The 288,358-nt window shown below is 38.4% G+C and overlaps 1 protein-coding gene across 1 annotated transcript; it reads left to right on the forward strand.

The window, feature by feature from the left end:
* Positions 1–42,719: 42,719 nt before the first annotated feature.
* MYRFL (myelin regulatory factor like) lies at positions 42,720–162,059 on the forward strand. Its single transcript, XM_072655366.1, has 23 exons — positions 42,720–42,781; positions 42,872–43,082; positions 44,543–44,637; positions 51,805–51,955; positions 56,935–57,130; positions 59,068–59,144; positions 62,339–62,449; positions 67,884–67,974; positions 76,925–77,125; positions 86,555–86,663; positions 90,399–90,508; positions 109,292–109,455; positions 111,734–111,794; positions 116,102–116,187; positions 118,358–118,429; positions 118,511–118,563; positions 118,683–118,868; positions 136,818–136,880; positions 137,978–138,065; positions 141,703–141,777; positions 149,990–150,110; positions 161,594–161,668; positions 161,797–162,059. Exons 2-23 carry the CDS (start codon positions 42,895–42,897, stop codon positions 161,881–161,883), a joined length of 2,460 nt encoding a protein of 819 aa, XP_072511467.1. The 5' UTR covers positions 42,720–42,781; positions 42,872–42,894; the 3' UTR covers positions 161,884–162,059.
* Positions 162,060–288,358: the final 126,299 nt, after the last annotated feature.

The raw sequence follows: 288,358 nt of genomic DNA on the forward strand, positions 1-288,358 counted from the left end.
TTTCCAAGGTAGAAGTGACAGTGATAGGGTCTGTATATCGGTATTCTGCTTCTCGAACCAGTCAGTACTCTTTAAATGTACATTTATGTAACTTTTCTGTTTTAAGTATTTCTTTTGTGATGGAGGAAATAAATAGCTGTCCTATACCTGGTATCTACTACTTTGTATAGAGTTCCTTTTCTGGAAGGGACACTATTAATCCACCCTAGACATGAGCCAAACCTAAGCTTTATTTAAGGTGTTCAGTACAGGTAAAGGGGAGCATAATGAGTTATGTAGAGGGAGAAAAGTCTGACCTTCTCTTTTAGAGGTCAGACCCTCCCTAGACTAAATCCATGTTCACTTGAGCCTAGAGCCAGGGCCCTTTATGGGAGCAGTATTTCTCTGGTGTTCAGATGATACTGGGTCTCCGTAATGATAGATCTAGTATTTAAAAGCCCTGCAAAAGCCCCCAAATCTTACTTTTCCTTACTCTAAAACAAGAATAAATGCAGGAAGCATCTCTGCTTGTGTGCACTTCTTTTCAAAGACATATTCTCCCTCTCAGTAGTTGTAACTTGACTTTTGCAAGTTGACATTAATTTCAGAACCTTTATAATCATAAAATCCATTTATAGCCTGTAGTTACTAAGCAACAAAGGACAAAGTACTGAATCTTTACTTTCCCAACCAAAAAAAAAAAGGTTCTGTTTCTCCATTCTAGTCTTGAAGTAATCAGTTTCTAGAAGTCAGAGGAGAAAGATTAACTCCAGAATCACATGGTTTATTCACTAGTCTTTGTTTCAGGAGTTTAAATCAAAGCTGGAAGGAATAGACTTGTGGTTATAATCCTATGTCCTCATCATTGTAGAGTACTTTGGTCCAATTATCCAATAAATCTGCAAGAAGTTTTGAACTTGAAAGGTCAGAAATAAACTTCAAGGAGAGAATGTTACTGTTTTTTTTAAACTACAGTAATTTGTATTCTACCAACCCCACTTTGTTTTCTTTTCTCTTATTTTTTTTCTCTTACATGTATTTATCATTGGTTTTTCTAACATTTTGAGTTCCAAATTCTTTCCCTCCTTCCTGCCCCTCCCCCTCATTGAGAAGGCAAAGAATTTAATATAGACTATTCATGTGCAGTCATGTGAAACACATTTCCATGTTGACCATGTTGTGAAAGAAAACAAGGAAACTAAAGAAGGTGAAAAAATATGCATCGATCTCCACTGAGACTTCATCACTTCCTTCTCTAGAAGTGGGTAGCATTTTTTGTCATAAGTCCTTCAGAATTGTCTTGGACCATTGTATTTCTGAGAATAGCTAAGTCATTCACAGTTGATCATCATGCAAAATTGCTATTACTGTGTGCAATGTTCTCCTGGTTTTGCTGAATATCACTTTAGTTATGTCTTCCCAGATTTTTTCTGAAAGCATCTTTGCTTGTCATTTTTTTTTTAGCAAGATAGTATTCTATCACAATTGTATACCATAGCTTGTTCAGTCATTCTCCAATTCACTGGCAACCCTTTCAATTTCCAATTTATCAATTGTGGAATGACTTTTATTCTTATAAATTGGACTTAGTTCTCTATATATCTGAAAATGAGATCTTTATTAGAGAAACTTGCAGTAAATCTTCCCCTAACCCTTTCCTTCTATTTTGGTGGCACTGGTTTTGTTTATGTGAAAACTTTTGAATATACTGTAATCAAAATTATCCATTTTATGTCCAGTAATGCTCTCTATCTCTTGTTTGGTCATAAATTCTTCCCTTATCCATAGATCTGACAAGTAAAAATTTCTATGCTCCGCTAATTTGCTTAAGATATCACCATTTTTGTCTAAGTTATGTATCTATTTCGACCTTATCTTGGTATATGGTGTGAAATAATGGTCTATATTTAGTTTCTGCCAAACTGTTTTCCAATTTTCCCAGCAATGTTTGTCAGATAGTAATTTCCTGACCCAAAAGCTTGATTCTTTGGGTTTATCAAGCTCTAAATTACTATGATCACTTATTATCATGTATCTAATCTATTACACTGATCCACCACTCTATTTCTTAGCTAGTACCAGATTGTTTTAATGATTACTGCTTTATACAACAGTTGGAGATCTGGTACTGGTTGGCCACCTTCCTTCACATTTTCCCCACAGATTCTCCTGATATTCTTCTAGATGAATTTTGTTATTTTTTTCTGGTTCTATAAAATAATTTTTTGGTAGTTTGGTATGGCATTGAATAAATAAATTAATTTAGGTAGAATTGTCATTTTTATGTTGGTTGAGCATATCCATGAGCAATTAATAACTTTCTAATTGTTTAGATCTGACTTTATTTGTGTGAAAAATCAAATTAGAAAAATTAACTATAATTTGGTCATGGTTGACCCCTTTTGTCAGTCAAGTAATTGACAGGAAAAGCCAAGAGTGGCTTCAAAATTGGTTGGAACATTTTGTCTTTGACTGTCAAACATGTCCCTCAACTATAGACTGCCAGTTTGGAGAAGAATGGATTCTGAGGCACAAAACTAAATTCTTTACTAATTGAAATGGAACCAAATGAAATCCTCAGCTTCCCTCTGAGGAACCAGTCAGTGATTTACTTGTTATTTCAGTCAGTCTATGAAAAGTGAGAACATTGACATTGGACCATCAGAAACATTTTGCTCAAGGTGGAAATTTTGGTAGTCCCCGATTTGCTAGGCTTTCCTGAAACTCACAGAAGGTTGCAAGAATAAATTTACTTTGTACTTGATGAGCAAATTCTGCATTCATAAATATCAAATATTGCATAAACAGAGTAAGGGGTTCTTTTCCTGTAGTTCTGCTCTCATTGTATTCCTTCTCTCTCTATATACACTATTTGTATTAGACCTTTTTTTGACATATAATCACTGCTCTTTCCACACCCTCTGGGCACACCCTCTTTATAGCTTGTAGTAATCATTTAATAATTTTTAGTCAGGATTTGTGATTTCAGAGAACTTAGGAACTCTCCAAGATTGAAATCCATCTATCAGTGTAGATTCTCATCAGTTCTGCAACTGCCTTAGTTCTTGAGGCATTGAAAAGACCAACCAGTCTGTGTCAGGGCCAGACCTGAACAGGTTCTTGACATGAAGGTCAGCTCTCTATCACCTAGATACCATACATTACACTCCCTACCACCACTCAGTGCCTCTCCTAATTTTAACAATCATTAATAATAATAGTTAATATTTATGAACCATTTTAAGATTTACAAAGTATTTTTCATACATTTTCTCTGCGTTTGTCCTTCATTGCCGAAGAAGACCATGCCATCAGAGAAATGATGACATGACTTGTACTTGACTTTGTTTTGAGTGAGGGAGGGCTGTGCAGGTCACCAGCCTCACTTCTCCTCCAGAGCCATCTGAATCCAGTGACCAGATATTCATCAGGATGACTGGAGATGGTCCAGGATGAGGCAATTGGGGTTAAGTGACTTGCCCAAGGTAATGCAGCTAGTGAATGTCACGTGTCTGAGGTGAGATTTGAACTCAGGTCTGAATTTGAACTCCTGCACTGGTACTCTATCCACTGCACTACCTAGCTGCCCAACATTATCTCATTTCATTCACAACAATCCAGGGGTATTATTTCCCCCATTTTACAGATAAGGAAACTGAGGCACATAAAGTGACTTACCCATGATCACAACTGGTGTCAGAAGTTAGATCCTCCTGACCTCAATTGAAGGGTTGTTCTTTTTCCACAATAACCCTCTACCATATAGAATTAATTGCCTGAGACTCATGGAGATGAGATCCCCCACCATTTTGGATGGGGATTTGAATCCATTTCTTCCTGATTCCATCCAAATCTAGCACTCTAAACGTTACATTATGCTGCCTCTCATACACACATAATTTTAAAAAGGAAACGGGGAGATGATCTTTTCTCTTACTGAATTAAAAGAGTTATTTGTTTGTTGCTCTAAAATAGATCTGTAGATATCATTTAAGAAGTCTTACCAGTTTAAGAGACAGAAAGGATACCTACAAATTACCCCTGGCAAAGTCCATGAGTTAACCTCTAGATGCAGTTTTTTCTGTGGATGGCTTCTTGGAAAACATTTTCTTATGTTTCTGTATATAAATATAGGAGTCAAATCTGGGAACTGTTAGAGGGAATATACTTTTTGAAGGTGAACAGACATAAACTTAAGTTTTTGTATCCCCAGTGCCTGGCACTGTGCCTGGGTCATTGATTAAATATTATATCCATATATTCCAAACAATATTTTGAGACCCAAAGAAGTGGGGCAGGAGCAGTAGAGTCTGTCCACACCTCCACCCCTCACTTGAGAAGGTCAGGCTCCTGCAACCTGGTAGACGCCACTATAGTTAGTGCCTGTTCAGGTGTGTTAGAGGTAGGTCAGAACCAGCCTCCTTTCCCTCTCCTGTGTCACTTGTGCCAACAATTAGGAAAACCCTCAGGTGTGGAGGAAAGGTAATCATTACCAAGGACAGAGGAAGAAGAATGGTTGAGTTAGCAAGAGAACAGGTAGGGAACCCAGGTCAGGCTGGTTACCTGGATGGCTGAGATCCAAGGGGCTAAGAGAGGGGGGCTGTCAAGCCAAGCATTCAGACCTTGGGCAATCTATAGGAAATTAGGAGATGCAAAGAGTGTTAGGGAATTGGATGATGTCTTTCAATTCAACATGATTTCCTATATTTCTGATACTTTTATTGTGGAAGGTTATGTGCTGAGCCCCTTTTCCAAAATCTCTTGTCATCTTCTAGGCAGTGACTGGAGACACGTTATACTTAAGCTTGCATGATGCCTAACTTTTACAGTTATTTTCTTTGCAGTTAATTCTTAATCCCAGTCTTATGATAATACTTTGCCACTCTTTCCTTTAGCTAGCAATACTGACTAAAATACCAGAAATGATGTGACATGTTTATTCATGGTCTTGTTGAGTTGTTTCAGTCACGTCCAACTCCCTATGACCACATTTAGGGTTTTCTTGTAGATATACTGGAGTGGTTTTCCATTTCCTTCCCCATTTCATTTTGCAGATGAGGAAACTGAAGCAAACAGAGTTAAGTGATTTACCCAGGGTCCTACAGCTAGTAAGACCCTGAGGCCACATTTGAACTCAGGTCCTCTGGATTCCAGGCCAGGCGCTATATCCACTGCTCCACCTAGCTGCCTTTGTTCATGTTTAGGGGCCAACTTTATGTAAAATGCTCAGACAAGCAAAGTTTGCCTTGGGCATGCTTACTCCTTGATTTACCCTCACTACTTAACTGCCAACAGGGGCAGTATCCTCCCTGACTTTGGCACTGTGGATAGAATATCCTCTCTCCACATGAAGAGACATGTGAATTTTTACAATCCAAGGCCATCCCATGATTTCCCTTCAGCAGCTAGGGTCACCATATGATTCATTTCTGATTTTTCTTACCCTTGCTTTTATGCCCTCAATATCCTCACCCTTCACTGTGTAAACTTTCCTGCTTAATATTTTGGAATTGTTTTTATGGATTTGAACCATGTTTTCATACCTTCCTTTACCTCCTGCCCTTAAGACAACAGGGTTACTACTACTGTTGGGGGAAAGGTTGGTCAAGGGTTCTCCTGTGACACTCCATGGATTGGTAGGACAGCGCCCTTAGGGAACTATGAAGTTTTTTGCAGACCCTTTGTCACAGGATCTTTGTGTTTTCCCCCTCACATGTGTTTTTTTTTTTTTTTTTTTTTGGAACTCCTCCTTCTTACCTTCTCTGGGATCATACCCTTGGTTGGTAATCAGGGAACATCTATAGATCTTAAGGGAAAGAATCTATCTGGAAAAAATGATGTGGTCTAAGTCATAATCTGGGAGAGTCAATAGAAAGCAGCCTAAGATCTCACTGACTTTCTGGACTGCTATATCACACTATTGACTTATGCTGCCTTGAAGCCCATTAAACCTCTCAGTTGTCTTTCAGATGAACAGTCTATCCATGAAGTTGATGTGTTGAACTCATGTAAGATTTCTGTATTTAATTCCAGCTTCATACATTTGGCTCAGCATTCCAGCCTGTCAAGATCTTTTGGAGTCCCATCATCCATTGTGTTAGCTACTCCTCACAGAGTCAAGTCATCTACAAATCTGATAAGCCTAGTTTCTAAGTCTTTAAGGCAAGAGTAAAAAATTAAACACTTCTCTTCCAATATAGATCTCTGCATGATTCTAATAGATACTACTTTCTAAACTGAAACCAGACTATCAATGAATTCTTTGAGTATGGATGTTCAGCCACCTCTGAATCCATTTAATTGTACCACCATCTAGCCCTTATCTTGTTCATAAGGATAGCCATCTATTACTCCATGTTAGTTAGAATCAACCTTGACAGTCATGCCTTATTTTATTTTCTTTGTTTTACTAACCTCTTTATCTTATCAATTTTCTTTTTTTCTCTTTTTTTAGTACTTTACTCCCTTAGTTCTTTTCCTTCTACCCTTTTATTCAGATCCTTTTGCTTCTCCATCTCCATCTTCTCCTTTTCTCTTTGACATTTTTCTTTCCCTTCTCCTTCTCTCCCTTTTAAATCCTTCCAAATTTCCTCTTTTCAAGTTCAATTTCCAGTCTTTCTTATAATTCCAAAATAGTCAATCTTAGGATCATAGATAAAGAGGTGAAAGTGACCTTTGGAGAAGACTCCCTCCTTTGTGTTTTTTTTTTAATAATATTTTATTCCACATAATTACATATAAAAGCAATTTTTAACATTAAATTTTTTTTCAGTTCCAAATTCTCTCTCTTCTTTCCCTTTCCCTTCCTGAGATGGTAAGCAATCTGATATAGGTTGTACACATGCAATCATGTAAAACATATTTCTGTATTAGTCATTTTGTGGAAAACTCTGAAAAATAATGTGCTTTAGTCTGCATTCAGACTTCCCTCGATTCTTTCTGTGGAGGCAGATAGTATTTTTGAATTTTTTAGATCCTTGTATTGCTAAGAATAGCTGAGTCATTCACAGTTGTTCATCGTTCAATATTGCTTTTACTGTGTACAACATTTTCCTGGTTCTCCTCACTTCACTCTGCATCAATTCATATAAGTCTTTTCAGGTGTTTCTGAAAGCATCCTGCTCATCATTTCTTACATCTCAATAGTATGCCATCACAATCATATAGCACTTCTTCAGCTAATTCCTTAATTCATGGGCATGCCTTCAGTTTCCACTTCTTACAGATGAGTAAACAGATATGCGGAGAAGTTAAGTTCTTATCTAAGTAACCCCAGTGTGAGGGGCACTGACCGCCACACCATCTGGGACGCCACGCTGACGGACATCAGTTCGGGCGCCAAGTTGCTATTGGCCCCACGTTGGGCGCCAAGTTGCTATTGTGACGGCATAGCTTACCAAGAGGAGCAAGTCTTATGCCTGACCAGCAGGCTGCTTGTCCTTCTGTGGAGCTCGCGAGTAAAAGAATGAGGCGGGAGAGCAGGTCATGAAGCAACTCTGATTTATTCAAGCAAGCACTCTGATTATATAGTCTTTGCCAGCTAGCCCAATGAATCATGGTAACTCACACAAACAAACCCGAAACTATAGAAATGAACACAAGCTGGAACTATAGTGACAAAAACAAACCAGGGGTGGGACCGTCCCTTCCAGTGCCATCTTGTTCACCCTTCCCTGCACCGGACTCAGTTTACCTGATATCCGTCAGTGTGGCATCCCAGATGGTGTGGCGGTCAGCGCCCCTTACAACCCAGTAAGTAAAAAAGTCAGATTTAAACTCTTATAATTCCTTCTTTTCATCTTCTACCTCCTCATGAATCCCTCTCTTGCACATTCTCCCACACAATCTTCTCTGACCAAAGCCAAAAAAAGATGAATGATAGTAATGGTAGTTCACATTTTTATTATGTTAGTTTTTAAAAATGTATTCTTCCCAACAGCCCTGTGAGGTTGGATAGTGAAAGTATTATTAACACCATTTTATAGATGACGTGCGTAAGGTTTAGAGAAAGAACTAACTTGCCCAAGATCATTTGTGTTTGTGTGTGTGTTTGTGTGTGCGTGCATATGTGTGTATACTTAGTGGCTGGGCAGGTAGGTGATGCAGTGGATAGAGCCTCAGTGCAGACATCAGGAGGACCTGAATTCAAATCTCACCTCAGACCCTTGACACTAACTAGCTGTGTGACCCTAGGCAAGTCACTTAACCCCAATTGCCTCATCCTGGGTCATCTCCAGTCATCCTGATGAATATCTGGTCACTGGATTCAGATGGCTCTGGAGGAGAAGTGAGGCTGGTGACCTGCACAGCCCTCCCTCTCTCAAAACAAAGTCAAGTGCAAGTCATGTTATTATTTCTCTGATGGCATGGTCTTCTTCGGCAACTAAGGATGAACACATACTTAATGGCAGAGCTGAGACACACATCCAAACCTGCTGTTTCCTAATTTAGTGCTTTTCCTTTATTCTATACTCTTCCACAAAAAAATGAAAGATATCCATCATTTAATTCATATTTTTATTTATCTCCTTCCTAAATGGGAAAGCAATGTGGAAAATAAATTATTGCAGAAATTCCTTATGTCTTGGATTCCAGTATTAAGAACTTGCTACCTTGGGGCAAAATAAAATCAACCTTCTGGATTTGGAGCTTCTTATCTGAGACCTGGGTTTAGTTAGAGGACCTGGTTTTGAATCTTGGTCCCACTTACTACTTGTATGACTTTGCACAAGTCAGATACCCCCTAGGCTTAAATTGCTTTTCTGTAAAATAAGGGGATGAGAATACAAGATCTCCAAGGTCTCTTTCAGCTCTAAATCCTTGGAACCCATGAATGTTGACATGTATTTTAGAAAGGGAAGGGGGAAGATGGTAGTTTTAGCATCAGGGGTAATATATCTCAGTTGGATGGAAACTAGTGAATTCGATTTGGGAACTTGATTTTTATCTTTTGTTAGGACTTGGGATGCTGAAGGGGTTAAATGAATGAATCACAACATTGTAAGGTTCCATTAAAACATCTTATTGCAGCTATGAGCTGAGGAGGGGGATTATTGATTATAGTTCTGCAGAGTATTTATGAGTAGGTAGGAGATAATAATGCTGGCATAGGACCAAGCAAACATGTGAAAACCAGCCTTAATGCATTGGTTTGTGGGTAGAGTTGCAGTGAATAGATTACCTTATTGGGTATGAGAAAATTGAGTGAGAGCTGGAGACATCACATCCTCTACTTTACCAAGAGTCTTCTTCCTTGAAAACAATATGTCTTCGTAGAGACCTCTAGTCCCTCGTCTAGGAGGTTTGTTCCTTACCTTTGCATGTGAAAGGGAGGTATGTAGAACAAAGAATTTAAGGTAGAAGGAAATTGCCTGGGAACACTTTCACCCAATCCCTTTTGTTCCAACCTTTTCCTAACACCCCCATTCATCTGAATGGCAGACCCAGATGATTTTGGAGCCTAGAGGAGTTCAGATTTCCACAACCTTTTGTGGTTTATTGGAATGTAGCACCCTCAAAAATGTCTTGAGAGGTAAATGCTAGTTGATAATCAAGAGCTGACTATAGTTAAAGGAGATGTTCTAACTCTAAATAAAATAGAGGCTTGAGACAACTGCCTTAATCCTTCTAACGTGAGAATGTCAGTAGAAAAGATAGACCAGGTGGATGTGGACTCCAACTAGATGGCTAGACTATGCTCCAAAAGCTAATATTATTTGAGGCTGACACTAGGAACTGTGAAAAAAGGAGAGAAGAAGGGAGGAAGGAAGGGAGGAAAGAAAGGGATAGGAAAAGACAAAGAGAGGTGCTTGAATATTTTATTATAGATTGCCTTGCTGGGCTGTTTCATTAGATACTTTGCTGATTAGTAAAATCTAGCTGATTAGTAAAACTAGACATATTTAATGGGGACTTATGAACTGTGTTTTGAAGTGATACAATGGCAAAAGCAACAACAAAGCAATAGTAAAAATAGAGATGGTTCAAAGAGTTAAGAAGAGAAACTATATTATGCTTAAAGGCATCATAGATAATAAAACAACTTCAATATTTAATATATATGCTCTGAATAATATAGTATCTAACCATATGAAAGGCAAGTCAATAAAATTAAAGGGAGAACTAGACATTAAAACTATAATAATTGGAGACCACAATGTGTCCATTTCAGACCAAGACAAGTCTAACAAAAAGATAAACCATAAAGAAGCTGAGGACCTGAATAGAACTTTAGAAAATTTAATAGAATAAGCTCACCCTCCCTCTCACTGGAGAGAGTAGAAGGCAGACGTTGGAAAGCTCCTCACACTTCCTCTATCATTATAAGGACAATGCATTCATCCCATCATTTCTCACTGAGCTACTTTGCTGAACTTAAAAATCTCTGGGAACTCATCATTTGGAAAGATGAAATCAACTTTAAAACACATCTCTACATCACTCCCTGCCCCCAGGGTTCTTCTTTCCCTTTGGTTAGAGATTGGAAGGTGGAATATTAGAGAACTCCTCCCAGATATTTAAGGATGGCATCCAGGGCCTTTACCTCATTATTGCATAACCAACTGCTTTCCTGGACTTTGTAGTCTCCAGAAATTGATCACCCTACAAAATGATACCAACTCTGTAACTCACCTCTCCTCAGATCACTTCGCACTCAGGCACAAGACTTTATCATGCACCATTTTGGGTACCCTCTAGACCCCTTTTTAGTTTCTCCCATTGGATTGTGAGTTCCTGGAGGAGAGAGACTTATCTTATGTATTTCTTTGTATCTCCAGTACCTAGCACAGTGTCTGGCATATAGTAGGCAGTTAGTAAATACTTATTGACTCTGACTTTGGTGATGACTGAATGAGAAACAGGAAATTTTATATATATATATACATACACGTACACACACATACAGGTATCTGTATATATGTATATTTATGCTTGCACATATGTGTATATATATGAATGCATATATTCTACCTATGTAATATATATTCTATATATTAAAAAGAATTTCTATATTTGTGTGTATATATAGATGTATGTATGTATATGCTGAAAATGAGACCTTTACAAAAAGTAACCATGTGCTAGATTATAAAAACAGTTGCCCCCTCAATACTCTAATAATTACAGGAGGAAGTGGTTTTGTTATGTTTAGATTATCTTAAAAGAAAAAAGGAAAAGGCATATACTAGGGGAAAAGGGAGAGGAAGAGTGAATGAAATTATCTCCCATAATTAGAGTATACAAGTAGCAGACTATACAAACAAGGAAGAAAAGTTAGGGAGAACAGTGGAAACTTGAACCTTATTTTTAACTGAATTGGCTGAAGTTAAGGTAGTGGTAAGTAGATAAAGCACTGGGCCTAGAGTCAGGAAGAATCATCTTTCTGAGTTCACATGTGGCCTCAGACACTAGTTTTGTGACCCTGGGTAAGTCACATAACCTTGTCTGCCTCAGTTTCCTCATCTGTAAAGTGAGCTGGAGAAGGAAATGGTAAACCACTCCAGAATCTTTGTCAAGAAAACCCTAAATGAGGTCACGAAGAGTTGGACACAGCAGAAAAATGACTGAACAAGAATATATACATACATATATACATAGAGTTGAGTACAGAAATATATTTCACTTAATAGGGAAATTAGAGGTTATGAGGAGAGGGAGCAGGGGCAGTAAGAAGGAGGGTATATTCGAAGAGGGTTTCATCATAAGCAAAACTAACCAAAAAGGGGGGACTATGAATAAGGGTTTAAAACAAACTATAAGAACTTATGTCTGGAGGGAAAAGAATAAAAGGGCAGGAGAGTAGAAGCAGATCGTATTCAGCATTGAATACACTCCTCACTCTCTGTTTGCTAGGAAGCCAAGTGAGTAGGATGGAAGGAAATAAAAAATTAATGAACACTACTGTAAATGTGAATGAAATGAACTTGCCCATAAAACAAAGAAGATAGAATGGATTAGGAATAAGAATCCGACAAATGTTTTTCCAAGAAACACACTTGTAATATGAAGATTCATACAGAGATAAGTGAGAGCTAGAGAAAAATCTGAAGTGAAAAAGGCAGCCATAACAATTACAATATCAAACATGGCAACAACAAAAAGAGACTTTATTAAAAGAAATGAAAGGGGGAAACTATGCTATGCTGAAAGATACCATAATCAATGAATTAATATTCCTTACCATAAAGGGAATGAATGACAGAATGGTTAAATGCCTAAAAGAAAAGTTAAATGAGTTAAAGGGAAAATAGACAATGAAATTTTGATAATGAGGTGGGAGGGAAAGAAACCTTATTTATCCTTACCCAATGATATGCCAATAAAGCTGATAACCTAAATGAAATGGATGCATATTTATACAAATATTAAATGCCCAGATTAATAGAACAAGAAATAGAGAACTTTATCTCAGAAAAGGAAACTGAACAAGTGACAAATGAATTCCCCCAAGAAAAAACAATAACAACCACCCAGGACCAGATGCATTTATTTACCAGTGAATTCTGATTAACATTCAAAGAAAAATCGATTGTAATATTGCACAAACTGTTTGAAAAAAAGAAAAATAAAGAATCCTGTCATTCTATGACATATATATATATATACACACGACTTTGATACCTGAACAAGGGAGAGTCAAAACAAAGAAAATTATAGATCAATGTCCCTAATGAGCATGGATGCAAATATTTTAAATTTTAAATAAGATATTAGCAGGAAAACTAAAGGAACATATCACAAAGATTATATGCTATGATCAGGCTAGATTTACATCAGGAATTCAGGATTGGTTTAATATTAGAAAAATATTGCAGTAATAGATATTAAATGCAAAACCAATACAAATACCATTAAATGCAGGGAAAGTTTTTGATAAAATATACCATCCATTCCTATTAAAAATACTGAAAAAACAGAACTAAATGAACCTACCTTTAATTTGATAAGGATTTCCATTATCAACACTATTATTGGATAGAGTGCTCAAAGTACTAGCATAGCAATAAGATGAGAAAAAATAATCAAGAGAATAAACATAGGCAAAGAAGAATCCAAATGTTCACTTTTTTGTGCTCTAGAGCCTCAACTGAAAATAACTGAAGCAATAACGTTGGCTAAGTTGCAGTATGTAATAAAAATCCACTTAAAATCATTAGTATTTTCTATGTCTTACCAACAAAATTCAACAGAAAGAAACAGCAAAATATATCCTGCATTTAAAATAACTACAGAAGATATAAAACATTTTGGAATCTGCCTGCACAGAATATGTACACAGGAGATATATATATATATATATATATATATATATATATATATATATATATATATATATATATATATATATATATATAGAGAGAGAGAGAGAGAGAGAGAGAGAGAGAGAGAGAGAGAGAGAGAGAGAGAGAGAGAGATACACACAGAGAATAAATACACAGGAAGGATACAAATACAACTAAAAACTCTCTGTAAACAAATAAAACCAGACCCAAATAATTGAAGAGGTATCAATCGCTCATAAGTAGGAAGAGCCAATATAATAAAGTGAAAATAGTACCTAAACCAGCTTACTTATTAAGTACCATACCAATCAAACTATCAAATGATTATTTTATAAAGTTAGAAAAAAATTGTTGTTCTGTTCATTTCAGTTGTGTCTGACTCTTCTTGACCCCCACATAGGGTTTTCTTGGTAAAGATACTGGAGTGGTTTTTCATTTTTTTTCTCCAGTTCATTTCACTGATGAGGAAACTGAGGGATACAAGGTTAAGTGACTTGTCCAGGATTACACAAGTGGTAAATGTCTGAGGCCATATTTGACTTCAGGAAAATGAGTCTTTCTGATTCCAGGGCCAGCACCACTTAGCTGCCCAGAAAAAACAACAAAGTTCATCTGAAGGAACAACAGGTCTAGAAGCTTAAGGGAAAATAATGAAAAAATGGGAGAGGGAAGGGGATCTAATAGTGCTAGAGTTCAAATTTTACTACAAACTGTAAACATCAAAATTATTTATTACTGGTTATGAAATAGAAAGATTGATCAGTGGGACAGATTAGGTATATAACATACACAAACAAAGGAGCACAATAGTCTTGTGTTTAATAAACCCCCAAATAAACAGCTACTAGGATAAGAATTTATTATTTGACAATACTTCTGGGAAAACAGGAAAGCAATCTGGCAGAAACTAGATATCATATATCTCTCTCACCATAATCCAAGATAAGCTCTAAATGGATATAGAACTTAGACATTTAGGATGCTATCATAAACAAATTAGAGGAACAAGAAAAAAATTGCCTTTTAGATCAAAGATAGGGAAAGAATTTATGACCAAATGAAGGCTAAAGAGGATCGCAGAAGATAAAATGGACAATTTTAATTGGATGAAATCAATGAGGGGGGCTTAGGTTTTTTTTGTTGTTGTTGCACAAACAAAGCCAATGCAACTAAAATTAGAAGGGAAACAGATAAATAAATGGGAAGGCAATCTTTGTAGCAAGTTTCTCTGACAAACTAAGATATATAGGGGATAGATTCAAATTTATAAGACTAAGAACCATTCCTGAATTGATAAATAACCAAAGGATATGAATAGTTTTCTAAGGAATACAGCCAAGCTATCAATGTTCATATGAAAATAAAATTTTCCAAATCACTAATATTTAAAAAGATGTAAATTAAGGTACTCTAAAGTTCTATCCCATACCCATCAGATTGGCAAAATTGATAATAAAAAGAGGAAAACACAGGTGGAGCTATGAATAACTATAGACATTCTGAATATCAGTTTGGAACTATGCTTACAAATTTTCTAAACTGTGCATGTTCTTTGACTAGAGAGATCAAAGAAGAGAGGAAAGGACCCTTATGTCCAAAAATCTTTGTAGCTTCACTATGGGAGTATTCATCAATTATGAAATGGCTGAATGAAATTATGGTACATGTGAATGTATTTGAATACTCTGCTGTAAGAAATGATGAAGGAGAGTATTTCAGAGAAACCTGGAAAGACTTGTATGAACTGATGCAGAGGAAAGAGACAGTACCAGAAAAATAATTTATGCAACAACCTATAAAAGACTTATGAACACTAATCAATACAACGACCATTTTTGAAGATGCATGACAAACATGCCATCCACCTCTTGGCAAACATGGTATAGACAGAGTACAGAATGAGACATATATACATGCATACACACACACATACTTATGGTATATCAATCCAGCTATCAAGATAGTAAGATGGGGAGAGGGGAAGTTGAAAGGGAGAGAAAATAGGCTTTCATTAGTGAAAAATAAAAAAATAAAATATTTTTATGTTTAGATTACATATATTATATTTATATTATAAAATGAAAAATAAAATAAAAAAGTAATAATCTTCCTGTAATTTCTGGTCACAGTGTTGTGGTCCTGAATTGTGATCATATATCCCTCCATTTTCACAAGTAAATTCTTGTGATCTAGTCATTTGTTGAATTCCTTTGTGTTGATGTCAGCTAACTGAGTTCATGCGAAATTTGCTTGTGGAGGATCTTTTGGTTGCATTCTTGGAATTTAGCCATTTCATAGATATCTCCATACAGAAGTAAATCATGTCTTTAAATTCAGCAAATCAAATGTTATATACCAATTAGCATTTTTTACTTTTACTTAATAATGTTGATTTGTTCCAAAAGTATTTCTGAAGGTTTTCTTTTCTTTTTTTCTTAACCTGCTTACCATGTTCTCTAAAAATATCTATGAATCCTCTTCAGTGTTCATTTCTTTATAGTTTTCTTAGGGGATGGACCTTTTTTTGTTAGGATTTTTGTTAGGATTTGTTAGGATTCTTTTGTTAGGATTCCTTCCAAATTTATAATGGCTCACTTTATAGTTCTAAAAATATACATTAACAGTTCAAATCTGGCCTCAGACACTTACTAGCTGTATTCCCTGGCCAAGTCATTTAACCTCTGTTTACCTCAGTTTTCTCATTTGTAAAATGGGGATGATAATAATAGAAGCTACCTTGTAGGATTGTTGTGGATCAAGTGAGATAATAATTGTAAAGCACTTGACACAGTGCCTGGCACTCTTTCTCTTTGCACACAATTCCTGAAAGAAGTTGGTGCCACCCCCTGCTGTGGTACTGATGGACTCCAAACATGTTGGTGAGCACACTGGTCTCAGGCCTCCTACAAGACCCTCTGGTGTTTGTGCCTAGTTGTTAAGAAGGTCCTACCTCTTGCTGCAGGTCTGAGGGGTGTATTGCCTTCTCTCTTTGCACAGACTTAGAGGGCTTGGCTCCATGCCCCTACTGCCTTGGTATGCACAGGCCAGAATTCCCCTGGCCTCAGACCCTGATTATTGCGGCTTGTCCTGGTTTTTCACTCCCACCTGGTGTGTCCCTCCAGGATCACCCTCAAGACTCTAGCCCTGTGAGATCAGGTTAAGTAGATGTCTCCCTGTCCACAGGTCTACACAAGCTCCCTTGGCCCGTCTCTCCTCAGAGCACCTGTAAGTTTCCAGCCATTGACTATAACTCATTTTGGTTTCAATCCCCCTCTTTGTGACCAGGATGAATGGGTTTATTTATTGTAATTTCCTTTGGTGCTTTTCACCCATTTTGCTTTCTCTGGTACCCTTTTAGATAATATTTCTTGAAGTATATGTGGAAAAGCTGAGTTCTTTCCTCTAAAGCCTTTCACATTGCTATCTGAACTGGAAACCCCCTCACAATGCTTTCCCTCTTCTCATTGGAGCCTATCTCTTCAACACCCATGTTCTTCTGGGGATATCCTAGATGCTGCTAGGTGATGGTGCAGGGGGTAGAGCTCTGTACTTGGAGTTAGGAAGACCTGAGTTAAAATCCTGCTTCAAAGTCCTTCTAGCTGTGTGATGCTGGATAAGTCACTTCACATCTCTCAGCCTCAGAGGTGGAGATACAGAGCAAATCTCATGATATTAAAGGACAAGAAGGTCTACAGTGCATTGGATGGAACCTCTGCAGATACGCAGGAAAACACAGACAAGAATTTCATAGGATGAGACAATGTGTCAAAGTTATGATCTACATTGGTATATGGTATTACCAACATAAATAGAGTTATGGGGGCACCAAAATGCCAACTCTTCTGCCCATTTTAGCCTGGGGTGAGCTGCTTTAACAACTGACTCTCTGAAAAAATGTGTGCACAACACAATTTTCAGTTTAAACTGTATTATCAAGGCATTCCCCATCATTTTCTTAAGTCTAGACAATCAATTAAAGAAAATAAATCAAACCCTATTTGTAATATTTGCCGATTTCCAAAGTGAAAGTGCTTGCATTGAAAATTTAACAATCACCTCCTGGAGCTGGTTCAAGCTGGCTCCACCATACCTCTATTTCTATCCTTCCTGTCTTCCTCAAGGATCCTGTTTCCCTGAAACAAGACTCTAGACAAATCATTGCAGTAGAGTGGAAGGACATTCAGATTTGGAATCCAAGAACTTGGATTATAATTCTCTCTCTGACACTTAACATCCTACATGATTTTGACTAATTTGCTTCCCTTTTCTGAAGCCGCCATGTCTTCATCTGCAAAGTGGGGGAAAGGAGGGGTGCCTTGTGTTGGATGATTTGTGAGATCTGTTCTCTCACTCAAACTTGCTATAGAGGAAATGCGAATTTAACATCTTTTTAGTGTGTTTTGTCTATGTGGCATAAATGTCATAAAAAGGGTCCAAACCCTAGAGTAATACCCCAGGGTGAACCAGGTGGATTTCCTTTAAGGACAAAAAAAGTTGACATGAATCTTTTAGCACACTTGTTATAATCAAGTACTTACATGCATTGCAGTGCAAATAAAGTTGTTGTAGATGCTTCCTTTGAAGATGGTCAATGATCAATGACATCATGAGGGTGGTGTTTTAACTGGGGGATTTAATTTAATTGAGGCATAGCTGTGCAAAGTCATCCGCCTAATTCTTTCCTCTAGAATAAAGTACAAGTTTAAGAACAGAATCGAATTATTCAAAGCTGTAACTACAGTAAGGGCACCTACATGGTGTAGTAGATAGAGTGCTAGGCATGAAGTCTAGAAGATTCATCTTCCTGAGTTCAAATTTGGCCTCAGACACTTACTGTGTGACCCTGGGCAAGTCACTTAACCCTGTTTGCCTCAGTTTCCTCACCTGTAAAATGAGCTGGAGAAGGAAATGACAAACGACTCCAGTATCTTTGCCAAGATAACCGCAGATGGGGTCCTGAAGAGTCAGATGTGACTGAAAAACGACAAATAACTAGGCGATATTCTCAGAGTTTTGCACCAGGGTATCAAACTTAGAAAGTGCTAAAAGTGCTTGTAGTCAGTCAACAAACATTTATTAAGTGCCTCCTATGTGTTAGGCAGTGTGCTAAGGACTTGGGATACAAAAAGAGGTAAATGACAGTTCCTTGCCTTCAAGAAACGTAGCAATAGCTTAGTGCTCAGGTTGTGTTATTGTCAGTATTCAATCGTATCAGACTCTTCATGACCCCATTTTGGTTTTTTTTGGGGGGGGGCAAGATACTGGAGTGGTTTGCCATTTTCTTGTCCAGCTCATTTTACAGATGAGGAAACTGAGGCAAATAGTGTAGGTGGAAGTGACTGCTTAGGGTCACACAGCTAGTAAGTATCTGAGGCTGGAATTGAACTCACAAATAGTAGTCTTCAGGCTGGACTGCAGGCCTGGCACTCTGTTCACTGAGCAGTCTAGCTGCCCAGAGCTTAGCTGGCAGGAAGAATTAGTGCAAATAGGAAACCACTAGCTGGCTTACTATCTCACCTTTTGCCCATACCCCCAACTTCAGTGGCCTTCCCTGTGATGCTCCTATTCTTCATGTTTTTCCCAGCACTGCATTCTAACCTCTCCCCTCCCCCCAACACCTGTTGCCATTGAATAGAGGAGATCTTCTTAACCTGGGGGCAAAAGTTGTTTGTTACAGTTCTTGCTGGAATCATTCTGTCTTTGCTTGCTTTTTCAGCACATGGGACTAATGAGACTCTGGGCAACCCAACGTTGGATCCAAGTCTGCTGGAAGAGTTCCTGGGAAGTGACTTTGATTTGGGAGCCTTGTGAGTAGTAGATGCTATCCAACTCATTACCTTTGGACCTTTAGGGGTTGTGGGGGTAGGGACTGTCTGTACCATTGGCACATGAACCATTCCTGATGTCTCTTTAAGGGACTCCAATATAACAGAATGCTTTATCCAACAGTTACTTTCAGTAAACAGAGCCTGCTTATATTCTCAATCAGTTGCAGAAATATTGTCGTTGGGTTTTGTCAAAGGGTTAAATCCACAGGAAGGAGTTATATGGTCTTGGGTTTTAGGGATGGCTTATTTTTTTATTTTTGCATGATCAAGAAATCACTTCATTTTAATTTTTAAAACTTTGCCACATAGCTTCAGATTGATAATGTCTGACACATATTAAGCACATAATAAATGCTTATTGATTCTTAACTGATTTTTAAGTGAGGAGCTATGTTTTATTCCTACAGGAAAGAATTCTGTTCTTCTATTTTACCTATCCACCTCCCCTACCCCTCCAAGTCTAATCTTCAAGATGACTTTGTTGAAGTAGGAGTAGAAAAATTTCGAAACATAGATATAGAATCAGCAATATATCTGTGTAGGGGAGAGTTTGAACCAAAAATCCTAGGGGGAGGAGGGAAGATATCAGTATAGATGACGCTACTGCTGAGGAAGGTACCACCAGATGGAGCAGAGGAGGAGCAGCCACAGGAGGAACTCATCTAGTGTGCAGTTTCAGTAGGGAAGAAAGAGTAGTTATGTTAGGTTGTAATAATATATAATATGTCATGATATTATATATAATTATAATGTAATTCTTATATTAGCTAGTTATTCTTGCTACCTGGGTTGTAATCTTAGTTGGTTCTACCCCATGAAGCAGTACAAATACTATAAGTGTTTTCTAAATTTTGGCACCCTAGGACAAAGGCCCAGTAGCCCTACTCTAGTCACAACTCTGCCTTTTAGTTAGTTCATCCTATGACTCACCAAAGTTATGTAGGTTCCAAAGTACTTGAGAAAAGTGTTTAGATGCCTGTGATATCCTTGAGTTAGGTATGGTTCTCAGGCATGCATGTCTTATTTTAGTTAGGTTTTAGTTCCATGTGGAATCACCTACCTACCTATCAGGAAAAAGAAAACTCAGAATGATCACTTCTTGGGAATCCCCAAACCACACAGGAATTATGCTTAGCACCTTCTTGGCAAATTCCAGCGATGCATTTTGGTTTAAATTATTTATATAAATTATATTATAATTATATATAAGTATATAATATAAAGAAATATATATTATAATTCTAAATAATTAAATAAATTGTTATGTAAATTTTGAGATCTCCTTCACTCTTGCCGAAGCCCCAATTCTGGACGATTCTACTTGCTGAGACTTGTGCCCCCTTGCTCTCAGATCTTTTGTAGCTCTCAGACCTGACTAGCTTCCAGCCTCACTTTTCTTATTTTTGGCTGCTCATCTATAGCAATGGGCTGGGATTGCTGGATGGGTGTTCCTTGTGATGAGAGGTTGCCTCCCATAAGGAACAAATTACAAAGTAAAACAAAGGAATATATAATTTTGGTCAGAGAGCTTGAGAGCACAGGTATTGTTTTCATCTCTTCTTCTCATCAAAGGTCAGATGTTTGGAAGAGAAAGTCAGATATGGGAAATGAACAGGTAAGTAAATGACTTTGAAGAGGGAGATTTGGTTTTCTTTATCACAGACCAACATAGCAGAATGGTCAGTGAAGGACTAAATTTCACAGTCCCTTGGGCCTTGTTATGTCAGTAAGAAGGAGAAAGTTTGTGTTTAGGATTAGTAAGAGATTAACAGGTGCCTGTCACAGCAGATGTGTGTGATGTCTCAACAAGCCTGGAGGGAAGAAAGCCGGGGATAATTTAATTACAGCGGTCCAGCTAGGGAAACAACAGATGATGCGGTGAACCTGTCCAAACACAAAACCAAGAATCTGGTGAGATGGAAGAGACCAGATCTAAGAGGCAATTTAGTCTGAGCTGGAGTCAGGTTTGATTCCTCACTCTGACATGTGTTTTGTGACTGTGGGTCAAATGAGATCATAGCTGTATGCCTGGCACAAAGCAAGTACTCTGTAAATGTTAGTTGCTAGTATTGTCATTACCTAAATTTTCTCCTGGTTTTTGTTTCCACTGGGCCAGTTGAATGTAAGCTCTGGCATGTTCTCTTAAACTTGAAAGGCTGTGAATATGGGCCTGGTGATAGACTGAATGTCTGTCAGTGAGGACCAGCTCAGCTAAGTTTGGAGAGCCTTATCACTAGCTAGGTAGCAGTGCGATGAGTTTTTTTGGACACAACAGCTCTTAAAGCCTAGCTAGTTATTGAAAGTGGTAGGAGTAGCCCAGCACATACTGCAATCATGCATGTGCTTTTTGAGTTGGAGCACATTTTCCTCTGGACTCTGTACGTACTTGTAGGAGGTAATTTCATAGACTTTGGGAGGAATGTTTTGTACGAACTACTCTTACTATTGTGAGTGCTCAGTCTTCTTTTAGTCATGTCTGGCTCTTTGTGACTCCATTTGGGGTTTTCTTAGCAGAGATATTAGAGTGATTTGCCCTTTCCTTCTCCAACTTTCCTTCTCCAACTTCTACAGATGAGAAAACTGAAGCACACAGTGACTTGCCTAGGGTCACATAGCTAGTAAGTGTATGAGGCCAGATCTGAATTCATGAAGCTGAGTCTTCCTGACTCCAGGCCTGGCACTCTACGCACTGCACCACCCTCGTGCCCAAAGCACTTATAAATGTCTGTTTTAAATGTAATATATTCTTGACTTGGTTTGAGGATAAATTTATGTCTCAGTTTCTATTTTTTTAATGCCTCAAGCCTATGAAACATAGGCTATTTTATTTTATTTTTATTAATTTATTTGTTTTCAGTTTTCAACAAACATTTCCATATGTTTTACATTTTCTCTCCCTCCCTTCCCACTCCCTCCCCAAGATGGCATGCAATCTTATATGGTTCTACACATTTTTTATAGGTAGGAAGTATTTAATACTTTTTTCAGTAAAATCAATTATATTTAACATAACATTGGACAAGAGGACACCTACAATTCCTTGAATATGTATTGATCATTTAGCTTTTTTAAAAAAAATTAATTAATTTATTTTCAGTTTTCCACAATTACTTCCATAAGTCTTAAATTTTGTCCCCCTCCTCTTCTCCCTCCCCAAGAAGGCTTGGAATCTCATATGGGTTCTACATATACATTCTTATTACACACATTTTCACATTAGTCATGTTGCATAGAAGAATTCAAACGAATGGGAGAAATCATGAGAAAAACCAAAACAAAGCACAACATAAGAGAAAAGAGTCTGCTTTATTCTGCATTCCAATTCCTTAGTTCTTTCTCTGAATGTGGCTAGCATTTTACCTCAAGAGTCCTTTGGGAATATTTTAGGACCTTGTATTGCTGTGAAGGGCTTAGAGTATCAGAAACAGTCCTCTCACACTGTGGTTGTTACTGTGTATAATGTTCACTCAGTGTCAGTTCATAAAAGTCTTTCCAGGTTTTTTCTGAAGTCCACCTGTTTGTCATTTCTTATAGCATAATAGTATTCCATTACATTCATATACCACAACTTGTTCCGCCATTCCCCAATTGATGGGCAGTTCATCAGCTGATGGAATTTCCAGTTCTTGGTCACCACAAAAAGAGCTGCTATAAATATTTTTGTACTTGTGGGTCCTTTTCCCATTTTTATGATCTCTCTGGGATACAACCCTAGAAGTGATATTGTTGGGTCAAAGGGTATGCATATTTTTGTAGCTCTTTGGGTATAGTTCCAAATTGCTCTCCAGAATGGTTGGATCAGCTCACAGCTCCACCAACAAAGAATAAGTGTTCCAACTCTCCCACATCTTCTCCAACATTTATCATTTTCCTGTTTTGTCATGTTAGCCAATCTCATAGGTGTGATGTGGTAACATCAGAGTTGTTTTGATTTGCATCTCTCTAATCAATAGTGCTTTAGAACATTTTTTCATATGACTATAGATAGCTTTAATTTCTTCCTCTGAAAACTACAGGCTGATATTTTAAAGCAGGGTTTGTTCACATTAGTGCTTCATGGGGCAATTATCTCTGAAGGATTATTTAAATATACTATAGGGAAAAAAAAGCACTGACTTTGGAGCCAGAGGGTCTGAGTTCAAATCCTGACTCTCTGCCATACCCAATCTGTGTGACCCTGGGCAAATCGCACTTTCCTTTTCTCAGCTAAGTATCTCCCTCTGTTATATGAGGGAATTGAACTTTGATGGACTTTGATGGCAGCTCAGTGGTACAGTAGGTACAGTGTGGGTCCTGGAGTCAGTTCGAATCTGACCTCAGACACTTATTAGCTGTGTGACCCTGGGTGACCATTTGCCTCAGATTCCTCAACTGTAAAAGGAGCTGGAGAAGGAAAAACCCCAGATGGAGTCACCAAGAGTTGGACATGACTAAAATGCCTGAACACCGCAACAAAAATCAAGTTTCCTTCATTTCTTAGTCTATGATCCCATGATTTGTCCAGAAGGTTGTTCACTCTTTTTTTTTTTCCTCTTGTGGCATGGGGGTGGAGCTGAAGAGAATTAAGTAATTCCAGTATTCATCTACCAGCTTTCAGAACTAACTTGGGTCACAATTCACAAAGATTGTTAGAGTTCAGGGTCATTTAAACAGATAATTGGAATGGGATCAGATAATCTGCATTTAACTTAGATAACATTTGTCCAAGTATATGCTATGAGATAGAATAGCAATAAAAATCTAGGGGAGCAGAGCAAAATGTGTGTAGTCCTGAATGCCAAGGAAGTTGATAACAGGAAAACGATACTGTTCAATGACCCTGCTCCACCCAGTGCGTGGAAACATTGCCTTACAAAGCAGTTGGACCTAGAATGAGTTAAGCATATGTGAGACCTGCTTGTTCATGAGTTCCAAGAAACAGAGTTCAGTTGGAGGCTCAGAAAAAGATCCATTTAGAGATTCTGTATGCAGATTTTTCAGGGCTCAAAGATTTTTAAAAAATGTAAATAGTGATCCTTTAAGTAATGTTCTTTTTTTTCCTTCCAGTGAACCAATATACAGGATGTAGCCTGGAATCATGAACTCAATTTAACCCCAGTAGCATTTTTTCTGCCATTTCCATAACCATTGTCTTTTCTTATTATGCAGAGTCTAGGATACCTTCTCCCCAAAGAAACTTCTGCTCTTAGTTCTGTGTAGTCTCATTGCCTCATCATTATCCTTTGAAAGTTTATTGCTGTAATACAAAGGCTACAAGAGATAATATATTGAGCCATTATCAATATTAATGACTTAGGTAAAATGACTTCCTCAGATTAGCTAGGCCAGCAAGTTCTCAAACATCTTGGTCCTAAGACCTTTATTCTCTTAAAAATTATTGAGGACCCTGAAGAGTTTTTTTTAAAAAAATTTATTTTTCAATCCAGGGAACAAAACAAGCATTTCTATAACATAGTACTATAACAAAGGTGATTGTACATGAAACTACAAATGTACCATGTACAACTTGTTATTCCCTCCAAATATACAACAAAGTTATCATATAAATTTCTTTTTTCCGTATTTTGTTTTTTTTCCCCCTCTTCCCTCCTCTTCCCCATTAGATATCTCTCTCTCTCTCTCTCATATATATATATATGTATGTAAAATTATTCTATACATCTATTTATCAGTTCTTTCTCTGGATGCAGGTAACATCCTGCATGTGTCCTTTTATTTTTTTCCCCAAATTTATTAATTTATTTGTTTTTAGTTTTCAATATTCACTTCTGTAAGTCTTAAATTTTCTCCCCCTCCCTCCCCAAGATGGCATTCAATCTTATTGAATGGGCTCTAAACATACATTCCTATTAAACACATTTTCACATTTGTCATGTTGCATAGAAGAATTATAATGAGTGGGAGAAGCCATGAGAAAAACAAAACAAAACATAACATAACCAAAGAGAAAATATCTGCTTCATTCTGTGTTCCAATTCCATAGTTCTTTCTTTGGATGTGGATGGCATTTTATATCATGAGTTCCTTGGAAATGTTTTAAGTCCTTGCATTGCTGAGAAGGGCTAATTCTATCTAAATCAGTCCTCTCACACTGTGGCTGTTACTGTGTATAATGTTCTTCTGGTTCTGCTCATTTCATTCAGCATCAGTTCATATAAGTCTTTCCAGGTTTTTCTGAAGTGCACCTATTTGTCATTTCTTACAGCACAATAGTATTCCATTACATTCATATACCACAACTTGTTCAGCCATTCCCCAATTGTTGGACATCCCTTCAATTTCCAGTTCTTGGTCACCATAAAAATATAAATATTTTTGTACATGTGGGTCCTTTTCCCATTTTTATGATCTCTCTGATATGTGGCCCTAGAAGTGATATTGCTGGATGAAAGGGTATGCACATTTTTGTAGCTCTTTGGGCATAGTTCCAAATTGCTTTCCAGAATGGTTGGATCAGCTCACAGCTCCACCAGCAATGAATAAGTGTTCCAACTCTCCCACACATCTTCTCCAACATTTATTATTTTCCTGTTTTGTCATGTTAGCCAATTTCATAGGTGTGATGTGGTACCTCAGAGCTGTTTTGATTTGCACCTCTCTAATCAATAGTGATTTAGAGCATTTTTTTCATATGACTATAGAGAGCTTTAATTTCTTCCTCTGAAAACTGTTTGTTCATATCCTTTGACCATTTTTCAATTGGGAAATGGCTTGTATTCTTGTAAATTTGACTCAGTTCTCTATATATTTTAGAAATGAGATCTTTATCACAGATGGCTGTAAAATTTCTTTCCCTGTTTTCTGATTCCCTGCTAATCTTAGTTGCATTGACTTTGAGCAAAACTTTTCAATTTAATGAAATCAAAGTTTTCCATTTTGCATTTCATAATCTTCTCTATTGTTCGGCCTAGAGGCCGAAGGGCTACCCGAGCCTTCTTACCTCTCGCAGGTCTTCAGAGATCAGCCGGATAAACGTGTTGAGAGAAGAGACTTTCCAGAGTCGAACAAGGGTTAGGCTTTATTCAGGGTCTTAGTTACATGTGCAGGGTGAATTCTTCCTCAGGAGAGAGGAATCCTCCTCCTCCCAAAGGGCAAGGATTGTACAGCAAGAGGATGGGAGCGGAAGAGGGGGGGGACCCTCTTCCCTCCGAGGGCCCCTCAGCCCGAAGAGCCCCCCGAGGGGACTCCGCATCCAGAAGAGGGCCTTCAGGCTTTCCTGTCCCTACTTAAGCTCTCCTGCCACATAGTTTGCATGTGAATACCGTGCATGCTCTCAGCCCCTAGCTAGTCAACAACAGGTGTGCTCAGACCACAGGCCAATCTCAAGGGTGGGATGCTCTCCCCAGCAAGTTTCCCACTGAGAAGAGGTGGAAATGCACGAGATAGCCCGTGTTTCACACCTCAATTCCCAGCTGTTCCCTGGGGGGCCTCATGAGAACTCTGAGGTTTAGAAGTCCTCACCTTTACCTTCCCGAGACTGTCCACATGAAAATTGAGCTTACACCCCCAACACTCTAGCTCTTGTTTGGTCATAATTTCCTCCATTCTCCATGAATCTGACAAATAAACTGTTCCTTGCTGCCCTAATTTGTTTATACTATTAGCCTTTATATCTAGATCATGCACCCATTTGAACTTCATTCTGATGTATAGTGTCAGGCACTGGTCCATGCCCAGTTTCTGCCACACTATTTTCTATTTTTTCCTGCAGGTTTTGTCCAACAGTGAGTTCTTATCCCAGAAGCTGGGGTCTTTGGATTTATCAAACAGTAGACTGCTATAGTCATCAACTACTGTGTCTTGTATAACTAACCTATTCCACTGATCTACCCCTCTATTTCTTAGCCAGTACCAAGTGATTTTGATGATTGCTGCTTTATAATACAATTTAGATCTGGTATAGCTAGGCCACCTTCCCCTAGCATTTCTTTTCATTAATTCCCTTGATATTCTGGACATTTTGTTCTTCCAGATGAATTTTGATTTTTCTAGCTCTATAAAATAATTTTTGGTAGTTTGATTGGTATGGCACTGAATAAGTAAATTAATGTAGGTAGAATTGTCATTATTATTATATTATCTCAGCCTACCCTCAAGAAACTGATATATTTCCAGTTTTTTAGAACTAACTTTTTTTGTGCAAAGTGTTTTATAACTATGTTCACATAGAGCCTGGGTTTGTTTTGGCAGGTAGATTGCCAAGTATTTTATAGTGTCTATGGTAACTTTAATGGGATTTCTCTTTCTATCTATTGCTGTTGGGCTTTGTTAGTAATATATAGAAATGCTGATGATTTATGTGGCTTGATTTTATATCCTGTAACTTTGGAAAAGTTGTTATTATTTCATGTTGATTCTTTAGAATTCTTTAAGTATATAATTTTATTGTCTGTAAAGAGGGATAATTTTAGTTTCTTCTTTGCTTATTCTAATTCCTTCCATTTCTTTTTCTTCTCTTATTGATAAAGCTCACACTTTTAATACCATATTAAAAAACAGTGGTGATAATGGACATACTTGTTTCACCCCTGATCTTATTGGAAATACATCTAGCTTATCCCCATTATATATAATTCTTGCTAATGGTTTTAGGTAAATGTTACTTATCATTTTAAGGAAGGCTCCATTTATTCCTATGCTCTCCAGTATTTTCAATAGGCATGGGTGTTATATTTTGTCAAAAGCTTTTTCTACATCTATTGATATAATCGTATGGTTTCTGTGAGTTTTTTTGTTGATGTGATCAGTTATGCTGATGGTTTTCCTCATATTGAACCAGCCCTGCATTTTGTCCTTTTATTTTTAATTTGGGTATTTATAACAGTCAAAATAACTTAGTTGCTCAAAGTTGTTCTTAAAGCAACATCGCTGTTACTGTATACAATATGCTTGTTGTTCAGCTCACTTCATCTTTTCATGCAAGTCTTTACATGTTTTTCTAAGATGATTGAACTCATTTCTTATAGCACACTATTATTACATCATAATGATACACCACAACTTGTTCAGCCTTTCTCTGATTGATGGGGATCTCTGCAATTTCCAGTTCTTTGCCACCACAAAGAAAGCTGCTATAAACATCCCATCCCACAGTTACAATTACTATTTGTGAATTTCCTTCCATCTTATTTTTACTTGCTACTTTTACTCAGCCTCTTTTGTTACTCTGTCCTTTCTTATTTTCTCCCCTCCACCCTTCACTTCACTCCCCTCCAAAAGTTCCCCGATCCCTTCTCAGTCTCAAAACATACCTTTCCAAAAGCCCCCCTTTTCTCTGCCACCTTCCCAAATCCCAATCCATATACCCTTCTAAAAGTCAATCTCCCACCCTGTCCCTGAGTTTTCTCACCTCTCTATGTGTTCAGAAGTCTTCTACCTTCTTCCAGATGTACACATTGTTTCCTCTTCAACCCAAATGAGAGTCAGGTTTCAACATTACCAGTCCTCCATCCCTATTTGCTTCCACTGTATTAGTTCTTCCTTTCAGGCCCAATTTTTATAATATACTATGCTTTTATAGTATATTATATTATATATAATATAGAATTATATATATAATATATAATTATAGTATATAATATATAATTATAGTATATATATTATGCTTTTATAATATGCTACCCTTTACCTTTTCCTAACAAATTTTGTTTTTTAGAATCACACCATCATATACAACACAGCTTTTGTTTATGGGGTCATATTTATTGATATTTACTGTACTGTATCAGAAATTAAAACTGACAATTTTAAAAGTTTGTTAATTCATTTAAAAATAATGATAATCCATTAAATGTTAATCTAACATTTTTTTTGTTTTTTTAATTTTAATTAATTTATTTAACTTTTAACATTCATTTTCACAAAATTTTGGGTTCCAAATTTTCTCCCCATTTGTCCCCTACCCCCACCCCAAAACACTGAGCATTCTAATTGCACCTATCACCAATCTGCCCTCTCTTCTATCATCCCTCCCTTCCCTTGTCCCCATCTTCTCTTTTGTCCTGTAGGGCCAGATAACTTTCTATACCCCGTTACCTGTATTTCTTATTTCCTAGTAGCAAGAACAGTACTTGACAGTTGTTCCTAAAACTTTGAGTTCCAACTTCTCTTCATCCCTCCCTCCCCACCCATTCCCTTTGGGAAGGCAGACAATTCAATATAGGCCATATCTGTGTAGTTTTGCAAATGACTTCCATAATAGTCATGTTGTGTAAGACTAACTATATTTCCCTCCATCCTATCCTGCCCCCTATTGCTTCTATTCTCTCTTTTGATCCTGTCCCTCCCCATGAGTGTTGACTTCAAATTGCTCCCTCCTCCCATTGCCCTCCCTTCCATCCTCCCCCCCCACCCTGCTTATCCCCTTCTCCCCCACTTTCCTGTATTGTAAGATAGGTTTTCATACCAAAATGAGTGTGCATTTTATTCCTTCCTTTAGTGGAATGTGATGAGAGTAAACTTCATGTTTTTCTCTCACCTCCCTTCTTTTTCCCTCCACTGAAGAGTCTTTTGCTTGCCTCTTTTATGAGATAATTTGCCCCATTCCATTTCTCCCTTTCTCCTCCCAATATATTTCTTTCTCACTGCTTAATTTCATTTTTTAAAGATATGATCACATCCTATTCAATTCACTCTGTGCTCTCTGTCTCTCTCTCTCTCTCTGTGTGTGTGTGTGTGTGTGTGTGTGTGTGTGTGTGTGTGTAATCCCACCCACTACCCAGATATTGAAAAGTTTCAAGAGTTACAAATATTTTCTTTCCATGTAGGAATGTAAACAGTTCAGTTTTAGTAAGTTCCTTATGACTTCTCTTTGCTGTTTAGCTTTTCATGCTTCTCTTCATTCTTGTGTTTGAAAGTCAAATTTTCTTTTCAGCTCTGGTCTTTTCATCAAGAATGCTTGAAAGTCCCCAGTTTAATTGAAAGACCATTTTTTCCCCTGAAGTATTATACTCAGTTTTGCTGGGTAGGTGATTCTTGGTTTTAGTCCTAGTTCCTTTGACTTCTGGAATATGATATTCCTTCAGTCCCGTAATGTAGAAGCTGCTAGATCTTGTGTTTTCCTGATTGTATTTCCACAATACTTGAATTGTTTCTTTCTAGTTGCTTGCAATATTTTCTCCTTGACCTGGGAACTCTGGAATTTGGCCACAATGTTCCTAGGAGTTTCTCTTTTTGGATCTCTTTTAGGCGGTTATCAGTGGGTTCCTTGAACACTTACTTTGCCCTCTGGTTCTAGAATATCAGGGCAGTTTTCCTTGATAATTTCGTGAAAGATGATGTCTAGGCTCTTTTTTTGATCAAGGCTTTCAGGTAGTCCCATAATTTTAAAATTGTCTCTCCTGGATCTATTTTCCAGGTCAGTTGTTTTTCCAATGAGACATTTCACATTGTCTTCCATTTTTTCATTCTTTTGGTTTTATTTTGTGATTTCTTGGTTTCTCATAAAGTCATTAGCCTCCATCTGTTCCTTTCTAATTTTGAAAGAACTATTTTCTTCAGTAAGCTTTTGAACCTCCTTTTCCATTTGGTTAATTCTGCTTTTGACAGCATTCTTCTCCTCATTGGCTTTTTGAACCTCTTTTTCCAATTGAGTTAGCCTATTTTTCAAGGTGTTACTTTCTTCAGCATTTTTTTGGGTCTCCTTTAGCAAGGTGTTGACCTGCTTTTCATGCTTTTCTTTCATCTCTCTACTTTCTCCAGGAGGCAAAGCTGTGACTAGTGCAGGGAAACTGAACTTTTACCCCCAGGATACTGAATTTAGGGGTTCCCAAATTTTGAGGGTACTGGCAGAGCTTAGATTTTAATTAGCCAGAAAAATGAGTTGCATTAGAATTTATCACATGGCTTGGTAGGTAGGGTAAGTCCATTCTTCAAGATGCCTTACTTAATCTACTTCCACCTGAGGGTATACTTCCTATATCTTATCCTGAATACCATTTGTGATATTGACTTCAGGTACCAAAATTCCTAGTTATTGCTCTGTCAGAAGGTGACCATCTGTGATACCTGGGCTGGAGGTGGTGATGGGAGGAAGATCAGGAAGTCAGAAGCAACTGAAAAGGAGCTTCTGGTTTTCTTCTGTGTACCAAGCTCAGTTTAGTGGGTATAGAATGATTCTTATGTTGCAAAATCACTTTAGATTCTCCACAAATTTATTGCCAGTTGTGTGTTTCAGATCCTTGGCCTGTAAGCATAGGACTGAAGGAATTTCTAGGGACATTGTAAAAACCAGAGAAGCAATTAATGTGGACAGTTCATTGAGAAACTTGTTTTGAGTGCAGCGGCTCATGTGGCTTTCTAGGTCCAAAGTAAAAAAACGAAATGATGGGCTAAAAAAAAATCCAGATAAAAACAAGACAACTTGATTCCCTTCTCAATTTTTTTAGACACAATCACGTACACAGTCTTAAAGGCTGAGTTTATCAGGATCTTCAAAGTCCCCTTTTCTTACATTGACTCATTATATTATTATTCTTATTATTTTTAGCCATTAAAAACAGTTGAACAAAATCACTTTAGAACACAGGAGTGGCAGGTGTTTGAAGATTGAGAAGTGGACTGTACCAAATCTCAAAACTGAAAGTCTAATCTTTTAAAGCTCTTTTCTCTATTATCTTCAATTTTCCCTTCTGTCTCAAAGGATCCCCTGGTTCTCATGTCCCATCTTCCTTTCTTTTGCTATTTTCTTTCTTCATTTCCTATGTTTCTATTTTTTTTTTTTGCATCACTATCATTTTCCAGGGACTCACCCTGCATTCTTGCAGTAGAAGCCCCTATGTAAAAATTAAGTCCACTTGAGCAAAGCAAATTTGTAATGTCCAAAATGATAAGGTCTAAAAATGTATGCCTACATTCCACCTATCTTTAATTTTTTTAAATTAAAAAATTTTAAAATTCTGACCTAATAAATACCAAATAGAATGAACATTCTCATGCATGAAGTGTAACAGAAATGAACTTGTACATAAATTTGTAATCTATTACATATAACTTACTTTTTTATCATCTTAAAAATTCTGAACTTTAATATTCAGTGAAGTAATCATTTTTATATACAAATTAAAACAGAAAAATCATGAATTTTAGTTACATGCAACTTGTTTTTTCTTTTAAATATGTAATAAATTCATTGTAATTTTCAAAACTGTCCAACTCATTTATTATTTCTTTCTTGTCTTCTTTTTATTCTTATCTGTGCATTTTAAAGGTTACTTCAATGACCTCTCCTCTCTTGTCTTCAGACTCTATCAATAGTTTCCCTCTCCCCTGGATCTTCCACTGTCTGCTGGAAAAAAAAGTAAAAAAAAAATCCCTGTAGAAGATATACGTATTCAAGCAAAATAGAATCCCACACAGTCCATGTCTGAAAATGCATCTAATTCTACACCTGTCTATCACTTCTCTGGCAGAAGGCAAAGAGTATGCTTCATCATTGGTCATCTGGAATTGGGGTTGGCCATTTCATGAGCACACTTCTTTAAGTCTTTCAAAGTTCTTGTGCTTTAACATGTTTTTATTTTATAAATTATTCTCCTGCTTCTGTTTACTTTATTTTTCATCAGTTCATATAAATCTTCCTAGGTTTTATTGAAACCTCCATTTTCATCATTTTTTATGACAAAATAATATTCTGTTGCAATCATATACTATAATTTGGTCAAGTGTTACATAGTTGATTGGTCTCTACTTTCCTTTGAGTTTTAAAAAATTATAAAAATCAATACTATAAATAAATATACGTATGTATGTGTACTTTCTTTGACTGCCTTGGGGCATAGGTCTAGAAAGGTTTTCAGTGGACACAGAAGTATATATATATATGTATATATATAGGTATACATGTATATACATATACACATATATTAATGAATTTTTAAATATGATTTCAAATGGCTGAACCAATTTATAATTCTACCAAGAGCAACTGGTGTGAAAGAATTCCTTCCATTTACACTCCTCCAACATTTACCATTTTCATCTTTCTTGATATTTACTAATCTCATGGGTGTGTAATGACACCTCAAAGTTGTTTTCATTTGAATTTCATTTATTAGTCATTTGGAGCATTCTTTCATATAGTTGTGGATAGATGGCATTTCTTCTTTTGAAAAACTATTTGCTTCATTTTTCTTCTAAGGTTACTCTTCAAAGTCTGCAATTTAACCTTTTTTTTTTACATTATATACAATTTTGAAAGTGTCCAGTAGAGGGCTGTGTAGTCAGCAGATGATCAGCGAAGGTGAACTTGAACTGCAAGTAACATCGTTAGCAGTGTCTCCTAAAAGAAGCTGTCAAACAATTGCCGGGCACTTAATAGTTTATAAAGCACTTTTCGCAAATTTTCTCATTCACATATCTTACAACCTTGTTATTTAGATACTATTAGTTATTATTATCCCTCATTTACAGATGAGGAAAAAGGCACAGTCACCCAGCTAGTAAACGGCAGGATTTGAATCTTGATTTTCCTGACTCCAAGTCTAAAAATCTGCTCTATTTCTTGTTTTAAGTTGTGTGTGTGTGTGTGTGTGTGTGTATGTATGTATGTATGCACACACATGTGGATGTCTATGTATAAACTTTTCATAGTTGAAGCAATGTCTACTTTTTAGGCCCCTCAACAATATTTTATAAAATTCTTTACCTCCCTTCCACTTGAAGTGGCTAGATGTTAGCATGAATAGAGCACTTGACCTGGAGTCAGGAAGACCCGAGTTCAAATTTGACTTCGTACACTTACTAACCATGTGACCAAGTCACTTTACCTGTTTGCCTCAGTTTCTTCACCTGTAAAATGGGTATAATAATAATAGCACCTCCCTATCAAGGTCATTGTGAGGACCAAATGAGATAATAGCTTTTAGCACAATGCCTAGCTATGTAAATATATAAATCTAGGTGCTGTGTAAATATTAATTGTTATCACCATCATCATCACTGGGATGACATTGGACCAACCAGGGAGCAGAGGTTTGTAGTTAGAAAGCAGAACTATCAAAAGTGCTAAATGTAAGGCTCTTCCTAACTTAACTTGGTTACTTAAGTTACTGCGTAACTTAACTTTGTTATATAACTTTTCCGACTGTTTTTTTTTGGAATCATTGTTCACTCATTTATAGTCTAAGAGGACAGATATGCATGTAGACAATTAAATGTTATGTGGACTATATGACCATTGGGACAAAGAAAATATTCTGACAAGTGATTTTGTGTGTGTGTGTGTGTGTGTGTGTGTGTGTGTGTGTGTGTGTGTATGACTGCTAAAAGGGAATGATAAATAAGGATTTGGTTGTCTTGGTATAGGCTTGCTAGTGCTGGTATCAGACCTTTCCTTTCCCTCAGTCTCCCTCACTTCTCTGATCCCATCCTATCCTGACAAGAGTCAAAGGGTCATGTATTTATTAAGTGTCTGAATTAGGATTTGAACTAAAGTCTTCTTGACTTCAAGTCCACCACTCTAAACCAGTGGTATCATACTCAAATAGAAATGGAACCACTGGATTGTACATAAAGATCTCTGCTGTGGTACATGATAATATTGCAATATCACTATACTACCAGAAATGATGGGTAGATTCAGAAAAACCTGGAAAGATTTATATGAACTGATACAAAGTGAATTGAGCAGAACTAGGAGAACACTGCACACAGTGGCAGCGATGTTGTACATTGATCAGCAGTGAATGACTTAGCCCTTCTCAGCAATACAATGATCCAAGACAATTTCAAAGGACTCTTGATGAAAAATGCTATCTGCCTCCAGAGAAAGAACTGATGGAGTTTGAATGCAGATCAAAGCATACTATTTTTCACTTTCTGTATTTGTTTTCATGGTTTTTTTCCCTCTTTGTCTCTAAGTCTTCTTTTACAGCATCACTAATATGGTAATATATTTTGCATGATTGAATATGTGTAACATATCAAATTCCTTACTGGGTGAGAGTGAAAATTTGGAACTCAAAGTTTTAAAAAAATGAATGTTAAATGTCTTTATATGTAACTAGGGAAAGAATAAAATATTATTTTAAAAAATCCCTGCTGGCTGTATCTTGACACAGACATTCTTTATGTTGTACATTATCTTGACGTTAACATTATCTGTGTTGTACTATGGTTTTGCTTTTTTTTTGGCAAACCTTTCTCAATTACCTTTTAGTCTGGTTCTAGTGCACTTGGGGAGTTTATGGCAGTAGGACACCTCTACCCTTTGCCAGGCTACTCTCCACAAAGTCCCCCTGACCATTACGCTTCTTCAATTATCCATATTTGCACCAGAGTAACTTCCATGTTTTGTCTCAGTGGTGTATAAAATCCCCAACCAGTTCCATCAATCTATAAAGCAAGTATTTGTTGACAGCCAGGTAGCCTTGGCTGATAGGTAGAATCTGGTAGTGGGAAACCTGAAGCCTCAAAGCTACATGTGGCTCTCTAGGTCCTGAAGTGTAGCCCTTTGACTGAATTCAAACTTCATAGAATAAATCCCCTTAATAAAAGGGAGAAAGTCAAAAGGTCACACCCAAGGACTTAGAAGGCCACATGTGCCCTCAAGGCTGCAGGTTCCCCACTTCTGACAGACTCTACTTTCGTATTTGTAGAAGCTAGCACAGTGTCTAACACACAGTAGGCAATTAATGCATAATTGATTGACTGGCACCTTCCCATAACACACCAAGCAATTAGGGAACAAGGACAAGACAGTATACAATTAATCACTAATTATGCTGAGCAAAAGTAAGTTTGAAAGGGAGGGATCACTCTGAAGACCTATGAGACGGTAGATCTGGAAATAGACATGAGCCTTCATAGGGCAGGACAGATAGGATACGGTAGGAAGATCTTCACAAAACTACCAGCCATAGCCACAAGGAGACTATGGCGAGTCTCCCCATGGCAAGTTCTTACCAAAAGTTGTATCATGCAGAGATAGGCAAGAGACCCAGGAGTGGAAATTAAGAATCTAAGAATTAAGAATTCCCTGGGAGCTAAAAGAAATGCTGATTTTATTCTGTCCTAATAATCTGTTCTAGTAATCTAGGAATTTAAGGGATCTTTTATAAGAGTCAGGCCAATCAAGTGTGAAGCACATCTTTATTACCTCACATTTTAACTTACACAAGGGGAAGACTTGAAGCTCAAATTGATAGACGCAGGAAAAGGGCATGGGGGAACTGGTACAAAAGAAAAGGGATTTTGGCAAAGGACACAACTAAATTTCAGTCTTTAGAGGGCAACCACTGGGTACTGTGGTCTTTAGATTAGAGTAGAAATGGGAATGGGAATCATTGATGGTCTTTTGGAGATACTACCTTTGCACTTGGCCAAGGGTTTTCCAGTTTCCTCATTGATATGTAGAATATCTAAGACCTTTAGCTTCTCAGCTTGCTGAAGCAAGCAAAGACTGAGGTTTTACAGGGAGGAGAAGGATGCTTAGGAACCTCTAATTGCCTTCATATATCTGAGATTCTAGGTGTCTATCAGACAAAGCCTTGGAATCTACACAGAACATGGAAGTGCCCAGTAAATGGTAGGGTGAGGGCCATTAGGCAGGGGAAGGGGAGATGTCCAGGGTATAGTAGCCTGTCCCAAGTGAGCCTTATGGGTATCAGGGACAGAGAGTACAGCATAGACTCTGAACCTGTGATTTTGTTGGTATAGGAAATTCCTCCATGAAGAAGTTCATTCTGCCAACGCAAATCAATCTCTTCCCTGCAAGTTATGGTTTTAAATAGTTCCTAGAACATTGAGAGGTTAAGTGATTTAGCAAGGATCACAGCCAATATATATGTGGGACTAAAACCCGGGTTTTCTTGGCTCTAAGGCCAGTTGTCTATTATTTCACAGCAGCATCTTTGGTTTCTTTGGGGGTCAGAGAAACTCAAAAAAAGCAGAGAACATTTTTAGCATCATATATTCAAACACTAAGAACCCATCTTTAAGCTCAAACCATGCAATAAAAAGTCTTGTACTTCTCTCTCTCTCTCTCTCTCTCTCTCTCTCTCTCTCTCTCTCTATCTATCTCTATCTCTATCTCTCTCTCTCTTTCTCTCTCTCTCTGTCTCTTTCTGTCGCTGTCTGTCTGTCTGTCTGTCTGTCTCTCTCAGCTTCAGACTGTCAGAAGGAAATTCTCATGATCAGGTCTTCCAGAAATAGCATGTGCAAGCTGACAGAGGCAATTTGTGTGTGTCTGTGTGTGGGGGACATCACTGTGAGATGAAGAACTTAAGGGGCATTTGTGCCAAGTCGTAACCACGTGCCCAATTACTCCACTCTTTTGCAGGGAACTGCCTGCCCCTTGATTCTTGTAACTCCCTCAGAACTTCAGCTGCAGACAGAGATGGCCATTCAAGGAATGAGTGACTCATGATGTCATGCTTTTTCTCTAGAGCCAAAGAAAACAGAAGAGACTTTCAGTTGGTAGAAATTCCATTTGCCCGATGGACATAAGCTTGGCATGAGGGCTAAAAACAAACTGGTGAACATTAGTGAGATTCTTGAGCTCATGGTTGTGAGACTACATTAGAAAGGCAACTTAAGAACTTCTAGCATGAGAGATTTAAGGAGAGAATTAAGTCTCTAACTTTTTGTAGCAGCCAACAACTGGAAACAAAGTGAAAGCCCTTCTAAGGTAATGCGATGTTACTACACTGTGAGAAATGTTGAATATGAAGACTATAGAGAAACCTGGGGTGAATTAGATGAACCAATCTAAAATGATGTAGTGGGACCAGGAAAATAATTTGAAGTAACTTGTTCATTTGTCTCAGTCATGTCTGACTCTTCATGACCCCATTTGGGGTTTTCTTGGTAAAGATATGGGATTAGTTTGCCATTTCCTTCTCTAGCTCATTTTACAGATGAGGAAGCTGAGGCAAACAGGGTCACATGGCCAACAAGTGTTTGAGGCAATACTTGGACCCAAGAAGATGATTTTTCCTGAGTCTAGCTAGGCTCAACACTCTAGATTAGCTGCTTTATAGTGACTACAACAAAATAAAATCAAAGGAAAAAAAGCTAAGATTGAAAACTGTGACATTATAATGATTGTCTGGCTCTGAAGAAAAGAGAAGAAAAAGAACCTCCCTTTCTTCTTTGTAGGGGTGGGGCAAGTGTGGCTCTGGAACATTGCATATATTGGTAGATTGAAGATCTGTTTAGCTTGGGGTGCTACCGTTTTTATTCATTTGGGATGACTCCCTGGGTAGGGGAGGAGGAAGTATATATTTGGAAATAAGAGTGATATTAAAACAAAAGATATCAATAAAATTTTAAAAAAAGAATTGTCTATAAGTAGTGATAAAGGAATAGATTACTAAGAGATTTTAAGCAATCTTCTCTGGAGATCTTTCTTGGCTATCTTTGGCACAGTGGATAGAGTGCCAAGCCTGGAGTCAGGAAGACTCATCTTCCTGAGTTCAAATCCTGCTCCAGACATTTAATATGTGACCCTAGGCAATCACTTAACTCCACAAAAAAGATAAATAAATAAAATTAAATCACAGGACTCAGTACCAAATACAATACTCCAGATGATAACTGAGTTATCGACTGAGAACTGTCACCAACTGAGATGATAACACAGCTAGTAAGTGTCAAGTGTCTGAGGCTGTATTTGAACTTAGGTCCTTCTGACTCCAGAGCCAGTGCTTTATCCACTGTACCACCCCAAACCGCATTGTCTACAAAGGATGTTGATAACTGGAGAATGTCCACAGAAGAGCAGCTATGATGGTGAAATGCCTTGAGTCCAGTCATGAGGACTCCTCCAAAGAACTGGGAATATCTAGTCCGGAGAAGAGAGGAATTGAGGGGGTGGTGGGGTGTTACATGATAGTTGTGTTCAAATATTTGAAAGACTGTCAATGTGGAGGCATGAGAGGCCAGAACCAGGAACAGGAGCAGAAAATTTCAGTTTGATGTCATGAAAAATTCCCAATATTTAGAGTTATCCAAAAGTAGAATGGGCTGGCTTGAGAAGTGAGGGGTTTTCCATTCTTAGAGACTCTCAAAATGAGTGATGACATATTGGGGAGGTTATAATGGGGATACTATTTGGGTATGAATTAGACTAATGGTCACTGAGGTCTCTTTCAACTGTTAAATTCTGTGATTCTAAGGATCAGAAAATGCTTCATGTAGAAGGTAGCTTTTGAGCTGAGTTTTGAAGGAAAAAAGGCAAAGGTGAAGAGGGAGTGTATTCTAAGCTAGTACAAAGACATAGAGAAGAGAGACAGAGTATTGTATATGAATAAAAATAGTAATAACTTTTACATGATGCTTATAATATATAGTTATATAATGGCAAATAGCTAACATTTACATAATGTTATATAATTATAGCTATATAATGTTAAATAATAACCAACATTTACATAATATTATAGAATTATATATAGTTATATAATATTAAATGATAACTAACAGTTGCATAATAGCAGGTAATTCATTTATAACAATAGTAGCAGTACCTAACATTTACATAGTGCCTACTAAATGCTTTATAAATGTTATCTCATTTGATCTTGTACAACAACCCTGGGAGGTGGGTGCTATTATTATCCTCGTTTTATACATGAGAAAACTTGAGGTTAAATGATTTGCCCAGGGTCACACAGCTAGCAAGTGTCTGAGGCCAGATTTGAACTCAGGTCTAGCACTCTATCCACTGTACCATCTAGCTGCCCTATTAGCAGGAAGGCCTATTTAGTTGGACTCTAGAACACCAAAAGTGGAAAATAATTTATAATAGGTAGCTTAGGGCTAGGTTGTGAAGGCTTTAAATGTCAAACAGTGGTGTTTATATTTGATCCTAGAGGTAATAACAAGACACTGGTGTCTACTGAAGAGAGGAGTGACATGGTCGGGCATATATAATTTAGGGGAATCACTTTGGCATCTGTGTAAAATCTGAATTAGAGAGGAGAGAGACTTGAGGCAGAGAGGCTGATTAAGAGACTATTTAAAGCTCTAAACAAATGTTAGCTATTATTAATGATTATTATTATTATATTTTTATTATATATTATATTATATTATTATTATAATTATTATTAATTAACTATTATTTAACAAAAAATTCTTAAAGTGATTCTAAAAGTCATGAGTTAGACTATATGGCCTTTGAAGTCCCTTTCAGCTCTCCATGATGCGTAGTCTTGGCATGTTTGCAACTGACAGTATTCATTTTCCTTTAGTGTTCTTAAGTAACTGCCCTAGGAAAAAATAGAAATTATAATATTGTAAGTGTTTAATAAATAATTTTTGTGTTCTTTCCTTCAAAAAAATAAATAAACTGAAATAAGACCAAAAAACCAAAATAACCCCAGAGGTCAGAAAAAAAGACTTAATTGCGGTAGTTTAGGTGAAGGGTGGTGAGAACCTGGATTAAGATGGTGCCCAGGTGAGTAGAGAGAAAGGAACAAATGCAAGAAATGTGGAGGTAGAAATGGCAGCATTTGGCAAGTGATTGGGTTTATGGGGGAAAGGAGAGTGAGGGGGTCAGGGATAATTCAGTAATTATAAACCCGAGTGATTAGGAGGATGGTAATGCTCTTGAAAGTAATAGTGAGGTTTGGGAGAGCAGGCTTACAGGAAAGATAATCAGTTTGTTTTGGAAATAGAACATACATTTAGAGATGGAAGGGTCCTTACAGGCCATTTAGTCCAATGGGCTATTTTACAGATTTAAAGTTAAGAATAAGGCTCTGAGAATTTAAGCAAATTTTCCAAGGTCATGAAGTTGTATCATAGGCAGAATTTGCACTGAAGACTTCCCAATCTGAAGCATCTTGTGCTCTCTGCTATGCTGTCTCCATACATTGAGTTTGAGATGTTTATGGGACATCCCATTTGAAATGTCCAATAGGCAATCGGATATACTTGACTAGATAGAGATCAGGAGAGAAACTCAAGCTGGATATAGAGACCTGGGAATCATTTACATAGAAATGATAAATTCATGGTAGGTACCAATTGATAGGCCCTAGGAAGAGAAGGGAAGAAGGTTAAATATAGAATCTGAAGGAATACATACCATTACAGAGCATGCTACAGATTAGGCAGTCATTACTAAGTAAGAGGGGCAGCTGGGTGATACAGCAGACAGAGCACTGGGCCTGGAGTCAGGAAGACTTGTGTTTCTAAATTCAAATCCAGCCTCAGACATTTACTAGCTGTATTACCCTGGGCAAGTCACTTAACCATGTTTGCCTCAGTTTTCTTATTTGTTAAATGAACCGGAGAAGGAAATGGCAAACCACTCCAGTATCTTTGCCAGGAAAACCCCAAATGGGGCCATGAAAGGTTGGACACAACTGAACAATAACTAAATAAGAGAGAATCAACATGGCAGCATGATGCAAGAACAAAACTATATTCAAGGCACCAAATAGCAACCAGGAATAGGTTCTGAAGGTCAAAATCAGAAATCCATAAGATCCAGGGTTCTAGGCATTAAATCATGGTCTGAGTCCAAGAGCAATGAAGTCAAGTTAGGGCCATACAGAAGAGGGCTAAAAGGGCAATAGTGAGGGAGGAGGGTGGTGATCATATAGGGAGGTAGGTGAGTAGAAAGACTAGAACTGAATTAAGACTTTTGGGAGCACCCTGTACCAGCAAAAAAGACAGTCCCTACCCTCAAGGAGCTTACGGTTTAATGAGGAGGGAGACAATATGTAAAACAGACTTCATGAAATGGTGGTCCAGAATGGATATTCACCAGTCAGAAGAGAGGGCTTCAGGGGCAGAGACATCTCCAATGAGAGAAAGCTCCTGGGAAGGGGATGGAAAAATCTGGACAGTCACGAGAGGAGTTGGGAATGTTAGGTAGTCACTTTCCTCCAACCCCACTGCTACCCCCATCTCCAACCAAATTGAAGACAATGCAGTTGTGGGCTCGCTCAGAAGGGCAATAGGGACCCCTTAAAAACCTCATTTGATCTCACCTTATCCAAAATAAAGCCATAGATTCCATTTATCCTGGTTGGTTTCAAATACAAGTGGTTATGACCTGACTCTTGTACCCCCACAAATGGTCTGAGAACAGTTACAATTGCCACCTCCTTAGTATTGTCTCTGACTGTAACAAAGCTTTAACTCTATTTTGTATCTTGGGACAATTCTCTTAATTGGGGGTGAATGGAAGAGGAGCCATTTAGGGGTGGGGTGAAGAAGCTTCTATGTCTCTACCGTCCAATTACTTTTTGTGTTAACTCTTTATTCTTGCTAATAAAATAGGAGTTTGAGAACTGAATGGTATGCCGGAATTTGTAATTCATAGGGAGAAGCTTTCCCTTGCAGCCCATTATGCTAACTAGATACAAGTTCAGTTGTTTCTAACTGCAGAGAGAATATAAATACTGTCAGCACCCCTTAAATTCCTGTGCCCTAGAGGAAACCTCCCTACCTGCCTACCCTCGTTAAGCGTCCTATTCAATTCTATTTAAGTGCTGCTATGTTCGAGATGCTCTGTTTGGTGTCAGGAATTAAAAGGTGAAAATGAGACCTCCAGTGCCATCAAGGAACTTGTATGTTGTTTGAACTGGGGCAGGGGAGTCTTCAGGAAGAGGGAGCACCTTACTGAAGAAAGAGGCAGCGGAAAAAAATTAATCTCGTGTCTGTTCCCTAGGCAGAATCAGTTACCTGACACTCCCCCCTACTCAGGATCAGATCCAAGTCCTCCTCCTCAGGTCAAAGGTGAGTAGCATCTTTCACTGTCATGGTTCTTTTTTATTGTACTGGATGCTGGGTTATGAGAAATTCTTTCTCATCTATTCCTTCTTCCAGATGCTGGTGCTAGACCTCATACTATGTTACAGCACTCCACACCTGGAAAGATGCTTCCTAACCCTTCTGAGAACATATATGAAATGAATTCCACTGGATATCCTTCAAGTGGGTACCATGACTGTTGTCTGGCTCCTTGGGATCAACCTACATCTTCTCACTTGGCCTCAAATTGTTCTTATCCCCAACCAAGACTGCACCACAGCCCACGGTAAATGACCAGATAATTTTTACGATAGGCTTAATAGCAGAAGCATCCCTAAAGCTGGTGTGATTCTTATAAGTAGTGACTCTAGAGTGGAGATTCTTAACTTGTGGGTATCATGGACCACTTTGGCAGATGCCAAGGGACCCTTTCTTGGAAAAATGATTTTAAGTGCATCAAATAAAACACGTAGGATTACAAAAGAAACTAATGATATTGAAATACAGTTATCAAAATATATGTAAAAAAGAACATGGTTGTGAACCTCATAGGGTTTGTGGGTAGATTTCAGGGAGTCCATGAAGTTGAATGGGAAACATATCTTTATTTCCAATATAATTGTTTTCCTTTGTAATCCATTCTTTTATTCACTTAAAAACATTTTCCTGAGAAGGGGTCCAAAGGCTTCACCATACCACCAGAGGGAACCATCACACACATAAAGAATCCCTGAGTGAGAAAAATAATGAGCGTAAGTCTTGCCAGAAGATGGCACTGTTGAGACATTTATAAGATGTATTGGTCCATTGTTCTTGGTTGTGAGACTCTTCTAAGCAAAAGGTTCAATAAAACCCCAAAGGTCTCTAATTGAATGAAAAGGTAAAAGGTCAGAAAAATATAGGGGGATTCTGGATGCCTAGGGAAGCATTGTTTATCTGATCAGCCAGGATGCTTTAGGGATTACAAAAACCAACCAAACAGTACAAAAAGCAACTCTCTTGAAAAATCAATTAACATTAAACATTAAATTATCCCTCCCCCAAACTACTTTTTAAAAAAGCTAGAATATTCTTAACCAGAGAGTCTATAAACTTTTAAAAAAGTTAAATTACCATATTTCAATGTGATTGATTTACTTTGTAGTCCTATGTGTTTTAATTTTTATTAATTTAAAAACATCATTCTGACAGTTTTTACATCGCATAAGAAATGCTAAGAATCTTAGTCCATAGGGCGATAATAAGATTAAAGGGCATCAGAAATGATATTCAAACTCACAACAAGGAAATGGTTGTCTACAACACAGTTGAACTATACTAACATTAAGTCCATATTATTTTTCTCTAAGTGAGCTCTGGGAACTTGGAATGCCTTTTCAGATTACATTTATTTTTACAGCATTATACATCATATACACATACATAAATGGGCATGTATACAATGGACACATACATGATGGATATGTGTATACATAGGATGGACGTATATGTGTGATGAACACACACATATATGATGGATACATACATATGTATACACACAGAGACACATGCACGTACACATACATATCTATCTAACTCCATCTCCTTTCTGGAAAAGAAGGGAAAGGTCAGAGCCAAGGTCTCCTCATCAGAGGAAATTGCAATTAGATATAGAGATTAGATCTGACCAATTAAATTTAACTTGATAAAACATGAATGAAATAAAACAAACTAACAAACTAACAGATTGCATCGTTTTGATTTCAGGGTCTTACCACCACCAACCAAGAAGAGAAAACATTCTCAGGTGCTAGAAGAAGAGGAGGAGGACTGTCTGTTGTGGACTAGTGATTACAAAGCAAGTAAGCAAGCTACAGATGAGAAAAGAACTCCTTAGCCTTAGCGAATAAACAGGTCCTTTCTCCTGCTGGTGGATAGCTCTGGAAAATGCTTCTGCTCCTGACAATGAACCGCCATTTTGTGTTTCTATCCCTCAAACGTAATGTTTTCATCCACAATCTTAGACAGGGGTCATGTTTGCTTTCCCGTCCAGCATGGTGCTTGGAGAGACAGTCGTTGACAAGGGCTGGGAGATGGAGCCCGGGCTCTTCTGGGACGAGGTGACCAGCACAGGATAAAGTTTACTGTTCAGTTTGCTTGATGAGGATTTCCCCAGTGTAGATGGTAGGAAGGCTCTTCAGTTCCTTTTCCTCCCTTTAATACTTAGCCTAAATCATCAGGTTCCCAAGTCCTAGTTTTATCACGATAAAAGCAATCCACAAAGAATTCAGAACTCTTCTATAGAAGCCAGCATCTACCTCCTTGCTTACTTATAGTGGTGGATGGAATGCTGGACTTGTAGTTGGAAAGACCTGAGTTCAAATCCCAGCTAGGATGCTCACCAGCTACGTGGCCCTGGGCATTAGTCTTTCTCCATCTCTGCTTACTTGTCTGTAAATTGGGGTTAATCATAACTGTATCATTTACCTCATAGAGTTGTAATAGAGATAATGTGTATAAAACATGATTTAAATGTCAATTATTTCTAAAAAATAACAAGAATTTTGCACTCAAAGAATTGGTAAAACTGGAGTTGTTTGTTTAATGCAATAATAATAAATCCTAGAGTAGAAGTTCTTAACCCTGAGTCAGTAAAATCATTTAAAAAACATTTTGGTGACATTTATCTTATGTGACATATTTTAAATAACATATTTTATAATATATAAACATAATTATATCATATGAATACTTATACATGTGTATATATACATGCAAATATTATAATCCTATATATTTTGGCAGCTAGGTTACATAGCAGATAGAGTGCTGAGTCTGAAGTCAGGAAGACACACCTTCCTGAGTTCAAATCTGGCCTCAGACACTTAGTAGCTGTGTCATCCTGGGCAAGTCACTTTACCCTGTTTGCCTCGGTTTCCCTATCTGTAAAATAAGCTAGAGAAGGAAATGACAAACCACACCAGTGTCTTTGCCAAGAAAATCCCGAATGGGGTCCCAGAGTGTTGGACATGACTGAAACAACTGAACAATAACAAAAAGTAGGAATGGGCTACATTGGTCATGTCCAGCCTCACTAGGGATCTTCACAAAGAGGGAGAATTAGCGGGGTTGTCATAGAGGGGAATTTTTGTTTAGGCAGTAATAGTAATAATAATAGCTAACGTATATAGCACTTCAAGGTTGACCTACATTATCTCTGTTCTTTTTTTTAGACAAATCCCTTTAAAACATAGTTTAATATGATGTGACAAAAAAGCCTTTAGCGCAATGTTAGAAATGGTATACTTAGGATATAACATTTTCTTAACCCTTTAAGGTCCATCTCAAGTCTTGCCTCTCCCCATATAGCCCAACCTTCATTAATCAATAAGTTCTTTTTAAGCTTTGAGTTCAAAGATAGAGCAGAGAAAGTACAGGCATTTTCCCTCCTCCATCTTCCTCAGCCTCTAAGGGACAGGAAAGCCTTTAAACTTATCTCGGTTCCTACATAACATTGGTCCCATCAAATTCGCATGCATCATCTTGTGTCTCTGATGTTTACCACCTGGGGGACCTTGGACAATTCATTTATTTTTCCTGGGCCTCAGTTTCCTTATTCATAAAATGAAGAGAATAGACTATTTGATCTCTGTGGCTCCTTTCAGGTCTAGCTCTATGATCCTGTGACCTTGGTGAGGGAATGGGGACCACTCTAAAATGGGTCTCACTCTAAAGGTCAGTGGCAAGGTCAGTTATTCTTCTATACGTTATCTCTTTTGATTTGATCCTCGCCACAACCCTGTGAGGTAGGAGCTATTATTGTCCTCATTTTACAGATGAGGAAACTGAGACTCAAAGACATTAATTGGCTTCCCATGAGGGTGTAGAGGGCAAGGACTATCTTTTCTCTTCTATTTGTTTCCTGAGCTCTTATCACGGTGCTAGGCACATAGTAAGCACTTTATAGTTCCTCCCTCCCTCCCTTCCTTCTTTCCTTCTTTCCTTCCTTCCTTCCTTCCTTCTCTTTTTTCTCCCTCCTACTCTCTCTTCTTCCTTTCTATTCCTCTCTTTTCCCTTCCTTCTTCTTTCTTTCTCCCTTATATCCCTCTTTCCTTTTCTCCCTCCATCCCTCTTTTACCTCTTCATCCCTTCCATTCTTTTCTTTCTTTCTTTCCCTCCTTTCCTTTTTTCCTCCTTTCCAATCCTCTCTTTTACCTGCTTCTTTCCCTCTCTTCTTCCCTTTATCCCTCTCTTTTTCCTTCCTCTCTCTCTCCCTCCTTTCCTTCCTCCCTTCCTTTCTCACATTGCTACCAAGTGTCTGAGGCAGGATTCACACTGAGGTCTTCCTGTCTCCTACTCCATTGTACTAACTGCTTAGGTGCAGGCTGGGCTAGGGAGACTGACCTTCTCAAGCTCACATAAAACCAGTAACAGAGCTGAACCTAGATCCCTTTTTTCCATCACATGATGCTGAATTCAGTATATTAAGGGATTTCCTTCTTCCTCCTCTACCCTCACTCTCACGGAAATATATTCCTGATTTTAAAATAGAAGTCCACAGAGCTGAAATGGATCCATTCCATTAAACTAGTAATACTTATTCCATTATTATAATACAATACTATAATAGTAACTACTATGGTAATACTATAAGCACTATTCAAGTGTAGAAAATGCCAGCATTTTAAAGCAGAGGGCTGCTGCTTAGACAGGGAGTGAGGAGCGTGAGAAATCCAGCCCCATCCCGTTGGCCTGGGTGTGACCAGACTACACTGGCCTTGCTCATCTCTCCACAAGGCTTCCCTTTCTGCTAGCCAGTTGTTTGTGGTTCAGGGACAGGACACTCAGACCCAAATCCACCCTGCTGCTCCTGATTAACAGCTCATTCTTCCCACAGTGCTCTGGGGCCTGTCCCTCCCTCCCCTCCTCTCTCCCTCCACCTTTCGCCCCCCACCTCATCATAGTCTCCAGAGGCCTAGAGGTTTCATAGCCAACAGGAAATCCTGAGATACCTCGTTGAAAGTTTTCTTTAAATGTCTGTTCAGGTCACTGAAAAGGCCTCTGAGGATAATTGCTACCAGAAAACAATGGGAATACCAAAATGAGCAGGTCAGGTGCTCAGGTTCTAAAGAAAGACAGTCAGAAAGAAACGAAACCCGAGTAACTCAGACCTGTCTCTTCTGTTGATGGCCCTTTTGTTGGCGAGGTGGGAGAATTTACATATGTGGGTGAGCTGTGACACATCTTCTCAGCCTGAAACCTGGAGAGGCAGAGGAAAGCAAAGGGGTGCCTGGCATGGCTTGGGGAAAATGCAGCCTTTGTTATCATGGGAAGAGCCCAGGTAAATGTGGGCAAGAGGACGTGGTGATATTTTTTTAAAAAAAAATGAATTCAGTGAGGAGATTTCAGTGATCTGCAGCTGCTGAACAACATCCTATGCCAGGTTAAATGTCCCACATCCACAAATTTAGAGTATAAAATATCCACAATTGTTAGGTGGGATGGCAACTGTAGCATCCATCCTGGAGGGGTGGAGGTAGACAGTGGGAAACAAGAGGTGATCTAGCGTGTTTTTCATTATGTGTAGTCTGAATCCCAGACCACAGTCCCAGAGTCTCAGAGTTGCAAGAAAGTTCAGAGGACATCTGGTCACTTCTCCATCACTGGTGCTATACTTACTATACTTGGGGACCTGTAGGGAAGGGAATCCTATTCCACTTTGAACAGCTCTCATTGTTAGGGAGGTATATTGACTAGATAGGTACCTCTCTGAAGTTTCTACCTGTGACTCCACTTTTGCCATCTAGAGCCTTTAAATTTAATTCCTTTTTAACATGAGTTTTTCAGTCATCAAAAGACAATTATCATGTTTTCCCCAAATCTTTTCTCCCTTTCCCCTCTCCTCTCCTTCTTCTTTTCCTCTTCCCTTTCCCTTTCTCTTTTCTTTCCCTCTTCTCTCCCTCTCACTCTTTCCTTCCCTTTGTCTTCCTTCCTTCCCCTCACCCTTCCCTTCTCCCTCTCCATCCCTTTGTCCCATTTCCTTCCTCCCACTCTCTCCCTTGCCCTTACACTTTCACTTCTGTCCCCTTACTTCCCCCTACTCTCTTTTCTTTTCGCTGTCATCCCTCTCTCTACCATGCTCTCCTCTTTCTCTTTCCCCCTTTGCCTCTGCCTTTCTTTTTTCTCTTCCCCTCCTTTCTCTTTCCCATTCCCGCTTCCTTCCTTTCTCTGAGGTTCACTTTCCCCTTAGTAAAATAGGGTAACAATTGTACTTTACTCATAGGTTTGTGAGGATCGAACAAGATAATGTATATTAATCCTTTTCCAAATCTCGACTCATTTTTATTAAATGTCAACTATTAATATCTTAATTATTATTCTTATTCAACTTGTCTTGGTATTATTCATAAGTGGATTGGGCTGCCTTTCTGGGAAGGTAGTTAGTTCCCACTCTCATTGGATCTTCCAGCCAAAGGTTGGATGGTCACTTGTCAGGTTTCTTGGAGAGTGAATTTTTGTTCTGATTTGGGTTGAACTCAGTGACTCCTGAGGTCCATTCCAACCCTGAGATTCTGTGACTGGAGTAGTGCCAGGTTTGGAGGTAAGTGGGATCTAAGTAGGAAGGGGCTCTAAATGACAAAGAAATGAGTTTGTATTAGATTTTAGGATTAATTGAAAACACCTGGGGGAAGGGTGTGTGTGTGTATGTGTGTGTGTGTGTGTGTGTGTGTGTGTGTATGTGTCTGTGTGTCTGTGTGTGTGTCTGTGTGTCTGTGTGTGTGGAAGGGGAAGGGGAACCAGCTAGGTGGTGTAGAGGATAGTGCATCAACCTTGGAGTCAGGAGGACCTGAGTTCAAATGTGGCTTCATACACTTACTACCTGTGTGACCCTGAGCATTTTTTTATGAGGCAATTCAGGTTGAGTGACCTTCCCAGGGTCACACAACTGGTAAGTGTCAAATATCTAAGGCTGAATTTGAATTCAGGTCCTCCAGACTCTAGGGCCACTGCTCTATCCACTGTGCCTACAGTGCCTACAGCTGCCTCTGGGATGATACATATTTTAAGGTAACTTATTTTATTTTACGTATTTTTTCAATCAACAAGTATTTGTTTTCATTCCCTTCTACCTCCCGCTACTTGAAAAAAAAAAGAAACCCTCTTTCCTTTTTCATATTTTGGGGCAACCCTATGGCAAGACTCTTTTTCCCTCCCTAATCTCCCCTCCACCATTGGAGAAAAAAAGAAAACCAAAACCCTTGTTTTATGTACACACACACACACACACACACACACACACACACACACACACACACACACACACCCCAAATTCTCCCACTGACTCCATCCAGAAATGTGTATCTCATTCTGCATTTGTAGTCTACCATTTCCCAGGCAGGAGTCAGGTAGCATGTTTTATGATAAGTCACCTGGAATGGTCATTGCATTGATCAGAGTTCCTGAGTCTTTCAAAGATTTTTGTCTTTACAATATTATTATTATTATATAAATTATACACAATAAATTATATACAATATAATATACAACATAGTCACAATATACAAAATACACAATTAATTATATGCAATATTATTATTATCATATAAATTATTCTCTTGGTTCTGCATTGGTTGATACAAGTCTTCCTAGACTTCTCTGAAACTGGCCTTTTCACAGTTACTTACAGTATGATAATTAATATTCCATTACATTCATAAGTGATCATTTGTTCAGTCATTCTCTCAATTGATCGACACCTCTTTAGTTTCTGGTTTTTGCCAAATAAAAAGAGCTACTGGACATTCTTTTTTACTTATAGGTCCTATTCCTATTTCTTTGATCCTTTTGGGATACAGATCTAGTAGTGGAATCACTAGGTAAAAGGCTACACACAGTTTGGTGACATATTATCTCTAAAAATGTCAACTTTGTGCTTAGTTGACAGGTAATAACATTGTTTCCAGTAAAAACACATTTTGATCATCTCAGGGGGACAAAGTATCTCAGAACAGCTGCTTTTCTTTAGGAAGTTATGACAGAATTACTAGTAAGGGGAAAAAATCAGATGAATAAGGGGAAAGTAAAACATTTTCAAATCTGCTGCAGGCTAGCTATATTTTCTTTAAGAGAACACATACAACACCTCTAAAATGAAGCCTATATACTTTTCCCTTTGATCCACCATTTTTGATCTACCCTTCTGCTCTAAGGGATGTGAATGAATGAGGTAGGTGAAAGGGAAGGTTGAGGTGGTGAGGATAGGCTAGCACAGTGTGCCAAATCTAGTAGGATGAATTAAGTAGAGATAAATGCTGTCATAATTCAGCTCCAGAAATCACCCATACAAGGTCAGGATGAGGGAAGTGTGAAAAGAAAGCAGTTTGTGTTCAAAAGATTTAAAGGCTTCAAGGGGCTGAAAAGTCAGTTAGAGTCAAGAGTATGTGACTTCTTAAAAAACCAGATGAAGAGAAAGGGGTAGTGTCCAGAACAAGGAATCATACAGTTAGAACTGGAAGGTATCTTAGAGGGCTTCTAGTCTGACTATGTCTCTTTCTGTCTCACTTTTGGACAACTCTGTGCTACTATTACCCCCATTTAATAGATGAGGAAACTAAGGCAAACAGAGATCATATAACTTATTTAGGTTATTTGTTGGTGTTGTTTATTTGTGTCCAACTCTCCATGTCCCCATTTGGGAATTTCTTGGCAACAATACTGGAATAGTTTGCCATTTTCTTCTCTAGCTTATTTTACAGATGAGGAAACTGAGGCAAATGCAATTAAGTGACTTGCCCAGGGTCACATAGCTAGTAAGTGTCTAACACCTGATATGAACTCAGGAAGATGAGTTTTTCTGACTCCATGCCTGGCAGTCTATTGATTGTGCCACCTTAGAGAATAAGTGTCTGAAGCTAGATTTGAACTCAGGTCTTCCTGATGTCAGCCCTGGGTTCTATCTAACATTATGAATTTAAATGTGGTTCTTAGAAAAATCATAGGGGAGATCTAATGTGTCCCTTTCTCTGCAGTGGTGGGCAAGAATTATGGCGCAGACACTCATGAAAATGGTGGCGATGGACAGAAAGCAGCCTCTTTGGATAAAGGCTGCCCTTCCCTGAAATGGCAGCCATATCAGGCTACTCCCTGGCACATCTTACTGAACAGTCATTATGAAAAACTGTAAGTGTCCTTTGTGAAACTCTGTGATTCTCTCTGTGAGCTGGAAACTGAACGTGGGAAGATTGTAGAGACAAGAAAACCTCTCTTTTTAATCTGTTCCTGAGTAATAAGATTGGAAAAAAGATATTAACTCTGAATTCAAGTTGGAGTTCTACACCCAGATTGAATTCCGAGATTTAGGTAGAGGTCATTGTTAAGATCCCAGATTTTTCCCCCTTTGGTTTGTTTTTCACCCCCCTATTATTGCTAAACTATGGGCAATCTACATTTTAGTCCAGAATTCTTCAGAACCAAGTCCATTGCACTTATCTAAATTTATATATCTTCCAAGATTTAGCACTATGTTTTGTGCACAGTGGGTGTTTAATCAATGCTTATTGGATGAATGAATGTTTAATAAGTATTTGTAAAGGAAGGAAGGAAGGAAGGAAGGAATTGAACTTTGAGGCCATCCTTGGTTGAGTAGTAAAGTGTTTATTCCATCTCTAAGTTTTTTTGGATCACTTGTTCTGAATAAAGATCTGAGGGTTTTTAAGCTATTTATCTAAATTTGATATGGGTCAGCTGTGTGATATGGCAGCCAAAAAAAAGAAAAGGTAATTTGACATTTTGATGCATTAGGAGGGGCAGAAATTCCAGGAATTTGGAGGTGTTAGTCCCGGTGCACTCTACCCGGGTCCCACTCCATTTGGAATATTGTGTTTATTTCTGGGCATCATGGTTAAAGGACATAGATAAGCTGTAGAGTATTCATAGGAGGATAACCAAGATGGTGAAGGGCCTTGAGTCTACACTGACCCCTCTCATCCTTACACCTGCAGGAGGGAACAAAGAGTCCCCTCTCTACTCCAACCATGAACCCATTTCCCCCTTCCTCCAGTTTGCCGTACACCCATGGCTGCTCACCCACAGGAGTAAACTGTAATTTCTTTTTTTCTTAAGGTCTCTTATTGCCTTTTGTTTTTATTTCAGATTCAATTCCCCTTAAACTTCCTATCCTGCCACAATTGAACCCACCCTTGAACAAAGACCCTTGCCTGATCCATAGAGACAGTTGGTATTCTGACAGGGCTGGGGGTATTCCAAAAGGTCAGGATACAGACCTTTCAATTTCAGTTCGACTTTTAGGTTCAAGAGCCCATTTTTATCTTAAATATATCCATCTGACTTGTCACAGAGTTATTAGGAGTCTTTAAAACACTCTAAAAACTATACAGCTAAAACAATGAACAGAGATATGCTTAAGTTCTTCAGGCCTGATTTCTAAACCTTATGTTCTAGACTCATCTTTTATTTAATTTCTGATATACAAAGCTGGACTGCCATTCTTATGCCAATAATGCTTATCTACAGAGTCAGAAACAGCTACTCATTTCACACCAGTCATCACAAATGTGGACTTTTAATAGTCTGAGAGCCATAATCTACTTTAGAGATTGTTTAGCCTGACCTCCCCATCTTACAGATGAGAAGATTGAGACCCAGAGGAGTGGTATCTCAGAGTTACACATACTGTAATTGAAAGGCTCAGGATCGAACCCAGGCCTTCTGGTTACAAATCTCATGTTCCTGTCCACTCTCCTATATCCAATTCTCTTTCTACTAGAGTCAATCCATCCCTCCTTCCCCTCTGTTGTGAAGCCTTTACCATATTCTTTAGAAGCTTTCCTTTAAACCAGATCAGTTCTATCATTTTCACTTCCTTGATGGAAAAGTACTGATTAAGCTTATCACAAAGGGATTTTTCCTTGATTCAAGTCCCTATGAATGCTTTTATAAAAACTGTACAATCCAATGCCCCTAGTCTTAAAGTGAACAAATGAACAGATTAGTTCAGAAAACCTGAGTCAATAGAATGCTCCCAGATGATGTAAGACAAGTGTTCATTATCATTCTTTTCATTGATGGATTTTTCTTCCTCTGGCTTCTACTACAATTACATCTCCTCATAACGATCTGCTAAGGTTACTCAATGGATCTGGTATTAGAAACATTTGATAGCATAGGTGCACTTTTTTTTTTGCCAAGGATGTTCAAACACTTTCTTCTCAAGAGACCTGTGAAAGTTTTCTGCTTTTAAGTTACAGAGAAAAATATTTTTTAAAACCATTCCATTTCTTCTCTATTAAAGAATTTTAAAATGGACTTTCTAAATCACAGCACCTAAGACATATTAGGCACTTAATGTTTTTTTGAGCTGATTTGAATCAGTTAGATACCAGCCTCCTTGCTGTTTCTCATACAAGATACTCCATTTCCAAATTGGAGATTTTCCATGTCCCTTGTGCCTGGAATGTTCTCCTTCCTCATCTCTGCTTTCTTACTTCCCTGGTTTCCTTCAAGTCTCCCCTAAATTCCTACCTTCTACAAGAAGCCTTTCCATGTCCTTAATCTTAATACCTCCCTCTGAAACTACCCCCAATTTTTCCTTTAGACATCTTGTTTGTAGGTTGTCCTTCTTATTAGATTGTGAATTCCTTGAAGGCAGGGACTTGCTTTTTCTTTTTATCTCCTAATCTTAGTATAGTGCCTGGAACACAGTTAATACTGAATAAATACTTGTGGACTTGACTTGATCAATACTAGATCAATATTCTCATTTTTACAGATAAGGGCCAGAAAGGTAAAATATCTTATTCATGTTACTAACTTATGTCAGAACCAGAATTAAAACTCAGGACTCCTGACTATCAGTCCTGGACTCTTTTTTGTCTTTAGGTTTATTATTGTCTTTTGCTTTTATATCAGATTCAGTTCTCCTTAAACCTCTCATCTCACAATAATTGAGCCCTCCTTTGTAACAAAGAATAAATCAACAAGCATTATTAAATGTAAGCTAAGCATTGATGATACAAAGACAAAAATAAGACAATCCTTCAAGTCACAGATGACTGCAAAGTTGTAAACCCAGGTAATTAGAAAGATAGTAGTACGAAGTTCAATAGAGGGTCAAGTTTTAAGAGAAAGATGTTGAGTTCTGTCTTGGATATGATGAGTTTGAGATATCTATGATACATATGGTTTGAAATGTCCAATAGGAAGTTGATGGTATAGGACTGGAATTCAGGAGGGAATCTAGGGCTACCTAGGTAGATCTGGGAGTCATTTGCATGGTTAATTACATTCATAGAAACTGATGAGTTTATCAAGAAAAAGAAGAGAAGAGGCTCCAGGCCAAAACCTTTGGGAACACTCATGGTTAGGGGATATCCTATAGATGACTGATCATACAGGTAGGAGGAGAACCAAGGATGTCATGAAACCCAGAGGGGAGGAGAAAGTAGTCAATTACATCCAATGGTACAGAGAGGTTAAAAAAGATAAGGTGCAAGAAAAGGAAATGAGCAAAGATTGCTTTTATCAGCATCTACCATACTCTGTGTATGTAGGCACTGGCTTTTCTACTCAGATGAAGGAACTGAGTTTTGGTTGTCCGGGCTTATGAGATTGGTCACTACAGTTAATTAATTCATCTGGCTGCCTCTTAATCTTTCTTTTCATTTATATTGTCATAGACATTTTGCATATTGTTTTCTTTGTTATGTTTACTTCATTCTGCATGAGTTCATGCAAAAGGGAAGCCATACTTTTCTGAATCTTTCACATTCATCATTCTAATGGCCTAGTAATATTCTGTTATGTTTGTGGGCCACGATTTATTCAGTTATTTCCCCAGTCAGTGGGTATTCACTTTGTTTGCAGTTCTTTATTATCACATAAAAAGTATGGCTATGAATATTTTGGTATGTGTGGGGATTTTTGTACCATCTTTGATCTCCTTGGGGCTTTTATTCAGTCCATAGAATGTAGAAAGGGCACTGAAAATAATGCCACATTGTGGAATCACTAGACCAAAGGTCATGAACAATTTGAAGACTTTTATCAACCAGGGCTCTTTCCTTCACAGTTTATTGAGATGTTCACTCATTCTGCAAGGAGATCCATAGTGGTAGAGAACAGACAAAAGAGGAAGAAGATGGTATAGTAAGGCAGAACTAGTATTGTATATCTACATGGGGTAAAAACCATGCCACTTAATGGTACAATGGAAAGTCCATTATATTTGTAGTCAGAAGACCTTGGTTCAAAGCCTGGATGTGATTTGCCCAGGCTTGGGTAAGTTGTCTCATCTCTCAGGGTCTCTTTCCTCTACTATAAATTAAGGTGTTGGATTAGATGGTCTGTATGTTTCTTTCCAGCTTTATGATCTTTTGAATACAGGAAAAACTAGGAAAGGTATTTCACAATCTTTAAGTTCCCTCCCACCCTTGGTATAGAGTTACAATGTGCAATTGTAGATATTTGCTAGATATGAACTGATGAAGGAGAAGATGAAAAAGATTTTAGAGTGAAGATTCTCTAGTGCAAATGGGAATTCAGAAATTGGTATGGATAAACCCACTCAATTTCAAGCTATTCTTGGCAATAGTCAGCTCTGAAGACTGCCTTTTTTCATTTACACATCAATATGCCCAAGTGATTTCTTGTTGTTTGGGCTTTTGGTCTTGGATGAAATTTAGAGGCGTTCTTTTTCAGATGGAAGGAGATGAATTCTTCCTGCATGACTGATTTCTACAGTGAGTTTTAACTTCTAGTCTCTGTGTAGGACTCTATTGTGTGGGTGTGGAGTCACAACTAACTCAGCTCAAGTCAGAAAGCATTTATTCAGTCCATAGAATGTAGAAAGGGCACTGAAAATAACAGCTAACCATATTTTCATTTTGGCAGGGACTATACTTTTTGGCTCTAAGAGGGTAAAAAGCCAACGTGGACTTCTGCCAACTATGACTTGAGGGATCATTTTCATTTCCTCAGGGGGGAAAATTAAATTGATTAAATATAACAAAGAGCAATCCTCAAAGTATGTTTTTTTTTTCCTGAAATGGTTTTATATTTGGTTTTCTAATTGATATTGCTAGGGAAATGCAATGTGGAGGAAATATTCTCCCAACTATTTTCTTACTTCTTCTTTGTCCTAGCCCTGATGTAGGCTACAGTGTGGTCACAGACAAAGGATTTAATTTCTCTGTGGCAGATGAGGCTTTTGTTTGCCAGAAGAAGAATCATTTCCAGATCACTGTCCACGTCCAGGTTTGGGGCAATCCACAATATGTCAAAACCCAAATGGGGGTAAAACCAATAGAAACATTTTATTTGAAAGCTTTTGGAGTGAAGGTGAGTCTTCTCTTATTAGCCACCCTTAGTAAAAAGGTATCTTCTCTGTATTTGAATGGACTTTGGTGACACTAAACATATGGAATTTGTTTTAGGTTTGGTCCCACTGACTGAAGGCTAAGGCTGTTCATTTTACCCTCCCCCTCCTCTTCTCTGGTATCCTAACAGGGTTAAGGAATCTACTTGCCTGCCATGGGCTTGAACCTCCACTACTTGTGTTCTGTTCATTTTTAGGAGCCCAGTGTCTAGTAGCCCAATTCCATTTAACCATTTAATAATTAATAAACCATTTAATAATTAATAAAATTAATAATAATTAATAAAGGAATTTATTTCAAAGATAGGTTAAGACAAAACATGTAAACACTACCCCAAACTCTTTGGGGACAGAACCCCCTTTATATCACTTCAGTCTTTAGGGATTGGAAATAGATTTTTAACTCAGTTTCTATATATCATTGGCCCTACCAAATTCCCCACTGGGTTGAAATCCAGTACCCTTGGGTTTTAGGGGCTTTACTCCTGGGATGGGTTTGGATTCCTGGGCTCTTAGATCCCTGTCCTCATGCTCCTGGACCAGAAAGCTCCCTTCCTGCACCCAGAATAGAAAAGGACAAAGGAAAGCAAGTGAAAACTTACTTCTTAAGGCCCCATGGTTTGCTCCCCTCTCCCATAATTCTAACCATCATCTCTGTTTCAAAATTCTGGTATCCCTGATAGATCTTACACACTCCATTCCCACATTCCAATTTGGTATGGATTTATTAAGTGCCTACTCTGTACAGGGCACCATACCTTCAACTGAATATGCTGGCCACTTATACAGATTTGATTTACTTTTACCTCAGTTACCAATATTACTGTTACTGTTACCAATATGTCTCTTTAAAATCAAGCTCAGGCAGCTAGGCGATCTGGTGGATAGAGCACTAGCCCTGAAGTCAGGAACACCAAATTCAAATTTGGATTCAGACACTATCTATGTGACCCTGAGCAAATCACTTAACTCTCATTGCCTCCAAAAATAAAACAAAGAGTAAAATGTAATCAAACTGCCCATTTGGTCCGCAAAACCAGCCAGTCCTCCTGAGTTTCCTATATCTATTAATGGTCCCAGAATTTTCTTAGTCATTCTGCCCCATTGCCATCTTTGGATCTTCCCCTTTCCATATCCTATTTCCATACCCTGCTTCACCAAATCTAGTGGATCTTTTCTTTCAGCTTTCTTAGTAGTCATTACTTCCCCTTCCATTTCCATAACCACCACCCTAGCTCAACGATTATAATAACCTCCTAATTAATCTCCTGCTTCTAAGTCTCCTCTTTCTTCAGTTGGATTCTGTGTACCACTGCCAGATTCCTAAATATGGGGTTTGCTCATGTCATTTCCTTGCTTTAAAAAAATCTTCAAAGAACTCCCTGTTTCCTCTAGAATGGCTATTTATGGTCCTTTGCAATCTGGCCCCTTTCTACCATTCTAGCTTCATCTCCCTTTACTTCCCTTCCTGAACCCTCCAGTGCAGCTAAACTGATTTATCCAACTAACCCTCAAGTATCCTTTCCATACTTTTGCTCATGACTTTTCCTTAGCTCCACCCAAGAATGCCTTACCATTTAAATCTACCATTGCTACTTAACTTTTAGTATATTTGTTTCTTTTCTCAACAAGGAGAACGTAAGTTCTTTGAGGGCAGAGATTATTTTTATTTCTGCCTTTGTATCCCCAGTGCCAAGGACAGTGCCTTGCTCATAGAATGTCCTTGATAAATGATTGTTGAATTTAATTGGATGACTAGATGGTGACTTGGGAACTTTGATATTTTTCCCATAAATAAATAAGTACTGAATAATTATTTGTTGATTGGATTTGAAAACTTATTTGAAAATTTTCTAGATATTGATATGTTCTATAGCATTAACTTTTGGGTCTTTCATAGGTAGAGGCCACCAATCAGATAGTTGCCATTGAACAGTCCCAATCGGATCGAAGCAAAAGGATTTTCAATCCTTACAAGTAAGAGGTCCCTTCTATCTCCCCTTTCCCCCAATGTTTTCTACGAGCATTTCTGGAATAAGGCAAGTCTGTCAGTCTTTCATTGGCAATTCAAAGAGATATCCACCGGGAGGTCTGATTTGAAGTGATGGAAAATGTAAATGCTACAAACATGTGTTTGTCAACAAAACAATGTTCATAAAAATGCATTGAAATTCTGGAGGGGAAGCATTATAAAAAGCTGTTCTATATTACTGGTTTTTTTATACTCATTTTGCTGTGGGCTTTGGCTCCTTAAGATAGATGGCAGTCAGATTTTTCATTTTCATTTTCATCATTAACATGCTGACAGAGTTAATTTCAGAATTTGGAGTGCCTGCTGTGCTTACGATTCAGACTTATTACTTTTTTTCGTAAATGCTGTTGTTGTAAGGGCATTGGAAGGGCTCCCACTCAGAAAATATACAGGGCTGGTACCAAGCTAGGCAGATTTCAGATTCCATCAGAAGGAGGAATGACTTAGGGTTGGATTTGACTTTTTGGTGTATTTGATATGAGGAGAATTGGGCTATTTTATTTATCGATAATAAGCTGTTCCCAGGGCTAACATGGCAAAGTCAGCCTGTGCTTGAATTTGAAAGCACCTTATCCTGATAAACAATTAGGATTATGCCACAGCATGCCAGTTTAGCTTAGTATACTTGGGTATACCTGGTTTCTCAAATTAATAGAAAAGACATCTGATATAGAATTTGATCTCTTCTTGCTGTCTCTTTGGGGCAAGATCTAATGTAATGTTGGATTAGGAGAAACTAAATATGAGATGACACTGTGAAGACCCCCTAACAGAAGTCTAAATGTAGCACCGCAGGCACTTTCCCTTCTTCCCCCATGGCCTACTCACAAGACAAGTCCACCAGAGGATGACAACCCTAGATTTAAGGTATTTTGAAGTGATATATACACTAAGACTCTATGTGTTTGAGGGCAGGTAGGCGACTCAATGGATAGAGCAGTGGGACTGGAGTCAGGAAGACCTGAGTTCAAATCTGACCTCAGACTAGCTGTGTGACAAGTCACTGGACAAGTCACTTAACCCTGTTTGCATCAGTTTCCTCATTTGTAAAATGAGATGAAGGAGAAAATGACAAATCAGTTCAGTATCTTTGCCAAGAAAACCCCAAATAGGGTCATGAAGAGTTGGACATGACTGAAAATGATTAAGTAACAACAACATATTCATGGTGTGTTTACTTTTCATAGAGAGCAAAGATAACATTATTAGTCTGAATATTAGTTTGAAGCAAAGGAGTCAAGTGAAATAACATATTAAGGAAAGTTATAATAAAACATTTCCCCCATAATCCTGGGGTATCCTCTCCCAAGAAATACACATACCACCAGAAGAAAGAGTGGGCATGCATGAATAGACACACATATAAGGAACTTATTAGGAACATGTGTAGTCAAGGTTCTCATGTAGAGAATTTTAGCTAAAAATTTGGGGTATCTCCTTATAAGTGTGGACTTTTTCATTTAAAACCAGAGATTTAAAAAATTGATCTTTTAGAAAAAGCAGCCAAATTTGCCTTAGACCAGTGAAAACAAGACAAAACAAAACTTTTCTTGTGGGGGTAGGGGAGGGATTTTTAGTTTTAGCTTTATTTCCCCACGTCTTTGTGCCATAACTTGTCTCATCCCTTCAGAATCTTGACCAAGTCACTAATCTCCAATGGGAAATTCTCAACTCTAGGCCATCTTCTTCAGAACAAAGAACTTGACTCTCCCAGCTAGCTTAAAATCCTGGGAATAGTTTAATCTTTTTTTTTTTCAACTGAACTTCTTAGTTGTTGGGAGTGTCCAAAGATGATCTCAGTCTGGTTCAGGGGTTCTTAATTTTTTTTTCCTTACATAGACTCTTTTGGCAGCCTGAGGAGCCTCTGGACCCTTTCACAGAATAATATTTTTAAATGCATAAAAATAAAATCCATTGGACTACGAAAGAAATTAATTATATTGAAAATCCAGTTATTCAAATATTCAAAAAAAATAGGTTTTTATAGTTCAGGTTAAGAATCTTTGCTCTGGTTCAGGGCAATCATTCTCTGTGCCTCTTGAGTTTAGTCTCTGGAGGTGAGGCTGTAACAGAAGCCATGTAAGGGTTATTTGCCTTGGAATCTCTTCTGTTCTCTCAGGTAGATGAGTGGGCAGAGGGAAAAAAGCACCTCGATGGAGCAAAACCCAGGAGGCCAGGTCTTTGTCTCTTCTGCCTGCCTGGCCACATTCCTGACCTTTCATATGCAAATACTTCCAGTCAAAGCCCCAAGGGGCATTGAGCTCACCTTTATGTCAAGAAAACCCTTTACTCTAGAGAAGAATGCCATAGCAAACTCAGGCAAGGTAGAATAAAGGGGATTTCTGTTTCCCTCAGAGTCTCAAAGAACAATAAATTTTTGCTTATGGAGATGGCTGCATGAGCAAGAAATATCATAAAAGCCAATTTCTGTTCAAATGGCCATTACTTGGTTATTGAAGAGTGAGCCAGTCCCCTCTCTTCCTCACCGGTGAATTGCTGATCTACTCTGAGTCAGTCTGATCAGAACCTGGGAATCTTAATAAGATGGGACCAAAGAGAGCAAGGTGGTAGAGTGGAAAGGGTTCTGGATTTTGGAGTCTGAGGACCTGACCTCAGGTTAAAATCCAGGGTCACACAATTAGGAGGTATCCAAAGCCAGATTTAAACTCAAGTCCTCCTAGTTCCGTCATCTACTACCTTAGGGTTGGGTTTTACTTTTTGACTAATCTGATGTAAATGGAGTTGGGCTATCTTGTCCTTTGGATAGTGAACTATCCTCAGGGTTGCGACAAGATCGGCAATCTCTTTCACCAAAAGATGGGAAAGTCAGTCTATGTCTGAATTTGGAAGCATGTTATCTGATATACAAGTGGGATTGGCCGGTTCTACTGATACTTGAGTACACCTGGTTACTCATGTTTGTAGAAAAAGCAATCTGGTATAGAACGAACAAATCCTTTAACAGTCTCTCTTTGCCTCTGTTTTTTCTTTCTATAAAATAAAGGAGTTGGACTAGATTGTCTCTTCTAGCTCTAAATATATATGTGTAAATACATTGCATATAAATATAAATGGATATTATATGTATAATATTTGTATATATGTGCATATACATAATCTTTTTATCTCTCTGCTTTAGAATTGATCTACCAGGAGACCAAGTAACCAAAGTAACTCTGGGAAGATTACATTTCAGTGAGACAACAGCCAATAATATGAGAAAGAAGGGAAAGCCCAACCCTGACCAGAGGTACTGAGTGTCAACATGTGGGAATCATTGACTATCCATGGGCATACTGTTGAAATAGCTGAGCATTTCATAAGAGCCTTGCCAAGAATCCATGACATCAAACTTGGACTGTTTCTTTGTAGCTCAGTCTCATGGGTTTGAAGACAGGGTCATAAGTCTTTTAAGTTAGTATCTGAGGATTCCTTTTTTTAAAAATTAATTTTTTTCAGTTAACAAAGCATTCATTTTCTCTCCCTCCCTACACTAGAAAAACAAACAAAACTCTTGTAATAAATGTGCATAGTCAAGTAAAACAAACACTCACATTGGTAATAGCCAAAAAAATATGTCTCCCGTGTATTTGGTCCATCGTTATAGTTACCATTGACACTCCCACTGGGAGCACCTTGGACCTCAAGGAGCCATTCCCATTCTTTCTCTAAATCTACCAGTTCTTATCCTTAGCCTGCTTCATTTGCAGTCTTCTCTTTTCCCCCACATCCAAATTCCTTCTCCCCCAAGATTTAATTTCTATTTTATGATAGTACTGGATCTTGTTTTCAGAGAAGAGAGAGAGAAGGCACAGTAAAGAACACATGGCTAAGCTGGAATTGCATCACACGAGGCTACTTTGTAAGCATTGTGTTATCTGCTAGCAAAATATTTTCAGTCCTGGACCTCTTTTGTAGGCATATTTTTTTATATGAAATAATTTGGGAAGAAATGATAGATTTTGTTAAGGCCTGTTTTGTAAGAAATATTAAATGACTGAATCCCTGAAAGGGTTGACTAAGCTAGAAAGATTTTTGGTATACAGGCCTGGGACCAAAACTGTATCTGCAGTCTGAAGTCTTGTCTAGTTAGATTTGGAGACATGCATTCCCAGAGGAGAGAGTTGACCGCTGGGTGATAAATGCTTTTGGCCACAGCAGCTCAGGAAGCCATCTACTAAGACATTGGAGGGATTTCAATCTGTTTCTGGTGGAAAAAAGAAGTACGTAGAGCCAAGGATATTTTAACATAGCAAAGTCAGGTTTTTATTTTTATTTTACTAAGCCTTCTGATTCCCTTGGGGCTTAGGCTGCATTTATTTTATTTATAATTTTATTTTAAGCTCTGAGTTCTTTCCTTCCTTCCTCCTTTTCCCTCACCAACTGAGAAGGCAAGAAAAACAAAACATTGCAAATTTAAATAGTCATGCAAAAGAAATTTCTGCATTAGCTATGTCCAAGAATAAAAAAGGAAGAAAGAAAAGAAACTATGCTAAACTCTGCACTCTAAGTCCACCAGTTTTCCATCTGAACTCAGATAGTATATTTGATCTTGAATCCTTGGGAGCTGTGATTGGTCATTGTATTGATCAGATTTCCTAAGTCTTTCAAAATTGATTATCTTTACAATATTGTTGTTACCGTATAAGTCGTTCTCCTGGTTTTTTCTCACTTCATTTTGTATCAGTTCATATAAGACATTTCAAGTTTCTCTGAAACCATCCATTCCCCATTTCTTATAGTGCAATAGCATTCAGTCCTATTCATGTGCCATAAACAACTCAGGCTGTATTTAGAGAGATACTAAGTATGAGACTAGGGAAGTGATAATCCACTGTTCTCTGCTCTGGTCAGATGGGAATGGGAGTATTGTGTTCATGTCTGGATGCCACATTTAGGAAGAACATTGCTAAACTGGAAAGTGTGGAGAGTAGGGAGCCTTGTATGGTGAAGACCCTTGAGACCATGGCATAAGGACTGATTGAAGGACATAAAGAGGAACTGGTAGCTGTCAAAGTATTTAAAGGGTTGTCAAGTAGAAAAAAAGAGTTACCATTGATCTGCTTGACTCTAGAGGGAAGTACTAGGAGTATTTGATGAAAGTTGTAAAGGGCTAATTTAGATATAACATAAAGAACAACTTCCTAACAAGTAGTGTTATCAGAACATATTAATAACAAAAATAATAAAAATCATATGAGTACATCAAAATATGCTGAAAAAGCTTTTTGATAAAATTCAATGCCCCTTTCTTTAAAAAAATTCTAAAAAGCATAGGAATTAATAGACTTCTCTTTAATATGGTAAATAGTATCTATCTAAAATCAAGAGCCATCATGATATGTAATGACTATTATCATCACAATTGCTTGATATAAAACTATAAGTACTAGTTATAGCAATAAGAAAGAAAAATAAATTGAGGAAATAAGCACAGGCAAAAATAAAATTATCATGTTTCACAGATGATATGATTTTCTACATAGAGAACCCTAAAGAATCAAATAAAAATAACTGAAATAGTTAACAACCAACAAAGTTGCAGGATCCAAAAGAAGCCCACCTAAATCATCAGCATTTCTGAGTATTACCAACAAAATCCAACAGGAAGAGATAAAGAAATTGCATTCAAAATTGCTATGGAATTTATATAATATATGGGAGTCTACCTACCAAAATACACACAGGAATTATATGCATATAATGATATGCATTCATTACAGATATAAAGATAGACCTAAATGACTGAAGAAGTATTAACTACTCATGTTTAAGTCATGCCAACGTTCTAAAAATGCAAATAATAACTAAATTAATTTGCTTATTTAGTGTCATACCAATCAAACTTCCAAAGAATTATTTTATAGAATAAGAAAAAAATTACAAAATTCATTTAAAGGAACAAAAAGGTAAGAATCCCAGGAGAGATACTGAAAAAAGTGGGAAAGAAGGGAACTTAATAATACCAGTTCTCATGCTAAAAACCATAGAGGGGTTAGTGAAAGAGAGAAGTAAATAAATACAGAAGGACAGAACCAATTAAACCCAAAGACCCAAGCTGCTAAAGTAGGGACTCACTATTTGAAAAAAACTCCTGGAAAAATTGGAAAATAGTTTGGTAGAAATTTGCTTTTGATCACCATCTCACAGTGAATGCCAAGATAAAGTTCAAATGGATGCATGATTTGGATATAAAAGATCACATCATAACCAAATGGAAAGTGCAAGCAAGGAAATGCCTTTGGCAAGTATGGATGGGGGAAGAGTTCATGACCAAACAAGGGAACAGAGAAGATCATACAAAATATAAAGGATAATTTTGATTACATAAAAAAAGTTTTTGCAGAAACAAAATTAATGTAGTTAAAATTAGAAGCAAAAATTAAGTGAAAAAAACATCTTTGCAACAAATACCTGTGTATAATGTTCTCATATCTAAGCTATATCAGGGATTTGTTTTAAATGTATAAGAACAAGAATCATTTCCCAATAGACAAATGATCAAAGGATATAAACAGGTAGCCCCAAAAGAAAAATTCAAATTATTAACAAACATATGAAAAAATGTTCCAAGTCACTAATAATTAGAAAAATGCAAATTAAAAGAATTTGAAGGGTTCCACTTCACACCCATTAGATTTGCAAAGTTGACAATTTTCCTTTTTAAATAGTATTTTATTTTTTCCAATTAATTGTAAAGATAATTTTTCATATTCATTTAAAAAATTTGAATTCCAACTTTTCTCACTTCCTCCCTCTCCTCCCCTGTCTCTAAGAGGACAAGCACTTTGGTGAAGGTTATATATGTGCAATCAGGTAAAACATATTTCTATTTTAGTCATGTTGTGAAAGAAGAAACAGGCCAAAAAAACCATGAAAAAAATAAAGTGAAAATAGTATGCTTCAATCTGCATTCAGACTCCATCAGTTCTTTCTCTGGATATGGATAGCATTTTTCATCACGAGTGCTTGGGAATTATCTTGGATCATTGCGTGGTGGAGATGAGCTAAATCATTCCTAGCTGACTGTCACACAATGTTGCTTATACTGTGTGCAATGTTCTCCTAGTTCTGCTTACTTCACTTTGTATCAGTTCATGTAAGCCCAGTTTTTTCTGAAATCCTCCAGCTTGTCATTTCTTATAGCGCGATAGTATTCTGCTACATTCATATGCCACAAATTGTTCAGCCACTCTTCAGTTGATAGACATCTCCTCAATGTCTAAATTTCAATTTTCCCACCACAAAAAGAACAGCTATAAATATTTTTGTATATGTTGGTCCTTTTCCCTTTTTATGATCTCTTTGGGATATAGACCTAATAGTGGTATTGCTGGTGATGACAAATATTTTTTTTTAAAAAAGATAGTTGTTGCAGAAACTGTGAGAAAATTAATACACTCACACATGCTGGTGGGACTGTGAATTTGTTTAGATGTTTTGGAATGCAATTTGGAACCATGACCCAGAAGTCATTAAACTATGTGTACCCTTTGATCCAGCAATACTACTGCTAGGCTTATTACCCTCTAAATATAACAAAGAAAGGACTCATTTGTACAAAAATACTCTTCTCTTCAACTCCCATCCATTGGTCTCAGTTCTGTCCTCTGAAACCATGCAGAAATCAAATACCTCTACCTCATGGTAGAATTTCAGGTATCTAGACACTGCTGTCGTCTCTTGTCCTTTTCCCTGTCCCCATATTTTCTCTTCTCCATGTTCAACATTCCTATTTGCTTCCACTGATCTTTATGTGGCATGGTTTCTTGTTTTCTCATTGTTTAGCAAATCACATCTGTGTGTTCTCAGTTTGTCAATGTTCTGAGAAGTGGTAATCAGAACTGAGCATGATATTCTAGAATAGATGTGGTCTGACCAGGAGAAAATACAGTGGTACTGTCATTTCTCTTATTCTATCTTTGAGTTGGCTTATACAATATTATATATAATCATTATATGTGTAATGATTTTTAATAATACTTATACTAAAAACCAAGCAGGAAGAGTTATCTCTTAATAAACCATGGAAGGGAAAGGAAAATCCTCATCCTCACTGATGAAAATGGCCTTGGGGAAGATGAGTGTGGAAAACTAACATCTTTGATTCTACTGTTGAAGAGGAAGTAGTGGTAGGAAAGGCTTAAGATGGATTGACAGGAGCTGGTCCAGTGCTAGGGAAAGAGCCAAAGCTATGTGGAAACTTGGGATGTTTTTAGCTTTATTATGTAGTCAGGGCATCAGTGTGTCCTGGCACACTGATTGAGAAGCAGTGGACTAAATATATTCTGTCCTGAATGGTTAACAAATAAGAAATAACACATACTTAGAATTGTCCTCAAGCCCAAACTGAGGATGAGAACTAGGGGTTCTTTATACTGGGTCTCTTTATGGGATTTGCAAATGACCTGACTTGTATCAAATAAGATAACATTTTTTAAAGCACTTAGCACATTGCCTGGCACATAAAAAATGCTTATTGTCTTCTTTCCTTGTACCAAGGGCTAATAGAAAGTGATAATAGATGAATCAATTGTTGTATTCTTTCACAATGGAGAAAATTTTGCCCTTGGGAGGAAATGAAAGAATGCCAGTATGGAGTGGCATATCATGGGACAAATTACTTGTGTTTCAGATGAAGTTAGGTTTGAATTTTTCTAATGTTTATACTGTTTCCTAACTAGGTATTTTATGTTGGTGGTTGGACTCTATGCTGCTAGTCAAGACCAGCTGTACTTATTGACTGCTCACATCTCTGAGAGGATAATTGTCAGGGTAGGTTCAACGTCTTCACTCTCTCTCAGGCTACAGCTCCTGAGTCACCACTTCTTTCTCCTCCCAAGAAAGAATTCAGTATTTTCCAGGTATGGTTACTTGGAAAATTACCATTGAAGGAAATTTTATAAGAGTTCTATTGAGGAAAATAGAGAGAGAATGTGGCATAGACCATGGGGGGTTCAACTGGAAATTGTCCTATCTTGACAACAATAACTATGTGACCTTAGGCAAATCATTTCACCCCTTACTGCTCCAGGAAATGCTCTGAGACTCTAAGTTATGGAAGAGTTACCCCTCTGTTTTAGTGGAAGAAGTGAGTTTCCCCCCACAGCAATGAAATCTCATATCTAGAACAAAAAAACACATGCTAAAACTAGACCATCAGTGTTATAGCAGTTTTGGAGAAAGTGGAGAAAGGAAGCTTGTAAATAAGAAACAGTGTGGTAGAAGACTGGTTTTGGAGTCAGGAAAATCTAAATTAGAATCCTACCTGTTACACTCACTAGCATGTGACCATGAACAAGTCACTCAACTGTTTTCAACCCCAGCTTCCTCGTCTCTAAAATGGGAATAAATAACATCCTGAGGTAGCTACCTGAAAGAGTAGCTAAAGTGCTTCATGAATTCTAAAAGTTCTGGTAAGTTGAACATAAATACTCTGAATCCTCAGGGCCAGGAGGGCAATATCTCCCCTCACCATGCTAGAGTGCCTTGAGGAATTAGGGCAACGGTGTGCTGGTCAATGTTTGACATTTGGTTCTCTGGAAAAGAAAAAGTTTACATGACACTAATTGAATCTGCATTATCAACATTTTTTTTATCATCTTAAATTTTGATATCAACCAAGCAATAAATCAAGTCCTTATTTGTAGTATTGCCAATTTCCATGTTGAAAATGTTAACCTGAAAATTGAAATCAACTCTTGAGAGCTAGATTGAGCTGACTGCTAAAGATTCCTTGGTTAGGGTATCTTTCTCCATTCCTATCAATTAGCTCAAGTCACCATCAGAAGTGCACTCCCCCCCACACCCCCCATTGGTAGGAACCAATCACCTTGATTTCATTTGACCACAAAACAGTGAGAAACTTTTACAAAAGGATGTAAGGCCTTTGAGGGCAGTAACTTTATTTTTGTCTTTCTTACTAAATGTTTGTTGACTAACTGATTCTGTGATCCTGAGGGAGGAGACTTTATGTGGTATATTATTTCCTGTTTCAGAGCAGTCATATATCATGGAAACAGAATATGAAAGATTAACCTATTATAAGTAAGATACTGTAAATATAATGTAGGGGAACGCTCATTGGCTTTGGAATTAGACGACCTGGATTCAAATCTTGTCTCTTCTTCCTTTCTGGGGCTGTTTGCTCTCTATAAAATGATGGGATTGGACTACAGCTGGAATTCTTAACCTTTATTTTTTTGTATCATAGACTCCTTTGGCAGTCTCAGGAAGCCTATGAACCCTGTCTCAGAATAATGTGGTATTTTTTGAGGGGAGGAGTTACTTACTTAATTTTCACTTTTAAAGATTTTGAATTCTAAATCTCACCCCCTTCCTCTCCTCCCCAAGACAACAGGCAATCTGATATAGGCTATACATGTACAATTATATGATACATATTACCACATTAGTCGTGTTGTGAAAGAAGAATCAGAACAAAAGAGAAAAACCATGAGAAAGAAAAAACAAAACAAAAAAAGAGAAAATAGTTGCTTCAATCTGCATTCAGATTCCATAGTTCTTTCTTTGGATGTGTATAGCATTTTCCATCATGAGTCTTTTGAATTGTCTTGCATCATTACTGTTACTGTGCATAATGTTCTCCTGGTTCTGTTCACTTCACTCACCATCAGATCACGTAAACCTTTCCAGGTTTTTCTGAAATCTGCCTGCTCATCATTTCTTATGGCACAGTAGTAGAATAATGTTTTTAAATGTATAAAATACATATGATCACAAAGGAAATCAAAGGTTAGTGAAAATAACAATGACAAGAAAAATAACAACTTGAAATAAAGGCAAAATAAGAAATAAATTAAATATATGTGTATATGCATATATATTTTTATATATGCACATACATATATATGCATATATATATTTTTCCTCACCCAAGTTTATCTATACATGGGTGAAATCTATCCATAGGGTCCATGGATCCCAGGTTAAGAACTCTTAGACTAGATGACCCTTGAGGTCCCTTCTAATATTCTATCAATTTGATAAACTACCCATGAGTGGAAACCCTTAAAAACTGTTTTAATATGATTGAAACAGTGACTAAATTGATAAAACACTCATTCTTGCAGAGTATACCAAAGAATTCATGTAATCCATTCAAATTATAGCCTTGCAAGAACACCTCCAATGAGACAAATATTTGCATGGTCTCCACATGATTCTTGACAAGTGAGACTCTCCTGTGGAGAGAGGAGAGAGGGAAAGTCTCTTTTTGGAATAATCTGGTAGCAAAACAGAGATTAAAAGTACCCACCATCACCCCACCCACTTTCTTAATATTATTCATAATCCACTCAACCATTTAAAAACACTGGAGTTGATATTGAGGAATAGTGTGGAAAGAATTCTGGATTTATAGTCAGAAGGTAGACATTTACTACCTGTAGAGGTCTAGGGAAGTCACTTAGGCTGGGACTCATTAAAGACTGATTAAATGGTTTATTTCAGTCTAGTTTGAGTTGAATGTCAGTGTGGAGAAGGAGCTAGTGTGCTAGGCTTAGGGTTCAAGAAGACCTGCTTCTGCTCCTAGCTTTAGGATGGTGGCTCAATTGACTAACTTTTTCCTAAGCCTTAGGCAACTCTATAAGCCCATGATTCTTAACTCTTGGAGAGTTGGATGAGGAAAAATAAATTACATTGTTATTTCAATATAATTGGTTCCCTTGGCAATCATAGTTTTTTTTTTAATGCATTTCAAAACATCATTCTGAGAATGAATGAATGTAGACCAGGCTTAAAGGACACTCACTTTTGGGTCTTGTTGGGGAAATGGCAGTCCTGCAAGCCTGAATCTTGAGGGAGCAGAACTGGGAAGGCATTTAGCAATCTTTTCTTAAAGATGTATTTTATTTTTAATTTATGGAATAAAACAAGCACTTCCATAATATAGTATAATGAAAGGATGATTGCACATGAAACTTCAAATCTATTATGTACAACTTTTTATTCCTATTAAATATATTAAAAAGTTATAGAGTAAATTTCGTTTTTATTCTTCCTTCCCCTCCCCCTGCTCTAAAGATGGCTGCCATTAGACTCGAATGTATTTGTGTGTGTGTTTGTATGTATGTAAAATTATTCTATATATGCTTCTATTTATCAGTTCTTTCTCTGGGTGTGTATAGCTTCTTCCTTCATATGTTCTTTATAGTTAACTTGGGTGTTTATGACAGTTAAAATAACATTTACTCAAAGTTTTTCTTAAAATACTAGTGCTGGTACTGTATGTAACGTATGTATGTCTTTTGGTTTTGTTGATTTTGCTTTTTATTATTTCATACGAGTCTTTCCGTGTTTTCTAAGATCATGGAGGTCATCATTTCTTAAAGCACAGTAGTACTCCATCACGATCATGTACCACAATTGGTTCAGCCATTCCCCAATGGATGAGCATCGTTGCTTTTAGCAATCTTAAGGAAAGAGTTCTTGCTCTTTCTGAAAGAGCTCAATAGTATTCCAAATAATTTATCAACCTTTCCATGTCCCTTGTGTGTGTCAGTGAATAGTCAGTAAGCATTTGTCAAATGCCTACTATGTGTCAGGCCCCATGCTAAGCATGGGGGATAAAATGAAAGGAAAAAGACTGTCCCTGTTCTCAAGGAACTCATAATGTGCCTCACAATCTGTTCTCTAAGTATATGTCCATTCTTCCTACAGATGTTGTATTTATTCTTCCCATGCAATCTGAATTAAATGTCTTTGTTTTGAGTTAATTGGCTATTAAAGGTATAAACATAGCAGTGGGGACTCATGAACTATGGAATAGGAGCCCAGATCACCAAGAATAAGAGAACCTAGGAGTAGTCACCTCCCTGGGCACACAACTTATGTCATACATATTTCCTATTAATCTCTCTTTACTTTATGAGTAAATAAGGATATTATTATCAGTGGATCACAGAACAAGAAATGACATTGGGAGCCATATCCTTTTAAAAATTTTTACACGATATGAAATATGATATCCTAAAAAAGGATCTTCTTTTATTCTTTGTCCTATAAAATAAGGATGTTATCCTAGCATCCTTAGAAAAGATAATTTTAGAGAAAGTCACCATCTTAGAGAAATGGTGACTTTTTGGGTATGTGCTCTAGTTTCTTTATTTTATTTATCTATTTACTTTTTAGCATTTGTTTTTGAAAATTTTGAGTTCTAAATTCTCCCTCGGAGGCTTCTCCACCACCCATTGAGAAGGCAAGCAATATGATACCCATTATACAGGTGTAGTCATGCAAAACATATTTTTATATGAGCTGTGTTGCAAAAAAAACCAACAAAAAAGTAAGGTGAAAAAACAATACGTTTCAATCAGTATTCAGAATTCATTAGTTCTCTCTCTGGAGATGGGAGCATTTTTCTTCATGAATCCTTTGGAGTTGTCTTGGTTCATTGAATTGATCAGAATTGCTAAGTCACAGTTGATCATGTTGATCGTTGTTAGAATATTTCTGTTACTGTGAACAATGTTCACTTGGTTCTGCTTCATGAAGTGATTTTCCTAAGGGTACGTAAGGGAAAATGAATTTTATGGATCATAGGATCTTAGGTTTAGAACTGAAAGGGATCCCAGAGGTCATCTAGTGCCACCCCTCTTGGAGGGGAGGGACTGTCTTTTGTCTCTTTTTATGTCACAGAGTATTTGGTTCATAGTAGTCATTTAATAAATGTTTATTCAATTTATTGAATTATAGATAAGGACTTTCAATCATTTATTTTGAAGTTCTATACAGTTAGCAACATTAATTGTGTTGCATATGAATTCTCTATCTTAATTCCAATCAGTGGTAGTACTTTAAAAGCTGCTTTTGAATATTTCATTAATGATCCCACAGAGGAAAATATAGTTTATATATCTTGGAAAGAATATTATTTTCTATTATAGATGAGGCTATCTCCATAGGAAACTCAAGTCTGGAATCCCAAAGATATCTATGGTCTTTTGTAAATGGGATTTGAATAGAATAGTTTTTTAGATGCATCATATGTGACAAAGTAGGTATGTTGGAATGTCTCCTATGAATCAGATCTATTTATATCTATTATACTGGTAATGATGGGGATGGGATCTGAACCCCTAAAAAGAAAAGACCATATCTTTGGTATCTGGTCCCCAAAAGGGAAAAGCCCCTGGATTTTTCCCTGTAGTCCAGGTCCCTGGCATTTGACTGGGGGAACCTGGTCCTTCCCAGTTAATAATCCTTTCAGCAATGCTTTCATTGCAGCTCTACCGGAGACCACCACTCCTTAATTCCATCTAGACCCTCTTCTGTTACCTTCCAATCATCCAGCCTACTTGGCCACTCTTAGATCACATCCAGATCATCCCCCAGTCTTTCTGTGTAAAAGGTCCATTTTTGCCTCCCTTAAAGAGCTTAGATTCCTTAAGAGTTTGGCCCACTTACCAATACAAGTGTCACAATAGCACAGATTCTTAAAAATCTTGCCCACCTCCACTGGTGTTTTAACAAACCCTGTCTCTCTGACTTGAAAAAGGCTTGAGTTAAATTATTTTGAGACCTGTGTCTTTTGCCCTTGAATTTCAGGGTTCCCAGCACCCCTAGATAGCAACAGTTGCAAGTTACCAACTTGATAATTACCCAAATCTCATTTGAAATACAAAAGAAGTATCTCTGTTTCGTTGTGTTTTCCTGAGATATCTCATTATGGTCAGAATATAGCAAATATACAGGCCTAGTTTGAGATAAAATGCCTTTGGATATGACTTGAGTGTTTGTAGGAGTGGAAAGGGACCTTAGACTTCTCCTTGAATTCCATTTGGCATTCATCTGCCCTACCTGAACCCTGAAGACACCAGCACAAAAAAGCTCTTTGTTCAAGTGGGCTCACACAAAGAAGCCTTCACAAAGTGGCCACTTTTCACCCTGGCTGTCTTTGCCTCTCAAAGCCCAGCCTTTCTGGAAATCAAGATGAGAATTGATGGGAGGATGAGAGGAAACTGAAGACGTTTGGCTCTTTACACAAACCTTAATTGCATTAAACTTCTGAAATTCCACTGTCCCATTTAATAAGTGAGAACAGAAAACAGAAGAGGAAGTCTACAGTTTCAGGTGACTTTTAAAATTTGAGTCCCTACAACACATACTTAAAAGTGCTATGTGGGAGATACTATAATTATTGATGGTCATAAAATGAATGCTCGTCTGAGAATTTGGAGAAAATTTAGAAGGTTGGTTCCTTAAGAATAGGGACATTGTTTTTTATTCCCAAAATGTAGCTAGCATAGTGCCTTACAGAGAATAGAAGCTTTTTAAGTATTTGTTGAATCAAATTTTATGATATCCCTTAAAATAAGTAGTTGGAAAAACCAAGAGGGTGAGATCAAGTGGAAATTGTCGCTTTATAGAGTGTGTATAATTTCACTTGGAAGAAAAAAAATCTTTTTTAGCCTTATATTTATTTTCCCCTTTTATTCTTTAAAATATTTTTCAGTTATCAAACATTAATTTTGTCTTCCTTCCAACCTCTCCCTCTCAAAAAGAAAAACAAACTCTTGTAACAAATAAGCGTAAGAAAGCAAAACAAATTCTCATACTGGAAATATCCAAAAATATTATGTCTTTTTCCTCACATTAGTCAATCCCATCTATCAGGAGGTGGGTAGCGTTATTCATCATTGGTCAACGTGAGTCACTCAGGTTCACCACCTGAAAATCATCTTAGATTTGTCACTTTTGATCATCTCCATGGTCAATCAGTTACCACGTTGAGAAGAACTTGGAGTTGTAAAGAGAGTGTGGGGACTTGTAGTTAGCCAGACCTGGGTTCACATCCAGCCTCTGACATTTCCTAGTTGTGTGACCAGGAACAAGTCACTAGATTTCTCTGAGGCTCAGTTTCCTTACTTATAAAATGCAGGGTTGTATTTGATAGCTTCTAAAGTCCCTTCCATCTTTAAATGTAATTCTTACCTAGCTCTTAGTCACTGAATGGGTGTTGCCTCAGACAAACTGAAACCTGGAAAAGACCTTAATTTAGAAAAGCCAAGATCACCCTCTGCATCCTGGACCATCATCAGTTGTCTTCTTATGTCTTGTCACTGGACTCTGGTGATTCTGAGGGAGAGAGTGGGGCTGATGACTTTGCACAGCCCTGCCTCACTTAAATCTAATTCACTTCCAAGTCATCACCTTTGTGATGTCATTGCTTCTCTAATAAAATGAAGGACGAACAACAAATTTCTGATCCTATCAATTCTACCAAGGATGGAGTTCTGGAGCTAGAAAGCGACATTAGGGATGACCTAGTTCAACCTCTTCATTTTACAGATGGGGAAACTGAGGCCCAGAGAGGTTTTTTTTTGTACTCTACTTACCTGGGAACCTCTATCTGGTTCCTTCTTTCTACTTGCTTGGCTACCATCCTGCTTTTTGCTCTCATTAGGTCTTGTGGAGAATATTATGATCCTCTCCTAATTGGCTTCTTTGTCCCTAGTTTCTCTCTTCTACAATTCATCCTCCATCCAGCCAAAAATTTAATATTCCTAGAGTACAGATCTAATCTCTCTAAAGAAACTTGAGTGGCTTTCTACCACTTTTAAAATAAAATGGACATTCCGTTGCTTTTTAAAACTCTTTGAAATCTAACTCCAACCTTTTTTCTAGACTGATCTTTATATCCCCCTCATGCATTTTGTGGTCCAGTTAAACTGATATATTTCCTAGTCCTGCATATTATATCCCATCTTCTCATCCAACTATCCATTCATGCATTCACTCATTCCTGTCTTTATGTTTTTGTACAGGCTGTCTCCTATTCCCGAGACACTCTTCCTCCTCATTTCTGCCTCTTAGAATCTACGGCTTCCTTCAGATAACACCTTTTAGAGGGTTTTTTATCTCTCCAACTGTTATTGTTTTCTGTGCTCCTCCGAATTATTTTTGCTTTTATCCTTATATTTTATATGTATTTGTATGGATATGTGTGGCTTTCCACCCTGTAGAAAATAAGTTCTCTGAGATGAGGGATTGTTCCATTTTTGTGTTGTATTATTAGCAGCTGCTTTAGTATGTAGCACATAGTAGGCACTCAGTAAATGGTGATTTCCCTGAAACGTTCATGAGGGATACCCTGACTTGTCCAGCCCTTGGTAAAATTGGGAAGGAGGTAAAATTGTTTTGAAGTCTCAATATTCCATTCCCTGCATAAGTAGCATGTAAAGAAAACTTTTGGAGAGGCATGAAGTATTTCACTATCAAATATTTGTATGTCATTTACAAATGAGGCGACGTATACAAAAGGGATAAACTGCTATATGCGTGGAAATTGTTTTTATTTACATCTTCAACTTTACTGTTTTCTTTTTTAAAATAAAATTTTATTGCTATTTTCATTTTTACATGTCATTATCTTTAAATTGAAATCGTTATTCTTACTTCTCTTCAGAAAATTGCATTTTCTTTTTCTCCTACTTTTCCTTCCCATCTACCATTTTAATAGACCTAGATCCCTCAGATATGTTCAAAGCATAGAAAACTTAGAGAATAGAGAAGGGGATAAAGGAAACCACCAGAAGGCTTTCCTGTGCTGACCCCAGGGTCTCAGCACCATTTGGACAGGTCAGGGGCATCAAGGCAGGCTATTTATTTGTAGAAACAAAAGATGTTTTCCCTTCCTTTGATCCAAGGAGTAAAATGCTCGCATCGTCTACTATTTAATCTCAGACTGTAATTTTTTTCCCAGGCATCTAACCCCGGGCAATTTGAGAATGACAGTGACGTGTTATGGCAGCGAGGACACGTCCCAGAATCTGTTGTGTGTCATGGGCGAATAGGAATTAACACGGATGCTCCCGATGAAGCCCTGGTTGTCTGTGGCAATATGAAAGTGATGGGAACAGTCATGCATCCTTCTGACAGCCGGGCAAAACAGAATATCCAGGAGGTGAGCGTCAACGTGGGGTCAGGGCACCATGTCAACAGAGGTGGCTGGGTCACCGAGTCCCTGACACTCTGACACTTCAGACAGCCTCTTCCAGTTCAACGCATTTTTGTTCTGGCTGTTGGCTTGAGAAAAACACACTGTTTAAAAACAATTAAATGTTGGGAATGGAGAGGCATCTGTGTTGAAAATCTGAAAGCTGGTCCCATTTTTGGTGTAAACAAGGACTCTGCCTCTGGTTTGAATGACAGTGGCAGTGAGAGATAGCGTTGTAGCTAGCAGAGAACTCTCCAGGAAGAGACTTCTGAATTACTTTGGGCAGGTCACTGACCCTGCCAAAGTCTAGGGTTTTTTTTTTTTTAGGTGACTGAAAGTGGGTGGGAAGGGTGTTGTAGAGGCAACATGGCATAGCAGGTGAGGGTCAGGAAGGCCTGAGTGCAAATTCTATCTCAGACATTCACTAGGTGACCCTGGGCATGTCACTTAACAATAATAACTATGATAACGTTAGCCCACGTTTACCAGGTGCTAATCACTTTTACAACTATTGTCTCATTTGATCATCACAACCACCCTGGGAGGGAGGGACTGTTACTGTTCCATTTCACAGATGAGGAAACTGAGGCAAAGAGAGGCACACAACTAGTTAATGTCCAAGGCTGGATTTGAACTCAAGTCTTTTGACTGCAGGCCCAGTGCTCTATCCACTATGCCACCTGTCTTATGCTTAAACTCCCTGATCCTTAGTTTCTTAGTCTGCAAAATGGGATTAAAAATAGCACCTACTTCAGAGGATTGTTAAGAGGATCAAATAAGATATTGTATGTAACATGTTAACATATTAACCTTAAAGCACAATAGACATGTGAAATATTGTTATTGTTGGTGATGGTGATGTACATTTTCCAAATCAAAACATATCTCAAAAAATAACAACTAACATTTATGTTCAGGGGAATACTAGTAACACTAGTATGTTTAACAACTGGTTCTTATGAACCCCCCCCAAATGCATACATGATTCCCTTTTAAGATTAATTGGAATTATTAACATTTTCTCCACTACTTTCCTAAGTCTGGACAATCTACAAAACAATAACTCAAGCTCTGATTTGTAGCATTTGTCAATTTCCAAGGTATAAGTCCTCATACTGAGGATTTAACAATTGGCTTTCGTGAATCTGTTCAAATTGAACATTAAAAGTTAGCAAAGCACTTTATACATATTATCTCAGTTGAGCCCTGTGAGGTAGACATTATAAGTATCATTATACCCATTTTACAGATGAGGAAACTGAGGATCAGTGAGTTGCAATGATTTACCCATGGTCATATGGCTATTTAAGTGTCAGAAGACCTGGCTCTTCTAGGCTCCAAGTTCAAACTTCTCTCTGTCTCTTTACATACCTATACATGTATGTATATATACACATATAAAGCTACACACATACACATATGTACACACATATGTGTATATCTACAATCTACATATATACACATACACAAACATACATACCATGTTGTCTTCCCATTGATACATCAGCCATCTTTATTTAGCCCTTATAGAATCTATACTATGCTATGCTATTTCTTTGATCTTAGAGAGGAATTCTTTTGTTTAGGACAAGGGTAGGGAATCTGCAGCCTTGAGGCACATGTGACCCTCTACTGAACACATTTGAATTTAATCAAAGGGCCACATTTGAGGACCTAGAGGGTCACATGTGACCTTGAGGTTATAAATCTAGTATCTAAGACTTAAGATTCTCACACAGAATGACAGCTGATATAGTGTAATAGAAAGGGCTTGGGTCTGGATGCAAGTTAGGATACCTGTCTCTGCTATTAATTAATTAATCCTTCAAGTCTACCACTTGACTTCTTCATGTGTCAGTTTTCTCAGTTGTAAAATAGGAATAATATCTGACCTTCATACCTCATAGAGTAATTTGGATGATTAAATTAGATAGTAAATGTGAAAGAGCTTTGAAAAGTTAAGAACATTATAAAGGTGCAGTCCTTGGCCCAGACCCTCTAAGTTCTGTGTTCACATTACACTAATTGGGTTTGACCTTAGGACCTGACCTAACAGAGTATGTTTCTCTTTGGTTCATTGTCTTTCTCCTCCCCATCACTTGATTTTGCCCCATATCATCCCATAAAAATGCATATGGGAAAAGATATTCATTGAAACCACATAAAGCACTCACGCCAACCTATCAACTCCCCTTGTAAGGGAGCTGAATTTGGAGACTTCAGTACGATAACTCTGACATTAAGATGAGTCCTTACCTCTCCCACAGCGATCTACACAGTGTCTCCCAGACACATTGCATGACATTATGCATAGCATTCTCTTTAGAAGATGAACACACTTTGGTGCTATTGGACAGGTGGGGCCTTTTCCCTTTATACCTCTCCTGCCAGAATCACAAATAACAGCAAGGAGCAAAGAACATGTCTTGTACACCCCCAGGATTTGGCTTTAGACCCTTCTGGATGCTTCAATTGGTAGGGAAGCACAGGTGATCTACTTTGCTGCCCAATAAGGATAATGTTCAGTAAGTGTTTGGAGGAATGGTTCTGAACCTGGGGGCTCTTGAAATTGTCTTAAAAAAGCATTTTGATAACTACATTTCAATATAATTGGTTTCCTTTATAATTCTATTATTTTTAATGATTTTAAAACATCATTCTGAGAAGGGGTCCCTAGGCTTTGTTAGGATGTCAACCGGGTCCATGTTGCAAAAAGAAGTTTAGTGGTTCAGAGCCTTAAACTTTCAAACTTGAAGCTTCTCAAGAGGCAAACTCCAAAGCTGGTGTTGCTTAACAAATCTCCTTGTTTTGGGGAGAAGGCTAGGTCCTGGGATAATGCTGGCTAGGAAATAAATATTCCTTCTCTCTGCAGGAGGCTAGAGTTAGGAACCTGCATGCTAATTAGAGAGTTAAAGATCTTCCCTACCCATTGATGGGCCTGCCCATTAAGGGAAGCTTGATTAACCTTTTGTTAATTTTCTAATGAGACACTGGTTCTCAAGAGTTGTGATGTCTTCTGACTCAGAAAAGTATATAAATACTCTGGAGTGAGGTTTTACTTTGGGGCTTACTCATTGGAAGTGTTTGTTTGGCCAAAGGAGACTCTGGGCATCTCCCATAAGGAGCCCCTCAGACTCTGAAAGCCCAGATGTTGGTGCATCTCTCTCTGGTAACTATGTATGTATGTATGGTCAGACAGTTGGAAGCCCTGTCTTTTGGTTGATCTTTGTTTCTCTGTTTGTATTTTCTCTGAATTTCAGGGTACTGACTTTTCCCTCTGAACTAAGTGAATGATATACATGCTTGATTAAAGTAGATTGTTGACCTCTCAAAAGTTGTTTTCCTTTTTAAAAAGCAGATCAAAGAACCTGTGATAACAGGCCCTCCTGTGTACATTGGGGTGCTTGCTTTTACAGAACCCTACCTAAAAATTCCCCTCTTGGGCCACATAGGCAAGCATTGCATTATCTACATGCATCCTTTTTAATGTAATATTTTGATTTTCCCCTAATTACACATTAAAACAATTTTTAACATTTAAAAAAAATTGAGTTCCAAATTCTATCCTTTCCTCTCTCCCTCTTCTACCCCCTTCTGAGACCATAAGCAATCAGATATAGGTTATATGTGAGCAATTATGTAAAATCATTTCCATATTAGTTATTTTGAACAAGAAGACTTGAATAAAAAGGGAGTGAAAGAAAGAAAGAAAAAGTCCGTATTGAGATAATATCAGTCTTTTCTCTGGGAGCAGGTAGTATGCTTTATCAATACTCCTTTGATATTGTTTTGGATCATTGTATTGCTGAGAATTTATATGTGTTCTTGATGTTTTCTCACTTTCCTGGCAACTCCCATCTCTTGGTCTGGGACAGTTCACTCTCAGATCTTAGGTCTCTGACCTGTTTTGCAAAAGTATGAATGAGCCCATGTGCTTCTGCCTCAAGGTGGCCATTAAAGTTTCCTGGTAGGAGAGAATGACTCCCCTATCCTGCCCCTCCTCACCCAAGACCAATCTCCTGTGCTCTCGTCTGTCTTCTAAACACAGAAAACCTAAAGAATGGGCCAAAGGTGATTTGTTGTCTCTTTTCCTGTAAAATGATCCGGCATAGAGAGGAGGCTCCTCTGACAAGAGTCCATCTTCCCAAGGGGCCTGACCAACAATTCGCATTGGGGATGGGCCCAGTGAAACATCCCTCAGGAAGCTCTTTGCTGTATCAGTAAAGCAGAATTGCAGTAACTCAAAAGAAGTGTTAGATGGCATTTAGAGACATCTCTCTTCCAAATATTCACATAAAATATTTGTGCCTGTCCAGTGGTAGAGCTTCCAGAGCATGTCTGGCCTGATAGCCACAGTCAAACACATGGTACATTGACCCTAAAATACTGATGTCATTTTGGTCCACTTCAACTACAAAGGACAACAACCAACCCTTACTTTTTTTTTTTTGCTAAAATATTTGATTAGTTTTCAGTGTTCTACAATCACTTCCATATATCTTAGATTTTTTTCCACTCCCTCCTTGAGACAGTGTACAATCTAATACAAGTTCTACACATACATTCCTATTAAATACATTTTAACCTTGGTCATGTTCCATAGAAGAATTAACATGAATGGAAGAAACCATAAAACAAAACATAATACAAAAGAAAATGCTCTGCTTCATTTTGCTATACAATTCCATAGTTCTTTCTCTGGATGTGGAAGGCGTTTTACCACGAGTCCATTGGGAATTTTTTAAGTCCTTGCATTGCAATGAAGTTCTAAGTCTACCAGAAAAATTCCTCACACCCTGTGGTTGTTGCTATGTACAAAGTTCTCCTGGTTCTGCTCCTTTCACTCAGTGTCAGTTCATATAAGTCTTTCCAGGCCTCTCTGAAGTCTTCCTGTTCATCATTTCTTATAGCACAATGGTATTCCATTACATTCACATACCACAATTTGTTCAGCCATTCCCCAATTGATGGGCATCCCCTTGATTTCCAGTTTTTGGCCACCACAAAGGGAGCTGCTATAAATATTTTTGTAGATGTGGGGCCCTTTCCCATTTTTATGATCTCTTTGGGATAGAGTCTCAGAAGTGATATTGCTGGGTCAAAGGGTATGCACATGTTTGTAGCCCTTTGGGCGTAGTTCTACATTGATCTCCAGAATGGTTGGATTAGCTCACAGCTTCATTAACAAGGAATTAGTGTTCCAACTCTTCCACATCTTCTCCAACATTTATCATTTTCCTGTTTTGTCATGTTAGCCAATCTGATAGGTGTGATGTGGTATCTCAGAGTTTTGATTTTCATCTCTCTAATCAATAATGATTTAGAGCATTTTTTCGTATGACTATAGATAGCTTTAATTTCTTCCTCTGAAAACTGTCTGTTCATATCTTTTAATTATTTATCAATTGGAGAATGACTTGTATTCTTGTACATTTGACTCAGTTCTCTATATATTTTAGAAATGAGGCCTTTATTACAGATAGTAGTTGCAAAAATTCTTTCCCAGTTTTCTGTTTCCCTCCTAATCTTGACAAACCCTTACTTTCAAGGACACCACAATCCTCACACTGGTTCATGTTCACAACGTTGGTGAACCTTAGTGTTATCTTCAACTCCTTACTCTTTTTATTTATCTATTTTATTTTTGTAGGTAGTCAGGGTTGTGACTTGCCCAGGATCACATACCTAGAAAGTATCAAGTGTCTGAGGTTGGATTTGTACTCAGGCCCTCCTGACTCCAGGGGCAGTGCTCTATCTACTACGCCCCCTAGTTGCCCTTCAAGTCCTCACTCTTGGTTATCCTCCTATCAGATCTCATTCATTCTACCTTCATAACAGTTCTCTTATCTAGCTTCCTTCTTACCATTCACACAGCTGCCATCTTAGTTCAGACCCTTATCATCTCTCACCTAGATTGTTGCAAAAGTTGCATATTTGTTCTCTCTGTTTCATCTCCCCTTACTCTAATGCATTTTCCCTGTGGCTGTCAAAGTGATATTCCTATAGTGTAGGTCTAAGTATTTCATCCCCAAACTCAAGAGACCACAGTGTCTCCCTATTACCTTAAAGATCAAATACTGCTTGCACTATTTAAAGCTCTTCATAATCAGTCTTATACTTTACTCCCCTCCACATCCTCTAGAAGTCAGTGACAGGTCTCCACCATATTCCATCTCAGTGCCCTCAACCTGGGCTGCTTTCCTTTTCTTCTCAAGATCTCTCCTTCTTCTCAAAATCCCTGGCTTCCTTTAGAAATAAAGCTGAAATACCACTTTCTGTAGGAAGTTTTTCCAACTTTCAGAGCTAGGATTTCCCCTTTCTGGTTATCTTCTGTCTCCTCTTTATGGGTCTTACATGTACCTGTTATTGATATGCTGGATCCCCCGTTAGAATATAAATTCCCTAAGACCGGGTCTGTTTTTACCTTTTTTTTGCATATTCAAGACTTTGCAAAGCTCCGAGGACATAGTAAGTGCTTAATAATTGCATGCTGAGTGACTAAGAAGTCCTAGACAAAGGTTCACTCCTCTGTAAGCTAGTCAAGGTGACTGGGGAATCTCCCCTGAGAAACACTTTTCACACAAATGTAGGGAGTTGTGATTATAATTTAAAGTCTACCAGGCTACTTCTGGCCTTTTTATGCCCAGTATTTTTCCCCTTGTGACCCTCTTTTCTCTTCTTACCACTCCTACCTCAACTTACCTTTCATTTTCCTATTCTCCTTTCTCATTTCTTTCTCTTCCAAGGTGGCAAAATGGAATTCTTCATTTCAAAGTTACCATAGTCTTATTAGGTTATTTTGGTACCCTTGTACTACCTCAAACACAGGACTTGGCAAACCTCCTCTAAGAAACTTTTCTAAAATAAATGGTGATTTCCATCCTGTGTAGACATGCAAACTCTTGTGTTGCCCTCACTTACCACCATCATTCTTTGGTTTATATACATATGCATGTATTATATAGCACATGTTATAAACGCATGTGCATAGGTATCATGTAGATATATATTTTATGCACATTTATGATCATATATACATTGTATAGATGTGTACTGCATATACATACAGTATGTTATATGTAATACATATATCTATTATTTGCATACAAACATTTGTATATACAGTATATACATTTGTATCATATTCATAATAAAACAATGAATAAATTAAATGTATTATTTGTATATTTATTTATATATATGTATATAACAACATAATATTTATATAAGTAAGCACTATATCAATACAGCATTCATATAAATAGCATATTCCATATAGTTTAATTAATTTATTCATTACTTGATTATGAATAAGCATATTTTTCACATGCTCTAGAGGCCATGTCTATAGGATTCACTTTTAAATTCTAGTACCCACCTGAAGAGATACTTAGTAAGTACTTTGGACCACAATGATGATGGATATAGGGTCTACATGGTAGGATGTCATAGAGGATATAATGTTGGGTTTGGAAGGTTGTGGACAAGAAGGCCTAAGCTTGACCAAGAGGGAGAGATCGTTATAAAATGGAATACTTCATGAAAATTTCATGGAGGAAGAAGCAATTGAGCTAGTTGAATGAGATAGTAAACTGATCCAATTTTGATGATAGGTGATGGGTTTTTTTTGTTAATCTACCACTACAAAGACATTTTTTCCATGTTGAAAAAGAGGTATGATTATAGAACTATGGACTGTATTTTCCGTTTGTATATAGTGTCTTGGTTTGGGTTGGCCAAGATTATTCATACAGGAAAAACCAAGTGAATGAAGAAAGCCTATTGAATATTGTGATATATAATTGCATAAATGATCTATAGAACTCATATGTCAGCATGCATCTTGGATAAGTGTTGCAAATAAATAAGTTGAGTCCAAGATTAAATAGAAGAAGAGAAGACTTGATTGTCTTGGGGAAAAAACAAAATTCTCTTAATGACCCCATATTCCTCCCTCAAAGAAAGACTTTTTTATGTTGAAATTCCATCTGTATTTTTGAAGCCATGAGTTAAGGAACATTAAAACTGAGTATCATCAGAGGGCAAAAGAAAGGCACATTATGGGTATGAGTAGACTATAACATATCACAGACAAGGAATTATGAGAACTGAATTAAATGATATCAAAGAAATGTGTGAGTAAAAAAAGGGAGATTTTGATCACTGTAATAGCAAGGACTCCTATATACACAGGAGGGCCTGCTGTACACATTCTTAGATCTGCTTTTCTAAAAGGAAAGCAACTTTTGAGGGGTCAACAATCTACTTTAATCAAGCACGTATATCAATCACTTAGTTCAGGGGGAAAAAGTCAGCACCTTGAACTTCAGGGAAAATGCAAACAAATTACAAACAGAAATTACAAACAGAAAGACCAACAGACAGGGCTTTCAGCTGTCTGACCATAAGCAATACATACATCACAGAACAACAGACAGATCCAATCGTCTGACCATTACATATACACAGGTACCAGAGAGAGAAGCACTGACATCTGGATTTTCAAATCCAGGGGGCTCCTTAGAAGCTACCCAGAGTCTCATCTGGCCAAACAAACACTTCCAATGAGTAAGCCCCAAAGTAAAACCTCACCTCAGAGCATGTATACACTTTTCAGAGCTGGGGGGTACCATCCTCTGACCCAGTGCCTCAATAGAAATTAGCAAAAGGTATTGAGGCCTACTAATGGGTGGGGAAGATTTTAAACTCTTCCCCCCACCCACCATTAACCTTACAGTCACATGGTAAGAGAAAGAGATAACTGATGGCAGTTTGCGTGCTTCACTGGAAAACTTTTGATATCAAGAAAAATCAAGGAAGTACCCAAACATGTTGCATGGCTTCCTTGGAATGAACTATTGAGATCACATGACAACAGCTGCACAGAATGGGCAGGGCTGAATGGTTTGTAATTTTTATTGCTTGAAGGAACACCCATATTGATGAGATTACTCATTCATTTGAGTAGTAAAAGTATTGTCCAAGTACTATCAAGGCCAAGAAGACATGTTTATGCTACTCTATAACCATAGAGGGGCTTACGACAACCCTCCTTAAAGTTAGTAACCTTAGGGTGAAGACAAAGTTCGAAGAAAAGAGGTATAAAATAAGAGCCATGGGGAGTAAGTAGGGTTTTTGCTCTGTGACACTGAAAGTTGAACTTCTTACCTAGTGAGGAGATGGGTCAGTAAATGGAAGTCACTAATGGGAACCCTTGAGATGGCTTCTTCTGAGGTATAACAGATCTAAGGGTAAAAGTAATTAAAAAACCATTTGGACTGTATAAAGAATAATTATATAACAACCCTCCTATTCTTCCTAGAGAGCCCACAGCATTGACTTGAATAGGAAATATCTTACCATAATAAAACTGATGGTCTCTTTTAATTAAATTAGGTTGACTCCAATGAACAACTCCAAAGAATAAACAGAATGAGAATTGTTGAATATGACTACAAACCAGAATTTGCATCAGTAATGGGAATAAACAGTATTCATCAAACAGGTACTCAGTCAAATTTCTTTCTCCCTCTACTCATTCTCCATTCTACTTTTTCCAGTCTTTTTGGTTTTGACTCCACTGTTCTTTGGATTTCTTTGCTATCATGATCCTGCTGTATCATTCTGTACTTTGAGAAATATACAAGGATCTGACATGGGAAGAATGAAGAATTTCATTCTGCTCAGTTCAAGTCACACATAGGACACATGGAGTTTTTGAATGGATGGCTCCTTGTAAATCCAGAGGAAGAAAAACTGTTTCAAAGTTGTCTTTTTTATTTTTACTTTCATGCTTTTACTGTGAGTAGGGGGGTGATAGCCAATAGAACTTTGAACTCTATGTTCTAAAGCAGTATGAGACTTAGGAGGGTCGATAGGAATAGGAGTGAGGGGACCCATGTAGAGGTGGGCCTATACTGTGGTGGTTCTACTTCTTTAGTCTAAAGAAGGGTAGCAGTGCTAGGGGTTAAAGTAGATTGTGAAATAATTCACCTTACTATAATGTTGGTGGTATTTCTCTGGTAGGGGACATGAACCAATCCAACCTTGATGATAGGTGGTGGATTTTTAAAAAATCTGTCATTGTGAAGACATTTTTATCAGATTATAAAATGTCTGTTAGTGACTCAATGATGGTTTGCTGGAAACCTGAAGAGGATAATTCTAGTACTGTGGATTGTATTTTCAGTTTATAGATAAAGTTGTGGGTTGGGTTATGCATACAGAAAAAGCCTAGTGAATGAAGAATGCTTATTGACCCAACTACAATACATATAGTTAGATAAATAACCTATGGAACTCATCTGTCAGGATTTGTCTTGGTTAAATGTTGCAAATGAACAATGTGTTAGGCCCAAAATTGAACAGAAAGAGAGAAGAGGTATGGAAAAAACTCTCTTAACAACCCCAAATTTCTCCCACAAACAATGGCTTTTTAATTTCAAAATTCTGCCATTGTTTTGTGAACTATGATGTAGCCCATCAAGCTAATCAGTGGGAAAGTGGATGGGGTCATGAGGAATCATGGTGGCAACCATGAGATTACAGTATTGAGATTACAGACGCAAATATATTTCAGTGTCTTTTTTCCATAAGGACAAGTAGTTTAGAATAGGAGAAATATAATTGCATAAAAAGAGTGGATTGAGCTCTCCTCTCTGTTCCTCTTTCCTCTCCCCTTGTTCTGGCCCTCCTCCCTCTCCCCAGGTAGAGCTGGCACTATATCCCAGGTCAAGCTGAAGTCCGGCCAGCCTCTTTTCCAACTCAAGTGTGCCCGTTTCTTCACTTAGACTTTTCAGTCAGAGAGAGAAAGTGAGTTGATGTTACCGTACCTTATATCTCTATAAAGGAATTTTCTGCCATTTCCTCACTTCTTTCCCACAGAAAGCTCTTTTCCATGATAATGCCCCTTGTTCATGGTAGAAATTTCCTTGATCCAATTTCACAATTACAGAAAGAAAAGCTCAATTATGCATATGTCAAAAATACTTATCTGCATTGCTTTTTGAAGGATATGAAAATAGGCTCAGTTTCTTCCCCCTTTTCTGCAAAAGACTGCTAATTCTGGAGTCCAAGGTCTTGAATTTGAATTTCACCTGGGATGCTTACTATCTTGTGTGATTTGGGATGAATCAATTAACCTCATAAGCCTCAGTTTCCTTATTTGTAAAAGGAAGGAGTTAGAGCATACAATTGTAAAGATTTAGAGTTAGACTAGATCTTGTAAGTCATAAAATCCAAACTGCTCTGGAAACTGTGGCCCAGAGAGGTTAAAAAATGTGCCAAAGGTCGTGGTTACTAAATGCCCAGTATCACAACTAATAAGTTCCTGATTGGGATTCCTGACTATGATCGTCTCTCCACTATATCATGATGCATCTCATACCCAGAATAATCTCTGAAGTTCCTTCCTCCTCTGCGTCTATGACCCCAGGATCTCACAATTCCTCAGCCTGGGAGTATGTTATGTCTCCAGGTTCCCCCAAATCAGAAGCAGCATCTAACACTGATTCCTGGTTCCATACCTGGTTGTTACTTTCTACCCAGAGATACCACTTGACCTCTAGGACTCAGCTTCCATATGTGAAAAAGGGGGGGTTGGTGCAGATGACCACCAAAGTGCCTTTCAACACTAAACCTTTGCACTGTTTCTATTAATATAGAGAGTGTCTTAAAAGTCTTAGTGTAGTTAAAGCTTTCATAATAAGCCTAAGCAGTTATGCTTAAACTGCACTAAGACTTTTGGGATACCCTGTATATTAAGCCTGGATGTGTTTTGTGGTTAAATGAATTTTGAGGATACCTTTGAGGCAATAGAGAGTCATTAAAGGTATAAGAATAGGGTAGTGAGAGGGTGAAAGGCATCTGAGAATCATAGATTTAGAGCTAGAAAGAATTTTCAGGGCTGTTGAGTCCCTTCCCCTCATTTTGTAGTTATATTATGGGTAGATTCATCTGGATAAGAAAATGGAGAAACTTTCCCATCCTCTTACAGCGTGATAAATCCACAGCCAAGAGCAGCCAGAGTGAAGGCATTAAAAATGCTCACACCTACCAGCCTTTCATGTGTGAATTTTCACAGGCTGAGAGGAATTCTGTTCCAGGAAATGGACTGGATGGAGTGCTAGACCTGGAGTCAGGAAAACCTGAGTTCAAATCCAGCCACAGAGACTTCCTAGCTCTTTGACTCTGGTCAAGCCATTTAATCTCTATTTGCCTCAGTTTCCTCATTTGTAAAATGAGAATAGCGACACCTACCTCCTAGGGTGGTTAAGAGGACCAAATAAGATACTAATTATAGTGTACTTAGCCCAGGGTCTAGTTTTTCAGCCATTTTAGTCATGTCTGACTCTTCTTGAACCAATTTGGGATTTTCTTGGCAGAGATACTGGAGTGGTTTGCCATTTCCTTCTCTAGCTTATTTTGCAGATGAGAAAACGGAGGCAAACAGAGTTAAGTGACTTGCCCAGGGTCCCACAACTAGTAAGTGTCAGAGACCAGATTTGAACTCGTGAAGATGAACCTTCCTGACTTTAGGACTTCATGAGTTCCAATTTGGTCTATATAAATGCTGGCTGTACCAATAATGACAATCGTCATTGTTACTATCCTTTTGCCTCAGCCTGTCCTAGGTTCTTACTGTGGGGAAGACAGGCTTATTTCACTTTATCTGGAGCAGGCAGAACGAGCCAAGGGAATCAGCTCTGTAAATGAGCTGATACATATGTTTCTATCCATTGAGAAATATGACAGTGCTTACTTGTTGGTGCCTGTCTCTCTCTCATTCTTTCACTCTGGGGAATGACATCAGTACTTAAAGGTTTTAGTTTGGATTGTCGTAGTAAATCTCAGAAGAGTTAGACTTTTCTTTCCATTTATTTTCAGAGAATATAATATCTGTATTGCTGTTTTCCATCCCACCTTGGGCTCTATACAGGGATGTTCCAGTAAATGTTTTAGCCACTGACTCTCTGAAGAAAAAAATGCACGTGATACATTTTAAAATTCAATCTGTATCATTACCATTTTCTCCATCACTTTCTCAAGACTAGACAATCCACAAACAATAAATCAAGCCCTCATTTGTAGCATTTACAGATTTCCAGGTGATAATACTCAGACAGAAAACTGAACAAACTGAATGTGGCACACCTCTGGCTCTGTATGTATTTCAGGGAATTCACTTCTCAGATCTTAGGTATAATTAAACTTGATGTCTTGTTTTGTTTTCTGCAAACAGGAATGATAGCCCAAGAGGTACAAGAGGTCTTACCCAGGGCAGTCAGAGAAGTTGGTGATATTACATGTGAAAATGGAGAGAAATTGGAGAACTTCCTCATGGTTGATAAGGTAATTATCAACAAATAAGTGTACTTTTATTTTTTGGAGGCAGTTAGAGTTGAGTGACTTGCCCAGGGTCACACTAGTAAATGTCTGAGGTCGGATTTGAACTCAGGTCCTCCAGACTCCAGGACCTATACTGTATCCACTGGGCCACTCAGCTGCCCCAATGAATATACTTTTATGAAAGCCAATGTATCATGGTGGAAAGAGCACTTGTATTGTAATTAGAAAACCTGGGCCACTGATCAAAACCTGAAGAAAATTCAAATAGGTTCACACCAACTCTTCTGCATGGATGTTGGCCAGTGCATTGCTAAAAAGAAGCAAAACCCAATAAATAAATAAATTTCCTAAGAAGCATCCTTTATGATCAATTATATAGTGATTTCATTCTCTTGACCTCACTTTCCTCATCTGTAAAATGAAACAGTTGGGCTTGATGTCTGAGGTCCCTCCCAGCTTTCTGTCTAGGGTCCTATTAACTGCTCTGGGATGGAAGGGGAAGGGAATAATCATTTATATAATATTTACTACATGCCAGGTACTAAGTACCTCATAAATATGATCTCATTTGATCCTTAACACAAACATACAAGATATGTTATTGTCATCATTTTACAGTTGAGGAAACTGAAGCAGACAGAAGTTAAATAATCTACCCAGAGTCACACAGTCAGTAAGTGTCTGAGGCTGGATTTGAACTCAGATCTTCCTGATTCTAGGCTCAAGGGTCTGTCGTGCCTCCTAGTTGCTATATTCATTCAGGGTTGGAGAGGCGACTCAAAATCACGCTATAATGAAGATCCATTGAAGGACATTTAGCCTAGCTAAAATAAGACTTGGGGCATGGAGGTGGGCATAATTTAGTCTTGAAATATTTGAGGGGTGGGCATGTGCAAAAGGAATTAAGCTTACTCTGATGGGCCCACAGAGTAGAACAAGGGACTGAGTGAGTTACAAAGAGGCAGATTTCAGTTCAGTCTAAAAGTAATCGAATGAGAAAGAGCTCCCTAGCAACTTTAGGTATAAGAAATTGAGCAGATTTCTTCCCATGACCTTCAGCTTCTATGGATTAGACTAGAGGTCTAATGAAGGTCCTGTTGGATGCTGTTTTTATGACTAGATGACCTGAAAAGTCCATTCTGTAATTCTAAGTGTGAACCTAGGGAAGGTCACTGGTCAGAATTCCTGCTCCAACTGAATTTGAATGTCATTTGAACACGAAGCCACAGCCAGGCTAAATTAAATTAATACTGGAAATACATGAAGAAATGGAAGAGGTTTTGGTAGTTTTAGCAACTTAAACTTGTAGGAGTGAAATTCATTGGGTATTATGTCATCAAGGTCAAACTTCTACAAAATTAGGAGCAGCTGGAGGTAGCATTGCTTTTACTCTAACTCTAAAACTCTGGTTTTTTTTCACCCTGACTCTTTAACCACATTCAAATTTCCCTCCGATTTACTTTAGGGAGTTTAGAGTCAAAAGTCTCACATTTTAATTTTCTCATGGAAACCCCAGGAGATTTTTGGTGAATGTGGACCTCATTCTGTCCAGAAAGAAAAATGTCAGAAAAGAGTTCCTTATGCTTTACTTATATAACAAGCATCTCTGTGTGTGTGTGTGTGTGTGTGTGTGTGTGTGTGTGTGTGTGTGTGTGTGTGTGTATAAACAATATAGGTAATGAGTAATTACAATTGTGAAAATACTGTTTGAGTTCTTATTTAGTATCTTATTTACCAAGAAACCAGAAATGAACCATAAATCAAATAGCAAAGCATTTAATTAGGACATAGTATCAAAGTAAATTACATAGGCATATGAAGTAGGGGAATCTTTAGCTACCCCTCATACAAGAGGCACAATCTCCCAAGGATTTGCATTCCAGTGGAATAGGGCACAGTCCACGGACAACTTACAGTCTCCCTCCCCCTCCAAAAAATTAAATCATACTTGGTATACTTCCTACCATTATAGGATGTTCATATGTTTTATGATAAACAAAAACCCTGGTAGCCATTAATCTCATTATTTATGTTATTAATGCTGGAGGGGATAGGGATTTGGAAAGAAGCCTGACCTCTCTAAAGAGATGACAGACATTATCTTTCAGCACAAGCTGAGGAGCATTGGAGGGGTGGACACATATCCTATCTTGATTTATCATACGTAAGTAAGTTTTGCTATAAAAATCATATTCCCTAGGCAAACACAGGCTTCCGATAAGCAGAAGGATGTATAAAGGGAAAAACATTTATTAAGCAACTGCTATATGCTAAAGCACTTAAAAATATTTTGTTTGATCCTCACAACACCACCTTGAGATAAGTGCAATTATTATTTACTTTTTACAGTTGGGCAAATGGAGGCAGACAGAGTTGGAGTGACTTGCCCAGAGACATATAGCTAGTAAGTATCAGAGGCTGAATTTGAACTCAGATCTTCTTGATTTTAAGCCAGTGCTTTATAAAGTACACCACTTACCTGCCTTTGAGGCAAGTGAGAGCCTGGGGAAAGATAAGCTTATCAAAAGGGGCATCCTTAGACTGGCAAAATCATGTTAGGGAATCCAGAGGACACCTAAGTTCTGGTCCCTCTCCCTCCATTATATGTCCTCATACAGATTCACAGAATTTGAAAGCTGGAATGGACCTCAGTGGCCGTCTAAGTCAACCTATATGTGAAAGAAATTCCTCTATAACAAGCCTGACAGGTAGACTTTCATCCTTGATATAGAGGTGTCCAAGATGGGAGAACTTGCCACCTGTCAAGGTAGCCCATTTCACTTTTGGACTGTTCTAACATTTAGGAAGTTTTCCTTGATATTAAGCATAAATTTGTCTTTTTATAACTTGGACCCACAGCTTTTGATTTTGGCCTCTGGGATCAAACAGAAAAAGTCTAATCCATCTTCCACATAGCAGACTTTCAAATACTTGAAGATAGTTACCTTGTCTCCCTTGAGTCTTCTTCTCCAAGATAAGCGTGCCTAGTTCAATCAATCAGTCAACATTTGTTAAGTGCTTACTATGTACCAGGCTCTGTGATAAGCACTAGGAATATAAAAAGGGGCAAAAGATATCCCCTGCCCTCAAAGAACTTCCAACCTAATACCTGTCTTCCTCAACTTATACTCATTTGATGTGGACTCAAGCCCTTTGCCATGTTGACTGATCTTCTTGTGCTATTCACTGGCTTATCAATATCCTTCTTAGACCATGCCTAGAATTGAACATGATACTTAAGGTGAGGTCTGGTCAGAACAGAGTACACTTGGACTCTCACCTCTCTCATATTCCTAGAAACTTTGCCCCTCTTAATGTAATATGGTTGTATTAGCCTTTTTATGTTGCTGTACCACACTGCCAACTCATATGGAGCTTGTAGTCTGTTAAAAAACTCAGGATGTTTTACAGAGCAGCTTTTCTCTAGTCATGGCTTCTCCATCTTGCATTTGTGAAATTGATTTTTTTATGCTCAAGTTCAAGACTTCACCTTTATTCCTGTTGACATTCATTTTATTAGATTACACTCAATGCTTAGTTTAGCTTAGTGTCTGGCATATAGTAGGTGCTTAATACATGTTTACTGATTGAATACTCTACCCTGTCAAAATCCCTTTGACTCCTGACTGTCATCCTGTATGTTAGCTGTCTCTCTCAGCTCTGTGTCATTGCAAATTTCATGAATGTTCCATACATACCTTTATTCAAGCCATTGATAAAAATGTCAAATTATACGAACTACAGCTAAACCAAAAGTTATAAATGAAAATACATCCCTAAGTCTTCAGACTTTTCTGTGTCCTGGTCAAGCCAAAGTGACATTCCATTTTGTTATAAAAATAAAGCTTTGGGTTGACAATTCACATACTCCTGTTATATTCCACTTTGCTATGGTGATAAATACAGGAAGTAACTACTTCCTTTTCCTTTATATTTGCCACTTTTTTTGTCTGTGGAAATCCCACTGCCTCAATTTCCACCTTGGCTTCAACTGCAGGCAAGTATGTATTTGATGCAGGGCTTACACTGGAATGTCTTTCATTAATGATGAGGTCTGCCTAAAGAATGGGAGAGAGCAGATTGAGGACTGATAGGATAGAATACCTAGCCTTCTTGCCTTTTTTAAAAAATGGATTTTCTGGGAAACGATAATGAAAAGTACAAGTCTGTATTGAAGCATTTTCTTTTCTCCCCCCAAAGTCAGACCATTTCATGAACTGCTGGTTTTGTATTATCTGCAGATTGCTTTTTCAATTTCATTTTTATCTACAATTTATAGATTGTGAATCAGACCATGCCAAGTTAGAGGAGATAGCTATCAAGTTGGATGCCAGGTGGCTTTGTTTTCTTTTCTCTCTTATACAGAGCGATGACCTTATAAGATAACATGAAGTTATTGAAAGTTACCTCCTTCTTGGCATATATAAGTTATACCTTATGCCTCTGTGCGGTTCCCTGAAGAGTTCTGACAGCCCCGTCTCCAGGAGGAAGGGGGCAAACCAGAACTTGAAAGAGTTGCCCTCTGTCCAGAGAAAAGGAATGGAATTAGGATGGGATAAGGGAGGGAATGGCAAACTGCTCCAGCATCTTTGCCAGGAAAACCCCATGGACAGTACTGAAATGATGATAGAGATGCTATTGGAAGATGAACCTCTAGGGTAGAAGGTCCTAGACTGTTGTGGTCCATGAGGTCAGGAAGAGTTGGACATAACTGAATGACTGAACACCAATAATAACAAAAAGGGAAGAAAAGTCAAAGTTCCCAAGTAAAAAGCACTGATGAATCTTTCTGCACCAGTCTTTTGACAGTCCAGGTGGCAAAGGAAAGACTTGTGTGATGTAGAAGCACCTTTCTTGGGTAGTAATGGAGGAATGAGTGGTTAGTGTTAGTAGAATACCTCTGCCAGGTAGGCTTGGTATGGGCTGCTCTGAGATTTGCTGTATTACAAATTCCTTGAGGTAAAGGTGCCATCTTATTTGTGGATGTCGCTTTAGCACCTAGGACAGTGATGTGCAAATTACAGACCTTTGAGACCTTGTTTGTTTGAATATATGATCAAAAGAGGAGGTCGAGAGAGCCTTTCAATTATTCAATCAATAAACATTTATTAAGAGTCTACTATATGCCAGGCACTGTGATAAGTGCAAGGGATGCAAAAAGAAGCAAAAGGCAAGCCCTGCCTTGAAAGAGTTTATAATCTAATAGGGCAATGTGAAGATGAAGACTAACCCCTGAAAATTTAATCCATAACAGTCTTTTTTTTTTGTTACATTATGTGTGACAAAATTAATCATGTTCTGCTTTTCGATGCTGTTTTCTATGCTATGACCTTTCATAGGAATATAGATTTAGAATTGGAAGGTCTTCATTTCACAAAAGAAGAAACTGAGGCACAGAGAGGTTAGTGACTTGTGGGAGGTCACACAATTAGGGTCTAGGGTAGGATTTGCCCTCAGGTCTTCCTGATTCCAAGTTCAGTGCTCCTTCCCTTATGCCACATCAGAAATGATTTCTATTCTTTACATGCTGGCAAAGACTACCTTACATTTTATAGACAAAGAAATTGACTCAGAAATGTGATTTACTTAAGGTCATAAAGCCAAACCCAATTTCATCTGAGAACAGATGATAGTTTTTTATTTCTAGCTCAGCGCTCATTTTACAAAACCAACACCATCTTCAAGGATTGGGGATTTCATTGGGGTGGGTACTCCTCCCTCCAATGCAAATTGCCACCCTTTGTTATTGAGTAGATTTTCTTTATGACTTGCTGTGTCCAAAAACATTTCATCATTTACTGTATCATAACAATCAGAGCAATAGCTCCAAATTAGTGTTTTAAGGCTTGCAAAGCGCTTCGTATAGCTTATTTAATTTGATGTTCCCAACAGCCTCATGAGGTCCTGAGCTACTAACATACTCATTTCCAAATTTAAAAAAAAGGAGTTTGAGTGAGGTTAAGTGACCTGCCTAGAGTCACACAGCTGAATCGAACTTGAGTTCTTAAGTCCAAATGCAGTATCTTATCCATTACACTCCCATGCTAGCCACATGTAAAATCATCTAGCAAGAAGCCTAGGTTACATCTTCCATGAGACACTGTTCACTGTCAAACTATTCATCTCATTGTGGTAGCAATGATCAAAATTTGAATCAAGGATGAAAAATAATTAAGGGCATACTATTGGCCAGACACTGTGCTGAGCACTGGTGATACAAATGACAAGAGGGTCTTTGACTTCAAGGGAGCTTACTTGCTATGGAGGTGGGAGTATGAACTGAAGAGGGGGGAGGGCAGGACACAGAGCAAGTCCCTGGAGGCACAGTTTGAAAATGTCAGGGAGATGGTGTGGCGGTCTGCTTTGGGGCAAGATAAGGCAAAAGCTCACTTATCAAAGCCTAAAATACTTCCAGGGCCAGAGTTCAAGGTTCTAGTAGGATGAGGGAGGAAAATACTTCAAGAACCCAGGATCACTTATTTTCTCTTTCCCCCTTCCCATAATCCCTCTCCCCCCTTCTCTCCCTTCCCCCCAAATAAATACATATAAATCATTTATACAAGTCATGGACTTCCCTTAAGTTAAGGATCAAATGAGATAATATTTGTAAAGCATAGTGCTTGGCACACAGTAGGTGCTTAATAAATGTTTGTCATCCCTTTCCCATGACCCCATCCCCTTTAAGTGTATCATGAGTCCTTGTAATGTCTAAATGATAGTAAGCCTGGTTTTGGTTTAAACTCTATCTGGGTGCATACTGTTATTGCTAGTTTTGGGTATTTCAAGCGGTAATAACACTTGGTGGCTGATATAGAGTCTTCCCTTCTTCATATTTTTGTCCCAAACTTCTACCTGTGAGTAGGGAGATAAAGAGAAACAAAACCAGGTTGATTTCTTTTGTGTTTAGTTAATAGCTTTGGTGTGAAAAGTTTGGTGAGAGATAGGACATTTGTTATTCATTTATATTCGAATTTGTCCATTTTTAGCCTTTAAAACATGTTTCTTAACTCTTCTATAAGAAAACAAAAAACCAAAACCACCCCCCAAAATGGCAATTTAGGCATGCTGTCCTCTGAGGGCAGTGTGATCTCCGTCTATGATTAGAAGTGATAGACAGATGTTTTATATGAGATTCCAACTGGAACTGTCTACCCATGCATACATACAAGGGCAGCTAGGGGCACAGTGGAGAGCACCAGGTCTGGAGTCAAGAAGACTCATCTTCCTGAGTTCAAATATGACCTCAGACACTAGCAGTGTGATCCTGGGCAAGACACTTAATGCTGTTTGCCTCAGTTTCCCTGTCTGTAAAGCAAGCTGGAGAAAAAAATGGCAAACCCTTCCACTATCTTTGCCAAGAAAACCCCAAATGGGGTATAAAAAGTCAGACATGATTGAATATGATTGACCACAGATCTCATACATAATCTTTAAAACTTTGAATTTTCTGTACTGTATTTATAAATATATAACTGCCAAAATGACTAAACTTAAAAATTTTGTACATTTTAGTTCTAAAGATATCTATCTACCTATCTACCTACCTACCTATCTATCTATCTGTCTGTCTGTCTGTCTGTCTGTCTATCATCTATCCATCTGTCCATCTATCTATCAACTTTCAAAGACATAGACATTCACATTCCAATTCAGTACTGTTCTCACCAATCCTCAAATTTTCCTTTATCTGCCCAACCTGAATCCTAGCCAATTGTAAACAACATCTATCTATATTGATAATACAGTTTTTGTTTTAGTATAATCAAATGCCTCTGATTGAATATAATGTGATTAAAGAAGATCTTCCCCACCCATTAAGGGACCAGGGAAGATTTGTAGGAAGTCTTGTACCTTTTGTTAATGAGGCACTTTCTGGCTCTAAAAAGTATATAAAGATTCTGAGGTGCAGTTGTACTTTGGGGCTTAGTTTTTGGAAGAAGATTGGTGTGCCTGATGAGACTCTGGGAAGCTGCTAAGCAGCCCCCAGCTTTGAAAACCCAGATACTGGTGCTTCTCTCTGGTAACTATATATATATATATATATATATACACACACTATATACATATATATATATATATGTAATGCTCAGACAGTTGAATGTCTGTTGTTTTATGATGTTTTATGTTTTCTGTGTTTCTTATGTCAGACAGTTGGAAGCCACATCTGTTGATCTGTATTTCTCTGTGTTTTCTCTGAAGTTCAGGGCACTGACTTTTCCCCTGAGCTAAGTGAAAGATAGATGTGCTTGATTAAAGTGGTTGTTGACCCCTCAAAAGTTGCCTTTTCTTTTAGAAAAGCAGATCTAAGAACCTGTGATAGCAGGTCCCCCCTGCGTATGTTAGGGTGCTTGCTTTTACACTGTCCTACAGTGCTACTCATGGTAGGTGCTAGATAAATGATTGGGGAACAAATGAATGGATTAATGAAAGAATTTGTCTTTAGTATGTAACAGATTTGAACCCATAATGTAGAAGGTGCAACATATGATATGAAGCTATTATATTGGAATATTGGAGATAGGGATTTGAACTGAAATTCTATATTGTGTTATGAAGTTCTTTCATGAAATGCAAAACCTCCTTATATAGAATGGGCTGTCTCAGGAGGACTTCCTGTCCCTGGAAGTCTTTAAGCAGAGGTCATTGTTGATGGGATTCATGCTTTAGATGGAGGTTGGGTTAAACTACCTCCAAGGTCATTCCTAACTCTCCCTTTTTTGGACTGTATATACCTCTCTGACTTTGGATTTGTCAGTGATGATTTCTTGGTCCCTGATGATTTTTAAGGAATCATAGGGTGTCCCCAAATTCTTAGTTCAGTTTTAAACTGCTTTTGAGGATCCTAAAAGTCTTAGGGTAGGTTTAAATTTTGATAGCACTTAAAATTGCATTAAGTTTGGGACTCCCTATACTATATCAGAGTATATTTTAGAAGAACTGATCAATCTTGGCACCATTAACAATGAATCATACCTGCAATTACTGACCATTCTTCCCTCATGGCAAATGTAGATCCTCATCACCATTCTTTGGAGTATAAGAATGTACTTCCTCCTGGAAGGGTCCAGTTCCCTCAGTCAATCAACAAACATTTATTAAATGTCTACTAGGGGCCAGGCACTGTAGTAAATGCTGAGGTTGCAAGTACAAAGAGTAAAACAAACCCTACTTTGCAAGGGGCTTACATCACAGAGAGGGAGACAATAAGTGGAAGTATCAGTAGATACAAGATAAACACAGTCCATCCCAAAACTCTCCGTGCAATTGTAATAGCTTAAATGGCACTGGGATACCTTGTATTAACTGAATAATACAAATAAATACAGAAGGAGCCTTAAATTTATTGTTGTTATTCAGTGATTCATTATTCATGACCCCATTTGCGGTTTTCTTGGCAGATATACTAGGTTTGACATTTCCTTCTCCAGCTCATTTTACAGATGAGGAAACTGAGGCAAATAGTTTGTTTGTAACTTGCCCAGGGTCCCACAGCTAGTAAGTATCTGAGACTGGATTTGAACTCAGGAAGATGAATCCATCTGTCCATTGTGCCCCCTAGCTGCTCATATAACCTTGATAGGTTTACAATATTTTTTGTAAAGGATTTCTTAGCTTCATATATTCATAAACCATGCCCTGAAGGGCTTTGGAACTCCTCTTTGGGCTCTGGCTATTGGCCCCAGACCTTTCCATGCTTGTTCATCTCTGTCTCGTGCTGACTGCAGTTGGGTACACCTCCCCTTCCCTTGTTTCTGCTTGGAGATTTATAAACAAATCAATACTACCATTGTATCTAGAAAGAGCATTTCTATTCACCGGCCCAGGAGGAGTACCACTCCTCATACCTCTGACTTCTTCCCAGACCAAAACATCCTTCCCTGACCCTGTATATACACACATGTGCGTGTGTTTGTCCATATATGTGTATAGCTATATGGATATTTATGTCTGTTTGTCTCTCCTATGCACTTAGTGCCTTGCACTGCACTAATAAATGCCTATAATGTTTTTCCATTCATTCATTCAATTAGGATGGTCAATGTTCCTTTATTTTAAGATTCTCTCCAACTAGAGAGGGTTATACTTTTTAACAACAACAATAACAATTTATAGTGATAATTCATTATCTTATTATTATCTTATTATTAAATCTTATTATTAAACAATTTATATAAAATATTTATTATTTATTATTATTATTAACATGTCAAATGTTACGTTTATCTGATTGCTCTCCTGTAGTTCAGGAAATATCTATGGATGTCTCTCTGCTTGGGATGATGGCAGAAAACAGCTCTTGAGTTATGTTTGTAGATAGATTATAATGTCCAGGGGCAGAAGTCCAGCTATTGCAAGATTCTTAATAGTCATCCATACATCCATAAAGGACTTGGTGGATATTGCTTGATGATTTTCCTTGGCATCCTCAAAATCAATGCCATAGTGATCAATCAGGAAGGGCAATAAAAACCTCTTCTTTATTTCCTCTTTGAGAGGGACACTTTAGTTTATTTACCAGCTGAGTTATTTTTTACCTTGGATCTACCCAGAGCATAGGCAAACCAGTGTTGAAGAAAGTGCGGCAGACAGCAGGCTCATCTCACTGCTGAAATACAGACAAGTAATCAGCCTCTCCCCTGGTTCAGCCCCTCATCAACTCTTACCTGGATCATTACAATAGCCCCCTGATTGGTTTCCTTGCATCTATTCTCTCCTATTTTCAATCCATCCTCCGAACAGATGTCCGACTGATTTTCCCAAAACTCAGGTGTGACAATGTCACCCCTCTGCTCAGAAATCATCAAGAGTCTTCTAGGATAATGCAGAAAAATTCCTCAGAAAGCCCTCTGTAACTGCCCCATTTACCTTTTCATTCTCATTTCATGTTATTCTCTCATACATTTCCCTTGGACAACTGGTTTGCTGGTTGTTTAACATATGTAACATTCCATCTGCTATCTCCATGTCTTTGAACAGGCTGTACAATGCATTCCCTCCCTCTTCTCCTCAGGTTTTCATGTAAATTACAAATGAATTTTTAGTTTTTCTCTGTCTTTCTCTCTTTCTCTGTCTCCCTCCCTTTGTCTGCCTGTTTCTCCTCCCTCTTCTTTTCCTTCTCCCTTCCTCCCCTTTTTCCTTCCCCCTCCCCATCTAGTGTCTCAGTTTGTATTACTTTATATTAAAAAAAAATCTGGACCAGTTGTTTCATTGGCATAAGGTAGACCCAGTGAAAAACTCCTGCTAATTCAAGTGAGCAACTCATTATCTTCAGTGCATTCCTCTCATCCTCTCCTCTGTCTCATAGATCACTAAATTCCCTCAAAGGTGTGCTCAGGTTTACTTGTAAGTTATAAATGAATTACTGAATCTGTTTTGGTGAAGGATTTTTTTTTCCTATGCCAGGAGTTCCTCACTCTAATTACATCAGGTAAGCTCTTCTACCTCAGGCTTTTCCTGATTTTCCTCCTCAACTTGAGTTGTAAGGGCCTCACCTTCCTCAGATAATTTATATTACTTTGTGTTTTTAAAAGGGGCATCTTTTAAAAAACTATTTATTTATTTTTAGTTTTCAACATTCACTTCCGTAAGTTTTAAATCTTCTCCACCTTCCTTCCCTTCCCCTTGGTGCAGTCTAATATATGCTCTACTTATACATTCTTATTAAACATTTTCCCATTAGTCACATTGTATAGAAGAATTAGAATGAATGGGAGAAACCATGAGAAAGAAAAACCAAAATAAAACAAAAAAGAGAGTAAATAATATGCTTCAATCTACTTTCAGACTCCATATTTCTCCCTCTGGATGTGGATAGAATTTTCCATTGTGAGTCTTTTGGAATTGTTTTAGGTGCTTGCATTGCTGAGAAGAGCTAAGTCTATCAAAGTCAGTCATCCCAGAATGTGGCTGTTACTGTGTACAGTGTTCTCCTGGTTCTTCTCATTTCACTCAGCATCAGTTCATATAAGCAGGGGCATCTTTTAAAAGGGGCATTTAGAAGGGGCACAGTGGATAGAGTGCTGGGCTTGGCATCAGGAAGACTCAGTTTCCTGAGTTCAAATCTGGTCTCAGACACATACTAGCTGTGTGACCCTGGACAAGTTACTTAACCCAGTTTGCCTCAGTTTCCTCATCTGTCAAATGATCTGGAAAAGAAAATGGCAAACTACTCCAGTATCTTTGCCAAGAAAACATGTTGGACACAACTGAAACAACTGAACAACATTTTATAAATCTAGATCTATGCTTTCATTGGAGTGGGGAACTCCCAGGGCAAAAACTCCCTCCAATGCAAATCAGCAGCTCATTAATAATTTCAAATCCTAGAGAGTGGCTCATGGACACATAGAAGTGATAGAGTTTGTCCACGATCTTACAGATTTTATTTGTCAAAGGCAGGAATAGGACCTAGGTTGTTCTGACTCCAAGTTTGGCTCTCTTCCTATGCCTCATTTATTGCCTTTGGTTATTTTGTATGTTCTTTTTTATTTCAATTATTATCCATGGTGCAGCTCTGCCAGGAGGATGTAAGCTTCTTGAGGTCAAGGACTCTTTATTTTTGTCTTTGCAGCCCATCACCTGGCACAGGGCCTGGCATATAGAAGGCACTTAAGGAATGCTTGTTGAGTTTGAATGGCTTCTGAGACCTCCTCTAGTTCTAAAGCTGAAATCATAGGAATTTTGCATTTAAGTTGGATGACTTGTTCCTGGCTGTGACCCTCAAGGTCACATGAGCCTCACAGGTTCATTAGTCCTGGCACAGGAGCAGTCAAGTTAATAAAGATGGTCTAGAAGGGCCCTATGGTTGTCTGGTGATGAGCCAATTGCTGACTGTCCTTCAAAGTTCCTCCTTCCTTGGAGATGGTTAATAATAAGATGCCTACTGTGTTCTAGACACTGTACTAAGAACTTTACAAATATCTCATCTTTATCCTCATAGCAATCCTGGAAGGTAGGTACAATTATTATCCCTATTTTACAGTTGAGGAAACTGAGGCAGACAGAGGTTAAGTGACTTGTTCAGGGCCACAAATCTAGTATGTATCTGAGGCTGAATTTGAACTCAAGTATCCCTGACTCCAGTGTTCTATCTGGTGCTCCTGGTATGGAAAATCCTTCCACTAAACTAGATCAGCAATTCATTTGTAGCAATTTCAGAGAACTGACTGACTCGCATGTGTTCATAGAGTTAGTGTGTGTCCGGAGTAGGATTTGAACTCAGATCTTCCTGGCTCTTAGGCCAGGTTCTCTATTCAAACAGATGAATCCAAGTTAAATATGTTTTTCTCATGGGAACAATACTATGGATTATATTCTCATCTATGGGCTTGCTGCCCACATTTATGTATATATACATATATATACATGTATATATATATGCATATATATTTATGACTATAAACATATTCAATTATTTAGTCAACACAAAAGGTATCCAAAATTGGTTGAGTGAATGAGTCATTGATGGTACAACTATACATTGTGTAGAGCTCTATTAAGTACGTAAAAATAGATTTAATAGGGCAATATAAGAACAACACAGACATTTATGCTTAATATGGGAAGCAGAGTGCTGGGCTGGGATGAGCTCTGAATGTGACATCCAAGGGCTTAGACTGAAATCCCATCTCTGCTATATCCTACCTACTTGACATTGTGCAAACTCCTTCATCTCTCCATGCTTCAGTTTCTTGATCTCTAGAAGAAAGGATTAAACTAGATGACCTCTCAAGTCAATTCCATCTCCAGCATCCCCATGACCTCTGACAAAACATTGTCCTTCACCAACACCTTTCCCAACCCCATCTTAATTCTAGTGTGTCCCTCTGTTAGTTATTTCCTATCAATCCTATCCATCCCAGCTTGTTTGTATATTGGCTCCCCCAGTAGATTATAAGCTTTTTGAGGACAGGGATTTTCTTTTGCCTCTTTTTGTATCCCCAGTGCTTCACATAGTACCCCGGCACACAGTAGGTGCTTAATAAATGCTTATTGCTTGACTAAAGCCTTAATCTGAGAGCTTACTCATTTTGAGTTGCTGAACGTCTTGCTTCATAACAGGGCTGCACAGGCTCTAAATTCTGGAGCATTCTATCAAATTGGAAAGGCTTAGAGTACTGCCCTGATAATGAATGATACATGTCTGTTGCCTGAAGACTTATTACAAAGAAACAAGAAAATGGGCCAGCAAGGCATGAATTTATTCACCATGGTGGCTCATGAAACTGTCTACTAAATAATGGCAATCTGCATTGATGAGGGGAATAGTCACATGGCTCGAATTATGGAGCCTGTTGGTGATAATAGAATCCCTAGCCCCGTTCCAGACTCACTTCAAGCTGCAACTTCAGTGTGAGGTCTTTCCTGATCCCCTCAGCTACTAGTGGCTCCTTGCCCCCAGAAATTACCTTGGTGTATACTTTGCATAGCTTTACTTTTTATATATTATACACCTCTATATATGATGCTCCTCCTAGTAAAAAGTTAACTCTTTGAGGGTGAAGGGGGAGACTAGGGAAGGGGAAGAGGGAAGTACCAGCTGGTCCTCCTTGGACTGGACTCTACCATGTCCCCAGGAAAATTCCTCATCCGGAAACTCATCATCTGGTGAGAGTGCATCAACCTTGGCACTTACACTTCATCAATATCCTCAGTACTCTCTGATTGGAGGGCTGCCAGGAAGAGTCAAGAACTCTCCCCAAAGCCTCCAATGAAAGAGGACTCCCAGACCAGTCTGCTCATTACCCACCAGCTTGCTTTCCTTGGACCAGCCTCCACAGTGCCTTCCCTTCCCTTCTTTCCCAGCCCCTTTTCCTTTTCAATTTCCTTTTGTGTTCTGTCTTCCCCAACAGACTGTAAACTCTCTGAAGGCAGGGATCGTCTTTCTCTTTCATATTTGTACCCCTAGTGCTTAGCTCAGTGACTGGCATATAGTAGATACCTAGTAAATGTTTACGGATTGACTGAATTGAGGGTATGGACTGTTTCATTTGTTTTCATAATCTTCAATGCCTACTACAGTGCCTGGCACACAGTGGGTGCTTATTAATGTTTATTGATCACTTGTAGTACATTAAGGCTTGCAAATATTTTCCTCCTAGTAAATCCATGAGGTAGATTTTCCCCCGTTTTATGGAGAAGGAAATTAAAGCCTTTGGTTAAGGTCATACAGCTAGAAACATTTTAAATATATGGTTCTTGTCTCCAAATCCGAAATAGCATTTCCAAGGACTAGTCTGCCCTTGTGAATACCATACTGTATTGGCCAGAGTCTTCACCTTACCTCTTGGTTTTTCCTGTCTAATTTTTTTAGTTTTATTTGTTTATATATTTACTCACATTTATACATTTATTTATTTAATATTTACTTACACTTTATGTATATATGTACTCACATATTTATAGATTCACTCAAATTCATACATTTATCTATATATTTACAAAATCCACACATTTATATATTTACTATTTATTTTTACTTCTAATCAAAGATAACATATTAGTAACATATTAGTCAGTCAGTCAATAATAATTTATTAGTGCTTACTATGTGCCAAGGACTGTGCTAAGCATTGGGGATATAAAGGCAAAAACATGGTCCCGGTTCTCCAGGAGTTCATATTCTAACAAGATAGACAACATACAATTAAGGTTTAGATATAAGGGAGGTAATCTTAGAGTGAAAGTACTAGCCATGGAAGGGACCTAGAAAGGCCTCCTGCAGAAGATGGGGGTGTGGGAGAAGGGAGGAAAATAAAGATTAATATAATATTTACACCACTAAATGCTGTACAAATGTTATCTCATTTGAGCCTCACAACTCTGAGAGGAGAGGGGAGTAGGTGCGATTATTTCCATTTTATAACTGAGGAAACTGAGGCAGACAGGGGTTAAGTGACCTTCCCATAGCCACATGGCTAATAAGTGTCTGAGTTTGAATTTGAATTCAAGTCTCCTAATTCCAGACCTAGGGCTTCATCCACTGAGAGCAGTTTTGAGGGAGACCAGGGAAACCCAGAAGGAGAGCATTTGAGGGATGGAGAACAACCAGTGAAAATATATAGGATGGAAGATGGAGTGTTCTGTGTGAGGAACCACAACCAAGCCAGTGCCATTCACTGGATCACAGATTATATGCAGGGGGGTGAAGTGTAAGAAGCCTGGAAAAATAGGAAGGGGCCATGTAAGGAAGAGCTTTAAATGCCAAGCTGAGGATTTTAATCATCAGAGTCAGGGAATTCAGACAGTCTTCAGTATGATTTTGCCAAATAAATGAATATGAGTATGATGAAACTTTGAGCTACTTAATTTGCCATTCCTCTCTTGCTCTCTCTTTCCCCTCTCCCCTAGAATATTTGCTTTTCTGGTTTTTAGTTCTTGTGGTTAGGGCCAGTTAGGTGGCATTGTAGATAGAGCGGCAGGCTTGGAGTCAAAAAGACTCATTTGCTAAGTTTAAATCTGGTCTCAGACACTTACTAGCTGTGTGACCCTGGGTAAATTACTTCACTCTTTTTGCCTCAGTTTCCTCATCTGTAAAATGAGTTAGAAAAAAAAATGGTAAACCACTCCAATGTCTTTGCCAAGAAAACCCCAAAGAGGGTAATGATGAATTGGATGTGACTGAACGACAACAATTTCATGTTATAAATTCCTGGTAATAAGGACAAGCATTGTAAAGTTACCAGTTTACTCTTCTGCCTTGAAAAATAACACTTTTTTTTCCTGCTTTCTTGAGTTTCTCGTGGTATATCTGCTTTTAAAATACATGAATCTGCTCTTATCTGCACAGACTTTTTTTCTCAGCCTTTGTGAGGCCTCGTTCTTTTTGCTTTAGAAGTTTCAGAGGAAACTCTGGGGTTGGATTGAAATGGTGGACAAATTTAAACACCAAATCCACCCTATCAAAAGTCCTTCCCTCTAGGCTCCCCATTTTGCATTTTAGAAGACTGGGTTGTGATCTTCACCAAAACCTTTTCTTTCTACTAATCATTTTAAAGAGTTAATTAAGCCTGAAGTGTGATCATAACATAATGAGACTTGTTTTGAAACAAATATATTGGAATTCTTGCAGTTCATTCCCTTTAAAGTAATCGCTATTCATTTTTTCCATCTATGGGGTCATTGATCAAAACCAGGTAGTATCATGTTTAGAGAACTAGCTTTGATGTCTGGGTCAACCAAGAATTTAGTTTACACCCCCCCTCCCCAACTAGGAGCCACCCAACATTTATTTGAATATATCTACTGATAAGGTAATCTACTATTTCCCGAATTGGCCCATTATACTTTTAGATTTTAGATAGCTCAAATTATTAGGATTTTATTCTTCCATCAATCTTATATCTATTTCTCTGCAGTTTCTACCCATTCCTCCTAGTGGAGCCAAGTGGGATTAAGGACAACAAATCTAAACTCTCTTTCACATTAGAGCCCTTCAAATACTTGAAGACATCTACCCTTTCTCTCCCATGTCTTTTCTTCTCTCCTTTTCTCCAAGTTGAACATCTCTAGTTGCTTCAGCTGATTTTGATTTGATATGTACTCTAGGACAGTCCTAGAGTCTAGGTCCTTCACCATCCTGGTTTTTCTTCGTTAAGATATAAGGAAGGGTCGCCAGCTACTCTATTCTTTCTCATCCTTCCTGATATTCATTTGTTTAGTCATGGCCAACTCTGTGAGCCTGTGGACCATAGCACACCAATACTGTCATGGAGTTTTCTTGGCAAGGATACTGGAATGGTTGGCCATTTCCTTCTCCTACTCATTTTACAGATGAAGAAACCGAGACAAACAGGGTTAAGTGACATGCCCAGGGTCACACAGTTAGTACAAGTGTCTGAGGCTAGATTTGAACTCAGGTCTTTCTTACTCCAGTTCAGAAATTCTATCCACTGTACCATTTAGCTGCCTTTTACTATTTATCCCAGCTCCTCATATAAAGGACATGCTCAGTCACCTTCTTCGGTTCTGAGTAATTTAAGCATATAGTCTTAGGCTGTAACCTATATGATTCACTCCTCTTCTCCTTCATCCAGACAACCTAATGTGTATCTTGTCAGTGATATTCAAAGTCTAGTTTTGCTAGGCTTTAATGGAGAAAGCACAAATCAACATTCAAAAACCTCTCCTGTCTTTTTTTAAAAATGAGTTTCAAATATACCATAATGTCAAGTCAAAAGAAATATTAGAATTCGAAACTTGATGATGGTGCCCTTCAGCTCCCTTGCCTGGCTCTGGGCTACAAGGGCATATTTCCATTTTACTGCAAATTGAATATAAGCAGTTTTACAGACTAGCTGGCAATCTATCTAGAATGTGTTCTTGTTACAAGCCTCCTTGCATGTGTTCTGAATGAACTCAGGCATTCAGGGGCACAGGTATTTTAAAATACAGTTCTAGGGCACTGAGGTGGCAAAGTGGATAGAATGCTAGGCCTAGAGTGAAAAAGACCTCAGTTCAAATCTGATTTCAGACACTGACTACTGTGTGACCCTGGCCAAGTCACTTAACTCTGTTTGCCTCAGTTTCCTCATCTGTAAAATGAGCTGGAGAAGGAACTGACAAACTACTTCAGTACCTTTGCCAAGAAGACCCTAAAATGGGATTGGACAAAGAATCAGACACAATTGAAATGACTGAACAATAAAGTGGATGGCTGTAGTACTGGGAAATGGTTTTTCCTTAGTTGGGGGTTCTCCTATAGTGAAATCCCAGTCCCATCCTCAAGCCTTCTCTTTTTGTTTTGTTACTTTATGAATTTCCCTGTGTTTTTTTTTCTTATTCCAGGATCAGATCTTCATGGAGAACGTAGGTGCGGTTAAGCAACTCTGTAAACTAACAAATAACCTTGAGGAAAGGATTGAAGAGCTAGAAATCTGGAGCAAAAAGTTGGCCAGGTTAAAGCGTCTTAGCAGTGTGAAGTCCACAGTCAGTGGAGGAAGTTCAAGCAGGTATCTTAGGGCTGGGGCAATAAGAATAATTGCTCATGCTCATATGGGGATTTCTGATTCTAGGGAACTTCAGGTTGCTACAGGGGGTGGGAAGGATGGGGGGTGCGAGGTGTTTGACAGAGGATAGTAGGATGGTAAAGTAGAATTAGGGCAGCTAGGCAGTACTGTGGATAGAACTTTGGGCCTGGAGTCAGGATGATCTGAGTTCAAATGTGACCTCAGACACTCACTAGCCGCACAACCCTGGGCAAGTCACTTCACCCTGTTTGCCTCAGGTTCCCCATCTGTAACATGAGCTGGAGAAGGAAAGGGTAAACAACTCTAATATCTTTGTCAAGAAAATCCCAGATGGGATGGGATGAAGAGTTGGATACAATTGAAATGATTGAACAAAAAGGTGGAATGCTTGTTGAATGGAGTCAGAGGACTTGAGTGAGAATCCCAGCTCTTATATTTACTACTAGAAGTGTAGGAGCGGGGATGGAAGGGAAAAGGGAATATGTATTTATATTGCACCTACTATGTGTTGGACACTTTATAATTTTATCTTATTTGATCATAACAAGGTGCTATTACTATCCTCATTTTACGGTTGACAGAACTGAGGCAAATAGAGGTTAAGTGACTTTTCCAGGGACATACAGCTAATAAGTGTCTGAGGTTGTATTTGAACTCAGGTCTTCCTGACTCCACATCCAGTGATCTTTCCACTACTCTCCACCCAAGGAGACTGCCAGGGAAGGGAGGATAGAGAAAGAGAATAGGGTCAAGGACTCCAGGTCTGCTGTCACCTAGCTGTCTCAGTCTTCTCTGAGCCTCAGGCAGTTCTGTAAGGCATGATCCTGGAGTCTGAGAACTTAAAAATTTTTTTTTTGGAAAACAATGTTTCAGTATAATTTTCTTCAATTGTTTCAGTTGTGCCTGACTCTTTGTGACCCCATTTAGGATTTTCTCAGCAGGGATACTGGAGTGGTTTGCCATTTCCTTCTCCAGCCCATTTAATAGATGAGGAAATTGAGCCAAACAGAGTTAAGTGACTTGCCCAGAGTCACACAGCTAGTAAGTGTCTGAGCCCAGATATACACTCAGAAAGATGAATCTTCTTGGCTCCAGGTCCAGCACTCTACCCACTATGCCGCCTAATATAATTAGTTGCCTTTATAAATCTGAGTACTTTATTTTATGCTTAAAACATTATTCTGAGAAGGGGAGTCCATGAGTTTCACCATCTGCCAAAGGGATCCATGACCCCCAAAAGATTAAGAACTCCTGCTTCAGATCTTAGCTATTAAGACACAAGCAATTCTAGCTTCTGGAGATATTGATGTGACCTTATGGAGCACACAATATAACCATTTTCACTAGCTGAGTTTTAGGAAATGATGAACGTTTGCATGAGGCAGAGCAGCCATGATACAATGTACTGCCTTTTAGTCATGCCAGGGAGGGGAGGTGACTTCTCTAATTATTCTGCATAGAGCCTTTCAGTGGCCATTTATCTATTTAGAAAACTCACACAGAGCTCAGTTCTGCAAGGCGAGTCTTTGCTTTACAGATTCAGGAGATGAGTGCACATTTCTCCATTAGTTGGCTCTGGAAGAAATAAAAGGTAAGGTTGAACAGCATTTACCAAAGTCGGCTTCTGTGACAAAGTCTTTAATTCTCCTGACTTTTCTAAATTGACTTGGAGATGAAGTTTGTCTCTAAGTCATGAGAAAGTCAAAGTAACAGCTTAGGTGAGAGCCATAAGGCAATGTGGGATGTTGGATGGGATGCTGGACCTGGACTCAGGAAGATTTGGGCATCAATCCTGCCTCAGTTTCTTCCTAGCTGTGTGATTCCAGATAAGTTACTTGCCTTTTCTGGGTCTCAGTTCCCTTGTCTGTAAAATGGAAATAATTCCTCATACCTGTCAAGGTTCTTGGAAAGATTAAATGAGATAATGTATTAATTCTTTTATAAACCTTAAACTGCTATCAAAGGTAGATACAGTTGTTAACAACACGGTCACTGCTAATAGCTGGCATTTATATAATGCTTAAAGGTTTTTAAAGCACTTTAGAATATTATATCATTTTATCCTCACAACAACCCTGGGAGGTAGGTTCTGTTATTATCTCCATTTTATAGATAAGGAAACTGAGGCAGACAGAGGTTAAGTGACTTGTCAGGAGTTACACGAGTATCTGAAGCCAGATTCGAACTCAGGTCTTCCTGACTCCAGGTCTAGGTCCAGTGTCAGAAGTATTTGAATAGTAAAAAGTCTTCTCTTTTTCAGCAAATATAGCCCAACCACGGGTGCTTCTTCTGTTAGAAGGGCTCCTACTAAGACCGAGAAGGTAAGTAGAATTAAAAGAATGATGAATCTCTGTGTCACAGAACATGAAAAGTAAAAATGTATTTGATTTGGATGAAGAGGTGTTCTCTCTTCCTTATCTTGATCCGTCGGTGAGCCGGTTCAAATCTACTGTTCTCTATTCTCACGTCCTTTACTCCCTCTGTTCTGTTTTTCAGTTGTGTCTGACTCTTATCAAAGCAAGGAGACCATTAAGGAGTCTGTTAAAATAACAAAATCAATAGGAGATACAGGAAGGAAAGATCATTTCTAGCTGGACTGAACCTCTCTGAGGAGAAGGATTCATGGAAGAATTGGGATCTTGAAGTACAAATAGCTCTTATAGAAGAACATCTAGAAAAGACATTTCAGGTGGCAGGAATGACATGAACAAGGGTGCAGAGACAGGAGATTATCAACATCTTTGGGGAATGTGAATTAACTCTGAGGCTAGAGTGCAGGGTATGTGTAGGAGAATATTAGGGGGAGTGACTGAAAAGGTTGATTGGTTCCAGAAGACTTGGGGTGCCAGACTGTAAAGTCTGAACTTTATTCATTAGGTAATGGATAATCATTGGATTTATTTTGGTTTGCTGGGAAGTTTTTATTGTTCAATTGTTTCAGTCACATCTGACTCTCTGTGAACTCATTTGGGATTTTCTTGGCAAAGATAGTAGAGTGGTTTGCTGTCTCTTTCTCCAGCTCATTTTGTAGATAAGGAAATTGAGGCAAACAGGGTAAAGTGACTTGCCCACGGTCACACAGTTAGTAAGTGTCTGAGGCTATATTTGAATTCAAGTCTTCCTTACTCCAGAATTGGTGCTTTCTCCACTGTGCCACCTAGCTGCCTGGGAAATAACATGATAAAATAACAGGGAAATAACATGATAAAAACTTGTGCTTTGAAAAGTGAATCTGAACTATGTAATAGATTGAAGAGGGAAGAGATTAGAGATGAGGGGACTACTCAGGAGACTATTACAGTTGTCCCAGTAAGATCTAGCAAGAGCCTAAGCTGGGATGGTAGTAGTGGTAATGGAAAGAGAGGAAGGGATGGATGGCAATGAAAAGGGTGTGAAAGAATTGGCCTAATAGTTATGGAAAATGAGGAAAAGGGAACAAGAAAAGATGTCATTGAGGATTTGAAACTGAGCACCTAAGAAGGATGATGGGGCCATTAACCAAATGGAATAGTAAAATGAGCGTTGACTGTAGTCCAAGGACTTAAGTGTGAATGCTATTTCTGATGCATACAACTTGTGTGATCCTAGAGAAGTCACTTAACTTTCCTGGGTCCCAGTTTTATCATTTGTTAAGTGAGAAGGTTCAGTTACATGATCTCCAAGGTCCCTTCTAGCCCCAATTTTATGATCCTACAAAAATAAGGGAAGTGGGGAGGAGAAAGTGATTGGGATGGAAAGTGATGAGTTTGGTTTTGGACATGTTTCTAAGGTGTCAGTGAAATGTGAGCCTGGAATTTAGGGGTCCCTGGATCATGTAATCCCAGAGTGGAGGAGGACCTCAGAGGCGAAAAATACTGGGAACAAATCCTCTCTACAATAGCCCCAATAAGAAATACAGTTTCTTATTATGGTTCAAATCTTCATTTTGACAGATGTGGAATTTGAAGGACAGAGAGTTTAAAAGGCTTGGCCCAAGGTCCCACAGGGATCAAAAATGGCATTCAAACCTGGTCTTCTCATTGCAAATCTCAGGTTTTTTCCTCTAATAAGACTGCCTTTAATAGGTTGGGGCTGGAAATCTAGACTTGGAAGACATCTGTATAGAGTGGATAGTTGACTCCATGGGAGTAGATGACATCTTCAAAGGACAGAGTCAGTTTTATCAGGGAATTTTCTTGTGTGAGGGAGAGATAACCTGTGGAAGTGAATCACCTTGATGCCCTTGGAATGTACCACTCATTCATCCATATGGCAGACTACTGATTTCTTATCCTTAGGTTCTGGTACCAGCTACAGCCTAACTTTTTCCTGTTAGAACCAGTAGCAAGGACTACAAACAAGGATGTGGGGAATCAAAGGCCTGCCTATTTTTACCCATTGGGATTCCAATATGGCTACCAACTCTACTTATGTCTGACTTAAGCTTCATTCAGACACAGTCCTGAGGATCCTCATATATTTTTGAAGACAGTTGTGTTAGCCATTTTCTTCCTCTTTTTTTTTACCTCTCTTTGAATTGATGGGCATTCCCTTAAGTCAGGAAACTATACCGAGAAATTCAACCTTGATTTAATTTTCTTTCATTTCTCTCTCTATACTTGCTGCTCTGATACTGAGAGGATAATAACTCCCATGCCTTCTAGAGGAGGCAAACATGTCACGCTCCCTTCAAGCACTCCAGTCTAGTGAAACCTGCCTTATTGCTGTTTCTCATATATGATATTCAATGTCTCATCTTAATCCCATTGCATAGGCTTCTGTCTTTCATTCCTGTAATGTACTCCCTCCTCTTTTCTGTCTCTTAGAATCAATAATTTCTTTCAAATCTTTACTCATACACACTTTCTATATGAAGTCTTTTGCAATTACCCTGCTATTAGTGCCACTTCATCAAAAAATTACCTTGCATTTAATAAATGCTTAAACATGTGTTTTCCACCATAAACAACTTGAGGTGGGAGTTGTTTTCAGATGACAGTTTGTCTTTTACTTTAATGAGAAGATTGAGACCATGCATTGTTTTCCTTCCTCTACAATTCCAAATCTGTCCATGTCAATTCATTTTTCATCTAATTTTAAAGAGTGGGGTAGCCTTCCTATTTGCCAAGACTAACTCCTCCACTTATTTCCTTGATTATATGACCCTATGTCTTCTCATCCCCTACTGAGTCTTGTCTCATCCCTCATCCATCCAATTCCTTTCCTTACTTCCTCCTCCCCTCATTGAGTATTTAGTCTCTTCCTCTGTAATGATTCCTTCCTCTCTGACAACAAATATGCTCATCTTTCCAATCATGAGAAATAAAAAGAAAGACTTACTCTGTCACCTTCTGAAACTATTGCCTTCTTGTCTGCTAAATGTCTAGAAAGAATGATCTATACTCGCTACCATCACTTTCTTGCCTCTATCCACTTCTCATCCTAACGAAGTCTTATTTCTGAGTACCTATAGTTTTACTGAAACTACTCTCTCTTCCAAGTTATTCGTACTTCTTAATTGCCAAATCCAATGACCTTTTCTTTTTCTTTTTCCTTCTTGACCTTTTTGCAGCATTAGATACCGTTGACTATTCTCTTCTCCATAGTCTTGTTTCTTGGTTGTTGGAATTCAACTTTCCTTGGTTTTCCTCCTCCCTTTCTGATTGCTTATCAGTCTCCTTCCCTGATTGATCTACCACCTCTCACAAACAGGCCTATTCACTGAATGGGTGTTGCCTCACCCTAAGTGAGTATCTGAACAGACCTTGGCCTAAAGGAGCCAAGGTCTCCCATTGCCTCCTGGGCTATCTCCAGTCATCCTGATGACTATCTGGTCATTGGATTCAGATGGCTCTGGAGGGGAAGTGAGGCTGGTGACCTGCACAGCCCTCCCTCACTCAAAACAAAGTCAAGTGCAAGTCATGTCATCATTTCTCTGATGGCATGGTCTTCAGCAACGAAGGATGGACACAACAACAACAACAATCTTCTCTCACCCTCTAAGTATGGGCAGGTCTACAAAACTCAATTCTTGGTCCTTTTCACATCTAGCTTATGTTTCTCTGAGTTGGAAATCTCATTGGCTTTCATAGAGATGAATCCCACACCTGCAGGGTGGCACAGTCATTATGATGGATTTGCATCAGAAATATCCATGTTCAGATCCTACCTCTGACACTTACTAGCTAAATGGCCAGGGGCAAATCATCCACCCTTCTCACTTACAAAATGGGACTAATATACATAAAATAGTAACAATCAATCAACAGTCAACCAATCAACTAATGAACCAATCATTAAGCTATATTAAGCATCTACTACGTTCTAGGCACAGTATACAATGCTAGAGATGAAAAAAAAGCAAAAGACAGTCCTTGCCCTCAAGGAATTTAAAATCTAATGGATCATGACTTGGAATCAAATATTTCCACTTCATATCAAACAACCAATCAACAAACAATAAGCGGCTTCCTATATGACTAACACCATTCTATGCACTCAGCAGACAAATGTAAAAAGCAAAAGCACACCCTGCTCTTAAGAACTTTATATTCATATGAGGAAGATAATGTCTCTAAACTGTGGTTGCCTCATTCTTCTGTGAGTTCCTGTTGCTAAGGATTTTCTTCCTTTAATTTTTTTTTTGTAGCTTTATTTTTCAGGGAATAAATGGGCATGTCCCAACTGGATTTTCCAGATCTTGGTTAGTACTCTGATTGCTGTGATGGTATTTTGGTAAGAAAACTCCCTCTATGTTCCTTATTATTCTTTTCCTACCCTGCCCCTTCTCTTCTTACACAGAAAGCCCTTGAGCAAGAGTTTGATTTTCCACATTCCCTGAATTGTTTTTGAGGGTGGGTAAGAGAACCTTCTTGAAGCATATGTTGAAAGAAAAAGAACCTCAGTGCTTAAATGTGGCATTGCTGGCCTTCTCAAATACACATCGTTTATCAATGAACAAATACATGAATGTCAAATGCATATATGGCCATGTGCCAAATGCAAGGTATTGAGTATTCTTAATTGTGTGTGCATCAATATCAAACTTATAGTCAGTTTCCAAAAATTGTATAAACACATAAATATTTTACTAATCTTTAATATTTAGTTATGACCAACACTTCTATGGGGCAACTAGATGGCTTAGTGGGCAGAGTGCTGGGCCTAGAGTTAGGAAGATCTGAGTTAGAATCCGCCATTAGACGCTTATTAGCTGAGTGACCCTGGGCAAATCACTTGATCCCTGTCTGCCTTAATGCCTTGGAGAAGGAAATGAGAGACCACTGCCAAGAAAACCTGATGGACAATATGTTCCATGGGGTCATCAAGAGTCAGACACTACAACAATGGCATTTATATAGCAGTTACTCTGTGCTAGATCCTATGCTAAGCACTTTGTATTTATTATCTCTTTTGATCCTCTACTCAATTTTAAAGGAAACTGAGGTTAAGTGACTTGCCCAGGGTCACACAGTAAATGTCTGAGACTGGATGTGAATTCAAGTCTTCCCTAGTCCAGGTCCAGAGTTTTAGCCACCACACCACCTAGACAGATGTGACTTGTGTAGGCATATTTTTAAAAAGTTATCCTTAGAATTCAGTTGTCATATCTTGTACAGTAGTAAGGACATATTTTCCATTAGTTTCATTCTTTTAGTTCAGCACTGCCTGATTTTGTGTGGTTGATTGTACAGTACAGCAGCAAGGTATAGGAGAAAAGGGGTTGGTAAGTTGCAAAATAATAACATGCTGCCTTTTGTACTTTTTGATCATTGTTAATGGTAATCACTTGCATTGTTCGCTGAGACCAAAGATGACTTGTATACAAACAGAACACTACTAAGACACATTCTTCAGGAAAAGGCAGAGGGTGGGCATGTAGCAAGCTAAAGGACAACAAGCAGGCAACTTGAGCTGGTGCTCACAGGGCATTAAAAAACAGGAGGAAATAGACATGACTTATCCAGAAGAAGAAGACATGAATGGGTGGTGATCTCCTGTCCTAGAGAGGATACCCAGACTCAATTAAAGAATTATTGATTATTAAACTCCTTCTAGGTGGCAGGCATCATGTAAGGTGTTGGGGATACAGAGCCAAAAAAAATAGTACCTGTCTTCAGGAAATTTTTGTTCTACTGGGGGAAAAGAATATGTACACAAATGTTGTTCAGTTATTTCAGTTGTGTTTGACTCTGTGACCCTATTTGAAGTTTTCTTGGCAAAGATACTGGAGTGGTTTGTCATTTCCTTCTCCAGCTCATTTTACAGATGAGGAAACTGAGTGACTTGCCCAGGGTCACACAACTAGTAAGTATCTAAGGCCAGATTTGAACTCACTAAGAGTCTTCCTTATGTGAGGCCTGTGCCATCTAGCTGCCCTCTGTATACACAGATATACAAAAATGTATTCAAGGCACATACAAAATCATTTGAGGGAGGCAAACTTTCATTATGGAAGTTAACATTGTACAGTAGAGAATGCGATGGATTCAGAGTCAAAGGGCCTGCATTCAAATCCCAGTTTTCCTTCTCACCTACCATCTCTGGGACTCAGTTTTCTCATCTGCAAAATGAGGGGTATTTGACTGTCCCTTCCAACTCTATACCTGTAATACTATGAACTAATCATTCTTGTTAAGAAAATTTGATTTCAATGACTGTTGAAGGATTCAAAGTGATATCAGAATTTTAGATATTCTACCATCCCGAGGCAAATTTCCAGGAGCCTCATCTTAGTTATAGCTCTGGTCAGAAAATTTAACTACCTCTTTTGTCAGGGGCAGTAGCTTCCAGACATCCTGTGAATGCTTCCTTTTATATGATTCATCCTTAGCAAACTGTGTATGTATTACATGACTTGCATTTAACTGCTAAATAATTCTTCTTTTCCTTCTTTTCCACCCAGTGCCTTGACGATAGTCTTTCTTTACATACTTAGTTTACGAGATCAAGACCGGAACCAGAATCTTACTTCTGGGTAAGGAATTCCATTCTTGTTTCTCTTGGGGGAGCAGTTGACTCATTCTCTTTGCCCATTAACCATTGTGTTCTTCTTTAGCAATGTAACGAGCTCTCTGTTGCCAGTCCTCCCTTCATGCACCACTCCAGCAGGTATTGTCCTCTATTGCAGCTCTCCATTGCTTTGGCCTTCATTGTGGACAACTCAAAGCAACCTTTCTGGTTAATCTTGGTGTCTTTCTTTCTCTCATCCCCTACCCCATCTCTTGCAGCAGCAAATACATCTCTCACAACTCCCAACTCCTTCTTCCTGGGTCTCGAAGTTACTTTCTGTGAGATACTGCCTTGTTACAATACTTACTGTTGTCCTCTGAGTGAGGCCAAAACAGTCCTAAGAAGTTCTATGGAAAAGAAGATTAAGGAGGAGAATGCAGACATCAATCAATGGCAATCTCCAGGTAAAAAGAAAAGATTAAGGTTTCTATCAGTTTTATTCTTGCCAGTTGTGTGTTTCTCCTTTGTTGCTGAAGAAGACCATGCCATCGGAGAAATAATGACATGACTTACACTTGACTTTGTTTTGAGTGAGGGAGGGCTGTGCAGGTCACCAGCCTCACTTCTCCTCCAGTTATAGGTTGGGTGGTAGATGATTCAAGAGCCAGGCTGGTGCCCCTGATATGCCAAGCCTTTAGAAAGGACGCCACATTGACAGCTAGACTCAGTGATGGAAAACTGGACTAGGAATTGGGAAGACCTGATTTTGAAAAATTGGTGGTTAAAGACTTAACATCGTTCAGCCTCAGTCTTCTTCTCTGTAAAATGGAGATAATAATAGCTTCTACCTCATAGATAGAGTCCTATTAAGACTATTTCCAAGCAGTTACCAAGGCTGTCAATTCTCTCACTTTGTTATCTCCAACATCCAACCCCTTTCCTCTGCTAATGCGGCCATGACTCTTGTTCTGAGTACTTTTAAATGTTTTCTTTCATTTTTACTGTACAATATCTAGAAATATGCGATCCATTAGGATAGAAGTTCTGTCCTGAACGGGACAGAGCCAAAAGCTAGCAGTTACCTTTCCCTTGAGGAACGCCTGGACTTTGTGGTAGGTCCAGCTATGTTCCTGAAGTGGTTGTTCCTCCACTGAAAATGATTTTAGAATCTGCAGAATCTCAGGGCCCTGCAACCACCAGTGGAAGCATTCTTGAGAGGATACAGAAGGGCTCAGAAGATATTGTCAAGGATACAGCTGACAAGGGACCTCACCCACAGCATCATCCCACTCTGGCTTAGCATCATCCTTACTCAGTCCAGGGCTATATTCAGTAGTTAGGAACTCCATTAACTGCATTAGCCTAATGCAGGATGCTATCCCCCTAGGTTTTTTTTTCGAGACTCAATTTAAATCACAAAACAGGGCTTTCCTAGTCTCTCTCTTTCTCCTCTATGCCTTCCTCCTAAAATTATCTCCCATTTACTCTTTATATATCTTGTAAGAACGTAGTTGTTTGTATGATGTCTACCTCATAACAGGTTGAACTCTTTATAATAGCTAACATTCATAGAGTACCCACTATGATCCGGGCACTGTACTAGGCACTTTGGGGCAGCTAAGTGGTACAGTGGATAGAGTACCAGTGCAGGAGTCAGGAGGACCTGAGTTCAAATGTCACCTCAGACACTTGACGCTCACTAGCTGTGTGACCTTGGGCAAATCACTTAACCCCAACTGCCTCATCCTGGGTCATCTCCAGTCATCCTGATGGATATCTGGTCACTGGATTCAGATGGCTCTGGAGGAGAAGTGAGGCTGGTGACCTGCACAGCCCTCCCTCACTCTAACAAAGTCAAGTGCAAGTCATGTCATTATTTCTCTGATGTCATGGCCTTCTTCAGCAACAAAGGACGAACACACTGGGCACTTCACAATTATTATATTATTTGGTCTTCATAACAACTCTAGGAGCTAGATGCTGTTAGTATTCCCATTTTATAGGTAAAGAAACAGAGGCAGACAGGTTAAGTGATTTGCCCAGGGTCATGTAGCTATTAAGTATCAGGTGGAATTTGAACTCTGATCTTCCTCCCTCCAGGACTAGAACTGTGTCCACTCATCGCTTACCTGTTTATCTGCTTAAGGGCAGAGACTATGGGGTATTCCTCCTTTCTCTGTATCCCAGCACTTAGCACAGTGCCTGGCACACAGTAAGAGCTTAATAAATAATTGTTGATTGCACTACTGGGAAATGTACAACATGGGGGAACTCAGAGAGACATAGGATAGGGCATCCAGGCACCTGGACTTGCCTTTCTTTGCCACAAAATGGTCTCAGCTGGCTCTCTCCTCACCCTTCTTTCAAAACACTCCTCTCTACAAATTTTGTATACAAAATATACAAAGGGTCTATTTAGTGATCCCAGGCTTAGCCTCCTGGATATTTTTATTTAATATATAGCCTAGAGGCAGCCTCAGAGGCAGTAGAGTAGAGTGGTTAGGAAGCCCCCATTGAGTCTGGAAGACCTGGGTTTAGACTGTATTTCTGGTACATACTGGAGGTGTGACCTTGGACAAATGTTTTAACCTGTAAGTGTCTGGCAATTTTTTAAGATTATAAATTGCAGATCAGTGGCTGATCTTCCTTAGTGGAATTGGAACGCCCTAAACAAATGAAATGATAGTTCCAGGTTTAACTGCATGTGCACACACACACACACACACACACATGCACAGACACACACACACACACACACACACACACACACACACACACACACACACACACACACACACACACCCAACTACAAAAGAAGGCAGTCTCAGAGTAGGAGGGAGGAGGGTGACTTCATTATGGTGTCTGTCAGCAGCTGCTATATTTTTGCATTTATAGCTCAACCATCCTACCTCCTGGATTATGGTAACACAGAGAAATTCTCCTTTTGTCATCTTAAAAAGTTCCTTTTGCCTCCAGGCTTGCTTTCACAGAAACACCCAGAAATAATTTTGGGTATATAGGGTTAGGGACCAAGGGCTCCCAGGACTAAGGTCTGTTATCTCAATAGGCTTCTCCAGGATTCGTATCCTCAAGGGTAACCAGAGCTATGACCACTTAAGGGATCATTCCTTTTCTGACCTTCCATCCCCACTTTGGGTGGGCATTGCTTAGGACTTAAAGAACAAGGAATCCCCTTTCCCTCTCCTAAAGTCCTCCCTCCATCCTGGATGTCCTGAATCTTAAAAAGTGGGAAATCATGTAACCACTTCTTTTAATTAAACATTTGTGAGGTTCCAGAGAATTAAAAGTGAGAGAAATTGGAACAGAATTCCAGACAGCAAAATCTTATTAAAATAAAAAGTAAATGTAAAACAAGCTTATAAATAAGTACAAACAATTTCCTGGCTCCAAAAGCATTTTTATGAGCCTACTTTACTCAGCAGTAATACTGGTCATAAAATAAATGAGGTGAAATCAGCATTTTGATAACCTGACCAGCACAAATCCTTACTGTCCCTGTGGGTGCGGATGCTGTTTATGAGTCCGCAGAAGAATGTGGAGTATGTTTCAGGATGGTTATTCCAGTTTTACTAAAAAAAGGCCTCTATAAGTAAATGAGTTGGGTCATTGGAAAGAAGACTCTTTGGTATTGAGCATCACCTCTGAAGAACCAACGAAGTAAGGTGTCATTGGGGTTTGGGGATGGGGAGAATATTATTTGCTGTTGCCCGCATCTAAAGCCTTCTGATTCTCTTACTGAAGAAAATACTCTTGATACATAGGTGGAAGGCTTCTAAATATGGTCTATACAACTTGAGCTTGATTTATTTTTTCATCTTAAACAATATTTTTCTAGATACTTTTTCTGTCTTCTCCTGTGCCCATCTTGCATTGAAACCATCAAGGTTTATGATGTTCTAAGATTTGCTAAATTCTTCATAGTTGCATGTTATGACAAAAACAGCAATGGTAATAGTAGCTAATATTTTAGCACTCTAAGATTTACAATGTGTTTTATATCTGATCTCCATAACCACCCTATGAGATGTAGGTACTGATTTCCCCCATTTTACAAATGGGGAAACTGAGGCTGGGAACAATTAAGTGACTTGCTTAGAAAGTGTCTGAGGCAGGATGTGGACTCGCATCTTCTTGAGTCCAAGTTTAGTTCTCTGTTACAGGGGACAAAGGCACAGAAAAATGTTGTCATTCATGAGTCTGTACTCAACTTGAGTACCCTAGGATGATAGGACCCAGAGTATGATGAAATGATGTTTCTTGTCACTTTTCTATGTGTGGTAGTGCCAGCTTTATTGTCTTTTTCAAGAAGATTCCTTCTACTTAGCTTCATAACCTGGCCCCTCCTACGCATTCTTTCCAGTCTTGCACCTTACTAAGTTCCACTTAATCTTTCATCCAGTGACACTGGCTTCCTGGAGACTCTACAGAAAGCACACACCATATCTTAGTTCTGGGCATTCTCTCTGGCTGTCCCCTATGCCTGAAATGTTCTCCCTCCTCATCTCTGCCTTCTGACTTTCCTGCCTTTCCTCTAGTCCCAATTAAAATCTCTTCTTCTACAGGAAACTTCCTCTATCCCCTCTTAATTCTAAAGCCTTTCCTTGGTTAAATATTTCCTGTTTATCCTGTATGGTCTGTTTGCATATATTTGTTTGCATGTATCTCCCCCATTTGATTGTGACCCCCCCGAGGACAGGGACTTTTTGCCTCTGTTTATATCTCCTCTCCACCCCCTCCCGCCCCCCACCTTAGTATAGTGCCTGGCACATAGTAGGTGTTTAATAAATATTGATTGATTGGTTGAGTAGAATACTAACTCACCCATCATGGGAGAAAGATTAAATGTACTGACAGTTATTACTTATAGCCTGTAGAAACTGCAATTCTTATGATTCTCCTTTTCCACCACTAACACTCTAGGAACTCAAGAAACTTTGAGGAAGGAAGGGGTATTAACAAGTAGGGAGATTAGGAAAGGCTTCCCGTAGGAGGTGGCATTTATGATAAGAAAAGAGGATCACGTGGGACTCATGGTCATTTTAGGTTTTTAATTGCCTTGTGGTCCAACTTCTTTATATCGAGCTAGGATGGTTCTTGGATGCTGTCTGTCACCAGGACCATGATGGGAGCCTTTCCAACTGGATAGAAACTTCCAGAGTTTGTGCTGCCCCAGCAGAGTCTTTGAGAACCCAGGATCACTCCTACTCCATTATGACCTAGGTGACTCAGTGGACAGAACTCTGGGGCTGGAATACTACTAGTGATACTTATTTGCTGTGTGATCTTTGGCAAGGCTCTGAACTTCTGTCTGCCTCAGTTTCTTCATCTGTAAAAGTGGGGATAAGTATAGCACCTACCTCTAGGGGTTGTAGTGAGTGAGGCTCAAATGAGAGAATATTTATAAAAGTGCTTTGTGAACCTTGAGGAGTTAAAGAAATTCTAGCTATTGTTCTACTTATGATGCTATCTGATGTGAGTCATCTGATCAGAACTTAGGTGGAGGCATCTGTAAAATGGGGATAACATTGGCTGCCATAACTGTCTCACAGAGGGGCAAATAAGATTATATATGTGAAAGCGCTTTGTAGCCTGTGGAGCGCATACTTACATTATACAGATGGAAGCACTAATATTTCTAACTGTTTTAGGAAAGTTCAATGCATAGCTCTGGCCTTCAAAATAAAACTAGCAAATATTTTAGGATATACTTAAAAAAAACAAAACAAAATATCCAAATCCCTTTAAACACAACAGATGTCTAATTTCACAGGTTCTCTGGAGGCGTGATTACTAGTGACAGAAGACTTCTCCCAGGAAAATTTCCTTTCTTTTCAGGAACTCACAGACCATGGGATATCCCAGGGTGAACTACACTCACCCTCTCAGAGTCAGTCATTCAGTTAACAAATAATAATCAATAAACATTTAAGTCCGTACTATGAGTCAGACACTGTGTTAGGTGCTGGGGTACAAAGAAAGGCAAAAGATAGTGTTCTGCCGAACACGTGCTGAATTAGCTTCTGGGTCCCTTAACTTGCCACAAGTGAAGAAATTGCCACTTTCATTCAGTGAATAAGCATTTATTAAACACTTCCTCTACACTAGATAATGTGCTAAACACTGGGGGAAAATGAAGGAAAAAGCAAAAACAATCCCTGTCCTCAAGGAGCTTATATTCTAATAGGGAAGAGTAAATAAATGGATGGAAAGTTACTTTAAAAAGGAAGTCTCTAGCAGCAGACATGACCTGCCAAGTCTTGCTGCTGAAGGCAGCAGCTGGGCTGAGCTCTGAAGGAAGTCAGAAGTAAAAGAGGAGAGCATCCCAGGAGTGCATGAAGGCAGGAGGTGGTGCATCCTGCGGCAGGAACAGTAAAAGAATGTTCCTCACTAATAGCAAATTCTGGGATTTGGAGTCAAAGGACATCTGTGTGACTTTGGACATGGGCAGGGGAAGGCAACAGTGAAAGAAATTTTTCTCTAATCTCCAGTTCTCTCTGAGCCTCTGTTTTCTCACCTATAAAATGGGGAGATTTTTCTCAGTGGTTGGCTCTTCCAGCTCTAAAATGATGTTTCTATGAATTATGTCAGCCCCTGGGGGGAGGAAAGGCTCTAGGAGGCCACGGAAACTCAAGGAGTCAGTTCAGTCAAAAGAATGGAAATCAAAACCGAAAAAAATCTAGCCTAAACTTTGGATGGCATCAACCAACCTGGAAACTCCTTGGGGTTCATCCCATCCCTTTTCATTGATGACAATAGAAGGAGTTGTATGTTATGACAAATAATGGAAGATTGGGGGCCATTATTTTCTCTCTGTAAACTAATCTGTTTTAAGCCCTATGCCGGAAGGAGATTGTTTCAGATCGTTAATACCAGGAGAAACCTTTGTGTTAACCATGCACCAGCTTTTAAACTATTAACCTTGATTTCTTTTTCATTCCTGTATTGAAAGGGAGAGAGCATTTTCCCAGCTCTCCGAGAGACTCAAGTGATCTGGGCCAAAACTGATCCAACAAAAGACCTTCTACTCTAACCTTTGTTGTTGCTAAGAAATGTCATATATGGGCTGCTGTGGACCCTGGGAAAGGGATACAGAACAAGGGTAACTCAGTTAAGGCAAATTCTTTCATCCTCTTCTTCGGTATGGGAATGATTCCTTTCTTTTCTCCCTCCATAGAGCATCCATTTTTTTTTTAAAATTTAAACTTTTAAAGCTTTGTTGATGTTTTTTGCTTTCAGATGATGGTTGTCTATAGATATACCCTTTATAACAAGGAAAAAGAGTTAAGCAAAATTAACTAATTCATGACTGAACATTTCACACACACAATGCCCCATTTCTCCAATAAAAAGAAGGATACACATTTGCTTACTCCTCAGAATTTATCATTATAATTACATAGCCTTGGACTTCATTTAGTATTCTTTTTATTGGTTAGGTGGCATAGTAGTCTTGGTCCCAGGAAGACCTGAGTCCTAATCCTGTGTCATTCTCTGTGCCTCAGTACCCTCATCTATAACCATTAAGGAAGAACATAACACCTCCCTTACAAGATTGTTGTGAGAATTGCATAAGGTAGTATGTGTAAAACACTTTGCAAACCTCAAAGAGCTATAGTTATTAATTATTAATGCTATTAATAATTAGTTGATAAATTAACTGCCAGCTATTAATAGGCATTTACATTTCTATTGTTATTGTATATATTGTTTTCCTGGCTGTGCTTCCTTCACTTTGCATCAGTTCATGCAAATCTTTCCATGTTTCTCTGAATTCTCACTAGCTTCTTTCTGTTAGCTCAATAATATTTCATTACATTTGTATACTACACTTTCTCTAGCTATCAGTCAATACTAACTTTGATTCTACTTCTTTAACACTAGGAAGATTTTAGCATATATGGGGCATTTCTTTTTGTCTTGGAGGTTGTCTGTCTCAGGGTCAGAGGATATGAACAGTTCATGCACTATTCTTGCAAACTATCTTTCCAGAATGGACCAACCACTTTGGAGCTCTACCAATCATGCATTAGTGTGTGTTCCCATGTTCATTCTAGCATTGACTGTTTCCATCTTTTGTCACGCTGGCCAATTGGATGGTATCCCAGAGCTGAGATAAAACCTCAATCTCATCTTCATTTGCATTTCACCTATTAGTAATTTAGAGTGTGTTGTTTCCGTGTGGTTGTTGGTAATTTCCAACCTTACTAATTCTTTATCTTCTTTTGAAAATTGTTCATATTCTTTGGCGTTTCAGTTGGGAGATGGCTCTTAGCCTTCTATATTTTTGTTAGTACCCTTACTATAATGGATATCAGACATTTGCCCAAGGTATTTAATACAATTGCACTGTCCACCTCCTTATTCTAGCACTCTTTGATCTCATTCATCCCAAAGGTGCAGTTTTATGAACTCAGCATTGACCATATGTGTATGTATATACGTATGTGTGTATATATTCACCTTTCCTCTTTCTAAAAGATCTGTTAAACTTGGCATCTGTTTCAGTATTGACCAATTAGAAGGCCATCATTACTCTCGGTCAATCCTTAGAAAGTAAGTCTTCAGTACAAATTTTTTCCACAGTGCTTTGAGATTGCATAAAGGGAAAAAATAAACCACAAAGGTAGAAGGTAGAGTTAACATGGCAGAGTATAGGAGGCAACTCAGCTAAAGTCTCTCAACAATTTAGTCAAAACAACTTTAAAATTATGCCTCAAATCAAAGTTTGGAGCAACAGGGCCAAGAATAGGTCAGAGCAAGACATTTTTCCAGCCTAAGACAACTTAGTAAGTAAGTGGGAAAGGTCTGTGAAACACCAGTGGGGGCTGGTCTAGGTCAGAGCAGAGCAGCAGCCTAACAGGGGCCTTATGGGCAAAGGTGACAGCAGGAGCTGTAGCAACTTGGGGAACTCCCAGACCACTGATGGTAAGGGGATAAGTCAAACAGTCAGAGAGAGATTATTGGGGATCCTTTGTTGGCACAGGGTGTAGCTGGCAACTCTATCATCTGTGCAAAGTTCTGGGTCCCAGTTCTAGAGGAGAGGGGAACATTTGTGGTCGGTCCCAGGAGAACAGAGGCCCTAGTCACATTTCCAAATTACAGGGGAGAGCGAGTGCTTGTGGCTGCAGAGAAGCTAAACCCAATTAAAGAAAAATTCCTCAGAGATCAGCAAAATCTTCCCATGCAAACTCCAGGCTTAAAGGAGAGAGTCATTTCTTCTACTTCTCCGTAGTTAGGGAGATGAAGTTACTCATTCAGTGTTAAAGTATCTCCCAGTGCATCCTGGGTCATCTCCACTCATCCTGATGAATATCTGGTCACTGGATTCAGATGGCTCCGGAGAAGTGAGGCTGGTGGCCTGCACAGCCCTTCCTCACTCAAAACAGAGTCAAGTGCAAGTCATGTCATCATTTCCTTGATGGCATGGTCTTCTTTGGCAATGAAGGATGAATACAACTATATATATATACACATAAACACATATAAGCACATGTATATGCAATATATACATGTATATACACACACATATGTGTGTACATACATACACACACACACACACACACACATATATATGTATATATATTGAATAGTCACCTCTATCCCTTGTTTGGATAAGGATTTTCTCCCAAACCACAACTGTGAAAAGAGGATTGACTTATGAGTTGTAGTCTTGGGTAGTGCTTGTGAAAGTAGGATTGAAGGAAGGAAGAGTGAGGAGCCAAGACAGGAGGATTCTGTTATCCTTTTTGTGTGTGTGTGTTCCACTTGACTTTTCAGTTCTCTCTCTGTCTTGGGAATAGTTACCTCCAGATTGTATATCCTAATACGAAACCCCAATGTTAACAAATAGCTGTTGTTGCTCACTTTTGTCTGACTCTTCATGAACTCATATGGGGCTTTCTTGGCAAAGACACTAGAGTGGTTTGCCATTTCCTTCTTCCGTGGATTAAGGCAAACAGAGGTTAAGTGACTCACCCAAGGTCATAGAGCTATCTGAGACTGGATTTGAATTTGGGTCTTCCTGACTCCAGGTCTAACACTTTATCCATGGAGTCATGTACCTGCCTCCTGAGCCACCTAACTATCTCTAGAAGAGAAACAGTAATGTTTGACAATTATTGTTGATCTGGAATTTTAAATTGGAATTCCAGGAAGCATGGGAGTTTTTGGAATGTCTGAGAAATTAGGGGAAAGGAAATATTCCATCGTTAGGAAAAGCCTTAAATAGATTATTCTAAGTTAAGTGTCAACAAAATATCTGAGCACTATCTGTATAGGCATGGAGAGCCATACCTGTAACATTTGTTCAAGCATGGTGTAATGAATAGGGTGGATAGAGAGTTGGACTTTGAGAAAACCATAGTTCAAATACCACATTTTGTACTTATAGGGTGCCCATAGGCAAATCACTTAATCTGTTTGAATCTCAGTTTCCTCATGTATAAAATGAATATGATAATATCTGTAGTACCAGCATCATAGTGTTGTTGGGAAAATCCAGTGAGAGAGTGTAGAAAAAGAGCACCTTGAACTTTAAAGTGTGTATTTAAGTTGTTTAAAAAAACTATTCCTCTTTTCATGTTCAGCGGTTTTCAGACAGAAATGGTTCTGGAGAAATGAAGGAATGAATGCATGGAAAAAAAAAGTTAGTAAACATTTACTTTGTACCAGGCATCCCTGGTGATGCAAAAACAAAAGGCAGGACAGTCTCTACCCTCAAGGGGATTATATTCTAAAGGAGGGAAAGGACTGCTATGGTCAGTCATTTTGTAGGGATGGAGTTCTAAGACAAATATCACATGCCCAGTAGTATTATGGGAGTTTTCTGAGCCTGGGCTCCTGGAAAGCCCAGGACAGGGGTGGGGAACCTGCAGCCTGGAGGCCACATGTGGCCCTTGAACTTTGGATTTAGTCATGTGGCCTCGAGGCCTCAAGTTCCCCACCCCTGCCCTAGGGGAATCTTACCCACCACAGCCTGAGAAGTATTTTATGGACACAACCGTATTACTCTGTTTCTTTGGTCTCAAATATTTCTTTATCTGGGGAGGGAAAGGACATGTTTTTCCCTGAGGGAAAGGGGGAGGGACATGTTCCTCCCCCTCCACAGTAGTATGACTCTCAGTGCTGTCCCCAGAGCAAGGGGTAGAAAGGGGGTTGGGGAGGGGTCCTAGAATAGCATGGTATGAATATGGGCTAAGCGGATGATGGTGGATGCTCCCTCATTAGCAGCCTAGAGGTGCAGAGTAAAGGGAGCCCCGGAAAGAATCACAGGTAGAGAAAGTGTCATGCACAGGAGCAGGGCATCAGTTGGAGAGTAGCAGGAAAGCGACTCAACTTTTTTATACTTATTTTCTACAGACACTTGTGCAGGTAGATAAAACAGCTGCTTTTGTCATTGAATCAAAGGATTTGAATCTAAGCTCATCCTTCATCTATGGACTAAAAGCATCCCAGGTATAATTCCCAGATGGATGACGCATGATTCTGATTGCTTTAGCCGTGTCTATTTTGAAAGCCTTTGATTTCATACAACTGTAAGCTTCTAAGTGTTGGCTAGGGAACATCTCTGAAAAGTGCTATTGCTAAGTTTTTATGGGTCATTGTTGTGTTCAGACAGTTGTGCACCTGGGCAACTCATTCCATCTGATTAAATTGCTGTTCCATCAGATAATAGCTTGATTCAAGGACAGTTTTCTTCAGGATATTTTGATGTTTGTATTGGTGATATGGATTAGCCCTTATTAGTCCATAAAAATTGTGAGCTTGTCACGTAGAATTCTAGGCACTATTCTGTTTTTCTGGGTGTTTGCTAGCTAATATTATGATCATTGAACGACTTCACCTTTGTGCTTGCGTCCCCAGTGCCTAGCTATAACCTCTTCCAATTGCTCCAATAAATTTCCATTTTAGGTTTTTCATTTTCTCTTGTGTTTGTATTTCAAGGTTTCTACTCAGCTCTGGTCTTTTCATCAGAAAAACTTGAAAGTCCTATATTCTATTGAAGGTCTATATGATTTCCTCAAGGATGCTATTCAGCCTTGCAGTAAGGTATTTTTAGTGATAAATCTATGTATTTTAGTTTTTGGAATATTATATTACAAGATCTCTTATTTATAGTAGAAGATGCTCAGTTTTGTTGGATCCTGATGATTGTCCCTTGATACTTGAAATCTTTTGTTCTAGATGCTTGTAGTACTTTTTTTCTTTGACCTGGATATTCTGAGTTTTGTCTATGACGTTCCTGGTACTTTTTCTTTTGGGGTTTCTTTCAGATGATTGGTGGAGTCTTTCTTTCTTTACTTTGGCCTCTAGTTTTAATAGATCTATGTCATTTTCATTTAGAATTTCTTGAAAGAGAGGGTCAAGGCTTTTTTTTTTTTTTAAATTATGTTTCTTTGGGAGTCCAATGATTTTTAAATGATCTCTCAAATTGTTTTCCAGTTCAATTACTTTTTATATCAGACATCTTATATTTTCTTCTATTTTTTCAATCTTTTCATTTTGTTCTAATGTACAGGGTCCCAAAAGTGTTAGGATGACCTAATTAAGGTTTAAAGCTATTCTAAGACTTTTGGGGTACCTTGCATTTCTTGTTTTCTCTTAAAGTCGTTGAATTGCTTTATTTATTCTTATTTTCAAAGAGTCCACAAATTGTATTAGGATGTCTACTTTCTAAGTTATTTAGTTTATTTCTATTTCTTTCCTCTAGAGCTTGTATTTCTTTGTTTAAAATTTTTATTTTATACTTTATTTTTTTTTGATGAATTTATGTAGCCTTTGTGGAAAAATCATTTTTTTTCCTTTCATCTTTTCTTTCAGTTTCATTTTCTTCCAGGATGGATTTTTGGGTCTCTCCTGAGTTATAATAATTTTTTATAGTGGTCATTGCCTTCTTCATTTTGCTCGTATCTTCAGCTTTAGTTCCAGAATTGGAACTTTATACTAGGGTCTTACTTCCTTGTGCTTTTGGGTGGGATGGTTCATCCAATTTGATCTCTATCTAGGTGACTTGTGTTCCCATACTCACCCCCATCTCCCAGAGTGTGTTTATTCTAAGAGTACTGGTAAGTTTTAGGTGCCCCTGAATTTTTAACATTCAGAACTCTTTTGATATTCAGGACCCTCTAATGGCATCTCAGGATAGAGTTCTATAAACCTCAGAGCCCCTGGGCCTGGGGCGCCTTGCTATGAATACTACTACACAGGAATGTAGTGCTACTACTCCCCATTGCTTCCATCATCCATGTTGTGGGTTTCTGATCAGCCTGGGGCTTTCTTATGAGATGTCTCTGCTCTAGCTGCTCTGGCCTATCTAGGATCATACTGGGAACTTTCCATTTTGTTTGCCTGTCCTGGCATTAGTCTTTTCTGACAGTCTTCCTTTCCTATTGCCTCAGGTTTTAAAAAAATATTTTTCCCTCTTCAGATCTCAGTAACTTCTCAATTTCATCTCTTATTTCATCTAATCTAGAATTAGGAATGAAATTATTTATTACGATTATCCTTTCTTAGCCAGAAATACATTATTGTGCATCTTGGAACTGATGGTACCATTTGCTAAAACATTAGGAAATTCTCATCTGTGACTGGTGAGATCTGTCTACAGTTTTCTTATGGTAATATATTGGTGTATAACAAAAGCATTTCTGTTTTCAGTCCATTTTATGTGCATGAGTAGTTTGACCACTTTAGCTATCAATACCACCTGCATCTATGCATTTCTAGTGGAAGGAATATTAGTATTTCTGACTTGTTCTGATTGACCACTTGTCTTCATGTGACACCAGAATGTGAAGGACTATGTTCCATGTCAAGGTAATCATCATGATGGTTTTGTGGTGGACCAGCCTGCAAACTTATTCCACCTTATTTATTTAGTAGATTCATGGGAAGTTTTATCCCATTAGTTAAAGATACTAACCCAATAAGTGGTATTCCTAAAGCCTAATTGGACAGAATTTCAGGATTTTTGTCAGACCTTTGCAATCACTATAATGGTTTTGGGTCACATGATGACCCTGCTCTATGGCTTGTATTTTCCAAGTTTGCTCTTAGCCTCTCAACTCATTACATGGTTGGGTTTTGAGGGGATGGGTTTTGTTACAACTAATTTTTTACAAGGCACTTTGCTAGGTTTTGCAGAAGATGCATTTGAGGGGTTTACAGGCTATTTAAGCAAAAAAACCCAATTGTACAAAGTTAAATGTTAATTTGTTAAGAGATAATAGTGCAACATAAAAATATATGTTATTGTAAGGAAGAGAAGAATTTGCTCTCTTTTCTGTTAGATTCCTTTTTAATATTATTTTACAGTCTTTCAGTGAAAGAATGTATACATCTGGAACAGAATTTTTCAGAGACTGATAGCCATAAATTGTGTCACAGAATCCCATAGTTAAGTGAAACTTCAGAGGTTATTTGAATAGGTGATATGGGATGGTAGAAGGAATATTCAATCTGGAGCCAGAGGACCTGGATTGAAATTCTAATTCGCTATTTAATACTTTGAGCAAATTACTTAACATCTCTGGGCTTCAATTTCCTCATATGTAAAATGAGGGACTGGAGTGGATTAGATGGTTACTAAGGCCCCTTCCCGTTCTATGATTCCAAAATCTATTCCAGTACACATACATGAATGAGATTCTCCTGTACAATATACAATATCCACTTGAAGTATTCCAGTGAAAGGAAACTTCCTACTCCTTGAGATGGCTCATTCTATTTTCAGTTCCATATTTTTTCTTTCTGTTAGACTTTTCCAAAACTGAGAGAGCGTTATTGAAGTCTCCTGTCACTGTTATGTTATATCTTGAAGCTCAAATAATATTTCCTTTATGAATCTGTATGCTAAGGCACTTAGATCTTGTAAATTTATTACTAATATTGGTTTGTTGTCTATGGTTCCTTTCAGCATACATAATATCTTTGTTTATCCCTTTAACTTTTTTGGATGTTTGTTTTTACTGTGTCAAATGGTATGATTACCACTTCTGCTTTCTTGGATTCACTTGGTGCCTAGTAAATTTTTTCCCATCCCCTTAGTATTATTTTGTGAATGTGTTAATTTTTTAAAATATGTTTCTGGTAAGCATCAGATTGCAGGGTTTTGCTTCCTTATCCAATCTGAAACTTTTTCATTTTATTGGGTTATTTAATCCACTCTACTTAGTTAGGTTTCTATTTTCCTTTATCTGTGTCTCATATTAGAGTTTGCTCAAGTTATGATTTTTCCCCTTTTCTGCTGTCAACACAGTATTATCTTCCTTCAGTTACTTTAATCCTTTTTTCAGGTGGTTCTGTTCTCACTGGCTCTCTTCCTTTCCTCCCTGACTCCCTTTTCTCATTTCTTACCCCTTTCCCTTTGGTCCATTCCATTTTTAGACAGCTCTGATTGTTAATATACTTTTCCTGAAACACAACTAAAATCTGTCTCCATATGGGAATATCCTATTGATCCTACTTCTTTCCACTGGGCCCAAGCTGAACAAATCTGTGTAAAATGTTAAAACAACAATATCTTTGTCTGAAAACATCCTGATTAGAAATATCAAATGAAGCAGAAAACAGGAGACATATGCTCACTCAAGGTGTTTCCCACTGTTACAAAATATGTTCAGGACAAAGTCCTCATAGAAGAATTCCTTCTAAATGTTGACATCTATTAAATGCTAGTGATTTTCATGCTAATTACTTTGAAACCCAGAACTTGACATAGCTTTATAAATGAGATCCATAATCACTCAAAAGAGTTGGTCTAGTTATCAAATTATCCAAGGAAAAACCATGTAGATAAAGAATTCCTATAAGCCAAACGGACAACCTGTAAAGTGAATACATAAGTATCAATATCTTGGAGAAATATTGTGATGGACAATGAACTAGTCTCAAAATTGAATGGGAGAAGGTGATGGAGTTTGATTACATTTAGAAACTTTCTCTGTGCTTTTAATAATCTCAGTTTCTCCCTGAAACAAAGACCCAGATTTTTTTCTAATTTTATCTTTTTTATTCTGAATTTAAACATTCAAAAGAGCATTTCTATACTCACAGAAAAACACAAAGAGAGGGCTCTATATAAAATCATGAATTACCATTTCGTACTACTTGCTTTTTAAAAAAGCATATAATAAAACTACAAAAGACCTATCAAGGAAAATGTTTTCTACCTCTAGAGGAAGAACTGATAAATAGAACTATATATAGTATGGTTCTACACGCACACACACACACACACACACACACACACACACACACGGACATATGGGTCTGTGTATACATGCATATATGTGTCTAATGGTAGCTATCTCTAGGGTGGGTTGGGGAAGGAGGGAAAAAATATAAAAAGTACACAGCAGAGAAGTAAAAAAATTAGAAGGAATCATAGAAAGCAGAGTAGCCTTGAAAACAATATACTTCTATAGTTTTTCAAAAAAAGTAAACAGCACGCAATGTAAAGTTATGGTTTTATAATGAATCCTCCTTTTATATTGTGCTGTGTGCATGGAAATGTTCTTTTTTTGTCTATGTATTAAAGTTCAAAATGAATTTTTTGAAAACCACGCAATAAATTCCAAACTTGACTTTCAAAATTGTCCTGCTTGTTAGTGTTTCCTTTCATTCTCATCTGTGTCTTTTAAAAAATATTTCTGTGGCCTTTTTTCTTTGGTAACAGTATTGATAACATCTTCCTAGCTCTGCACCTCATTCCCCAATTAACAGAGAAAGAAAGGGGGAAAAATCCTTTTGAGAGATTAGCATAGTAAAGCAAAATGGGGTGGCCTTGTCCCAAAATATTTGTCTTTGCACCTGTTGTCCCCAGTATCTGGCACATAGTAGATGCTCAATAAATGTTTACTGACCAACTGTATTTACTGAATGACATCACCTCTCTAAAAGTATGTAAGAGATCTTTTTGACATTAATATGGCACTGGTGATTCTATATAACTGTGAAGAATGAAATCTCATAGAATGAAAACTGTGGGTGAGCCAAAGGTTATTAGAAAAGTGCATGGTGAATGTGAATAGGCAGACATATTTCCAGAGAAAGACATCCTCATAAAAGCAGTATAAAAGATATTTTTGAAGAAATATATGACTAGAGAAGAAAATGGACTGACCATTAGGCAATGTACTTGTGTAACAGAAACCTTGATAATAACAAACAACAACTTCTATAATAATGACTGACCCTCACATAGTCTCTTCCTTCACAACATCTCTCTGAAGCTGTACAAGTATTTTACCCCTATTTAAAGACAAGAGAACCGAGGCTCTGGGGGTGATTTGTTCATGCTCACACAGTTAATATATAGATGAAGTAGAATTTAAACTTAGCTTCCCTATTCCAAGTCAACACTATGGCAACCCATACTGCCTCCATTTCAGCATAATCTTTGATAACTTTTCCAGAAAAAGTACAAGCTTACTCATCTCTTTCCATTGTCCCCATCATTCTGCTGCCCGGTTAGCCTTATCATTAGTTTACTTATTTATTCTGTCCAATTTAGGCTATCGGAGATAGCGGAAAGGGAGCAAGACGTAGATTCAGGAAGCCTTTGGGTTCACTTTCCATTTCTGATGCACATTGTACTGACTGTGTGAACCTGAGCAAGTGACTTTACCGCTTAATATCCCCAAAAAATTGTCTAAAAAAATTCAAGTTGCAGAACCAGTGTCTGCATGCGTTGGTAGAACGTGTTTTCTCACTGTGAGTTCCTTTCAATGAAATCAGAGATTGGAATCTTCCTCCTTTCCCTTTTCCCCAAATGGAAGCCCTCTCCTGCCTATTTTCATGGGGAAAGATTAATTATTGTACCGCCAGGGTACTAATTTATTTGTATCTTCCCATTCAATTTCATTGACCCAGACACTAAGAATGAGGAGAGTAGAGCCTAGGGGAAAACTGGGATGATAACAAGAGCTTGGACAAACCTATGTCCAGGTCCTGGTTCCCTGGGCTCTGTTTTGTAAAGAATACTTTGGTAGAAGGCTGTAATCAACCAATTAGCAAACATTTATTAAATGCCTACACATATATGCTGATTGGTCTTATCAGACACAGTTGGACACATTGTACCTTGCCTCTAACATGGTGATGTCATTTTGGTCCTCTTTTTTGATAGACAACAACCAACCACTATAGGATAGGTTCTGGCATATGATGTATTCCCTTTTTCTGGCTTTGGGCCTTCATGAGAGTTCAAAAGTTTCCCTTTCAGAAATAAACTTAAGGGCCTGTTTCTGGTTCTCTCCAGATTAGATTAGAAGATCCAGGAGGTCTTTTTAGCAGAAAAGTTTAAGGAGAGTCCAAACAGAAGTCAAAGTTTTCTTTACACCTGACACGTTGGAATTGATCGAGTATTGAGAACTAATTTCTTTCTTTTCCAGGACACAGAAGAAAAGCAATCTCAGGACAAGACTCACTAACTAAACCTGACTGGGGAAGTGACTGTAAGTCCTCATTTACAAGCAAAGTGCTTTAAGTTGTCAGGGCCAATGAGAAGTTCAAGAGTCTGTGTAAATGTAGTAGTAAGTGGAGGATGCTACTCTCTGTTTGGGAAAATATATTTTAATAACCTTCCTTTATATTAGGACCAAAAGTAGGTCTCAAAGGCTGTTAGTACAGCTACATTATCTTGTGTGTTTAATACCAGCCTAGTCATTAGTGAAGCCTTAGACACCTTGAAAGTCCTTGGATTTCTGCGAAGAACATTATTTATTTGGGATGAGTTGGAAAATCATTGGTTTCTTTTGCTCCTTACCCACTTCCAGTTCCCTGCCAAAATTCTTAGTATTTATTTTCAAGTTTGCATAAATATCCAGGGCACAGTGCCCTTCTCACAGTCTTAGTAAGTTTTTCAATCTATGGACCTTGTGAATCTAGTAGGAACCATATGTCCTGGACAGAGATGAAAGGATATTAGGGAGAATAGTTATGAAAGCCAGTGTGGGACAATGGGTAGAGGCTGGGCCTTGAAGTGAAGAAGACCTGGGTCCAAGGCCTGTCTGATATATATTGATTGACTTTGGATAAGTCACTTAGTTTCTCAGTTACTCAGACAACTCTCTAAGACTGAAAACTAGTCTTAACCCCTAACCCTTAACCCTCTTTGGCAGTCTGGAAAAGCCTGTGAACCTCTCCTAAAGAATGTTTTAAGACCCACAAAATGCATAGGATTTCAAAGGAAACCAATTATCTAGAAATACAGAAACTGGAATATTGATTTTAAAAAGTTCACAGATAGCAGGCTATGAATTCCTGTTCTAAAAAGAGTTGCTGATTTGCACTGATGGAAGGAGTATTTCTTATCAAGAAGATCATCAAGGATATGAAGAAAAGAGGGTGGTTATGAAGTCCTGGATTTTTGAGTGTAGTCTTTGCACCTACTGTGGCAAAGGGACCCTTTGCTTAACTCCTTATTTTAATGGATAAAGGAAATCTGTCTTGGAAACTCCTGCTTTTTGATTCAGGGAGGAAGGTAGAAATTCAAACTACCTTTTCCTTCCTAAAATCCTTGCTTCATATTCTCATTTTTTCTTGCTTTTAGGGATTGATACAACCATCAGTTCCATTCAGATTATGGAAATTCAGCACAAAATTGACCACCGTTATTGCAGTAAAAGCCTCCAGTGTGGGTGGGTAAACTTTTACTTCTCATCCCATTTCCTAACTTCAGTTTGTCCAGTGCTATGACTTTTTTTTCTTTCTTTGACAATTGCTATTTCTTTCTTTCTTTCCTTCCTTTCTTTCTTCCTTTCTTTCTTTCTTTTTCTCCCTCCTTTCCTCTTTCCCTCCCTCCCTCCCTCCTTCCCTCCCTTCTTCCTTCTTTCCTTTTCCCTTTCCTTCCTTCCCTATTTACTCATCTAATTTTGCAAAGGGACTAATGACTTTTGCAAAAAAGAGAGGGAGAGCTGCTTATTAAAATCAGCCTGTGCTCGTATTGCTTCTTAATCACAAACCCATTTCCCAGAATGTAATGCTGGGCAGCAGATAAGGAATAGCTACCCCAACACTCCCTTCCTTTCTCCCCCACCCCCTAAGTTTGACATGAAGTTCAAGTGTTGCATCCCAGAGGCATTTCTGAAAGGCCCGTTGTTTGCTCTGACCATTTGACTGCAAACAACAAAGCACTGAGAATAAAACGTGGTCTCTGCCCAGCAGGTTTACTAATTAATTTTACAGACAGCGAAGACATTGTTAGTCATGGCTCAGAGTTATGAGGGGGCTAGCATGGGAATATTTTAATAACAAGGGAGATCATTATTTTAATAGCTGAAATAGCTTATTTTAGCTCTTCTGTTGGGAGGAAAAAAATCTAGCAGCTGCAAAAAAAATTTTTTATCAGCGAAATCCTTCCCTACAACTTATATCATATTACCAATATTCCAATGATGATATAAGTAGTAGCTGTTTGCATCAGGAAATTGAAGGCAGAGAGTAGCAGACTCAGGGGAGGAATGTGCATTTTTCAATTATTATTAAAATTATTATTTATCACAATTTGATTTTTTTTCTCAGCTTGCTATCACTTTTTTCTCTTTACCTATTTTCCCCTGATGGTTCAGCTATTTCTCTTTTGAAGGGTCAGTGAGGCCTTATATTTGTTTGAACCCTTCTCCATTTATCTTGTTTCCAATTATTTTACTCAATGCAATCAATAGAAATGTGTTATCTGACTATATGGAGAATATGCTGTGGTCATGACGTGCTTTTGGCTAAAATGTTCTCCTTTTTATTACAATGTAAGCCTTGGGAGTGGTTCTTTTTGGCGGGTGAAACTCCGTAATGTGACATAAAAACGTTCAAACTCATGGAATTGACGAAGTTTAGCTTCCAATTAAAGGAATTTTCAGGCTGGATTTCCAAATGTCTTTATCAAATTCTCTCTCTGTCTCTCTTTCTCTCTGTCTATTTGTCTGTCTGTCTCTCTCTCACACACACAAACACACACTTGTGCATGCACCTCCTAATTGGATTCCATATCTTTGGAAACTCTCCTCCCAAATACAGTCTCTAAACAGTTACCAAATTAGTATTCGGGCCCTCTCACTTTATTCAAGAAGTTTCAGTGGTTTCCCATGACTTCTAGAATAAAATACAAGTTCCTCTGTGTCTTTTAAAACTATTCACAATCTGATTCCAACTGACTTTCTAAGCTGATGTCATTCTATCCTTCCCATCATGTACAACCCATTTCAAGTGACCCTGCTCATCACATTGGTCATCTCCTCTCCCTATTCTCTCCCCATAGACCACCCCATGCTTGAAATGCTATCCCTCTTCAGGTAGAATCCCCACCTTCCTTCAAAACACAGCTCAGATACAATTTCCTACAAGAGACCTTCCTTGGTCTCCCCAGTTGTAACAAGAAACCCTAGAAATGACTTATATGTAATTTCCTCATATTTGAGAATAATGTCTGTGTATGGATTGTTTTTCTCTAGCAGAATTTAACCTTCTTGAAGGTAGAGATTGTTTCATTTTGGTCGTTCAGTACCTAGCATGTAGTAAGTACTAAATCAGTGTTTGTTGACTTGACTGGGATGAGCCAGGTTTTATGTTATCCTGGAAAACTGAGGATAATTTTCAAGAGACTATGCCAATGTACTAAAAAGACTCTAGACACTATGAAATTTAACTAGTGTTACTCTACTGTTATTAATAATTATATGATAATAAACTAGATTTAATTATATAAATGTAATATATACTATATTAATTACATAGACATGATTATTTTATACATCAAATGTTTGCAAAATTATAACTGTGAATATTAACTATATATTGTAATATTATTAAAGATTAGTCACATATATTTATATATGTATTTCTAAGGTTTTCAATCATAGAGAAGATAATGATCTGTATTTGTAGAGAAAAGTTCTTCACCAAGAATTCTCCATACCAATAGAACCATCAGTCTGGTCCTATGTACACATGCATGTATATCTATATCTATGCATATATATGTTTGCATATGCATATGTTTGAATACATATATGCCATGTAGCAAGTAGGCCCCCAACCCCAGCTATCTTATCCTTGAAGAGGGAATTATTATGAAAGTTGCCATGTTGGATGATGACACTAATTGGCAAAGTGTAGAATTAGAAGTAACTGCACTAGAAATTGCAAATGCCAAGCCAAAAGGGAAAGTAGGAAGAGTAAACTAAATTAATGGATCCCTAGGTACAGGGGAAATGCCTCTGGTCTAAGGTACAACAAGGGGAACATCTCAGAGCTGGAAAACAGTGCTACAGAAAAAGGAGTGACTGTGCAGGGGTTGGCTTGACAACTTTCCCAGGTATCTTGGGTATCTTCTGAAATTTTCCTCAATACCTCTGACATTTGGCCACATGTATTTTTCTCCAAGATGTAGTGTGTCTGGGAGTAAAGGAATAACTTAATTTGTGGTCCCACAGTCTTGAGAATAGATTAGACTGGTAAGGTTAAAGAGGTATCCAATAAAAGACAAGATGCTATTTGAGAATTTAGTCAGAAACCCCTCTCCCTAAAGTTTTCCACTTGTTATCTTGAAATTTTTCTTCCAGTTTTGTTGTATCCAGAAAGACAATATAATTTCCTTTAGAGATATGTATTTAATGGCCAACACTGTGAATCTGAACCTATTCTACAAAGCAAAGGTTACCTTTACTAGTCAAGGGGATGGCATAAAAGAAGGGAGGGATGGGAGCCCTACCCAAACATGTTAGCAAGCAACTCCATTTTTCCATTTTTTTCCAATACTGAGCCATGAATTATGGTTATGCTAATCTCAGTGGAAACAGATTCTGGAAGTATCTGGTAAGTATATCCTGTGACTGTTTCTCAGCAGGAGGAGGGTGTGAATTTATGGTGTGAGAACTGGCATCTATGATTTCTAGCCCTTCTTTCCTGTGAGACTGTTCACTTGAAGGCTATACTTCATTTCTCTGGGAGAATCTCTAAGTCCTTGGGAGATAATGACATAATTTCCTGTTATTTGGTCCTGTGCATTTGGGCTGAAATTTGATTTTCCATTATCTTTACTCTGAATTATAATGTACCACTTGCTCTGCTAATATACATTGCGTTGGGACTAAAGGAAATGATTTTGTAAACACCCAGCGGGCATGTTTCTGGGACATATAACAATGGAGGATATTAAATAGTGGGACTCAATCCAGCATTTTAAAAATTAGCATATAATTAGTCGTAAAGAATCTTTGGAAACGATCCCTGCATGTTTTGATGTATTTATGGTTTTGTTTTCTACTCTTCCACACTCAGGTCTGGCAATTATAACTATAATATCCCTGTGAACAAGCACATACCTACCAATGTGAAGTTTTCACTAGAAATCAAGTAAGTGTCCGTAGGAGTGTGACATGGGGATGACCTCTATTTTTATCATCAGGAAACAGTGATAATCAAAGGCAGCTTGGTGGAGTGGAGAGAAAACCCGTCTTAAAAGCAATCATGCAAGATACAAGTCCCACTTTGTACTAGCTGTGTGACCCTTGGGGAAGTCCCTTAACCTCTCAGGGACTCAGTCAACCCTCTCATACTAGAATGAAGGAATGGATGAAGTTATGAGGATGGGCACTCGTGGATTTGATTACAGTGTTAGAACTAGAAAGTAGGATCGTGTGGAGCAAGCTAAATGGGCAGGGAGAAGCTTCATCTGCGTCATGGGGTAGAAGTTCATTGGTTTTACTCCTTCTAACCCTTGGCAGTTTCTTCTCGGAGGTCTGTCATTCCCTGAGGATCACAGTCGCAGTCTCAGGTTCTAGGTTCTCTTCTCCCTGACTGTTCCTTACCCCTGCTGCTAGCCTCTCTGTTCCCCTGGACACTGCTGTGGATTGTAAGATATCCACTGAGGGAGGAAGGAGGAAACAAGGATAGAAGTATAAAGGACGAGGTAAAGAACAAACCCAGGGCATACCTTAGAGCAGACCCAGCTTCCTTGTTATGTAGACCAAGGGTGGAGAACCTGCAGCCTCGAGGCCACATGTGGCCCCCTAAGTCCTCACGTGTGGCCCTTTGACTGAATCCAAATTTCACAAAACAAATCCTTTAAGGATTTGGATTCCGTTAAAGGACCCCTTCTCCACCCCTGATTTAGGCAATGGAAGGCATAACTGATACTCTGTCAATTGTTAGCAATTCCCCATATTCACCAATTGTCTTAATTCAATGGCCAACACCCTATAATTCTACCAGGAATTTTTTTTACTTATTTACACTTTGCTGTTGGGTTGTTTTGTTGTTGTTCAGTCTTTTTAGTTGTGTCCCACTCTTCATAACTCTATTTTGGGTTTTTTTGGCAAAGATACTTGAGGGGTTTGTCATTTCCGTCTCCAGATTATTTTACCAATGAGAAACTAAGGCAAGCAGGGTTAAGTGACTTGCCCAGAGTCACACAGCTATTAAGTGTCTGAGGCCAGATTTTACCTCAGATCCTCCTGATTATGGGCCCAGTGTTCTACCCACAGTACCACCTATCTCCTCTGCGTTCAAACCTGGCCTTAGACATACACTTTTTAAAAGTGTGACTCTGGGTAAGTCACTTAAGCTTCTTTGCCTCAGTTTCCTCATCTGCAAAATGAGCTAGAGAAGGAAATGGCAAACCACTCCAGTATCTTCGCCAAGAAAACCCCAAAAGGGGTCACGAAGAGTCTGATATGACTGAAACAACTGAACGACAACTTTGATTATTAGTGAGGTCTAGCCCTTTAAGCGATCACTAACAATTTGTGTCTCTTTTTTTGAAACCATCCTTTGACCATTGATTTATTGCACCTCTCATTATTTCCCAAATGCTATTTATTACTCACCTTGCTTTTTATCTCCAAGCTAAATTAGAATGCTTCTTTCTGAATCATCCTGAAATTCTGTCTTGGGGTCAGACTCTCTCTTTGGGACTTCAGACCAGCTTGATATCAAAAGCCTTAGTTTGCTCTCTATTTTGAAGGATTCCTCTAAACCTTGTCATATACTGTTTACCTTGCTTGGGTGTTTAGTATTCTAATTAAAGGGAAATCTATTTCCTTGGATTCCTTTCTTCTCCTTTCTTCTTATGTTCCCCCAATGTTAGCAGGGATTCCCAGTAGATTACTATCTTTTCTAGCACATAAGCTCTCCTGCCAAGCTTACCATCTTGGGAGAGGAGCTAAAACAAGTCCCCTGTCCCTTAACATTTTAACTTCTTCAGATGGCTTCTGCAGACATTGAAATTTTACCATATGCTGCTAAAGTTTTCCTGAATTCATTCCTAAGTCTTGCTTTCTTGACACAGGGAGCAGGCTGGTGACCTGCATAGCCCTCCTCACTCAAAACAAAGTCCAGTGCAAGTCATGTCATCATTTCTCTTATGTCATGGTCTTCTTCGAAAACAAAGGATGAACACAACAACAGCAGACACTATTAGATTGGCTCTAGGCACTCTTTCCTTTCTCTCCATATGGAGCACACAGGATATGGGGCAGGAGGGACCTTAGAGATGATGGCATCTAACCCCCTCCCTTTACACATGGGGAAAATAAAGCCCAAAGAATGGAATGACTTGCCTAAAGTGAAACATCTAAGCCAGTAGAAGAGTCAGGATTTGAACTCATGTCTTCTAGCTCTAAATCATAGTCATTCTACAACACCAGGTTGTCAGCACTGTTCCTATAGCTTGGGCTGCTGGAAAACTTAATTTGCAGTTTGTAAATTGTCTTGTGATTCCCTTCCTTTCCACAAATGCCTACCTTTGATCCATTTTATTGCTTATTAATTCCATAGGAGCTAGAAAGTTTTGAAGAGAAAAGAGAGGAAGAGGAGCTGAAATCATATTGGTTAATTAATAGGTTTGAGAAGGTTTGGTGGAGGAACTTAAAATGATTGGTCAAAATGAAGGCTTAGGATTGTCTGTGTTTCTATTTTTAAATAATAATAATATAAGTGGCATTTATATAGCATTTTAAGCTTTGCAAAGCACTTAACACATTTTACAGTCACCATGGAGGTAGATGTTATTATCTCTATTTTATAGATAAGGAAATTGAGGCAGACAGAGGTTAAGTGACTTGTCCAGAGTCAGAATGCTGCTAAGTATCTGAGACTGGATATGGACCATCATCTTGTTATTCTAAGTTCAGTTTTCTATGTCCTTTCTTAATTTGGATAGATAATGGAGGCTTGACTTTATGTATATATTGGTAGGAATGACAGTGAACTATGTTATTGTTGAGTTGTTTCAGTCATGGCTGACTCTCTGTGATCCCATCTGAGGTTTTCTTGGATAAGATACTGGAGTGGTTTGCCATTTTCTTCTCCAGCTCATTTTGCGGGTGAGGAAACTGAGGCAAGCAGGATTAAATGACTTGCCCAGGGTCACACAGCTAGGAAGTATCTGAGATCGGATTTGACCTCAGGCTTTCCTGATGCCAGGGTTCCACTATACCACCTAGCTGCCACTGTTACTCTGACCCGTCCCTATGTACTTCCTTTTCCTTGGGATGCGTAGGAGGTAGACATTAGTGAGATATGGTGGAAAGAACGCTGTGCTCCAAATCTAAGACCTAGGTTGTTTTTTTAAAGTAAACTATTGTTTTATTAAGTATTTTATTAGCACTTTTAGTATTTTATTTTTCCCCAGTCACATGTACAACAATTTTAACATTCTTTTTTAAAACTTTGAGTTCCAAATGTTTTCCTCTCCTGTCCTGCCACCCCTCATTGAAAAGGCAAGCAATTCAAAATTGGTTATATATATGTAGTAAGACCCAGATCTGAGTCATGTTCTGACATTCACTATCTGAATGACCTTGGGAAAGCGAATTGTTGTCTCTGAACCTGTCGCCTCATCTGTAAAACAGAGATAAAAACAGCTTGCATTACCTATCTATCAGGGTTCTTAAGAGGAAAGTGATATGGAAAAGGTCATTACAAAGGTGAATCATTATATCCTTTGTCTAGACACTTAAGTTCCTTGAGGGCAGGGATGGTGTTCCATCTAAACGTTATATCTTCTTCAGTGTCTGGCACAATGAGTCGAGCAAGCAAAAAATTATTAAATGCCTGCTGTACGTCAAGCAGCATGCTAGGTGCTGATGAAAGTGAGACAATTCTTGCTCTCCTGGAGTTCATATTCTACTAAATGTGTATACTACATGTAGTATTTTGCTTGATAAAATGCTTATCAGATTGAATTATTGAATTGAATAATAGCATGGATACAGATTCAATGATTATACGTATTGGTGTGTATGTCCTCAGAGTGAGAATACTACTCCTGTCTAGGGTCACACAGCTAGGGTCACATGAGGCTAGATTTGAACTCAGGTCTGTGGTACAGTGGATAAGGGCATGGAGTCAGGAAGACCTGAATTCAAATATGACCTTGGACACTAGTTGTGTGGCAAATCATTTAACCCTCTTTGCCTCAGTTTCTTCATCTGTAACATGAGCTGGAAAAAGAAAGGGCAAACCACCCCAGGATCTTTGCCAAGAAAACCCTAAATGGGATCAGAAAGAATCAGACACAACTGAAATGACTGAACAAGTTCCTGACTCCAGGTCCAGCTCTCTATCCATTTAACCTTCCTTATAAACAGGAATAATAGGTAAAATTTTGGACTAATGAATTTTGCCCCCCTGGCCAGTTCCAATCATAAATTAATTATTCTGTTACAATTAATTACCAAAATCTTATTTAAAATGTCTTTTGAATTATAATTATACTTATATAGTGCTTTTGAGAGTTAGAGAATGTTCTCACTGCATTCTAGCATTCCCCTGCCTGCCCATGCTATATACCTGCCCTAGGAATTTTGCACATTAGAAAGAGAAGGTAGAATATAATGTAGAGTCAGAAGACTTTGGTTTGAATTTGGCTTTAGACAGTTAGCTACATGACCTCCAATAAATCACTTCACCCTTTGAAACCTTAGATTCCTCATCTGTGTGACCTCTCTGACAAAGTGGGTAGTGGTGGTGGCACAGGGTGGTCCAGGCTCCTTGGGGAGTTAGGGCCTGAGGAGAGGAGATTAGACTTTTTGTTTCATACTCTCTGGCTTGTTAACCCCATCTTAGAGCACAGGGAAAAATTCTCAGAGCTTATGTACAGCTTATGTTTAGGGTGCCCACTAAAAGTAGAGTTAATAGGAAAGGAACAAAACGAAAGAACCGATAACCTGAGTCTTGGCTAGGGGAAAAGAGGAGGTACAGAAGAGCAATCTCAGAGATTATTGGGGTTGATTCCACTCCCTTTCTTTATCTACTTTCTTTTTATTTGAAAAGAGGGGAGTCATAGAAAGGGAAGAAAAATTGTAAGATGGTAAAAATAAAGGTAGAAAATACAATTAACCATCATAACTGTGAGTGTGAATGGGATAAACTCACCTATAAAATGGAGGATTGTAGCAGAATGGATTAGAAAACAAGACAGGGAAAGAAACTTAAAAGCAATGTCAATGGAAGGAGTTAAGGATCATCCAAAGAAGCTAAATAAAACCTTTTAGCTTGAATCTTTTTTTTTAATGATGTGGATAATATACGCATAAAACAAGCATGAGAACAGGTTGTCCTTGTGAAAAGTTGTCCTAATTTGTCCTTACTTGAGTGTGGGGTTGTCCCTACATATGAAAAGGGATTATCTTTAGACAGGTGTAGCCAGGCTTTTGGGAGATGATAAATATGCCAGGCTCACAGCTCCAGAGAATAAGAGCCCTCATTTATTACAGTCCCACTGCTAAACAGATTTCAGAGATGGATTGGATTTTCCATAGCTTTTACTACAAAGATCTACTTATAGCTGTCTTGCTGTTTCCAAATAGCCTCTCTTCAGGCTAGTGTGTGGTAGCAATGCAGGTGTTGTGTCTTTATGGTTTCTGGAAAAAATGGAAAAGGAATGGTGTTGTATGTTACTGGACAAACAAGCCTTCTTCCAAAAACTAAGCCCTCAGGTAAATACTCACCTTAAAGTATTTAAACACTTTTCAGAGCCAGAGGTCCTCCCAACCCTTGAGAACCAGTGGCTCATTAGAAATTGACAAAAGGTATGGGCCTTCCAACAAAAAAATCCCCCCTAATCAAGCTTCCTTTAATAGGTAGGCCCATCAGTGCTCTATTCATGTGCCATCTAGCTGACTCTGAGGCAAACATAGGTTAAATGACTTGCCTAGGGTCACAAAACTAATAAGTTTCTGAGGTCAGATTTGAACTCAGAATTTTTAAATTTGAAGTTCACTGCTCTGTCCATTGTGATATCTAAATGCCTCTTACAGGAAGCAGTAAATAGAGTTTAGTTTTTAAAAAAATGTTAAAAAAAAAAAAAAGGCCTGAAGTGTGGAAGATCTGAGGTCCAATATGGCCTCACACACTAACTGGGTAACCATGAGCACGTTACTTAACGTCTTCTTTAGTTTCCTCAACTGTCAAATGGGGATTGTAAAGGCACCTACTTTACAGTGTTTTGGGGGAGACTCAAATGAGATATTGCAAAGCACTTAGCCCAGTGTCTGGAACATAGTAGCCACTTAATAATCGCTTGTCCCCTCGCTCTTTAAAATAGTTAAAGCCCTGTATCAATGACAGTTCTTTGGAATTTATAATCTAATCTCACCCTGTTGCTTTCCCCCATTTTCTTATTTCCTTCTCTCCATTTTAGACTTTAAGATTGACTCTTTCCATACCATTCATCCTAAGCTGTTGGACTTTTAAAAAAACAAAAACTCTTTTCCCTTCAGAATATACTAGAATTCATCATTAATATTCTGTGGTATTGGGGTTAAGATGTCGGATTGTAGCCATCTGAGTCATTAGGGTTAGTTTAGGGTGTCACTGTTGTTCAGTTGTGTCCAACTCTTTGTGATCCCATGGACCAAGGATCCCAATGTTGTCTAAGAGATTTTCCTTGGCACAGATAGTGGAGTGGTTTTGATGAGGGCTGGAAAGGGGGTGTGAGACCCCCACAAAGACCAGGGTACCAGGGGCAGGTCATCTGGAGAAGAACTCACAAACTCAAGTATTGTTGAAGTCAAGGTAAAGGTTTATTATGCTTTTCAGCGGGCAAGAGCTCTTAGTGAACAGGAAAAGTTTATATAGGAAATTCTGTAGTATCACTTGTGCCAGATGTGCTAACTAGGTGTTTTGGGGTGGGATTAGGGTGTGGTCAGTCCTTAAAGGAACATGCAGTTTTGGTATCTACTGTGCAGGCATTTTACCCATAATTCATCAGGAAATAGCCCAAGTGGGAGGCTACCTAGAGGTGTGGTTTTAGGCCTGAAACGTCACTAAGTCAACCAACAGTCAGGGCTGACCAGGAAAAACCAGGCTTCTCTCGTCAATGTCTTATTAGACAAGGTTAATATAAGGGAGTATAGGTATGTCCAAGTCTAGAATACGTATGATTGGTCAATGAGTGGTAAATGTTGTTATGATCCAGTACACAGCCAGTTCAGTACACAGCTGGTTCAAACTAATGAGTTCTACAGGTGCAGCTGGCTACTACAGCAGGAAGGAGATAATGACTGGTGCTAGGGCAGTCTGTGTACTTGAGGGAGAAACTACCTGAAATAGTATTTTGATGTTAGGGAGAAATGTGATTTTTAAAGAGAAATGTGATTTTGGATTTGGGGCCCAAGGACATGCAACCAAGCACCCCATCAGTTTGCTCATTTTACAGATGGAGAAACTGAAGCAAACAGGGTAAAGTGACTTGCCCAGAGTCACACAGCTGCTAAGTGTCTGAGGCCAGATTTGAACTCAGGTCTTCCTAATTTCAGGTCCAGTGCTTTATCCACTGAGCCACCTAGCTCTCTCTGAGTTTAAGGTAGTACTATTCTAGGAGTTAAGTTCCTTTTTGGATTGCAGACTATTAAAATGGGCAGGAACCTTAGAAATTACCTTAATTTAACCCTCTCAGTTTTTTTGCAGACAATTGGAATTAAGTGACTTGCCCAGGGTCACACAGCCAGTAAGTGTCTGAGGTCAGATCTGAACTTTGGTCCTTCTGACTCCAGAGCCTGAGATCTATCCACTGTGCTACCAAGCTGCCCTTAACCCTCTTGTCTTAAAAAATGAGTACAGGTTTAGGGAGGTAAATATACTTATCCAAGGTTACAGTGCTAAAAAGTGGCTAGTGAAGCTGAAAAAACCCTGAATTTGGAGTCAGAGGACAAGAGTTCAAATCTCAGCTTGGTCACTTACAAGCAACCTCCCTTTGCTTTAATACTGTAAAAAGAGGGGGTTGGACAGATGACCTCAAAGGTCTCTTCAAGCTTTAATAGTGCCATCCATTGGGTGAAGCCCACTCAAATGGGCTTCAGTGTCTTCATTTATAAAATAAAGATATTGGAAGAGTTGACTTCTGAGGTCCCTTCTAGTCCTGAATATTTGCTCCTCTGATCTGCTATACCATGTTGCCTCCCTACTGGAGGATTTTAGCCAACAGACTCCCAGGAGACTGAAGCCCATTATTCAATCTGAATTTATTTCCAAGTAATGTTTCCATTAAAACATGTGCTAATCAAGGGTGTATCCACTGCTAACAGCTTTTCCATTTGCCCTTTCTCTCTTTTGTTTCCTGAAGCACAACAGAGCCTCTGATTGTCTTCCAGTGCAAAGTCAGTCTTGGAAATATATGTTTCCATAGGAAAAGGGATGCAAATGGAATCTATAGCCAGCAGGAGGTTTTCCAGGAAACTACTCAGGTAATGTTGCCTGGTGCTTTGTTACTGTTCCAGAGGGTGTCATAGTTTTTCTCCTGTTGTGAGTCCCAACCCCACCTCCTCACGCAGCTTTCACCCCGGGTCCTCTCTGATTTTATGTCTTATTAAGAAAAATGTTTAAAAGACAATGCCAATACAACAAGTGATTTAAAAGCAAGGCAGTTTCCCTTTTCCTCTTCACTCTCTCCACCTTTCCAAATCCATTCCACTTTATAAGAATGGTCCTAGTGTTAAACTTTCAAAACAGACATACAACAAAAATAACACAGCAGTGTAACCGGAATCAGGAGAACTGAGCAACACACATGTGAGGCAGAAAGGCAGCAGATGTTTCTAAGAGCCCTGAACCCCCTTTCCCATTCCTCCTCCACCCAGCTACCAGAGAATTTCCTACAGCACAGGTCTATCCATGACATTCCCTTCCTCAGACAGCATTAGTAAGTTCCTATTGCCTTTAGGATAAGAGACAAACTTCTCTGTGGCATTTAAAATCCTTTACAATCTGACTCTCACCTAGCTTTCCAGGCTGATTTCACATTACTTCAGGAGTGTGCTGGAACCGACTCAAACCAACTCAAGATCCAATTGTTAAATTTTCAGTTTGAGCTTAAATTGGCAAACTCTACCAATTGGAATTTGATTTATTGTTTTGTTGATTGTCTGGACAAGTAATGACAAACTCAAAGTAGAAAAGGGGACCACTAATCAGTTCACACACATGTTGACTTACTTTTAAAATGTAATGTTATCTATGTTTTATTGTACTTTTACTTATTTTGTTAGATATTTCCAAATTACATTTTAATCTGGTCCACCATATGGCTTGCAGTTGACACCTCTGGTCTAGACTCAAAAAACTGACGAAAAAAATGCTGTTTAAGCTTAAAGTGGGTCATATGTCCTTCTTTTTAGGGGTGGAGTCAGGGGAGAGCTGGTTGGGAAACATTCACCAGCATACCTTTTCTTCATGTACACTATATTGCAGTCAAACTTGGCATTTCATCTTCCACCTTTATACCTTGGCATCCCTTTCCCTGGAGTGTATTTTTCCTTCCCTTCCAACTCTAGGAATCTTTAGTTTCCTTCAAAGAACAGCTCATGCACCACTTAAAGGAATATTTTTCTGATCTCCCTAATTTTTAGGTCTCTCTTCCTCCTATGAATGAAAGTTTTTCAGGGACAGAGATTCTTTTCTCCAGGGCATAGTATGCTGTCTTGCATGCAGTTGAGGCTTACTAAATACTTTGTTGAACTGGGTATTCATTTGGGTTGGCTGATCTCTTCCCTTCTGAGGTTGCCTGTAACCAGTATCTAATAAAAGTGAAGCTGGCACAGGCTTCTGGGCTGATGCTCCTTAAACTGGCCCTGACCCATCAGAACTGACTATGTCATTGAAAGGGAGAGCTAGGGAGCCAGGTGAGGCCTTTGTGTGGCAGCTCAGGGGAGTCTGCTAACCTGAGTGGCTTTTTTTTCTTCATGTTTTCTTTGTGTATTGTATTTGTGTGTTAGTCCCCAAAGGGAGTCTCATGCAGTGAACCATATTACAAGCTAATGGAAGTCCATAGGCTCTGGCAGTGAGGATTCTGTGTTAGTGACAAGTGCATTTTTGGCAACACCTAGGCCCATCCCTTTTCCTCTGCATGATGTACCAGGATCCTTGTAATTAGAGACTGAAAGATCCTGATAGCTAGAATCTCATTTTTCATATCATGGAATTTATTATAGCGTCAGAATTTGATATAGACATGAGTCATCTTGGCAGCAGATCCGATCAGGTGTTTAGTAAATAATAATTAACATTTACAGAGCTCTTACTGTATGCCAAACACTGTGCTAAATGCTGTAAAATTATCATCTCATATGACCCTCGTAACAACCCAGGGAGGAAGGTATTCTTAATATCCCCATTTTACAGATGAGGAAACTGAGGCAAACAGAGGTTTCCCCCCCCCCCCCCCCCCCGGGTCACACAACTAGTAAATGTCAATGCAGATTTTAATTCAAATCTTCTTAACCCTACTCCATCCACTGTACCATCTATGGATAGCCAACGGTGATGTTTACTGAGTCCTCAACATAGCAAAATAAAAGGAATTATGAATCAAGGCAACTCTTCAGGTACTTGAAGGCTAAGAAAATGAGGACTTCCTTTCAGCAAACACAGCAAATATTGTAGCTTGGCTGGTGAATGGATTATACATGAGAAAAAAATGAGAAAAGAGGCTGGAAAAATGGGCTGAAGCCTGATTGTGGAAGGTCTTGAATAACAAGCTGAGGAGTCTGGACCTGGTTCATGAGGGTATCTGAACAAGAGATGTTCATGGAAAATAATAAAACATGACATTCACAAAGGATTTTAAATTCAATGAAGTGCTTTAGATAACCAATCTCATTTGAGCCTTGCAACAGCCCAATGAAATGGGTACTCACAAACAGTCTTATCCCCATTTTATAAATGGGAAAGCTGAAGCTTAGAGTACTTAAGTGATTTGTCCATGGCATTACATAAGTTAATGAGAGTTAGACATAGGTTTTGAATCCAAGTGCCCCGTATTCCAAGTTCCAGACTCTATTTACTAAGCTATATTGCTTCTTAATCTTGTGGTATTGTGAAGAATAATTTTGGGGTTAGAAGAGAATGGGGAGATCAGTTAGGCCCAATATTGCATGTCGACATAAAAGATAAATAGAAAGGAAGAAGGAAGTGAAAGGGAGAAGTCATAATATGGTTTCAAGCTTGGGTCATGGATAAAACGGCAGCACCACTAAAAGAAATGGGTAAATTATGAACAGCCTCTAGTTTGGGGAAGGGAAGGATGAATTTTGTTCCAGATGTGGTGAGTGAGAAGTGCTGATCAGTGGACAGAAGTGAGCAGTCTTAGGGTTAAGAGTTACCCATTAAGAGGTGGATGAGATCGTTGAATTAGAGAAGCCTAGACCTGGAGGGTGGATTCATGATTTGCCAGAGATTGTCAGATAATGTTTCTGAGCTGGAAAGGACATTGGAGGTTCATTATACATTCAAATATGAGACTCCTATTATACCTGTCCCTAAAGGTTTATCCAGACTCCCCTTGGAGATCTGCCATGAAAGTGAATTTACTGTTTACCAAGACATTCCATTTTCCTTTTGGATGGTTCAAATTATTTTTGAGAAATACTTCCTCATAGAGAGCCAAACTCTGCCTCCCTTTAACTTTTGCTCATTGTTCCTAGTTTTGTCTCCTGCGATGAAACAAAATCATTCTAACCCCTCTTGGGAACGATTGGCCTTCAAATATTAAAAGCAGCTAACGTTCCCCATTCAAGTCTTCTCTAGGCAAAAAAAATAAAATAAAATAGAGATAGGGAGCAGCCCTGTGATTTTATTAATATGTAACCCCTGGGTGAATTCCCTTTTCCAGTGAATGTCAGCACCTTCTCTGTAACTTAGAGAGTTAGAGAGCATTGAACAGTTAATTCACTTGCCTAGGGTCACATAGCCAGGGAGCTGGGCTGGAACCTAGTTCTTGGCTTTGAGGTCAGTTTTCAATCCACTGCCTTCCTGCTCTCTTAAGGCTAAAACATTTATTAAATTAGATCATTGTGTGGATTTTATGATGTGGTTGTGAGTGGCCTGACCATTCTGCTCTCTCTAGGGGGCCAATGCCCTTCTTAAAATATGGTAGCCACATGGAAACACAGTACCTCAGCCGTGTTCAGGGGCGAGGTCTATCACCACACTCGTTCTGTATACTTTTTACTGTAAATGCGATCTAAAATAACCTTTGCTTTTTTTTTTTTTTGGCAGTGACATCATAATGGTGACTCATGGTGTTTGAGATTATAGGTTCAGAACTGGACAGAACTTTAGGGACCTATAGTTCAACCTCCCCATTTTACAGATGAGATAAATGTGGACCTAGAGGAGTGAAGCAATTTTCCCAAAGTCAAGGAGCCAGTAAGGGGGCAGAGGTCAAATTTGAACTGTGGTCCCTCTGACTCCAAATTCAATGCATTCTTCATTGTTCCACCTTCCCAATCCCACGATATCTCTAGATCCCTTTCAGAACTGCTGTTAAATCAAGCCTCTCCTGTTCTGTACTTGTGCTGTTGATTTTTTTTTTTTTATCAAGTAGAGGACTTATGTTTATCCCTAGTAAATTTGAGCCCATCTGTTAGTACTCAGTACAGAGGCAGCAGGGGGACTGTAAGGCTGGCAGCTTTTATATGGAGCAGCACAGAGCTGTGAGCAGCTGAGCCAAATTTCTGCTACCATTGTGGGCACGTAGGGACATCCAGTACAGCGGGAGATTTATGGAGGAGGAGGAGGAGGAGCAGTTTCCTCACTAGTAGTTAAAGAGCTGGCTGCTACTGTGGAGCTTTTGTTGTCTTTTCAGTTGCCCTGGGAAGATGACTCAGACCCTCATCAGCCTCTGGGGCTTGGGATTATTATGGTAACAGTGTGGGGCTTCCCTAGAGACGTCCCCCCATGGGTGGGGTACTGTCTATCTTCTCTGCAATGGCAGCTTTGTTTTTTAAAGATGGTGTCTTCGATTGCCATGTACATCAGTTCTTTTACTTTTCCCATTTCCCACCGTGCCCTTCTAGGACTTTTGTATGCTGTGGTCAACCTTATTTAACCTCATTGACTAGGCTTGGTTTTCCAGTACTAGGCATTGCCTGTGATGATAGTTTTTTCATGATAGATGAAGGTTGTATATATGATACAATATTGTTTGGAGCCTTACCCAACAAACGTTGGTAAGAGTTTGAGGACTCTACCCTCTTAATGTCTTTTTAGATCCTGATTCTGTCACCTATTTTATGAGTTTTATGATTCCTGGTATGGACAGATTTGGTGAGCTTACTTACATCTAGTAAAGTAAGGCCAAGGACAGAATCCTGTAATAGCCAGCTAGAGACCTCCTTCCAAGATGATGCTCATACATCAATCATCACTTATTGATCAACCGATCAAATGTGAGTCTACATAATTGTACCATGATCTGGACCATATCTTTCCATCTTGTCCACAATCATCTTGGACAAGATTATATTGTCAAATGCATTGCTGAAATCCAGGTTTTTTTAATGTCTATAACATTTTCACAGACTACTTAGTCTAGTAAAATAGTCAAAAGAAATGAATTTAATCTAGCATGACTTGTTCTTAATGAACCCATGATGCCTCATAATGATCAATGATTCTCTAAGTACTCATAGATCATCCCTTTAGTATTCATTTCAGAATTTTACCAGGAAATGATATAAAGCTAATCTGTCTACATTCTTCTTCTGATTTTTGAGATTTGAGAAATTATATCAAGTTTATCTGCCTGAAGACTTCTTCTATCTTTTGAGGCTTGGGACAACATTAGCCCAGCTCCAATCCTAGAGCATCATTATTTTGCCTGATTATTCCTGTTAACTGAATGCTAAGTTCTGTTATTTTTCTGCTACTGAAGGACTATAAGTGTTGTAAATGCCCTCTAAATTTAATACTTAGGAGCAAAGCCCAGCTGCCCCACCCTTAGTTCCAGTTCTGGTACGGTAGTGAAAGAAGGCTAACAACACGTAGAGTTTGTTGTCACTGTACTCCCTCTCCTCCTCCTCCTCCCCATTTTCTGGCTTCTAGCTTAAGCTGATTTACCTCCCAAACCCCATTCCCTTATCTTCCTGCCATCCAACAGATTATACCACATTTCTTTTCTTTTCATTCTAAACAACAACAGGGAATTTATAGAGGAGGAAAATTGGTATTGATAATTTTACTGGTCTAAACTAGAACCAGGAGGCAGAGAGCTCTCAAACTTATTTTAATGGGGCGGGATTCTTATTCTAAAGAATATAGCCTTTCTTCAGTCTTCTCCAGCTCAATCTGGCATCTTTAAGAATTAGAGACCTTATTAGTATACACAAATGCAAGACATCATTGCAAGTTTGGCCAATTACAAAGTGTTTTTACATAATTCTTCATTTGATCTGGATAAAAATGTTGTCCAAGAGATAGGATGGTTTCCATATTGCAGAGGAATAGGGAGGTGGGACTGCATCTCAAATGCAGGTCTTTTGACTCAGAGTCCAGTACTCTTTTGAATACAGCACAGTCTCTAATTCCAAAGAAGTTCTGCTTAGGTGAAAACCTCTACTTCACCTTGAGACCTTTGAGCTCCCAATTTTTCCAGTTTTTCTTGGTCCCCACTAAAAATGCACATGTGGCCAAGGACAGTCTAGGGATGGACTGAAGAGAAAACCCAGGAACTCCAGTGGGAGCTCTGTGCAGTTTAGTCCTTTTTAAAAGACAACCATACATAGTATTTATTAATTGTTTTTTTTCAGTTTTATCTCCTGGCTGACTTGTAAGCTGCCTAAAGAAGTTGGGAATGCCATTTCTCTTTCAGGCTCTGCAGGGCTCACACCAGTTTGGTGCCTAAAGTAGATACTCAGATACTTGTGGGTGTGACCCTGAGAGTCAGGCAGACAACCCAGACCACAAAGTATAGTTTGGACCAGACCATAAGTCAAAATTCTCAGGTCTATTCTCAGATCTCTGTTTTATTTCTGTTCTATTTAGACAAGAGAGGCAGGTAGTTTAAACTGTCTATGTCTCACTTTCTCCATGACCCAAAACAAAAATAGTTGGGGGTTTTTGTATTTTTAAAAGGTGGTAGCAGTTAGGTGACACAATGGATAGAGTGCTAGAGTTGGAGTCGGGAAGACCTGAGTTCAAATTCTGCCTAAGAGAATTCCTTAGCTGTGTAATCTTGACAAGTCATTATGCTCATTCAGCCTCAGTCTCCTCATCTGTAAAATGGAGGTAATAATAGCACTTACCTGCCAGGGTTGGTGTGGAGATCAAATGAGATAATATGCATAAAGCATTGTGCAAATTTTAAAATACCATACAAATTTAAGGTATTGTTAATAACATGTATAGGGAACGTTATAAGAAATACAGTCACAAGAATATAATGTCCAGATCACTCCTGAGCAGTTCTGGAATCTGTGCCTCCAAGATTTATGTCTTACCCCACGTTTTTCTCCTGTTGCCCCTCTGTCACCACAGCTATAAGGATGTGGCTGCCACATGTAACCAAAGTGGAATAGGTGCCTCTGACTTTTATGAGCTTATATCTACTTTTTTTCAGTGGATAGAGAGCTGGACCTGTGGTCAGGAAGTGAGTTCAAAACTGGCCTCCCATACTTACTGGGTATAATCTGCCCAGTTTTCACATCTGTAGAATAGGAATGATAACAACACTTACCTCCCAGGGTTGTTGTGAGGATCAAATGAGATCCTGTTTGTGCTTTGTAAACCTTAAAGCACAGTTGCATAGAAATATTTATTTATTGTGTGGTGGTGGGTAGTTTTATTATTGCTTTCAGGCAACCTTGTTGTTCATCCTTCATTCTCAGAGAATACCGATGACATCAGGAGGTGATGTCTTGACTTGCAAGTGGATCGGATTTAAGTGAGGCAGGGCTGTGCAAAGTCATCAGTCTTACTCTCTCCTCCAGAGTCATCAGAGTCCATTGACAAGACATAAGTTATACAACCTATCTGAAATCCAGTGACAGTGATCCCACAGACTAATCCCAGAAATTCTGGAGGTGCTTAGAGAGGAATTAGAAATGGCACTCATTAGAACTAAGATGGGGAAACCAGGTGAACTAGACCAACTGCACACAAAGGAAATCTGGACTGGAGGCAACATCATGATGAAGTCATTGAAGAATCAATTCCCAAAGTATTGGAAACAAGGAAGTGTATGGAAATGACTAGAAAAATCCTGAATCTTATTAATGCTGAAAAAATAACCAAGAGAATATCAATAACTCTCAACTCCTCTATAAAATGTAGGATCAAAGGATCATAGATGCAGGACTAGAATGAATCTTAGAGGCCACTGAGTTCAACTTTCCATTTTACAGATGAGAAAAACAGGTCCAGAAAGCTGGTGACTTCTCCAGGGTCACACAGCTAGTGTATGAGTCAGGTTTTCCTGTCTCCTTCAGGGCTTCCTGACTCCAAGGACAGCACCACATTTGTTATATTATGCTGGGGATCACCTACGTATTCAACAAGGGCATCCTAGATAAGCATGTTCATAGGGAATGGGAAGGCTTTTGTGAATAAATTTCCAAATTCATTCATCTTCATGTCTTTCATCAAGGTGTGTCCCATCCATATACCAAAAGAGGGCAACAGAATTTGATGACCTTATGAGCATATGCTAGGAGAGGCATGCAATAGGAAGAGGCATACACACCAAAAGTGTTCACCGTTGCCATGGAGGAGATCCAGCCAAGAGTCCAAACGGAAGAGAGATTCCCTGTACATGGCAAAGTTCTCTCCAGATGCTCCTTTGGGTGGCTGGTCTTGTGTGAACTGCACCACCCTCCACAATGTTGCTAAGCCTATTAGAAAAGATTCAGAACCACACAAAAGAAATGAGCATTGCCCAAGGTAAAATTTTAAGAGTGTCAGAAGCAAAATAAGAACCAAAACAAAATCACAAAGTCCTGTTCTTGCTTCCCAACCTCTTTCTCAGTTCTCAAAAAACTTTAATGCCCTTACATCAGTGGGTCAGTGGTAGGCTAGGGCTAAGAAAGGCTGAAAACAGACTTTAAATATAGTCTGTTAGTTTGAGAAGAGAATAAAATTAAATAGTCTAAGCCAACAGAGAAGGTAATGCTTCCAATAAGTCTCCTCTATCTGGACTGTCACGGGGTATTGGTTTTTATATTACCTCCTAGTGGGTCATGGAGGCCATTTTGGGAAATGAAGAGATAACTTTCCCATTTTCAACAATAGTAAGAATGATCCCACTTGGCAAATTCATGACTTATCTCGGCCAATATTCTGTTTCTGACAAAGGTACAAAGGGCCATGCTATTGGCTGTCCTTAATGCCATCCAAGGTTTCCTAACAACAAATGTCTCTTCTATACCTTGTTGAGTGAGAAGAGATGGAGGGAACTTAATGCCTATCAGAGACAGCCTGGATGGATGATAGCTCATTTTGGAGCCAGGAATACTTGACTTCAAGTCCTACCTCTACCGGTAGGAACTGTGTGACTCTGGGCAAGTCACTTAATCTCTTGGCAAGATTAGAGAGTTGACTCACTAAACCAACAAGTTTCACTGAAGGTGCCAACTCTCATTGGTACAGATAAGTTTTTTCAACTCAAAATTTCTTTTACCAATGAAATCATAGGTCCATACCATTCCCATCTAATTCTTGCTTGATTACTGCTAAAATCAGAGCTACATTGAGGTGTTTGCTCAACTTATATGTGACATTACAGTTGATTCTTTTTAAAAAAATTATTTTAGCTGTCAATATCATAGTAGCCTGATGTCAGCAATGTTTTCTTGGGTGGAAGAGAATTCCTTATTCCTTGCTAATTGTTTAATTAGGTCATTGCCCTAAGCAGTTTTTCCATGAGGAACATATGTTGCCTTCTACATGGATGCAAGTGAAATACCATTAGCAAACACTAATGATGTATTTAAAGACTCAATTCAAACCTCATTTCTCCATTTAAAAAATATTTTATGTTTTATAAATGTACATATATATATTTTGATGTATATGTTTTCTATAAAGGCAATTTTTCACATTCATATAAAAAATTTTTGAGTTTTACATTGTCTCGTTCTCTCCCATCCCCTCCCCCTGCCTTGAGACAGTAAGCAGTTTGATACAAGTTATGCATGTTCAATCATGCAAAACATGTTACCATATTAGTCATATTGTGAAAGAAGACACAGACCCAAAAGAAAAAAAACATACAAAATACAGAAAGTGAAAAATAGTAAGCTTCAATCTGCATTCAGACTCCTTTCTCTGGAGGTGGATAGCACTTCATGAAATAGCTCTTTACCAAATGAAATACAGTTAAATCTCATCCATCTCCACCCCTAGTTAGGAAACCCTATCTTCCTTGAGGCTGGTGATGGAATAGGGAAGCAAGAGGAAAAGAAGCAAAATTATTAGGTATATATGAAGCCAAATATTTTACATTTTAAAAATGATTCCCAATGTCCAACAAACAGCCCAGTTTCCTCAAGCATTAGGCTATAACAATCTTCTAACAGAAAAAAAATTGGACAAATAGTTCCCTTGGAATTAATTGGATTTGACTTAAATTCATAAAGTACTTCTATAATAATTAACAATAATAAAGATACCTTTTGTTCATGTCACATTTTGTAGGGTGAACACTCACCGTAAAATATTCAATTGAAAATGTTTTGAGTAACCTTCTGATGACACACTATGTGTCTGTTATTGGAGGACCAGCTGAGTTCAGTGAGTGAGGTTCATTACCGAAAGGATGGCCGCTAGGCCACAACATTTTTTTGGCTACAGCAAATCTGTGGAGGGAATATTCCACCAATGAGATTGGAGAACTTTTAATACATTAAAGTAAGCATTCAATTATGACTTTGCTGAGTCATAACTAACAATTTTGTGCCTGGGGCAAGCACAGCACAAATGCTTCTTGAATTTAGTTGGAGAAGAGAGGGAGTGGAAATTTCCTGGACACTGTACTTACTATGGGAAGTAAGCCATGGTCTAATAGTTTCCTATTTTGCCTAACTGTTATTACTAACTAGGCGCTGAGTTTCTGTCTGTGCTGCTGAAGGACTGAAAGTATTATCAGCACCTTTCTAAACTTTGGTGCCCTGGGACAGCGAGGTGGCACAAGTGAATAGATCACTCGGTCTGGAGTCACACACAGACACTTACTAGCTGTGTGACTCTGGAAAAGTCACTTAACCTCTGCCTGCCTCAGTTTCCCCAGCAATTATATGGAGATAATAATAGCACCTGCCTCTGAGGCAGAATTGTAAAGTACTTAGTACTGTGCCTGATATATAGTAGGGTTAGTGCTCACCATGGAACTTTGCTAGAAAAGGATCTTAGTGTTTTTCACTTGAAATTTGGAAAGTAAACACCTGCTACAGTAGGCATTCTATCTCTCTCTGTCTCTCTCTGTCTCTGTCTCTCTGTCTCTCTCTCTCTGTCTCTGTCTCTGTCTCTCTGTCTCTCTTTCTCTCCCTCTCTCTACCTGGGTAATGCCAAACCTTAAAGTGTACTGAGTTGTTTGGCTAATCTGTATTATTTTCCAACCTCTTCTCCTGACCTCTACCTCAATTTCCCCCATCCCTTCCCTCCCCAGGGATTGCCACCAAAGCTGTGAAGGGCTCTGTTGTTCACAGCTGAGGGAGAAACTCATCAACCTGATGCCAATCTTTCTGCCATCCTGGTTGACCCCATTCACAGCATTTGGACTCAGCATTTTCCTTGTGTCTTCGAGAAATATGCAGTTTTCTTTAGGCTCTGGCTATCAAGGCTTGTTATCACAGCTACTCATGCTGCAAGAGTCAGAGAAGTGCTTCCTCAGCCCATCCTTCTTTCCAATTGAATGTAAAACGAGGTTATCAAATTTCTCTCTCTCTAATTCGTTCTCTAGGGATGTCAGCACATTTGGAGTCTCCCTGTAGCCCCGTTTTCTGACAGTGTGTATCATTTCCGAGTAGCTGCACCGGTAAGGATGTCTTCCTTTTTTCCCACCTTGTATTAAACCATGTGCATGAGAAAACAACCCAAATTAAAAATAATACTTCAGCTAGACTTACTTCTTCCCTTAACACCCTTTTTCTTCCTCTTTCCCAGGATTTGGCCGACTGCTCCACAGACCAGTACTTTGCCGGAATATTTTTCACAGATTACTACTTTTATTTTTATCGACATTGCAGCTAAGTTATTAGAATTTGGTTGGGTTCTTTATCAAAAGAAAAAAAAACAGGAAGAAATGCTTCTTCAAGGTCCTCTTTCCCTCCCTCTCTCCATCCTTATTGCTGAGAGTTCCATTCTTGTCTGGGTTTCACTGAATTGAAAAATATTAAGGAGGAGAATAAAGTGTTTGCTGGAACCTAGGGTTGTGTGTACTTCTATGGAGTCCCAATTGGGAAAATGCTATTTCTCCAAGTGTTCAGCATTATTAGGTCTGGAAATGTAGCCTCTTCATTTTTAATGCTGCTAGGAGATAATAGAGGATCTGTGCTTTGCTCAGTCTTGAGATACTTGAAAATATTTGGGAAAAAATGAGGAATCTTACTTTAGTTTCCTCAGCACTGGTGCTAATTAAAAAAAATTCTTTGTATGAGGGACAGGGTTTCATTTTGCAAAAGAGGACCAGTGACTGAAAATCAGTTCACATTTAGGAAATTTTTTCAGTGGGTGGTTCTTACTGTATGTATGTACTACATACAAGTCTACACTAGAGGGCAGGATTTAGCTTGTTAGTGAAACTTATTTTGGAGAGTCATGGGTGACCCTGTTTTGTAGTATCTGTCGTTTGCTAATCTGTCACTGAGCATAAGAAGGCCTTGACAGGAAGAGGAAACCAAGCTTGGGTCTTTGGGGAGAATCAGTTTAAATAGGGCCCAGATCTGGAAAGTTAACCTTTGTCCTTTGGGTGGTCTCCAAGGGTTTTAGCTCTATCTCCCATGCCTCCTCACTGGGACTACTGAGACTAGCTCAGGGCTTTACCGTGGAAATAGCTCAGGGCACTACTAATCTACTCTCAAAGACCTGAAGGTAAAAATCACATAGCTCTCCATCAAACAGGGCTAGGCAGCTTTTGTGATTGGACAAATCACATTGCTGCTTCTCCAAGTATATATGGGGCTAAGGTTCTTTTAGGGCATGGTCAGGACAATTCCTCTGAAATGTTTGCCTTTTCTTGTTTTATAGTCTCCATCCATGAATCAAGTAACAATGAGATGCCAGTTTGACTTTTTTACCATACTGGTGGCTGAATGAAGGAATGGAAAGCATTCACTAAGTCTCACTATGTGTCCGGTGCCATTCTGAATACTGGAGACAGACATTCAAATGCAAAAGTGAGCCAGTATCTGCCCTCAGGGGAAGAAAATGGCACATATGGGGAAATCAAGGCCAGGACAGGGAAAGTTACAAGGGTGGTGAGCGGAGCAATAGAACAGTTAATTCACACACCCATTGGTAGTGATTATTTGACTATAGTTACAGAGGAAGGAAAATAGGAAAAATAAAATAGAAAAAAGGAAAAATACAAAAAAGTATAGACAAGAGAGTGACATTGGTAATAGTGGGGTGGGGGGAGAGTGTCGCAGGGTGAAGATAAAGATAATAGTATCAGGGAGAAAAGAGTCAAGATAATACATACATACATATATATGTATAATATATATCAATAGTTTTGCTCTTCTCAGATATTCTCAAATATATAGTCTATAAATGAACAAATACATGAATGCTTACTCTATGACCAGCACAGTATTGAGTATTCTTAATTGTGGGTGTGTGTCAGTAGTAAACTTACTGGTGATTTCTAAAAATTATCTGGACACAAGTATTTTGCTAATCTTCAATATTTAATAATAGCTAATATTTACGTAGTACTTAGGGGCAGCTAGGTGGCACACCCTGGAGTCAGGGTGAATCATCTTTGTGAGTTCAAATCTAACCTCAGACATTTACCATGTGTGACCTTGGGCAAGTCACCTAAGACATGTTTCTGGCCTTTACCATCTTGAAATTCTGATGTAGGCTCTCTGACCCAGACCCACTCAGAGTAAAATCAGTTAAAAAAAAAGGAACGGAGTAATTCAATAGGGAGACATGGGATGTCAAATTCTGGATCAGCCACAAATGAGGTAAGGTCTAGTAAGGGCTTCGTGAATTTTAAATGGAGACGTTAATGTCTATTACTGTCGGTATCATTGTTCTGGTCATTTGGGAAAGGGTTCAGATGGAGAGTCCTGGGGCAAATTGATATCCTGATGTTGCCCTTTTATATTTAATGTTCTAAGGACTAGTGGGCAGCTAGATAAAATAACTGCTTCTTATAGTTGAATCCAAGTGTCAGGATGTAAATTCATCCTCTATAGGCTCACTGAAAGCATACAGGGCATGCACCTTGTCCTATTTTGACATGATTTTGATCTCCTCTGCTAGTTCTCTATGTTTTGAAAGTTTTTTGTTCCATGTAGCTTGGAGATTATGAACATATAATATATACAATGTAATACAATAAATCAATACAATATAATAAATCTACTTAAAAAGTTGTTCTTTAGCATTTATAGATTTATTTTTATGTATTTTATACATTTATCAGGGATGGGGAACCTACATTCTGAGGCCACATGTGGCTCTCTAGGTCCTCAAGTGTGACCCTTTGACTGAATCCAAACTTCGCAGAACAAATCTCCTTAATAAAAGACTTTGTTCTATGAAGTTTGAATTCAGTCAAAGGGTCACACTTGAGGACCTAAAGGGCCAAGGGGATTTGTTCTATGAAGCTTGTATTCAGTCAAAGGGCTGTACTTGAGGACCTAGAAAGCCACATGTGGCCTCAAGGTCACAGGTTCCCCACCCCTGAGAGGTCCTAGCAATTGTGGGCTCAGTTTGTGATGAAGGTCACCATTCTCTGGAAAGTAAAGAACTTTGCTGACAGAAAAGACTGAAGTATTCTTGGTCTAGTTATAAATTTTTCATCTTTGGTCAGAGAGAAAAAATAATTCTAATTTTACATTAGTACTAATTTACCTTTAAATATATATATTGTTTTTACTGACAGCAAAAGTTCACTTTTAAGAACATCTCTCTTAGCTTCAGTTTCCTTTCCTATGAGATAAAGATAACAGTGCCTGTCTTACAGGGTTATGGTGAGAATCACAAAAGACAGGTAACATCTGTAAAGTGCTTTGCAAACTCAGGGAGATATGAGTTCTAATCCAGTCTCAGACATTTGCTAGCTCTTTGATCTGTCTTTGACTCCATTTCCTCTGCTGTAAAATGAGGATAATTAATAGAATCTACCTCCCAGGATTGTTGTGAAGAACAAATGAGATCATTTTTGTAAAGTGCTTAGCACGGTTCCTGGCATGTAGTAAATACTATAGTTTGTTGTGGTTATTCAGTTGTTTTCAGTTGGTTGGCCATTTCCTTTTCTAGCTCATTTTACAGATGAGGAACTCAGGAAAACAGGGTTAAGTGACTTGCCCAGGATCAGTCTGAGTAGTAAATGTCTGAGGCCATATTGGAACTCACGAAGATGAGTCTTCCTGACTCCAGGGCTGACACTATGCCACCTAGCTGCCTCCAAGCACTATAGAAATGTTAGCTATTAGTAAATATTGAAGATTAGTGAAATACTTCTATCCAGATAATTATCAGAAATTAACAGTAAATTTGATATTGATGCACACACAATTAAGAATACTCAGTACTACGTTGGCCATATAATGGGCATTCATCTATCTGTTCCTTGATAAACTATGTGTATTTAAGAGGACCTGCAACACCACATTTAAGGACCAAAGTTCTGTTTTTTTCCTTTAAAATATGCCTCAAGAGGGTTCTCCCACCTACCTTATAAAACACTCCAGGAAATGTGGAAAATTAGACTCTTGCTTAGTTTCTGTTTGAGAGGGGGAAGGGTAGAGAGGGAGTAAAATAAGAAAGAACGTGGAGAGTTTTTTTCTTACCAAAATGCCATCACAGCAATTGAAATAATAACTAAGATCTGGAAAATCCAGTTGGGACATGCTTGTTTATTCCCTCAAAAAAAAAAAAGCTATAAAAATAAAATTTAAGAAGGAAGAACTTCCTTAGCAACAAGAACTCATAGAAAAATGAGGCAATTCTGCAATTTAGAGATATTATCTTCCCCATTTGAATGTAAGCTTCTAGAGGTTAGGGTCTGTTTTTACTTTAGGGAACACTTAATAAATGTTTGTTGTTTGTTGTAAAATGGAAGTGTTTAATTCCAGGTCATTATCCATTAGCTTGTCAGCTCCTTAAAGGCAGGGACTGTCTTTTGCCTTTTTTTTTTATCCCCAGTGCTTAGGTTTCCAGCACATAGTAGGTACTTAAGGATATTGAGTCTCAGAAAAATAGTGATTTTTCCAAGGTAACAAACATAGAGCTTAGGAAGTGTCAGGGGCCAGATTTGAACTTACGTCTTTAGCCTGGTGGGCCTGTATTCTTTCCGCCATACAATACTGCTTTCTGTACTATTTATCACAGTATGAAAATTCCTTAAGCTTGTAGCTGCAGGTAATAAAAAATGTCTGTTTGCTACTTTATCAATTATATAATGTCGTGTCCTTTTAAATCAGTTTAAATTAAAGCAATCGATATGTGTAGTACTTGGGAGCCTACATAAGCCCATCCTACAGAAGATGAATGAGTTGTGTGTAGGGAATATCATAAAGGATACATCATCTGGGAAACATGATAAGAAAGGGAGGTTGACAAGAGCAATGAATAATATATAGACAGTACAAGAACAGTGCTGGCACCCACAGAATCCTCAAAGACCTAGAGGGAGACCTCCTGCATTGGGGAAATCCTCTATGGAGGTCTTATAGAAGACACAAAACAATGGATGAGAAGGCAGAGTTGGCTGTAATCTTCACTTTGGGAATACCCACATTGGCAAAGTTATAGATCCACTGATATATTGAAGGGATGCCTGTGTTATAAAACATAAATTAGGTACTAGACTTGGGATTATATTTGTATGGAGAACAATCAGGTGAGGAGACTTTCTCTACCAATACAAGTTGGACCTGCGCTCTGCAATTTATAATTTCAAGAGAGTTGCCCATCGATCTCACTGGGAGGTTAAGTAACTTGCCCAAGGTCACACAACTGGTGCACGTCATAAGTAGGACTTGAGTCTAGGTCTTCCTGGTTTCAAGGCTGGCTCTGTATCCAAAAGGCATACTGCTTCTCATTATAAGAGATACAGTTCTTATTTAAACAAAAACTAAGTATCACAAATACGTTTCTTACGAAGAGCTGCTGTATTCTCTTCTGAGGTGTAGTAAAGAGCATTGAAATATAATTAAAAGGTTGTCAGATGTTTTTTAACAAAGGAATCACAGAAATCCACTTATAGCCTAAAATTTGCACTCATGTTTTCAATCTTCCAGTGTATTTTTAAAGGATCAAAACAACAAGTATTCATTAGGTGACTACTAAGTACCAGGTGCTGTGTTAGGTACAGGGGGGATATGAGTACAGTGAATAAAACAATTTCAAAATATATAGAGTACATAATATGTACAGTATTGTTGCTGTTCAGTCACTCTCAGTTGTGTTCGATTCTTTGTGACCCCATTTGAGGTTTTCTTGTCAAAGCTACTAGTGTGGTTTGTCATTTCCTTCTCCAGCCTATTTTACAGATGAGGAAACCAAGGCAAACAGGGTTAAGTGACTTGTCTAGGGTCACCCAACTAGTAAGTGTCTGAGGCCAGATTTGATCTCAGGAAGATGACTCTTCTTGACTCTAGGGCCTGCATTCTGTCCACTGTGCTACTACCCATATAGCTACTATGTATACACACACACATACACACACACACACAGACATGGTACAGTATATTTAAATATATGTAGCAACTATATATACATATAAATTATAAAAACATATATAGTATTCTTTATAAACAGCACAATTATAAAGTTAATAAATACAGATGTATGTACAAAAGTTGTTTGGGAAGGGGTACATCAGTAGTTGGAGGGATTCATGAAGGAAAGGCTTCATGTAGATAGTGGTCCTTGAGCTGGGTCTTAAAAGAAGAAAGGGACACTGAGACAGAGGGAAGAAATGAGTGCATTCCAGACATATGGGACAGCCAACGCTCTCTCTTTTTGGGGGATGATGAGGCAATTAAGGTTAAGTGACTTGCACAGGGTCATACAATTGGTAAGCAGTTGAGGCTACATTTGAACTCAGGTCCTCCTGATGGTGTCCTATCCACTGCACCTCCTATGTACTTTTAATGAACTTTTAAAAGTACTTTTGAATAAGCTTAACCTACTTCTTTTCCTAGGATATTTTATCTTTTTAAAAAATGCCAAATACAGTTCTAGGTTTTTTTCCATATAATGTTTTAGAAGCCTTCCTTACTCTCGTGAGAAAACTAAGAAAAAGATTTGAAACGACCCCATTATTTAAACCGGAGATGTCAAACCAGAGGTGTTAAATATGCTACATGTCCCATGTGGCATGTAACATTCTTAAATGTGCTGAAACCAGATTAAAATGTAATTGGGAAATATTTAACAAAATAAATAAAAAATGCATTCATTATAGACAGCATTATGTCTAAAAACTAAGTCAGTATGCAACTGGTCAGGGTCCTCAACTATAAAAAAAGGGCCCCAGTTTCCATTTGACTTTGACAACATCCGTTACGCTATACTTGTGAGATGTGTCTGAGCTCAGTCAGCAGGTATCACAGTGATTCCCAAATCTACCCTCACCTCAGTACTTATATTAGTTGTCAGAATATTGTTAAAGGCAATAGAATAAAAATATTGTCACAGATAATTGGAGGCCATTTTAGTAAATTTTTTTGTCCAAGAATAGATAGGCTAAATCCGGGTACACTCTCCTTCAAAATTTACTCTCCTCAGCAAATCAGGGTGCATTTGACCCATTTGTTCACATCTCTGAGTCTGGAAGATTATCTTGAGGATCTAGGGAGACAGGTATTTTTGAGTGCCAATTTGAGTGCAAGACACTGGACTAAGCACTGGTGATAGAAAGATTACAAAGCTGTCAAATCAATAAGTGTTTATTAAGTAATAAAGATTTGGTCCCTACCCTCAAAAAATTTACAATTTAGCAAGGGAGATAAAACTTGTACAAAAAAAGTCAATACCTCAAGACTATATGATGAGAGCCCTAAAGGGAGTTACAGATCAGATGTTATCAACATAATAATAAAATACAGGGATATATTTTAACTATGAGAATGATAACAACCAGCTACCACACATCCTCACTAAAACAGAAAATGATTTCTCTTCACTTCTGAGAATACAGTCCCTCACAATTAACTTTATTCAGGATAACAAATAAAGTCTATTCACCAGAATCCCTTCATTTTCTTCATAAGACAAAGTTTATGATAGCTTCATTAAAAAAAGAAGTCTTCTTTATCATTTCTCTGCACCTTACTCAGTCTATCTTTGGTCATAACAGGCAAGCAGGGTCTTTATATATGATTCCTCCTAGAATGGCCATTACAAGTGTTTCCCTGTTAGACTCTCTGTTTTTCAATGACAGTAACAGTTTCTGTAGAGACTGTAGTATAGGCTTTTGGAACAGGTGTTACACAATCAATGCAGCTAGAATAAGAAGGGAAACTATCATTTGGCAAAAACAAATATTTTCATTAATTCTCTTTTATAAAAGTCTGATATCCAAAAGATATCGATGAGTCACATTAACACATCAGAACAAAGCCCATTCCTCAACAGATACATGAAGAGCTTTTCAAAGAAGAAATTCAAACTATCAACAATCACAAATTATGCCTCAAATCACCAATAACGGAAATGCTAATGAAAATGACTCCCGTGTTTCATCTCACACTTATCAAATTGGCACAGATAATATAAGATAAAAATGGTCAAAACTGATGGAGGAAGACAGGAACAACAATATGCTTTTGGTGAAGCTGTGAATTAGTTCAACAGTTTTGAAAAACAATTTGCAATTGTTTAAAAAAAGAAACAAAAGTATTCTTACTCTTTGAACCAGAGATTCTACTATTGGAATACAGTAATGACCCCAGGGAGATTAATGACAAAGTGGGAGGTCTAATACATAATAAAATATTCATAGCAATACTTTTATAGCAGCAAAAAAAGCAGGAAATAAAATGGATGTCCATTAATTATGGTATGCTGTAAGACATGATGATGGGGACAGTTTCAGAAAAACCTGGGAAGACTTGTATGAACTGATAGAAAGTGAAGTAAACAGAACCAGGAAAACAATTTATACAATAACAAAAATATTGTAAAGATAAATAATTTTGATAGACAGAAGAACTCTGATCAATGCAGTGAACAACTGTGATTCCAGAGGAGTCATCATGAAAGGTGCTATCTACTTCTTGAAAGATGGACTCGGAATAAAGATTGTGAAATATACATACACACACACACACACACACACACACACACACACGATGTGACTAATAAAGGAATTCGTTTTGCTTATAACAGGAATTTGGTTTTTCATTCTTTCTCAACTGGAGGAGGGGAGCAACAGAAGACAGGTTTTGGCTGACTGAAAAAAATTAAAAAAAAAGAAAAATGTACATAATGACAATGATATAAACAAAACCAAAACCCTAAATAGCCTCAGAATTAATGAGTATAACGACTAATCCTGATTCTAGAAGACTGATAACAAAACTTATTTTCCTTCTTTGGGTAGCCAGGTAGAAGATTATGGGTATGGAATACTATGTACTTTGTTAGGCAGGATTTGTTTTGCTGAACTATCCTTCATTCTTATAAGGGAAATTTCTATGGTAAGGTGACTAAAAAGTGACAATGCTACAAAAAATGTCAAAAAACATTTTAAAAGTAAATTCGAAATAAACAATCAAAGAGCTAGTCAGCTAGCTAGATAATCAAACAAATAAATAAAATGGAAGGATTGAACTTTCTTACTAGGAAACATTTTCTTCTTAGAACAGGGATTTTTAACCTGGAGGCCACAGACCTTTAATTTTATGTATATATGTATATATATATATATATATATATATATATATACACACACACACACACACACATACGTATATATAAAAATACATACATACGTATATACATACATATATATATAAACATAAAATTAAAGATCTGTGAACTTGGATGGGGAAAAATTACATATTTATTTTTACTAACCTTTGGTTTCCTTTGTAATCTCGTAAATTATTTCTTATGCATTTAAAGATGTTATTTTGAGATGGGCCCCGGAAGACTTTGCCAGACAGGCAGTGGGGTCTAGGACACCAAAAATGTTTTGAATAACTCCTGTGTAAGAACATTTCTTTCTGTCTTGGATGAAAGAAAACAACCAACTCAGGTACTGATCCAGCAAAAAAGGACACTGATAATCCTGCTCCTTGGAAAGAAGCCTTTAGATTCTAAAGACTTATAAGAATTGATGCATAACAAAGGGGGCAGAATCCTATGTAAATTCAGATCAGATTAGTGTATTGAGCAATCTTGATTCCAGAGGACTAATGGTGAAATGCATTTCCTTCTTTCTTGTAGCAATCTACCCGTAAGCTGATTTATCAGAAGTTTGTTGGTTAAGGGGTTTAATGAGGAGAGAAGGAAGGGAAGGGGAGAGGAGGAGGAAAGAGCTGAGTAGTCATACTGTGCATTGCAGTTTCTGCCTTCCATTCATTGATGCTTCTCTCAAGTTTACTGAGCAGCCCATTCAAGAGCTCTAAAAAACAACACATCACTGAAGAGCCCTTTAGTAAAAACCTCATTTGGCAAAATTAAGCAATATTTTGGCATATAAGACTACAAGGGCAATTAACACTGATTTGTGTGTAGGATTCTAAAAAGGCTGTTGAGTTATTAAAAATGCCTTAGGATTTCTCATCTAGAGCAGAGATTCTTAATCCAGTGTCCATGTTCCTTCAAGGAATCCAGAGAACTTTATAGGGGGAAAATGTCTTTATTTTCATTAATCTCTAAACAAAATTCAGTATTTTCTTTGAAAACAAAATTCTGAGAAGGGGCTCATAGGCTCTACCAGACTGCCAAAGGAGCCCAAAATATTAAGGGCTCCTGCCTCAGAGCATGAGAGAGGAGAGGCAGGTTAAAGTGAAGGAAAACATCCCACCAGCAAGCTTCTTCAAATGAGTTCATTTTCCTTGGCACAGTACAGTGAATAAAAAAGTTCCTAAGCAAGAACTGGAGGCAAGAAAAAATATGTTGAAATTGCATCCTCCATCCCTCAGTGTCTTTATGGTCACAAACAAATCGAGAATTGGATCATATTTCAAAAAATAGGTTCCTGACAACAAAAATCTCTTAAATGTAGGGCTCCAACTAGTTTTTCATCTACAGAATTCAGGTTTATTTTATGGCATAATTCAGTAGTTAAAGACTGCCCTTGAGAGGAATATTTATTTTTATTTTATTGATTACTTATTTTGTTACTCACTTATTTGATGTTCATCAGGACAATTGGGCACTGAGATCCCTTTAACGAGTTAACAGATTTCATGCCATTTGTCATTTTATGCCATTTCATGTCATTTTACAATTTCATAAGGGTCACGGGACCAGACTCAGAGCTGGAGGGGACCTGGAACTTCGCTTCAGGATGTCAACATATAGAAGACTCTGGCAGAAACTGCAATTCTTTAGTAGCCACAGAAACAACTTAGCTTAATATTTTGCTAGTGAGACATCTTAAAAAGTCTAACAAACATAATTTCTGGGTAATTAATGATTTTATTAATTATGGCTAGTGAATAATTAATAAAAGGATGGTGATTTGGCTTTCTCTTATAAACCAGAGATCCCTCATGGAGGACGGTTGACATTCATACACACTTGAAAGAGTGGATGTTCCCAACAGGTAGGAATCAACTCTGATTGGTTAACATTTAATGAAAGAATGAATACTATAATAAAAGGTGATCCTGTTCTAATGAGGGGCTATGTACTGCCTCTGATCATGACACTCATGGATAAAAAGAGACTCATTTCAAGCTAAACTACTCCAACTCTATGCAAGAGAATCTGTCCTCCACCCAGTCAGTGACCAATGAACAACGAGAATTAAGAATTAAGAATTTCACCTAGATTAGATTCTTCTTATAAGGTCTTCTGGTTGGAATTTGGGTAATCTCATCTATCAGTAATATCCTTCAGATGCTGACTGAATAACCTACAAGAGGCTGATTTCTGAATGAGGAAATAAGAAGGGAAACTCTTAATCTCAATAACTTATTAACAATATAAGAGAGAAAACCATTTCTCTCATTAGCAAAAATAATTATTAGTCTATAGCTTTATGGAGTTAGAGTTGGAAGAGACCTCAGAGGTCATTTTGTCCAATCCCTTCATTTTACAAATGAGAAAACTGAGGCTCAGAGAGGGTGTCTTGCCCATATTCATACAGTTGAATTAGAGGCATAATCTAAATTCTGGTCTTCCTGACTTCAAGTTTATCATTCTATTTTAGTATTAGAAAGGACCTTAATGAGCATCTAGTGTATTTCTCTTCACCCTTTTATTCAGGTGAAGAAACTAAAAGTTCATAAAGAGGAAATTAGTGACAGAGCTGGGAGTAGACTCAAGGTCCCCTGATTTCCAGGCCAGTGGTCTTTCTCCCATATCCCATTATCTCAACAGAAAGGAGGAAGTAGGAGGAAAAGATGAGGCCAAAGAAGAATAACCTTACTTTGGACAAGTCCCTCTCCTCTCCTCGACAGTGAAATGGGGGAGGAAAATTCTCTCCAATACTTCCCAAAGGGATTGTGAGAGGATGGCGTCAATTAACTGATATGAGCTTTTTTTTGATCAATTTTCCCCTGCCAATTTTTTCTCCAGCTATCTGGCATAATAAGATATCATTATGCTCTTATCAAAACACATGTTTTAAGTACTGAAGAATGGATCTGTAAGCAGATGATTCATCATTTACAGTGACAGGACTCCAGGAACCTGAAATTGATGAATGGCACATGTCATCCCTTCATTTAAAAAAAAAAAATCCAGCTGTGTGTAATTCTGCATATCACAATGGCATAAGTATCTGAGTTGATTGCTAATTAATTGTAAAACATTTAAATGGCTCTTTAGTATTGTGCAGCAGCATGACAGTAATTAGCTTGCTGTATTATTACCCCTGAAGTTAATCTTTGGATCACAGACCTGTCATTCTGTGCAGTTATTGAGGGAGAGGGTTCCATTCTACAGGATGCCCTTGATTGGTCCCCAAGAGTAGGACCTGAAAAGCTCTATAGTGGAGATGGTATGTTGGGCTGGGATAGGCAGAAAAAGGTCCTCCTGGAGCATAAAGCTGCTTTTGGGACAGCTCCTTTACCCCACAGAAAGTCCCTGAATAACCCTTACTTCCCTTGTCCCAACAATATTTCTGAATATAATGACCTCATCTGGAAAGTGTGTGAAATATTCCACAAATGTAGTATCTTTTACCTCCCTATTAAAAAAATAACAGAAATATTTTATTTCCTTCTGAACGTCTACTCCATTGGAAGGGAAAAAGAGAAAAGAAAAACCAATCCTTTCTAACAAATAAACATAGCCAAGCAAATTTGTTTGGGTGCGAAAATATGTTTGTTTCGTTCTGTACCCTGAATCTATCATCTCTCTGTAATGAATGGCATGTTTCATCATCAGATCTCTGGAATCATAGATAGTTACTGTAATGATCACAGTTCTTACAGTTTTCAAAGTTGTTTGTGTTGCTTCATATAAATTGTTCATTTCATTCTTCACCAGTTTGTCAAACTCCTCAAAACTGCATTCTTATAATATTGTATGCTGCATGCACTTTCAGATAGTCATATTTTATTAGTTTTACTTATTTGCTTTACTTTGTTAGGAGAGATCTCCCCACAGTATGGCTATGTGTGACTAATTTGTAAATATTTGTAATGCGAATACAGAACACATCAATGAAACCAGTGAATATAAAATAAAAAATTTGCAAATTGAACCTGATTTTTAAATGTACTTGGAGAGTTCCTCTACCAAGGTGAAGAATTATCCCCCTCACTTGTCTTTTTTGGAAATCTAGCTCATCTATAATAATGGATGTGCTCAAAGCAAGGAATCCCTTGTATCGTAAAGGAAGTTTCCCTTTCTATGAAGCTCCTATCCACCTCCAGCCCAGAATCTGACCTGTAGAAAATACTCAAAGAAGGCAAAACATACTAGATCAGAGATATAGGCAAAAATTTGGTGCTGGTGGATAGTTTGCCCCAATTAGACACAAGTGAGCTGTGCGTGGTGAATGATGGACTCTAGAAAAGTGTGTGTGTGTGGGGGGGGGGGGGGGTGAGTGGGAAGGAATTGGGCTAGAGAACCACCTTCAAGGAGGAAGTTTATCCTGACCTGGGATTTTAGTACCCTGGATCCAAACTCTGGTTGCCTTCCTTTGGTTATGGCTTAGCAATAAGTGGGGGATACAGGGAGTTACACAAAAAGGAAAAGAAAAATTTGTGAAAGATCACAAAGGGATGGTGACCTTGTATACAGATATGTATATGTCATTAGAAAGATGGGTTTTTCATGACTAGGAAGTATTCTGTATATAGTTGTTGGTTGATGAATGGGTCGGGTCATTATGTCACTTTACTTATCATTTTATGTTTTCCTTCAAAAGCTTTTCCTTTTAAAGGCAAATTTCTTCAGACTCTGAAGTGCTCTTGTCAAGGGATTGTGCTACCTTCCAAAGATGTCACAGTGACCCTAGTTGGTGACTCCATCTGTTAAATTGAGGTAATAGTACCCTTACTCACTATCTCACTGGGTTGTCACTTTATTAACCTTGACTCTACTATAGAGAGGCAAGCTATTAAGATCATCCCTTGTTTCATCTACAGTCTATAGGAAAAACTTGGCTTACAAATTGTCCTGCCATATGCTTTCTTCAGGACTAAACTAGAGCAGCTACTCCACTGAAGTCTACTACATTACCTCTGGCTGGATGAGAACATGATTGGCCAAGTTGTCCCAGTAACACCTAGAGGACTATCTTTGGCTTGGGGAAATCCTATCCATGAATTCTCCCTTTATGCCTGGTCAGGTTGATAATAGTAGTGAAGCCTACTTCTCTCTAGAGCAGGGGTTCTTAACATAGGGTGTGAGAACTTTTTTTTCTTTTAAATTTATTTATTTGACTTTTAACATTCATTTTCACATAATTTTGGGTTCCAAATTTTCTCCCCATTTGTCCCCTACCCCCACCGCAAAACACCAAAAATTCTGATTGCCCCTATCACCAATCTGCCCTCTCTTCTATCATCCTTCCCTTCCCTTGTCCCCATCTTCTCTTTTGTCCTGTAGGGCCAGATAACTTTCTGTACCCCATCACCTGTATTTCTTATTTCCTAGTAGCAAAAACAGTACTCAACAGTTGTTCCTAAAACTTTGAGTTCCAACTTCTCTTCATCCCTCCCTCCCCACCCATTATTTTGGAAGGCAAGCAATTCAATATAGACCATATCTGTGTAGTTTTGCAAATGACTTCCATAATAGTCATGTTGTGTAAGACTAACTATATTTCCCTCCATCCTATCCTGCCCCCCATTGCTTCTATTCTCTCTTTTGATCCTGTCCCTCCCCAAGAGTGTTGCCTTCAAATTGCTCCCTCCTCCCATTGCCCTCCCTTCCATCATCCCCCCCACCCTGCTTATTCCCTTCTCCCCCACTTTCCTGTATTGTAAGATAGGTTTTCATACCAAAATGAGTGTGCATTTTATTCCTTCCTTTAGTCGAATGTGATGAGAGTAAACTTCATGTTTTTCTCTCACCTCCCCTCTTTATCCTTCCACTAATAAGTCTTTTGCTTGCCTCTTTTATGAGAGATAATTTGCCCCATTCCATTTCTCCCTTTCTCTTCCCAATATATTTCTCTCTCACTGCTTAATTTCATTTTTTTAAGATATGATCCCATCCTATTCAATTCACTCTGTGCATTCTCTCTCTCTCTCTCTCTCTTTCTCTCTCTCTCTCTCCTGTCTCTCTCTGTGTAATCCCACCAACTACCCAGATACTGAAAAGTTTCAAGAGTTACAAATATTGTCTTTCCATGTAGGCATGTAAACAGTTCAACTTTAGTAAGTGCCTTGTGACTTCTCTTTGCTCTTTACCTTTTCATGCTTCTCTTCATTCTTGCATTTGAAAGTCAAATTTTCTTTTCAGTTCTGGTCTTTTCATCAAGAATGTTTGAAAGTCCTCAGTTTCATCGAAAGACCATTTTTTCCCCTGAAGTATTATATTTGCTGGGTAGGTGATTCTTGGTTTTAGTCCTAGTTTCTTTGACTTCTGGAATATCATATTCCATGACCTTTGATCCCTTAATGTAGAAGCTGCTAGATCTTGTGTTATCCTGATTGTATTTTCACAATACTTGAATTGTTTCTTTCTAGCTGCTTGCAATATTTTCTCCTTGACCAGGGAACTCTGGAATTTGGCCACAGTGTTCCTAGGAGTTTCTCTTTTTGGATCTCTTTCAGGAGGTGATCGGTGGATTCCTTGAATACTTATTTTGCCCTCTGGTTCTAGAATATCAGGGTAGTTTTCCTTGATAATTTCATGAAAGATGATGGCTAGGCTCTTTTTTTTTTTTATCATGGCTTTCAGGTAGTCCCATAATTTTTAAATTGTCTCTCCTGGATCTATTTTCCAGGTCAGTTGTTTTTCCAATGAGATATTTCACATGATCTTCCATTTTGTCATTCTTTTGGTTTTGTTTTGTGATTTCTTGGTTTCTCATAAAGTCATTAGCCTCCATCTGTTCCATTCTAATTTTGAAAGAACTATTTTCTTCAGTGAGCTTTTGGACCTCCTTTTCCATTTGGCTAATTCTGCTTTTGAAAGCATTCTTCTCCTCATTGGCTTTTTGAACCTCTTTTGCCTATTGAGTTAGCCTATTTTTCAAGGCATTATTTTCTTTAGCATTTTTTGGGGTCTCCTTTAGCAAGGTGTTGACCTGCTTTTCATGCTTTTCTTGAATCTCTCTCATTTCTCTTCCTCATTTTCCTCCACCTCTCTAACTTGATTTTCAAAATCCTTTTTGAGCTCTTCCATGGCCTGAGCCCACTGAATATTAATTTTGGATGTTTGGAATACAGAAGCCTTGACTTCTGTGTCTTTCCCTGATGGTAAGCATTGTTCTTCCTCATCAGAAAGAATGGGAGAAGATATCTGTTCACCAAGAAAGTAGCCTTCTATGGTCTTATTTTTTTTCCCCTTTTCTGGGCATTTTCCCAGCCAGTGACTTGACTTCTGAGTTTCCTCTCCATACCCACCTAGCCTCCAGATCTGCCCAGCAAGCAATTGGGGTCTGAGATTCAAATGTTGCTTCCCAGCCTTAGGGCTTAGGTGGGGCGGGGCTGCTATTCAGTGTGAGATTAAGTTCAGCTGCTCAGGTGGGGGCAGGGCCACCACACTGAGCTCAGTTCCCTCAGGGGATTTATGCAAAGACTTTCAACAATGGATCCAAGCTCCTGCCTGCTTTGGGAGCCCCTATCTGCTGCTGCCTCCACTGCTGCCTCCTGAGGGGGCCTAAGTTATGGAGACACCCCACTCCCCTCTTGGTGAGCCAAAAAGACCCTCTCATTGACATTTGGCGCCTGTGGGTGGAGGGACCTGCGCTGCTGCTGGAGATTCTGTCCCTGAAGCCTACTTGGATCTGCTCCTCTCAGTGTCTCGCGGCCAAGGCAGGGCTGGGCTCTGCTCTGGGCCCGGGGTGCGACGGACCTTTTGTGTCAGTTTTTCAGGTCTCTCTGGAACAGATATCTCCTCCACTCCATTGTTCTGTGGCTTCTGCTACTCCAGAATTTGTTGGGAGTTCTTCTTTACAGGTATATGGGCTGTGGGTTAGGAGCTAGCATATGTGTATCTTTCTACTCCACCATCTTGGCTCCTCCCTGAGAACTTTTTTTAAAATATTACAAAATCTGTAATATGATATATATAAATAATATATAAAATCTGTATATATTGGTTTACAGATACATATGGATATGATAGATATCAATATATATTGACTTACACATATTTTATATATCGATCTCCTTTATAATTCTCTGCATTTTATTTTATGCATTTAGAAACAAAATTTTAAGAAGGGGTCAGTCCATAATTTTCATCAGACTGGCAAAGGGATCTAGGATACCAAAAAGGTGAAGAGGTCTTGAGAAGAAAGAGGCCTTGTTTTTGGAGAGTTGCTTGAATTTAGCCAAGTGTTAACTTCCTTCACCTCCTGCAGCCCTTCTTCCAGAGCAGCAGCAATTTCCCTGACTTTGAACTAGTTAACTGCTCATTTGAGCTTTTTTGATATGGGGACCACATACCTATTCTAGTCATGGACAGGCCTGGGCTTTCGAATCTCTCTCCCCATCCCACACTTCCAACCTCTAGAGGGAGGTCTCTAATAATTGGCACATGCCCATCCTGCCTCAAAAAGTGGGTGGGAATGTTGCAGGTGGCCCATAACAGTACATAATCATAATAATAAGTAATGATAGGTGAGAAGGGAGTATGGTGTAGTATAGCATTCTCCAAACTTTTTTGATTACGTATCCCATAAGCAAAAATTTTTTTAGCACACAGTCCATATATGTATATATTTACCTATTTATGAATCATATACATACATTAACTAAGCTAATAATTTTGATATTATGAAACTTACAGAAAATAGATATTTAAAAATGTTAAATAAAGATGAAGTGATATTTAATTCTATAGTCAACAGGAAATCGCTGCAGTTCACTGATCAGAGGAATGATATGGTCAGCCCTGAACTTAGGGCATCAGGAGAGACTCCAGGCAAGGAAATTAATCAGAGCTAATTGCAACAGTTCAAGTAGATGATGAGGGTCTGAATTAGAGTGGTGGCTATTTAGGGGACATTTGGGAAAAATGTGAAAGTAGAATTGGCAATATTTGACAACTAATTGGATATATGGGATGAGGGAGAATGGGCAGCTGAAGATGACACCAAGGATGGGAACCCCAGGTGACTGGGAGGATCGTTCTATCCCTGATAAGAATGGGGAGGGTTATAACTTTAGGCTATATCCTGGAGTGTGCAAGACAGGTGTATTTGGGAGGGAAAGATAATGTAATAAGATCTATAATCTGTCAAAGCTGATCTGGGGGGCTTGCTCAGGACGGGGAGGTAGGTAAGGCTTTTACCAGTCACTGCCTCAGGGTGCAGAGTAGGCATTCTGCTGCACAAACCTGTTGTTTCAGTTTTGTAATGTCTCTCACATACACACCCTTCTCTCCTCTGACACTGCCCCTACTCTAATTCTGGCCCTCATCACTATGCCTGAATTATTGCTGGTCTGCAGGGGTCTACTACATGTCCAACCCCACTCCAGCTCATCCTCCATTCAATCACTAAAGTGATTTTCCTAAAACCCAGATCTAATCATGTCAGCCCTCTACTCAATAAACTCCAGTGAGTCCCTATTGCCTGCAGGACCAAACAAAAATTCCTGTTTGGTGTTCCGAGCACTCTCCTACCTTTCCAGTCTTCTTACACTCTACTCCCTGATGCATATTTTTCAATCCAGTGACCCTGGTCTCAGTCTATTCCATGACTGAGAGTAGTAGTAGTAGGAGCTGTCCCACTGATTACCCAACTGGAACTGGCTGGTTGGGCAACACAACCCTTCTCCTTCTCTTTCCTCCATCCACATAGGATACCATACCCTTACCTGCAGGTGCTCTGCCCAAAGGAATGTAAATTTTGATCACTGAAACCTTACAAGATATCTTGGGCTTTGTGGGCTAGATTTCTTCCTGAAAGACTAGGTCTTAAATCCAAACCACTCTGGCTCTTATTGATTGGCCACAAGAGGTCTCAGGCCAAGTCCCACTTGATCACTGTTTGGGCCCTGATTGGCTCAGAGTGAATGCAGATAAGAATTATTTCTGTTTTGGTCATAACCCCTGAGATTAATTTTTTAATTAATCCCCTCCCAGATTATTTTTTTTGTCTAGGTAAAAGAGGCTATTCTGTACCTTCTTTTGGACCTAATCTTAATCACTGAATAGGTGTTGCCTCAGTCAAACTGAGACCTATTAAAGACCTTTAGCTTAAAAAGACCAAGTTCTCCCACTGCATCCTGGGCCATCTCCAGTCATCCGGATCTTTATCTGGCTACTGGACGCAGATGGCTCCAGAGGAGAAAGTGAGGCTGATGATTTTGCACAGTCCTGCCTCACTTAAATCCAATTCACTTGAAAGTCATGTCATCACCTCCTGATGTCATGGCTCTCTTTGAGAATGAAGGACAAACAACAACCTTACTCCTGAATGCATACTTTTCAATCCAGTAACATTGGCCTCCTGCCTATTCCATGAAAGATGCTCTAAGCTCCAGGCATTTTTCTCCAACTGTTCTTCATGGTTGAAACACTCTTCCTCTTCTGCTCTGACTACTCCCCTCCCTGACTTCTTTTAAGTCCCAACTAAAATCCTATAGAAAGCCTTAATTCTTAACTCTTAATTCTAGTGCTTTCCCTCTGTTAATTATTTTCTATTTATCTCATGTATAGTTTGCTTTGTATATATGTGTTTGCACGTTATCTCCCCCACTACAGTCTAAGTTCCTTGAGGGCAGAGACTTTTTTCATATTTGCCTACCCAGTACTTAGCATCGTGCCTGGCACATGATAAGTATTTAATAAATGTTTATTTTTCATGATGATACTTCACCTCAACCCCTGTATACCATCATCCTATTCACAACACTTATCAGCCTGACTGTGCCCATCCCTACACCATTAGGAGAGAGAAGGAAACTTTTAGGTCATCTAGTTTAACACCTTATTTCACAGATAAGGAAACTGAGACCCAGAGAGGTTAAGTGACTTGGGCCATTGAGATAGTTGCAGCAGCGCTGGGTTTTGAACTCATGTCTATGAATCTCCAAGCTTTTCCATTGCACCATGCTGCCTCATTGATAGGATGGTCTCTGATTCATTCCTGCCAACCCAGCCCATCCAGAACTGACTATAGGATACTCATCTTCATTCCCATAATCATTGTACAGGGAATTTCAAGCCCCTAATCAGAGTACAGCATTAGATCTGGAAAAAAATGTCAGAAGACATCTTTAATAGAATCAATGGAAAATAGATTGGCCAGCTGCAAAAGTAATCTACTATGATTAGATTTTTTTTTTAATGAGATTAGATTATATCTTGAAACTCTGTCTGGGAGACACTAGTAAGAAATATCTCTAGTGAGAACAGTTGCAATGTAGTGAACTTTATTTGTAACACATTCAAAGTAATATTATCATCACCAAAGGCTAGTGGATGAATTAAGTCTAAAAAAAAGAAGTCTCAAAAAGTAAGAATTAATTAGCATTTATTTAGCATCATCCATCAGAGAGAGAACGTGTAGGTATATATATACATATATACATGTCTATATATATATATATATATACATATATATATATATATATATAGACATGTATATATGAAACATGGATTTTAGTGTGTAAGATGGATTTTTTCTGTTCTTTCTTAGAGTTTCGTTTCCCAGGATCCATGGCCATAGCAATCTCCATTTCCCAGGCTCATGACTTGTACACATCCTCACCACTTTTGGGTAGCATTATATAAGGATATATAACATAAACATTTGTGCTTAAATTTGTAAATATTCACTGCAACTGTACCGTGAGATGTAATAGTGAGATAACGTAAACTTGTGAGGCTATTGCTGGCAATATGCCTTCTTTGTCTGTTACCCTATAAAGCAAGTGGGCACTGGCCAGTGAGTGGGGTAATGCATAGGGGGATAGTACAGTTTAATTCTGTGTGTGCCTTGATTGGCCCCCATTAGGGCTTGGGAGAAATCTGAGTTTGCCTCAACCAGTCCCCACTGAGGCTTAGGGGATTCCGTAGGAGTTGTAGCTCCTACTCTATTCTTGCCAGACCCTGTGAGAAGGATGATTAGGAAATGCTGTAGGGGTTGGTGCTCCCATTATCAGCAACCCTCTCTTGAGAAGAATAGACCAGAATAAAGTAAGATTATTAACCCCTCCAAAACTGTCTTCCTGTTCTTTCTGTCTGACTAGATCAAGAGTGAACCTGGTAGAGGCTGGAGTCCCAAAACTCCAGTGCCTCTCGTGTTATTTGTGAAACAGGGGTGAACTCATCATAGCACCTAGGGCCCTCCCCTCATCATCTCCCAGAAGGCAATACTTAAGATTCTAGCTACCTGGTTGGTAAGAATCCTCTCCACACCATAGCTCACCAAGAGATTTACCCCCCCCTTTTTTTTCAAATCCTATATTTTTATTTTGTTGGCATCAATCCATTATATGCAGGGACTTGGATAAAAACATAATAAAGTAAAACAAATATATTAGGGCAAAACCCAAAACATTGAGATCCTACAATTCTATCCAATACTAGAATATATGTCACTATAACTGATAAGAAGGCAATGGATTTACTCTTACTGATCTCATTTCTTACCTGGGTACATAACTTTGGGACTCTCTCTGGAAGCTCATTAATGAGAAAACCTGCAAGATCCCATCAGCCTCAGTACTCCACCTCATCACCACCCTCTGTCCTTCCTTCTTGGGGCAGCTTGGCGGTGTAGTGGATAGAGCACCAGTGCAGGAGTCAGGAGGACCTGAGTTCAAATGTCACCTCAGACACTTGACACTCACTAGCTGTGTGACCTTGGGCAAGTCACTTAACCCCAATTGCCTCATCCTGGGTGATCTCCAGTCATCCAGATAAATATCTGGTCACTGGATTCAGATGGCTCTGGAGGAGAAGTGAGGCTGGTGACCTTGCACAGCCCTCCCTCACTCAGAAACAAAGTCAGTGCAAGCCATGTCATTGGAAAGTGGATCCATGAATTTCAAAACCTCCATTTAAAAGGGGAGCTTAGTTCAGAACATCTCATTTCCCTGTAACATTTGGAACTTCCCAGATTTTCCCACCATGCACCGGGGCCAGTTACTTTCCAGCAATTTCCCTCATTGCCTCTTTCTATCTTCCTTTTTTGGTTTATTTCCCCCCATTAGATTATAAGCTCCTTGAGGGCAAGCACTGTCTTTTTTTCATATTTATACCCCCAGCACTTAGCAGTTTATTGTGCCTGTTTTGTTCATTTAGCTCAGATTGGTTTTTTTTAGCTATTATTAATTTTCACTCCAGCACAGAGTAGGCACTTAATGAATGTTTACTGTCTGACTGGTCAGCCAGAAGACACACTTAAGCAGAGGCAAATTTTATGAAATAGCACATAAGTAAAAATAATTGTACAACATTCCCTTCTCCCTCTTCTTCAATCTTCCTTTCCCCCATCAACTTTGAATTTATTTGATCACAAATGCATACACATTCAATGAGAAGAATGGGCATAGAGATGAAATCTATGCATATACATGTATAACCAGGGAACTTGGACATAAGGGCAGGCTCACAGGACCAAGGCAGACACATGAAGCAGTCACTCACTTCTGATGCTGGAGAATTGTTGATTTCTTCTGTTGAACCACCTGCCATGGCAGGCATTACTCTCCAATATTTCCTGGCGGGCACCATGTCTCTGTGCTCCCCATCAGGCAGACAGGAGCTCTTTGTGCCACTCGGTCTTCAGGTATCCAGTTCTCCCCAGGATCACCTGGTAGTCAATCCACCATCCACTAGGGCTACTCTGGTTAGTAAGTCTCTGCCCTGCGGGGAGAGCTACAATTCTCTCCAGTTGTCACAGTCCATGGTGATTGATAAATGAAGCTTTTCCCCTCAGTCAGGCTGTTAAAAGAAAATAACAGATGCCCAAGCTAAAATTACATCTGCTCTTTGAACTCTGCACAAAAGTCTTCTTGACCTCTTCTTTTTAATCTGTAGTCTCCCGAAAGTCACCAGTTCAACTCGTATCTAATTTAGGACCAGAAACCCACCGATTCATAGATCACATCATACCCCATTTCTCCCTACCTCCAGCACGCTGGGTAAATATCTCTGGGCCTCTACTTCTATAAATGGAAAATGAGCTGAACTGAACCAAGGTGATGGACCTATTTTAAATCTCTCCCATCATTCTCATCTGCTCTATGCAAATAACAATGTCTGCGCTGGTAAAAAATGGCAGAAAAAGTTGTCTACCTTTGTTCCATTTTATTCTAGCAACACAGCATAGCTTCTTGTCTCTCTGATCTCTACATAATTGATGTCTTGATGGGCTCCAGATGCTTACTGGCGTATCCATAGAAGCATACTAAAGTCCCCTTTTAAGACCTCATGTATTTCCTTTATCTGGTTGACCGTAGGCCTGCCTTTTAAACCCAAGGGTTTATCAAAAAAGAGCAAGATAAGGAGAAAGAGAAGACTAACATGCTCTCTCCTAGCTCCCAAACCCCCTGAGAGGGTCTGGAAAGCATCAATAGATGTAACATACAAAAAGGGAAGAAAGAAGTATTAAAAATTCAATTAAACTGCTATCTGATTTCTAGCTCCCAAAGGGGTATCCAAAAGGCATTCCCATCCCAATTCCTTATCCCATCAAGTGAGAAGATTCATATTTCCCCCAGCTTAGGAGCAAAGTCTTATCAGGCCCCCTCTCTATTTTCTATTCCCTTTCTTGAGGCAACAAGATAAAAAAATACGACTTTTGATCAGAGTAAAAAACTACTTTTAATTCAGCTCTTTTGCTCCCTCTACCCTCCCCCCCAATTTTTTGGAGGTTACTTTTTGTTCCATAGAGCCTTTCTTCCTCTCCCTTGGTATCATAAAATTTAAAGCTAAAAGGGATCATTTTTCCCCATGGTTCCATTAAGGATCTTTGGATTGAGGTTCCTCAGGGAACTCTTGCAGCCATCTTCCTTCCCTCTCCTCATCTCCCACCCTTTTACTTCCTCTCCCTTTCCCTTCCTTTCTCTTACATTCATAACAGCCCACAAGGTATAGTTGTTCAATTGCTTTTCAGTCATGTCTGACACTTCATGACTGTATTTTGGATTTTCTTGGTAAAGATACTGGAGTGGTGGGCCATTTTTTTTCTCCAGCTTATTTTACAGATGAGGAAATGAATCCTAACTGGTCAGGATTAAGTGACTTGCCCAGGGTCATAAAGTTAGTAAATATCTAAGGCTGGATTTGAACTCAGGAACATGCCTTTCTGATTCCAAGCCTGGCACTTCATGCACCATGGAGCCTCCTAGCTGCCTTTATTATGCATTATTCCCCTTCATATACACCACAGTCCAGTCAAACTGGTCTTCTCTCAGTTCCTCATACCATCTCCTAACTCTGCAGTGGTGATGCTCCCAGGTCTGGAATGCATTCTCTCCTCTCTGTTGTCCCTCAGAAGCCCTAATCTCCTTCACGACTCAACTCAGGTGTTACATTCTACATGAAACCTACCCTGATCCCCTTCCAGTTACCACTCTCTTTTCCCCTGAACCCCAAATCACCTTGTCTTTATTTGAGATTCACTTTTTAGGTGTAAGTATAGCCTCCCCAGATAGAATGGAAGGGACATAATTTACATCATTCATGTCTCTTGAGGGAAAGGACTGTTCTCATTTTTGTCACTACCAAGCACATAGTAGGTACTTTAAATTGCTTGGTAACGAGTGGAAGTGTCAGCTGTGGGGTAGTGTTAAGATCATTGGTTTTGGAATCAGAGGAACTGAACTCAGCCACTTGGGTAAGTCATTTCCCTAGTCTTGAACTTGGGTTCCTGATCTGTACAATGAATAGTTAAGCTAGGCCCTTCTACCTTTAAATTCTGTGCCACCTGGAGAGCTGGGACCTAGAAGCTATGAGGACTGACTTTGTTGGTGTCTACTGGTGTCTTCAGAGCTCTGGTAGCAGGGCAGAGGCTCTCTAAACACCCTATTGATTCCCGAGAGTCAGAGCAATATGAAGCATTTGGGTTTTTTCTTCCTCTCTTGTGGACAAAGTCTGTTCCCAGTTTGGAGGCAGTGCCTGGAGCTGCTCCCACTTGCCTGGTCCTAATCATCATCACTGTTACCTCCCTGCCCCTAGAGGTTTGTTGTCAGGATGCATGCCCTCCTCTCTACAATTTTCATCCTCAAGAGAGAGCCTGCTAGACCTGGCTTATCTGACAGTATATGAACTTTTTTTTTGCTTTAGACTGCCTCTTTCTTTATCTCCATGTTTTATAACAGTCATCTGGAGTGTCCCTGAGGATAAACTCAGAAAAAAGTAATCATTTATGACTTTTATGCAACCAAGTGTGTGCAAATTTAAAAGCAGAGATGTTGAAGTGGGTCAGAGACATGAGTGATGTAAATTATGAAGGGACTAGTTACCATTTATACACATCTGCTTTAAAATGCTGCTTGAAATGCCACTCCCCCCTCCCTTAAAGTATATGATTATTGTCTGGGCTGCTAGGTGGCACAGTGGATAGAACACTGGGTCTGGAGTCAGGAAGATCTGAGTTCAAATTTGATCTCAGACACTTAGTAGCTATGTGAGTCTGGGCAAGTCACTTTACCATGACCATGAAAGCAAAGAACTGAAAAGGAGAAGTAGTTGTCCAGTTGTGTTTGACTCTTTGTGACCTTGTGGATCACACTATCTATGGAGTTTTCTTGGTGAAGATACTGGAGTGGTTTGCTACATCCTTCTACGGTAGATTAAAGCCAATAGAGGTTAAGTGACTTGCCCAGGGTCACACATCTAGTACGTGTCTAAGGAAGGATTTGAACTTAATTCCAGGCACAACACTCTTTCCATTGAGCTACCTACCTGCCTGAAAACAAAACAGATGCTCCTCAAAAAGGAAGGACTAAACAAATTATGATACATGAATATAAAGAAATATTACTTTTATATTGGGAATGACAAATGTATTCAATACAGAGAAGTGCAGAATGAAAGAAACTGAGCCAAGAGAGCAACAGACACGAAGCTGACACAATATAAATGGAAAGACCAACCCCTCCACTCCTACAAATGAAAAAATAAATGTGTAAAATTGCAAAAAAAAAGTCATGGTTTGAAAGAAGAGCTATGATTCCACTTCTCCCCACTGCAGAGGCTGGAGGGCCACAAGTGCTGTACATCGCCCCCATTTTTAGACTTTTAACAAAATTTATTAATTGATTTTTCCTCTTGTTTTGCTTTTAAAATACTATTTATTATATAGGATGATTCTCTGGGAGTGGGAGAATAATGGGAAAAATTATGGTGATATAAAACCCCCAAAAGACCAATATAGGCTTATTTTTTTAACTTGACTTAGGAGTTATAACTTCTTGGTTATCTAAGTATAAACAAAAACAAACAAAAAACCCAACCAGTCAGGACAGCAGTAATTCTAACACCTCCCTCAACCTCCTGACCACAGATCTACAATGTGACGGACCATGGAACTGGAGAATTGTGCTCAGATGAATCAGAGCTCTGTCCTCATTTGGTTAATTGTGAAATCCTCTAAATATCCTCTTTTGTTCCAGTATCAAATCCAAGGAACCAGACCAGCCTAATTGGCCCCTGTCTGTAATGACCCTCCACAGGGTCTCTAGAATCCCTGCCACTACGTCCCGGGGAAATCAATCCACTATGATCTGGAGCTCCCACCCAGAGGTTAAGTGACTTGAATGGTGGCTAAGTCCAAACTTAACCTAGTGCACTATCTGTAGCTAGTCCTCAGTTAATCAATCAACTAATTAGCATTTATCAATGCCCAGCATTGTGCTAAGTGCAAAGAATACAAAGAAAGGCAAAGACAACCTCTGATTTCAAGGACATGAGTGTGATGGAAGAGAAAATAAGCAAAAAACTATGTACTGAGAGAGAGAGACAGAGAGAGAGACAGAGATAGAGAGAGAGAGAGAGAGAGAGAGAGAGAGAGAGAGGGAGAGAGGGAGAGAGGGAGAGAGGGAGGGAGAGAGAGAGAGGGAGAGAGGGAGGGAGAGAGAGAGAGAGGGAGAGAGAGAGAGAAATATGTATCTAGATATACCAATGTATAAGTATAGCTATAAATAGCTAAAGCTATAGATCAATATCTATATTTATCTGTCCATAGATCTATATCTACACTTATCTATATCATATTGATATAATAGATATGATATAAATATAACATAGATATATAGATATAGATATAATATGTAGCTATGATAGAGACATTATATATGATATAGATAAATGTATTCTGCATTTATCTATCTATATCATGTAGATATAATGTGTATAGATATGGATATAACATATAGATATGATATCGATAACATATAGATATGACATAGATATAATATATAGATGTTATATATGATATATAATATATAGCTATGATATAGACAATATGGATATTATATATATGATATAGATAAATATAGATATTGATCTATAGCGATACCTATTTGTAGCTATACTTATACATCGGTGTACCCAGATACATACTTTCTCTCTCTGTGTGCAGAAAGAGCACAGTGGAAAAAAAACAGCTGAAAGGAGGGAATGGGTCAGTCTAAGTCCTCTTTTAAAGGTGGAGGAAAGCCAGGCAAAGGAGATGCAATGGGCATGCTCAAAAGGTCCCTCAAGGACCTCTCCATGTTTAGAACAGGGCATGCCCAGAGAAGCCCTGCTTATATTAGGAATAAAAAATTACCCTTAAGTTCCAGAAGCAATGCAAATGAGAACAAACACAATAAGTTCTAACAGATATTCTCAAATGATTAAATGACACATTTTTAAGAAATTCAACAAGAATGAACATGTATAAGAAGATTACAAGACTAAATGAAAAGAAGTATTTATAGAAAAATGTTTAAAAATTATTGGAGGAACAGAAGTTAGAATTAAGAGGTGCTAAGAAAGATTATAGATATGGAGCCTCCGAGGTCAGTTAGTTCAATTTCCTCACTTTTTTGGTAAGGAAACAAAAACGCAAAGAGGTAAAATGACTTGGCCAAAGTCATATAGCAGTAAGGGGCAAAAGGAGAATTTTACCAAATCTAGGGCCTTTTCTATTATAGCATACTGATTCTCTAGGAAGGAGGAAATATTTTTTTTTAAAAAGAAACTATGGATAACATAATAGAAATATTCTAAAAAATTAATAAAAGAAATGGATGCTAAAATTGTTAGAGTTCTGAGGAAATTTGGAAAAAAATAAATTTGTAAGGTCTATGACAATTTCTGGAAGGCAATACTGAAATTTTTTTCTCAATATCAATAACATCTTTACAAAAATTGATCATGTACCAGCACATAAAGTCAGAAATAAATTCAAAAAGGCAGAAATAGTAATCACAGCTATTAAACACTCTCATGCAATAAAAATCACAATAATTTTTTTTAAAAAATGTAAACAAAAGATATGGATCTAAAGTGTCTGAATAATGTTATTCTAAGTAGTGACTTTATCCAAAAATAAATTGTGGAAACAATAAATAACTACTTTAAAGAGAATAATAACAGTGAGATACCAAATATATACTCATACATACCAAAATATATGGGAGGTACCTCAAGTAGTTCTCCAAGGAAAATTCATATCTTTGAAAACATAACAAGACAGAGAAAGAAAGAGATAACGAATTGAGATTGGACTAAAAGAAACAATCTAGAGAATCAGTAAATTAACATCTTCAAAGTAAGCATAAAATAGGCAATTTTTGTAACCAGAGCAGAAATACATAAAAATAGAAAGCTAAGGAAAACCTAACACTCATTAACATTAGCTGACTTATCTATGAACACACAACTTTCACGCATCAGAAGCAGGATTAGAACCAGGTTGTATGACTCAGTCTAGATTTCCCCCGTATTATTCCTTGATGTCAAAGAAGTGGGTGGTTTTTGTTATTGTTATTAAGACTCAAAATCAAGAAACCATTAGTAAAACTGTACAAAAAAGAGACAAATCAAATTTCCAAGGAAAAACAAAGTGAATTCACAGCAAATAGAGGAAATGAGGAGTCATTAGAGACTACTTTATCCAATTTTATGTGACCCAAACTGTAAATTAAAGAAAACGTACATGAATATCTACAAAAATATATAATTCTCAAACAGGAAATATTTATCCTAAACAATCTAATCTCAGACAAAGAAATTGAGAAAACCATAAATTAAATACCAAAGGTTAAAATCTTGGTCCAGATTGATTTATTAAGGGAATTTTATTACATATTTGGATGGTGATTAATTCCTGTAATATGTAAATTGCTATCAATAATGGCAAACAGACACTTCAGAATGTTGCATATCCAGTCAGTCAAAATCACTACATCATATGGTTTTGCTTAACTCTTTTTAAGGGCACATACTATTGTGAGAGTGGGGAGTCATTGGAAACTATTAAAATGCATGAATAAATTTTTTTTTGAGAAAAAGAAATAAAGGTAAAGTTCAAAAACTTAGCATTGGAAGGAGAAATTGGCTGAAGAGGTATAGGAAGCTCTCATCAATAACAATTTGGAAACACAAGGAAAAATAATTCTGATGTGGTTTTTATCTTTATAAAGAAGAAGCTGCCTAAAGAGATCTAAGTGACTCCATAGGGAATTCAACTAACTCAAAATTTTAAGACACCTGTACATTCAACAATAGGAAAAATATAAGTAATTATAATAAAAAACAGAAACATTCCAAAGAATATGATTATATCAACGTACGTGGAAAATGTTTTTGACAGAGTTTAGCACTAATTTACACAAAAGACACAGCATGGGCGCAAAAAGACTGTTGTTAATATGGTAGAAGTATTTATGCAAATCAAAGCTAGCATTATATACAATGGGTATACACTAGAAGCTGTCCCAATAAATACAGGAATAAAGTAGGGATGCCTCTTTTCCCCATTGTTATTTTACATTGTCCTAGAAATACTAGCAATAGGAATAAGACATGAAAACATTGATATATTTAGAAAATTCCAGGGAATCAGCAGTGAAATGAATTGAAATAATTAATAACTTTAGAAAAGGATACAAAATGAACCCACAAAATCAACAGAATTTCTATGTAATGATTATAATATCCAAGACAAAAAAGTAGAAAGAAGTCCTTTTTGGAATAACTACAAAATGCATAAAATTCCTGGAAGCTGGTCTCCCAAAACAAAATAAGGCCAATATAGAAATAATTACAAAACATTCCTTAAAGAGATAAATAATGATTTAAACCAGGGGTGGGGAACTTATGACCTTGAGGTCTACATGTGGTCTTCAAGATTCTTAAGTGTAGCCTTTTGGCTGAATCCAAATTTTACAGAATAATTAAATTTTGATTCAATCAAAAGGACACATTTAAGGAACTAGAAGCTCATGTGTGGTCTTAAGGCTGCAGGTTCCCCACCCCTGAGTTTTAAACAATTGGAGAAATATTTGGTGTTTATGGCATGACTATGTCATATTAAAAAAGAACAATGGTACTTAAATTAATTTTAAGATTTAGTGTTTTCAATACTAGACAAAAATAACAATCAAATTGATTTGGAAATATAAAAAATTCTAGAATCTCAAGGGAAATGATGAAAAAGATAAGAATGAAAAAATAATAGCACTTTTAGACTTCAAATTGTACTCTAAAGCAATAATCATTGAAATTATTTGGTAAAGATTAAAAATAGAAAAGTAGGAAAATATGTCAGATTAGGAAAAATCAAAAAACAATTTAGTTCAATTGCCCAGTATTCAATAAAATAAGAATATAAATTACTTGAGGAAGAACTCTCTACTTCACAAGAGCCAATGGGAAAACTGGAAAGTAGATTAGCATATTTCAGACAGACTACTATCTTATACCATATGCATGATAAGCTCAAAATGGATATATAATCTGAATATTAAAGGTCATACCATTATACTATTCAAAAAAACTAGAAGAGAATTAGATTTGGAATCTTTCACAGCCATGGCAAGGTACAAATTTTCCACTAAGGATGGATAGAAGTAATCTTAAAGATAAAAAGAGAGAGCTTTGATTACATAAAATTGAAGATCATTTTCATGAAAAAAAAATCAGTGCAACTAGAACTAAAAGATACTTCTTTTCTCATTATATTAGGAAAAATGTCTTTATGTGAAGTATATCTGGAAAAGACTTTATATACAAGATATATTAGGAACTAACAGAAATACCTAAGACCCAGAGCCAAGTGGCTAAGTGGTAAAAGGATTTGGGAAAAACAACCAAGTAGCAACAAAAACTACAAATTATTAATAAGCATATGAAAGTTTGCTCCAAATTATGAACAAAAGAAAAGCAAATCATAACGATTTACATCCAGCAAATTCTTTAAAATAACAAAAAATAAATTGGAATAATCTAGGTTAGAGAGGAAAGATGGCAGAATGAAGATATGAACTGGTACAACCCTTCTGGAAAGCAATTTGGAATTGTGCTAAGAAAGTGACTAACATGTCTTGGACCCTTTGACTCAGAAGTTCTACTAGGAATGTAACCCAAGGAGGTCAATGATTAAAAGAAAAATCTCCTCAAAATACTTATAATAGTAGTTTTTGTAATAGTAAAGAACTAGAACAAAGTAGATGCCCCCAGTTGGGAAATGGGTAAATAAATTGTGGTACATGAATGTAATGGAATAAAAAGTGATGAATGGTGTGAATACAGAGAAATACAGGAAAACATGAATTGATGCAAAGTGAAGTAGTAGAAACTAGAAAAACATGCACACAGATTATCAATGGAAATAACAGCAATAAAATAATCCAAACTGAATTCTGTCAAATTATAATGACTAAGTTTGTCCCAAAGAAGAATTTATGGGAATAGACCTCCATCTTCACAGAGGTGGTATGCTATTGGTATGGTCAGTGCACATAATCAAACTTGGTTGTTGTCTTGGTTAGTTTTGATGAAATTTTTCCTCTCTTTTCTAAATTTGTTTTTATAAGGGATGGCTTTCTGAGACAGGGAGAGATGTATTAGCTATTATGGATGGTCTAAAAACAAAAGACATTAATAAATTTTTTAAGGACATGTATGGAAGATGCAAGGAAGGGGAAATTACTGAGGATGATTACCAGAGAGTACATTCTTCCAAAAATAATGACAGGAGTGTTAATGCACAGGATGAACTGAGGCAGGAATAATAAAAAATATGTTTTCAGCTATGTTGGGGAAAGAGAAGGAACAAATAAAGCCTGGGGTCATTGATGGTAATGATGGCAATGATGAAAATGAATGACTTAATTCTTGATTTTTCTTTTCTCTTCCAAGGCAAAGAACCTGAGAAGGATAAGACAAAAATTCATAGCAGAGAGTAGAAACCAAACATGAGCAGATGTTAAGAAAGCATTAAGCTGTCCTCAATTATTTTCAGTCACTGCACCCAGATTAACTACATTTTAGGCTACTGAGAGAACTGACAGATGTAATTGCTGAGCTATAGTCAGTGATCTTTGAAAATTTTTGGAGAACAAAAGAAATTGCAGAAACTGAAAAGGGAAAATTTTATAATTTTCAAAAATATCACTCAATCAATAAACATTTGTTGAGGTACTACTCTGTGCTAAGCACTGGGAGATAGGGTGGAATCTATAAACTGCAGGACAGTAAGCTTTACTGATTTTTATCCCTCATATTAAAAAGAATGAATTATGAGCATACCGAAAGGGATTGGTAAAAACCAGAGTGGCTTCATCAAGAAGTCACACCAGACTAATCTTATTTCCTTCTATGATTATCCCACTATCAGTGGAATATTATTTTTTATTAAGCTAAGTTAGATATGCTTATATTTTAGCAAAGTGCTTGACAATGTTTCTCATGATAGCTTGTGGAAAACAGGGAGAGATATGGACTAAATGATAACAGGGTTAGGTAGATCTACGTTAGGATGAATGACTAGGGCAAAGAATTTGGAAGTTTACCTGCCCAACCACCATTCTTTGCTGTGAGTACCTTACTGATGAAGTCTTTGATGAGGATTCCATAGCAATGTGTGAAATCTTTACAAGATTACCCTACCTTGCCTTGAGTAATTGTCACCCTTTTGGCACAATATTGATAATGAAGGAAAATCATTTATAAAGGCTGATCATACATCAAAGCTATATATTTGAGCTTAGCCTTCAAAGATGAATCCAGAGGAAAGGGTTAAAAATTATAAAGTTGGAGAGCTGGTAAGAGAGGCAGGCACAGAACAGACTATACTACTCAGAGACTCAGATTTGGTTGCCTAAAAGGTGGTGAGCATATCCAGGGAACCAAATGACTTTAAGTGACTTCATTGGAGAACTATTTGATTTTAGGGACAGTGATGGACAGCGATTTCCTGGGTCATCCTCTAAAACTCTAAGAAGAATAACCAGATTAGGCAATGGAATGCCACTTGATGAATTCCTGGACTCAGCAGAGGAGTTCTTAAACTGTGTCAAATTCTATTGTGGAAAGGAAAAAAACTTGTACTTCATTAAAAGGTTGATGAGGTTGGTCCAGCAAGAGACTGACTTTGAATGTATAGGGAAAAGAGAGGGCTATCAACCTCATTTCTTCCCCTTACAAAGAGACTTCATCCAAAAGGGTGTTATTATAACTCTGGAACACTATTTCTATCCCAGGGAAGTAGGAATCATCAGTGAGGTGGATTCTTTGATTGTCTTACAGCTCTGAGCAATTTTCCTGACTAGGAGAGCCATGCTCAGGGAAGCATTACAAATAAGGGCTTTGGGAGGCTCAAATTAAATAATAGATGTAACATATTTTGCAAATCTTAATGCCCTATATAAATGCCCATTATTGTTAATTATTATCTGGTGATGACTTCTTTCCTAACCCTTCTATTTCACTCCTGTTGAGCTCAAGCAATATTTCTAGAGCAACACAGGGATATGATAGCAAATGTTCAACAACCAAATTTAACAATTGACTCCTACTGTCCAAATCCTCTGGGAATTAGAGGTCCTTCAGAAAAGGAAGAGAAGTTGTAAGGAAAATTGTCAGTGAAGGAAAATTAACTGGTTATAGGCTCAAATGTAAGACATCAGCAATTTTTCTATAGGGTTAAATACAGTTTGTTTTGAAATTAAATGTTTTGTTAGCCTGAATACTTGCATGGGAAATGAGGACACTTTTCCTTTCATTGTAGAGACTTAGAAGTGAGGCAAATTCTGACACTGCCAGGGGAAAACTTGAGATGGAACAAGACAAGCTAAATTCTCATGTTCTTAAGGAAAGCTATAGGTGAGAACAAAACGTAAAAATTTCTCACATGCCAAGGAAAAATGCTGGGTAGTGGAAGGAGCCAAAGAGATTTCAGAGAGAAGTCAACAAAAGTGAACTCTATCCATGTATCCAGAGTTTCGGGTCTGGATTCTGGATCATGGTTATCACCATGGAGAGAACTCTTCTGTGGGCTGCCACCCAAATCTGTCTTTGGTCCAATCTCTTCTCTGTTGTTAAATCTTGAAGAACTTTAAAGAATACATAAATTTATATAATTAAACATTATTCAAATATGTCTCTATATAATTTGTCTATCTATATGGAGGTTATATTCAATTTTGAAAAATACTGTTGTCCTCTTCATTTGAAAGTTGTTATCAAAGTTCTTTTCTCCCCTTGCTGCTAACTTCCTCCTTTTCTTCTTCCTGGAAAATTATCTTTACAAGCAACTAATCAGCAATGATTCATAACCTTGGTGTGTGTGGACTGAGAATGAGAGGTTGCATGGGTAGTAGAAGAAAAATAGATGATTTCCTGCCACAGCACAACATAATGGCTGGTTTAGACTTGGAGTATCCAGAAATTGTTTTAAGTGCACTATACATAATGGAGGAAAGAAAAAAAAAAAGAAGGCATCGTCTTTGAGAATGGAGCCATGTTATAAATTGGAAGGTGTTTAGTGTTTCTGTCTCACTTTGGTTGATGATCTAGAATCCTGTGGTGCTGAATATTTTTATCAACAACTTGAATACAGCCCTACAGGCTGGATGACTGACAAGTCTATCAATGACTTGAAGTCAGAAAGGACAGTGAATGAAACTGAACAGGAATAGAAATAAAGTTATATACTTGGGTTAAAAAAAAAAACCTTAGTGTCCATGACTAGGGGAAGTGGTAATTCTGCTGAAATCCGTTCCAACTGGATACCAGAAATATTGTGCCCAGTTCTAGGTACCAGATATTTGGAAAGACAAGGACAATTTGAGCATATCTTAAAGAGGATGGTTGGGATGGCAAGGAAACTAGAGAACCGGTTATGTGATGATCATTTGGAAGAACTGGGGATATTCAATATGAAAAAGAAAAGACTGAGAAGGAACCTTGTAGCTCTCATTAAATATCTGAAGGATTGTTTTGTGGATGAAATGGAAGTAGGAGCAATGTGTGGAAGTTGTAGAGAGAGATTTAGGATGATGCAATTTGATTCAACAAACATATTTTCAGTACCTACTATGTGCCAAGTAATGTGCTAGGCAATGAGGATACAGAGATAAAAACGAAAAACATCCTTCCACAGGAGAGGTTATATCCTACTGATGAAAGTACAATAATTATCCTTACAGTAAAATATAGTTCTTAATAACTAGAGATGTCCCTAAATCACACAGGCTTTCTGGCAGAGGTAATGTAACACCTCAATGGAGGTCTTTGGGTACGAGTAGTATGACTGACCACTGAGTCAGTCACCACGCTTTCTGTTGTGAAGGGAGTCTTATTTAGGGAAGATTTGAACCAGATGGCTTCTCAGTTCCCTTCCCAGTCTTGGATTCTGTACTTCTTTGAAATGGGGCAATAGCCTCTTTTCATGGTTAATTTGATCTAAAATAGTTATAATGTCCCTAATTCCCAACCCAGTTGCAAATTGAATGCAAATAAACAACAATAGGTTATTTCATAAAATTAGATGAAATAATAACAAAATTCATATGAAGAAATAGGCAAAAGTGGTCAGATACATGATGAAAACAAACCGGTGAAGGAGGGTTTGTGCTACCACATTTCAAGCAATATTTTTTAAATGAAACCTATGATTTCATTATTGTATAGAAATCCCAGGGAATAAACTTCTTCTACCAGTGCAAATTATTTTTTTTTTAAATAAATTACACAGTACTGGAAAATTATAGAGAAACAGATATATAGAGTAAAACAAAGAACCCAGAAATAGACTTCAGTGCAGATAAGAGGTTAGTGTTTGATTAGCCCATCTCTAAAAACACTAGGAAACAGAATCAATAAACACTTGGAAAAAAAGGATATCTGAGTGATAAGCAATGAGTCTGGAGCTATATTTCCAACCACATACTACCATAAACTGGATCATTGATTTAAATATATATACATATATATTTAAATTTTTGTTTATATTATTTTTAATTTATGAAATAAAGCAAACATTTCCATAACATAGTATAATAAAAAAAGATGATTGCACATGAATCTGCAAATCTATTATATACAACTTGCTATAACTTTTAAATATATAGTAAAGATAGCATGTAAATTTCTTTTTTTCTTCCTTATTTTCATCCTTTTCTTCCCTCCACAAATCATCGTATTTATCTCAACTAGCAAGAGGGGAAACCATTTTGCAATCAGACAAATGGAAGACATTATTGGAAATGATCAATGGGTCTGATTATGCAAAGATAAAAAGGCATTACACAATTAGAAGCAATATCTCTCAACAGGAAAAAAAGTATGTTGGGGAGGGGTGGTAGTGGTGGGGAATTTGCATTAAATATATTTGATAAATGGCTGGCATCCTGAATCTATAAGGAAAAGAGACATATCCTAAGAGTATTATCCACTCTCCAGTGAAGTTATGGTCAAAGGACATGAATACACAGTTTTTGAAGGAGGGAATACCAACTGTATAACCACAAGAAAGGATAGTCAAATTTCCTAAAAACAAGAAATGGAAATTGAGACAAACTTAAGTCCACTAGAATAGAAAAATTACAAAAGATGATGATGTTAAATTTTGGTAGGTTCCTCGGAACACAAGTGTTCAATGATATCTTTGGTCAGACTAGTCTGATACAGCATTATGGAGACCAATATTGTCATATGCCTTAAGAGTCAAAAACCGCACATACCTTTTGAGTCACAGATTCCTTTGCTATACGGAATCTTGCTATATATTTTTATTCTAAAAATTTAACAAAAAGGATAAAAGAATCTACTTGAACACAAATATTCAGAGATAATTTATTTGTTTAAACAAAAATCTGGAAACTACCTATATGTATGCCTGCCAAATTAGAAAAAGCTGAATAAATAGTAGAATATTAATAAAATAGAATATTAGGCTCCATAAATATATTAAGTATGAAGAATACTAATGTAGCAGTAGCCCTTTACTGAAGAAGTGAGAAGGGAATTGAGATAGTTACATGTGGAACAGGACAGAAATCCTCTGTGTATTCTGATTCAAGGACTTTTGGTGCCAATCTCTTCCTCAGTTTTAAGAGGAGAGATGAGAAATTGCAAGAAGTGAGGAATAAGCAAGGGTGCTAAGGGGTGGATGGGAGGACCACCGACCAAGAGAGAATGGGGGAATATGGAAAGCTGGTCAACTGAGATGCTGCCCATTGCCTCTACTACTGCGAGGGCTCCTTGCCTTTTCCCCAAAGTGGGGCAACACTTTAAAATTAAGAGTCCAGCTCAACTAGGTGGAAGTTGCCACTTTTGTCCTTGTTGCTAGTGATGGAACTGGTAACACTTTCACTTCCTCCCTTATATTACTATTCCTATATCGTCAACCTTCATTTCTTTAAAAGTTACCTCCTCTATCCACTTCCAGAGAATGGAGTCTGAGTGCAGATCGAAGCTTTTTTTTTTTCTCTTTTTTTGTTTTCTTTTGTATCTTCTTTCTTTTGGTTCATTGCATTGGTTATACTTCTTTACAATATGACCAATGTGAAAATATGATTAATATGAATGTATATGGAGAACCTATATCAGATTGCATGCTATCTTGGAAAGGGGGAAGGGGAGAAAATTTAAAACTCAAAAGTTTGTGGAATTGAATGTTGTAAACTAAAAATAAATAAATCCATTTAAAATTTTTAAAAAAGTTGTTCTCTCCCCTTTGAGTTTCTTAAAGATATTCATTGCTTCTGTATATCCCTAAGGGATTAAATGTAAATGAGAAGGAGGCTGTGGTCAGCCAGCTATACAGAAGGAGAGAGAAAAATAATTTCTCTTATTAATTACTGGTACAACCAGATGGAAGCTTTAGCTGACTGAACAAAAGACATTTTTATTGATCCACAGTGCTGTATATCAATCAGATAAAGGATGAGCCAGCAGTTTTCTGGAGGGAGGAAGTTTGGTTAAGTGAGTAAGAGTTGGTCCAGCCTAGAAACAGTGGCCTTAGACAGCTTCCTCTCTCAATATCTCTCTTAAGCAGGTTGAAAAGAACCCAGAGAAGCAGAGTGAAAGGAAAAGTCCCACCCACAGGGAAACTGAAATGAGGTCCACTCCGCTGGACCCAGTGATAGAGTAACTGGTTTCCCTCAGTCAAATATCCTTTTCTAATCTCCAGCCATTGCAAACAAACAAAAAAATGCAATTTAGGTTGATTGATTTTACTCAATAAAGTCATCTATCCCTCTTAAAATAAGTGATAAGATGCCCAAACAATCTCATTCATAGGTTTTAGACTGAGTGCTGAATGTACCTGGGATGGCAATCATGTTGCATAGGAAAATTTGTTTTTGGATAGACTGAGAAAATTTGATCGTGCCCCAAAGGTCATTTGCAAATTATTGAACTAGTTTCAAATTGAAGTCATTTGGGAAAATGGAATAAATGTGTGTCTTTCTAGTAAAAGCCCTTGAAGAGGAAACACCGGAAAGGGAAAGAACAGCCCAGTCTCCTCCCCCATCCCTCTTTGGCCTCAGAAGAAATTTGCAAGATTTGGAGGGTCCAGAGGATTTTAGATTTTCCATCTGAGGATCAGCATCCTAACATTGTGCCCCTGGAACAGCAATGGATGGTGGCAGCGTATTCACTGGCAGTCAAGTAGAAACTGACTGAAGATTCACCTTGCTTGAGGGGAAAAAAGGATTTCCAGAAACCAGCAGCTGCCAGTTACCCCATGTGCTTTCTAAGCTGAAACCCACTCTCTTTTGGCTTCTGTATACATTTGTGGGAGAGCTTAACATAGACTTTTGTGGAGATATTTTGTTCCAACTCTGCTTACCATGCCATCTTATAAATATGTACCCCTTTCTAAATACTATTTTTCTAAATAGCCCTTTCTAAAATCAACTTAAGGCTGGCTGACTAAATGAATCCTTAACTGATAACCATGGAGGCTCAGTATGATGGCATTAGAGTAGTGGTGACAAACTAAAATGGAAACAAGGGCCACTAAAGCATACACGAGGATTTCAGAGGGCCATATGTTCACTTAGAAAACCCTACTGTATTTTTCTTTATTTTGTTAAATATTTCCCAATTATATTTTAATCTGATTCAGGCAGCACTTGGAAGTGTTGCAGGCCAAAATGTGGCTCATGTTTGATGTCTCTGTATTAGAGAACCACTCCAGACTTCTCAAGGGAACTCCTAGAAGCCTGAAACGGAGCTATATCCTTGTTCTAAGACCTAAGACTAACCTGTGAGAGTAGGGGTTGGGTGAAGGATACTTAGAACTTTTACTATTTACATATGGAAAGACCTAAATGAAGTAGTACAGTGTGAAATTAGTAAAACCACAATGTATACAAACATATGCGTGCATATGTATATATGTGTGTGTAGATGTGTGTATATATGTGTGTAAATATAAATAATCAAATTTTAAGAATACAGACAATAAATATAATATTTATAAATATTAATAAAACAAATATTAAAATATATTTATATAATATATTAAAAATCTAAAAACAAACATCTTTATGCCAAAGATATTAGAACTTTTGGTGACTCAGAGGAGGACACAGATAAGTATATTTTTCATTTGATGGTCAGTCTATTTGGTTCTACTTTCTTAAACAGCATGGTAAAAATATGTTAGTTTTATGTAAGGTTTTATTACATATTTCATATGTTTATTTGATTATTCTTATTGATAGCTATTAGGTTTATTATAATAGTAATGAAAAAACCCCAATGAACCCAGGGGTCATCTCTATGTCAACTGGGAGCATCAGAGTAAGGCTTTTATTGCAAGGACTTAAAAACAATTCCAAAGGACTCATGATGGAAAATGCCATCCACATCCAGAGAAAGAACTATGGAGTTGGAATGCAGAATGAAGCAGATGATTTTCTTTTCGGTTTCTTTTTTTCTCATGATTTCTCCCGTTTGTTATAATTCATCTGTGCAACATGACTAATGTGAAAATGTGTTTAATAGGAATGTATGTGCAGTGCCTATATCGGATTGCATGCCCTCTTGGGGAGGGAAGGGGAAAAATTTTAAAACTTCTGGAAGTGAATGTTGAAAACTAAAAATAAAGAAATTGAAAACAAAATTCTTGGTCCAAGTAGAGTTCCTCAAAAGAAACAGACACAAGGAAAGCCTGAGGTGAGTTAATTTATCATAGATTTCTTCAGAATTTGCTTAGAGGTAGCAGGGTGCTGTGGTAAGAGCTCTAGACTTTTGATCCCTAACCTGGATATCTGGGTTTGAGTTCCTGTCTCACAGCTTACTAGTTGACATTGAGCAAATCACACAGCCTCCATAAACCTCACTTTCTTCCTTTGTAAAATGAAAATTTGCTGTACCTTACCTCTCAGAGTGGTTTTAAGAATGGATTAATGAGTTAACAGATGAAAGCAACAGTTCCAGAAAACCTTCTACACTGTTTTTTCTTCTCTGTGGTTAAGAGACAGAAGGAATGATGAGATGTAGTGGGTAAGGAGTCATAAGGTAGTGGGAGCAGAATTATTCTTATTCTTTTCCTCACATTTCAAGTACCAGGTATATCCAAACATAATTTAGCATAACTTCAGGCCAAGAAAAAGAAAGGCCCTGGTAAGAATGGGAAGAGCTTTTGATCGCTTTACAGGTTGGTCAAACTTTTGGCTTTTTTTTGGCTTTCTTGAACCTTCCTCCCAGGCATTTGATCCAGTAACAGCATCACACTGCTTACATGCAGATTGTGATATGGACTATATCCCTGGAAGCAGAATAGCTGAGTTCAAATTCTGTCTCTGTCACTTACTACCTACTTGGTCTTAGGTAAGTTACTTAACACCTCTGGACCTCATTTTCAAATCCACAAGTAGATGCCATCCAGGAAAAAGTGGGCTGGGGATTAGAGAATGTATGTGGCAGAGGGCTAACTCAGATTTTGGATGATGGAAGTCCTTTTCTTCTGTTTATGAGGTGCTCCAGATGTTCTCCATAGGCATGGTGTAGTTACTTTGCTAGGCTCCTTGTGGGGCCAAGAATCTATGTCCATTTTGTCCTTGACTCCTAAAGCAGACATTGCCATCAGCTGATTTGAGGGAGCTGCTAGGACATTGGTGGGAAATGAGGAGACCATTTTCCACTGGACTCTTTGGAGAATTCAAGGTCCTCCCGGCTAAGGGGATCTAAATCCTAGCCTCTACTCAAATTACTTCAGATCTAAATTAGATTGATCATTTATAGGTGATTTCTGAGGTCAAGTTGACTCATCTTATCAAAACATTCTTCTTGGCTAAGGTCATTGAAGTTTTAAGTACTCTTTGTACTTAATCTAAAATCTTTGGATAACTGATGGACTGGTTGACTGAACATCTTATCACTTGATTTGAGCAGGGTGGGTGTCTTGTTTTACTCAATCATACCACCCTTACACGGTAAAATGTATAGTTGGCAAGAATTATTATCCCCATTCCACTGGTAAAGAAACTAAGCCTCAGAGAAGCTATTCATCTTAGGTTGAAGAGTTAATAAATGGTGGAGCTTGGCCTTAAACCCAACTCTTTTGACTCCAGATCTAGACTTTTACCTCTGTATCCTGTATCTCAAACAAGGAATGACATTCACGTTCAGGATTACAAGAAAATAATAGAGGATCAAATCAAACCCAGAAAGAAGAACAAGAACAAACAAATCTGAACATTATGTAATTACAGTAATTAAGCTTCCTTCCCAACCCAACTCTTCCCCCCTCCCAATAGAGCAGTAAGTATACCTTCTTCCCTTCTTTGCAGAGGCAGAGGATTATGGGTGTGGAACATTACATACACTGCCAAACTTGGCTAATGGATTAGTATCATTGAACTAATCTCTATTTCTCTCTCTCTGTCTCTTCCTTTCTATCTCTCTCTCTGTTTATTTCTGTCTGTCTGTCTCCCTCTCTGTCTCTTCCTGTCTCTCCCTATCTGTCTTTGTCTCTCTCTATCTCTTTCTGTCTCTGTCTCTCCCTCTCTGTCTGTCTCTCTCTCCCTGTATCTCTCTCTTTCTCTCTGTCTGTCTCTGTCCCTGTCTGTGTCTCTCTTTCCCTCTCTGTCTGTCTCTCTCTCCCTGTATCTCTCTCTTTCTCTCTGTCTGTCTCTGTCCCTGTCTGTGTCTCTCTTTCCCTCTCTGTCTGTCTCTGTCCGTCTTTCTGTCTTCTTGTCTCTCTGTCTCTCCCTGTCTCTCTTTCCCTCTCTCTATCTCTCTATCTCTCTCTGTTGCTGCCTCTTTCTCTTTTTGTAGTGGATGGCTCTCTGAAGAAAGGAATGAATGTGTGAATGAGTGAATGAATGAATGAATGAATGAAGCATTTATTATGTACAATGCATTAAGTGCTAGAGATACAAATGAAAAAGTAAGACACTTCCTACTACAAAGAGCTCCAGTTTTAAGGGGCAGGGGAGACAACACATGGACAGTTTCAGCTGCAGCTCAGATGAAAAGGTTCCATGCTCTTTAGGGTGCAGCGGCAAAGTAGATGTTAATGCCTCTTCTTTAATGTTTCCACTGATAAAACCATATTAGTTTCTGACGTTGAGCCATTGGACAGGGCCAAGGACGCTGGAGACAAGGACTTTCTTTTCTGGGTCTTCAGAAGCTGTGGTTGTAACTGCTGCAGGAACTGCATCTCCCTAGGGGATGCTTCCTAGGACAGTGGCTAAGGGCACTGGGCTGGAAGTGCTGCTGTTCCCCAAGGTTCTTGGGTTCAGGTTGTGTACTGCCTCCATCAGGATGTGAGGGGAGATGATGGCAAAGGTGATAGTGGTAGTTTGACCTGCCTTTCACATGCTGCCTCTTGTCTTTCCCTCAGGGTATCTTACTGCTTTAACTAAGCTAGCTTGCCTGCCTGATATGTGGGAATTAGTTGGCAGTTGGTAAAGATGGCTGGTCTCTTCTCAGCCAGATGATGGCTGTGAGGCCTGTGAGCTCTAGTGGACTAGTGGGGAGGAGGTGGGACCAACCTCAAGACACCAGCATCCATCTTCCTATTGGCATTAGCACTTGTTACTGGTAGTGATGAGGAAGTTAGGGCCTTCTCTCTACAAGATGTTCTCCACTCAGTGATGGGGAGTAGGGCTGGTCTGGAAGTGGGACTGGTGGTTTGAGACATGTGATTATCCCCAAGGTTCTTGGGCTGAGGGCCTTGAATGGAAAGAGGTGGGATATATTTAGAAATGAAAGTGATATAAAAGCAAGTGGTATCCATTTTTAAAATTTAACTGGAAAAAAAAGATTGAAAAAATCCAGAGTAGCTATGTTACTATACTTTCACAGCCCCTGATGGATAATGGTGGATTCCCTTTATGTTAACCAGGCAATGGATACTAGAGAAGGAATAAGAGAAAAATAGATGTGAGGAGAGAATATCTGCAGATAAAACTCCTTGAAATTACTTCCTGAGTTGGAAGGAAGCAGGGGAAGGAAGAGGCTGGCTGATGGCTGTTGGAAGTTTCTGATGCATTGGTAACCATATCCCTTCTAAGATGGTAGGGGAGAGAAGCCTGAGGATAGACCTGATTCAAAGATAAACTTTAATATTTTCTGTGTCTTGGCCACTTGGAGCAATGTTTTCTGCTTTCTTGGATCTGTTTTTCTGGAGGTCATTTGCTTCTGTATTTTTTTTTTATCTAACTTGGTAGAAAGAGCACCAAAATACCACTCCACATCTTAGTTGTTTTTTTTAAGAGGCTTAACTCTTCAGTTTTCTAAATGAATTTGACTGCTTTCTCTAGATTGAAAACAAAACCTTTACTGGATGTCCTATATATAATATCTACCCACATATAGATAGACAGGTAGATGTTTTTCCTTCATTCTCATTCTGGAGAGGATCAATGAAGGCAGGAAGGTGATGTCTTGAATTGCAAGTGAATTGGATTTAAATGAGGCAGGGCTGTGCAAAGTCAACAGCCTCACTATCTCCTCCAGAGTCATTTGAGTCTAGTGGCAAGACATAGGTCAGAAGGACTGAAGATGGCCCCAGATGCAGTGAGAGACCTTTGCTTTTTTAAGCAATGCCAACTGAGCCTTGCGCTGGGACCTATTATTTGCCACCCATTTGCTTTGGTTTTAAGACATAGTCAAGTAGCTCCATTTGAATCCCAAAAGGCTTTATCAAAGCCTGGTTTTCCAGAGCTCTGTTTCAAGAAATTTATATTCCCTTGGGTAGAGTACTCATTTGTAAGGGTATGATTCCTCTTGTGGACAGAGAAAGGAAGGAAGGGAGTTGTGCAACAGGAACTGGCCAATTAGATCCAAAGAGGAACACAGTTACTACTAGTCACAGATTGGTGGATGAATGAATGGAGAGAGAGAGAGAGAGAGAGAGAGAGAGAGAGAGAGAGAGAGAGAGAGAGAGAGAGAAACACGCTGAAATTTACTTAAGCAAATCAACTCATCCCACTTAAAGTGATACTCAATTGATCAATCTCAATATAAGCTTTTAACAATGTGTTCGAAAGTCATTGGATGAAGTCAAATAAGCCAGAAAAAAAGCTTGTTGCAGATTTCTGAGGGATTCAGCCAGATCCTCTGGTTCCTGTTATAAAAGCATTGAGTTAGATGGAATTGGGGAGTGGTGAGCCAGGAGAGAGAGATTATTCCAGAGATTATACCCTAAATACTTGGGGTAAGGGATGGAGGAAGAAAGAAAGTTAAGGCCTAGGTTTCTACTACCTTGGACTAAGTCTCTTCCCACACAACTTTGTGGGGATCTTGCCAGCTTTAGAGAGTCCAGCGCATGCTGGACAGCCCATCTTCCCATCCGTGTCTTAGTGACCTTGGCAATGGAAGCCAATAAGTTTTTCTTTCAATAATTTTCTCTCTAATATGCATGTGACTAGCAGAATTTAGGTTTCCAAACTATTCACTAAAGTGGCTAAAGTATATTGTAAAGCATTATAATGTTTAGAAAACTACTGTTCAGGGAACTGAGAACATCCTTGAGGTCCCCAGGAAATCTTTTCAAAGGGTCCTCAAGCATTCAGAGTCTATGGAAATGCAGACTTGTGATCAAAGTCTTATCTATCTTAATTACAGTGTCAAGACCTGAAGACTAAACTTAACTGCTAATGGAAATCCTTCTTCTAATCCCCTACCAATTGGCCCATGGAAAGTACCCCTAGAGCATCAGCAAAGAACATTCACATTGTTTAAAAATAATCTAATCTTCCAGGGCTCTATGCTTGCCTGATGGAAATGAGAATTTCTGGAGACTAAATGGAAGCTGCTAGCTTATAAATGTGCTTTGAGGCAGGATGGCTAGGAATCCGATTGAATTTTGTTCCAAGAGATTTCACTATTGGAACACTGTGTCCAGCTTTGCTTGCTAGAACAAAGCCTCAGAGCTGCATAAAGAGTAGAGAAAAAGGATTTTAATCTACTTAGCCAGCTGGTCTATAATTTAGATTGTATTGAGGGAGGAGGGAGAGAATAACGTTAAAATGGAATTCGGCAAGCAAAGCAATTTAATGTGATTACCTGGGAGAGGATTTCTTAAAGTGAAATGGACATGAAACCTGAATTTTGCAAAATCTTTTCCTGTGCCATGTCTCTGGAATATTTGACGTTGTCAAATGGAGGTAAAGGGCCTTCCTGATAGAAGAAAAATGGTTGTGGAAAGACATGGCCAGGGAAAGAGCTAACTTACTCATTCCCTTTTCTCTGCATAAAGTTTCCATTCTGTGCCTCAGTTTCCTCATCTATAAAATGAAAGATTAGACTTCATGGCTTCTAAAATTCCTTTCAGCACTAAATTTGTGATTCCATGGTCCTCTATCATGATCTGTCCTTTGAAAGTATTTCAGTGGTTACTTCAGGTAGCTAGCAGACCACTGCCTCTCCCAGGAGAAAATGCCACTGGTCATGATGAATCCTTCCAATCTTCAAGGCCAATTTGGATGCTGGCTTTAAACTCCAAAGATGATATAGTTACGATGATGATGATGCTGACAATAAAACCAACGTTTATATAGAATCTTAATGAGGTTTGCAAAAACACTTTTTATGTTATCTGATTTGATCCTCAGAATTACCCTGTAACTCAGGTGCTATTGTATCCCCATTTCAGAGATGAGAAAACTGAGAGAGTTTGAAGGACTTGCCCAAGGTCACATATCTAATAAGTATCTGAGGCAGGATTTGAACTCAAGTCTTTCCTAACTTCAAGGATGACACTCTCTTTTCATTATGCTATCTTTCTGAATCACCTGAAAAACTCAGGTCCTGAAAACAACCTGTTTTTCAGGCTGAACCAAGTAGTCCCCAGAGATTCTAATGAATAGTCATAATAGCATTCTTATAACTATCAGATTGTCAAAATTGACTCCCAAAAAAGGGGGAGGATTACAAATGTTGAAAGGGTTACAGACAAAGACATGTTAATTTCACTCTTGGTGGAGCTTTGAATTGGTCCAGTCATTTTGGAAAGTAATTTGGAACTACGTCCAAGAGTTAACTATGCCCCAAAAAGATCAGAGAAAGAGGAAAAGAACCCATGTGTACTAAAATATTCATAGCATTTCTGTTATAGAGGTGAAGCCTTGGAAACTAAGAGGGGGGTGTGTGCTCGCTAACTGGGAAGTGTCTGAAAAAATTGTGGAATATGAATACAATAGAATATTATAAGAAGTTACAAAAGAGGCACATTAAGAGAAAAATAGAAAGACTTATATGAACTGATGAAGAGTGAAGTAAGCAGAACTAGAACAACTTAAAGACCAGTACTTTTGAATAACTTAAGAACTCTTATAATTTCAATTACTAATCAATCAGTATTAGAAGATGAATGATGAAATATGCTACCCACCTCCTAATGAAGTAACAGAGGCAAGCTATAGAACGAGAAATAGAGATTGTTTTTTGCACACAGCCAATGTAGAAAGATATCGGCTATGTCCAAAAAACATGTTTTCCATGATGTCACATGTATAACCTATATTAAATTGCTTATCATCTCAGAGAGGGAGAAGGTAGGGAAGAAAGGGAGGAAGAGAATTTGGAACTCGAAATTTTAAGAAAATAAATGTTAAAAATAATTTTTACATATAATTGGGAAAATATTATTAAAAAAAGAAAACCATTAAGACTAATGACCCTGATTTAGGATTAATAACATAAACAACCTCTTGAGCAACTACATTTTTTCCTATCTTTTATTTCCCTTTTACCTCATCAAAGCTAAATTCTCAAAGTCTGAATGTATCTCTAGTACCGTTTAATGGTTCCCAGTGTTTCGTTTGTTGCTCTTAACACAAAATAAGTAACTTTCCATTCACCTGCCTAATAGAGCTCTTAAAAAAGGATGTTGATATTTAACTGTCTTATATATTTTTCCCCTTGGACAGGGTTAATGGACATGGTCACAGATAGATGGCCATCATCTACAAAAGGGTTGGGTTTCCATGCATATGAATGACAATTAATAGAGACCACAGCATAGCTGTTGGCAGGTTGGGATTATTGAGATGTGAATGCTTTTGTGAAATAACATGGAAATAACTCCATGAAATAGATTTTTCTAGTATAATGAAAGCTTAATGTGTTTGTCCCAAAGATTCCATAAAACAAAAGAACAAATGAGTAGGGGGTGGGGAGAAGATTTGTAGTTTATTAAGGATGTTGCCAATTCGCATGGAATGTCTACAGCCTTCATCCCTGTTGAGCAGAGTTTCTTAACCTTTTGTGCGTGTGTGTGTGTGCGCGTGTGTGTGATATGGACTTCTCTGGCAGTTTGGTAAAGCCTATGGAACCTTCTCACAAAAAGATTTTTAAATGTATATCATAAAACACATAGAATTACAAAGGAGACTGATTATATTAAAATAAAGATGCAATTTTTTCACATCCAAATTCATAGTTGTTCAGTCATGTCTGACTCTTCATGACCCCATTTGGTTTTCTGGCAGAGATACTAGAACGGTTTTCCATTTCCTTTTCCAGCTCCTATTTACAGATGAGGGAACTGAGACAAATAGGGTTAAGTGACTTGTCCAGGGTCACACAGCGAGTGTCAGAGGCTGAATTTGAACTCAGGAAGATGAGTTTTTCTGATTCCAAGACCAAGGGTCTATCTACATGTCATCTAGCTGCCCTAATCATATCCAAATTCATAGACTATTCCCTCTGCCCCTAAAATCTATCCATACCCCACTGAGGGTCCTTAGACCCTAGGATAAGAACCCTTGATCTAGAATAAGGCAATGGAAATATCCCCATTTCACTGACGAAGAAACAAGCAGAAAAATTGAGTTTTGCTCAGGATCCTGGAGAGACTCAACAGCAGACCTGAGAATTTCAAACTTCTGAACCCTAATCAACTTAGTCCCCTTTCTACATATTTGCATAAAGAAGAAAAATTGAATGATTTTTTGCCTAATGTGAAGACAATTCTAAGTTCACATATTCTGCAGGCATCCTTGTCTAGAGTCAGTCTTCACCTCGGTTCAATGAAGGGCTAGTTTTAGTCATAAGCAGCTTAGATTTTGATCTATGCAGTGCAATTTAAAGGGATGTCATATATTTTCCCTAATTACCCTGCTGTGGTACCAGGAATCCCCTACAATATATTTCTTTGGGTTAGGACCTGAAAGTTTCCCTATTAAAATGAAATATTAAAATTTAACTATAAATATTAAAATTTAACTAGATGGTGATAACATTAGGCCCTTATTCAAGTGACATCATAACTAAACATCATTTATCAAGGAGATAGCATAGCTGGCATTTAACCTTTGGTTCCTCAGTTTCCTCATCTGTAAAAATAAGAGAATTGATCTCCAAGTTATCTTCCAGCTTCAAATATCCCAAACCAGTCTTCAAATATTTGATAGGCTATCATATGAAAGTGTAATTAAACTGATTCTGCCTAGTTTCAAAAGTCAGAACTATTTATATTAATAATTTCCATTAGTATAACTCTTTGGTTCACAAAGTACTTGACATAAGACCTCAGGTTCAGCACACAAAGGGACCTCAGAAGCAATTTTTAAAATTTTTCTTTATTTTACAGATGAGGAACTGAAAATCAGAGAAACTGTTACTTGCCCATGGTCACACAAGAGGACTGGGAATAAGCATTTATATAGCACCTACTATGTGCCAGGCATGATGTTGAGCACTTTAAAAAAATAAACATTTTATTTAATTCTCACAGCAACCCTAGGAGATCAGTGCTATTATTATCCCATTTTACAGTTAAGAAAATTAAGGCACAGAGAGTTAAATTACTTGCCCAGGGTCACATACATAGCAACTATTTGAGGTCAGGTTTAAACTCAGGTCTTCCTGACTTCAGGCAGTAGATAAAATTCAAACCTAGGTGTTCTGACTACAAATCCAGTCCACTTTCTGTTCTATCACACTATCTCAGATGTACTTTATCTTATATGGTCTTCATGACTAAGTAAGTTTTTCCAGTATCATTATAACTATTTTGTGAATGAGGAGACTGAGGCAGAGAACAATCAAATAACTTGCCCAAGTCTTCTGATTACAAGACAAGTGCTTCTTTCACTATGTCCTGGATGTAGATTTCAGTTCAATATTGGGAAGAACATTCTCAGAGTTATAATGGACTATCTTTCTGCCTTGAAATAGGGAGCTCTCCATCACTGGAAGTATCCCATCAGACATTAGACATAGCCATCTTCTGTAGAAGGGATTCCTGTGAAAAAGATGATATAGATGACCTAGACATTTCCTGGAATAGGAAGTCTGCAATTCTATCATTTTTTCAGGTCTTGAGAAAGTAGGATGCAGAAGGTGGAAGTGTTAATGTAGGGGAGGAAAGGGTAAAGGTAGTGTCAAAGGAAGCACAAAGGGACAAGGGAGAGTTGACCTCTAAAATCAGGAAAACAGACCTGAACTGCAGTCAAGATAAGCTTCACCAACTCAGTCATCTCTGTTGCTGTCCAGGGATTTTTCTTCTGGGATTATTTGAATTTCCCTCTTTCCCTATACTTCTACGTGAGCTAAACCAAACCTATGTGGGTAGATCAGGGCAAAAGATGCTTAACAACAATGGCCTAAACATTTTTTCTTGAAGAATTTTCTCTTCAACAAAAACAAGTTCCATATTGTAGAACAAATTATTGTTCTTGAAAAAAATGATTCCAGAACCATCTTCTTTGCCGGGTAACTCTCGCTTGGTTTCTCATGATTAGATGGCCACTGAGCTCCCTTCTAATTCTATGATCTGATGATTATGGAAGCAGATGGTTTTATCCAGAGTTCTCTAGTGTCTGCGATGATGAACTTGAACTTCCTCAAAGAATATGGAGACAAGAGAGAAGTCCTGCTGGACTGGAGGAAGGTACGCTGGAAAGGCTAGGTATGGGATTGCATCTTAGACTGTCCAAGCAGGCAGGTAACTTAATGGATGGGGAGCGGGGGGTAGGGTGATGGTCCTTGTTCATTCAAGAGATGGAAAATAGAATGTACAGGAAACTTGAGAGGAAGGGCTCCTTTTGGATTCCTGCTTCTCTGGGTCTACAAGGGACTTTGGGAAAGGGAGAAGAAAATGAATTGTGTTACGCATAGGGCTCCTCTTTACCTGTGGACATTATATATTACTTCAGTATATATAGTAGCATATGGACCTAGAAGAAATTGTTGTTAATCATGTCCAACTCTTTTTGACCCCAGGGACCCTAGCACACCAACCTTTCTATCCTCCACTATCTATCAATGTCTGTCCAAGTTCATGTTCATTGTTTCCATTACATTATCTATTCATCTCATCATCTGTCATCCCCCTTTCCTTCTGCTTTCAATCTTTTCCCAACATCAAGATCTTTTCCAGTGAATCGTGTCTTCTCATTATGAAGCCAAAGCTTCAGCTTTGGTATTTGACCTTCCAGTGAATAGTCTGAATCAATTTCTTTACGTATTGACTGATTTGATCTCCTTGCTGTCCAAGGGACTCTCAAAAGTCTTCTCTAGCACCACAATTCAAAAGTGTCTGTTATGAGACTCTCAGCTTTCCTTATAATCTAGCTCTCACAACCATATATTGCTACTGAAATAACCATAGCATTGACTCAGGGGTGGCGAATCTGTGACTTCGAGGCCACATATGGCCTTCTAGGTCCTTGGGTACAACCTCTTAAGAGAGTCCAAATTTTACAGAACACATCCTTTTATTAAAGGGATTTGTTCTATGAAGTATGGATTCAGTCAAAGTGCCACACTTGGGGACCTAGAGGGCCACATGTGGCCTCGAGGCCGCAGGTTCCCTACCCTGGGTCACTATACTTTGTCAGTAAGATGACGTCTCTGCTTTTTAGTATGCTGCTCAGATTTGCCATGGCTTTCCTTCCAAGGAGCAAGCTCTGTTCCAGAGAGCAGTGTGCCATTGCCAGAAGCCACTAAGTATGAGTTATCAGCAAGATTTGTGTTCTTCCTGGGGATGTGATGTGTTTTTGTTTTGTTTTGTTTTGTTTTCTGAAAGGAAATGCTCATGGAATCGTAGATTTCGAACTTAACTAAGGTCACACAATTAGAAGGCAGGGTAGGGATTTGAGGTAATTCAGTTGTCCCAATTGCTCCTTAGGGAAAGTGTGTCTGATAGGTAGTGATGGAAAAAAAGCACTGAGTGCATATCAATGAGACAATTTTCACCCAATTCAACTAGTGTTTGACAAGTGTGAGGATCAAAGTAAAGAAGTCATCTCCTATTCCAACAGGAAAATGAATAATAAGTAGAACCAGTTTCCAGAATTCTGCCAAAGTCCTTTTTTTATAATACATAATCTGAAAAAGATACTCGCGGTCTTGAGGCGGGAGCTGCCCTGTCTTTTGTTTGCCATTTATTACTTTTCCAAACTAAGATGCCAGACAGGGCTGAATTTGATGGATCTATGACTTGGAGTCCTGGGTCTATGGGGAGATTTCACAATGAATTTGGATGGAAAAAATATGCTCTTATTTTCACCAGCTTCTAACTAAAATTTAACATTTTCTTCCCAATTAAAAAAAAAAAAGTTATTCTGATAAGAGGTTCAAAGACTTTTCCAGGTTGATGACCCCATAATACAAAAATGGTTAAGAAGTCCTGGATTGGATGAATTCCATAGCCTCTTCTAGCTCTAAACTTATGACCTGATGTTCTCTAGTCATGAAAGATTGTTTGAAAATAACTGACCTCTAAGCCTGACTGACTTCCTTCTGGGTACACAGAAATGGCCAGTGGTTTGGCAGTTAAGAGTTTTTTCTATTAGTTGATTTTGATTGAAATTATTTCTCTTGTAACATAACACAAAGTAGTCTCTTTTTCAATAACTGGCAAAAAACTCCCTTCATATTCAAAATTCTATCTGCAATCTCTCTACCATGAAAGAAACAATGAATGAAAAGCATTTTTTAAGCATTTGCTATATGCCAGGCACTGTACTCAGCAGAAGAAGAGAGGCAGATCTCTCAAAGAGACTTCATTCTAACAAACAGCCTCTAAAGCATTTATAGAGAGAAGCAATATTAAATCCAGATGTTGGTCTGAGTTGTTGTCCTTGGGCCAATGGGGAAATTGAATGTTTTAATTGAGTCAAGATTGCGTACAAACTGTGAACAGGAAGAATTAAAAATTATTGGCCAGAGACCTTCCAGAACTATTAAGTATTTCCAGCAGGCTAAATCCATTCTCTGTAGAAGAATCATCATGCCACGGTATTCTGCAAGCTATAAAATCATGAAATCCTCTGAAAGGAAGCCCAGCAGCCATTCTTTTTAAAATTGCAACATCATTCTTTAGACATTGTCATTTTGAAGATCTAGTGTCTCCATAAAAAAAAAAAACCCAATCACTCTACTTCTATGTTCAAGATTAAACTAGAAAATTCTAATGGTTCATAGTGCTAGGTGGTATGGACCTGACAACTTATCTGGATTAAAATCCCAGTTCTGCTATTTGATTAGCTATGTAATCCTGGGAACATAACTTTACATAAGCTTTCATTTCCTCATTTGTATTCCTCATTGTAATACTTTAAACCACCCCACAGGGACCTGGGATGGCCCATGTTGTAGAATATGCTTAGATAATTGAGTTCTGGAACACTCCGCTCCATGTTTCCAAGGGAGACCGAATTCAGCTTTGGCTAGATAGGGGAGAATTGTGACTGGATGTTCATTCCTCCATTCTCCTATCTCCAGGAGGGATATTGGGCTAGAATTGTATCTATCTATCATGCATCAGATTTTGAAGTTTAGGGTCATAATGTTCTTTTAGGGGTTCAGGATAACATTTGCTTTCCCTGGTTGCTCTAAAGGGGAAGATAACAGCTATCCTGCTCTTGGCATGTTTAGCTTCCTCCCACTCAGGTAATCACAGATAGTGATAAAACATATTTATCCAAGCAAGCAGTGAAACAGAAATTGGAGAAGTTACATAGATTGAGACAGACAGTAGAATACACAAAAGTAAATAGGTTCTTCAACCCTGGAATGAGATAAAATCATAGCTCAATCCAAGAAAGAATACTCTCATCAGAGAAATATGTTCTTAGCAGTGTCCACAGTTACAGGTTCTGGGAAGCAAGGGATATGTTGAGGGTGGGATAAGATATGTGTCTGTGGTTCTGGGATTACTGTTAACCTTTCCAAAGTTTACATCTTACATTTCCCTACCTCATCTCTCTCAAATGCCATTATAACAGTTTCTCCCAAGTCTCTCCTCCATCACATATACTATATGCAGAATGAAAAGCTCAGAAATCTCTTAGATAATCAGTAGTCACTTCTGTGTCACAAGAAGCATGCCCTTCAAAGAACCACTTGACCCACCTGGCATAGGAAATGTTAAATGTAAAATGGGGGAGTAGATGTTCTCCAAAGTTCCTTTACTCTCTAAAGTCTATTAACTTACGAACAGTACAAGAAGGTAAATCTGGTGAGAATAACATACACAAAGATCCCTGCTATATAGGCCAGGCTAACTTCCCCTGTTAAATGTAAAGAAATTGTCCCTAAGATTTGGTTATTTCAGAGACTAAGACTGAAGCCATCAATTTGACTTTCTGTTTTCCTAAGAGCAGAAAGAGGTCAGTCTATGAAGAGTCAGTACCCTTTAGACTTGGCATGTACCCCATTGCCATCTTAATGAGCACATCCTTCTCACAGGATTCATTTTTGGTCAAGACACTTACTAGCTCTGTTATGCTTTGGCAAATTATCTGCAATATTCTACCCTTAGTTTCTCCATCATTAAAGACAAGGTAGAATAGGAGTGAGGAGGTACCTCTACTCAAACTGGTTCTGTATCCTTGCTGAATATCCTTTCCATGCTATGGTAACAGCTAGCTGGTAGCCTACAAATGTCTCATTCCATTCTAATTCTTAACCTGTACTACCAGATTCATCTAAGTCAGACCTGGTCTACGACCTGAATTTGTAGAGCAGAAGAAAAGAATATTCATTTAGGCCTATCTCTCAATCTGCTGGGATTGAAGACCTGTCAATTAATAGAGGTGGTTAGAATCAGGAGAATGACTCAAATGACCTTTTAAAACTTATTCTACTGAAAAACTTATTCTCATTAATGAATAGCAGAGGAATTTTAGAAACACTGCCTCCATGAATGCAGTTGATCACAAAATAACTTTATTTATAAATAGAAATGTGTTACAAAGAAATCTCCAAATCTTCTTAAGAATGTGATATTTGAGAGAAAATACCCACTATTCACTACCATAAGTACTCAGGACCTAACCTTTTAGAATCTATATTTTGTTTGAGAATGAGAGAGAGAAATTACCTGAGTACTTCAAGAATAAGGTAGATGGCATTAAAGCAAGTAGAACTTTTAAAAAAACATGGAGAAATAACTCTTTACTATTAAGTCCTATATTTGCCTTCCAAATATCTTGTAAGGGTTGTTTTAGGGAAGATGTGGTAGTGAGTTTGCATAGATACATTTGTATGACATTTTTATTTTATGGTCCTAAAGTCAATCTGAAGCTTAATGTTCTCTGAATGGGTCCGTTAACGATTTGGACAGTAGAGTTGAGACTTCGGTAAAATTGGTTGATAACGCCACAGAGAGAACAGAGTCAGAAGATGGAATTCCTTCTACAGATTGGATAATTGGTAAATAAACAAGAAAGAATATTGATAGGAACTAATGAGAGGCAATTGACTTAGGGAGGAAAAAGAAATACAATTTATTGGACTGCAGCAATACCAATATGGCAGAAAAATCTTGGATATTATCTGGAGAAGTGGTATGGTACAATGATAAAAAGTAATGGTCTTTACGTGTTTGGGTCCTGGTTCTGACATTTAATATCTTAGTAAATTTCAACAAATTACTTAAACCATTCTAAGATTGCAGTGCCTACCTCGTAGGTTTGTGGTGTACCGTGCTTCCTCTCAATTTGTTTAATTGTTGATTAAATTTGCTGAACATTCCTAAATTACAAATTACTAAAAATTAGTAGCAGAATAAGGACTAGAACCTTCTCCAATACTCTTTCTCCAATACTCTTTCTCCAACACCATGGTGCCATGAAGACTTATTCGTTTCACTATTTCATAGACACAAGTTTAGACACAATATGAAATAAATGAGAACCTCATTTATGCTATGGTAACAGTATTATTTATGAGGTTCTCCACTATATAAGGGTTAAACCAGTGGTTTTTGTTTTGTTTCGTTTTTGTCCCTAAAATGAAAAAAACACTTAAAGTACTATGTGAAAGTTCTGTGCTAAGCACTGGAGATAAAAATAGAAGAGTAAAATAGTCCCTGTTCTCAAGGATCGCTTGATCATCACGTATCACCTAAGTGAATAAAAGAGGCCAGCCCATGGGCAGTCAGGGCTCCACAGATTTGGAGGACAATCCTCTGCTGTGTGAGTCAATGGTCCTTGATGAGTCATTATCCTCTTCTGATTAGAGAAGTTAGTATTTGGAGAATAGGGCTGCATCTAATTGAACCAGTGTTGTATTCTTGCTGAGCATCCTTTCCATGCTATACCTAAATAAACCTATTTTTATTAATTATATTAATTAATTGTATATTGTTAATTATATATATTTATATTATATATTAATTAATTATTTTTTTCTCCAATTTTGAATTTACACTACCAGATTGGGCTCAGTTAGGCAGGCCTCAACTACGACATGTGCAGACTTGCAAACTGGATAATTCAGAACCAAAACAGGGCTCACAGGATCAGGTTTAGTGGTCTACTGTGGTCAAATGTGTCAGAAATTTGCTCCATCACATGCAGTTTGTTGCTGTGGAGGGGACCTGGAAAGATCATCAGGAAGGTGAATACGCGAACTGTCTAGGAGAGAGAATTTTCTACTCTTTTCTGGAAAATCTTCATGTCTGAAACAGTCATCACCTCACTAGATAGTCTGCCTGGTTTTTTTTATCATTTTATCATCTCGTTTGTACCAGGTGGACAAATGATCATGGAATTATAGATTTATAGAACATCTACATGTATGTGCTGTATAAATCTATAATCATATATGTATATGTGTATATATATGTGTGTATATGCTTGCACACGTGCACACACACACACACATATCTTCAAGGAAGGACCTCAGAGGTCAAGATTCACTTCCCAAATGTTTCTTGTGAATTTCTTGTTGTTGGATGTGGTTTGAAGGTTATCCTCTTGAGGTCATCTCCTTCCAAAATAGCATTTCTATGCCCTGCCACTTATTCACCATCATGACTTTATTCTTTTGAGACCTGAAAGCTTTTGGTCCACAAGTACACACGTAAGCTATGATAATTCAATTCTTCTCAACCGATATCTTAATAATCAACTAATATGACCTGAAATGATCAGAAATGTGATACTAGATGGTGACTGAGGAACTGGGAAAGTATGCTTAAGGTAAAGGAAGATTCCAGGAGAGAGGAAAGGGATCCAGGGACAACATCTAATCAAATCATAAATCTCCTTTATAGCGTTTCTAAGATTGAACTTCCAGTGTCTTCATGAAGAACTCTAGGGATAAAAAACTTGCTACCCTCCAAGGCAGGCTGGTCCATTTCCAGACAGCTCTAATTATTAGAAAGATTTTTCTTACGTTTAGATGAAATCTTCCTACTTATAACTTCCACTTAATGGTCTTCATTCTGTCCCTTAGGGGCAAGTAGATCAACTCTGATTTTGTTTCCACAAGACAGCCCTTCATATATGGGAAAACAAATATTTCAAATCCTCTCCATCAATCTAACAATTTCTGCTTCCTTCCTTCAAGTAATTCACTAGAGAAAATGTTTCCAAAGTAAGAACTGTGATCTGACTCCACAGGGACTGTGGCTTAGCCCACAGTTGTATGACCAATCAGTCAAGGGCTAAGAACTAGAAACAGTCAGTGATAGGGTTTGTCTCTGACACAACACTGAATCTCATCCCCCAACACTCCTCAGCTCAGTCATTCTCTGTGCAAGTTCCTAACATGCCCCTTTCTGAGAGAGATGGTGACCCCTCAGGCTGGTTACAACCCAGCCACCACCTGGACACTCACAGCAGCAGCTGTGCAAATGTAATTGGAAAAATGTTTCCCATCTTCCCAATATCTACTTCTTGTCCCTCAGATCAGGCACTTCTTGGAGAGTTAGCTGTGTGCCCTAGGGCAATGGTTATTGAGTAAGTCAACTACCTCCCTCACAGACATAAGTCTTACAGGCTTAGTGGGCATGAGGAATTATGATTTGCATCACTCACTTCTCTAAACCTACCCCTTTTCTGAACTTCCTTATTCCCCTCTGTTAACTGTCAGCCAGAAACTGCCCAGTTAACTTGGGGTTTACTGGCTAGATTCTTTCCTAGATTCTTTCTTTTCTTTCTTTCTTTCTCTTTCTCCCTTCCTTCCTTCCTTCCTTCCTTCCTTCCTTCCTTCCTTCCTTCCTTCCTTCCTTCCTTCCTTCCTTCCTTCCTTCCTTCCTTCCTTCCTTCTTTTCCTAAAATCTTAAACCCTCTCACTATGAAGCCCATGCTTTTTTTTTCAGACCCTCCTAGCTTAGAGTAAATATCAATGGTAACTGTTTCTCTTTGGAACAGCAACACTGAGGGTCTTGCCCACCCAGCTTGATTGTTTTTCTAATTAAAGGGGCCTAATCACTGAATGGGCATTACCTCACTCTAAGTCAGTACCTGAAAACGCCTTAGCCTAAAAAGGCCAGGGTCTCCCATGGCATCCTGAGCCATCTCCAGTCATCCTGATGAATATCTGATCACTGGACTCAGAAGGCTCTGATGGAGAAAGTGAGTCTGGTGACCTTGCACAGCCCTCCCTCACTCAAATCGAAGTCAGCTGCAAGGCATGTCATCATTTCTCTGCTATTATGGCCCTCTTTGCAAATGAAGGACAAACACAACCCTAGAAACAGTGGGGCACAGTGGAAATAGCGCTGGACCTGAAGTCAGGAAGACACGAGTCCAAATTTTTGGTTCTGATGCTTAATAACTATAACTTTAGGTGATATAGTTCACCTTCCAAAGTCTGTTTCCTCATCAGTACAATGGAAAAAGTAACCTACTACCTGAGCTTACTGGGCTGTTTTGAGGAAAGGGCTTTGAAAACCTTAAGTGCTTTTTAAGTGAGTTGCTATCATGATTTGGGGTCTCCTCACCAAGCTGGGTGCTCTCCTGTAGTCATATTCTACTTTGTCAGTGTCTGTTATTCCATACGATACCCATACATTACCTAACCAGGGCTGAGTACAGTGGACTTCTGACCTCCCTTATACCGGATACCATACTTCTATAAATGGAGCCTAAGATCAAATTAATCTCTTGGCTGCCACATCACATTGCCTAAGTTCTTCATTTATAAGAGAGCTGGAGAATTAAATGGCAAACCGCTCCAATATCTTTGCCATGAAAATACCAAATAGGATCATGAAAAGTCAGGCATTGACTGATTGACTAAAACAACAGTCTATGTACATGTACATGTGCATATGTATATACATGCAAATATACATGCACATATTCTTTTTAGGAATTGAATAGATTTTCCCTCCATCAGAATCCAATAAGACTCAGTTCTTCTAAATCCTCCCTTACATTTTACCAGTATATACTGTACCCAGCCTAAGTAACCCATCTCCTTTCCCTAGTTTTCCTTTCCCCATTACACAGTGTGTATGTGTGTGTGTGTGTGTGTGTGTGTGTGTGTGTGTGTGTGAAAGAGTGAGGGGAGAGGACAGAGAGAGGGGAGGAGAGAGAGAGAGAGAGAAAGAGAGAGAGAGAGTATAACCATAGGATCAACAATTTAGTCCAATTCCCTCAATTTACAGAGGAAGAAATTGAGTCCCTAATAGTTTCAGTGACTTATCCAAGTCTCACAGATATAAGTAGCAGGTGGGATTTAAACCTAGATCCTCTATCTTCAGAGGTAGTGTCTGGTCCATTATACCAAACCACCTCCCCCACAGAGGTTTCTTCCTAATTACCCTTGTTAGGAATCCCAAACCATAACTGCTGTAGGGTTGACCTGATTTGCTAAACATCCATCAGTTCTTCCAGGGACTATTCTATTCTGTTCCTGAGGGTTGCCAAAAAAACAGGGCTCTCTTCCCAGGAATTAAATATACATGAGCTACCAGGAATCCCATACATATGGCTGAACATACCAACCTAAGGAAGCCTTCTAGATTGACACAAAGAGACTAAGGGGTTGGGAATCCAAAGAAAGGGGAGAAGGAGAGGAGAAGGAAGGAAGTAGGGGTGGGGATGGGGGAAGAGGGAGTTTCCCAAAGAAAAATCCAGAATATTCTTTTGGGCCCAGGTCCTTCCTCAAGGTACTCTTGACTAACCAATCAGTCTCCTGGGGAAACCCAAAGGGACATTTTGTAGATCTCTTCAAGAAGCAGATGACTCCATTTGAGGAAACTCTTCCTTGGTAAACAAATTACAAAGAGAGAAAGGGAGGAAAGAATGTTTCAAGGCTGTACGTGTCCATTAATTCCATCTAACTTTTCTTGTCTCTAAAAGGCTTGATTTTTTTCTTGCTGTTAGTCTAATCCTGGTTCTATTTTGTTCAAAAATCCCAATCCCAGCCCTCTAGAGTTTGCCGAGATTGGGGTTTCTTTAGAAATTCAATAGACAAAAACTGTCAATCCTCATATTTTTCCCTGCCCCCTCTTTTTCAGTTGCTAGGCAAACAAGTTAATGGTGACTCAAATTTTTCTTCATTGAATTATCCCCAGATGCTTCAAAGCGAGCCATACAGGAACAAATATTTATCAGAGATGCTTTCTGTACAGAGGAGAGGAGGAGGCCCTGCACAGCCATCTGTTAAAGGCCACTTATAGCTTTTATTGTCATTTTCCATCATGGAAGACGCCAGTGATAAGTGTTTATGCCTGCGGCCTTACATGTGTCTACTTGTGTGTGTGCTCATCCAGACAACAGCTACAATTACGTAGTACCTGCTGTTTGCCTAAGAGTATTCTATGAGATATGAAAGCAGCAGATGTGGTTCCTATCCACAAGGAGTTTATAGATAAAAAGTTACTGACAAAGACTTTCTGTGGGTCTGAACTGCTATTTTTCAAGGTCAGTTGCTATATACGATTGCTTCATATATCCACACTGGCTTTCAGAAGTTTTTCTGGAAATGAATGTTGGGAGACCTTGTGTTTTAGAGTGTGCTAGACCTAAAGACAAGAATCTTGGATTCAAGTGCCACCTCTAACAATCAATGGCTATTAAATTCTCTGAGTCTCGGTTTCCTCATCTGTAAAACAGGGTTAAGAATACTGTTACTACTAACTTCATAGGGTTGGTTCTGGGGAAGCCCTGTGTAAATATCAAATAAGAGTTATATGGCACAGTGGCACAGTAGATTTATGAACCAGTTTTCAAGGATACAAGAGTTAGTTTTCATTGTCATAATGTTCACAATAATAGATTACAAACCCCTAGCACTTTGTAGGGATCCAAAGAAGGGAAAGATTCTCAGAAGGTTGGGGAAAGTCTAGCCAGAGAAGAATTTATCTTATATGTAGTCATGGGGGTTCTGGGTGGGGTGAAGGCAGGGAGTATGCTATTTGATAGTACTCTATTTTATTCTTTTTTACATTTTTAAAAAATTCATTTATTTATTTTTAGTTTTAAACATTCACTTCCATAAGCTTTTGAGTTTTAAAATTTCTCCTCCTCCCTTCCCTCCCTCTTCCCCAAGATAAAAGTTCTATGTATACATTCATATGAAATGTATTTTCCATTAGTCATGATGTAAAGAAGAATTAGAACTAAGGAGAGGAACCACAAGAAAGAAGAAACCAAACAAAACAACAACACACACAAAAAAAGAGAGAGCAAATAGTCTATTTCCATCTGCATTCAGACGCCATGGTTCTTTCTTTGGATGTGGATGGAATTTTCCATCATGAGTCCTTTGGAGTTGTCCTAGATCCCTGCATTGCTGAGAAGAGCTAAGTCTATCAAAGTCAGTCATCACACAATGTTACTGTGTACAATGTTCTCCTGGTTCTGTTCATCTCACTTAACATCAGTTCATATAAGTCTTTCCAGGTTTTCCTGAAGTCTTCCTGCTCATCATTTCTTATAACACAATAGTATTCCATTACATTCATATACCACAACGTGTACAGTCATTCTCCAATGGATGGACATCCCCTCAATTTCAAATTCTTGACCATGTCAAAAAGAACTGCTATAAATATTTCTGTACATGTGGGTCCTTTCCCATTTTTTATGATCTCTTTGGGATACAGTCCTAGAAATGGTATTGCTAGATCAAAGAGTATGTACAGTTTGATAGCTCTGTGAGCATAGTTCCAAATTGCTCTCCATGGCTGGATCAGTTCACAACTCCACCAAAAATTTATTATTGTTCAAATTTTCCCACATCTTCAACATTTATTTTCCTGTTTGGCTATGTTAGCCAATCTGATAGGTGTGATGTGGTGCCTCAGAGTTGTACTTTGCATTTCTCTAATCAATAGTGATATAGAGCATTTTTTTAAATGACTATAGATAACTTTAATTTCTTCTTCTGAAAACTGCCTGTTCATATATTTTGACCATTTATCAATTGGGGAATGGCTTGAATTCTTATAAATTTGACTCAGTTCTCTATATATTTTATAAATGAGGTCTTTATTAGAAATATCAACTATAAAAATTATTTCCCAGCTTTCTGCTTTCCTTCTAATCTTGGTTACGTTGGCTTTGTTTGTGTAAAAATTTTTCTATTTAACGTAATCAATATCATCCATATTGCATTTCATAATGTTCTCTGTCTTTTGTTTGGTTATAAATCCTTCTCTTCTCCATAGAACTGAGAGGTAAACTATTGTTTGCCCTCCTAGTTTGCTTATAGTACCAGCCTTTATATCTAAATCTTGTGCCTATTTTGATTTTCCCTTGGTATAGGGTTTAAGATATAGGCTTATGCCTAGTTTCTGCCATACTATTTTCCAGTATTCCCAGTAGTTTTTATTAAATAGTGAGTTTTTATCCCAGAAACTGGAATCTGGATTTATCAAATGGTAGATTACTATAGTTATTGCTTGTTGTGTCTTGCGCACCTAACCTTTCCCCTGATCCACTGCTCTTTCACAGCCAGCACCAAGTCATTTTGATGATTGATGCTTTATAATACTATTTAAGACCTTCCCTTACATTTCTTTTCATTAATTCTCTTGATATTCTGGAACTTTTGTTTTTCCAGATGAATTTTGTTATTATTTTTTCTAGTTCTGTAAAATAATTTTTGGTAGTTTGGTATAGTATTGAATAAGCAAATTAATTTAGGTAGAATTGTCATTTTTATTATACTATCTTGGCCTACCCACAAGCAACTGATATTTTTCCAATGATTTAGATCTAACTTTATTTGTGTGAAAAGTGTTTTATAATTGTGTTCATATAGTTCCTATGTTTGTTTTGGCAGGTAGACTCCAAAATATTTTATAACATCTCAGAGTTGTAATTTCTCTTTCTATCTTTTACTGTTGGGTTTTGTTAGTAATATATAGAAATGTCAATGATTTATATGGTTTATTTCATATCCTTCAACTTTGTTAAATTTGTTTATTATTTTAAGTAATTTTTTACTTGATTCTCTAAGTATACCATCATATTATCTGCAAAGAGTGATAGCTTTGTTTCTTCTTTGCCTGTTCTAATTTCTTCAATTTCTTTTTCTTCTCTTATTGATAGCATTCTACTTTAACTAATTATTCTTGCTAACTAGGTGTTAAGCTCAGTTGTTTCTACCTGTCAAAGAAAGTAGTACTGTCAGTATACTCTATATTTTGATGCCCTGGGACAAAGTTCAAATCACCCTGCCTTAGTTTTAGCTTTGTCATTTGTGACCTGATGCAGGCTGGTTAGAGCAGAGAGAAGAGGAGAACATGTAGACAGGAGCAGTAAAAAGACTGATAAAACTACTAAGTGGACCTTGACACCAAAGAACTTCTAGTAACCTGTGTGGTTAGCCTTTTTGGAAATGCTCGTGACTAGTGTCAGTAGGATGCTGGAGCCAGCTTGTACCAATTCATAAGAACTGACTGTTAAATTTTCAGTGTGAGCATTTAAACCTCAGAAACTGGCAATGAGTATTCAGAGGTACTTGGTGTCTACCCATCCTCAAATCACACATTTAAAAAAAATTTCAGCTCCTTTTTCTTCAGCTTAAAACTACAGAGTACTAATTTGCCTTAGGCCAGCCTTAATTGACCTAGAGTCTAGGTACAGTTATTTCCCTGACCTCAGGTGTCGCTTCATTCTATAGAACAAAGCCAAGACTAGAACTCATGGGTAGCAATGAGATAGAAACTCATATTTCCTTTCACTCTTTGAATGTGAGCAAGTATTCTACTGGAAGTTTGTATTCCATTGGTAAATCCTTATAAACCATGATTTTAAAAAAATCCCTAGATTCTATATTTCAAGAAATCATAAATGAAAACTATGCAGATCTGTTAGAACCAGAGAGCAAAGCAAAAATAGAAAAAATCCACAATCATAACCTAATGTAGAAGAAAACAAAAAGTCCTAGAAATATAATAGAAAAAACCTCAAAACTCCCATATCAAAGAAAAAACGCTTCAAGTGCTCAGAAACAGAGATCAGATATTATGGAACAATAGTCAGGATCATACAGGAACTGGCATTTTCTACTCTAAAAGAGAGGAGAAAGTGGAATATAATATTCCAAAAGGCAAAAGATATAGGTTTACAACCAAAAATAACATCTTACACAGCTAAATATAATCATAAGGGTGAAAATAAATCTCAAAGGAGTTTCAATCATGTCTGATGAGTGCAGAGCTAAATAAGAATTTTGAAATACAAATACAAGAGAAACCTAGAAAAACTTATTTGAGCAAATGGAAGGGGCTGTAGGTTGATAAAGGGCTAACATTCTAATATGGAAAAAAGAAGCAACTATACCTTCAGAACCTTAATGTCTTCTACTAATACTAAATGGATATTGAGGGAATTAAATAAGAAAAATAGAGAGCCAGGAGGTAGACTGGTTCTGTTCTGAGGGTTTGAGGAAGGGAGGTAGAAGGGAGGATAAAAGGAATATATTTACATAAACAGAAAGAAGTGAAACTTACTATTTTCTATAGTGAGTATATGAGATTATATGCAAACATGGAGGAAGGAGTGCTGCGAGTGGACATCAACTGGAAATTTAACCAAACAAAGGAATATGTGAAAACACACATCACACAAAGAGTTTGGAAGGACTGGTTGGAATGGGCACCACTCTTATCTAATTTAGTAAAAAAAAAAAAAAAAGTAGCTGAAAAGACATACAACACACAAAACAGTTTGTTGTAGAAATACTTCATACCCAACAGGGAAATAGGTGAGGGTAGGGAGAGGGGTGGATGAGAGGGAGGATAATACTGAGAAGGTGATAGTTGTGAGCAAAGCAAATTTCCTGATTCCAAATGTGTGATTAAAAGAAAATAGAAAAAAATAAAAATTATAAACTAGTATCTGTCACTGAGCTGATCTAATTGTACTATGTGAAAGTACAAATATTATTGTACCCTAAAATATAGCAAAGGGGAAAACAGAAAATTTCAGAAAATCCTGGAAAATAAGAACTAATTTTGCATAATGAAGTGAGCCAAACCAGAACAATTCATACAATGACTGCAACATCATATAGAAAAACAACTTTGAAAGATTATGATCAAAACAAGGACCAGCCACATCTCCAGAGGATCTAAGATAAAGTATATGAAGTGAGTTACCCACCTCATGACAAAAAAGATGATGGACATAAGATGCAAAATACCATTCTGGTACTCCCAATAGGATGATTTGCTTTGCTTTACTATTTTCATTTGTTAAAAGGGTTGTTTTCTCTTCTCTTTTTAATTAAGAGGTTGGGATTGGAGAGAGCGTAGTTATCTTAATGACTAAAAAAGAGGAAGGCCATTGAGATATTTTTAAAAGTGCACAGAGGAATACTGAAGGTAGTTCAGAAGGAAGCACAAACAGAAAAATTCTCCAAGTAACTTGTTGAATTTATTATATACTTTAAAAAACAAGTGGCATGAAATGAGATTCATAGTTTTTTAGACAATCCTCTTTGGTTCTATATTCATCTGAAAATACTCAGTGTTTTGGGGGGTCTGGGGATGGAGAGGGATGTTTATTAAGGTCGAGGTAAAAACTATTTAAAAACAAAGGAGTTATATAGACTATTTAAGAAGATGGAAAAAGATCAGAGATGCACCATGGTGAGAAAGATCAAAGATTAGTCATTTTTCCCCAGATCCCTTTAACTCTCTAATACTCAGAAAAGATAGAATTACATGGCAGATATAGAACAATAGTAGTTGAATCTACAAGATATAGAAAAGACAACACCAAAAAGGCAAAATTATTATGAATGAACACTGTAGATTTCTAATCCTTAAGGTACTAACTTGGCATCCCTCCCCTACCACTTTTATGCTACTGTGACAGGGACATGAACTTGTAGGCTTGCTCCTGAGTAAGGCCCATTGACAGACATCCTTCCTACCAGCTGTAGTGTCTCTGCTAGCACACTCCATCTTCTTCCCTCCCCAAACCTCATAACAGACACTGGCACTGCACAGCCACATGAAAAGAAAGGAGATGAAGAAAATATATTGCTTTCTAATTGGAGCCTGACCTTAAGTTAGGGACCCCTCTCCAAGAATGTGGAGATTCTGTCCAACATCCCATACCCAACAAAAAAAGTAAAAGCTGATCCCACTCATCTTTGAGAAAGGAAGGAGAGCCAAGGGAGAAATGAGTGAGGAGACCAATAAATGGAACTGAAATCTTTTAAGAGGCCAATTCTGTCCTCCCCACCCCCACAAAGGGTAATCAGGGCAAGGATCCAGGCTGATGAATCCCATAATTCTCAAAGTGCAAAGGCTGAAGGAGCTTTTCGGTCCAAGTTAAGGACATATCCCCAACAAAGAGGAAAAAGTTAGAAAATGAGTAATGAGAGAATACATATTTTTAAACCAATAAGCACCAAATATTTGAAGAGATAAACCTTCAATAAAGCCCATTAAGCAAGTCGATAAATCAACCTAGAGGAACCTAAAAACAGTATGAAGGATGAGTTATAAATCTTTAAAAAGAATACAAGCACTCTTTACAAATATTACAAGATAAATGAAAGTGAACCAAAGTTTGATGAGTAGAATCCAGTGGACTCTCACAACATCATGGGACAGCTAGAAGAAAGTAGAGAATATTTAAAAAGAGAAATGAAATTCATAAAAGAGGAAATTAGGAATGAATATAGATCAGACCTTAGAACTCTCAATGTAGAATTTAAAATTTTAATGAGTAGATTAGAAAAAAATTGAAACCATAATGCAAGATCTCTCCAAAAAAAGTGTAAAGGAAATTAAAGATTTGGCAGAAGGTGAAAATATTTTACATGGTCAACGTGATTGGCTTTGAAGATAGAATTTAAGAATCATAGGTCATGTAGAAAACATGACAAAAAAAACCTCTGAACACCATAATGCAAATAATCATACAAGAAAATTGCCTGGAGTTCCTAAATGTAGAATCCACAGATCATCTACAGTAAAACAAACCCTGTGTTTTCAGACTCTCCCTCAAAAAAATGACTAAATTTAACAATTTCAATGACAACACATTCTGCAAGTGCCTAAGAGAAGGACATAAAATATGAAGAAAAAATTCAAATAATACAAGATTATTCTGCAACCATGAGAAATTGTAGGAAGCAATGGAATAGCATTTTCCTGAAAAGCAAAGGAGGTCAGTTGCAGCCCCAAATGACACACCTAGATCATGTGATCCTAATCTCAAATTTTAAAAGATGGATGTTCAACAAAAGAGAGACATTTGAGGTATTCTTGACCACCCCTCACCCCCTGCCAAATTGATAAGAGTAGAATATTTGACTTGCCAACAATTCATACAATAGAAAAGAAATACAAGGAAAACAAGTAAGCACAATTAACAAGGAAAGATTAATTAATAAAATACATTACCATAAAATTGAAAATCATTGAGAGAAAGATGGGAGAAAAATCAATCAAGAGAGCCCTTATTTGGTGTCTACTCTATTCCATGCACTAGGGATAAAAGTATAAAGAATGAAACAATTCCTGTTCTCAAGTGGCTTACATCCTAATGGGATATTGATAAGTATTTATAAGTATTTACAGAATAAACACAAATAAATTCAAAGTAGTTAATGATAATGTAGTTAAGGAGAGAAAATACCCATAGTTGGGGAATCAAGAATTACTTCATGTAGGAGGTGGTGCTTGAAAGAAGAGAGGAATTCAATGTCAGGTGTATTCCATGAAAGATATTCAATACAAAGCCATGGGCCTGGAAGATGGATGGCCATATGTGCAAGGAGAAGATTGGTATTGTTGATGGCAGTATGTGAAAGGGGGAGAAATGTCCAATGAGGCTGGAAAGATAGGTTGGAGATAAGTTGTAAATGATTTAAAAATCTAAACAGAGGAGTACATATGTTATTCTAGAGACAATAAAGGGCTCCTAAAATTTGAGTAAGGGCAGGATATGGTAAGGTCTACATTTAAAGGAAATCACATTGATAGCTTCACAGAAGATGGACTGGACTAAGGAAAGACTTGAGACAAGGAGACGGATTAGTGGGCTATTGCAAGCAGTGATGTAGGCTTGAACCGATGGGTTGTATGAGTAGAGAGAAGGGGTTAAATAAGTAAGAGATATTATCAACATAGAAATGGTAAGATCCAATAAATGACTGGTTTTGAAATAACGGAATATTAAGAACTGAAGATGGTTCCAAGGTTAGAAATCTAGAGACTATAAGAATGGTGGTGCCTTTGACAGAAATAAAGTAGTTTGGAAGAGAGGTGATTTTAGGGAGGAAAAAGAATAAGTTCTGTTTTGGACCCAAGTTTGAGATATCTCTGGGACATTCAGTTTGAAAAAGTCTAATAGGCTAATAAATAAAAGTCTAATAGGTAATAGGAGAGAAGAGGATGCATGTCGATGTCTATGAGTCATCTCCATGGAGATGATAGTTAAATCCAGGGGAGCTGATGAAGTTATCAAGAGATAATATGTATGTAGAGAAGAGAAGAGGACCTAAGACAGAATTTTGGGGAAAACTGATAATTAGTGGACATGATGTGGATGATGAGCCAGCAGAGGGAACCAAGGAGTAGTCAAACAGGTAGGAAGAGCACCGAGAGAATAATGTCATAAAATCCCAGAGAGGAATGAGTATTGAGGAGAGGGTGGTTAACAGTGCAAATACAAGGGAAGATCAAATAGGGTGAAGACTGAAAAAAGACCATATCTGGCAGTAAGAGATCATTGATAAATTTGGAGAGAGCAGTTTAAGGTGAATGTTGGAAGCCAGATTGCAAAGGGTTGGGGTGTGAGTGAGAGGAGAGGAAATAGAGGCAGTGAGTGTAGACAGCTAAGAAAGAGAGTAGGAGTATAGAATGATAGCTTAAGGGCATGGTATAGCCTAGTAAAGGTTTTTTAAGAATAGGGGGGCCTTGGGTAGCTTTGAAAGCAGTATGGAAGGAACCCATAGATTAAAAAATTGAGTTAGAGTGATTGACTCCAATGTTCTTGAGTAGATGGAAAGGGATGGAAGAGAATGACATTTATTATAGATCTCGGTGAAGGGAAAAGCCATTTCATTATCAGATACTGGGGGAAAAGAGAAGAGAATGGGAAATATCAAAGAATTTTTTATATGAGGAGAACATGGAACTCATGGAACAAGGAGCTCATGGCAAATGTCTCAAATTTCTCAGGAAAGAAAGAAATGAGGTTCTCAGCTTAAAAAGTAAGGAGAGAGAAAAACAAAAGATTTGAAATACCTTCTGTGGGGACTGACACAGGACATCAGTTAGAAAGGAATAAAATGATTGCCTTGCTTCAACCAGGTGAGGGTCTGGTTGAAGTTGGATGATATGAATTTATAATACGCCAAATCATTTCCTCCCACTGCAAATCATCCCTTTCCCAGTTCCTTCAGCCTACTCTCAATATGACTTGCATCTTCTTCATTCCAACAATTTGACTTTCTCTGGACTTTTTTCCTCATCTTGAATAATACTGACCTTTTTTCTAATTGCTTTTATCATTTTACAGAAAATATGCATTTATATTCTGTATAATTTAACCTTGAGATTTATGTGCGCTGAAAAATTCTTTTATTTTCAGTGTCATTTTCCCACGTCTGGACACTTTGGTTTTTGCTATTATATATGACCCTATTATTTTCTTGTGTCCTGCCAGCAATCACTTGTCTTCCTAAGAATACATCTTATGTTCCTTCTAAAATTCCTAAGAGTAGTACTTCTAGTTTTGGCTTGCCAACTCCGTAGATGGAGTGACAATTTATTAGAATAGGCAGAGATGTATCCTTTGTGTGACTCAAGGACTTAATTCCAGCCAGGAATATATGAACTCATCCTCTTGGGAGTCACATACCTCCTGTTATCCCACTTTTTGGAAATAAAATACAAGCGATACCAATCCAAATATCATTATTGAACAGATTTATGCCAAAAGACAGAGAAGACACTGTGACTTTGGGCCCCTAAGAGTTCTTCTAAAATGAGTTTTTTGGCTGGCCTTTGGACTCTACTGTCTCTTCCCAGCTGGGAAAAAAACAGATTGAGGAAGGGAAAGGCATCTTAGTGGGAGTGAAGATTGAAGATTAGGAGTTAGAGCAAAATTCTCACACTTATTCCCTGCAGTAATGACTTGATATCTTCGACAAGTTACCAAAAGTCCTCCAGTGTCCAAGAGATAACACGTGACTCTGGCCTGTCCTATAGGTTGGATTGTAAGATCCAGAGCTGAAGGGGATCTTAGGAATGATGCAATCCAGCTCCTTCATTTGTCAGATGAAGAAACTAAAGCCTGGGGAGGAGCGGGGCCCTAGGTACAGGATTCCGTGGGAACATAGTAATGCATCCCTCTGTCACCTAAGTCCAATTCACTTATAAATCATGACATCACCTTCCTGATGTCATGGGCTCCTTCAAGAACAAAGGACACACGGCAACAATAACACAGTAGTGCACAGTGCATGCATATTGTAACATTCAAGAAAAGCATAAAGGACAAAACAAAGGTAGTCACAACATTACCAAGCCAATAAAAAGAATGAACACAAGTGCATTAAGGTATATAATAAGAATAGCTAACATTTTAATAGCACTCACTCTCCTGCTAGGCACTGTGCTAAGTGCACATACATAATCTATGTCAATTTGCTTCCCATTTTAGAGAGGAGAGGGAGGGAAAAAATATGGAATTCAAAAATTTAAAAATATGAATGTTAAAAATCATCTTTATATGTAATTGGAAAAATAAACTATTATTAAAAATAAAGTCATGGCTAGTTGAAGGGTCTTTTCCATTATCTCTCTCAGCTGAGCAGTGTCCTCATTATTATTTGCACCTTCTCCATATTCCAAGATGGCATGACTTAGTGGCTAGAGAGCCAACAGGAATGTCAGGAAGAGCAGAGTTCAAGTCTCACCTCTGACATGTCCTGGCTGCCTGACCTTAACCTCTCAGCCCCTGAACAACCAAGAGTGTAAATTGAAGAATTACAATAATGGAGGGAGTTTCCTTACCTAGATGTTCCTTTTACTAATGAAATCATAGGTACTGCCCTCATTCCTATCCTAGTCATCTAAGAGAGACTGAGTACAAATCAAAGGTCTTATGGAAGCATCAGTAACTATGATGTAGAGCCTGTTGTGCTATTCCTGATGGAATTGTACATATGCACTAGATATGCCACAAGCTGACTCTATTGGGACTTCTGTTCTTGTTTCATAGATCCTAATATGTTTGACAACGTATAAAAAAAGCATTTAAGTTGTGTGAAGTTCTGGATTTCTTCATATGGGTCAAAGCTGACAACTGCTTGAATGTGTTACTCTCAAAATTTCTGCCTTGGTCAGGATGGATACTGGCAGGAAATCTATATACCAAGAAATAATTTTCCCACAATATTGTAGCAAGCTGACTCCTGATTGGGTATGTTTGTACATATCATATAGTTGTGAGTATACAACATGGCTTTGAAAGTCATTATCAGCAATAATTTGGTTGGTCAAAAGATGAAGAGCTTGTTGAAAGGCAAACATCTACTTCTTACTCTCTGTGTGCCTCTGTATCTCCTATGTATGTGCCGCTGGTGTATATCTCTATATGTCAAGAGAGTGACCAGGAAAGCAGGTCAGTAAAGGAAGACAGTATTGCTCCAGGAAAAAAAATTCTAGGGATTTCACCAATGTGTAGTGAGTGTATGTGTTTTATGTTGCCTATGTAGGTGTATATGTTTACATGGGTGTCTAAATGTGACTCACTAGGAGGCATAGATAGATATATCTAAAATCTCCTTCAACCACCTTCTCTAAGGGAGACTTTGACTGACACCAGGAGTTGAAACAGAAGATTAGTGCCAGAGGCTGGCCACTCTGGAATATCAGAAATTGTTATTCCAAAAGCCAAATGAAATTAGAGTGATAGCTTAATCTGTAAAATGCATGTTATCCAAAAGTGATTTATGGTAGAGTTGTAACTAGTATGGGACAATCAGGGCTTTACTTCAGGGCACCAAAATTTAGAGGGAGCTGAGGGCACTCAATATAACTAAGTTTAGCACCAAATTAGCAAACAAAAAATTAGTTAAAATAGGGAAGCTACTCTGTCCTCAGAGAAATGATACTGGGTTAGAATTACATCTATCTGCTTTTCTAAATATTGTTAGTCTTGGAGAAATCATTTTCAAGTTTAAGCTGTACTCCTAATCACTATGTTTTAAAGGAGGTATGTATCTAAGGTTTGACTACCTTCCCATCAAATGTCAGCTCCCCAAAGACCATATATAGTGAATGGAAAATAGACCCATTTACCCATGCCAACTGCAAACAGAAATCACAGTAGGTATACAGATAAGAACATGCACAGAGCAAATGAGTTTTCCCATTGGGAGAAGGATATCTCCACTGACCCGGGAGGTCTCAGATCTCATCCCACAAGGATGAGTCCCCACACTCTCTAGTACAGTAAGCTGAGGCTAAGGACAGAATCAAGGTGCCATTTCCTCTATATACAGGTTTCTAGGTGGAATCTTTCTCTCTCTCCATAGAGCTATCTTTGAATAAATGAATGAAAGAATGAATGAAGAATTTATTAAGTACTCACTACATGCAAAGCCCTTGGCTGAGTGCTGCGAATACAAATAGAAAAGCAAGATGGTCCCTCAGCTCAGGGAGCTCACACTCTCATGAGGGAGACAACACAGATGGAAGGTTTCAGCAGCAAGGCAGATGGAAAAGTCCGCTAGTCCTTTGGGTACATCAGTAAAGCAGATGGTATTTCTTCTTTTTAAATGTCATTTCCACTGATATAGTCAAATCAGTTTCTGATTGAACTATTTGACTGTGGCCAAGGAACTCTCCTTTCTAGGTCTTCAGTGTCTGTGTCTGTAGCACCTTCAGGAGCAGTTGCCGGGATGCATCTCTGCAGGTTTTGCTTCTTGGGATGATGTCTAAGGGCACTCAACCAGAAGCAAAGCTCTTTTCAAGGCTCTTCCCCTTAAGGTCCTGGACTGTCTCCACTAGGCTCTGAAAGTAGATTGTGGTCATAGTGGTTACGGTGTTGGTTTGACTTTTCTGGCACATGCTACTTCTTGTCCCTTCTCCAGAGCACCCGCCTACTTAAGCTAGGCTGATTTGCCTATTGGTATGGGGCAATTGGTTGACAGCTGGATTTTTCTCCACAGGAATTGTTTCTCTAGATACTTTCTGAGAGAACTGAGCTAGAAGTGGGACTGATAGTCTGGGGAGTTGCTGGCATTCCTGGGCTCTGGGCCTATCTGCCTATTGATTATTGCTAGTGATGATGAAGAAGATGGATCTCATTTCCACAGTGATTTCTATCTTTAATAATGGCTTTGGAGGCTGGACTGGAAGCAGGTCTGGTGGTTTGGGGAGAACTACTATTCTTTAGATTCTTACACTGGGCTATCTTCTTCAGGGTTTGAGGGAAGATGGTGGTCAAGGTGCTGCTGGTGGGGTTTTGACTGGTTTGGCACACACTGCCTCCTGTCTCACCCTCAGGTGCTTTGTTGCCACTTCCCTGAAGAAAATTTGGAATCAAGCACTTTTCCTCTCAAAGTTGGAAGCCACAAGACTAAGATATTTCTTATTTCAAGCTCTCATCATAGAGGCCCAGAGCATTGAGTAATCAATCGCCATCAAGAAAGAGGATTCCATACAAGTAGGCTTTTAGCTGCAGCTTACACATATGGAGAGTGGGATGGAGGAAGAGACATAATTAACTTATATATTACATCAAGGAAAGAGCCATGAAACATTGCTAATGTTTCAGAGTAGACAAGCAAAGGAGTTGGGAAGGACCTCAAAATAGTGAAATAATTCAGCCATTGGTACAGGTTCCTCATTCTCTCTGATCTTACTTCTATATCCATACTATGCCCAGCCAAGATTCCTTTCCTTCCCCTGAGGAAGGTGTTCAGGAGATCTGGGCATATTTTATATGTGCTCCTTCCCAGTAAAGTCCTGTGTGTCAAGGAATTCAGCGCTTTAGGCACGGAGAACACATAGTTGATCAATAATGATTACAGTGACTCAAAACCTAGAGCCTGATACCATCTCCTAAGATTCATTACTTTTCTCTTTAGGCATGCCTGAGGCAAAGGCTGTAACCTGTCACAGTGAAGGTGTCTCTCTGTGTTTATAAATCTCACAAACTGGGGGCGGAGCCAAGATGGCGGAGTGAAAGCAACGACTCACCTAAGCTCCTGGAAAAACTCCTCTGGATATATCTGAGGGGAGAGTCTGACCAGACTTTGGAGGTGTAGAATCCAGTGGGAGACGGACTTTGACAGATTCGGAGCCCAGGCTGGACTGGAAGGTCCACGGGAGGGATCTGTTCCGCGGGGGTAAGACCCCGGCGCACAGCGCAGCGCGGTCGGCACGGCAGGGCGGAGGGGACCAGAGGAGCCCGAGAGTGGCGGGCAAGACCAGCGGAGCAGGAGATAAGCCAGGCCGAGCCGGTGAGAGCCGCTGAGTGCCAGACATCAGCGCAGCAGTCCTTGAAATCTTCAGCCTGAAGACGGACTTCGGTGGGTCACTACTTGAACTTCCAGGAACTGGGATGGCAGAGTGATCAGTAAGTGCTCTCTCCTCCCCCCTGATGACCCTGAGGGAACCATAAAATTCTTCCCCAGATTAATCCTGGATCAGCAGGAACAGCAGAAGGGGGCGGGTGGTCTCATAACACCAGAGGCTGGAGAGGTGGCAAAGGGGGATTCTTCCTACCGTGGTGGAGGCTATCTGGAGGGACAGACGACCCAGGGCAGAGAAAAATTCGCACTGAGACCCAAGCAAGCCTCAGCCCGGGAAACGAGCCCCAGGAGGGGCGGGAACACGCATTAGCCTCTAGGCGTGCCCCAGCCCTCCAGGGGAAAGGGAAGACAATAGGGAAGCTGGGATCAGCATCCCCGGACCTTGCCTTTGCCTCAGGCCAGCTGAGGAGATATCCTGAGACCAGACCACACCTCCCACACACCTATCAAGCTAAACCCAGGGTTGATCTGGGAAACAAACAAACAAAAAAAAGCCTGCTTTTAGCCTAGACAAACATCAACTCAACTTAAAAGATCTGTATCTTCTGACTGAAAGAACCAAAAGCTACAACACTCAGCCAACATCATGAATCGGAAAAAGCAGACGAAAAGTGAAAAAACCATAGAATCTTTCTATGGGGATAAGGACCAAAACACAAACACCAAAGAGGTCAGAGCTGAGACTGTACTTCCATCTGAAACCTCAGATGGGACTATGAATTTCTCGCAAGCACAACTAGATTACCTGGAACGTCTGAAGAAGGATATAAAAGAAAAACTGGCCAATGATTTTAAAACCATAAAAAAAGAATTCACTGATGAGAACATCAATCTGAAAAAGAAAATTGAAGAAATGGAAAAGGAAGTTCAAAAATTAACTGGAGAGAATAATTCCCTAAAAGGAAGAGTTAATCAAACGGAAAAGGAAACTCAATACCTAATAGGGAAAATTGATCAGATGGAAAAGGAAACCCAAAACCTAACTGGGAAAATTGGTCGAATGGAAAAAGAAGTACAAAAATTAAATGGAGAAAATAGCTCCTTAAAGGGAAAAATTGGCCAGATGGAAAAGGAGATGCGAAAGCTAACTGAAGAAAACAATACGATCAAGATTAGAATTGGGCAAGTAGAAACTAATGACTCAATGAGGCAACAAGAATCAGTCAAACAAAATCTAAAGAACGAAAAGATAGAAGAAAATCTAAAATATTTAATTGGAAAAACAACTGACCTGGAAAATAGATCCAGGAGAGAAAATCTAAGAATTATTGGCCTGCCAGAAACCCATGATGAAGAAAAGAGTCTGGACAATATCTTCCAGGAAATCATCAAGGAAAACTGCCCAGAAGTACTAGACTCAGAGGGCAAAATAGTCATCGAAAGAATCCACCGTTCCCCACCGGAAAGGGATCCCAAACTCAAAACCCCAAGAAATATAGTTGCCAAATTCCAGAGCTATCAAGTGAAGGAGAAAATACTACAAGCAGCCAGAAAGAAACAATTTAAATATCAAGGTCACACAGTCAGGATCACACAGGACCTTGCAGCTTCTACATTAAAAGATCGAAAGAATTGGAACCCAATATTCCGTAAGGCAAAGGAGTTGGGACTCCAACCGAGGATCAACTACCCAGCAAAGTTCAGCATAACATTTCAGGCAAGGAGAAAGTCATTCAACGAAATAAGGGATTTCCAGAGCTTCCTGACCAAAACACCAGAACTCAATAGACAATTTGATCTTCAAATGCAGGTCTCCAGAGAATCATAAAAAGGTAAACAGAGGGGAAAAAACAAAAACAAAAACTTGCAACTCAATTAGGGCAATCTGTTTACCTCCCTGTAAGGGAAGATGATACCTGTTAATCTTGAGAACTGTGCAGCTATTATGATAAAAGGGATATATGTAGAGGGAACGGGCATAAAGTAAATGATGTCATGGCAAAAATATGATTTAAGTATGAGAAGGGAATGTAATAGGAGGTGTGGAAAGGGGGAAGCAGAAAATGGCAAATTATATCACAGGAAGAAGTACAAAACTATAGTAGAGGGAAGGAGGGGAGGGAGATGAGCATTGTTTGAGAGGTACTCTCATCTGATTTGTTCAAAGGAGGGAACAATAACCTTAAGCAGATAATCCTAACTAGCTCTATAGGTAGTAGGAGGGGAAGGGGGAAGAAAGGGGAGGGTGGCTAAAAGGGAGGAAAGAAGCAATAAGAGTAAAGGGGACTAAAAGGGAGGGGGGCTAAAAGAAGGAGGGGAAGGCTGCAGGAGGAGGGGGAGAAAAGTGAATACTATTGAGGAGGGGAAGGGAGACGGGAGAGTTAAAAGCACAAATGGTGGGAAAGAGGGTGGAGGAAAATACACAGATTGTAATCATAACTGTGAATGTGAATGGGATGAACTCTCCCATAAAACGGAGACGGATAGCAGAATGGATTAAAAGCCATAATCCAACAATATGCTGCTTACAAGAAACACATTTGAAACGGGGGGATACACATAGGATAAAGGTCAAAGGATGGAGCAGAATATATTGTGCTTCAGCTCATGTAAGAAAGGCAGGAGTAGCAATCCTAATCTCAGACAAAGCGAAAGCAGAAATAGATCTAATCAAAAGGGATAAGGATGGAAACTATATCCTGCTAAAAGGCACCATAGACAATGAAGCAATATCATTACTAAACATGTATGCTCCAAGTGGTATAGCATCCAGATTCTTAGAGGAGAGGTTGGGGGAGTTGAAGGAAGAAATTGATAGCAAAACTATACTAGTGGGGGACCTCAACCTCCCCCTCTCTGAACTAGATAAATCCAACCTTAAAATAAACAAGAAAGAGGTTAAGGAGGTAAATAAAACTCTGGATAAGGTAGATATGATAGATCTTTGGAGAAAATTAAATGGGAATAGAAAGGAATATACCTTTTTCTCAGCGGTACATGGAACATTTACAAAAATTGACCATGTACTAGGACATAAAAATCTCACAATCCAGTGCAGAAAGGTAGAGATAATCAATGCATCCTTTTCAGATCATAATGCATTAAAAATTACATGTAATAAAAGGCCATGGAAAGAGAAACCAAAAATCAATTGGAAACTAAATAATCTAATTCTAAAGAAGGATTGGGTTAAAGAAGAAATCATAGAAACAATCAACAACTTCATTCAAGAGAATGACAATAGTGAGACAACGTACCAAAACTTATGGGACACTGCAAAAGCAGTTATTAGGGGAAGTTTTATATCTCTGAATGCTTACATAAATAAAATAGAGAAAGAGGAGATCAATGACTTAGGCTTGCAGTTGAAAAAGCTAGAAAAAGAACAAATTGAAAATCCCCAAGTAAATACCAAATTAGAAATACTGAAAACCAAAGGAGAGATTAATAAAATTGAAATAAAGAAAACTATTGAATTAATAAATAAAACCAATAGTTGGTTTTATGAAAAAACTAATAAAATTGATAAACCTTTGGTTAATCTGATCAAAAAAAAGAAAGAAGAAAACCAAATTACTAACATTAAAAATGAAAGGGGTGAACTCACCTCCAATGAGGAGGAAATTAAAACAATAATTAGAAACTACTTTGCCCAACTTTATGCCCACAAATTCGACAATCTAAACGAGATGGATGAATATTTTAAAAAATACAAATTGCCCAGATTAACAGAAGAGGAAGTTGAATGCTTAAACAACCCCATCTCAGAAAAAGAAATTGAACAAGCCATCAATGAACTCCCTAGGAAAAAATCTCCAGGGCCAGATGGATTCACAAGTGAATTCTATCAAACATTTAAAGAACAGTTAATTCCAATACTACATACACTATTCTTGAAAATTGGGGAAGAAGGAGTCCTCCCAAATTCTTTCTATGATACAAATATGGTTTTGATACCCAAACCAGGAAGAGACAAAACAGAGAAAGAAAATTATAGACCAATTTCCCTAATGAATATAGATGCAAAAATCTTAAATAAGATTTTAGCAAAACGAATACAGCATCTTATCACGAGATTAATACATTATGATCAGGTAGGATTCATACCAGGACTACAGGGCTGGTTCAATATTAGGAAAACTATTAGCATTATCGATCACATCAACAACAAAGCTAACAAAAACCACATGATTATCTCAATAGATGCAGAAAAAGCTTTTGACAAAATACAACATCCATTCCTACTAAAAACATTGGAGAACGTAGGAATAAAGGGAACTTTCCATAAAATAATAAGCAGTATCTATCTAAAACCTTCAGCAAGCATTATATGCAATGGGGATAAGCTAGATGCATTCCCAATAAGATCAGGGGTGAAACAAGGTTGTCCATTATCACCACTATTATTCAATATGGTACTAGAAATGTTAGCTGTAGCAATTAGACAAGATAAAGATATTCAAGGAATTAGAATAGCCAAAGAAGAAACTAAGTTATCACTCTTTGCAGATGATATGATGATTTACCTAGAGAATCCCAGAGATTCAAGTAAAAAATTACTTGAATTAATAAACAACTTTGGCAAAGTTGCAGGGTACAAAATAAACCCACACAAATCCTCTGCATTCCTATATATTAGCAACAAAGTTCAACAGCAAGAGATAGAAAGAGAAATCCCATTTAAAGTTAAGGTAGACAGTATAAAATACTTAGGAGTCTACCTGCCAAAACAAACCCAGGGACTATATGAACACAATTACAAGACACTTTTTGCACAAATAAAGTCAGATTTAAGTAAGTGGAAAAACATTAGTTGCTCATGGGTAGGCCGTGCTAATATAATAAAAATGACAATTCTACCCAAATTAATATACTTATTTAGTGCCATACCAATTAAACTATCAGACAATTACTTTCTAGAGCTGGATAAAATAATATCAAAATTCATTTGGAAAAACAAAAGGTCCAGAATATCAAAGGGACTAATGAAAAGAAATGCTTGGGAAGGTGGCCTAGCGCTACCAGACCTTAAACTGTACTATAAAGCAGCAATTATCAAAACCACTTGGTATTGGCTAAGAAACAGAGAGGTAGACAAGTGGAATAGACTTGGCACTCAAGATGCAGTAGGCAAGGAATATAGCAACCTTCTGTTTGATAAACCCAAGGACCCCAGCTTCTGGGATAAGAACTCATTGTTTGACAAAAATTGCTGGGAAAACTGGATAACAGTGTGGCGGAAATTAGGCATAGACCCATACCTGACACCGTACACAAGAATAAAGTCCAAATGGGTACATGATTTAGGTATAAAGATTGATACCATGAATAAACTGGAGAAGCAAGGAATAGTGTATTTATCAGATCTATGGAGAAGGGAAGAATTCTTTACTAAAGGAGTGATAGAATGCATTATGAAATGCAAAATGGATAACTTTGAGTACATTAAACTGAGAAGTTTTTGCACAACCAAACCCAATGCAACCAAAATCCGGAGGGATGTAGTAAATTGGGAAAAAATTTTTACAGCTAAGCTCGGGGATAAAGGCCTCATTTCTAGAATATATAGAGAACTGACCCAAATGTATAATCATACAAGTCATTCCCCAATTGATAAATGGTCAAAGGATATGAACAGGCAATTTTCAGAGGAAGAAATTAAAGCTATCTATAATCATATGAAAAAATGCTCTAAATCACTATTGGTTAGAGAGATGCAAATCAAAACAACTCTGAGGTACCACATCACACCTATAAGATTGGCAAACATGACAGAACAAGAAAATGATAAATGCTGGAGAGGATGTGGGAGAGTTGGAACACTAATTCATTGTTGGTGGAGCTGTGAGCGCATCCAACCATTCTGGAGAGCAATTTGGAACTATGCCCAAAGGGCTACAAAAATGTGCATACCCTTTGACCCAGCAATATCGCTACTAGGACTATATCCCCAAGAGATCATAAAAATGGGAAAGGGTCCCACATGTACAAAAATATTTATAGCAGCACTCTATGTAGTTGCCAAAAACTGGAAGTCAAGGGGATGTCCATCAATTGGGGAATGGCTGAATAAATTATGGTATATGAATGTAATGGAGTACTATTTTGCCATAAGAAATGATGAACAAGAAGACTTCAGAGAGGCCTGGAAGGACTTATATGACCTGATGCTGAGTGAAAGGAGCAGAACCAGGAGAACTTTATGCACAGCAACAACCACAGTGTGTGAGAGCTTTTTCTGGTAGACTTAGATTTTTGTAATAACACAAGAACTTCTGAAAAAAAAAAAAAAATCCCAATGGTGGACCTCAAGGCAAAATGCCTTCCACACTCAGAGAGAGAAATATGGAAGTCACTCACATAATGTAGCAGATCATGTTTGTGTATGTGTATCTGTTTGTGTATCATGTTCTGATTTGTTATACGGATTCTTTCATTTATCTTAGTCTGACTACATAGCATGACTATAGTGAAAATATACTCAATAGGAAAGTATATGTAGAATCTATACAGAATTGTATGCAGTCGTGGGGAGGGAGGGAGGTAGTGGGGGGTGGGTGGGGAGGGATAAAATCGCAATTGTATGGCAGTGATTGTTAAACATTAAAAAAATAAAAATTAAAAAAAAAAATCTCACAAACTCATTTTTTTCCCTCTATAAGTTGTGGTTGCTTTATCTGTGTATTTATCTTTCCATCTTTCCTTCCTTTTGGTTCTTTAAAAAAAAATTAGGGTCATGTGACTTTATATTGTCAGGGTACAGTCCTGAAACTTCTAATATTAATGTACCTGAGAAAACAGAAGGGATCAGAAGTCATGAAATTGTTGTTAAGAATGCAGCTAAAGTTGAACCATTATTGTTCAAACCTTCTCAGGTATTTCCTGCCCAAGACTTTGACTTGTTCCCAACCCAACCCCATACATGAGACTTTTCCTAGGATCTACACAGCAAAGACAAAGATACAGCTCAGGGGAAACAGCTCAGATACAACCTGCAAAGTCAATATTCTTTGCCAAATAAATGTCAAATGGAACTCAATCATTCTCCTGCCCTCCCGCACAATCAGCTGTGCCATGGTGGTAGCAAGGAGCTACCCATGATGAATATCAGCCCAGGGGTTCTGTCTTTGTTTTCATCTGCTGCTTCAGAGAAGAGTAATTGACAAATCTGAGACTAGAAATTCCAGGTACTTGTGCTCAGGACAGGAATGATGAGAAGAAATAATGAGATAGTAGGAAAGAAGAAGGGTGGGACCAGGCCAGGGAGGAATTTAGTTGGAGTGTAGGAAGATCTTTGAATCTCTTCACCTTCTACATCATCCTCCCTTTTCACTCCTCCCCATTCCCTTCTTCCCTTAATTAAAAAAATTGAATGAAAGATATATTTAAATTTTATTGATTAGAATTTTATGTTCCTTGTTCTTAAATTTTTAGGTGAATGAATGGAAGATTTAATTTTTCTCTCTAAAGTGAGCAAATTCAGTTTCTTTTTGTTTATTTAGCCCTGGGTCCATTACTTCTCTTAACCAATGTCTCTTGAGAGGCAAGGAAGATTCTAGCTCCTCTTATAAGTACAAGAAATATAGTAATAAAGCAATAATTTATAGACTTTTTTTTTTTACTGCTGAATTGTGTAAGGCTTATGTATGAATCTCTCCACACTGCTCTCACACACCTAGTGGCCACCTGAAACGACAGAAGCATTTCTTTTGAGCCAGATAACTCATTCCTTGATTGAAGTTATAATGTACCAAATGTAGGGCCTCTCACACTCTTCTGGAAGTTATTTTCCTCACCGTAAGCCCTTCTCTATATACCTGCCAAAGTGGTTTTCTGAAAGTGTGTGTGTGATCATGTCACTCCCCTACTCAATAAACTCCAGTAGCTCCCTATTGATTTTAGGAACAGATGTACATTCTGTTTGGCATTTAAAATCTTTCCGAACATGACCCTTTCCTACCTTTCCAGCTCCATTTCTTTCCTTTACTTACACTCTATAGTCCAGTTAAACCAGTCTTCTTACTGTTCCTCATAAGGTACACTCTGTCTCCCATCTCTTTTTCTTTGCCCTGGCTGTCCCTCATTCCTGGAATGTCCTGTCTCCTATGACTCTCAGTTAGAATCCTTAATTTCCTCCAAGACTTCCCTCAAACCCTAGCTCTTCAGTGAACACTTTCTCAATTCATCCAAATTCTAATGCCTCCTCCCCTGGAATTTCCTCCCATTTATTTTGTATACAAACAAAGATATCAATAATTTTAAGTCACCTACATTTTCTAAGTGTTCTTCCTATTACTTCATAAAGTGAAGGAGTTGATTTAGATCAGGAGTTCTTATGTTGATGACTGTCTTTCAGCATAATTGGTTTCTTTTGTAATCTTATGTATTTAAAAACATTATTCTCTGAAGAAAGTCTGACTGCCAAAAGGGGTCCATAACACAGAAATGATTAAAAACCCCTGGTCTAGATGACCTATAAAACCTCTTCTATCTTTAAAAGTCTCTGATACTATTTTTGTATGACGTTTGGCTATAACGTAAGGGCAAGCAAGAAAAGAAGGTGTGCCTAGATTGAGAGAAAGAGAATAAGATAATGAGAATTAAGGGCAGTCTATGGTATATAACAGGGCAATGAGGTGGCCCAGAGGATGGAGCATGGGGCCTGGAGTCAGGAAGACTCTTTCTGAGTTCAAATTTGACCTCAGACACTTACTAGGTATGTTCTTCACCCTGTTTGCCTCAGTTTGTTCATCTGTAAAATGAGCTGGAAAAGGAAATGGCAAACCAATCCAGTATTTTTGCCAAGAAAACCCTAAATGGAGTCATGAAGAGTTGGACATGACTGAAAAAAATGCCTGAAGAACAAATAAGATATAACAAGCCTGGGAGGAGGCTTACTTTTCTAATTTAATCATTGGCAGCTAACATTCAAGGTAATAAGAGTCTTTGGCAGGGATGTGCTGGTAAATGTTTAACAATCAGGTTTCAGAAAAAGAGTATGTATGATGTACTTTTAAGTTTAATCTACAATAACATCTTTATCATTTTCTTATGTCTAGTCAGTCAACCAAACAGGCAATCAAGCCCTAATCTGAAGCATTTTTTGATTTCCAAAGTACAAATGCTCACACTGAAAATTTAACAGTCTGGCTCTCTATCCTAGCTGGCTCCAACACACCTCTGTGCCATGCCCTCATTTTCAAACCCTGGGAGGTTCCCTGGCCCTTTTCTTTATGTTTTCCCATAGGTACTTAGGAATCTGCTGAGCATCCCTCTCAAATACCAATCTATTCATTAAAAGATGTCACACACCCAGCTCTCCCACTCCTGTTCCACTAGAACACACCCATAATAGAATGACAGTCTCGAAAGAAACAAAAGCTCTTTAGAGAATTTTGATTTTATGAGACCATGGCTAATTAAATTCCAATTTATTATTTAAGATACTTTATTAAAGTGCAAGGATTTGGACACGAATATCAAGTTACACAGTCTTCAATCTTCCAGTGTACTTGTCATTTCTAATTCCCATACCAGTTTTATTAACTCTAATGAGATGCTTTTGTTTTATGGGATTCTCACAGTGGGACAAGTTCTGCCTTTTCCCTCTGTGACTCTCATTTTTGTCGTGATTTATGTAGCCTGCACTTAGACCCTTTGCAGGGGGACACCAGAGCTTTCAGGGTGCAGCTCACGAGAACTCAGACAAAGAAGGAAGAAGGGGGCAAGTTTGACTGGCAAATAAAGAGGCAGGAGAATTCCTAAGGGCAGGGTTGGGTTTAAAAAGGATAGGAGGGACCCAGAGGGACTGCTAGGCCCTAAGTTGTCCTGGTTCCTGGCCAGGACAACTGGGGAACGGTTACAGGAAAATAAAAATGGGTTGGGAAGAGCAGTTCAACCTTCCCTTTGTAATGCCTACATCCTTTGTGCCAACTTCTGGAAAACAAGAGCTGGATTTAAACAATGATTCAGCCCAAATGACATGGGAATTGGGGAAGGCTGTCTATGCTACCTGAAGGATTAGGCCCTACCCTGGACCTCATGGTTTGTTGCTTCTGATGTTTTTCTAGGCAGGAAGGCTCAACTGGGTTAAATTGCAGAGTTATTTTTGATAAACTACCCCATAGGAGATGTGTTAGTGTTTTATTGGTAGTGGCCCCATGGGACCTGTGTGTTTATTTCCTGTGAAGTCATTTACTCACAAAGGCTGTTTGTGTTCATAATGGCATCCTTGGGAGAGAGGGAGCTAAAAGCTTCAAGAGGCATAGAGCCAGGGATCCCAGCCCAACTCCCCTAGTGACTCACTGTGTTATTAGGAGAGTCACCTAACCTGTATGGATATAGAAAATAGGGGGAAATAGATCTGCCCTTTCTGATTTCATATAGACTTTTTGAGGATGAGTGTGAAGTACTATATATGCTGGGAAGATGAGTAGTTGAGAGATAGAATGGAAAGGATCTTTCTGACAAACGGTTTTTCTGACTTAGGGTCAGAATGCTGAAGATCTGGATTCAAGTCTTAGCTCCAATACGAACAAACTCTGTGATCTGGGAAAAGTGACTTAAACTCTGAGCCTCAGTTTCCTTATCTGTAAAGGAGGGATCATTACACATGTGCTAGAGTTTTAGACTTTAAGTCAGGAGATTTGAACTCACAGTGTCTATATGTGAGAGATTTTTATTTCAAATTATACTCATACATACTAGCTGGATGAGCCTGGGCAAACACATAACCACCCTGGGCATCATTTTCCTCATCTGTATTATTACAGTTATTATCTCCCTTACATTGTTATTAAAAAGAATATGCCTTTAAAAAAATGTCTTTATCTTTGGTTTATGTATCATTTTCATTTCCCTTTTTATAATTTTTGTCTTTTGTCTATTTTTACAAGAATTTATTTTTTCAACCTCCCACTGGCCTCTTCCACTGAACATTAAAAATAAATAAGTCTCTCATTAAGACCTCGGTGGGACTATTTTCATGGAACTTTGACACACATGGTCATTACATAGCATGTCTTGACCTCACTCAAGTCTAATCTCCACTTGAGTATTGTCTTTGTTGTACATTTAAAAAGCATCTCTTTAAGTTTGGTTCCCCATGAAGATGAAGAAGGAACTGAAAAAATGATAAATACAAACATACAAAGTGATGCTAGGATATGTACTTCAGCAGATTTTCCATTATTGGGATGCATTTATGTGGATCCATTTACTTCTTTGGACACGTTCCACCTTGAGACCAATGATCCTATTCATGAAACAGTTGTTAGAGTTTGGAGTTAGCGTAGTGTAATGGAAAGAGTGCTAGATCTGGAGACAGAAAATATGGATTTGCATTCTGGAAAACAATTTGCAACTATGCCCAAAGAGCTATAAACTCTGCATACCCTTTGATTCAGCAATACTATTATTAGGCTTATATCACAAAGATATCAGAGAAAAAGGAAAAAGACCCATACGTACAAAAATATTTATAGCAAATCTTTTTTGTGGTGCAAAGAATTGGAAATTGAGGGGATATCCATCAATTGGGAAATGGCTGAACAAGTTGTGGCATATAATTGTGATAGAATGCTGTTGTGCTATAAGAAATGATCAAGGTGATGGTTTCAGAAAAACCTGGGAGGATACATATAAACTGATGCAAAGTGAAGTGTAAAGAACCAGAACATTGTATACAGTAACAGCAATACTGTAATTGATAATCAGGTGTGAAAGACTTACTCTGATCAGTACAATAATCTAAGGCAATTCCATAGGACTCATGATGAAAAAGGCTATCCACCTCCAGAGAGAGAATTGATGGACTCTGAATACAGACTGAAGTATATTCTTTTCACTATTTTTATTTTTCATGCTTTTTTGTTTGTTGTTTGCCTCATGGCTAACAGGGATATGTGTTTTGCATGACTTCAAATGTATAATGGATGTCATATTTCTTGCCTTCTCAATGGGTAGGAGAGGAGTTGGAGGGAAGGGGAGAATTTTGGAACTCAGAATTTAAAAATGAAAGTAAAAAATTTGAAAATGTAATAAAGTTTAAAAAGAAATAAAACCTGAGTTTGAATACCAGCTCTAGCAGGTATATGTATGTGTGTACATAAGGATGTATGTCAATATGTATATCTATACATAGATATGTATATATAAAATCTTTCAGGCTAAATTTCCTCATCTATAAAAAGAAAAAGTAGATTTTGATTGAGATTCTTAATCCAGGGTCTATAAACTTTTTTTTTTACATATTTTGATAACTCTATTTCAATATAATTGGTTTCCTTTGTAATCCTACATATTTTATTTTATACATTTAAAAACATGATTCTGAGAATAGGTCCACAGACTTTGCCCAAGTGATGAAGAGTTTTGTTACACACAAAAAATTAAGAATCCCTGGTCTAGATCAAAAGTGTCAGATTCTCAATCTGCAACGTTAGAGGATCCCACAAATAGGATTAAAATATAATTGGCAAATCTTTAACAAAATAAAAATACAGCAGAACACGGATAATGTTAATATATGGTTTTCTAAGTTAATATTTGACCAACAGAGATCCTTACGTATAGTTTAGTGACCTCCACTCCAATTTGAGTTTGACATCTCTGGTCTAGATCTTCTCTAAGGTATCTTCCCATTCTAAAATGTTATGATCCAACCTGTGGCCAAGGAACAAAGCATAGCTACCTAGCCTATTTGTAGAACAAATTCATAATGGTCCCTTCATTAGCACAATTCCCTAGCTATAACAGAAAGAAAAGTAAAAGGCTGGCTGGTGAGACTGAAAGTTTTCTCCTGTTCTTTGTTCCCCTGTTCCTATTGACCTATGGCTTCAACCTCAGCCTTACCATTTGGTTTTCATGGCTGGCACAAGTGTCTCTTTGATCCCTCTCCCTTTGATCTGCATTTTTTCCCTACATGTCACATATGCTAAAGCTGTCGTAGAACTTTCATGGAAAATGAAAGATAATAGCTTTTTGCCTAATGTGTTCCCCCAAAGAACATTCACTAGCCCACAAACTCTCCCGGTTGAGAAAGACCTCAAATCCAATATGGGTGAAGTGGAAAGAATATCGATGTTGGAATTAGGATATCTGGATTTGAGTTCCATCTTCTACCTGTTAGTTTTGTAGCAATGGGAATGCCACTTCAATTTTGCAGATATTAATTTCCTTTGTAAAATAAAGAGGATTGAATGAGGTGATTTCTAAATCCCTTCCCACTCTAAAATTATATAATTCTATTTTTTGTATAATTCTAAGACATAGAACATTAGTCTCCTCAGAATTAAATATGTGTATCACTAACAGGAAGGTACATGGTAAAGATGAGAAGGTCGCAACACCCAGGGATGTGCTGGTAAATGTTTAACAGTCAGCTCTCCAGAAAAAAGATAGTTGAATCTGAATTATTATCATTTATCATAATATACTATATATTAATGATAATATGGTATCATTTTCTCCATCTTAAATTAAACCATCAACAAAACAATAAATCAAAGCCTGATTTGTAACATTTGCTGATTTCCAAAGTGTAAATGCTCACCTTGAAAATTAAATAAATGACTCTCACAAGCCAGTTCAAACTGAATCCAGCACACTCCTGGCAACACATAACAAAGAATGATGCAGAAAAAAATTGAGTAATGTTATGTCATCAGAAAAAAATTATTGAAGAAAGAAAACTGGTTGATCATATGGTGAGGAAGAAATAACTGATAGAGAGCCTGCATGCATCATTGGTGCCCTCATGATGTCAGAAGAAAACGAGTAAGATTTCCCATCACATTGAATGATGAAGCACCTTGGAGTGAAATTGTGGAAGGAGACAGAACAGAATAGCACACCGTGAGTGGGCATGCATGAATTATAGTCTGCATTGTAGGGAGGAGCATCCACATTGATGAGATCACAAATCCATTGGAGTATTTGAGACCAAGCATAAGTCCTATGCTTGGCAAACAGTCCTCAAACAGCCTCTGTTTGCCTCCAGTGATCAATCAGCATTTAGTAATACTGGTTATTGTGTGCAAGGGCATTGGTGTTAGGCTAACCATTGGAGATCCAAATACAAAAGATGGATCCATTGACAGGAACTCATTATTTCTTGAGGTAGTTACCTCCTTCCTTCTTCAGCTAGCTCTTCTAAGCTCCATGCCTAACCCCAACAAGAAGAAACTCTCCTTCAAAAATGTACCAGGTCTGATTTGATCTCCATCCTCACTTTTTGATCTCAGTCTTATTCTTTGCCACTCATCACTAAGCTAGGGCTTTCCTATCTTGTGAGATTAAAACTATAAGGGGAGAACACACTGGCGGTGTATTGTGTTGAATCTGGATCTCCAAGCAATTAATCCCTGCCTATCTCCCACACAATCGTCTCATGGCTTGATAATGGTGTTTAGCAGAGTTAGAACACAATCTTACTGCTATGTTGGCTGCACTTATATACATTGTATCAAAAGATTGTATCAAAGATAATAATCTTTGGGGAGAATGAAGGAATCACTTCAAAGATTGTGCTTTGGGGTTCCTTTTGTCCCCAGGTGTTGGCAGCTGACCATGAAGGAAGCCAGTGGGGTGAGAAGAGAACGACTTTTGTCAGTTGATGCTAAAATAGAATCAAAACCCATATGTGTAAATAATGAGGAAGTTGTGTGGAACAAAGGATACTGGACAACAGTAGGTTTGCATCTTGGCTTTGAAACTCAAACTTAATAACTGACTGGTCTTGGACAAATAATTTAAATATATCATTTCTTTATCTGAAAAAAATAGGGATAATGATATTTGTGCTGTCCCTCTCCTAGGTTTTTTGGGAGGAAGGTGCTTTGTAAACCTCAAAGTGCTATTTATAAGAATGTGGTCATTAGCATTATTTGAGGTCCTGGGTTCATGGGATTATAGATCCAGAGCTGAGGCCTTGGGTATGGCCTTTTGACTGAGTCCAAGTTTTACAGAACAAATCCTTTTATTAAGTCAAGAAGTCACACTTGAGGACCTAGAGAGCTTCATCCCTGGCTAGTCTAACTGATCCTCCAATGGACCTCTATGACCATTTAATCCACCTCTCTTATATATGAGGACCAGGTTCTCAGGATCAGAAGAAGCAAGTTATCATATTCAGTTATCCCTTACACATCGTGATTTTCTCCATCGCAGGTCAGCACAAGAAATTAATGGGAATTTGGGGGAGTTTTGCAGAAACCGAGATAACACACAAAAGCCAGCAGATGTCAGAGAGCCCATCACCAAATACTTAACCCAGATTTTACAATAAGATATTGCAAATACCCCACAAAAGAAAAAGAAAAAAAAGTCTCAGACTTCTCTAATGGGAAAGGAGGACAAAGAAATTTTACATAGATTTTCCAGGTCATTGGGTAGTTGTGCCCCTGAGACCTGCAATATGGAAGAAATAACTGTAAGTAGTAAGTGGCAGAATCAGGATTTGAACCCAGAAACAATAAAAAAAATCCAGCACTTTTTGTACCTGCCATGTTGACTTCCTTCAAATCCCACTTATGGAAACAACTAGTTGTGTGATGATGGGCACATCACTTTACCCTCCATGAGCCTACTTCCTCTTGAAGGGCAAAATGAGATAATAGCCATAATACTTCCCACTTAGAGTTGCTGAGAATATCAAATGAGATAGTGTACATAAAATGCTTTGTAAACATTGAAGAAGTATATAAATATCAGCCATATTATCATTTTAGCATCATTATTTAAATCATATTCAAATTAATAAGATAATAAGCTTTCTCATCAAGCCAAAGTTGGCCTTCTTTCATTCACACACCTTCAGAATAGACTTCTGTTAATCCTTTTTCCTCTCAAGGCTGCCTTACGTGTTCACTGTAATCTTATTTCACATAAAAACTTCATGGATTTGTAGAGTGAAGCAGGAAACTGACCTTGGAAGTAAACTCATTTTTTTCTTCATTTTATAGTTGAGGAAACTGAAGCTCAGAGGATTAAAGTGATTTGTCCAAGGTCATGTGGATGATAAGTGACTGAAGCAGGATTTGAATTCAGGTCCTGTGAACTCATGGCCTGTACTCTTTATTTCTTTTCATTTTTATGGACACTACTTTTTAAAATGGTTATTCAAAAAAGGACAACTGATAATATTAGGTGAGATTTATAAGTAGATTCTTGACATTTACTATTTCTTTCATGATTAATTTTCTATCTTGGTTAAAAATGTCCCAACTTTTAAAATGTATTCTAGAAGCTCTTTAGAGAATAGCCAGGGGTGGAAAACCTGCAGTTTTGAGGCTACACGTAGCCCTCTAGGTCCTCAAGTGCGGTCCTTTAATTGAATCCAAACTTCACAGAACAAATCCCCTTAATAAAAGGGTTTGTTCTGTAATACTTGGACTCAGTGGCCACACCTAAAGACCTAGAAGGCCACTTGTGGCCTCAAGACTGCAGGCTCCCCATCCCTGAAATAGATCAGATTTAGTTTAAATGAAAGAGAATCCATGTCATAGAACAAAGACTTGCTCTCTTCTGAGTGTGCACAGCTGGAAAACATTCTTCCAGATATCCTTATTATCAAAGACATCTTTGACAGGAATCTGCATGAACTGCCTTTTTGTTGGCTGCCAAGGTCATCGAAAGCTCTGCCATGCTCCCTGTTGTTTTTTCCAGGTCCATCAATCAGTCAATCAATAAGCATTTATTTATTAAGTACTTTTAGGTGCCATGCATGTGATCAATGCTGAGGATTCAAAGACAAAAATGAGGGCAGTCCCTGTCATCAATAAACTTTCATTCCATCAGATAAACATGTATTAGCATGTATATCTATAAGCCCACATAAGATCCTGCACCCTCAGGAAACAGCTGGTCCACTTCTGGCTTCCCATTTATGTCAGTCTGTCTGTTTACCTTGCCTAGGCCTTCCTGCCTCAGCTTGTTATAGCAGGTCCTGTTTCACTTCCCCACTCTCCATTCCCATTCTTTCCACATTGTCTTCCAAAGTGTTCCCAATTTGGGGAATAAGCACATGGTATGATATATCCCAGGCCTACATGGAAAGGATATAGTAATAATTACCATGTTTGGATTATATAGAACATTGGACAGTATTCCACAATAAACAAAACTTTCTTGTGGACAAAATGCTGTTAGGGTAGCGTCATGATGAACACAGATGGAAGGCCCTAAAGTCACTGCTCTGGAATTCTCACATTCAGGAAAAACAGCCTCTTCCATGCTGATTGTAGAGCATCCTATGATTGGATTCACAGTAGTCAGGTTTCTGCAATATGAAAACCACCATCCTAATTAACCTCCTATCTTCTGGTATCTTCCTTCTGAGATAATAATCTGTGGTTTATCCTCTATATATCTCATTTGTTCAGAAATGTTTTCACATTATCTCTCCTGTTAGACTGTGAACTCCTTGAAAGAAGGGATTGTCTTTCACCTTTCCTCTTTATCCCCAGAGTTTAGCACAGTGCCTGGAACGTAGTAGGTGCTCATTGACTTGAATGGATTTGACTTCTGACTCCAACAGAAAAGCCAGAAAGTACAAACAGACCCCCTTCTTATCCCAGGCAGTCAGTCTTGGGACACAACATAGATTCAGAGTAAGGTAGTTGACTCTGCTGTTGTATCCTTATCAGCATTTCAGGGGATAGCAGAATCTCATTTCGATTCAGCACCTTTCACCAGCACTAAAACTTACTGACAAAATATTAATTAAAATGACAAGAACAGCCTTGAAATAATTAAATGCAAATTTCCGTGGATGATTCATTGGGCTACTGAGATGTTATTTTATCAACTCGTTATTCATGTTCAATACTTCCTCCACCCTCTTAAAAAATAAAATAAAATAAAGAGATTGTGGAAGATGAGCTCCTCCAAATGTGACAGTTAATTAGGCCTATTGAGTTATTCTGAGGTACTGTTCTGGGACAGTCTAGTGGTTCAGACTCATGATGGGAATGAAATAAGATACTCCTAGACCATCCAACATTTAACCAAAAAGGAATCTATAAAACAATAGCATGGCAAGGCTATCTAGCAAGGATACAGCATTGATTCCGGTAGATGCAATGCCCTTTGTGTCCATATGGACAAAAGTCTGGATCTGAAAGTGTACTGACTTACATGGCAAAGGAAAATCCATGAAACTGGAAACTCATGGACTTCATAAGGGCTGGCCTTTTATATGACCAGGAAGCTCTATCAATGAAACCCCTAGTACACTGGACAAATCAAGTCTCAAAAAAGGACACCTTCCCTTCCTTTTAGGGAAAAACTACGGATACTGGTCAGTGGTTGTCTGATCATGAGTGCTTTCTTTTGTAAACTAACGTTTATGTTATTTCATTGCTACATTAGATACTATCTGAAAGTAGTATAGAAAACTCATGAGTTTTCACATTCACAATTTCTTTAAGATCCACTGAAAGCAACTTTTGAAAACACACAGAAAGTGATATTAAAATTAAGCATTTTTCCTGGGATCAAAAAATGGCAAATAAAAAATAAATTTTCTAATGACATGTAAAGATAATTTTCAACATTTATTTTTAATAAGATTTTGAGTTCCAAATTTTTCTCCTGTCCTCCCTTCCTTCCCTCCTCTCCTAGATGATATAAGTTATACATGTGTAATAATGTTAGACATATTTCCACATTAGTCATGTTGTGAAAGAAAAAACAAGGGAAAAACCACAAAAAAAAAAATGAAGATAGTATGCTTCAATCTGCTTTCAGATACTATAGTTCTTTCTCTGGATTAGCATTTTAATGAGAATGACTTCTAAACAGGCAATCCATAAGTATACATGAAATAGGGAGAAGACATGAATAATTTCATTATGTATCAGTACTATAGCATAACAAAAGCAAAAACAGAAATCACCAGATATAGACAAGGGCTATATCTATATCTTTATCTATATCTATATAAAGGCTTTATTGCTGTTCAGTCATTTCGGTCATGTCTGACTCTTCATGATCCCATCTGGGATTTTTTTAGCAAAGATACTAGAACAGTTTGCCATTTCCTTCTTCATCTTATTTTACAGATGAGCAAACTGAGGCAAGCAAGGTTAAGTGACTTGCTCAGGATCACAAAGCTCATAAGTGTCTGAGGGTGGATTTGAACTCAGGTCTTCCCAACTCCAGGCTCAGTTCTCTATACACTGCTCCAACTAGCTTCCTAGGTTTCAGATTACTTTTTGTTAATGGTACTCTCAGCTCCACGTCACATAGCAACACTTTGTCAATCAGCGAAAGCAATCATTTGGAGTGAAAAATCACTTTCTCCTTAAGCCTAGATTAGAATATAGTATGTAAGATTCTTACCTGTAGGGATTTTTTCATTATTTGTACATATGCTCCTAGTGCATAACACACTACTTGGCACATAGTTGGTGCTTAATAAATCCTTATTGATCTGTTGATTAGATGAAATAAGAGTTGACATTTAGGAGTTACCAAAATCTGGAGAGGAAAAAACATAGACCTTGAAATCACTGAAAATCAGAAAAACAGAAAGTTTACACACCACAAGTATAAAAGACAAAACAGTTACATTAAGGAAGATGATGAACTCTAGTTTTCCTGCAAAAGCAGAGAACAGCCAGGTCAAAAAAGACCCATAATTATTGGCTTAAATGCTTCAAAGGGACAATGACTTCCTAACAAAGCATATTACTAGCTTCTTCTCCAACACAAGCCCAATCTCCCCTTACTTAGCAGCGAAAAATGCGAGCATCAGTTGTCCCTCCAAGTGTGGTCAATTACATGTTTAAGTAGTTTATATGTAGATCCTCCTATGGGTTATTTCCTTAACTTGGCACTGGAACTCTCAGGTTGGGTCTCCAAGTGGTGGATGCTACCTCAGTTTCTCACTCATAGCACAATATAGCTTCTTGGCCACTATTGTGATTCACACTAAGATTCTGTTAATAAGCACAACTAGTTGTCTGCAAAATAATTGACAAACATGACATAGGAAAACCCAGTAGTTATGAAAATGTGGAGCTGCTAAATCTAAATAAAATATAGGGATAAATCATTCAAAACACCCAGAATTATCTAATTAAAAAGCTGAGCAAGGTGTCAGAGTCCCTCTACACCAATTCCCTCATTTTGCAGATTGGAAAATAGCTACAAATATTAAGTATCTCATAGAATTATTGTGAGCAAAACATTTTGTACACCTCAAGTACTACAGAAATAACAATTATTGATAATATTATTATTATCATCATCATACTTAGATATTTTAACCTCTTGTGATTTCATCAGTGTGAATATGCCCTCCACTGACACAGATCTCAACCTCTTAATGAATTAGGAAAATGTCTTTGAGAACTATTGCAATAGAGAAATTAATCTCCCCTTCTAGCCAACATAATGATGAATCTCCCTAGACTTAGCAGTGCTGGTCTTCAGTGATAGATATACAGTCTATTACAAGCCCCTTCCTGAAGCTGTTACAAGCTTGTTAGAACTCAACAAGGCTTGTGCTACAGTGGCATAGTCTTTGACCATCCAAAGCGTCGATGAGCTTATTTTTAACTCTCTGGTGTAAGTTCTTACTTTTATCTGTGTATGGAACTCCCATTGTGAAAATTTCCTCCATCAATTTCTAATCAAAAACTCCTCCAGAACTGAGAGTCTTAGAGAAATATCACTCAGTGAATTTCAGTGGAAAATGATCATGATCATTGACGTGGTTGTTACAAGATATTGCTGTGCTATAAGGAATGATGAGTCTGATGATCTTAGAAAAACATGGATAGACTTGCATGAAATAATGAAGAGTGAAATGTCAAAACCAAGAGAATGTTCTATAGAGTGACAGTAATACACTTTTAAGAACAACTTTGAGCAAATAGAAGTCATTTTCACTATCATAAGTACCCAAATTAACCACAAGGGACACATGAAGGAAGATGCTATCTGCATCCAGAGAAGGAACTGATAAATAGAAATATATATAGAATGATTTTACATATGTATGCATGTATGTATATATTTGCATATGTGTATGAGTATATATACATATATTTATGTACACACATATTTGTGTCTAATGGTAGCCATCTCTAGGGGGGAAGAAGAAAAAAAGAAAAAAAATGACATGATAACCATTAAATATTCCAAAGGAATAGCACTTTGTACATAATAGATTTGCAATTTCATGTGCAATAATCTTTTTTATTATACTGTATTATAGAAATGTTTGCTTTATTCCATAAATTAAAAAATAAATAAATAAAATTTTAAAACCTTTTAAAAAACCCAAATAAAGTGGTCACAGCTACAAAAGAAAAACATACCATATGGAAAAAACCCACTAGCTGTGGCTTTTTGCTCTGTGATCAAGGAAAAAAATAGATTTGTACCAATCTACCTGCCTTTTTCTGTTGTTGTTTTCAAACAGACCTTGTCTGTGTAAATGCCAAGTCACAAAGTCAATAACGTCCATGAGTCCTTGAACAACCCTAAAATTTAGAAGGTTCAGGAATCATTCCCACAGTCGCTCCACACCCTTGGACTATATAATTAGATTGGTGGCACAAAATAACTGCTGAGTTACAGTTGCTATTATTTTAAAAAATACATTCCTGTCACTGGAGTACATGGAAGTGGGTGTCTTTATTAGGTTGACTCTCCACAGAATTAATCAGGAAAATCACTGTGGAAAAAGTGGAAATAAGTGACTTGCCAACACATGGGGAAGGGTTGAACAAACGTGGCCTGTGACTGGAATGAAATATTACCATGCCCCAAGAACTGATGAAGATGAGAAATTCAGAGACATTTCAGAAAACTTGTGTAAAGGGTTACAGAGAGAAGAAAGCAGAACCAGGAGAAATTTATGCCCAGTGGCTGCAATAACGTAAATCAAAACAGCACTAAAAGACCTCAGAAATCAGAGGCAATAAAAAGATAACGATAAAAATGACGTCATACTAATAAAGAACTTCATAAACCCTTCAAGCTCTATATAAATGCTGGCTATTAACACAAGGGGGAAAAGAGTAGTTTGCAATCGAGGGGCACTAGAATCAGGGGTGGGGAACCTGTGGCCTCGTACGTTCTTGGCTGCAGCCTTTTGACTGAGTCCAAGTTTTGTGAAACAAATCTATTTATTAAGGGAATTTGTTCTGTGAAGCTTGGATTCAATCAAAGGGCTGCCCTCGAGGACCAAGAGGGCCACATGTGGCTTCGAGGCCACAGGTTCTCCACCCTTGGAATCAACAAATCTACAAAAAGAAATTTCTATCTGATCAGGTTGTTAAGATTTTTTCACTTTTAGGACTGAAAAGAGTTTGAGACTTAAGAAAGAAGTAAAGCTATCGATAGGAAGTCTTTCCTCCATCTATCTTTCAATTGGTTGGTTGGATGGATAATTGTCATGGTGGCAACAACAAATGTTCATTGGACAACTGTTTTACGTAAGGTTGTTGTTCTCAGCACTGGAATCACAGAGGCAAAAGACAGTTTTTACCACTTTGGGGAAGCTTATGGTATAGTTGAAAAGACAGGAAACATACCCCAAAATATAAATATCAATGCACGATTGCTTAACTAAATGTGCAATGAGGAACACTCACAAATTAGTGTAAGAGATGTTCAGTAGTATTCACGCCAGCCCAAAGTGTGCGGGGAAAGTCCCTTGTAGGAGATGGGCCCTAAGTAGAGTCTTTAAAGATGAGTATACCTTAAACCAATGGAAATGATGAGAGGAAGGCTCCCTGATTCCAGTCTCTCCTCACTCCATTTCATCTTCTACTGAGCTATCAAACTGGTCTTCCTAAAGCCCAGGTCTGACCATGTCAAACACCCCTTCCTCCCCCATTCAAACATTTCCAGTGGTTTCCTGTTACCTATAGGATCAAATACAAATTCCCTTCATACCCTCTCTCCCCTCATCCCCAACCTTTCCAGTATCTTATACCTTTCTCCCCTCCGTGTACCCTATGATTCAGTGGTACTGGCCTCCCCAATCCTTCTCAAACACCACACTCCATCTGTTGACTCCATGCACTTGCACTGACAGTTTCTCATGCCTGGAATACTCTCCTTCCTCATTTCTACCTCGTGGCTTCCCTGGCTTCCTACATATCTCAGCTAATGTCACTCCTCCCCCCAAAGAAACCTTAATTCTAAAGCCTTTCCTCTGACACTACTCCCAGTTTTTCTTTTGTGTGTCCTGTTTGTGTGTGTATACATATATAAACACATATGCATACACATATGTGTATTTTTATTGCATGTGGTCTCCTCCATTAGAATACGAGCTCCACTGAGAGCAAGGAACCACTTCTTGCTTTTTTTTGTATGTCCAGCTCTTAGCCCAGTGCTCAGTCTATAATAGACACTTAATGAATGTTAGTTGACTGACTGACTGACTAACTCTTTTTGGTGAGTTAGTGAGAAGGAGATTCATCTTAATTCCCTATTATATGATCAGCTTCCCATTGAATATTGTTACCTCTTCTTGTGTCTTACTTGGATGAATTATAGGACAGCTCCATAGCCCTGAAAACTCTGATCCCTCCCAACTGCTAATACTTCCCCTCCCAAATCTGCCTTGTATTCCATTTGTTTATATTCTGTATAGTCTTGTACTATACCTATTTTTCACTCCATTATATAATAATAATAACAGCTAACATTTATATTGGACAGCTAGGCAGTGCAGTGGATCGAGCACCAGGTATGGAGTCAGGAAGACCTTAGTTCAAATCTGACCTCAGACACTTATCAGGTTTGTGAACCATAGGCAGAACTGTTTACCTCAGCTTCCTCATCTGTCAAATGAGCTGGAGAAGGAAATGCAAACCTCTCCAGTATCTTTGCCAAAAAAACCCCAGATGGAGTCATGAATATTTGGGCATGACTGAAAGGTCTGAACAGCCACGAGACATTTGCATGGTGCTGTGTGTCAAGCATGATGTAAGCACTTTAAAATTATTCTTTTATTTGATCCTCACAACAGTCTTGGGACATAGGTACAATTATCATCTCCATTTTGTAGATAAGCAAGCTGAGGCAAATGTGGGTTAAGTGACATAAATACAGCTGATAAGTGTCTGAGTCTGGATTTGAACTCAGGACTTTCAGATTTCAGGTCCAGCACTCTGTCCTCTACACCTTAAATACTATCTTAAATAGAATATTAATATTATTAGAATTAAGTTCCTTGAGGGCAGGAAACTTTCACTTTTGTCTATGCATTCTTGGGCTTAGCACCTCAGACACAAAAAGAATTTAATCAATGCTTGTTGATTGAATTACTGAAGGATTGCATGAATATGGAGATAAAGCTAGGGCAATATGACCAGATTAGTTGATGTCTAGGAAGTACATTTCCAAAGCAGATGTTTTAACCTGCCATCCCTTGACTTATGCTCTGCTAATTGCCCAGTTACTCTGTTCCAACACCTAGTCCCCAGGCCAGGTCATTATTCCCTGAAGGTCCATTACTGGTCCCCTTTTTTCAGGACTCTCCCCCCACTCCTGCACCTCCTCTCTGTCCCCAACCCCATCTGAATTAGCTCTGTGTACCACAGTTCCTAGTTACACCTCCACATATATCCCCTCCCACATTGGAAATCTTTTCAATTCGCTAAGAGCTACCTGGAGCCAGGTTCACCATCAGAAAGTCAGAGGAGACTGACAGAAAACTTGTGCACTAGGAACTTAAAAAGAGAGAAATACTGGCCAATGAGCCAATGCTTCTATAAGTCCCAAATTGGTCATTCTTCCCACTTGGAAAGGAAAAAAGTTTATAAGAATGGCAAGAATGATTTTGGATGGATTTCTATCCCTCCCTTAAAGATACAATATCATTGGGATTATTCTGAGCAAATACTTCAGAAGATACTTCCGTCTTTTTATACGTACTCTTCAGTCCAGTGGCTGTTGCTTGAACAAGACACTAACTCCCGGTTCTTGGCCTTTTCTCCAGTTGTCCCTCAAGCTTGAAATGCTCTCTGTCCTCCACTCTACTGACCTCTCCACCTTCTTGGAAGTCCAGGCTAAAGTCCCATTTTCTACAGGAAGGCTTCCCTTTGTTTGTGTTGTTATTTCATTTGTGTTCAACTCTCTGTAATCCCATTGGGGTTTTCTTGGCAAAGATACTAGAGTGGTTTGCCATTTCCTTCCCCAGCTCATCTTACAGATGAGGAAACTGAGGCAAACAGAGTTAAGTGACTTGACCAGAGTCATGATGCTAGTAAATGCTTGAGGCTGGATTTGTCTTCCAGATTCCAGGTCCCATGCTCTATCTGCTGAGTCACCTAACTGTCCTCAACTAAAATCCCATCTTGTATAAGAAGCCTTCCCTAATACCTCTTAATTCTAGAGCTTTCCTACTCTTAACTATTTCCTTTTTATCCTGAATATAGTTTGTTTTGCATGGATTTGTTTGCATGTTATTTCCCTCATTAGGTTGTTAGCTTTTTGAGGGCAGGGATTGTCTTTTGCCTCTTTTTATATCTCCAGCGCTTATCACAGTGCCTAGTAGCACACAGTTTATGTTTATCATGTTTATCAAATTGAATAGAAGGTAAAATCTGGATTTGAGTTGTGGTCTTGCTATTCAACCAAGATTCCTATGGTCATAGTCAGAGTGGCGTAGCCTAAATGGCACTGGGCCAGGGATTTTATTCTCAATTCTGCCATGCAGCTGGTATAGTTGAGAAGGCACTGAGTCTGGCATCAGAACCCTGGATCCCACCCCTATCGTACCTGTGTGATTTTGAGCAATTCACTAAACTCTCTGTGCCTCAGTTTCTTTATTTCTAAAAGGAGGGAACCATTCTAGATAGGTATCATTTAACCTGTTTGCCTCAGTTTCTTCAACTGTAAAATGGGGATAATAATAGCACTTCCCTTTTAGTAACTCTATTTAGCAACTCTCTTAGTTCAGGTTTGACACTGAAATGAAACGAAGCATTTGAAGTTATTGAATAGTTAATTGAAGCAGATTTACTTTGCCAGATTCCAGCAAAGGTATGCACGAATACTGTAGCACTCAGCTTCATCTCCACATGGAGTCTTGCCTCAGTAGGTAAAGCATGGTAACTTTGAGAGTCTTAAGAAATCCACCAAATAAAAGGAGCCCTGACTCTACCTGGGTTTTATGCTCTTGGGTGGCCAGGTGGCCAGAGGAGATAGGGGCCAATCACTTTTTGGGAAAACTAATCCCCATCTCGGGTATGCAGATGAACCCTAGCCCTCTTCATGTCAATTATTCTAGAACTTTCACCTCTGAGTATCTGTTAAGACAGTCATCACAGGGCGGTGGAAAGTGCCCTGGATTTAATTTCTGAGGATCTGAGTTCCAGTCCCTGCTCCGACCAGACCAGAGGCTGCAGAATCTTTCAGTCGCTTCTGAGGCAGCTTTAGTCAGAGCCTGTCCTCTCATGGTACAGATGTTGCCTGAGGGCTTGTTGAAATGAAATCAGGAGATGAGCAGTTCCCCATTCCTTCAGCGGACAGATCTAGCTGTCATGTCTTGTCATACAGTTTTTAGCTTGTCATGGTTTAATAGGGGAGCATCCAGATCTTCAGAACAGAAATCAAGACACATGGTCTGACAAAAACTGCAAAGTCTCGTTGAAAGAACACTTTGTCTTTGGAAATGAGGACTGTCCCAGAAAATCTTGGTCATGGACTTCAGGCATGAAAAATGAAAAGCTCCAGCCAAACCCACCTCCCTTGAGAAATACAAATTAAAAATAAAGAAGGGGGCCAAAGGAAACTACTGAGGTCTTCCATTCTATAAAGGACAGTATAAGGACAGGGGATCTCAAGGAAATAGGATAGGGCCAGCATGGGCAGGTGTCTGGGGGATGGGACTAAAACCTAGGACATCTCCCACGAGGCTTCCCCAATAGCTGAGAAATGAAGCTGGAACCTTTCTCATTAGATGATTATGTAAGAAAACATCTGAGGCCAGTACAGGAGTCAGGGGAAACCCCAGATGAGGGAAGCTACTGATGCATTATGGCAGGGATGGGGCTCCTGAGGCCTCGAGGCCACATACGGCCCTGTAGGTCCTCCAGTGCAGCCCTTTGACTGAATCCAAACTTCACAGAGCAAATCCTTTTATTAAAGGGAATGGGCCACATATTCCCTTGTGGCCACAGGTTCCCCACTGTTGGATTGCCAGCACAGTCTCTAGCTCCTAGTTCCTGACCAGGACTACTATCCCAAATCAGAGTTCTGACCCCTGGCAGCCTCCCACCCAGGGATTACAGGGCAGCAGTCTTTAAGCCTTCAGCATGGGCCAGGACTTCTCCCTGTACAATAATGTTCTACCCCAGGACTGCAGAGGAATGCAAGAATTGGGGGGCCCAGTCACTGTATCTAACATGCTGGCACAAAATCCTAATTACAGAAATGAAGAGTAAATGGGAGAAAATTCATACTACATTGATTATGGATTAAAAGAATCCCAAGATAACTTTTCTAAGGAAGAAAATAACTCTGTAATAACCATAAGTAGAATCTCAGGGGGGAAAATAGCAGCATTGGCTCTAGTCTAAGTTCTCCAAGTCTGTGGATGGAAGAAATGAAGAAGGGAGGGGCTAAAGTGAGAGCCTGATCTCAGAAATGGGTAGAATCTTTAAGATGCAAATCTAGGAGACCAGAGGAATATAAGAAAATTATTCTGTTTGAACAATTGGAAGATAAACGATGATCAAGGACTTAAACCAGAATAGTTTGTCCCTCCAAAATTCCATTGATTTTAAGAGTCAAAGAGAAAGGGCAGACATGCTGCCATTTACTCCCTAGTGACTTCAGGCAAAACATTCCCTCTCTGGGTCTCAGAGGCTTCCTCAACTGGATGATGTCCAAGCTGTCTTCCATCTGTGGTCCTGCTCCTACAAAGTGTGCATGGCGCCTGGAGGTGGGAAGCCAGGTTTAATCCTACCTCTTACACTGCCTCACTAGGTGACCCTGGGGTAAATCATCCACACGCTTGAAGTCTCAATTTCTTTATCTGTAAAATCAGGATATGATAATGGCTAATATTTAAACAGTGCTTTAAAGTTTGTAAAATACTTAGATGTCTGATTTCGTCATAATTCTAATAATGGTTTTTAATGGATAACTAGAATATTGATTATAAGTAATAAAATAACTATAAACAATAACAGATAAATCATCTCATTTAAATTGTGCAAAGTGCTTTACCATCATTATCTCACTTGAGCCTCACAATAACCTGAGGAGGTAAATGCTATTATTATCTCCGTGTTACACTTTTGGAAACTGAAGTAGACAGAGGTTGTGTAATTTGCACAGGAACACACAGTGAGCATGCATGAGAGGTAAGATTTCAACCTGACTTCCTGACTTCAGGTCCAGTGCTTTATCCACTGTGTCAGTATATACACATTATAAACAATGTATGTGTGTGTTTATGTATACATACACATATATGCACATATATGGGCAGGTAGGTGACACAGTATATATATATGTACATGACAAAGAACATATTATACGTGTTAATGTATATATGTGTATGCATATATATATACATATATATTATATATATATACAGAGAGAGAGAAACACCCCCAAGATCTCATTTGGGATAGTCACATCTGTAGTACCTATCTCACAGGGTCATTGTGAGAGCCCAATAAAATAACATTTGTAAAGTGTTTTACGTACTTTAAAACGTCATTTAATGTCAGTTATTATAAAAATCTGCCTATCACCCTACTTGTAGGAATATTGTAGGGCTCAGCTAAGATTACTATAAAGGTAGTCTAAGTTATGGATGAAGTGCCAAATGGAATGGGGAAGACCTGAGTTTGAATCCTGCTTCAGATACTTACTAGCTGGGTGAACTCAGGCAAGTCACTTAACTCTCTAGGCCTCAGTTTCATCATCTACAAAATGAAATTGATAACCACAGGGTTATTACAAATGCTCCACAAACTTTAAATACCATATCAAGCTGTTTTGGTGTTGAAAGCTACCTTAGATGCCTCTAGTCCAATCCCCCATGTTGTAGATTTAGAAACTGAAGGCTAGAGAGGCTAACTGATTTGCCCAGTGTTATGGAGCCAGTAAGTGGAAGAGCTGTAACTAGAAATGAGATCTTCTAATTCAAAGGCAAAAATATTTGCCTTTATATGATTCTAGATAAACTCCAGAAATGGTGTAAAAATGCTTGGACATGGCGGAAGGGAGAAGAAGAGAGGGAGAAGGTGGATTGAGGGAGATGGGGAAAGGAAAAGGAAAAAAAGAGAAAAGGAGAGAGATGGAGAAGAGAAGGGGAAGGGAGAGTGAGAGGAGGAAGGGGAAAAGGGAGGAAGAAAAAGAAAGAGTGACAGAGAAGGGGGAAGGAGGAGGAGGGGGAGGAAGAGGGAGAAGAGGAGGGGAAGGGAGAGACAGAGAAAGGGGGGAGAAGGAGGGGGAGGGAAAAGAAAGGGAGGGGAGGAGGAAGGAAGAGAGAGAGAGAAGAGAGAGACAGAGAAGAGAGAGAGAGAAAGAGAGAGAGAGAGAGAGAGAGAGAGGGAGGGAGGGAGGAAGGGTGGGAGAGAGAGAGAGAAGAATTTGGGAGATCAAAGTCACATGTGAAGGGAATCAGGGCTAGGTTATGTAAATCTGTTTGTATAATTATAAATGTGCCATGCAAATATAAAATATTTATGTAAACAGAAGGAGAACCATTCTGTCTTGCATGATCAGAGCTTGGGAATTTCAACCTCACTGCCGTTTTAGCAACTTTGGAAATAGCCATCCTCCCCTGACTGCCACATGTGGAGCCTGGGATCCAAAATTGGCCTTTTGACATCCACAATGCCTTGTGATTTTTTGCCACATGATTGTCTCAAGCTTGGGAAGCTGTCTTTTTACAGCATGTGCATGGTCTTGAGTAAATGCCACTTTTACAATGAGGTCACAAAAGCAGGAGGGAAGTGGGGAAAAATAGGGCGACTTCCAGTGCCAGCCTCTCTCGTGTCCTTACTAATAAGAACTCATGAGTTTCTTGGATCCCTGAGTCTATGTGGAAGGTGCTACCTCTGGCCATGAAATTAAGCCTCTGTCACCAGAGAACCGCTGTGAAGTTCAATCAGATCAGTGTCCTTTGTGTGGAAAGATAGCATCGCAAGCACTGTGGACAAAGACAGGTGGGAGGCTGGCAAATCCCCAGGCTGCCAAGACCTTCTCAGTATGAGCAGGTTCATGGGCAGTCTCAGGTGTACGGAGCATATTTCACCTAACTCCGGCCCCTCCTCCTCCTCAGCTTTATGCTCCAACAAAAGCCAACACATCCAACCACAAATTAGAAGTGTTTGCTAACCACGCTGAAGAGTCCCATGTTTACCTAACTCTTGCTTTAGAAAAGAGCTAATCTGAAAATAGATTTTTCTACCTAACTGCCCAGGTTAAAAAAAAAAAAAAGGGTGACAGGGTATTAAGGACAAAAGGAGTGAGAGGAGACTAAAGCATCCCTTCAGGGAAAAGGGTACGAGGCTGATAGGTGGTACAATGGATAGGGTGCTGTATCTGGAATCAGAAGGACCTGAGTTCAAATCCTAGCTCAGATACCAGCTGTATGATCCTGAGTGAAATCACTTAAATCTCTCCTAGTCTCAGTTTTCTCATCTGTAAAATGGGGGGGGGGGGGGGGTAATAATACCACTTACCTCTGTAAAATAGGAATTATAATAGTACTCTGGAGTTGCTGTGAGGATCCAGATAGATAATATATGGGAAACACTCTGCAAATCTTCAAGCTAGCTAGTTATTTTTCTTTTTCACTCTTTTTGGATCATGGACCCCTCTGACAGTAGGGTGAAGCTTATGGATCCTTCTCAGGATAATGTTTTTAAATGCATCTAATGAAATGCATAGGATTGCACAAGAAACCAATTATGCTGAAATGAAGATATAACACACTTTAAAAATCAAGTTCACAGATTCCAGGGTAAGAACCCCTAGAATAGGGGGAAATTAGTAGCAGCAACTACTTAGAAGCCACCAAGAGATGTTAATGAAGTTGTAAGTTCAGAGAATGATGATGGTAAAAGTTAAAAAAAAAATCTCCCACTCTGGGAAATCCCAGTCCTGGTTTGTTCTCATTGTGAGTTAGAAAGTTAAACAGACAGGACCTGTTCGTGTGATAAATGCTCTATGTTTATCTTCCTTTATGAAACCTACATTGTAGTAGTTGGCCCAGAAATATGGGGCAAGGTCCAGGGGTGGGGAACCTGGAGCTTCAAGGCCATATGTGGTCCTCTAACTCCTCAAGCATGGCTGGGGTTAGGTGATATATGTTCCTTGTACCTGCAACTGCCCTTGAACCTACTCGTGTCCAGTCAAAGGGTCACACTTGAAGACCTAGAGGGCCACATGTGACCTTGAGGTCACAGGCTCCCCACCCCTGGGCAAAACTATGCACAAGGGTTGAGTAGCAGCTGGTGGTGAAGTGGTTAGAGAGCTGGGTTTGCAGTTGGTAAGACCTACATTCAAATCCAGCCTTAGATACTTGGTAGCTGTGTAACCCTAGGCAAGTCATTTAACCTGTTTACCTCAGTTTCCTTAACTGTAAAATACTAAAAGGACATCCCACTCAGGATTTTCATGAGGATCCAATGGGATAATGTTTATGAATAAGGGTTTGGGACATAATAGGTACTATATAAAATGTTTTCTTTTTCCTTTCCCCTCCCTCTCCTCTCCTGCCTTGAGTGGTCTCAGTTGAGTAGGGCAAACCATGGAAACTTACGCAGGTCATTACATTAGTCCCCTTTGGAGGTCTTCTCTAGAAGGGAGTTAAGGGGTTGCCCATCTCCTTTAGAAGCACTAGAGGTTCTCAGCAGACAGGTGCCAAGTCCTTTTTACTTTGTCCATGTATCCCACTGAAATAACAATCCAGTGGCACCCGGGTTATAGAATTATAGAATGTCAATGCTAGAAAGTATCTTATGACTCATCTAATTCAACCTCCTCATTTTACCAATGAGGAAACCCAGGTTCATAGAGATAAGGTAGCTTGTTCAAGGTCACCCAGGTAGTTAGTAGCCTAGGGAACCAGCATAGAGACTCAGACCTTCCAAATTCAGTGACCTTTCCACTGAAGAAAAAAATGGTTATATTTTTATCCCTTGTAATCCCAGCACTTAGCATAGTGCCTGAAACCTAGGATTTGCTGAAAAGCAATTTTGAAATGAATCATATACTCAACAGGCAACATATCATTCTCTAACTACCTTCCCAGATACCTTCCAACTTATCCACCCTGGATGGAGGCTATGTAGGGCTGAAATAGCTCTCTCTACAACTGTCCTAAAATGGGGTGAGGAACCTGGGGCCTCCAGGTCACATGTGGCCTTCTAGGTCCTCAAGTGCAGGCCTTTGGATTCAGTCAAAGGAATCAGGCCACATGTGGCCTCAAGGCCACAAGTTCCTGACCCCTGTTAAATCCTCTTCCTACTCAAGCCTATCTGGAATGGGATTGTAGTTTCCCTTAATTCTTTGCTCATTGAGGGCAGGCACCATGGTGAAATGGAAAGGAGGCTAGATGTGAGTCAAAGAAATTGGGTTCAAATCTTGATTTTTGCCATTTATTTCCCATGTGAATTTGGGCAAAATATTTCCCTTTCACTGTGCCTTTTTAAATCTAAGAAGTGATGTCTATATTTCTGTCTATTCATCTTTACTCTTTTATATTCCTTTCTTCCATAATGATACAATATTATTTTATAATAAATAGAACATAATATATAATAAATAAATAAAAACCAATTATAGTTATTTTAAAAATCAATTAATAATTTATCAATTAATGAATTAATAAATAAATTAAATAGGTAAGATATAAAATACAATATCATTACATATAACGATAATAATAATAGACTATAATACAGTTGGGCAACTAGGTGGCACTACAGTGCATACAGTGGCAGACCTGTAGGAAGACTTTCTGAGCTTAAATTTGGCCTCAGACACTTACTAGCTGTGTGACCTTAGGCAAGTCACTTGAGCTTAATTTCTTTATCTGTTAAATGAGCAGGAGAAAGACAGGGCAAACTGTTGCAGTATCTTTACCACTAAATTTCTAAATGGGGTCACAAAGAGTTGTACATGACTGAAAAATGAGTAAACAACAACTTAATACAATTATAATGATGGCAGTAACATTCATACCATAAGCCAGACACTGTATTAGGTGCTTTTATACATATTACAAACATGCAGATTATTTCATTTGATCCTTACAGCTACCCGGGGAGGTGAGTACTCTTATTATCCCCATTTTACCAGTGAGAGAATGGAGGAAAATAGAAGCTAGGTGACTTGCCAAAGATCACTCAGACTGGATTTAAACTCAGGTCCTGCTGACTCCAGGTGCAGTGATCTGTCCTCTGAGATACCTATGTAGGTTCAAAAATAGTAAGCCTTTTTAAGCATGTCTAAACTGCCTCCTTTACACAGTTTTCAGAATCAACGACAATGACAACGAAATTGATGTGTTCTTTGAACTGTCATTAGAAAAAAAACAAGCAGCACTAACCAAGAAAACTTGATGTAATCAACTCCTTTTCATCAAATGATCTATAACTGAGGAAAGATAATATGTACAGTGAGGCAATTTATCACATGTATAATCGGTTTACATTTCACACGTTCCTGCTTTTATCTTTTGATTTTTTTTTTGTTTGTTTCTTTAATGCTATGAAAGAATATCTTTCTCCTTTACATCTGCTTTGAGATCTTCATTCTTCTGCACCTCCTGATAAAACTACATTTTGTTTTTATCTTGGTTTTCTTATAGGGTCAAAGATTGATAATGGAAGGCACCTCATAGGTCATCGAGTCCAAATGTTAAAATTTATTGAGGAATAAAATTAGGTCCAGGGAAGTCAAGTCACACAGGTAGTAATTAGCAAAGCCAGAAGTTAAAGTGAGATCCTCTAATTCTAAGTCTGGGGCTCTTTTCCACCATATCCTGAGAGAGCATGAAAATACAGGGTATGTGGAAAAAAACTGGGGATATTTAGGCTGGAGAAGATGAGACTTCAGGGCAGGTGTGTGTTGGTCACTAACAACTAACTCTTTGTAAATAAGCCTGTATGCATGACACGATTTTGTTTTTTGTTGCTTTTAGGCAATCAGGGTGAGTGACTTGCTCAGGGTCGTATAGCTAGTAAGTGTCTGAGGTCACATTTGAACTCAGGTCTTCCCAGGCCTGGCGCTCTAATCCACTGTGCTATCTAGCTGCCCCTTATGACATGGTTTTAAGTTTAATATGCATTATTAACATTTTCTCCATCACTTACTTTCTCAAATATAGACAATCAACAATGATTGGAGCCCTGATTTGTAGACTTCACTGATTTGCAAGGTACAAATGCTCACACTGAAAATCTAACTGGAGGAGTTGGCTCTTGTACAATCCTGCCTGGATAGGTAGGGGGTACATGGGGGGAAAGGGAGAGGGGAGGCAGTCGGGAAGAGACCTAATTTCTGTCTGAGTCTTGGAAGAGTTTGTCACATGCAAGAGCATTTAGACTTGTTCTCCTTGGCCTCAGAAGACAAAACTAGGACCTGAGGGTAAAAATGACAAAATGACAAATTTGGACAAGAAAAACTTGATAATTAGAGTGAAATAGAATGCTGTAGAGGTCGAATTCTCTCTTGCTAGAAGCTTCAAACAGAAGGCAGAAGACTGCTTGTAAGGGACTTTATAGAGAAGCTCCCTGATTGGCTAGAAGGTGAACAGAATGGCTACTAGGTCTCTCTCAATTCTGGGTCTTTGATTCCATAAGGAAAGGTAATTTCCTTAGGTATCCTCCTTAGGTAATTTCTTGAGGCAGGGCTCTCATACTGACAGACCAGGGATTCAGGCTGAAGCTGGATTTGGGGTTTCTATTAAGAGAATTTCTGGAATGAGAAAGACCACCTTCTTTTATAGATAAGGATACTGAGGCCCTGAACAGTTAAGGGACTTGTCCAGGGATACATCAATAGTGGATAGTGGAGTTGGAATTTGAGGTCTCTCCACTAGAATACACTTAGAAAATAAAGCAGTTGGGTTCCACAGACTCACAGAGTTCTTCCAGGTCTATCCTATGAAATTCTGCTTCTGACTTTTTCTAGCAGTGTGACCATGAGCATCTTTTAATAATTTAACTTAGTAAAAAGTAATTTAGAAAAATGTTTCCTCATCTGTGGAATGGGGAAAGTACTACCTAGATTACCTACTTCACTGAGTTGTTGTGAGGGTTAAGAAAGACTATGGAAAAGTCCTATACAAACATTAGCTAGCATTATTTAGTCAGTTCTGCACACCCAGTCTATGGTGAGCATTCTATCCACTCATAATCATGATGAAATGGAGATTTTCCTCTTAATTCCCCAAAAATATTCTGAAGTAGAGAGCATCAGTTTCTATGTTGTTGTTCATTGTTTCAGTCATGTCTGTTTGTGGCCCCCTTTGGGGTTTTGTGGGCAGGTGCTGAAGTGGCTTGCCATTTCCTTCTCCAGCTCATTTTATACATGAGTAAACTGAAACAGGGCAAAATGACTTGCCTAGGGTCACACAGCTAGTAAATGTCTGAGAGCCTGATACGAACTTAGGTCCTCCTGACTCTGAGTCTGGCACTCTATCCACTGCTTTAGCATTCTATCTAAAAATGTAAAACAAAAGAAAACCAAAAAAAGTCCAAGTCTAAGCCATATGTCAGAGACTGGACTATCCGTCACCCCTAAATTCCCCTCGGTTTCTCATTCATAGTCATCTTATTTGTTGGATGATCCATGAATGAGGCGGAAAGACAAAGAGGGTTCATTTTGAAATATTTGAGAAAGGCTAGAAATCTCTATGTGAGATTGTATACATGCCATGGTATAGCTTTATAAAGTCTATTGTTGTTCTAAGGTTAAGGAAAAAAAAGAAAATTGCTTCAGAGATTGGGCTGACCCTCATTGTAAAATTGTCATTTCCTGAGCACAGGATCAAAAAGCACTTTGAGGAGAAAAGAAAAGAAGTTGCTTGAAGAGGAATCTGAGAAAAACAGAGCTGTGGTTTTTCAATTGTCTTTCTCTTTTCCTTCATCCTATATTTCCTTCTCAAGAGGATGGTAAAGCTAAGAAATTTCCCATTTCTTTCATCTGAGACCAAGGCTATCAATTTCAAGTTTTGACAGGTAGGTGAGCTATGAAAATAGCAAATCTTTTGCTTGCCACCCTTCGATCTCAGAGTTTAAATTGTGTTGTTTTTGGCTTTTACTTGCTGATAAAGAGATTTCTTCTGTATTTAATTTTCTTCTGTGTCTGTCTGCCAAAGAATTTGGTGCCTGTAATATTCATAAGGGAATAGATCAGCCTCCCAGGTCTCTGAGTGTATATTTTTACCGCAGCAAGAAGTCAGAAGTGATTTATTGGTTACTAAATCTTAGGGATTTTTTATTATGTAATTTGTACCATTAATGAGGGTCAGGTCTTAATATTCCAGAGCAATCACATGAGCATTAAGTTAGCATGAAAAATTGCAGTGTTTTCCTACAAAATGCATAATCTCGCCTTCTATAATGCATAATCTCAGAAAATGTCCTTCTGACTCATTCTTCATTTTCATTTTTATTCTCCAAGACTTTGATATTCTCTGTTGAATGAGCACACAGTGCTTATTCTTCTTCTTTATTAAAAATACTTTGACGGCAACATATATCTTGTAATCATATAAAAACTAAACTCTAACGCCTCCAGGATCTATGGTTTTGTTGGCATAGGAGCTCTCTCCATTACACCTTAGTGGTTTGTCTTCCTGAATTGCTGTATCCAAAAGATGAATCACCTTTCACTCAGCCAGCATTCATCAAATACCGACTATGTGCCAGGCATTAGGCTGGGTAGTAGGGCTACAAAGGCAAAAAGGACACAACTCCTGCCCTTAAGGACTTTGCGTTCTCTTGGGAAACCAATATGTTCACAAGTAAGTACAACCCTAGGAAATGGCATGGTCCCCCCTCTTGCTCTGTGAGTTAGTTTGTTCTTCTTTTTTTGACCTCATTCTAACAGATCCAGAGTTTCCAGAGAGAGACTATCATTACAAATTTAAAACTCAAACTCAGTATTCTAGGGTAACCATGGTGTGGGGAAGAGGGAGAGACAGGGGAAAATATACTCCTACTATTAGTCACTATAGCTCCTGAGCCCCAACCAGTGTGTTTTTCATTTATACCAGATTAGTCCCTATAAACACCATTAATTCTTTTTTTAAAAAAATTAATTTTTAACATTCATTTTTCAAAATTTTGAGTTCCAAATTCTCTCTCCCTTCAGCCTCTCTCCCACCCATTGAGAAGTCAAGCAATATAGTATACATGTGAAATAATGCAGTACACATTTCCATATTAGCCATGTTACAAAAATTAAAAGAAGAAAAATAAAGTGAAAAAAATTGTACTTGATCTTGCATTCAGAGTTCAGCAATTCTCTCTCTAGAGAAGGATAGAATTTTTTATCATGGGTCTTTTGGTATTGTCATGGATCACTGTATTGATCAGAGTAGCTAAGTATTCCACAAATGATCAGCATTGCAATATTAGTGTTACTGTATAAATGGTCTCCTGGTTCTGCTCACTTCATTCAGCATCAATTCTTATGTCTTTTCAGGTTTTTCTGAAACCATTCCGCTTGTCATTTCTTTTAGCTCATATGGATTCCATCTCAGTCAAATACCACAACTTATTCCACTATTCCCCAAATGATGGACATCTCCTACATCCATTTCTTTGCCACCACAAAAAGAACTGCTATAAATGTTTTTGTACATACAGGTCCTTTTCCTTTTTAAAAAAAATCTTTTTGAGATACAGTCCTAGTAATGGTATTACTGGATCAAAGGACTTCAACAATTTTATGGCCCTTGGGGTATATTTCCAAATTGTTCTCTAGAATGGTTAGTTCACAACTCTACCAATAGTGAATTAGACACCTTCCTCCCCAATTACATTAATACACGTTAGTACACGTTAATACAATTTTAACATTTTTTAGAGTTCTGTGTTCCAAATTCTATATCTTCCTCTCTCATTCCCCTTTCCCCTGCCCAAGGTGGTAAACAATCAGATATAGCTAATACATATGCAATCATGTAAAACATTTTCACATTAGTCATTTTGTACAAGAAGACTCAAATAGAAGAAAAAGAATGAGAGAAGGTGAAAAATGGCATGCTTCGGTTCATATTCAAGCAGTATCAGTTTCTTCTCTGGAGGTGGATAGTATGCCTCATCATTAGTCCTTTGGGATTGTCTTGGATCATTGTATTGAGAATAGCTAAGTCATTCTTAGTTCTTCAATATTGCTGTCACTCTGTACAGTGCTGTCCTGGTTCTGCTCACTTCACTTTGCATTAGTTCAGGTAAGTCTTCCCAGGTGCTTCTGAATTCATCCTGTTTGTCATTTCTTATAGCACAAGACACCACTAATTCTTTAACAAGACTAAAGCACAGATAATCATAACGTCAAAAATATTCAAAACGAAGCAAATGAAGCCATCAAACATCATAGTTCCTTCATAAATCTGGGCCACACTCTCCCACCAATGCACACATGGTCCACAGTGGAGAGTGGCCATACATTTATAGAAACTTAGAAAGGAGAAACATAAGTAGGGAAACCCAAGTGCTTGGATCAACTAATAACTCTGAACTATAGACCTTGTTGACGTTAGTTTCTTCAGGAATAATTTGCACCACACAAAGTTGCTTCTATGTAAAGTAGTTTCCTGGTCCTCACTGATCTCCCACTGGGCAAATCTGCTTCTTTTCTGCTCTCAAGCTGATGAATCAGAAATAAGCTCTTTTAACTCACAAACACTCTTAACAGGGTGCTGAGAAAATATTTGTTATTGTAATGACAAGTGGTTGCCTTGAGACGGAACTGTCAGCAATCTGAACAATGCAGTAGAGCCCAATTGGGATATCTATTTTGAAATATATAATAGGCAGTTGAAAATGTGCAACTAGAGCTTAAGAGAGATATTAGGGCTGAATATATAGGTCTGGGCTAGGTAGCTGGTGCACTGGATAGAGAACCAGACCTGGAGTCAAGAAGACGTAAGTTAAAATCTGGCCTCAGACACTTACTAGCTGTGTGGCTCTGGGAAAGTCACTTAACTCTGTTTACTTCAGTCTCCTCATTTATAAAATCAGCTGGAGAAGGAAATGGCAAACCACCCTAGAGTCTTTGCCAAGAAAACCCCAAATGGGGTCATGAAGAGTTGGACATGGCTAAAACAACTAAACAACAACATATAGATCTGGGAGTCATCCACAGAGTGATGATAATTAAACCCATGAGATTTGATGTGAATGAGAGAGTGAAGAGAGAAAGAAAGAAGAGAAGGGGTCCCAGAACAGAACTTGGTGACCAGCCTTCTGGTGATGATCATCTCTAAGTTTATCTAAACTGGTCTTCATTCTCCACTTGTCCTCTTTCCATTAAAGTTTTAAGAAACTAAAACATACATCCTCAGTATTAAATATAGCTAATTAACAGCAACAAAATCCTTGAACTTTCAAGGGGTATTTTCTTTTTGTTGAACAAAACCAGATCTATATGATACATGGACAATGGGAAAATTAGAAAAGTATCTAGAGAATTCAAGGTAAACAATAATATACTCCCCTCCCTAACACCACCGCTACCCCCCCAACTCTCCTCTCAAATCAAGTATCCAAATACTCTGGCTAAAGGCATAAATGCATGATTTAATTGCAAAGCCATCTGTGGGGAAAATGATAAGCACCTTTTTCCATCACTCAGTGGAGGGAAAACAGTTAAAAGTGGGAACCACTGGCATTCATGCAAGTTCAGACATTCTCCAAGAGAACCTCAAGATTTTTTTTCCTTTTTAACTCTGGGAAATCTATCTAGTGAAAAAATTTATGAGTCTACCATTATTCCCCTTCTTTCTTCTTGAGTTTCTGCAGCATTCAGGATATGCACTGTAAGTTACTTTGTATGTTAACTAGAACCAAAAAAAGTACAAAATAGATCTTCAAATTATTAAGCCATTGTCTCTTTTGGTCAATAGTTGTTTCTTTTTTTTTATTTTTTTATTAATTTATTTAACTTTTAACTTTCATTTTCACAAAATTTTGGGTTCCAAATTTTCTCCCCATTTGTCCCCTCCCACCACCCCAAAACACCGAGCATTCTAATTGCCCCTATCACCAATCTGCCCTCTCTTCTATCATCCCTCCCTTCCCTTGTCCCCATCTTCTCTTTTGTCCTGTAGGGCCAGATAACTTTCTATATCCCTTTACCTGTATTTCTTATTTCCTAGTAGCAAGAACATTATTCGACAGTTGATCCTAATACTTTGAGTTCCAACTTCTCTTCATCCCTCCCTCCCCACCCATTCCCTTTGGAAGGCAAGCAATTCAATATAGGCCAAATGTGTGTAGTTTGCAAATGACTTCCATAATAGTTGTGTTGTGTAAGACTAACGATATTTCCCTCCATCCTATCCTGCCCCCCACTGCTTCTATTCTCTCTTTTGATCCTGTTCCTCCCCAAGAGTGTTGCCTTCAACTTGCTCCCTCCTTCCATGGCTCTCCCTTCCATCATTCCCCCCACCCTGCTTATCCCCTTCTCCCCCACTTTGCTGTATTGTAAGATAGGTTTTCATACCAAAATGAGTGTGCATTTTATTCCTTCCTTTAGTCGAATGTGATGAGAGTAAACTTCATGTTTTTCTCTCACTTCCCTTCTTTTTCCCTCCACTAAAAAGTCTTTTGTCTGCCCCTTTTATGAGAGATAATTTGCCCCATTCCATTTCTCCCTTTCTCTTCCCAATATATTTCTCTCTCGCTGCTTAATTTCATTTTTTTAAAGATATGATCCCATCCTATTCAATTCACTCTGTGTTCTGTGTGTGTGTGTGTGTGTGTGTGTGTGTGTGTGTAATCCCACCCACTACCCAGATACTGAAAAGTTTCAAGAGTTACAAATATTGTCTTTCCATGTAGGCATGTAAACAGTTCAACTTTAGTAAGTCCCTTATGACTTCTCTTTGCTGTTTACCTTTTCATGCTTCTCTTCATTCTTGTGTTGAAAAGTCAAATTTTCTTTTCAGCTCTGGTCTTTTCATCAAGAATGCTTGAAAGTCCCCAATTTCATTGAAAGATCATTTTTTCCCCTGAAGTATTATACTCAGTTTTGCTGGGTAGGTGATTCTTGGTTTTAGCCCTAGTTCCTTTGACTTCCGGAATATCATATTCCACACCCTTTGATCCCTTAATGTAGAAGCTGCTAGATCTTGTGTTATCCTGATTGTATTTCCACAATACTTGAATTGTTTCTTTCTAGCTGCTTGCAATATTTTCTCCTTGACCAGGGAACTCTGGAATTTGGCCACAATGTTCCTAGGAGTTTCTCTTTTTGGATCTCTTTCAGGTGGTGATCTGTGGATTCCTTGAATACTTATTTTGCCCTCTGGTTCTAGAATATCAGGGTAGTTTTCCTTGATAATTTCATGAAAGATGATGTCTAGGCTCTTTTTTTGATCATGGCTTTCAGGTAGGCCCATAATTTTTAAATTGTCTCTCCTGGACCTATTTTCCAGGTCAGTTGTTTTTCCAATGAGATATTTCACATTATCTTCCACTTTTTCATTCTTTTGGTTTTGTTTTGTGATTTCTTGGTTTCTCATAAAGTCATTAGCCTCCATCTGTTCCATTCTAATTTTGAAAGAACTATTTTCTTCAGTGAGCTTTTGGACCTCCTTTTCCATTTGGCTAATTCTGCTTTTGAAAGCATTCTTCTCCTCATTGGCTTTTTGAACCTCTTTTGCCAATTGAGTTAGCCTATTTTTCAAGGTGTTATTTTCTTCAGCATTTTTTTGGGTCTCCTTTAGCAAGGTGTTGACCTGCTTTTCATGCTTTTCTTGAATCTCTCTCATTTCTCTTCCTCATTTTCCTCCACCTCTCTAACTTGATTTTCAAAATCCTTTTTGAGCTCTTCCATGGCCTGAGCCCACTGAATATTAATTTTGGATGTTTGGAATACAGAAGCCTTGACTTCTGTGTCTTTCCCTGATGGTAAGCATTGTTCTTCCTCATCAGAAAGGAAGGGAAGAGATATCTGTTCACCAAGAAAGTAACCCTCTATAGTCTTATTTTTTTCCCTTTTCTGGGCATTTTCCCAGCCAGTGACTTGACTTTTGAGTTGTCTTTCCACCCCCACCTCTCCTCCAGATCCGCCCAGCCAGAGCTTGGGGTCTGAGACTCAAATGCTGCATCCCAGCCTCAGGGCTTTGGGCTGGGGCAGGGCTGCTATTCAGTGTGAGATTAAGTTCAGGTGCTCAGGTGAGGGCAGGGCTGCCACACGGGATTCAGTTCCCTCAGGGGGTTTATGTTGAGACCTTCCACAATGGATCCAGGCTCCTGCCTGCTTTGGGAGCCCCTGTCCGCCACCGCTGCCCCTGCTACTGCCTCCCAAGGGGGCCTGAGCCAGGGGGACACCCCACTCCCTTGTCAGCCACCCAAGAAGACTCTCTCACCAACCCTTGTCACCTGTGGGTGGAGGGACCTGCACAGCCACTGGAGATTCTGTCCCTGAAGCCTGCTTGGATCTGCTCCTCTCAGTGCCACATGGCCAAGGCAGGGCTGGGCTCTGCTCCGGGTCCTGTGTGTGACGGACCTTTGGTGTCTGTTTTCAGGGCTCTCTGGAACAGAAATCTCGTCCGCTCCATTGTTCTGTGGCTTCTGCTGCTCCAGAATTTGCTGGGAGTCCTTCTTTACAGATATTTTATGGGCTGTGGCTTCGGAGCTTGCATATGTGTGTCTTTCTACTCTGGCATCTTGGCTCCTCCCCTCAATAGTTGTTTGTAAATAAAACTGGACATTAAGATAAAATATAATTTCCCCACCTTTAGCTAATAATGCTTTATTGAGAATTAGCAAAGAAGGAAGGATTTATCTATAGCAACAAGGGAGATTTTTGTCTCTCTTAATTTCTTAGAAACATAGGACCTGTGTAAATAATGAGAAAATGCCTGGGTGTCTCCATGAGTACTCCATAAATGGCTTGGCCTTAGATACAAGAATTCTGGCTTATTTTTATGTGTTGAGCCACTTGTAACAAGATCCAACATGGAATTACATCAATACAGACTAAAGTAAGGCTATGTTAGTGGGGCCATTCTGGAAAACAGGCATGGGAGAGAGTCAGAGAAGGAAAACCACCAAAAATGTTTTTCATTAATTTTTTCACAAAGTAGTGCTCTGATGAACATCTCCAACCTATTGAGGAAGTTATCCATAGAAGATTTATGGAAAAAAAGAAAAATATGGATTAGAATCACAGGATGAAAAGCTATGGAGGGGATGAAGTATTACCCCAATAAAATCACAGCAACACTAAAAAACTCAGCTGTTTTAGGAAAGCTTAGCCAACATTATAAGGTTTATCTGCAGTACTGTGCGTCTAGATTCTTCCCCTCACTCTTGAGATTCACACCTTTCACCCTCAAAATATACAATCAAAGATTCTCCCATTTGGAAGTAATCTCTGTAGCAGTCAGATACAGCAAGGTGGCAGAGCAGATGGAGCTCTGGACTTTGAGTCAGGAAGACCTCAGTTCAAATCTCCCTCAGACACTTACTATGTGTAAAACAAGTCATTTAAACTGTGTGTCTCTATTTCCTCATCTGTAAAATGTAACTATAATAGCAGGGTTGTTGTGAGGATAACATATAAGATCACCAAAATCATCCCTCCACAATCAAAGTGCCCCCATTCTTAGAACGACTATCATCATCATTAGACATTTGTCAATACAACAGAATATTGATTGTAGCAAACTGTGACAGCAAAAAGCTAGAAACAAAATGGGAACCCATCAATTGGAAAACAGTGGTGGGCAAATTATTGTATATGCATGTAATGGAATATTAGTGCACCCCAAAATATAGTGTATGTGATGAATTTAAAGAAACACGAGAAGATTTATATGACCTGCTACAGAATGATAAAAGCAGAACCAAAACCAGAACAATATATCCAGTGACCATAATAATATGAATAACTAAAACTTTAAAAAGCAAAGATAAACTTCAATGACTATACCAATCCTGGAGATATCAGGGAAATATACTTTCCCCCTCTCAGTGGAGAGATGGGCATCATGGGGGTGGAATTCAGAATAAAGTGTCATGTGGTTACTATGGGTTGGTTTTGTTCAACTTCTGGTCTTTATTAGTAGATACCCATTAAATAGGAATGGGCAAATTAGGGCACATTAAGGTCATAGATTATCACTGCACTTGATATCAAGAACTCAGAGAAGGATGGGAAGGTTTGTATGAACTGATTCAAAGCAGTAAGCAGAACTAGCAAAACACTATGCAAAATTCCTATAACCATGTAAATGGAGAGAACAAAAAAGCCCTGAACATTATGAGATTGTAATGGTGGACAGGATCACTGTTTATCATGATTCCCTCTCTTGCTTCCATATGCCTTAGACTATTTCTTTCCTTGAAAGCTGATGAAACTGTCGCCTTGGACTTGTTTGGATAAAAAGGCTCATTTGACACTTTGCTTGACACAGTTTCCTGGTGACTTCTTGGTCACCTAAGAACATTAAAAGGTCTATCTATGCAGAGAAGGTTAACCTGGGACCCCAGGTTAAGGCATTCCACTCTAAGACTAAATTTCAAGAGTGGATGATCTGCATTTCTTATGCCACTGAAATCACAAGTCTGGACAAATAAATAAAGGAGGTGTGCGTGTGTGTGTGATTTATTTTTTTCTATATAAGTTTTTCTTACTTATGAATTCACCTGCCCCTTTGCTACAGTTTCTGGATCCTCAAGGATCCTCCTGGTTGGCAACCATTAGATTAAAGCCTCTGTTTAACAGACTATTTGAGAGACCGTCATAGCAATGAGTAACAGACACCAATGATAAACCCTAAAGCAATGCTTTTTTGTCATTTAGCATCCTAGTTTTCACCAGCCTGAGATGACAACCCAAGTATAGATTCTTCTCTCCCAAGTTATTGAGCCATTTCTTGTTTCAGACTTGCAGACGCCCACTGAGAGTACTCCAGATACCAAAGTATTTCATCATACCTAGAAGGGACATTATCCTTGGTAGAAATTGGAGGAGAGAAATCCATAGTCTGACTAATGAAGTCCTTAGAGATGAACAGGGCAGCTAGGTGGCACAGTGAATAGAATGCTGGGCCTGGAGACAGGAAGACCTGTGTTCAAATCCAGACTCAGACTTTTATTAGCTGTGTGATGCTGAGCAGGTGACTTGTTTGCCTTAATCTCTTCATCTGTAAAATGAGCTGCAGAAGGAAATGCCAAACCACTTCAGTATCTCTGCCAAGAAAACCCCAAATGAGGTCACAAAGAATCAGACACGACTGAAATGAGTAAACACTAACTAAAAGAGGTGAGCTCCTAATGCCGTTGTCTTCCTTGGTTTCTGTAATAATAAATAACATCTGAGAAACCACTATCCCAATGTACAGGATGGTAAAGGTCAGGAAAGGGAGGAAACCTGTTTAGCAGGTAGGATAGCCCAGAGCAGGAGGTCCACAACAGCAGTAAGCAAGCAACTTCCCAGGATGTGGAGGAGAGAACCTGCCTTGAAGAGGGCCAAGTTCTGGGAATTTTGTAATCTTCAGTTCAAAACCTCTGAAGCCCATTTTTAATTACTGAGCCCAAAGCAAATACAAAGGGCTGACTACATAGTTTACACCAAGACTTGTTTCTTAGACCAGAAGACTACGGTAAATGAAACAATGTATATTGCTGAAAGGATGCAGGTTTTTGTTGTTTTTAAACAGTTGTTTTAGCTGTTAAAATGTCATTGTCTTGGGGCAACTAGGTGGCACAGTGGATTGAACACCAGCCGTGGGGTTAAGAGGACCTGCGTTCAAATGTGGTCTTAGACACTTGTTAGCTGTGTGACCCTGGGCAAGTCACTTAACCTGATTAATATCATTTTGTAAGGCAAATGTTAGAAGCTTGGTTCTCTGTTACATTGTATGCTAACTGTACTAGTAAGCCACACCTTCTTTAAAGGAGCCAGAGTATCCACCCCAGTTCAAATCCCTTCTCAGTCCATCACTTTAGGTAAGTCACTTAACCTGCATCGACCTCATTTGCCTTATCTGAAAAATGAATGACTTGGATAAGATGGCCCCTGGGGTCCCTTCACCTTTAGCGCTGTGATCCTCTGCAGCAGGAGTTCTTAACCTGGGATCCATGAATTTGCTTTTAAAAATAAGAAGTGATGACTGTTTCAATATAATTGGTTTCCTTCATAATTTTATACATTTATAAACTCTATTCTGAGCAGGGGTTTAGAGACTTCAGTAGACTACTGAGGGGTCTAGGACACAAAAATGGGTAAGAATTCCCTTTCTATTTGTATGTTCATTATTAAAGTCCCTGTAAATGTCAACTCCCAACAGAACAGTAGGTCTCATAGAAGGAGACAGCAATGGGCCATGTGACAGGAATGAGGAATAACATTTTTGTTGCTCTCTATGGAGACCTTTTAAAATCATGTATAATCATCTTTTTTTTTATTGTCCTTTGTCAATGCTTATTTCATTTTTATTTTACTTTTATTTATTTATTATTTTTATTCCATAAATTTTATTCTTTATTTTCATTCCATGTTTTATTTTTCTTCCATAAATTTTCATTTATTCCATAAATTAAAAAAATTAAATTAAAAATTTTAAAAAGAAAAGGTAGATTAACTCCCCTTTGCTCCCCCCAAAAAAACAGACCCACAACGAAACTAGTGACCACCAGGCCCAGTTTAGTTTAGAATGTGAAAAATATGATTTTGCTTCCAATCGTGTCTAGATGGAAAGGTTGAGCAAGATATATGGATGACAGCAAGAAAGAAGGTAGATTTCATTTTGGGGACCTCTTACATGTGGTTCCACACATTAGAAGTAGTGGGAAGAAAGTGGAGAAATGCAGCAGGAGTCGATAAAACAAAAAACCTTCTCTGCCTTTTAGGACCTTATATTCTACTGGGGAAAGGTTCATCTCTTCTTTCCTTGGGTACAATGGTGGCAGGAAGTGAAAGCCCACATCCTTTGAGCAATATGCACTGTTTCTTTTACCATATTCCTCTGGTCTAAGGTCTAGCTAGTATTGGGGAATAACTTGCTGTAGCCAGGCCTCTTTCCATCGAGGCAATAACTTCAATGACATATTCTTCTATTCCCCTTCTTTGTTTTTCTTTCTGCTTCCAGTTGTGTGTGTGTGTGTGTGTGTGTGTGTACACACGTGCATGTTTCTTTGCCATGCATTCTTGAAATGAGAATTTCAAGACTCGTCAAATGGCATTAGAATTTGGAGTTGCTTTTCACAATGTGAATGTGTCTGTGTCTTTAGGGTTAATTATATTATTACTATATAGACTATTTTCAAAATGTTTGCATATTTATATTGAGCTAGAAATTTCCCTGACAGTTCACGTGTTTGAACTCATTAAATCCTCCAATCTACAAAAAGCTGTGTATTTTGTGACGACTGACTCCAACAACCCTCTATTATCAGGTGCAAAAGACTGAGAGGCATCCTAATACGGTGAAGGCCATGCTGGACTGGAGTCACAAAGGCTTGAGTTCAAATCCAGCTTCTGACACTATCTGTGTCACCATGGGCTTAGCTTCTCTGACTCTCATTGTCCTGAATGGTAAAACCAGATGACTGGACTAATTGGCTTTTAAAGATCCTTTCAGTTCTTAGTCTATGATCCTACACGCTTGGAAATAACTTAGGATCGTAGGGGGTTCTGAAAAGAAAATCTATATGAACTCTGAATCCCTTTCCAGGACCTTCATAAATACCAAATGATTTAACATATGTAAAGTGATTTGCAAACCTTAAAATGCTATTCAGATGCTAATTATTGTTATCATTATCGTCAAAATTATTACCTCGTGTAATGAAAGTATTGGTACATTTGCATGTAACAGGAATCATTATTTTTAGTAGTGTCTCAGACTATGAAATCAATAGGAACATTCAATAATGTTCTTCCATACTTTGAGTCTATGCTCTGAACGTGTAGGTATTTCCTCTACACAGATTCACAACCCAATTATGCCTTTTCATCTATGGTTCCCTAGGGGATAAAAATAATGATAGCTGGCATTTGCGTAGTACTTTAATGTTTTTATGTTGCGGCTGTTCAGTCACCTTAGTCATGTCCCACGCGCCATGACTTCATTTGGGGTTTTTTTGGCAGAGATTTCAGAGTAGTTTGTCATTCCCTTCTCATGTTACAAATGAGAAACTGAGGCAAACGGGGTGAAGTGACTTGCTCAGGGTCACATAGCTAGCAAGTGTCTGAGGCCAGATTTGAACTCTGGTGTTCCTGACTCTAAGCCTGGTGCTCTATCTAGTGCCCCGACTTTAATGTTTGTAAAGTTTGTAAATTCTATCCTATTTGATCCACACAATTTTGGGAACTACATTTTTACAGATGAGGAAATCGAGGCAGACAAAGGCTGAGTGACTTGTCCGTGATACAGCTGGTAAGTGTCTGAGTCTGGATCTGAATCCAGATCTTTAGTTCCAGTGTGCCATCAACTATACCACATAGTTGCTTCTAAGTTGGAGATCTTGCTAACTTGCTAAATGTTTTCCTTTTATTTTTTTAATATTTCATAAATATGAAAATGGCACTTGGTGTGTCTATGGGTTGTCTCTTATACTTGCTACTTTACTAAGCCCCACTCTTATCCTGGTGTTACTGGATCCTGATGATGTATTTTATTCAGGTTTTCATCATCTCACATCAGGACTATTGTAATAGCCTGTTGATTGGTCTCCCTACCACAAGTCTCTCCCGTTCTAGTTCATCTTTCACTCAGCTATCAAAGTGATTTTCCTAAAGTACTAGTTTAGCACTATGTCAATGACCTCCTCCAATTCAGTGAACTCCAGTGGTTCCCTATTACCTTCAGGATAAAACCTAAATTCCTCTGTTGGACTTTCAAAAGCCACAACCCTTTATAACCTAGTTCCTTACAACATTTCAAATCTTCTCATAACTTACTCCCCCCACATACTCTGGGATCCAGTGACATTGGTCTCCTTTCTCCTTACTGTTCCTAAAATAAGATATACCATCTCCAGACTGTACGCATTTTCACTGGGTATCTCCCATGCCTAGAATGTTCTCCCTCCTCATCTCCTCTTCCTGTCTAGCTTCCTTTAAGTCTCAGGTAAAAATCATATCTGCCAGAAGCCTTTCTTAATCAATCTTTTTGGGTTTGTCCGTCTCCTCTCTCTTCTCTCTTCTCTCTTCTCTTCTCTCTCTCATCTCTCATCTCTCTCTCTCTCTCTCTCTCTCTCTCTCTCTCTCTCTCTCATCTTTCTCTCTCTCTCTTCCTCCCTCCCTCCCTCTCTCCTCTAGTTATCTTTCCTCTCACTCTGTCTCCCCCTCCTCTTTTTCTCTCCTCTCTCTCTTTTTCTATCTGTCTGTCTCTTCCCCCATATATATACCTAGATACATATCTAGATATATATTATATACACACATATGTGTATATATTACATCTTGTTTAGATATAGTTGTTGGCATGTTATCTCCCTCATTAAACTGTTAACTCTGAGGTCGGACTTTTTTTGGTAGCCTCGGCACTTAGCATAGTGCTTGGAATGTAGTAGGTGCTAAATAAATGCTTGCTGACCTGACTTGTCATTATTGGTAATCTAATGTAGCTCATCACTCATTTGTCCTTTTCCCTTTGAGTTGTCTGTGATTTTGATTTTTCTGAGATTAGACTATCCTATGATTTGCACCTACATTGTATCACCAGGAAAATACTTAAAAGATGGTCTTTGGGGACAGAGGACACCATAGAATCATTCAATTCAACTAACATTTAAGTACCTACTATGGGCAAGATGCCACACTAAGCACCAGGATGTTTTGCATTGACACTACTGCACTATTACCATATATATATATATATATATATATATATATATTTTCTTGGTTTGTCCAAGATGCATGGACTGATGAACTAACTCGAAGGATACTCTATTTATCTGTATGATGTAATCTAGGCAATATATTCTCTTTTTTCATTTTCCCCCACTATAGATGGTAAGATCAATCTCCTTTGCGTGGTCCTGGATTTTGCTGAAGAAGCCCTATAAGTGTTCTGGAGTTTGATACAATTGGTATCATGCCATACTCACTCAAAAGCATCCATACAGCTTTCTCCTTTAACAGGGGAATGATTCTTCTTCTGTAGGGCTTCTTCATAGCACATCCTCGATGATGATGCTGAAAATCTTTGGCCAACATATGTTCCTACTCAGTGTCTCATTTGATGTTGTACCCAGTGAATTGCTAAATCAAGTTGGTACTTTGGTTGTCTCTCTAGTGGACTCTTGTATCATTCTAACATACATGGGAAATATTTTATTTGAGGAAGAATTTTCAAAGTTGTATTTTTCTGTACAAAGTCAAATTTTTTGTTTGACTTTGTTTGACAATAGAAACACTGAGATCTTCCATTCTCAACATTTCTCAGTCAACAGCGTAGCCATGAAGATGTGGTCTGAGGCTGGAAACTATCTATAAAAACCTGCTGCTTGTCTTTTCTTCTCATCTTTTCATCAAAGATTCACTTGCATGCATAGATAATTCTCATAAAGATTTTATACAGATGAGAAAACTGGCAGATAATTAGGTACAGATATCTTCTTAGCTATTTTTTTTGCATGTAATAGTGCTCTGCCTGACCTTTTCCATTCCTTTCTAAGCTTTCTTCCTTTGAAATATCTTTGATTGATGAATATCCTTAAAATAATGTTGCCTCTAATATCAACTTCTTATGAAAATATTTAATCAGGTCCAGCTAATCTTCTCAGTGTTATTTTCTGGACAGCTATTGCAATTTTTTCGCATAGTGAACTAGATACTGAGGTAGTAACTGGAGCTTAACACAGTGTTTAGCAAATAGTAGGTGCTTAATAAATGCTTCTTCTTGACTAGTAGAGTCCAAATATTTTGCATGCACTACTGTCACCGATGATAATAGAGCACCACAGAAATACCAGTGGTTCTGTACTATTTCATGTCTATTTGTTATCCTTTTAGTTTCCTCGATAAGTTCTCGGAATGATCTAGCATTTTTACTATTCTGCCAAGCTTTTTCCATTTGTTTTTCCTCTAGTGCTTTTCACCATGCTGTAAGATTTATCTTTTATCATCTTCCCTTGTAATAGTTTGAAAATGAACTTGTATCTTAAATCTGGAACACCTTGAGTTGCCTTGCACTTGACAAGGAGATCAGCTGTTTGCCAGCTAAGCCCTTTCTGGACTTTTGACTGCTGCATGGTACTGACTGCTTTTCATTGGTTAAATTTCTCTAAGAAATTATGATCATCAGAGCCAATTTTTCAACTGATATTTATATAGCACTTTAAAGCTCTCTCTATGTATGTATATATATATATGTATCTCTATCTATCTATCTATCTATCTATCTATCTATCTATCTATCTATCTATCTATATTTTCATCTGAGCCTCAAAACAAGCCTATGAGGCAGGTTCTACAGGTATTATTGTATCCATTTTAGCAGAGAGACAAGCAACACTTAGAAAGGTGAATTGATTTGCCGCACAAATAGTGTCAGAGGCAGAATTGAAAGCCAAGT

The sequence above is a fragment of the Notamacropus eugenii genome, chromosome 3 (genome assembly GCF_028372415.1).
Source record: "Notamacropus eugenii isolate mMacEug1 chromosome 3, mMacEug1.pri_v2, whole genome shotgun sequence".
In the NCBI taxonomy this organism is placed as follows: domain Eukaryota; kingdom Metazoa; phylum Chordata; class Mammalia; order Diprotodontia; family Macropodidae; genus Notamacropus; species Notamacropus eugenii.

Coding starts and splice junctions, on each gene's coding strand:
- MYRFL (XM_072655366.1), top strand. CDS start 42,895: ATGTTACAGCACTCCACACCTGGAAAGATGCTTCCTAACCCTTCTGAG. Junction 118,564..118,682: donor TTCATGCACCACTCCAGCAG/GTATTGTCCTCT, acceptor CATCTCTTGCAG/CAGCAAATACATCTCTCACA. Junction 118,869..136,817: donor CAATCAATGGCAATCTCCAG/GTAAAAAGAAAA, acceptor TTTCTTTTCCAG/GACACAGAAGAAAAGCAATC.